The sequence below is a fragment of the Alosa pseudoharengus genome, unplaced genomic scaffold (genome assembly GCF_046254945.1).
Source record: "Alosa pseudoharengus isolate Yale_2024_CS ecotype anadromous, Long Island Sound unplaced genomic scaffold, YU_APseudo_1.1 YU_APseudo_1.1_scf_1, whole genome shotgun sequence".
NCBI lineage: Eukaryota > Metazoa > Chordata > Actinopteri > Clupeiformes > Clupeidae > Alosa > Alosa pseudoharengus.
This window is the reverse complement of record NW_027468564.1, coordinates 7,970,292-8,258,649: the sequence shown is the minus strand read 5'-3', so window position 1 is coordinate 8,258,649 and position 288,358 is coordinate 7,970,292. Positions and strand designations below refer to the sequence as shown.

The following is a 288,358-nucleotide window of genomic DNA, read 5'->3' as shown; positions in this document are numbered from 1 at the left end:
TTCATGTTCCCTGGTGTTTCAGTAACCCGGGAATCACTGACCAAAATTGATGACGGTAAAAAAAAATTATATATATATATTTTATATTTTAAATGACTTGTCCTGATTCTTGTCCTGATTCTTCCTGTGGATCTTAGTGGGCACTGAGGAAGCAATAATTTCATCGCTAGTTTTTCATGATTACTATTTCAATTGTTTCATATCAAAATTCACTACTTAATTATGTGTTTTATGTAGTTTGTCGAGGACATCCATAACGTGAAACCGTCACATCCATAACGCCAGTTTTTCCTACATAATGCATTACGAAAATGACGCATAGTTTCAAAAACACACTTTTTGTGTTCATTCAAGTCTCCTTTTTGTGTAGAAAACCTGTAATCTCTCACAAAAGTGTGTCCATTTCATGTCACATCCATAACACTGATAAAATGCCTTGTATTCTTAGGATGAAATTGATTATATGAAATTTGAGGATTTCTCAGTATTCAGAGGACAGAGGTTACATTAAAGGTTATGCAAATTAATTCACTGATACTAATTTTGCCCCCACTCTAAGGCATTTTGTTTACCAATATGAGTCCAATTGTCACATCCATAACGCTGGAACTGCACTTTATTTTCTCTTCATCTAATCTCAAGATAACACCATTTTAAAATAATTTCCCTTTTTAATACTGTAGTCTACACAGTTCTTGGATCATGCTGCTCACTTCAACTATTTTATTTGTAAATTAAATTAAATTCACTGACACTGCTAGACGTGTAATTGAAAAAAAAAATCTATTGTTGACTGGCAGAGGGGTGACACTCACTGGTAACACTCGTATAGCTACTATTTAATAATTCTGCAGACGTTACAGCTTCAATTTGTCTGTCTCAACCCTGTTTCCATACCTGTCACTATCTTGCTCTAGAAAAAATGCACAACCTTGCTGAATTGTGTCAAGAGCAGCACGCCACGTAGCCTACACCAATTCTGACTCTTGTCCCATTCACTTCATCTCCAGCAGCAAACTAGCCTTCTACAGAACAGAACAGATGCTACAGATTGTGTGTGTGTGTGTGTGGGGGGGGGGGGGGGGTGAATGATTCAACCTGTAAAACATCATGGCACCGACATGACAATGTACAGGTACCGCCGCCAGCACGCAAACACAACGCATGCAATGTGTTTTAAAGATTTTAGCCTACAATTCTCGCGGTTGCAGGTTGGAACTACGTGGTTGCAGGTGCGAACTACGAGGACGTCCACTGTGGTCTTCTGAGATCAGTGGATAAATCATGATAGTCTATCCAAAGTTTAGCCAGATTTGCGATCTTGGCCATCTTACCTTTCCGATGATTAATGCATTTCTGACCGATTGTAAAGTTGCAAACACCACATATCGTATTTGCTTCTTACACACCCAAAGCACATTCCATTGAGAAAATATTACCTCTGAAATCGGAAAGTAGAGATAGATTGGTGTCTTGACATCCGTCTCGAGTTAACAACAAAGTCCTCTTCTTCCATTAGTATTTTGGCAGTTTGTAGCGCACCACCGCCGTCTACTGGACTGGGTGTGAACACATAGTAAAATACAGTGTGGTTTGCTGTGTTTTAGAATTTAAGCTATGAAGAGCATCAACACTACGCCCGTGACTATTGATCAGGATAAGAGGTGCTTCTCAACTTTGAAAAAAACAAAAAAACAAAAACATTTTTGAGAAACACATTGACCCAGACTGAACGCCGTGACCACCTTTTCAACGGAGTGAATGTTAATAAAAAAAAAAATGCATTCTACATGCACTACCGCTGTTTGGCCACAAGAGTGTGTACCTTCTTATGAGAGCTGTTTTGCGCGTGCTGATCATGGATGTTTGTGTGTGGTATATCAAATTCACTTTCTAATGTAATGTTTTCATATCATATAGGCCATATGTATTGTATCACGCTGTATGATCACCCCATAAGAATGTATTTAGATTAGATACAGATTTCTTATGGCCTACCTATGTACACATTCATACTCATGTGATACAGATTGTTTATAGGCCTACAAGCTAGAGTTGGATGTCTCGAGACCGGTCTTGGTCTCGAGACCACTTTTACGTGGTCTCGGTCTTGTCACAGTCTCGACCGTCTTTGGTCTTGGTCTTGTCTTGGTCTCGGATCCCTCGGTCTTGTCTTGGTCTCATTGTCTTGGTCTCGCGGTCTCGGGTCGACATAGTGGTCGGGAGATTTGCAACAAATATGTCCATGATACAAAACATAACATTCGATAATGCAACATTAAAATATTTCGCCTTTCACGCCCTTCAAATGCAACCTTTCAAATGCAACCAATCAATGACATACATGTATTTTGTTGTGATTAAGAAACTGGCGCTCATCCAATCAAAAGACGCAAGTGTAGCCAGCGCGAAACGTTAGGTTTACGTCGTAGCTGTCAGTCTCAGTCAGACCTAGTAATAATAATGTCAGCGAATTCCGCCATCATTAAATTTGCATTCACGGAACATAAAGAAATTTGCAGTCCAGGGGCAAGAAAGAAGCATTCTGCAAAATGCAAGTTTTGCAAAGTCTCTCTCTCTCATCATTGTCATGCAATTGCTATAGCCTACATAGTTTATCTCACCCAGTCTACGAAAACATTTACAGTGAGTGAGCTCACAGTCACACACATTCATGACATGCTCTGTCTCTGCATTGTTCACACACCACACCTTGCATTTCTCACGGAGAAATATTAGGCTACTAGGGATGTCAAGGCATCTGCATAATTACTAGAGGAGGCGCAGGGATACGAGAGGATTTCTCGCAGGGTTCAGAACTAGCGCACCACTCACCAGCAAAATCAAAAAAATAAATAGCCATCGACATCCAATCAAAAAATAGTAGGCTATTCGTTGTATCCGGGTAAAATTCCAAAATAGCACATCCCCTCCCTACAACCACGTTATGCTTGTGTGGGGTTACACGTTTAAGATTTCAAAACGGCACCAACATTCTTTTTATTCAGAAATTCAACTGTCTGTCATTTGGTAAACCAGCCTATGGTACTTTACAGGGTGTGTAAATCAAGCCTTTTCACGAACATTTGGCCAAGCCTACTTTATGGCAAAATTATTTCTTATCTATAAACTAAACTAAACTGTCGGTCATTAAGAAAACCTAATGATTGTGTCGTTATAGCTTTGTGTAAGCCAGACATCAGCAACGTTCATTTTACACGACCAATCACTCTCGTGGCTGCCTGCACTTTCCCTGTCGTCACGGCTGCAACTTTCGCACTCGTTTGTGCTTTTTAGCGCCGTGTTCATCAGGTCCCGGGACACCCATCTGATCCTCCATGGACCATGTCAACAATGAATGAAAATTAGCTTATTATTAACGAGTGTTATCAATTTGAGCGAGTATGCTACACATAGGCCTACATTTTTTTCTAAACATACAGGACTGCTGCAGACAATGACCTGCCAACCACCATAATGTATAATGAACTTGCTGTCCTCGGTTTCGGCATGCACATGCTTAGTCTAATGATTCAGTGACAATATAGGCTACTCAAGTGAATAAAGCAATTAGCCTAATAAATAAAATATTTGTCTCACTCAGTACATATAGGCCTACATCTCGTAAATTGGTGAGCCATAGAATATCCCAGCGTCACGATTATTATATTTCAAGATTCCAATCTATCCCACCTAAATATGAAAAGTTATTTCTACTGACATGCTTCCTGGTGACATAAAAAAACAAATGGTTTCCCTTGATAAGGCTGACATAAGAGACATAGGCTATGCATTATACTTTCCCAGACAAAAACAAGATATAGGATGTATAGATTACAATGACAAATTCAAGGTCTCAAAGGGTTAATGCTTCTTTCCAAATTTTTTTTATAATTAGTGAGTGAGTGCACCCCCCCCCCCCCCCAATCTCACTCCAAGCTGAGCTCAAAACTTGAGAACCCTGCCCCAGTATGCTGCTCTTATTCAATTGATGCAAGTTATGGTGTAACACCAGAGACTTTCTAATGTGGAGACACAGCACTCAAAAAATCCTCCATAGAAATGCATGGGGCTAGTTTGCAACGCCAATATGGCCGTTGTCTACACATATCCCACCCCTTCCTCGCCAAAATGTCGACATGTGTATACATTGAGCGAATCATGTGGTGTGAGTTGACTACTTTGAGCCAATTATGTGCTGTGTTGTGCACAGTGTTGGGAAGAATACTTTTAAAATGTAATCAGTTACAGAATACAGAATACATCCCCTAAAATGTAATTTGTAACGTATTCCGTTACATTACTCCATCTAAGTACCGTATTCTAAATACTTGGATTACATAAGCGCTGTTTTACATTTTATCAAGTGGGAAATCAAGCTGCTATTTCAGTTTGTAAGACCCACAGGCGATGTCAGCAAAAAACCCACAACTTAACTTTATAGGATAAACTGAAACATTATACATTTTGTTAATGCACAAGATCATCTCACAGAAATATTAGAATTTCAGTTCAAAAAGCCCAGAAATTCTAGCCTGACGTAGTCATACTCAATTCTAGTCAGAATTTGAGTCTGATACTGCTCCATAGAGCTGTGATTATGGGGCGTGTTTCAAACGAACCAGGAAAAAAAATGCCTCTGCACTCAATTGGATAGACCTACAACCAATCAGAGCAACGGAGTGTGTGACGTATGTTAAGCGACGCATAGTTGATGTCAACAGAACTCAACTGCACGCTAGAAGAAGAAAATGTGAGCGATTTTCGCAGGTGTTGTAAAAATAATGTAAGGATACACGGAGTTCTTCAACACACGAACCTCATTTTTGAGAGAAACAGTAAAGGTGAATGCATATACGATCAAGTTATCCGTTTAGGATTACAACTCCACAACACTGCAAACAAATCGCATCGCATTTGTCGGTCCTGTCAGAACTTTATAACACGGTTGGAACGCGACATGCCCGTGTTTAAAAAATGGACAGAAGACGAAGGAGACCAGCCTGAAGAACCGTGTTCATCTGAGGCATCAGAGACGCCCCGGACTCTGAAGACGTTCTGCCCCAATCCGTCAACTCCAACCGGTACAAAAACGCGAAGAAGCATTACAGAGGTAAGCTTGTTAATACATTTCTACTTCTTATGATATGACTATGAGAATAACCTCGATTGCCACGTTTCACATGAGTTAATAGTGAGTCGTGATTATTGTCCAATGTGATAAACACTGTGCATTCCCACACTCCTCATTTCCGTGAAATCTATCTATGATTAAATCATCTAGTCATATTTTGACATGCCTAGTATTCTGGAAGCCAGCCCGAATTTCAGTGTAGTGTGAGCAAATGTTACCAGGATAAACTTGTACCTGATGTGTAAGTTGGCCTCTGTCACTTTGTCAATATGTAGAAACTTCATTTTGTAATGGACTAGCATGTTATCCAACCCCCACTTCTGTGCTCTGCACCTCTGTGGGGGGTGGGCAGTGTTTCTCTGACCTGCTCAGCAATTGCATCTGGTGTCACCATATTTAACAGTCTGTATTTTCCAATGTATTGTCAATGCACGTTATACTTATTAGGCTATACTGTAATTCTTCACACTGATGTGTTCACTTATATTTCAGGTTGTCACCCATTTTCCATCCACTTGACCTCCACCTGGAACACCTAAACAATTTACTCAAATCATTTATGAGAGGATTGGGACCAAACATGTCAGAAATGTCAGCAGCCAGAATCAGTAGGTCCATTGGCATCGTCAAAGAGCTAATGGACAAAACGGACACAGAGCTGGAGCTGACAAGGCCGGCTGGCATTCATCATGTGGCCCGAGAACAGGACATTTTAACACTGGTAAACGTTTTCACAACTTTCCCAGCAAAAATCACCCAGGCAGGCAGTCTCATGCATTCCCGAATTTCAAGAGAAACTTATTGGCAAAGCTGAATTACCAGGAGAAAATAATGGACTGGCAAAATGTGCCTATTTAAATAATTAAGTAAATGTGAAATGTAAATGGTGATGGTAATTTGTAAATATTGTTTTCGTAAATGACAATGTAAATAATTGTTTTCATATAATAGTTTAGTAGTATCCACATTCTTGAAAACATTTTTGTGTTTTCTTATTGGTTGTATGTTCAAAGTTCAGCGTATATCTTCAAACATTACCTATTATGTGTAGATATTAAAAATCTTTATTGACATGTCTTATTGTTTGTCTTTAAATGCAGAAACATCACCAACCAGTAGAGAAGTATAAACCATTTTAATTTTATTCAAAAATATTAATGTAACAGAGGTAAAAAAAAAAGGCATTTGCACAACAACAGGACCCTGAAGCTACAAATTTGAGCCTGAATTTGAAGCTAGCCTGAGATCTTCAACATTGACAAGCCTGATTCCAAGTTACTTGGGGATGATTGTATCTTATCATCCTCATCCTCGTCATCAAAGTAACCAGTGTAATCCATGTCAACCTGAACACGGTCATCCTGAACAACAGTCATCAAACAAATTAGTTTGACTCTGTTCGATGTCATCAAAAACCTCATGCATAATTCATAGTATCTCTTTTGCATGTTCCAGCTTGTATGTAGGGAGATTATGGATAATGAAGTCCAGGTCAAATATCTGTGTGCACTGTTCTAAAACTGATCAATGAGTTCATCTCCAAAACCAGTGCAGGCTGTGTCGACTGTGTAAAGTGGTATGTTTTTATGGTCCTGAAGTAAACTACTCCTGTAAGTTTGTAACAGTTCCCTGATCAAAAGTGTGCCCTTAGGTGTGACTATTCTGTGTTTGTGGTGTGATGAAACCTCCCCTTGAAAGTGTTCATATTTGGGGATTAGCTCCCCACAACCTTCAGGTTCACAAGAACAAACAGAATGGCAGTGAGTGCAGCACAGATGTCCTAGATCAACAGATGTGGTGTGTTCCTCAAAATGGCAGTACAAAGCTTTCCGCAGACAACTAGTGACTCCATTAAAGTACCGTCTTAACTGCTGGGTCAAGCTTTGTACTAACATCCCTCACAATCCAGTGTAGGCACTCCAGTGTATGGCCAGGTACTTTAATCAGACCCACTCTGATGTTTGTTCTGATTGGGCTCAGGGCCAAATTTATTGGATTGTCCATCTGAAGCTGTTTCATAACCCTGGCTCTGGATTCCCGATCAGCAGAAGCGGTCAATGTCAGCACAGGTGTACCTGGAATATATAGCAGTACAAAAAGCAACCAATAAGTAACAGTAAAAATAAGAAATTATGAGTAGTATCATTTAGTACTTTTTAATGACTGTACTGACATCTAAAAAGAATACATCACTTATAAGGGGTACAGTGACTAGCCTACCAATATGGATATGGTGCTTGAGTACATAAAGCAACACCCAAATGCCCTTCTGCCCTTTTGCAGCCTGACCACTGATAGAAATAAAACAGTAACCTACATTAGAATGTTTTAACAGCTAGTTCGCTACAATCACACTAACGTTATGATTGTACCAAGTCTGAGTTAGCGAACGTACAACGATACCTAGGCTACTATGTTTACAACATGGGATTCATATCACGACATTGGGAGTTATTTACTAAGTCAGACAGTTAGACTCTCTTACCATTTGTAAGTTAGATGAACTTCGTCCACGACGATACCCATTGCGTTGGCTTAAAAACATCGGAGCCTAGCATGTCCCTCCACTTGTTGTTCAGCAGCCAGGATTCCGGGCTTCAAAAAAGGATCTGGCAACGACCGCTGGCTATATCCACCTCGTCGTGCACGCCGAGTTGCATCGCCGTGATGCCCATTTCAGTTGCTTCGGCAAAAAACATCTTTCTTATCAACAAATGCCTTGATCCCGTTACTCTGTTCCTCTTTTAAAATTAATTCGCTGTCGATATCTTCTAGAACAGACCTGATAGCAGAATCTACACATCTCAATTCTCCAGCGGCAGCCATCGTTGTTGTAAACGAATTCAACCCAAGCGCTCTTTGGTGACGTGGTGGATTACGTTACTGTTGAGCATCTGTCCATCATCGTATAAAGCCCGCCCTGACAATTTGATTGGCCCGCCAGTATTTGGGCGAGCATACTCGCGCCACTATTGATCAATGCCAGACCGAACTTCCCGACCTCAAACGTTGTGGGCGGGACTAAGTTCGGAATGGCACCCAGGCTACAGAAATTCATGAGAAGGATTCTAAAAGTAACCCCTTATAATGGCCAAAGTAACTGTATTCTGAATACCACTCATTGAAAATGTAACTGTAACTAAAAACAGTTACTCATATTTTGTATTCTGAATACGTAATCCCGAATACATGTATTCAGTTACTCTCCAACACTGGTTGTGCAGACATTGTGCCAATCATGTGTTGTGAACTCGACACTGGAGCACGGTTGGTGTGGTGAAGCCTTGCGCACGCGCATTTCTGCTGAATAGGATGCCCGATGAGTACCCAAAAAGCGTTGCAATATGGCCGCCGAGTGGAGGGACATGCCTAAAAGGACTTTGGTAACACTAGCTCGCTAGCTGTTTTTTTTTTTTTTTTTTTGGTCTCGGTCTTGGTCTCGGTCTCGTCTCGACTTTGTCTTGGTCTTGACTCAGTCTGTCTTGGCCTTGGTCTCGTCTTGGTCTCGGTCTTGATACCCTCTGGTCTTGGTAGTGTCTTGGTCTCGGTTTAGGCGGTCTTGACTACAAGTCTACTACAAGCACATTCACACTCGCTGTCAAAATAACTGATTAATTTCGATTAATTAATTTGAGAAAAAATAACTGATTAAAAATTAATCGATTCCGTATGACCTTTGACCCCGAGCCATTCTAGTCAGTAAAAATTAGACTGTAAAAAGGAGAGAGAAGAAAACGTGCTGCCTGGATCATTGATTGGAACAAAATGGCCTGATGGTGTTGATAAAAAATAAAGTGTTGAAAATAAAGTCCTCTGCAATGTCTGCAGCAAGGAATTTGCATATCACCGGAGTTCATGAACTCTATAGTCGCACATCAATGCAAAGAAATAAGTGTTGACATTGAGGGGAGTGTTAATTCATTTTCATTGTGTCCCCTAGGTTATATCTGTGGCCTGAAATGCCTTGTATGTGAAAAAAAAACTTCTTCCCGAAGCACATTTGAATTTATTTCCTCAGAATGTTAGGTCATATCATAGATTATTATGCCAATTATTTGAAAAGTGAAAATAATAATAAAGTGTTTTTGAACTGTAATGTCACTAATGCTGATTATTCAATGATTCATTTGAATTTAAATATTTAAAATACTTTCACAGCAAAAATTATATATGCGAAAAATTAAAAAATTATATATGCTGCAGACATTGCCGAGAACTTTATTTTCAACACTTTATTTTTTATCAACACCATCAGGCCATTTTGTTCCAATCAATGATCCAGGCAGCACGTTTTCTTCTCTCTCCTTCTTTTTATAGTCTAATTTTTACTGACTAGAACGGCTCGGGGTCAAAGGTCATACGGAATCGATTAATCTGCACTAATTTTTTTAATCAGTTATTTTTTCTCAAATTAATTAATCGAAATTAATCAGTTATTTTGACAGCCCTAATTATAACATAATATGTCGAGTTACATATTCATGACAAGATGGTTTGCTCTTAAAAAAAAGATGTTTTGCTCATGATTGTATCACCACACCTGACTGAGCAAGTCCAGTTCTCTACAGTTCTCCACATGAAATATAAGCCAAGGCTATTCATTTAACTCCATTATAACATAATATCTCGAGTTAACCTACTCTTTTGCCAGGGCCAGATTATGGAATCATTGTCGTGCATAACTGGCTGTAGGCTACTACGGGTAAATCACCAACCGATTATGCTCCCCTGGAAACATTTCCGTTGTCGTCTTTTGCAGCTTGCATTTTGTTTCCCTATTCGCTCATGCTGTGAATATTTGCAGCGTACGTGATGTGAAATCGATGAAGTTGCTTTCAGAATTTGCAGATGTTTTCTGAATATGCAAATGTTTTGGCATTTGTAGTGTACATGTTGTGAAATTGATGAAGGTGTTTTATGAATTTGGAGGTGTTGTGTATGTGTTGTGACCCTTCTCTCCCAGTCATTTGATTGGCTGAAACGTGAAAGCATGCTAGGCCTCTTGTCGCGTTACTGGCAGACACATAGGAGGCAAGCAGAAAGGGTACAACTGGTGTGTGGACAATGATCTGTCTGCCAGTAGGATACCCCTAGAAAGGGTACAACTGGTGTGTGGACAATGATCTGTCTGCCAGTAGGATGCCCCTAGAAAGGGTACAACTGGTGTGTGGACAATGATCTGTCTGCCAGTAGGATGCCCCTAGAAAGGGTACAACTGGTGTGTGGACAATGATCTGTCTGCCAGTAGGATGCCCCTAGAAAGGGTACAACTGGTGTGTGGACAATGATCTGTCTGCCAGTAGGATGCCCCTAGAAAGGGTACAACTGGTGTGTGGACAATGATCTGTCTGCCAGTAGGATGCCCCTAGAAAGGGTACAACTGGTGTGTGGACAATGATCTGTCTGCCAGTAGGATGCCCCTAGAAAGGGTACAACTGGTGTGTGGACAATGATCTGTCTGCCAGTAGGATGCCCCTAGAAAGGGTACAACTGGTGTGTGGACAATGATCTGTCTGCCAGTAGGATGCCCCTAGAAAGGGTACAACTGGTGTGTGGACAATGATCTGTCTGCCAGTAGGATACCCCTAGAAAGGGTACAACTGGTGTGTGGACAATGATCTGTCTGCCAGTAGGATACCCCTAGAAAGGGTACAACTTCAAATTAGTATTATCTTTGCCCTTTAGCATGCACAGTTTGCTTTTTAGTGGATCAGCTAGGCCTATGCCACTGAAAAATAAAATAGATGGTTGTAACAAAAACAATCTGGATGAGAAAGACAATAAGCGCTTTCAGATATAACCTCCGGAGTATATGAGGAGGTTTGTCAAACGGAGGTCCTACCCTTCGGATGATTCAGATATGATGCTAAACTGCGGACCTAATACTGACCTTACACGGACGTATGTGTGAACGACATACACGCACATTACAGAATCTCCGTGTGGTTGTCGAGTGAGGGGTGGGGGCTTGTAGAGTTCACAAGATGCTGAGACATGACGCAGATTATATGCGGCCGCTGCCTGTCACAGCTGCTTCTTGTTTACAAAATATAGCCTCTCATTATGTAGGCTAAAGAAGAAGAAATCTATTGTGCAAAGGCTAATACTTGAAGTAGGCTAGTCACGTAAGTGGGCACTTGAAATTGACCTAGCCTACAGTATTTGTATGTGTGCTTCAAATAAACACATTTATCTGTTTTCAACGTTATGTACCAGAATTAGCTAGGCTATAGAACCCCAAATCTGGTTTGCGTTGGAGAGAGAGAGCATGCACAAACTTTATGGTAGGCTACCAGCCAATTCAGTAGGCTAACTCAAGACTTCAAGATCATACAACGTTTTTAAGCAACAAACAAAATACTAACATTAATAACAGTGAAGTTGTTCGTTTTTTCATGGTTTATTTTTTCCAAAAGCATCCTCTCCCCATGTGTAGCATTTACGTAAGGAGCTTGGAACAAAGTTGGGTTTTCTTCGTTTTCATTTTCTCTAGGCATATATGCTCAGCAAATATCAGCGAGCTCAGCAGGTCATGAAGGCTATCAATGAACAGAAAACCGTGTTGGCTAACAATTTATTAAATACTCCTGTTATTGTCGTCAACGACGTCGCTATAGGCTACTGCCTTTTCAGCGCCTTCTGCTTATGATGATTCAGTCTTCTGAATTCGTTTCTCCTTGCCATGCAGTTGTAGCCTAACGTGTCTCTAACGTTCCCTTCAGGTGTTCTATCAAAATGTTGTATGCCCTCATGGACAGTAGCTCCGTGATGTCTGCATCTTTCCAGGTTGGAGATTTTCTGGACAGCACTATGCCACTCCATCATAACACTGGCATTTAAGTCAGATCTAACCACATGGACGCATGAAAGAAACGTCACCAACACGCCCTCTCACTAGGTGTGATTTTAACCGAATGTTCTACTCCTCGTTCAGACACAGCACATTTACATAATGTCCGGAGGAAATACTAGGTCGGGGGTAGTATAAACACCGGGTGAATTCGGACTTCCATATGACCGGTTATGTCGTTCAGATATACGGCCCCACCGTTTAACATCGGCAGAACCTCCGGTCTTACACGTATGTCTGAAAGCGCTTAATGTGTATTGTGTTGTGTATGTCAAGGGTCAACCATGACAGTCAGGGAGGCTTACATGGTTTAAGGGTCCCTGCCCTTGACCTCTGACCCCCTTGGCCTGGCCTGGGATGACCGTGCGCTTAATCCAGACCCGATTTACAGTGTTGGGCAAGTTACTTCAAAATCATAATGTATTATGTATTACTTATTACTGTCTTTTAAAAGTAATTTGTTACATTATAATATTACTGTCTCTGAATTGTAAGGCATTACACTACTATTGCATTACTTTTAAGTTACTTTCACCAAAATATCTAGAAATATGGATTTGCCATTCTAAATGCAGTTTATTACGCTCAATGCAGCTTGCTCTTCCAACGGAGGGAGATGTGGTTTAGCATAATGAGTGAGCTAGGTTTAAGGCTAACAACAGTAGAATGCAATAGGCGCAGTGCTCATGATGCAATACAAGGAACATCATAGTCAGACTTTTGTTAAAAACTGACAAAAGGTCAAAGTCTGCTAAATTGTGATAGAAATACTGTAACATTAAGGCCTAGGCCTACTCATTAAAATCAATAGAGAGCCTACTATATTGTAAATCAAAGGTTAAAGGAACCGTATGTAAGATTGTGGCCAAAACTGGTACTACAATCACTTTCAAATTACTGTAGAGCGTTGTATCCCCTTCCCCTCCCCTCTGACTGGCAGAGTTGGCAACCGGATGACGAAACACTACTGACTTTGTGATTAGTAGATAGGTGGAGGGTGGCGCATTAGGCCAAAACACAACATGACAACATCAACATCAGTTGAGGGGTGCAACTTCACTTTTTAAATGACAATATCCTGGCCAGACTACTGTTGTCAGTGATATAAGTATTTGAAATGAACATGATATCTTAATGTCTAGTGACATATCAGGGCAATTTTATGATTCATTGAAATACATTTTTTACATACGGTTCCTTTAATAAAGACATGTCAAGATGGTGGCCTGCTGGCCATTTCGGTGCCTTAAGTGAGTGGCTTTGAGTGAGTGACATTTAAATGATAACTCAAACACTCAAACACCTGTGTGTTTTTAAACATTAATTACTGAAGAAATTATGTTTTACCTATAAATGGTGCACTGTCACTTTAAGAGCATTGATCTTTACGTTGTCATAATGCCCTTTTGCCAGCTCTTGTTTACAAGCCTTATTTGTTTGAGTTACATTGATAGCACAATATTAACAATAATATGCACAATGTTAAGTTGTTTGAAGCAACCTTCATTGCTTTGGAAATGGAAGTATGCAATGACATGTTGCTTCAAATTTCGTTTTGCGAATACAAGTGAATTATGAGCCTGGTATCCACCTAGCTATCTGAATGGAATGCGTTTCAGTCGACTCAGCATATCATGTGCTTCATGTAGCCTAAATGCTTGGAAAACGAATTATTGAAGACCCACCAATTTTAGTAGGCTACTACGTGGTGATTGAGAGAACCCAAAAGGTATCAAACTTGCATGTAACATCGTGTTAGTGCATTTTGACATTGTAAACGTTATTGATGAACAGTGAAACGCAGTTTGCAATAAAGCTACTATTCATTGGTTACATTTGGGTGCCCCCTCTGTCCTTTGGTGCCCAACGCAAAGTGCGTGATGCGCGTGGTGGGAGCGGTGGCACTGCCAGGCTACACAATCTTTTTCTGCATTTCTATCCCGTTATTCTCTTCAATTCAAGTTCACAGCACAAAGCTGACATGCACAACAGCATAGTTTGTGTTTTATCAAGAATCAAAAAGATTAGCGTGGCACTACTTTAGATGTTTCATTAATTTACTTGTGCTATTTCGCGAGGCATAGAGAGATCTTTCGGTTTCGCACACAAAGTGCACTAACTATTATGTTCTTCATAGCCTTGTCTCTGACAAGCTGAAAATAATGAGCGTAGGCTTATGTCCATCCCGCAAATAGAGTCCGCCTGCGAGTTTGCTGCAGCAGTCATATTCAACCAGTATCAGGAGATAACGTTCTACTATTTTGCGCTGATTTTTTCTCCTCTGTTGTTCTCGCGTGGTGTGGTGGCAAATATGTATCAAAACAAAACACCACTTAATTTCGGGTTAAATGCATTGTAACGCGCGTTACTGAAGTTTGTACCGAGTAAAATATTACCCAATTTTTTTTTGTAATGCCTTACATTACCACGTTACCGCAAACAGCAATATATTACAGTAATTACATTACTTTTGTAACGCGTTACACCCAACACTGCCGATTTATAATTTATAACGGCGTTATTCCCATCACTGCCAGACTGTCATAAAGCCATGCAAACTAGACTAGATTAGCGATAAAATCTGTTTAATTACATTGTTTTCAATTGGAGTGTCTTGACTGCAGACGCAACTTTTTGAGAGAACTTTTGTCGGAAACCCCGTTTCTAATTTCTTTCTGTTGCTTGTGCTATTTTGAATGAGAAATATGTCCTATTAGAACATGGTGTTACACATCAAGGAAGCGGGCTACATCATAAAAGCCTACCCTCTAAAGTCCTGGACAAATCAGTCCACTATTTCATATGTCCTGGACAAACTATAAGTCTAGGGTCTATAAGGGTCTAGAAGTCCACTGTTTCATATGTTCCTGTTGCTGTTCCTTCTGTCAGGAAACCATCTTCAACTGCTTGAGTTTACAAGTTTGCTTATATTTGTGTTTAAATATCTCTACATGTTGCTTCTTTCATCATCTATTTGTTCTGTTTCTTCATCTTATGACAGTGCTAAAAACATGTTTAGCTACAGCTAATCTATACACATGAAAGAAGACATAAAGCTGCATATGTCTCATGTACATTCCTAGAGAGACTCTCCCACTGCTGCTAGGATGAGTGTCTCTCAGGAGAGAGAGGAGGCTGCAGGTCACAGTGAGACACTCAGACCAGAGTCTGCAGCACACAGCTGTGTGCAACAAAGCAGCAAACCAACACACTCTGATGGAGGGTAAGTTAATCCACAGGTACAGTACGCATTATACCAGTCCCCACACACTCTGATGGAGGGTAAGTGAATCCACAGATACAGTACGCATTATACCAGTCCCCACACACTCTGATGGAGGGTAAGTTAATCCACAGATACAGTACACATCATACCTGTCCCAACACACTCTGATGGAGGGTAAGTTAATGCAGTGGACATCATACTTGTCCCCACACTCTTAAAAATGCTGGGTTGGAAACAACCCAAATTGGGTTATTCCTAGCCCAGGTACCTGGGTCACTATTGGACCGACCTCGGGTTGGGTTAAAATAACATAATCAATTGGGTTGGTGACTTTAACTCTAAATTGGGTTACTTTTATCAAACCAACTATGGGTCATTCTTACTAACATGATGAGTCAAAATAACCCAGAAAAATGGATATGACCTACCAGCCCATTACTGGTTCATATTTACCTCTCTGTTGGGTTATATATTTGACCCACTATTTTTTTGCTTATGGTTTTCCAAAAACATATTTCTTTACTTTATTTTACTTATGTACATCAAGGTGAAATAGGGCTGACAAATCAGCTGAAATAGACATAGGAGAATACATTATATTAATTTTGATATTTTTTATTGATTGCCACAAATGGGCTACAGTACAAAAGTAAAAAACACGGTTTCATTCCATTCAAACACTGTTTCATTTCATTTTGAACAACAATTTTACTAAAATCTAAAAAACATTTGACAAAAAACTCAAAAAAATATACAAAAAAAAGAAAAAACAATCAACTAGCAATGCTCATAATACAGTAGTGTACTGACAACAGTAGAGAGAACTTGTCCAAAATACCTGCGCATCCTGCAGGAGCTTATCTGGGAAATCTGTGACCTGTGGAAAACAGAAAAAAATATAGGTGTTAACAAAAATACAATGAATGAAATGTGTCTTGTGAAATGAAACAGGCAGCCAGCTACTCTAGTGACTACTCTCTCTCAGCCTCTAGCCCAGTGTTTTTCAACCACTGTGCCGGGGCACACTAGTGTGCCGTAAGAGATCATCAGGTGTGCCGCAGAAAATTACCCAAATGTCACTCACTGGTCCAAAAAAGCAACTGTTGCATCAAAGAATTTATAACCACATGCTCTCATTGATTGTATGATTGCACTATTTGTGGTATGCAGGCATTGTACAACGGGGGCCCCATATCCAGTATTCACATAATCATCACATATCCAGTTCATAACAACAATTAAATTAGATATAGTCACCTACAAATGAAACAGAGCGCACTTGTTTTATTGAGCAGGTCTTGCATAGAAGCCATAATAAGGCCATATCTGTGTATTATTTGAAATTTTAGGCTATGGTATGTTTATTTTTTCTTCACACAGGATGTTAGTGTGCTGTGGGACATTTTAAGTGTCAAAAGTGTGCCGTGGCACAAAAAAGGTTGAAAAACACTGCTCTAGCCTACCATAACACAGAGTAAAAAGTATAGACACATAAAACACATCATACACTAAAATATGTCTTACTTTGTGGGATCCTGTGTGGAAGGTCTGGACAGGATAGATGGGACACTTGAAACACAAAGATTAAAAAGGTTAAAACAAAGATTAATTATTCTTTTAGGTAATCAGTGTCAGATCATATCGGATTCAGTCAGAATGACGTATGAATGAGGGCAGCCTTTTTGCACTCTGCACAGCCTAGCCTACGAGAGAGAGAGATAGAGAGAGAGAGAGAGACTTTTCTCCCTACCCAAATTAAAACCGAAACAGGCAGCTAGCTACTCTAGTGACTACCAAGTGGAATCTCTATCAGCCTAGTAGTAGAAACATTGTCTTTAATATAAAGATACCTGCTAGCTAGCCACCATGCTCTTGGGTCAAACTAACTTGACTGTATGTAGTTTTAGACTAAGACAGCTAGTTTGGTAGCTAGGTAGCCCTCATTCCCAAAAAGGTTGGAGACCCCTGGACTAGACTGTACAGGTCATGTAACCGAAATGAGTGTCCTGTTTAGGCCCTGTTTTGTTACAAGTATGTCTAGGTGGGCCATGGGATAGAAAATGTTGAGAACTCCTGGTTTAGCAGGGTTGCCAACTCTCACGCATCTGGCGTGACACTCACGCTTTCAGCACCAATCTCACGCTCTCACGCACACTCAAGAAATGTCACGCCAAATCCATTCTTTTTTTTTTTTTTGCAATCCGTTCATTTTTTGTTGATGACTAGACTAGCCCACAGCATTGTTTCTAAATGACAGGATACGAGTTTAAGGCATACATATGTCTAGACCAGGGGTTACATTAATACACAGGATTAGATGTTAAAATCCCTTGTGCCAAAATCCAAGGTAAAAACACATTCAGAAGCCCCTGCTCAAGTTTAACTTTAAAAAGCACACTACCCACAAATCCGCCAACAAATGGTCACAAGCACAATGCAAGTGGCCTATCCAACAGCAGTAGCCTATATAGTATGCGGCATGTCATTGGGGTTATCAAGTGGGCACCCTCATTCACCGATGTTTCGTTAAGTTAGGCCCACGACACCTCATGAAGGCTTAACAGTGAAACCAGCGTCCTGGAGACACTCCCCTCCATGCTGCCACCATATTACCACATTGAAATATCCAATACTCAAAATACTCTTAACCAGCCCAGGCATGGTCTAAGTTGGCTAGGTCGGTCCGTCCCGTTGATGTGGACTGAACCATAAACCATAAAGAACCTTAGCCAAGTACCATCACCCTAGGCACAGCCCATCACAAACACAAAACAAATTAGCCAGTTAGCTTAGCCCATTATCTTAGGCCCCATCCCAAACACAAAACAAATTAGCCAGCAGTTAGCAGTTAGCTTACGCCCCATGCTGCCCCATATTACCACAACAAGCATCCAAATACCCTTAACCAACCTAGGCATGGTCTAAGTTGGCTAGGTCGGTCCGTCCCGTTGATGTGGACTGAACCATAAACCATAAAGAACCTTAGCCAAGTACCATCAACCTAGGCACAGTCCATCACAAACACAAAACAAATGAGCCAGTTAGCTTACCTTAGCTTGCACCCCAGGAAGGGTAACTTCTCCTTACCCACAACCATTCGCTTGCCCGTTCAGCTGCTAAGGACATGTTACTAACCACCTGCCTTAGACTTCGACCACAAATGCCCAATTCAGACAGCAAGCCAATAGCAGATCTGGCCACAAACCCACGTGCACCGATTTCAATAGGCCTTAATCGTGCACTCCAACCTCGCTTAGCTGCCTCCTCTGCTATTTCAGTATATTTAGCTCTCTTCAGCTCATTGGCCACTTCCACTCTGTCTTCCCAAGGAACAGTGAGTTCAATGAAGTAAACTATCTTCTCTGAATCCGACCATAGAATTACGTCAGGACGTAGCTTAGTACTCACTATATGTGGAGGTACCGCCATCTGCTGGCCAAGATCAACCTTCATTTCCCAGCCCGCCCCATTTTTCAACTGGCCGGTTTTACACCTGGCCTTCGCGGAACAAGGTTTATCCCCCTGACGTACAAAGTTAATTTGCCTTACCCCTTTGCTAGCTGCTAATGAATTGACTTCTCTTCTTTTATCCTCTATTGCCGCTGCCACACATTTCAATACCTGGTTATGACGCCACGTATACCGCCCCTGGGTGAGGGGTATTCAATTAATCTTCAGCGAGGTCCAGTTACAGAAAATTTCCTCAAACAAAGGTCCGGAGCATCATAATGTTTAACGTGTGTTTAAGCTATGTATATGTATGTATGTATAATATTAGGATGGATGGATGGATGGAGCCTAGTTGTAGATAGATAGATAGATAGATAGATACTTTATTGATCCCCAAGGGGAAATTCAAGAAATAGAAGATTGTAGGCCTAGGCCTAATGTTTAATGTGAAATAAAATAAGTAGCCTAAAAGGCAACATTCGAAATGAGGAGAAATAAGGCAAGATAAGAGTAGCCTAATTGGGGAGAAAAACTGAGTAGCCTTGGCTATTTTTAAGATCTTAACGTGCACTTAAAATAAAATTTGAGCTGAGACAAGGATGGATATTCCACAGCTGGTTCCTTGAACCCATTAATCAGCAAGTTTAATTTAATTGTTTTAGCTTTTTTTTATGTTGACCCAGGAATATCACGTTGTTGGGCAGTGAATGCATGTAGGCTTAACTAGATTGTGGTGGATCAGGGCAATTCCATGCAAAGGTCATCCTTACCATGGAAAAAAAAAGTTGTGCATACGCAAATAGAACTGTTGTTAAAATCTTCATTTAGGTCTATATTTTATTGTTTGTAACTGATCTGATTGAATTTGATGGAGAATGACACTCTTTTTACATCATAAATATGGTGTGCAACCATACAGAAACAACATATTTCACATGGTAATATTATACATATTTCAAAAAAAAATAAATGGACCCAATGTTCAAACAAATTGTGTCATTTGACAAATTCCAGATTGACAAGGGAATGGTAGAGTAATGTCTATGCTCAGCTTGCCTTTAAGAGCACAACTCCTTACATTTGTAAGGCTTTTGTTTTTAAGTCAGCAAGTTCCATGGCCATGTCACATCCATAACGTTTTATAGGAAAAGTTTATGCTACACATGCAGTGTTGATGCGACAATGTCCATAGTGTCTGTGCAAAGCTGATTTATATCAATGTAAAGTGTGATGACCAAATAGTGCCCCTTTCTTACTTTTAAAACCTTTAATGGTGCGTTATGGATGTGACGTTATGGATGTTACATAATGTGAATTTACAAGACCGGGGACTTTATTATACCTCAAAGCCGATAAAACGTCTGTTCTGGTGGCATGTCAGTTTCAACGCATTTCAACTTAGTGTTTACAATTGACCTTTCAAAGATTATTAGGTTGATCAAAACCACAGGGAGGCCTTGCCTAACCATTAGCAAAACAAACATAATATTAAAATACCTCCAGTGATTAGCCTAGCCATAGCCTATTTTCAAGTGGCCTAATAACGAAAATCTGAGCGATTATCTTCCTGTAACTGTCATACTAATGTTGTACAGTAACTGGATTATCGTGTTAGCTGGTGAAGATGGCTGACTTTGCAGCTGGAGTTAACATAGCAACCTCCTTCTGTTGCAGATCTGTTCAGCCTGCCGTTCATGTGACGCCATATGACAGCATTTGAAGTGGCAGGTCCTCTGTAGCTAATACCCACAGAGTAACATAAGTAAGGGCAGCAATAAACTAGATGTACCGCATAGCGGTACAAAATATGACCGCCTCTCAGTCCTGCATATTCTCTTCGCAAAAATAAATCACGCTTGTCAATTTGTCTCCATCTCCTACTCCTGCAACTCATGTGCATGTAAATGTGTGCATATGTGAGTTTGCTTTTGTTGATAAGAGTGTGTGTGTGTGTGTGTGTGTGTGTGTGTGTGTGTGTGTGTGTGTGTGTCTGTGCATGTGCGTATGCGTGCCTGTGTTTGTGTGTTTATGTGTGTGTGTGTGTGTGTTTGCATGCCCACATGCGTATGCGTGCCTGTGTGTGTGTGTTTATGTATCTGCATCAGTGATGCCAGTAGCGTTACTTAGTATTAAGTAATTAACTATTTTTACCACTTTTTTCAGTAACGAGTAATCTAACGCGCTACTATTTACAAACCAGTAATCAGATTAAAGTTACTTATCTAAGTTACTGTGCGTTACTATTTTTGTCATTTTCCTAAATAAAAAGATATATTCTTTGCTTTCTTCTTGTCTTGGGGATTAATGTCATGTAGGCTATGCTCACGTTTTCAGCATGAGGACAATTCACGTGCAGCGACACAAACGAAAACAACAATGGAGGGAGAGAGAGAGAGATGCACATTTCATCAGTCATTACTTTGAGTTTGTGTCAGCTAAACATGACAACATTAAGGTACATTGTACGTTCTGTGCTGGCGACAAAGTGCTGTCTAGCTAGACATCCCAAGTCTCCCGAACTTTTGGGAGTCTCCCACATATTGATAGCGGCTTCCTGACGCCCGCAAATTACATAAAATCTCCCGGAACCTAGAGCGAACAAGAGCACGCAAGCCAGACCGGACTTCAAATCAAAGATTCTAGAATCTTTGCTTCAAATCGCGTGTGCATAGTTTAATGCGCACACAAAGGAGAGGGAGAGAGAGAGGAGTGGTGCGTTTCTGCCTGAAGCGCATCCAAGACAGAGAGCATCCTGGTCTGTTTTGCTAAATCAACCAATCCGTTTTCAGTGTAAGTGCTTATATCTCTTTTCTCCCAAACATAATTAATCAGTTCAGTCAGTGTATCTAGGAACAGAAGCGTCATGGCAGCGTCAGTGCCCCTCAAAAAGGAAGATTTAAGACCCATTTCACATCAGACTACACAAAAGTGTACCCAATTGTCTCAAAAGATTAAAACATAATGATAATCTTGCACACTGCACTGTTTGTAACAGCAACTTTAGCATTGCTCACGGCGGGTTAAATGATTGCAAAAGACTTGTTGAGGTGAGTTTAACAAGTGTAATTTCATTTGCATATTACTCAGGCCTATAGGCTACAAGATGGCTAGTTGCCAAGGCTACATGAAAAAAAATCTACATATTTTACTATAACAATTTCTATCAATAGGCCTTCCTTATTTGGTGTACTTAGACATTATTGAACAAACATCTGAATTTCAGTATCTAAGTAGGTTAGGTTGGGATGTCTGCTATACATTGCTGTTAAAATGCACTTCCAGTATAGTGAGTATTGGCAAAACCGTTTATCATTTTTATGTTGAGGCGTTGGGGGTGTTGTCGGCAGCTGCTGAAAGTAACTAATAAAGTAACTTGTAATCTAACATAGTTACTTTTAAAATCAAGTAATCAGTAAAGTAACTAAGTTACTTTTTAAAGGAGTAATCAGTAATCAGTAATCAGATTACTTTTTCAAGGTAACTGTGGCAACACTGATCTGCATTCATGTGGGTGGGTGTTTGTGCATGTGTGTGTGTGTGTGTGTGTGTGTGTGCTTGCCTGTCTGTATGTGTGCGACTGTGTGTGCGTGCGTGCGTGTGTGTGTGTGCGCATGTGCGTGCATGTGCGTGTGTGCACGTGCATGTACTTTATGTGTGCAAATCACAAATGAGTGGGTATGGGTTAGGTTCATGCGGGCTCTTGAGACTAACATACCATAAATATTTTGTCATCTTGGGTGCAACGGTTCAGGTAGGGCTAGTTATTTAGGGGAGTGGCCACCAAGTTTCATGTTCCCTGGTGTTTCAGTAACCCGGGAATCACTGACCAAAATTGATGACGGTAAAAGAAAAAAAAAAGAAAATTTATATTTTAAATGACTTATGTCCTGATTATTCCTGTGGATCTTAGTGGGCACTGAGGAAGCAATAATTTCATCACTAGTTTTTTATGATTACTATTTCAATTGTTTCATATCAAAATTCACTACTTAATTATGTGTTTTATGTAATTTGTCGAGGACTGGTTCAGACACGTCACATCCATAACGTGAAACCGTCACATCCATAACGCCAGTTTTTTCTACATAATGCATTACGAAAATGACGCAGTTTCAAAAACACACTTTTTGTGTTCATTCAAGTCTCCTTCATGCTACATATATCATAGTTTCGGCAGTTTAGTTAAAAATTCACAGAGTTTGTAGAAAACCTGTAATCTCTCACAAAAGTGTGTCCATTTCATGTCACATCCATAACGCTGATGAAATGCCTTGTATTCTTAGGATGAAATTGATTATATGAAATTTGAGGATTTCTCAGTATTCAGAGGACAGAGGTTGCATTAAAAGTTATGCAAATTAATTCACTGATACTAATTTTGCCCCCACTCTAAGGCATTTTGTTTACCAATATGAGTCCAATTGTCACATCCATAACGCTGGAACTGCCCATCAATCATATTGCCTTCTTAAATCGTAAAATATTCTGTGGTCTCAGTTCACTGTTGAATGGGCCTAGCCTACCCTATGCTTGCTCAAAATATACGCTTTGTTTAGTAGAGGTGCTTCAAATTGGCGCTTAAAATCGCCTGTCTCAGAATATAGAAGAGGTCCAGGGCAATTCCGCGCAAAACTGTCACATCCATATTTAGTTGGCGTTACGGACGTGACAGTTTTGCGTGGTATTGCCCCCGTATCGTTTTAAAAAGCTCTGTTCTCGCTGTCTAGCTTTCTCCTCTTTGAGCAATCGATGATTTGAAAATAACTTACTTATCGTTAACTTAGATATCTATCTAATTGTTTCTCGCCCGTCTCCTCATCTCGCTCGTTTCATCAGTCTCTTATCCATAGTAGGCTACTTTACTCACTGACTCGACTTTATCAGAATTCACAGATTTCACTGGCTGAGTAGCAGCAAGCGAAATGATGGTTCCTGAAGCTCCTGAAGTAAATGCTGTTATCATAACCAACGAAACATTTAGCGCAGCTTTGAAATCTTACGTGAAACTCAAAATTAGGCTATTATGGTCTGGGTCCGGATAGGATCACGTCACGGTCCGGACTCGGACCGTGGTCCGCCATTTGGTGATGGCTGGTCTAGACCAACAGCAGGTAGGTCTAATATCCGCCTACAACGTTCTCAGCGCAGTTTTCTCTGATTGTTGATTCGCTGACTAGGGTATTTTAATCCGGTCCGCGACACCTTCACGGAACACGCTGCTATTTAGACATGAGGCAGACCGACATAAAGTGTGGCCGCCCATTCTTCTCTAGGAACTACTCGCGAAGTAGCCTCACAGACATCACATTAAATAACTTTTTCTCATCTTTTATAAGGTGCTATAGCCGCTATTTGCTGCGATAAACGGTTCGCGAGAAAAATAAATTAACTTTCAAGAAATAATCATATTAGGCTACTATAGCTCTGCGCTCATTTCAATTCCTGTAGGAGGAATATCTCACAAACTTTTCGTTCCACACATGACAAACCGTAAACCAGAATAAACAGCAGACCTTACCGAACACAAAGGTGTAATGCAATCCCCTGTACAATAAGCCGTTCCAGAGTAATCCGGTTTTGAAATGGTAGCAAATTTCTATATGGTCTCCAATTTTGGGCTTTAAGTGTCTTAAAACTGAGCTGTGTTTAAATACCTACATATGTGTAAATATTAAAATCAGAGGACATATAGCTCATGGCTAAGAGTTTGTCGATGTAGCCATAATGATTTGTTTTCACAAAATGCTAAGCATGCATGTATTTAAGTGTCTTAAAAAAGTGTGCTTATATTGGTCAATGCATAATTTCATAACAGGCCAAATAGAAAATAAATGTTAAATGTTAAATATACTGTAGCCTAGACATAATATTAAAATCAGATGATGTAGGATAGTATAGAGTTAGAAGTTGGATGGCTCCAGAACTCACACCAGTGGATTGGGTCTTAAAGGAGCCGCACCACTTTTATGACACTATAGCTGTTCTGTTGACCTTTAGATTTGTTGCTACTGGGCATGAAGGGCAGGCCAATTATGAGTTCTGTCCAACATTGATGGTAGGTTTAGAAGAAAAGTCAGCACATTTTAATCATATTTCAATACCAATAACCGTAATCATTTTGGTCATGATTCTTCATCAAATGTTCATACTGTATCTCTAGTGGCTGGTAGACTTTGGAATCCACCAGCCAAAATGGTAGGTGGAAAAAAATATTTTAGGCTATTTCCATCCCTGATACATACGTCTCAATCTGTCCATTTCTTTCCACAAAACTCGCCAGAAGTAATCATTTAAGGGGTTATTTTTCATTTTTTTCTACTGAGCTACTACCTTTTTCAGGTGGGCAGGGGGGCCCTTTTCATGTCTGTGCCCAGGGGCCCAGTGGCTCATAATCCTTCCATGCCACGGGGTTAAAACACTGCACTTGTTTTCAAGTGCAATCAATAATTTAATTGTACATTTTAAAGAAACTTAAATCAGGGATTATACTGTACATAGCAAAAAAGTCAGGGGACAGACATTTTTAAAATTAGGTTTAGGGAAAAATGTAACGCACACGCACTATGACTTCACAAAATCTCACTCCAGCCAATCACCCAAAGTTGGCAACCCTGGGTTTAGGCTAAATAATTGTGATTTCAATTTTGACCTAAATTATGGTTATTATTCCATTATTGAGCAGCACAGCAACGAAAACGGCAACAGCACAGCTGAGCTGTACAATACATCCAGTAAAAAACAATTGCTGTTGGGAGTAACTGTACATTGCTATGAAACAGACACACATAGGAAATGTAGGGAACAAACAGGGATATACATTTTGATTAAATAAGGGATTGATGAAGCAGTGGATTTCAGTATGTAAGGCAATGTTTGAGTAGTAGGCTAGTTAGATCCATCTGCTCATATATTGTGTTGCCGATGACAAACTTCACATGACTGAGACCAAAGTGAACTTCAGCTAAGAACCAAATTATAGATGCTAGGGTGATGATGGTCAAGGTTTTACTGTGTACCTGTGTTGCAGCTGTAAACTGGGCAGGATCTGGAATATGAGTGGGGCTGAACATTGCCTGTGGAACAGATAATCATGTACGGAGCATTAGTTTATAGACAATTTGAGGACCTTGCAATCAATACATTATATGACAAATATGTAGACCAGATTGTGATCTAGGCTACTGTGCAATGTGAATGTAGAGGATGTTTTTGTGAATGTAGCAGCTACCGATTGTAATTACGTCCGAAGCGCCACTTACCAATGAAGTGTGGAGATACATTGAGCCTCGTAAATGGTGTTAAACAGTGATTTATTTGCACGGCTAGCCCGATGCCGAAGCACCACCATTGAACAAGCTGTTGGTAGCATCGGCTAACTAGCACCAGATTTTGGAGTGCAGGGGACAAGCCGAGATGGGCTATGAGACATACGTTCACACTCGGTATCATGTTTCAACACACTTTAGGTCAATATCACACCGGAATTCTCCTTTAAGCTTGCGTTGTCGTTTTCAGGTGAAATGGTCTTTTGATGCTAGGGGCACTACTACTTTTATACATGATCGCATCAAATCACTAGCGCTATTTTAAAAACACTAAGTCCAAACCCTTTCATTTTAGTAACGTTAAACTATGAGTACACGAACAATGTTCTCAATGCTCGAGTTCATGTGTAAAGACACTGATAATACTTCGATCAAAGTTTCAAGTTGTGTCGAGCCTTCGTGTTTTAAAAATAGCGATTTTGACACGATCATACAAAATAGCTGCTAGTATGTTAGTGCATTCAAAAGGCCACCCCACCCAAATAAACGACAACGAACTCATAGAAGCTTAAAAATGGCGCTTCGGACGTAATTATGGTTTTAAACGAAAGTTTGATTCAGTTACATTCCCAAAAACACCCTAGGATGCATTTTGGCAGAGTTACGCTTGAAGTTCTGCTTTAGTTTTAAATTGAACGTAAATGCCAAATATGTAACCTCTGGTCCCTCAGATTCAAAAGAAGTGCCGAACTTCACCTCTGCTATGACTCCCTGCTATGGCCAGCGAAGTGGCAAGCTAACATTAACGCTAACTAGCTAGCTTCTACCTACCTAACGTTTGCTGAAAACATACTTATGTGTTATCCTAAGTTAGCCATATATATATAGCCTAGGCCTACAGTATGTAGCACTAAGTTAGCAGCTAGCAGCTAACATAACCAAATAGCTTGAATAACACCTTGTGTAGCAACATTAACGTTACCGTTAATGTTAACCTTAATATAACGTTAATATCTCCAAAAAGTTAGCCTACACCGGATTAGTCTATGCATTCTACCAAATATCATATCATATCATATATCATCATATAAATTGTGGCATACGGATTTTACACATTAACAGTTCAACATACCTTCGCGCTTACACTGCCGGCTTGTCGCTTGATGTGGAGGACCAACGGTTGCTGCTATCAAAGATTCTAGAACACTGTTCACGGGTATCCAACTGGTAGACTATAATGACCAATGACTGGGTTAAAATTACCCAGGCATTGGGTGCATTACATGACTTTTTGTGCTCTCAGCCACTCAGCACCTGGGTCTTAACAATAACCCAGTATGGGTTATGATAACCCAATAAAAAGTAAAAATGTCATTAACCCAGTGCTTTAGTTAAAATAATAACCCAGCACTTTTAAGAGTGCACACCCTCTGATGGAGGGTAAGTTAATGCAGTTAATGAAGTGGACATCGTACCTGTCCCCACACACTCTGATGGAGGGTAAGTTGATGCAGTGGACATCGTACCTGTCCCCACACACTCTGATGGAGGGTAAGTTAATCCAGTGGACATCATACCTGTCCCCACGCCCCCTGTGGTGTATTGGTGCCCCCTCTGTTTTTCTCTGGTGCCGATTTTCTAAAAGAAAAAAAAGATTTAGTTCCTGTTTTCAGTAACCTCCCTAACCTGTTCAAATGAATCCAAATGTTCATGTGAGCAGCAGTAAAAGAGAATTCAATAGCAATAGTGGCCATTAGACTGATAATACCATATAGGTCCCATCTATAGGTGCCATCTGTAGGGAAATTGCCTGGACATGAGAGTATTCTCATTGTGGACTCATTTGGCTAATCACTGGGAATAATTATCTTCTTGCAGTAACACTTCTGCAGCCTAAAGTCTGATTTAGGAGTTCTGTGTAGGAGCCACACCATTGTGAACATGTGTAAATTAAAGGCAACTTTTACAGTGCAGCTCAGTTTCTTGCGTCTCTTTATGTAACCAGCCCACAGACACACAGACCTCCATCTCCAGTGCCCAGCTGTGTGTCCATGAAGAGTGACCAGTCCAGGGGTAATATGCCCAACTTCAGCAGTGAACCAGTTCCATCAGGTCTAAAGTGAGTCTGTAGACATATAAGTCACATGCAATTACACACACACACACACACACCACCTTGCACCTTATGTACACAACTATGTCAACTGTCAACTATGACTGTGTCTACATACAGTTTATGAGCATGGCTTCAATCAGATGATCTCCAATGACATTTAAAAACTATCTACATAAATAATCTTCTCACTGTAATTGCAGAAGATCACAAAGACCTGATTTTCTTCAGTTCTGCTGAAGTGTTCTATTTGCTTGTTATCTTTACACATGCAAACTTCAGGGGTATCATGCATAAACCATGTGGTATTTAGCCCCTTGTAAATCAATTGAATGGATATATAGTGTTTATTGATTTGACTTGATTTGAGTGTTTATTGATTTGTCAACTAGTGGAAGTACAATTGTAATGGTTTAAAATCTGGGCATAGTGTTTCTCGGTTGCACTCATTCAAATGATCAGATTCTGTACAAATTATGTACAAAACAGTAAAGTGTACAAAGTAGTACAATGACATTAAATTCCAGTTCTAATTTCTCTATTATTCAATATTAGTAGTAGGTCTGGTTTGTCTGTGTTTTGTGGAATGGATCCTTTAAATCTGTGAATCTGCGCTTGTATTTGTTTTCAGAATAGAATATAATAAAGTAGATTAATCCATGTTACACATTCTAATCAGTAGATTGTCTGGGGAGCAGTTAGTCCAAGTATTCTTTGTCTGATGTTCCTGCAGATTAAGGGCTGATCTGACCCAGAATCAGTCCAGGTGTGGAGTGTGTGAGCAGGTACTGAGGGACCCAGTCATCACCACCTGTGGACACAGTTTCTGCAGGCAGTGCATCAGCAGCTACTGGGAGCAGCCTGGACTACCAGGAGACCAAGCCTGTCCCCAGTGTGGAAAGATATGCAGAACCCAACCTCCTCTACAGCCTCCTCTGGATGAACACACAGATATGAGCACACAGGGTGAACACACAGGCCTGATCAACAGCAGAACACACCTGCACACTGAACATACACCAGGCAGAAAGAGGGAACTAGGTGAGTATACATTTTGGACATTTTGGGTTTTTAGAGAGATCAATACTTTATTCATCCGGGGTTACATTTTAGACATCCAGTAGCATATACAACCATAACACAACAAACATACATACACACATACAATATATCTCAATATACAATATATCTCTATATTGAGTGTGTGCAATGGTGGTAGTGCAAAAGTGAACAGTGCAGGGATTGAACAGTGCATTTTAAACTTCGTATTAATTTAATGGTTTTCTGAGAAGTAAAGTAATGTTATCAAACTGAACAATTGTAATTTTCAGATGTTGTCATTTTTAAACAGATGAGGACCTGAGGAGAGTTATAAAGAATCACAAAGCCAGTCTAAAGAGGAGGTTTGAGAACATATCTGAAGGCATCATCAAACCAGGAGCTGAGACACCCCTCAATAAGATCTACACAGAGCTCTACATCACAGAAGGAGAGAGTGAAGGGGTGAATAAGGAACATGAGGTTTGGCAGGTAGAGTCAGCATCCAGATCTCAAAACACAGAAGACACACCAATCAACTGCAATGACATCTTCAAGCCCTTACCTGGACAGGAGATGCACATCAGAAATGTGATGACCAAAGGTGTTGCTGGCATTGGAAAAACAGTCTCAGTGCAAAAGTTCATTCTTGATTGGACAGATGGGGTAGCCAATAAGGATGTAGATTTTATGTTCCCCCTTTCTTTCCGTGAACTGAATATAGTCAGGGATGATCAGTATAGTCTTCACAGGCTCCTGCTTGACTTCCACCCTGAGCTGAAGGAGCTGAATGATGGTGAAGGATACAAAGACTGTCAGGTTGTGTTTATCTTTGATGGTTTGGATGAGAGTCGGTTGACTCTGGATCTGGAACAGAACAGTAAGTTGTCTGATGTCAAACAAACATCATCAGTGGATCTTCTGATGGCGAGCCTCATTCAGGGAACTCTGCTTCCCTCTGCACTCATCTGGATAACCTCAAGACCAGCAGCAGCCAGTCAAATTCCTGCTCAATACATCGACCAGGTAACAGAAGTACGAGGCTTCAATGACCCACAGAAGGAAGAATACTTCAGGAAGAGAATCAGTGATGAGAGTCAGGCCAACAGAATCATCTCACACATTCAGGCATCCAGGAGTCTCCATATTATGTGCCACATTCCAGTCTTCTGTTGGATTGCAGCCACTGTACTTCAGCAGATGCTGGAAAAGAAAAACATCAAAGACATTCCCAAAACGCTGACTGGGATGTTCATACACTTCTTGCTCATCCAGACCACCAGGAAGGATCAGAAGTATCAGAGTGGACCTGAAACAGATACAAAGAAACTTCTGGAATCTCAGAGAAACATTGTACTGGAAACTGTTTGAACCTTGGGTCCATTTATCCACTTTTTAAATATGAATAATATTACCATGTGAAAAATGTTGTTTCTGTATGGTTGCACACCATATTTATGATGTAAAAAGAGTGTAATTATCCATCAAATTCAATCAGATCAGTTACAAACAATAAAATATAGACCTAAATGAAGATTTTAACAACAGTTCTATTTGCGTATGTACAACTTTTTTTTTCCATGGTAAGGATGACCTTTGCATGGAATTGCCCACTGTGACTGCAATAATGACTGCAAGGTTTGCACAAATGTACGATTTTTCCCATCCTCACCGACCTTGTCATAAAACTTGTTTAAATGATCATATGATGCCTCCTTGCTGCTTTGTCGTCTACATCAGCCTTTCTCAAACTTCTTTGACCTGAGGCCCAGTCAAGGCATACTTTGGGGTCATAGGGCCCACCTACATGAACCCACCCCCTCCTCCCACCCCCCATTAAATTATCATAATGATATCACAATTATTATTATTTTTATACTATATTTTTATACTTCAAAACAGTCAATGTTTAAAGTGCTAAGATTGTTCACAAAAGTTTGTGAAAACATGCACATCAGAGTACTGCTTTACTAATGTAAAATATAATTAGGCCTACAATAGTTTCATTGTTTTTGCATTGTTGCATGATGCTTGCATGAGAAATACTTCTCAAAACAACAGCAGTTATATGGGTGCCGTTGTTTTGGGATGTTTCCCTCATGCAAGCATCATACACTGATAGAATATTTATATGCTATTTAATTACATTTGCTTTTGTGAATGGTAAATGGCGGAACAGATCATGCGTAAATCACTGATCTGGAGATCTTTAACTAAGACTAATTAATAGCTTTTGGCTGACTTTAATACTTAATGCCAAACAGTGTTTTATATAGTCTGTGCTCTGTTTTTTATGGAAGTTGCATAAATCCACGTTGTTCTATTAAATGTCGTTTCATAATTAGCCTTCCAATAGGTTGAAGCTTAGCTTTGCTACCAACGTGCACACGCATGCATTGAATAAACGCTCATACCACGACTTAATTCTATGCCTCTATGTTTGATGACACCAAATTAACAAGTATTTCCTACTAATTGCAGAAATGTTTGTTTTCTTTTTCTGTCCGCGGCTCCTTGACCAATTGCGCAGCAAATTATCAGACGATGGCCCGGGAATAATTTCACTCTGCAGACCACTGTCCACATTGCGGACCGCGGCCCATAGTTTGAGGAATGGTGACCTGCATGCTGCCATATTAAGGCCTTTTTACGGTGTGTTTTAGCTGGGTTTTCGCATGGAAGGCTCTGTAGAAATCTGGCACCCTATTCAACGAAGTTAAACTGAAAGAGCGTGCCGTTCGTTCACAGACACCAAAATGAACGAGTTCACAGTAACGTTCATCAGGCAGTAGTAGCCTAATACAGTACGTTCAGTTCACGTTCGCTCAAAATACATATGAACGAGTGACTTTCGTTCAATGAACGCGTTCAGGCACAACACTGGGGAGGGGGGGAGCTGAAAGTTGACATCTGCCCTGACTGAATACTGATGAATAATGAAGCCGAGGCCCACTTGCGGCGCCGCAGTGAGTTTGTGGGCTACCGTTGCATTGTGGGGAATGGAGTATTGATGCGCAAAACAGCAGCCGGCGGCTGTGGCCTGCGGGCCGGTACTAATACTAATAAAATATCATCCCGGGGGCCGTAGATAATTCATTCGCGGGCCGGATCCGGCCCACGGGCCTTGACTTTGACATGTCTGTTTTAGGACATGTTTGTGCATGCCTGTAGGCAGCACTCTGAAGTAGTCAAAGGCGATTCAAAACGAGTCAGAAAAGTCGAGACAGGACCAATCGTCAAAATTTCGGTGTCCACCACTCTAATTCATCCAAAACAAACCAAAAAGGGACTGCTAAATACCGGAATTTTCCTTTAACAAGTAGGCTACAGTATGTGACCTGTTACTGTTACTGCAGAAGGACTCTGTGGTCCTCACTACAGGTAACTAATGAATCATAAATCATTCAATAATCAGCAAATCTAAATGCAGCATCAACTACATTGATTATACTGCTATCATTTTCTGTGCATTTCACTAAATTTAGTCGATTTCATTTAAAGCAACCTTGCGTAGTAATATGTTGAACTCTGTCATAATTCTGTCAAATGTTGTTGCAGATTTGCTGACTGTAAACTCACAGATAAATCCTGTGAGATTGTTACTTCAGTTCTACAATCACCAAACTCCCTGCTACAGCTGGACTTGAGTGACAATGATCTGGGGGATTCTGGAGTTCAACTCCTCTCTAAAGGACTGTCCAGTTTTAACTGTAAAATACACACATTAAGGTGAGTATGCATTTTATTATCATCTTAGATTTCCTGATTTGGGAGAAAAACCATGAAAAAATAGCATCAACTGGTCAGCACACTGAAACAGTAGCAATGAACATGCTTAACCTTATTGCATATGAATTTGCAGTCATCATATTCAATTTACTCTCTCTATTGAGTCTCTCTCTCTTTCTCTCTCTCTCTCCCTCACAGGCTTCTGATTGTCTCATCTCAGAGAAGGGTTGTGGTTTTCTGGCTTCAGCTCTGACTTCAAACCCCTCCCATCTTAAAGAACTGGATCTGAGCTACAATCATCCTGGAGAATCAGGACTGAAGCTGTTATCTGCTAGACTGGAGAATCCTGTCTGCAAACTGGCAAAACTTATGTAAGTTCAGAAATAAACCCCAGTGTTGCACATTTAGACATTGTCTCTATTGTGGAGACCATAGTTGTTTTTTCATACCGAGTGTAGATATTTTCAAAATGTGTATTGTAATAGCTGCTTTACACTGATGTATATTTGTTATCTCTTAGATGCAGCATCCAATACTGCAAATATTTAGAGGTGCATTCAAATTTCCAAGCATAACCGAATGTTAACCCTTTAGGCGCCAGAGGTTTTTTTTCGAAACGTTTGATTTTGACATCTTCATTTCAAAAGGCTATATCTTAAAAGTGATAAGAGATAGAGACTTTCTGTAAATTAGAGAAATATTAAGGATGACCCAAAGTTTATGTAGGGATTAAATGTTTATATCTAATTTGCATATTATGACGTCATATGGTGGCGGCCATTTTGGATTATAGAATTTTCATGAAAAGTTGCATGTTTGAATGATAAAATGCACCACTTCTTTCCCCCCAAAATGTCCCTCACCTTCTGTATGCTATATTGCACAATACTGAATGCTCAGGTAAATACTAAGTAGTAAACAAACTGTGTAAATCATTACTAATAAATGGCAGAAACAAACCAAATGCATGTAGCGGTAGGCTGGCCTTTTGCTGTAGAGATTTTCCATTTACTACATACAGTAGGCACTCTGATTCCATGTATGGGGCACATATATATTATTCAGATGACACACAAACACAAGTAGACAAGACCTGTTTAGTTCAAAAGCTCACTTGCCACGGCAAGGCACAGATCAAGAGTGAGATGACGAGACAAGACAAGAGACAATGTTAGTATTTGTTTTCTTTTTGTTGTTTTTGTTGATGTTTTTTTGTTGTTGTTTTTTTCTTAGCTGAAAAAGACACACACATCACAAGGACATGAACACACAAAAAAGAACACATAGTGTATGTCCTAAATGGTCAGGGAAATAGATAACAAATCAACAGTGTAAATCATTACTAATAAATGGCTGAGAATTTTTTTTTTATGTAGCAGGCCTTTTGCTGTAGAGATAATGACTATCCATATCCATATCCTATCCATACAGGGCCGGCATTCCCATCATCTTGTGATAGACTATGCATGGCCTAATGGCTCCCCTGCCCCGTGTCACCACCTCTGCTCCTGCTGCGAGCAGCATGGCCAGATCAGCCTTGCACACGCGCGCCGAGTGGAGAGAATTTGCGCAGCTCGGACTAGGCCTACTGTCATTCTCATTGCGACTCCCCACACTGCCTCTACATTGTCCCCTAACTGTCCTATGAGCACTTCGACCTCGTCTAACATACCCAGTGGCATTAGACAAAGGCTCCACCACGTTACTGTCGCCGCGATTGCGGAGAGGCACACGGTCAGAAGACAGAAGCTAGCGCTATGGACATTAGCTACCTCCAGCCTCGTTCGCCACACCACTAACACCCTGCTAACTTCCCGATGAACACTCCGAACCTGTGAAACATTATTCCCACCAGTGACATTGGGCAAACGATTCAACGTTTGTGCTTGGTGTAAGCTAAACTCTCACTTTGTCCAGTTGCATCATTGCAAGGCAGGGACGCATCTGAAGCCTCACTAAACAAATCACTGTCATTTTCTGAAGGCAGATATTCCCCTTCAGAATCAGGGTCCGCGAATAGAAGACCCAACACTTCATTTCGGGAAAACTTTTTTGATGCCATTAGACGATAATCTAATGCAAATACTCGCCAACGTTGACAATATCGCTCTGATAAAGTGGCTCACACGCACACTAGCTCCGGTATTGCACGCACTGATTCAATGCGCTGTAGCTCGAAGGTTTTGTTTAAAGCATGCCCTTTTTTGGACTCGGAGATGACGTATGGCATCTCTGCCATCTAGTGGAGTGGAGGTCGAACGAAATATGAACCTTTGCAAATAGTTTGTAACTGATCGGAGAAAGAATGTGCATATTTGCCACAAACATTCATCCCTGTTTGCCGAATTTGAACACCTCTCAGATTCCAGGCTGCAAGATTAACAGAGGACAGGGAGGTGAGCAGAGGAACAGGGAGCTGTTCATCCCCAGGAGAAAAACAAATACTATTTTATGATCGTCTGGCAGAGGGGCTATTAGATCTGTATATTGGGACTCTTATGAAGTAGATCAGATTGAATCACTGTCAGTAACCAAAGAAGTAACAATCCTTAATACAGGGTTCACATCATGTGGTCCGTGACCCACAGGTGGGCCTTGAAGGTGATGCTGGAGGTCTCTGATCATGCATTAAACAATAAAGTTTTACTGTTGGAAAGTGCATTTGCTATTCAGAGGTAGTTATTTGTTATTCAGAGGTTGCTCACTAACTCTAATCTAAGTACAGGACAGACAGTGTCGGGGATTTTTACTTAATGATTGTCTCTTTCTGAGAACTAGAGGGGCCTTGAGGCATCAACTTGGGACAAGTGGATGACTTTGTAGGCGAAATATATACGATAGAAGACTATTTTCTAATAATAATAAATCCCTTTACATTTCACAGGTGGCATAAACAGAAAAACAGCAGTGTTGATATCTGTCAAATAGTACATGTGTGTGACATTTTGTATTTCGTACAGAACTGACCATGCTTCTGTAAGCAGAGCACGACCACGTTTGCTGAGATGTAAGTTTTTTTATTTATTCAGTATTTGTGATCATTCACACTCACATGTTTTAGCATGGTATGCTTGCATGTGTGTATGGGTGTCTAATAGCAATGTGTGTGTGTTTGTGTTGTGGTGTGTGGTTCTGTGTGGTCCTGTGTATGTGTGTCTGCGTGTGTGTGTGTGTGTGTGTGTTTGGCAGGGTGAATAGGTGTGTGTGTGAGTGTGTGTGTGTGTATGTGTGTGTGTGCGCGCTTGTTTGTGTGTGTGGTTTGTGTGGTAGGGTGAGTAGGTGTTTGTGTGTCTGTGTGTGTGTTTGTTTGTGTTGAAATGGTGACTGTGTGTGTGTGTGTGTGTGTGTTTGTGTGCTGGCAGGGTGAGTAGGAGTGTGTGTGTGTGTGTTTGTTTGTGTTGACATGGTGTGTGTGTGTGTGTGTGTGTTTTGGGAGGGTAAAAAGGAGTGTATGTGTCTTTGTGTTTTGGTAGGGTGAGTAGGTGTGGCATGCTTGTATATGGGTATCTAATAGCAATGCGTGTGTGTGTGTGTGTGTGTGTGTGTGTGTGTGTGTGTGTGTGTTTTGTTTGTGTTGACATGGTGTGTGTGTGTGTGTGTGTGTTTGTAGGGTGAGTAGGAGTGTGTGTATGTGCTGGTAGATTGTGTAGGAGTGTTTGTGATGAGGATGTTCTCAGTAGTGTGGTGCGGGCGTGTGTTGGGTGTAGGAAATGTAGCGTATGCATGTTGCATGTTACATCAAAGGAAATATAAAGTAAATAGAGCAGCGGTAGCCGGCACAGCAAGCAGCAAGGCGCAAAGCGACCGAACAGCGGAGCCGAGAACCAGAAGTAGGCCGCGATCAAGGCGACCCCGCCCACTTCATCAGTCCTAATTGGGGAGACACATGCAGACCATTACAGACAAGGCCTGGCGGCCGTCACAGTGTGTTCTCATGTTCTCTCCTCTCCTCTTGTTTGCAGATGCCTGTGATCTCACACTAGACCAAAACACAGCACATAGAAAACTCTTTCCCTCTGAGGGGAACAGAAAGGTGATGTGTGGATAAGAAGCAGCCGTATCCTGAACACCCAGAGAGATTTGACAGGTTGTATCAGGTGTTGTGTAGAGAGGGTCTGTCTGGACGCTGCTATTGGGAGGCTGAGTGGAGTGATAGAGCTGCTATATCTGTGGCCTATAAAAGCATCAAGAGGAAAGGGAAGAGTGATGACGTCACAATGGGAGGGAATGCCAAGTCCTGGAGTTTGTGGTGCTCTCTTGACAGATACTCCCGTGGTTACAGTTACTCTGTCTGGCACGATAATAAACGCACTAACATACCTGCCCCCACCTCCGGCTCCAGAACAGTAGGAGTTTACCTGGACTGGCCGGCCGGCACTCTGTCCTTCTACAGCGTCTCCACTAACACACTCACCCACCTACACACGTTCCACTCCAGATTCACTGAGCCCCTCTATCCAGGGTTTTATGTTTGGGGTGAGGTGTCCCTGTGCAAGATCACATGAGCTCTTCCTCCAACAAGTATGTCCACCTCTCACCCTTTCTCTGTACCCTCAGTATCTACTCCCCCCTCCCTTCTATTCCTCTCTCTCTCTCTCTCTCTCTCTCCTGTCTTTCTATCTACCCTCAGTCTCTACTTGCCATTTTCAGATTTTTGTGAGTATGTGTGTGTGTGTGTGTGTGTGGTTTGTATGACACTGTTGTCTATTTAACTAACTGCCAAATTTCAGACTTAAACTAGAAATGTAATGCCAGAGGAATTACAATAGTGGATGGAGAGCTGCTGGCTTAATGTTGGTGGGGAGATCAAACACAACGGACTGAGTAGCTAAGTTGCTTTAGTACTGAGAAATGAGCACAAGGACCTGATAAAAAATGCTCTTTGATAATGATAAGCGTTGATGTTATAGCCGGATTTGGGTATGGAAAATAAAGGGTATTTTTCTCCTTACAAATTTAGATGACACTTTAGATGAGTGTTTATACAGCACTATAAGTGTCTTAAGATGGTAATGGTCAACCGGTCATAAACGCTAGGTCAAATTCAAGACTCATTTCCTCAGTTGTTCCATGTTGATGGAATTAGTTGTCCAGTGCTCTCCGTTCATGTGATAGTTTTAGATCTTTCAAGAGGGGTCTAAAGGTTTTCAACATGCACTTATCTTATTAAGAGCTTCTTATGTGTTATGGTTTGTGTATTATAGTATTGTTTTCATTAGGCTGTTGATTATTTTGACATTGTTGTTTATTATTGATATTCTCCTTAATGTAGTCTTGCCACGCTATTGATGCTGTTATTATATTATTGATTGACATTATTGTTAATATTGCTATTTCCTTCATCTTCATTGTTTTATTTAATTTGGCTATTGATTGAATTTACATTGTTGTCCTGGGAACATCAAAGGCCTCTGTGACAACCTCTGTAGGAGGTGACACTGGCTAGCCAATACAGAAAAATGGCCACCTCCAGTGCTCTCCTCCAACCTCCAATACAGTCCACTTCAAGTGTCCTCAAGGCCATAGACAGTTTGCCTGGAGAGACGGAAGTCCTTCTTCAGATCCTTATCTCTAGAGAAGAGACGGACAATAGATATGTTGCCATTGTCCATTGACAATAGATGTGTTGTCATCGTCCATATTAATGCTGGTCTCTTTTATCGTCCATATTTAATGCTGATGTCTCTAGACTTTATCCCTGCACTGTTGGACTTATTTTGCACAACCACCATGACACATCACATAGAGCACCTTACCACTGCATACTGAAACACAGGGTCAGTCTCTGCCCTGTCACTGCAAGCGCCTCATGCTTATACATCCTTAGTACATTCATGTGGATCTTTGATTTACAATATTTTTTACTATATTTTACTGCCCTTATTAGTCATGTGAATTTATTATTTTATCATCCTTTTTATGCTGTTGTGTGTGATGTCTTAAGCTACTGGGACCTTGACATTCCTGTTACAACAGCTGTTTTCAGTGACTTAGGAAAAGTGCCAGACAGCAGTGATACATTTACAATTTCAAGGACATCTGTCGCTATGAGGTGAAAAGTAGAAGTCTAAGACACAAGTGGAAGAGCTGTGATTCTGTACTGTTTTTTCAAGGGTTTTGTAGTCTATCAAGCTGAACTCTGACATCAACTTAAGTTTCCCTCTGTTTGTTGCTGGAATTTCAGGTTGTTGAATTAGTGATTGAGCAGATATGTTGAGTCTGATTTTTTTTTTACCTTTAAAAAAGATGAAGTCATTGCATTTATTAGTTGGGACAAGTTCAGGCGCTAATTGTGAGGGGGATTTGTTAACTTATCAACAGTTGAAAATAGAATATGAGTGTTATTTGAACTTGTATTGATAATGTTAGAAAAGAAAGACCGTCTTGCTTTGCATATTTCAGAGTTATATGTGCAGAGCATCTCTTTATAGATTTCAAAGTGGATCTGAAGTTTGTATTTACACCATTTTCTTTCAGTCTTCCTACACTGTTTTTTAGAAGTTTAACTGCTGGAGTTTGCCTCCATGGTGCTTTCTGTTTGTCCTTAACTTTCTTGAATTGTAATGGAGCAATGTCATCCATAATGTTTGCCATTTTTGCATTAAAGTGATCAAATAAGTTTTCTACCGAGTGTGACAGTTGACTTGACTTCAGTGAAAGTGCTTGCTCAAAGAAAGCACTTGTCTGATCATTTATGATTCTCCTTTTTACCATCATAGCTGTGTTTTGAGTGTGTGGGGACATAGATTAACAACTAAAGCAAACCTCACTGTCCATCAGAGGATTCATACTGGAGAAAAGACACATCTGGAAGAGTTTCAAAATTAGCTCAGAATAGCTGAGTTCAGAAATGCCTCGTCAGTGAAGCACATCTGGGAAGTAATCTAAAGGACATCTCAATCTCCATATGACACATATTGATGAAAAACAAGTGTGTAAAACTCATGTGTTGTCTGATGTTCTTAAACATATGCATTTTAGCTAGTATGTCAGACTGCCGTAGTGCATTTCTGACCACTGTGGTCAAAAGTAATCCAAGACAACTGGTGTGAGACTGCAGCTTTATTCACGACGCCGGGAGCATGTTACCCACATGAAATGTCAAAGTAACAAGCCCACACATCTGAGTGAAGCCAACTCTTATACCCTTAACACACACCCACGGAAAATCACAAATTGTCACCCACCAGTGATCACCTAACCATCTGTTTTTTTTTACAGACATAAGAAATGTTTACCACCCCTCATCCTGAGGGTCACCATCAGTTGATGACACAGGCACTCCTGTCTTAGCACTTTGACTTAGCAAGTCAAAACATTCTTACGGAGGGGTTTCAGATGACACAGGGATCAGAGTCAGAGGATGGTAACCAGATGCCACTACATATATGTAAGGTATATTAAACATTCAATGAGAGACATATAGATCTGGACAACTAAAGACCTCTCAATCTCCATGGCACATGCTAATTAAAAACAAGTGTGTAAGACATATGTGTTGTCTGATGTACCTAAATGTATGAATTGTAGCTAGTATGCTAGACTGCCATCGTGCATTTCTGACCACCATATTGATCACATGTGCAAAATCATTGAAATGGGTCCATTTGACCTCCTGCTTCACAGCCTGGAGGATATTGCTTGCCTTATCTGTAACACAAGCAGCCATGTTGTACTAGATAGCCCACTGTTGATGCACACTGTCTAATTTTTATGCAAGATGTTCAGCTGCGTAGTGAAAACAACCCAATAAATTTGAGTTTAATTTAAAGTCCATGTTGTTGTGTTTGATGAAGGAGTTTTGTTGTCTGCAGCCTATATGAGTTCCTCAACCTCTAAATCCTTATTAGACAAACAAAAATTGAACCCACAACTTTTCTGTCTGTGGCATGCTAGCCCAAACACTACCATGGCATGCTAGCCCAAACACTACCATGGCGCCACTATGCAACAAATACCATTCCTCCACATCTTCTTAGCAGGGTTCCCACCCATGGGTCAAGGAATTTCTGGAATATCATGGAATTTTGGAAAGTCTATTCCAGACCTCGAAAGTCCGAGAATTTGATCATTTTGATGGAAAAATCATGGAATATCAGGGAATTTTGTTTTTGTGTTTGCTCCGGTTACAGTGCCATGTTCTGTCAGGTGAGGTAGCCCTTTTCTACTGTTCAGATTGTTCATGCACAACTCCTTCCCACATTTTATTATGTGTTCCAAAAGCTTTTGCTGCTGATTGGTCATGTTTCAATCTAGTCGGCTGTTGGTGAGTTTAATTGTGAAACATAAAGACGTGTCCTCCAAACGTTGCATTTCTTAAAGAATCCTGCAAAAATGTTTATGTTTTCCAAAAATGACAATAGAAACATCCACCCTCCAAAATTATTGGATTGAAATAATGGCACAAGGTTTGACTCTGAAGAAGACGCATGGGCGTCGAAACGTTAGTCAGTTTGCACTAATAAAAACATGTTAAAGCATTGAGTGCTCCGGTCCTGCTCCTTGGCTCCTGTTAGACCTTGGATCTCCCTTTTTGACTTCTACGTCCTGTTCCGCGAGCACCAACCAGGCTGAAGCGCAAGTGACCCCCTTCTACAGTTTGAAAAGCTTCAGGATTTTTTTTTTTTCAGTGCCAGGCTTCCTCTACATACCATCTCCTAACCCTACATACACATCACATTCCAGTTCACACCTCCACCCCTCCCCCATCAACTCTCTGCTACCCAATAGCATTTCAGTTCACACCTCCACCCCTCCCCCATCAACTCTCTGCTACCCAATAGCATTCCAGTTCACACCTCCACCCCTCCCCCATCAACTCTCTGCTACCCAATAGCATTCCAGTTCACACCTCCACCCCTCCCCCATCAACTCTCTGCTACCCAATAGCATTTCAGTTCACACCTCCACCCCTCCCCCATCAACTCTCTGCTACCCAATAGCATTTCAGTTCACACCTCCCCCATCAACTCTCTGCTACCCAATAGCATTCCAGTTCACACCTCCCCCATCAACTCTCTGCTACCCAATAGCATTTCAGTTCACACCTCCACCCCTCCCCCATCAACTCTCTGCTACCCAATAGCATTCCAGTTCACACCTCCACCCCTCCCCACATACCCTCCTTTATGGAGATTCTGCAGGTATGCACATGGAACTCCTTCTCATTACCCTTTGTCATTCTGATCTTTTGCATATCAAAGCCTTTGCTACTGATTGGACATGTTTGAATCCAGTTGCTTGATTGGTCGAAAATAATAGGGTTGGCGAAACATAAAGGAGTGGCTCTGATTACTGAACTTACTTTTTTCACAGAGGCACAAGGGTGTTCTGATTCTTGTTGGAAGGAAAGGTTGACTAGATTGACTAAAACGAAAATAAAAAAAAATCTAAGGTGCATATATTCAGATTCCACAAGGAATTACTTTATTTTACAACTATTTTACACAAAAAATATGCAAGGACCTACCTTTATTGAGATACAAGTTGGTGATCCACTGGTTGTTTCTGGAGGGAAATTTCAAAATGGCAATGGGAGAAGCAGAAGACTCACATTGATGACATCACAAGGCTGTGATTGGTTAAAGAGTTGTTGGTCCAGGACCGTCTTTAGAGTGTTGGTCTAGGAACAACTGTTACTTGAACAAATCACGGTCACCCAAGGAGGAGTGTGCAGTGCAGTGGCTTAATCAATAAAAATGTTTACACTTCCATGAGTAAGTAGGTTTCGGCTTACAATAAGAACACAACAGAAATAAAGACAGTATCATTTGAAAAGTTTTTATTGTCAGCACTAATCTCACGACAGCGCAGGAACAGATTCATAACTACATAGGAACTGACCTTCAAACATTTTAATATTAACATGCAGGTGCAGATACCTCAGGGACCGCAGAGAGAGATGACACCTGAGTAAATGTCTTTCCAAACTGAGAACACAGATATGGTCTCTCCTCTAAATGGATCCTCTGATGTACCAGGTAATTTACACACTATTTAATGACACTTAATAATAAAAGACTATCTACTGAAGGAGTACCGTGTATGGATTCTCGGGTGATTCTTGAGTGAACCCACCCGAGTAAAACTCTTTCCACAATCTGAACAGTGATATGGCGTTACCCGAGTAAGATATCAGATGCTATATCTGTGGTAACATGTAAAGTGGATAAAGACAACGAAATGGAGAAAATCCGTAACTTTGACTGCAAATGCTACGGAAGAAGATAGGAGAACTCTCTCATAGGGACACATTTGTGTAGCAACAAACTTTCTCCAGAGCTTACGTACAGCATACAGTTGGATTGTCTAGCTGCCGAAAGAGAGTGGCAGGACATGTGAATAATTGGACATCTCCAGGAAAACGGACACACAGTAGTTACTTTGGACATGACTACATCCACCAAGTAGCCCCAGACAAAGAGAAAGCGTCCCCTGACCACTTATTCCATCAGAGGCAATGAAGTCTGCAGGAATACTTTTCAGTTTCTTATAGAGTGAGTTTCCATTAAAGGAATTATCCGGAGTAAAATGCACTTTAGATCGATATACGGATGATTGGGGGTACATACGTTGAGTTGACATCAAAATCATGTCATTCGGATGTGTTTTGAGAAAGTTTGATGGTACCGTTTTCAGTCACAACTCGTAGCCTGGAAGTCAGCGGGGCATTTCAATTGTGCCGCTACAAAACGCTATTTTTATACCTCTTCTACAGTTCCAAACAACATAACACTTACATGGTAGTGAGTAGAGGGTCCCTAAAGCCAAACCGAAGTATCCCAAGGTCTTTATGTGGTCGAATAGATAGTCCAGAATGAATTTCATCAAGCCAGTACCTTTCCGGAAATTTTGCCATATTTGCCGCCACCTTCAGGGGGAAGTCCGTAGGAGTCTTATTGATGAGTGTGTTTTAACACGCTCTGGAAATTCAAAATTTCGTCGCCGTTTTTAAAAAAAAAAAAAAACATAGTCCAGTATTTCTTTCGAAATTGAAATGAAGTTGTATGGACTGGACTATGTTTTTTTTTTTTTTAAACGGCGACGAAATTGTGAATTTCCAGAGCGTGTTACAACTCACTCAGCAATAAGACTCCTACAGCAAAGATTTCCGGAAAGGTACTGGCTTGATGAAATTCATTCTGGACTCTCTATTCGACCACATAAAGACCTCGGGATACTTCGGTTTGGCTTTACGGATCCTCTACTCACTACCACGTAAGTGTTATGTTGTTTGGAACTGTAGAAGAGGTATAAAAATAGCGTTTTGTAGATGCGCAATTGAAATGCCCCGCTGACTTCCAGGCTACGAGTTGTGACTGAAAACGGTACCATCAAACTTTCTCAAAACACATCTGAATGACATGATTTTGATGTCAACTCAACGTATGTACCCCCAATCATCCGTAAATCGATCTAAAGTGCATTTTACTCCGGGTAATTCCTTTAACATCCAAGTTATCTACTTTGCGTTATGTGTTCATTCAAAGTAACAGTCAAAGTCACAAGGATTACAAACCGTAAGCTGTAATGGGAGGTTTAGGCTAGTAATGTGAGCATCTGCTATTCATTTGAATAATGATTGAATTGCTTGAATTGGCTGATGCTAATGATTTAGCACCTAGCTTACTGGAGGATCATTTGGATGAATACATCCAGAGTAATGCCCCATTTACACATTCAGTTCCCGACTGGTAGCGTGACAATGTGATGTCAAAATGACGAAGATCACTTCAATATAGTAGAATACACCCTACATTAAGAGCAAAAAATAAACAAAACACAATTCACTTGATGATAAAAAGCTTTATTTCTGTTCCTAAAATCAGCATTTTATTTTCAGCACTCATCTCATTACAGCCAAGGAACAAAATCATAACTGCATATAAACTCACCATCTAACAGTTTAATATAAAGAAGCAGGTAAACTCAGTACAGAAACAACATCAGAGTGTTCTAAATGAATGTAGCTTTTCCCCCTCTCTGGGTGACTTTTGGCTAAAGACCTTTATGGCATATCCCCAGTATGGACCATCTGGTGTCTCTTGAGATTACTCACACTAGTAAAAGCCCTTCCACATGTAGAACACGGATATGGCTTTTCCCCAGTGTGGATCTTCTGGTGTGTCTTGAGATTACTCACACAAGTAAAAGCCCTTTCACATGTAGAACACTGATATGGCTTATCCCCAGTATGGACCATCTGGTGTTTCTTGAGATTACTCACACTAGTAAAGGTCTTCCCACACTCTGAACACACATAGCGCTGCCCAGTATGGATCATCTGGTGTGACTTCAGACTTAACAATTGAGCAAAAGTCATTTCACATTCTGAACACTGATATGGCTTTTCTCCAGAATGCATTCTCTTATGAAGAGTGAGTTCCCCATTGGTTTTGAAACCCTTCTCACATATAGTACACGGATATGGCTTTTCCCCAGTGTGGATACGCTGGTGTATCTTGAGAGTACCATTTTGATTGAAACTCTTCCCACATGTAGAACACTGATATGGCTTTTCCCCAGTATGGATCATCTGGTGTGCTTTAAGATTAGACAACTGACTAAAATTCTTTCCACACTCCGAGCATTGATATGTTTTTTTCCCATAATGGATCTTCTGGTGTGCTTTGAAATCAGTCAACCGACTAAACTTATCTCCACACTCTGAACATTGGTATGGTTTTTCCACAGTATGGATCTTCTGGTGTGCTTTGAGATGAGTCATCCAACTAAAATTCTTTCCACACTCTGAGCAGTGATATGTTTTTTCCCCAGTATGGATCTTCTGGTGTTTTTTGAGATAACCCACCCGAGTAAACTTCTTTCCACAATCTGAACACTGATATGGCTTTTCTCCAGTATGTGTTCTCTGGTGTTTGTTAAGAAGAGACCTGCTACTATAGGCCTTTCCACACTGACAACACTGATATGGTTCCTGCCCAGTAGGTGTTATTTGATGTGTGTTGAAATCTGAACCACTCTTGGAACTTCCCCCACCAGTGATCCTTTGAGCAATTCCTGTAATTTAAGAAAAAAATATACTTTGTATTCCTTGTCCTTCTCCTCCTCTAGCATTAACATTTTCACATAGTAATTTAGACTAAATGTGTAAAGCAAGAGATCAGGCACAAATATGATGAAGCACACTGAATGACCTCTGTGTATGAAATGCACAATATGAATAAGTCAAGGACAGGAGACACAAAGGGTAACAAAGCAAATACTGTAGCATGAAACTATTTTGAAGTAAATATAAATAATAAACATAAATATATACATAAATATAATAATAATAATAATATATAAATATAATAATAAGACTAAAGACAACACCTCACACCCTAGATTTTCCTAATACAAACTTGTATGTGTCTTACTTGTCGTAGGAGAGAGGCCATCCCAGTAATATTCTCCAATATTGTTTTCCTCTGCTGAGAATGCCTCTTCTTTGCAAGTTGATAATGTTTGTGTCTCAATCCATGAGCCGTGCTCCAGTTCAGCTTTATCTTCCAATTTGCCTAAAAAAATATATTCTCTGAGGAAATCATCAAAGTCTTCTTCTTTAATTTCCTTCTTCACTGAAACAAGTGGTTCTGTCAACCCAGACATTTTAGATTTCAGGTCCAGTTTAGGTTCAGTGTAAAGGCAATTAAATGGATATTTGTGACCAAATAAAATCCTTTACCTACAAGATGTACAGTATCGTGGAGAAAGCCTTGTGACTTCAGGAATCTCTCTTCTAAGGCTTCTTATTTATCTGACCCTTTGGTGTCCTAGATACAAGCTTAACCAATCAGCTGCAAGGATGCAGCATTTGAAATGCAAATCATGATGACAAAGTATGGGCGTGTCCTTTTTAAAAATCTGATGGTCCTTAGGTGGTTATGGCTATGGATCAACCTTCACAAAGATCACAAAAGAAAGTATGTGGGGGTGGAGGTGTGAACTGTTTGGTGATGGGTGTTGGAGACTGCAGATGGGGGTGGGTGGACATCAGAAACTCAAATAATGGAAAATCTATATTTCTAAAATTTCAGAGGGGGGATAAACTGTGTTGCATTGTAAATTATCTTGTGTTTACTCTTGAGTTTCATGTTGTGTCGAGCCTTCTTAGTGTTTGAAAAATAGTGATTTTGATGTGATCATGCATCAAAATAGTAGTGCCCCACTACTATTTTTAATAGTAGTGGGGCACTACTACTACTACTACTACTATGTCTTTAATACAACAGTGAACAAGACCATTGTATACCCAAGCGTTGCACCATGGATGCTTTGGTTGTTCTGCATGGAATCTGTGATCCCTTAGGGACATGGTCAACATAGAAGCGTAGGCTACAGGAAGGCATCTGTACTGGTAATGCTGTTAGCAGTGACTGTGAAGCTAGTGTTGGCCAATAGTCACCCAAGGAGGAGTGTGCAGTGCAGTGGCTTCATCAACTGGAATGTTTACACTTCCATGAGTAAGTAGGTTTCGGCTTAAGAACACGACAGAAATAAAGACAGTATCATTTGAAAAGTTTTTATTGTCAGCACTAATGTCACGACAGCGCAGGAACAGGTTCATAACTACATAGGAACTGACCTTCAAACATTTTAATATTAACATACAGGTGCAGACACCTCAGGGACCGCAGAGAGAGATGACGCCTGAGTAAATGTCTTAACAAACTGTGAATACAGATATGGTCTCTCCTCTAAATGGATCCTCTGATGTACTATTTAATGACACTTGATAATAAAAGACTATCTACTAAAGGAGTACCGTGTATGGATTCTCTGGTGATTCTTCAGTGAACCCACCCGAGTAAAACTCTTTCCACAATCTGAACAGTGATATGGCGTTACCCGAGTAAGATATCAGACGCTATATCTGTGGTAACATGTAAAGTGGATAAAGACAACGAAATGGAGAAAATCCGTAACTTTGACTGCAAATGCTACGGAAGAAGATAGGAGAACTCTCTCATTGGGACACATTTGTGTAGCAACAAACTTTCTCCAGAGCTTACGTACAGCATACAGTTGGATTGTCTAGCTGCCGAAAGAGAGTGGCAGGACATGCGAATAATTGGACATCTCCAGGAAAACGGACACACAGTAGTTACTTAGGACATGACTACATCCACCAAGAAGCCCCAGACAAAGAGAAAGAGAAAGCGTCCCCTGACCACTTATTCCATCAGAGGCAATGAAGTCTGCAGGAATACTTTTCAGTTTCTTATAGAGTGAGTTTCCATTAACATCCAAGTTATCTACTTTGCGTTATGTGTTCATTCAAAGTAACAGTCAAAGTCACAAGGATTACAAACCGTAAGCTGTAATGGGAGGTTTAGGCTAGTAATGTGAGCCTCTGCTATTCATTTGAATAATGATTGAATTGCTTGAATTGGCTGATGCTAATGATTTAGCACCTAGCTTACTGGAGGATCATTTGATGAATACATCCAGAGTAATGCCCCATTTACACATTATGTTCCTGACTGGTAGCGTGACAATGTGATGCACAAAATAAACAAAACACAGTTCACTTGATAAAAAGCTTTATTTCTGTTCCTAAAATCAGCATTTTATTTTCAGCACTCATCTCAGTACAGCCAAGGAACAAAAGCATAACTGTATATAAACTCACCATCTAACATTTTAATATAAACATGCAGGTAAACTAGTACAGAAACAACATCAGAGTGTTCTAAATGAATGTAGCTTTTCCCCCTCTCTGGGTGACTTTTGGCTAAAGACCTTTATGGCTTATCCCCAGTATGGACCATCTGGTGTCTCTTGAGATTACTCACACTAGTAAAAGCCCTTCCACATGTAGAACACGGATACGGCTTTTCCCCAGTGTGGATCTTCTGGTGTGTCTTGAGATTACCCACACAAGTAAAAGCCCTTCCACATGTAGAACACATAGTGACATCTCTCCAACACCAAACAGGAAGGGACAAAGTACGCAACAGCTGTAGCAAGGGACCTGATGAAACCCATGAATATGATAATTTGTTATTTTGTTTCTTATACATCATTAGTTGGCTCTTCTACGTGACAGAACAACTCTATATAGGTTAGGGATGTCACACATGAAACAATGCTGCAGAAACATGAAAATATGACTGAGTTTAGTAGGCTAGGCTATCATTTCAGTTCCTGTTGATATCTATTGCATGATGGGTAATAATTTAAAGGAATCTAGTTGCAGTCTTGTAAATAGGGACCCTGCAAGATCCCTAGTCATTGCAAAATCAGTCTGTGACTTAAAACTATATTACTTGTCTTTAGATGTGAGAGGGTCCGAGACTGTAGTCTTTCAAAAATCTTTTCCAAATCTTTGCAAATCTTTCCAAAGTCTGTCAGTGTACGGAGGGCTTAAGATGTGTGCTTCAGTGTTCCGAGGCTAAGTGACTATATGTAATTCATTTTGGCAGAATATTCCATTTCATAGTTATTTTATTGTATCAGTAACAGTTTATTGAATGCTCAGTCGAGAAATTGCTTCAGGACGGAATAAAACGGACTTGGGGAAAAGAAAAAAACAACTTTCATCTGCTGGAGATGCTACTGCTATGGATGCTGGCTCGCTGCAGATGATGATTAACACTCTCAGGGATGACATATGCGATAAAATTGACTCCCTCTCCACTGAATTGAGGTCCGAAATTGCAACAGTTTGTGCTGAGCTGAAAAGTGCTATAGCACCACTGCTACAGAAAATTGAAAACCATGATAGCACCATCAGAGATTTGGAGCATGCTCCATCTAACCAGGGTGACCACTTGAGTGAGTTGGAAAACATCTTACAGACTCTGAGAACACAAGTGGATCAGCTGAATGCTAAGTGCAAGGATCTAGAGGGGCGCTCAAGAAGAAACAATATCCCTCTGATTGGGATACTGGAAGACGTGGAGGGCTCTAATCCAACCCAATTTGCCTCTGGGCTTTTTGAGTCTTGACCAAAAACCTATCCCAGATAGAGCCCACCGTAGTTTGCGCGAGAAGCCCAGTAAGGACAAACCACCCAGGTTATTGTTCAGGTTGTTGTTCCCTGCCCTGCTGAAAATTACATTGCCTGATGGAACACTGCACAAATTCCAAGATCCCTCTACAGCAGTGGATTTCATCAAGAACTTAACATCTGCGGGTAGTACACCAGCCTAACTTCAGGATACAGATGGCAGTGAGCTAACGGTGGCCAAGTAAATAGACTGTCTATTTGGACTAGCCTACTGATTGACTGCTAAGCTAGAATGTCCTTGCTATTTTCCCTTCTCTTTCCATCTCCAAATAGCTTAACAACAGGTAAATCTGCCTCATTTTCTGGTCATTCTTAATCTGTCTACTCTGGTTTCTGAAATAACCTAATAGTCTGCATTTTGAGCTGATGTTAAATTATTCGTATTTGCCACTCTTATACTGTTCATTTAAGTCACTAGTTTCTGGTAGCACGTCGGCGGCTCTCTTGAATGAGCAACGGTGCCATTTCAGACTGTTTGTCAATGTTAAAAGGGAATATACGGGCGTCATGTTCAACGGACGCTTTATCAAGGGATACATGTGTTTTGTCTTGTAATCTACTTTTTCAATGTTTATGTTGCATGTATTTGTCAATCATTATGCCTGCTAAAATAGCCTTTCCTCTGTGGTTGCGATTAGTACAGTAGTTAACGTCACTCACTCTTTATCAAACAGTGACGCATGTCGCAGTCTCATAGGAATAACTTCAATTTTGTCAACTGGAATTGCAGGGGATTAAATGCACCAGTTAAACATAACTTATTTGCAAGAGACAAATCTAAAGGTGGTGGATCACGCTAGGTTGAGAAAGAATTGGATAGGTAAAATATATCACCCTAGCCTAGAAATCTAGACGCACCCTAGCGGCAGCAAATTACATTTGCTGCCAGGGCTAGTCTAGCAACTCTCCGTTGGCTTGTGAGCTCGAAAAATGAAACTTCTATCAGGCCAATCAAATCGTGTATAGAGTCGTTAGGCGGGCTTAACATAATGATTGATGGCAGAGTTGACGGTTTGGCTTGAATTCCCTGCTACTTGAAAACAAATAAGATGGATGTTGCTATTGGCGAACAGTGTGACACGAGTTAAGCTTTTATTATGTTGGCAAATGTTTGAACAAGCCAACTAGCTCCGCTGGTGGGAAATGCATGGGACTCATAGCACTGTCCTATTGCGTGCAGAGGGAATTTGAAAGACATTACGAGACAATTATCCCGCCCCTCGGACTGAGCACTGCGAACGGTGAATGCCCAGACCCTACATTTTAATGTGGGTCTGGCTCGTGAGGCTAATATCACCCAACATTTCAGGCCAAAGCCAGGGGTACAGCTATCCTTGTGCAAATGAAGGTCAAAAAAGGATTATGGGTAAAGATTACCATGTGAAAGACATATGTAAAATGTGGCCTGACTGACTATAGTGACTACGCCACCCCCCTATACCTAGAGAAGAACCCCTGGAGCTACCCACTCAGCCACCCAGCTGTAGGCTACTGTTCAAGACAGGATATCAGGAGGCACAGGTGATGATAATACAAAATTTCATTTATTATATTCTTAGACAAAAGCTTAAAACATCATTTGCACCCATACAGGCGTGTGGTAGCGAATGGGCAATTGTTGGACAAAACAGACAAAGGCAATCCTAAATACCACCCACACTTCCCAGCGAATGAGAGGAGAGGAATACAGGCCAAATAGTAATCAATACTAACAGGTGAAATAACATTGGTAATGCACAGCACACCGGTATCAAACTAAACCAAACCAGAAAGAAATTAAATAAATAAAAATAATTCATCAAATAGGTTAAACCACACCAATATCACACCAGAAACAATTTGCACTGCAAGTCCACAACGGACCACGTTAATAAATCCTATTAGCAACAGAATACAGGTAGCCTATCTACCCTACTCCAACCACAAACCTGGAGAAGAGTTAGTATAATAAATAGAGTCTAAATAGGGACCTAGCAATCAGTCCCTCCAGGAATTCGCGATGTTGCGATCGCAACAATTAACGCAAATTCAGCAAATCCTCGTGAATTCTGGGCGACCTCGCAATTTTGTCCAAACACCGCAACTTTTTCGCAAATTTGACCAATCATCATGGTTTCCCCGTGAAATTTCACCTACCACAACAGTTCCTCGTGCAGAATATTAAGTCAGATGCCACACTCACTTCTGCAGACACCAGAGACTGCCCTATGTTCACTCCTCTGCAGTTTTAATGACAATAAATAGAAGGCTAACGTTAATGATCTGCTTTACTTGCGCATCTCTCAACCTGGTGTTGCTAACCTACCTAGGCTATGAAAGTAAGTTAATTAAGGCCTACTTTTACTGACATTTGAGTAGGCTACAGTATGCAACCCATTGGCAAACGTTTATACCTGGAGATGTCTTTTAGCTCGTGTCATGTTTGCTAGCTTGTGGGCTCAGTTGTGTAGTGCTACCAAAATCATAGAAATTAATAACATTGCAAGACATTTACCTCTTCTGTGATCCAAGAATGCTTTCATTCGAGTTATTTTTTTAACATTTATTTTAACTAATGACATAGAAACATCCCGAATTCCATCCACATATCGTTTCCACTCGTAGCCGAAAATAGTGAGATGTACGCCTTCCAATCCACTAGAAATGTAATTACGCTACTCTCACGTCCTTAAAGTGGCAGGCAGTCAATTAGACGTACACACCACCAATGTAATAACATTAAAGAAAAGTGTAGTCTAATAGTTTAAATCAATATAAAATGACTAGATACTTAGTTGGCTATTAGTAATTATGCAAGTCACAGAATATGAATTATTACAAATATATGAACTTGAATTACAACATATGAATGTATTGAAACATGACATGATGCCATCTTTTTAGGGGGCTGTCTTTTTTGGACAGTTCTACGAAAGGTTATACTGCTTTGTGAATTACCCCAGTCAAAGTATTTACACAAATAAAGTAGGCCTACCTTGATTTTCTGTAAACCTTACTATTTACCTTTACTTACCCTTTTTAATAAGTGTCAAGATGATCAGTGGGATTTTCGTCTTACTAACCTTAATTGCCCTCAATTAAAAAATAAAAAAAAATAAATAAAAAAAAATAAAAAAAAAATCTATTTTTGCAATTTTCACTTCCTCCCGCAATTTCTTCGCAACAAACAGCTAAAAACACCGCAACTTCCATCGCAATTTTTTAGAAAAGTTGTCGCGAAATCAGGCATTTTAGATCGCAACAATCTCAAAAAATCCTCGCGAAATCCTGGAGGGACTGTAGCAATTATATAAATAGAGCATGAAATGTTATATGCCAACAATACAAACAATACAAAGAAACCCCAATCAATAGCTGGTAACTGACCAATTGCACGTTGCCCAATAAATTACCCACATCCCCCCTCACAACCCCATATAAATACGCACACACGCATGGTCTCTAAACAGTATACAGAAATCCCTCAATTCAAAAGGAGAAAAACAGTGACTACACGCTGGAGCTGCAGCCCAAGGGTCTGTATCGGTGTCCGCAATCCACCTAATGGCACAAACAATAATAAAACCATTAGCTCCGTTCGTACCCATAAAGACGGGCATAGTCTACAAGTTTGTTTCCCGTTCAAAACCCCACTGCAGATGAATAGCGACCAATACCTCAAATGTCCCCGCCGTGATCACCACCTACACCTCATTCCCAGACGGAATGCTGACTCGGTTCAGGCTGTGGAAGATTTATTTGCACGTAAGTAACTTGTACATGCAGCCAGCCACTTTTAGAAGCGATGTGGCCCAATATGAGAGATGAATGAGACAGTTGCGTTACCTCTTGATTTATAATGTCGCATCCCAAACCTAGGACTCACTGCAGCACCAGCGTTCTGATTCTCTGCTCCTTACCGCCGGAAGCAAACAGTCCACTAATAGAGGCCCCGATGTATAAATATGCATGCCAATTTACTAATCTATCAATTACCTAATTCATCAGTGTCTGGTGATTAGTTCCCAATCACTTCCCCCTACCTAGCTGGCCTGTTATTCCTACACGTGCCTGGTGATGGCAGTGTTTACCAGTCCCACTGCCCACAAAAAGTCTGATGGTCCTCAGGTGGGCATGTCCATGGAAGTTCACAAAGGAGGGTATGAGAGAGTGGGGTGAAGGTGTGAACTGGTTGGTGATGGGGGTAGGAGACTGCAGGTGGGGGTGAAGGTGTGAACTGGTTGGTGATGGGGGTAGGAGACTGCAGGTGGGGTGAAGGTGTGAACTGATTGGTGATGGGGGTAGGAGACTGCAGGTGGGGTGAAGGTGTGAACTGATTGGTGATGGGGGTAGGAGACTGAAGGACAATAAAACCAATTAGTTTTATCCATGTAACACCATGGCAAGCGCCTTGATCCTTTTAGAAGTGCACTTTTGATCCTTTTAGAAGTGCAATTTATAAAATAGACATCAGCAAACCAAAATAACTTTAGTGGTGGTGATGTGATGGCACCACAATTGAACCATGTAACTGAGTAGTTATGCACATCTTTAAGTTGTGCCTTGTTTTGACTGCAGTATCAATGCACATCTTTTATTATTGTTTATTTACAGTTGTGCTTTGTTTTGACTGCAGTATTGGAGATGGTAGAGTGTCTTACTCATCTAAAATGTTTGTACTTCCATTATATATTAGACTACACCTCTCATTATGGTAACGACACAAATAAAAACAATGCACATCTTTTATTATTGTTTATTTACAGTTTGTTTTTTAGCACTAGAGCGTGAGTTGTGCCTTGTTTTGACTGCAGTAGTTATGCACATCTTTAAGTTGTTTTGACTACAGTAGTTATGCACATCTTTAAGTTGTTTTGACTGCAGTAGTTATGAACATCTTTTATTATTGTTTATTTACAGTTTGGTTTTTTTAGCACTAGAGCGTGAGTTGTGCCTTGTTTTGACTACAGTACTTATGCACATCTTTAAGTTGTTTTGACTGCAGTAGTTATGAACATCTTTTATTATTGTTTATTTACAGTTTGGTTTTTTTAGCACTAGAGCGTGCACTTTTTTGAACTACAGCACAGGAACACATTTATAACCACATATGAATTCATCATAAAACATTTCAATATTTATGTAGCGTACTTTTGCCTATATTAGTGCAGCAAAAGACGACCTGGGTTCTCTTACCCTATTTAACTTCAATGTCTGATCACAATTCCCCTTTGTATGTGTTTCAATGAAATAAACTGGATGTAAATAACTATGTGATTGTCTTTTTAAACTAACTCCTTATATGTAATCTTTTTAACTTAGTTATTCTAAATGTAGTCAGTATTCTCTATCTTAAATGTATGTAAATATTAATCTTACACACCAAATCTACACACTTCAGTAAATCAATGAATTCTCAACAATCAGAGGTAAAGTTTAGGCATATGTATTGAAACAAAATCCGTTGCATGTATATGAAATTATGAATTAAAATGTATTCAAAACTTTAACTCAAAGTTATACCTTCTTTCAGTTGCTTTTTTTTAAAATCAATAGCATTAACAAATCAACAGGTTACATATAACCCATGTATAATACAAGCAGTTCTTAAACGATACACTTTAAACCTATGGGCCCAAGATTAATAGCATACCTAAGGCGGCACTCCTGAATTGCAATAAACCCCACACACACACACTGATGCAGGCCTGAACCGTAGCTTGGGGGCGTTGAGGCCTTAAAACTGTAGTGGCCACTTCACGCGAATCGCGCAACCAAAACAAACAGATTAACTCACGCAGTTGGTGGAGATGTCCTTGCACAGTCCATGCACTGCAGCACACTTGGTGTGTGCAGTTTCTCTCATACGGTAGTCGAGTATCAGTTCAAACAGCAAGCTCCCTCCGGTTAGGCTCGCAGTCTTGTTCCTCAAAGGCAACTCATTGCCTGTCGAAGCCAGTTAGCATAACACAGTCTCAGCTACCGAGTTGCTAACTTTTCAGACGTTTCAATGTCTCTATGTGATACCGACTTCTTCCGCAAGCAAAGTAGTCAATAGGTTATCGGTCTGACAACCATTAAGTGTTCACTAAGCACGAAAAGTAGCATTAATCACTTTACAGTTTTCCAGTGTGATCTTCCGGTATCTCGTCTACAGCCAAAGAGAATGTGAATTCTCCTTACACCGCATTTTCCTCCTCCCGTGACCTCTCACCTTCCCCACTCATTGGCTAACATCTTAACCAAGAAACAAATTATTTTATATCTTTCAGTCATTTTCTATACATTTTAGTATGACAAAGTAGCAATCTTTTCCACATGAATTAGTACAATTATTATTTAACATGAAAATAAAGAATTCCAAAAATACGGTGACTGTGTATTTAAATGCTTACAAAACAAAAGGAAACTTAACCATGTAGCCTATTTCCTACAGGGTTACATAAACATACAGAAAGCATCTGAGAGATGTTTGGTCTTAAGTCTAGATTTGAAACTGGCTACAGTTGGGGCGACTTTGATCTCATCTGAGAGTTGGCTCCAGAGGTGAACTGCATACTGTAAAGTCAAGTCAAGTTTATTTATATAGCACATTTCATACAGAGGTCATTCTATGTGCTTTACATAAACAAAAGCAGACTGTAATTACAAATAAAAGCATAGAAGGGCAATATAGTCAAAGAATAGTTCAAAAGGTGATGATCATAATAAAAAGAAAACGCACAAGATCAAATCATTTAAAAATAAAGAATAATTAAGAAGCAAAAGCAAAAGTAGTAAAAACTGTATTTTATCAACTAAACGCTGCTTCACAATGTTTAGTTCTGACAGTAGGTTTAACTAACACGTATTTCCCCTGAGACCTGAGAGGTCTGGAAGGTGGGCACTGCTGAAGCATGTCCATGTGGGAGCTTTATTTTTGCTCTTAAAATTAGCATTTTATTCTCAGCATAAACTCACTCACTATGGCCAAGGAACAAAATTATAACTGCATAGAAACTCACTGTCAAACATTATAATTTAAACATCCAGGTAAATAGAGAGATAAAAACAGCATCAGAGAGTTCTAAACAAATGCAGCGTTTCCCCCCGCTATGGATACTTCTGTCTGCCTTATGACTTTTGGCAAAAACATGTTATGGCTTTTCCCCAGAATGTGTTCTATTGTGGACAGTGATTTCTCTGTTGGTTCTGAAACTCTTCCCACATGTAGTACACAGATATGGCTTTTCCCCAGAATGTGTTCCATTGTGGACAGTGAGTTCTCTGTTGGTTCTGAAACTCTTCCCACATGTAGTACACTGATATGGCTTTTCCCCAGTATGGATCATCTGGTGTGTCTTTAGATTGCACAATTGAGTAAAAGTCTTTCCACATGTAGTACACTGATATGGCTTTTCCCCAGTATGTGTTCTATTGTGGAGAGTAACATCTCTGCTGGTTCTGAAACTCTTCCCACATGTAGTACACTGGAATGGCTTTTCCCCAGTATGGATCCTCTGGTGTCTCTTGAGCTGACTCACAACAGTAAAGGTCTTTCCACAATCTGAACACTGATATGGATTTTCCCCAGTATGGATCATCTGGTGTATCTTCAGACTATTCAATTGAGCAAAAGCCCTTCCACATTCTGAACAATGATGAGACTTTTCCCCAGCATGTGTTATCTGATGGATATTGAGGTTTGTGCTGGTACTACTCTTCCGAAATGTAGTACACTGATATGTCTTTTGTCCAGACTGTGTTGCCTGATGTGGATTGAGATCTGACTCCCTCTTGAAACTCTTCTTATTTGTGATCCTTTCAGCTCCTGTAATATAAGAACATGATTAAAACATATAATCTCTCTTCCTCCTCCTACAACAATGAAAATATTACAATTTATCCACTTAGGGATTTATAGTAAAAGTGTCTAGCTAGAGATGGTAGATGAATGACAACATGGACACGGATACATGATGTTGAAGAGCAGAAGCCCATGTGTTAAAGATGGTAAAATGCATCTTATGATTTAAATATTCTCATAAAACATATGGCAAATTATAAAATGCTGGGTAGTGAAGCGATAATGCACTTAAATCATTGTTCATGTCATGTGGGGGGGGGGGGGGGGAATTAGCATCCTGGGCCATGGTGCGTAATATGGAATACAACTATAGCAGCTCTCCTGCCAACTATGTCTGTAAACATTGATCATAGAAAATAAGAGAGATTTGGTGAAACCAAAGCGAAACAGACTTGATATGGCAAGCCAGTTTAACATGACAGTCTGAAGTAATCTATTCTCACAGTCATATTCCACACACAATACAAACATTTTTAGAGCCCTAATTTTGTCTGTCAAACAACTAAGTAACTTTGGAGTCACTGATACATGAAGTCAAGGACAGGAGACAACAGGTGTAAAAGACAGCAAATAATGTGAAATGATTTAAGCATTCTGACAAAATCTAATGTAAACAATGCTATTAACTAATAACCCCTCCAGGTTTTTCTAGTAGACATGTAAGCATCTTACTTGTAGTAGAAGAGTCATCATGGTCATATTGTCCAGAATCAGAATCGTTTTCCTCTTTCATTTCCACTGGTGGGAATTCCTCTTCTCTGTAGGTAGAGGATGTTTGTGTCTCAGTCTTACAGTCATTTTCCAATACAGTCTTATCTTCCAATGTACTGGTCAAAATATAATGATGGAGAAAAAAATCAAACTCCTCTTCTTTGATCTCCTTCTTCACTGTTTTTAGTGGTTCTGTCATTTCAGGCTTAAGTTCTGCTGTGTCAAAGAAATCCTCTCAAATTAAAGATAAAATGAATATGTGGCCAAAGAACAGTAGAGTTGTCCTGTTGATGACATACACCTACACATTGTATCATCCCTGTGAGAACCACCCTCTGATATAAGACCTTTATCTGACCTGGAGTACATTTTACCCAATCAGCTGCAAGAATACCGTATTTTCATTGCAAATGATGATAGCAAATGATTATTGGTTAGACAATTCTGATGGTAATCAGGTGGGCATGTCCATAAATCAACCTGCCCAAAGTCCACAAAGGAGGGTATGTGGGGGTGGGGTGGAGGTGTGAACTGGTGAGTGATGGGGGTAGGAGACTGCATGTGGGGGTGGAGGTGTGAACTGATTGGTGATGGGGGTAGGAGACTGCAGGTGGGCTGGAGTTTTGTGAACTGATAATTTTGCCAATAATACATTTACAAGTAAAACTTCCAAAGGGATCTTTCCCCATTGTCATGTCGTTGTGGCTTATTTTCTGTCGCCACATGACATTAGACTGCTTGGGGACTGGAACTATTGTGGCCGATTTCAAGCATGCAGGGAGCCATGAGGTTGTCAGAGACAGGTTAAAGATGGTAGTGGAGACCGGCATTAACCCGGCTGCACAGTCTTTGAGCACCCCACCCTGTACTCCATCTGGTCCCGCTGCTTTCCTTGGGTTGATGTTGCAGACTTGGGGTGTAGACTGGTAAAAGGAGCGTGCTGCAGACATTGAAGGACCACAGCATCCTCAGGAAGTACAGTCTGCTCAGCTCTTTCAGTATTGGCTGACCAGTCCAGTTTATTGTCCAGGTGTAATCCCAGATACTTGAAAGTGTTAACCACTTCCACATTGACCCCATCAATGGAGACTGGTAGCAGAGCGGGCTTAGACCTGCAGAAATCCACCACCATCTCCTTGGTCTTCGCAGTGTTGAGTTGAAGGTGGTTGAGTTTGCACCATAGCACAAAGTCCTCCAGCAGGCTCCTGTAATCCTCCTCTTGCTCGTCCCTGATACACCCCACAATTACTGTATCGTCAGAAAACTTCTGCATGTGGCATGACTCAGTGTTGTAGCAGAAGTCAGATGTGTACAGGGTGAACAGGACTGGAGAGAGCACAGTTCCCTTTGGAGCTCCGGTGCTGCTGATCACAGTGTCAGAGAGACAGTTCTTCAGTCTGACGAACTGTGGCCGCTCGGTCAGGTAATCTGTAAACCAGTGTACCAGGTGAGCGTCCACACCCATCTGCAAGAGCTTGTTCATATATGGTGAAAGATAACGAGCATGAATCACACCTGCAGAGCAGTGGGATATGTGACTGTAAAGATACACTGGAATTCAATATGTGTATAAAACAATTTTGTTTAATCTATATAACGCCATAACAAGCCCTTTACAGAGCTTAAACATAGATTAAAAACAGCTTTGCGATCTCTCATAGACTACACATGCTGTCTCTGCATCTTGAATGCAATGGTGAAGACCACTGTATACCCATGGGTTGCACTAAGGACGCTTGGTTGTTCTGCATGTTGCCTGTGTTCATTTGGGGACATGATCGACACAGAAGGGTAGGCTATAGCAAGACATCCTACAATGTGCAAATTCCCTTTCAATCCGGCACATACTGGTTATGCTGTTAACAGTGACTGTGAAGCTAATGTTGGCCAATAGTCCCCCAAGGAGGAGAGTGCAGTGCAGTGGCTTCATCAACTAGAATGTTTACACTTCCATGAGTGTTCTACAGCGTACAATAAGAATACAACAGAAATAAAGACAGTATCATTTGAAACGTTTTTATTGTCAGCACTAATGTCACTACAGCGCAGGAACAGATTTATAACTACATAGGAATTCATCAAACATTTTAATATTAACATGCAGGTGCAGACACCTCAGAGACAGGACAGAGAGATGACACCTGAGTAAATGTCTTTCCAAACTGAGAACACAGATATGGTCTCTCCTCTAAATGGATCCTCTGATGTACCTGGTAATTACACACCACTTAATGACATTTGACAATAAAAGACTTTCTAACGAAGGACTACCGAGTATAGATTCTCTGGTCTGTATTGAGAGAACCCACCCAAGTAAAATTATTTCCACAATCTGAACAGTGGTTTCTCCAGTATGAGTCATGTGGAGCGTCTTGAGATAACCGCTTTGACTGAAGGACTTACCACATGTAGTGCACAGATACAGCTTTTCTCCAGTATGTCATACAGTGTCTATGTGACCGTGAGCTCTCTGTTGGTTCTGAAACTCCTCCCACATGTAGCACACTGATATGATCTTGAGATAAGCTGCCTGAGTAAAAGTATTTCCACAATCTGAACACTGACATGACTATTCTCCAGTATGTGTCCTCTGATGTCTCTTGAGATTACCCACCTGATTAAAAGTTTTACCACAATCTGAACAGTGATATGGCTTTACTCCAGTATGTGTTCTCTGATGGATAGTAAGGTGTCTGTTGGTTCTGAAACAATTCCCACATGTAGTGCACAGATATGGCTTATCCCCAGTATGGATCCTCTGGTGTAGTTTGAGATTACCCAACTGATTAAAAGTTTTACCACAATCTGAACACTGATATGGCTTTACTCCACTATGTGTTCTCTGATGGATAGTACGTTTTTCGCTGGTTCTGAAACTCATCCCACATGTAGCACACTGATATGGCTTTTCCCCAGTATGGATCATCTGGTGTAGCTTGAGATTACACACATGAGTAAAAGTCTTTCCACATTCTGAACACTGATATGGCTTTTCCCCTGTATGCATCCTCTGGTGTTTCTTGAGATTACCCACATTAGTAAAAGTCTTTCCACAATCTGAACACTGATATGGCTTTACTCCAGAATGTGTTCTCTGATGGACAGTGAGTTCTCCTTTGGTTTTGAAACTCTTCCCACATGTAGCACACTGATATGGCTTTTCTCCAGTATGGTTTTTCTGGTGTCTCTTGAGATGAGCTGCCAGAGTAAAAGTATTTCCACAATCTGAACAGTGATATGGCTTTTCTCCAGTATGCATCCTCCGGTGTGTCTTCAGACTACTCAAATGACTAAAAGTCTTTCCACAATCTGAACACTGATGTGGCTTTTCTCCAGTATGTGTTGTCTGATGGATAGTGAGTTCTCCTTTGGTTCTGAAACTCTTCCCACATGTAGCACACTGATATGGCTTTTCCCCAGTATGGATCCTCTGGTGTCTCTTGAGATGACCCATCTGATTGAAAGTTTTACCACAATCTGAACACTGATATGGCTTTTCCCCAGTATGGATCATCAGATGTGTCTTGAGGGTACATGCCAGAGTAAAAGTCTTTCCACATTCTGAACAATGATGAGACTTTTCCCCAGTATGAGTTATCTGATGGATATTGAGGTTTCTGCTGGTTTTGAAACTCTTCCCACATGGAGCACGGTGGTGTGACTTTTGTCCATACTGTGTTGCCTGATTTGGGTTGAGATCTGACTCCCTGTTGAAACTCTTCCCATCTGTGATCCTTTCAACTCCTGTAATATAAGAACATTATTAAAACATATAATTTCTCTTCCTCCTCCTACAGCAATGAAAATGTTATCTTTCTCCACTTAGGTATTTACAGTAGTGTAAGTAGTAGCTAGTGTCTAGCTAGAGATGGTATGTGAATGTCAACACAGGCACAGATACATGGTGTCGAAGAGCAGAAGCCCATGTGTCAAAGATGGTAAAATGCTAAAGGCTAAAATTCTATGATTTAAATATTATTATAAAATATTATATAAAGAGCCTATATCCCACCCATCAATGTTTTCCTAATACAAACGTTTAACAGTCTAACTTGTAGGAGAGGAGTCATCATGGCCCTAATCTCTTTAAGACACATCGTTTTGGCAAGTAGCCGTATAATAAGTGGAGTCATGTATTGTCCGCCAGTCAGTATTGGAAAAAAAGTCTCAACCATATTGCAGGATTGTGGCAGTCCTGTGTGTGTTGGATATATACTGTATCTTTGAATACGACAGTCTGCTGAGATCTGAGGCACATTGATCATATGATCAAAACTGATTATATGTCCCAACTATAGGCCTACCTGTCATTATTAATCTTAGAAAGAGTGATTTGGAAGAGTTTTTTGGCGAAAGGAAACCAGCGTGAAACAGACTTGATATGGCAAGCCAGTTTAACATGACAGTCTGAAGTAATCTATTGTCACAGACGATAAGCAGCCAAATTCCATACACAGCACAAAACAAATTTTAGAGCCCTGATTTTGTCAGTCAAAGAACTAATTAACAATAATACTACATATCAACAGATTAATTGACTTATACGCTAATCAATACTTGCAGTCTTTGTGTGTGTGTGTGTGTGTGTGTCCATGCTCACCTAGTTTCTTACTGGTCCTGGGCTGTTCTGCATCTCCATGGGTCTGCGTCTGCTTGTTCGTCCCTCGCTGGCCTTGTGGTCTACAGCAGTCCACCAGCACCACTGATACCCTCTTCATCTGGGCCAGAGACACGGGGTCTGTAGGTGACAGGTCAGTTTTGAATTGGACTGCAGTGCAAATGTTGGAGCAAACATTAAGTTGGTATTGTTTTTAATATTATAAACCTCTACCTAGAGCTTTCACATTAAATCATATAATTTAATCTATTAAGTGTTTGACTTATTTAAGATGTCTTACCAAAACAAATTTGCTTAACGGACCAGCAGCCAAATTATATTGTTTTCTTGATAACTATGTATATTTTTAGATTACATTTTATATAACAGCTTAGATGCCTGGTGGTTAACGGAGAGGGGGGGCTGATACATGAAGTCAAGGACAGGAGACAACAGGTGTAAAAGACAGCAAATAATGTGAAACGATTTCAGCATTCTGACAAAATTGAATGTAAACAATGCTTCAATTCAATTCAATTAACTAAGAATCCAGCTTTTTGCAAACATTTACATTTAAGCATCTTACTTGTAGGTGAGGAGTCATCATGGTCATATTCTCCAGAATCAGAATTGTTTCCCTCTATAATTTCCACTGGTGTGAATTCCTCTTCTCCCCAAGTAGATGATATTTGTGTCTCAGTCCTAAAGTCATGTTCCAATACAGTCATATCTTCCAATTTACTGGCCAAAACATGTTCATGGAGGAAATCATCAAAGTCTTTTTTGATCTCCTTCACTGGAATTAGTGGTTCTGCCATTTCAGACTTCAATTCTGCTGTACCAAAGAAATCCTCTCAAACTTCCCTTCAGTTTGAAAATAACAAAATGTATATGTGGCCAAAAAAGAGTACAGTTGTCTTGTTGATAACATACACCTACACACAGTACTTCCACAGCACCCTGTGACAACCACCCTCTGCTATAAGACCTTTATATGACCCGTTGGCATCCTGGAGTCCTTTTTACCCAATCAGCTGCAAGAATACAACATTTGCAATGCAAATGATGACAAATGATTATTGGTTAGACAATTCTGATGGTAATCAGGTGGGCAGGTCCATGGATTAACATGCCCAAAGTCCACAAAGGGGAGTTTGTGGGGGTTGGGTTTGAGGTGTGAACTGATTGGTGATGGGGGTAGGAGACTGCAGGTGGGGGTGGAGGTGTGAAATAATTGGTGATGGGGGTAGGAGACTGCATGTGGGGGTGGAGGTGTGAACTGGTTGGTGATGGGGGTAGGAGACTGCAGGTGGCCTAGAGTTTTGTGAACTGTTCATTTCCCACTAAAACAAGTAAAACTTCCAAAGGGATCTTTCCCTATCGTCATGTCGTTGTGGCTTATTTTCTGTCGCCACATGACATTAGACTGCTTGGGGACTGGAACTATTGTGGCCGATTTCAAGCATGCAGGGAGCCATGAGGTTGGCAGAAACAGGTTAAAGATGGTAGTGAAGACCGGCTTTAACCCGGCTGCACAGTCTTGGAGCACCCCACCCTGTACTCCATCTGGTCCCGCTGCTTTCCTTGGGTTGATGTTGCAGACTTGGGTTGTAGACTGGTAAAACATTCTGAGGAACGTGCTGCAGACATTGAAGAACCACAGCCTCCTCAGGAAGGCTACAGTCTGCTCTGCTCTTTCTTGTATAGTGCTTCAGTATTGGCTGACCAGTCCAGTTTTATTGTCCAGGTGTAATCCCAGATACTTGAAAGTGTTAACCACCTCCACATTGACCCCATCAATGGAGACTGGTAGCAGAGCAGGCTTAGACCTGCAGAAATCCACCACCATCTCCTTGGTCTTCGCAGTGTTGAGTTGAAGGTGGTTGAGTTTGCACCATAGCACAAAGTCCTCCAGCAGGCTCCTGTACTCCTCCTCTTGCTCGTCCCTGATACACCCCACAATTACAGTATCGTCAGAAAACTTCTGCATGTGGCATGACTCAGTGTTGTAACAGAAGTCAGATGTGTACAGGGTGAACAGGACTGGAGAGAGCACAGTTCCCTTTGGAGCTCCGGTGCTGCTGATCACAGTGTCAGAGAGACAGTTCTTCAGTCTGACAAACTGTGGCCGCTCGGTCAGGTAATCTGTAAACCAGTGTACCAGGTGAGCGTCCACACCAATCTGCAAGAGCTTTTTATATATATGGTGAAAGCAGTGGGATATGTGACTATAAAGATAGACTGAAATTCAATATGTGTATAAAACAATTTTGTTTAATCTATGTAACGCCATAACAAGCCCTTTACAGAGCTTAAACATAGATTAAAAACAGCTTTGCGATCTCTCATAGACTACACATGCTGTCTCTGCATCTTGAATGCAATGGTGAAGACCACTGTATACCCATGGGTTGCACTAAGGACGCTTGGTTGTTCAGCATGTTGCCTGTGTTCATTTGGGGACATGATCAACACAGAAGGGTAGGCTATAGCAAGACATACTACAATGTGCAAATTTCCTTTCAATCCAGCACATACTGGTTATGCTGTTAGCAGTGACTGTGAAGCTAGTGTTGGCCAATAGTCACCCAAGGAGGAGAGTGCAGTGCAGTGATGTACCTGGTAATTACACACATTTTAATGACATTTAACAATAAAAGACTTTCTACCGAAAGACTACCAAGTATAGATTCTCTGGTCTGTATTAGAGAACCCACCTGAGTAAAATTATTTCCACAATCTGAACAGTGGTTTCTCCAGTATGAGTCATGTGGAGCGTCTTGAGATAACCGCTTTGACTGAAGGACTTACCACATGTAGTGCAGAGATACAGCTTTTCTCCAGTATGAGTCATGTGGAGTGTCTTGAGATAACCACTTTGACTGAAGGACTTGCCACATGTAGTGCACAGATACAGCTTTTCTCCAGTATGTCATACAGTGTCTATGTGACAGTGAGCTCTCTGTTGGTTCTGAAACTCCTCCCACATGTAGCACACTGATATGATCTTGAGATGAGCTGCCTGAGTAAAAGTATTTCCACAATCTGAACACTGACATGGCTATTCTCCAGTATGTGTCCTCTGATGTAGAGTAAGATCTGAGCTTGATCTGAAAGTCTTTCCACAATCTGAACAGTGATTTTTTCCAGTATGGATCGTCTGGTGTCTCTTGAGATTACCCACCTGATTAAAAGTTTTACCACAATCTGAACAGTGATATGGCTTTACTCCAGTGTGTGTTCTCTGATGGATAGTAAGGTGTCTGTTGGTTCTGAAACAATTCCCACATGTAGTGCACAGATATGGCTTATCCCCAGTATGGATCCTCTGGTGTAGCTTGAGATTACCCAACTGATTAAAAGTTTTACCACAATCTGAACACTGATATGGCTTTACTCCACTATGTGTTCTCTGATGGATAGTACGTTTTTCGCTGGTTCTGAAACTCATCCCACATGTAGAACACTGATGTGGCTTTTCCCCAGTATGGATCATCTGGTGTATCTTGAGATTACACATATGAGTAAAAGTCTTTCCACAATCCGAACAATGATAAGACTTTTCCCCAGTATGCATCATCTGGTGTTTCTTGAGATTACCCACATTAGTAAATTCTTTCCACAATCTGAACACTGATATGGCTTTTCTCCCATATGTGTTCTCTGATGGACAGTGAGTTCTCCTTTGGTTTTGAAACTCTTCCCACATGTAGCACACTGATATGGCTTTTCTCCAGTATGGTTTTTCTGGTGTCTCTTGAGATGAGCTGCCAGAGTAAAAGTATTTCCACAATCTGAACAGTGATATGGCTTTTCTCCAGTATGCATCCTCCGGTGTGTCTTCAGACTACTCAAATGACTAAAAGTCTTTCCACAATCTGAACACTGATGTGGCTTTTCTCCAGTATGTGTTGTCTGATGGATAGTGAGTTCTCCTTTGGTTCTGAAACTCTTCCCACATGTAGCACACTGATATGGCTTTTCCCCAGTATGGATCCTCTGGTGTCTCTTGAGATGACCCATCTGATTGAAAGTTTTACCACAATCTGAACACCGATACTGAACACTGATAATGGTATGTGAATGTCAACACAGGCACAGATACATGGTGTCGAAGAGCAGAAGCCCATGTGTCAAAGATGGTAAAATGCTAAAGGCTAAAATTCTATGATTTAAATATTGTTATAAAATATTATATAAAGAGCCTATATCCCACCCATCAATGTTTTCCTAATACAAACGTTTAACAGTCTAACTTGTAGGAGAGGAGTCATCATGGCCCTAATCTCTTTAAGACACATCGTTTTGGCAAGTAGCCGTATAATAAGTGGAGTCATGTATTGTCCGCCAGTCAGTATTGGAAAATAAGTCTCAACCATATTGCAGGATTGTGGCTGTCCTGTGTGTGTAGGATATATACTGTATCTTTGAATACGACAGTCTGCTGAGATCTGAGGCACATTGATCACATGATCAAAACTGATTATATGTCCCAACTATAGGCCTACCTGTCATTATTAATCTTAGAAAGAGTGATTTGGAAGAGTTATTTGGCGAAAGGAAACCAGCGTGAAACAGACTTGATATGGCAAGCCAGTTTAACTTGACAGTCTGAAGTAATCTATTGTCACAGACGATAAGCAGCCAAATTCCATACACAGCACAAAACAAATTTTAGAGCCCTGATGTTGTCAGTCAAACAACTAATCAACAATAATACTACATATCAACAGATTAATTGACTTATACGCTAATCAATACTTGCAGTCTTTGTGTGTGTGTGTGTGTGTGTGTGTGTGTGTGTGTGTGTCCATGCTCACTTAGTTTCTTACTGGTCCTGGGCTGTTCTGCATCTCCATTGGTCTGCGTCTGCTTGTTCGTCCCTCGCTGGCCTTGTGGTCTACAGCAGTCCACCAGCACCACTGATGCCCTCTTCATCTGGGCCAGAGACATGGGGTCTGTAGGGGACAGGTCAGTTTTGAATTGGACTGCAGTGCAAATGTTGGAGCAAACATTAAGTTGGTATTGTTTTTAATATTATAAACCTCTACCTAGAGCTTTCACATTAAATCATATAATTTAATCTAATAAGTGTTTGACTTATTTAAGATGTCTTACCAAAACAAATTTGCTTAACGGACCAGCAGCCAAATTATATTGTTTTCTTGATAACTATGTATATTTTTAGATTACATTTTATATAACAGCTTAGATGCCTGGTGGTTAACGGAGTGGGGGGGGGGGCTGATACATGAAGTCAAGGACAGGAGACAACAGGTGTTCAATTCAATTAACTAAGAATCCAGCTTTTTGCAAACATTTACATTTAAGCATCTTACTTGTAGGTGAGGAGTCATCATGGTCATATTCTCCAGAATCAGAATTGTTTCCCTCTATAATTTCCACTGGTGTGAATTCCTCTTCTCCCCAAGTAGATTATATTTGTGTCTCAGTCCTAAAGTCATGTTCCAATACAGTCATATCTTCCAATTACTGGCCAAAACATGTTCATGGAGGAAATCATCAAAGTCTTTTTTGATCTCCTTCTTCACTGGAATTAGTGGTTCTGCCATTTCAGACTTAAATTCTGCTGTACCAAAGAAATCCTTTGTTCCTCTTGGTTTGAGGTGTGAACTGATTGGTGATGGGGGTAGGAGACTGCAGGTGGGGGTGGAGGTGTGAAATAATTGGTGATGGGGGTAGGAGACTGCAGGTGGGGTGGAGGTGTGAACGGGTTGGTGATGGGGTAGGAGACTGCAGGTGGGGGTGGAGTTGTGAACTGATTGGTGATGGGGGTAGGAGACTGCAGGTGGGGTGGAGGTGTGAACTGATTGGTGATGGGGGTAGGAGACTGCAGGTGGGGGTGGAGGTGTGAACTGATTGGTGATGGGGGTAGGAGACTGCAGGTGGCCTGGAGTTTTGTGAACTGATCATTTCCCACTAAAACAAGTAAAACTTCCAAAGGGATCTTTCCCTATCGTCATGCCGTTGTGGCTTATTTTCTGTCGCCACATGACATTAGACTGCTTGGGGACTGGAACTATTGTGGCCGATTTCAAGCATGCAGGGAGCCATGAGGTTGTCAGAGACAGGTTAAAGATGGTAGTGGAGACCGGCATTAACCCGGCTGCACAGTCTTTGAGCACCCCACCCTGTACTCCATCTGGTCCCGCTGCTTTCCTTGGGTTGATGTTGCAGACTTGGGTTGTAGACTGGTAAAAGGAGCTTGCTGCAGACATTGAAGGACCGCAGCCTCCTCAGGAAGTACAGTCTGCTCAGCTCTTTCTTGTATAGTGCTTCAGTATTGTCCAGTTTATTGTCCAGGTGTAATCCCAGATACTTGAATGTGTTAACCACCTCCACATTGACCCCATCAATGGAGACTGGTAGCAGAGCGGGCTTAGACCTGCAGAAATTCACCACCATCTCCTTGGTCTTCGCAGTGTTGAGTTGAAGGTGGTTGAGTTTGCACCATTGCACAAAGTCCTCCAGCAGGCTCCTGTACTTCTCCTCTTGCTCGTCCCTGATACACCCCACAATTACTGTATCGTCAGAAAACTTCTGCATGTGGCATGACTCAGTGTTTTAGCAGAAGTCAGATGTGTACAGGGTGAACAGGACTGGAGAGAGCACAGTTCCCTGTGGAGCTCCGGTGCTGCTGATCACAGTGTCAGAGAGACAGTTCTTCAGTCTGACTAACTGTGGCCGCTCGGTCAGGTAATCTGTAAACCAGTGTACCAGGTGAGCGTCCACACCCATCTGCAAGAGCTTGTTCATATATGGTGAAAGATAACAAGCATGAATCACACCTGCAGAGCAGTGGGATATGTGACTGTAAAGATACACTGGAATTCAATATGTGTATAAAACAATTTTGTTTAATCTATGTAACGCCATAACAAGCCCTCTACAGAGCTTAAAAATAGATTAAAAACAGCTTTGCAATCTCTCATAGACACACATGCTGTCTCTGCATCTTGAATGCAATGGTGAAGACCACTGTACCCATGGGTTGCACTAAGGACGCTTGGTTGTTCTGCATGTTGCCTGTGTTCATTTGGGGACATGATCGACACAGAAGGGTAGGCTATAGCAAGACATCCTACAATGTGCAAATTCCCTTTCAATCCGGCACATACTGGTTATGCTGTTAACAGTGACTGTGAAGCTAATGTTGGCCAATAGTCCCCCAAGGAGGAGAGTGCAGTGCAGTGGCTTCATCAACTAGAATGTTTACACTTCCATGAGTGTTCTACAGCGTACAATAAGAATACAACAGAAATAAAGACAGTATCATTTGAAACGTTTTTATTGTCAGCACTAATGTCACTACAGCGCAGGAACAGGTTCATAACTACATAGGAATTTACCAAACATTTTAATATTAACATGCAGATGCAGACACCTCAGAGACAGGACAGAGAGATGACACCTGAGTAAATGTCTTTCCAAACTGAGAACACAGATATGGTCTCTCCTCTAAATGGATCCTCTGATGTACCTGGTAATTACACACCACTTAATGACATTTGACAATAAAAGACCTTCTACCGAAGGACCACCAAGTATCCAAACGTATCCATGAGCATAATAAAATCCCTTGCATTGGTGTTCTCTGAATTATCTATATGCAAGTTAAAGTCCCCTGCGATGATAATAGAGTCAAACTCTAAGCAAATAGTTGACAGTAGTTCACAAAATTCTTCTAGAAATATTTGAACTGACTGTCTTGGAGGCCTGTAAATGGTTAATAGTAGAATGTTGGGAGAACACTTAATAAGTGAGCATAGGTATTCAAAGGATGTAAAATGCCCAAAAAGTAACTGCTTGGACTGAAAAGATGCTTTGTATATTGTAGCAATTCCACCCCCCCTCTTCATTTCACGGGTAGTGCTCATGAAGTTAAAGTTTGGGGGAGCAGATGCGGCGTACCGCATCTTGTCGACAAAAGTCGACCGTGGCGCCTAGAGGGTTAATACACTTTTATTTAAAAAGGCGTTTATTTAAATAACATTTGCCTGATGGATGCTACTATCTGCTACTATACCGCTGCGTCGACGTTACTTCCGTGATTTGGGAAAAGCCGTTAAAGTCCTGGCAGGAAGCGATAAAATCAACGTTTTTTGGTATATCCCAGTTTTTAATATTTTTTCCCGAAGTGTTTACAACTTAATGTGAACTAATAATTGTTGCAAACTGGTATTACAAACAAAATATTAGTGCATTCCTGGATCTACATCCTTATGCATTCTTCCTGCTAGGACTTTTACGGGCTTTTCCCAAATCACAGAAGTAACGTCAACACAGCGGTATAGTAGCATCCATCAGGCAAGTGTTATTTAAATAAACTCCTGGTGTACTTACAAACCTTTCAATGCCTCGTTTTATGAGTAAAGAGAATAGTTGTACTACTGTAGAAGTTTCGTACTGTTCAGGGCATTATTAGTGGGGTAATTTACGAGATAAAAGTAGGTTCCATTACGCCTGCAGAAAGTCATTCGTTTCTGACAGCGCTACTCAGCCAGGGAAAACACGTTCTGGGAGGGTGTTTGGCTCGGGGTCATGCTGCAAAGGACCCTAGGGTGAAATTACTCAGAACCATCACTTTAACTTTAAGCCCTTATCTCAAGAACTAAACCATATAGAAGGCTCAACTTTTGCATGCTGTTACATATATATGATTAGTATGTAGCAATATCGTGATATTTGGGTCAGGATGATCTAACATGGTCAAAGCTGTCCCTCAAAGTTGATCAAAATTGTATTGGAGTTTTTGGCTGGGCTCTATTTAGGCCTTCAGGAGACATATTTGTATTCAACATAGACTCTTAAAGTTTGTCCTTATTGAGATAAGTAGAAACACTCTCACAAAAAAGCAATGAACAGAAAATAAATTCCTTCAGAGTCTGAACAGTAGACCTCACAAGTCACATGATCATTGAATCTCAGGTAAACTAAGGCAAAAGGTATTCGAGAATATTGTCTACACCTGGTGGTGACTACCAAGAACTGTTTCTGGCGATCCTTAAACCGTAAATCTCCAAATCTTCCCAGTGTCCAAACCACACACATGTGAGTTAAGTAGTGTGGCTCCACTCTGTGGAGTGGAAATGATGATCCACTGGTCTGAACAACTACATTTAGCCAATCAGCTGCAGGATTGACACATCTGATGATCATCAGGTGGGTAAAGCCATAGCCTTACCTGCAGGAACTTCACAAAGGAGGGTGTGTATGTGTGGGGAGGGGTGAACTGAGAGATAATTGAGGTCATTTTCAGGCTCCATAACAGGGTGCCTATGCTATTTCTTGTGTTTTCCAGGCACATCATTGGATTAAAACCATTGGATTAAAACCATTGGATTAAAAACAATAGTTTTCACAGTTCCAGGAAAGGATTCTTTTTCTGCTAGTGTCAGCCCTCTCTAAGCACTCCCTTCTACCTCCTCCACACACATTCAACAAGTCAATCACTTTCACTTCACACCCCCTCCCCACCCCATGCACATTCACCAAGTTAATAGGCTTGTTCGTCTTGTCTGAGTCTGACTTTCGTCTGGCTTTCTACGTAAACGTGATCTTCAGAGGCTAGCCGAGAGGAGCTACAACAGAGGGCAGCTCATCCCGGACAGAAAGGCTACAGTCTGCCTGACGTGACTCGCGGGAGACATCGCGGGAGATATCGCGGAATGTTGTTTGCAATAAACACAGCAGAACTTTCATTCTTACTCATTAAAATGAGCATGATGACTGACGAAATAAATTCTTATGATGTAGTTTAAATAAACCACTGTTGTCATACAGTTAACAGGCCTGCATTGTAGCACATAAATTCAATATCAAGTGTTTTCCCTATATGTGTGTCTATCTATTTAGCCAACAGCAGAAAATAAATGAATATCCAAACGTTTTCAGTAGGCTAGCCTACCATTGTTGCAGAAATCACGTATAAGAAGGTATCCCTTCGTTTTCAGTTTATTTTCACATATTCCAACATAAGGAAGCAGCATGAGCCTCTAGTCATAATCGTCATGAGGACATTCCTCCCAAATGGCCCTATCACGTCTTTGAACTGACGTCATGAGGGCGTGTTTCAGCTTGTGCAGCTCGTGGAAGGCAACTGCAAGATCTGTCTGCAGGCTAAGACTCCCGCGATATTTTAAGGCCATGTGACATGGTGTCATGGTGGTAAGTATGCATTGCGTCCATCCCAGTATGCATTGTGTTCAACCCAGCATGCATCACATCAAGTCAGATCTGCACAGATCTGCCGCAAGTCGAACTCCCCTATTCACTTTCACTTCACACCCCCTCCCCACCCCATGCACATTCACCAAGTTAATCACTTTCACTTCACACCCCCTCTCCACCCCATGCACATTCACCAAGTTAATCACTTTCACTTCACACCTCCTCCCCACCCCACGGAAAAGGTTCACACCTCCTTATTTTCCCACCAATGATTTTCGACCTGTAATTCTGGGAGGGGGTGCATTCCAAAAGTGTGTGCTGCTGATTGGTCACATCTGAATCCAATTGTTATGGTCAGGCATAAGACGGTTTGTGAAACATAAAGGAGTAGGATGAGATAACCAAACTCACATTTGTCATAGAGGCACATGGGGTTATCTGATTCCTGGATTTCATTTGCAAACAACTGTAGTCAGAAATGTCAAGATTTACTAAACTATCTGATGACTTTCTGTCAGTGAAGAACAATATTAAAGAGGAATTTGATGATTTCCTACAAGAGTATCTACTCAAAATGGGTGAGGGGGGAAATCCTGGACAGGAACATGGTTGTAAGATGCAGGCATCATATACCTACAAAGAAGAGCCATTCTCACCAGTGGAAATAAAAGAGGAAAACAATTCTGATTTTGGAGAATATGAACATGCTGATGCTACACATACAAGTAAGCTGTGGAAAAAATTGTATTAGACAAATCTGGACGGTGGATTGGGATTAGATATATTAGACTTAGTTGTATACTTGCTATAATTTGCTGCCTGTTACATGTGTTGTTTCTTGCCCTTGAATAATTTGTGCCTGTGTTGTTACATATCACCTCTAGCTAGACTTAAACTTAAATCACTAAGTGGAGAAAAACATTCATTGCTGTAGGAGAGATCCAATTGAGGCTATTTTTAATCCTTTTCTGATATTGCAGATGTTGAAAGGATCACAAATGGGAAGGGGTGCAAGTATGGGTCAGATCTCAACCCACATCATACTGGACAAAAGCCATATCCGTGTAATACATGTGGGAAGGGTTTCAAAACTAGCGGAAACCTCGCTATCCATCAAAGAACACATACTGGAGTAAATCCATATGAGTGTTCATATTGTGGAAAGACTTTTACCCTGGCAGGTCATCTCAAGACACATCTGATGATCCATACTGGGGAGAAGCCACATCAGTGTGCTACATGTGGGAAGAGTTTCAAAACTAGTAGAGAGCTTACTGTCCATCAGAGAACACACACTGCAGAAAAGCCATATCAGTGTTCAGATTGTGGAAAGACTTTTACTCAGGCGGGTCAACTCAGGACACACCTGAGGATCCATACTGGGGAAAAGCCACATCATTGTTCAGAATGTGGAAAGGCCTTTACTGAGGCAGGCCAACTGAAGACACACCAGAAGATCCATACTGGGGAAAAGCAGTATCAGTGTGCTACATGCTGGAAGACTTTTGCCACCAGGTATAATCTCAAGTCACACCAGAAAATCCATACTGGAGAAAAGCCATATCAGTGTTCAGAGTGTGGAAAGGCTTTTACTCATATGTGTAATCTCAAGAGACACCAGATGATCCATACTGGGGAAAAGTCCCATCAGTGTTCTACATGTGGGAAGAGTTTCAGAACCAGCGAAGACCTTACTGTCCATCAGAGAACACATACTAGGCACAAGCCATATCAGTGTACAGAGTGTGGAAAGACTTTTGCCACCAGGTCTAATCTCAAGTCACACCATAAACTCCATACTGGAGAAAAGCAATTTCACTGTTCAGAGTGTGGGAAGACTTTTACTTGGGCATCTAACCTCAAGAAACACCAGAAAAGCCATACTGGGGAAAAGTCATATTAGTGTTCAGAGTGCTGAAAGATTTTTACTCAGGCTGCTCATCTGAAGACACACCAGAAAATCCATAATCGGTAGTCCTTCGGTAGAAAGTCTTTTGTCAAGATATCCAAGCCAAAAAGGCTAATCGGTGCACCCAGTGTGGGAAGACATTAAATTATGTGTAATTTAAAGGTACATCAGATGATCCATTTAGAGGAGACACCATGTCTGTGTTCTAAGTTTGTTCTCATACTGCTCAGTCCCATACAGTCTCTGTAATGTCTTTACATTAAAGAGTTTGATGGTCAATTCCTATGTAGTTATGAATCTGTTCCTGCACTATGAATCTACAAAGTCAAAACTTGGTATAGGGGCTTGGTACTTGATTCTGAGGAAGCACTAGAACATTGGTGGCATTTGGCTTGTAACACAGGAAGTGAGCTTGTATCTCAGCAACGCAAGTCCAAACTTGGTATAGGGACTTGGTATCTGATTGTGAGGATGAACTAGGACTAGGCCCTAATTCCGCCCACTCACTCATCAACGGTTAGACCGAGAATTCTCGCTGTGAAATCAAAATTCCACTGGAGTAACAAATGGTTTTGTACACGCAGCCTTTTTGTACATAACAATTTCAAATACATGTATGGTGCAGGTGCTTGTGTTTCCTTTGGAATCTGCCATCTTGGTTCATGTACAAATCAATATTAAGTGAAACATACATGCAAAAGGGCAAAAATAGATCACAGGCGGAAATAGGTGACTTTCCGACTGACGAACATATTGCTCTGTATGATCATGCCTGATGCCCTGCCTGGCTAGTCGGGGGCTTAAAGGTAAACTATGCAGTATTGGCATATTCCTTACTGTTTTCTCGGTTTTTGCTTCTTTTTCGCTGGCTCTGTCATGGCGAATGTCTGAGAAACTCCATTGCTACCTTTTTCTAGCCGGTGCCTGGCGTGTATGTGTATTTGAATGCAGTAAAGCAATTCGTTACAGTCGTTATACTTCCTGACACCAAGGCCGTCGGCCTGGCGGCCCACAGTTGCAAGGGTGTTTTTTCCGCTCACAGGCGCTAGGGGGAAGCGAGACGGCCACCATTCAACCCGAAAAAGTCATATAAGAATTCCAATGACTCTGAAGCTGTTAAATTAAGGTAAATTAAGCTAAAAAGCGTGCACATTAAAGGAGAATTCCGGTGTGATATTGACCTAAAGTGTGTTGAAACATGATACCGAGTGTGAACGTATGTCTCATAGCCCATCTCGGCTTGTCCCCTGCACTCCAAAATCTGGCGCTAGTTAGCCGATGCTACCAACAGCTTTTTCAATTGTGATGCTTCGGCATCGGGCTAGCCATGCAAATAAATCACTGTTTTACACCATTTACGAGGCTCAATGTATCTCCACACTTCATTGGTAGACTACCGATGGCCCTGACATTTAAAACGAGACATTGAGAACTTTTAAAAAGCACTGGTAGTTTACTTACAAGACGATTTATACAGACAGTATCTTCACGAAGTTTAGCGTTTGCAGCCATCTTGAATTTAGTCACGATAAGTCGAGTGACGTGTAAGAATGAACAGGTATGATAAGGGATCAGATTCCAAAAATAATTCAGTGGAAATGCATGGATTCCAGTTTCTTACAGTAGCAGCAACTGGAATCCATGCATTTCCACGGAATTATTTTTGGAATCTGATCCCTTATCATACCTGTTCATTCTTACTCGTCGCTCGACTTATCGTGACTAAATTCAAGATGGCTGCAAACGCTAAACTTTGTGAAGATACTGTCTGTATAAATCGTCTTGTAAGTAAACTACCAGTGCTTTTTAAAAGTTCTCAATGTCTCTTTTTAAATGTCAGGGCCTTCGGTAGTCTACCAATGAAGTGTGGAGATACATTGAGCCTCGTAAATGGTGTAAAACAGTGATTTATTTACATGGCTAGCCCGATGCCGAAGCACCACAATTGAAAAAGCTGTTGGTAGCATCGGCTAACTAGCGCCAGATTTTGGAGTGCAGGGGACAAGCCGAGATGGGCTATGAGACATACGTTCACACTCGGTATCATGTTTCAACACACTTTAGGTCAATATCACACCGGAATTCTCCTTTAAGCTAAAAAACTGCATAGTGTGCCTTTAATGAAAAGGGACTCTAAACTCCATAACAACGGACAACGGGAGCAACATACCTGTGGCCAGAAGTGGGCACAAATACATCAAAAACTATTTTGTTACAAACTACAAATACCTGCTCATAAAATGTAACAAAATAAAATACAAAATACTCATGTGAAATATGTATTTAATTAAAATACAAGTAATTAATAATTTGAAAATACCAAAATATCCACACAATAATCATGGTTTAAAAAGAAGAAACTACAAGGCATATTATTGAAAACGTATCCCCAAGAGACAAAAAAAAATACTATTTTCTGATTGGCTGGCAGAGGGCTATTAATTCTATACATTGGTGCTCCTATGAAGTATATCTGGTAAACAAAAAATGTAAACAGCATCCAATATTGATGATTGAACTGACAAGAAGCAAACTTCGCAACAGTGGAATCAACTGTAACATAGCACAGTGTTTCTTAACTGGTGGGTCGGGACCCAAAAGTGGTCGCAGAACCGTTCTGGGTGGGTCGCAGAGCTTGTGGTTAAAAATAAATTAAAAATCGGCAATTTTAAATGCTATCTGATCTTTATTTTGATAAACTTTATTCGTAGCCTACATATCAGTCATTGCCATGGACATAGACAATGTTTATGTGACAGGTCATGTTAGAGATCATTTTAGTGGTAAACGGAAGTAGACTGCTACTCTGAATATTTGAAGTAGCCTGCAGTAGGCTTGGATATGGATTCACTTCAAGAGGACTTAATAGGACTGAAATCCCATTGTGTGGTGTGCAGTAGATCAGTGTTTCCCAAAGTCTGGGTCGCGACCCACGGGTGGGTCGCAGGAGATGTTATTTGGGTCGCCAGCACAATTTATGTTGTGTTATAGGCCTAACTGATACCATTTGTCATTTGATACCAGGAAAACTAACAGTTTTCTATTAGGATGTAGATTGTTAACTACAGTCACGGTTTTGTCATAAAAGCTCATGAAACTGGCGCATGAAACTGGGGGACGAACGCATCGCAGAGGGGGTGCCAGCATATATCTACCTCTCAAAATGAAACCGTTCTGTGTGGCGCCTGCCATGTAGCCTACCTCGCAGTTGCAAACTGCAAGGGACATGAATCCGCCTATTTGCACGAACATTAATAGATACCAGCTCCTCAACTTTACAGATTAAAATCTAGTGACCGTGCTGTCAACTAAAGCAGACATCCATAGACCGGACATAAGGCCATTCAATTTGCATACAGTTTCGATTGCAGATGCAATCTTTAAAGTTAATAGCAACCTCCTCACATTCTTATTTCTTATTTAAAATGCACAACAGTGCTTTATAGTCTACAATTTAAATGGGCATTTTAAACACTATTCCTCTCGTTTTCTACCTCGCTAACTCCAAAGTAAAAAGGCGCATTCATCCGGCTATTGCGCAAATGCCTCTTGTTCTGATATAACGACTATACAATATAATATAATACAACAATACAATATAACGACTTGAGTTATTCGCTGTTTACATTGGAATTGACGTCCACAGTATTATGGACTCATTTGTCTGCAACGCAACGTAGCCTACAACATTTCTTTTTAGAAATACAGGAACAGCTTACTATGCTGACGAATTACGACTGCGCAACATGCGAGAATTTTCCCTACTCTCGGATGCGCATTAAAACGTATCTTTTCAGTAGTCGTTTCCAACTTTTCACGCTGATGGTGCTCAAAATGCAACACTACCGTGTTCAAAGCAGGGATCCTATAGCAATGTATGGTTGGGGGAGGCATAGAAAAGTTGGAGAACCTGTGGCCTAAAACAATATTGGTGGTTGCAGGGTAGATTTGAAGTGAAATGGGTCGCGATGGTCTGTCATTTTTAAAAAGTGGGTCGCCAGAAAAAAAGTTTGGGAAACACTGCAGTAGATGGCTGGCACATGAGAGCATGAAACCATCCAAACTAAAATGCCACATGGAAACAAGGAACCCCTGTCAAAGTCATACCTGTCGAGTACTTTGAAAGGTGACATCAAGAGTTGAAGACTTCAAAAATGTAGGCTAATACAAAACAAGTAGGTCTACAGGCACCTGAAGAAAGTTACTTTTTATTATTTTTATTTCTAACTTTCAATGTTCTAAGGGGATGATGAAACAGAAAAGACAGGCGCAAAAAATGGGTTTACAACCCATGTTGACCATTTTGGCTCCCTCAGTTGACTTTTCTATTCATTTTTTCCAACTTCAGACATGTCCAGAGGGAATGGTAAAAGAGAAAAAATGTATCTAACACTTATGTAAGAAAAAGGAAAAATTGGTTTACATTTTACGCTATCCTTCCAAAAGGGTAATGAAATTAGTATTTGTATGGACAAATCGCTACTTAGGTCAACTTTAGAGATAATAGGGAATTGCCCAAGGGATATCATTGGGCACCCACCCTATTCTTATGGAGTAGCCCCTAGGCAACAAGAAACAACAAAGAAAAAAAAACAGGTCACCATGATTCTGGCCTTTGGCTCCCGGACTATGATAAGCATAGCTTATTGTAATGGTTAGTATATTTAACTGAGTGATGAAATGTTGTCTTATTAGAGAAAAAATGACAGATTTTCTTAAGTATTTAAGTATTTGAAATACTCTAAATACAATCCCTCAAAGTATTTTAGTACAAACTACATTAGATTTGTTCCAATCCTGCAAAATACAAATTCCAAAATACGCTAAAGTAATTAAATAAGTATTTAAAATAAATTAATTAAAATACTGCCGATGTCTTCCTGTGGCTTAATTTGTGGAGTAAGTAGGGAGAGAATCCGTTTGATAAATGAGCCAGTAGTGGAGAAATAACTCTTAAGAAATAATCTGTAGCCTATAGGCTAATGCAAACAACATTAGGTAGGCCTACTAGTGATGAGAATCAGCCAACCACTCAGTCTCAAATCGAACTGAATGGCTAGTTGAATGTTAATTCTCTAAAAGGCACAACTTCAAGTGTGTGCTAAGAAATCCTTGTGTTTTTGATACTGTACTTAAATTGACAAAGTACATTTCTTTGGAGACTGAAGGTGTAGCTGCAGCATGTTGATTGATATGTTTTAATTATGTAAAGACATGTTCAAGGAGTTCAGATAGAGCCTGTATCAAGACCATATGTTCAATGTGTTATATGTACTATTTTTGGTAGCCTACTGTACTTCAATGGCCAGTATTTTCTTTATTCATTGAAGCCTCTATGTTTATAGGCGTGTGGTGATACACAATGTGCTGCAGGTGCCAAAAAAATGTTTGGTACTGCTAATTTGTTTTGTTCGGTCATTGGTTAATGTTTGCAAACATCACACTTTGTGAGAATAAAATCATGGCAGAGAATCATGATAACAATTCTAAGCTCAAAAAATGTGATTCATATTTCCCCCCGAATCGTGCACGTCTACATTAGGCTATTGTTGTCCTTGTCATCTTCAGAATCGTGCACGTCTACATTAGGCTATTGTTGTCCTTGTCATCTTCAGAAGTTGATCACAAGTTATGGACCCTTTCAAGAGAGTTCCATTATCAGCATCATAGTTGGCCCCACAAGACTTCCTTTTTAACATTCCATATGTTATCTTAATGCAGAGGAAGTAGATTGGGGCCCAAATAGAATGTCTAAGCATTGTTTTTGTTTTTATTGTTGAAGGGGGTCTACTATGAATGCCTCACAAGTGTTACCACATGCGCGAATGGAGCATTTAGAAGCTGCACTGTGTAGTTAGGATCTTATCAGATTCTGAAGCAATTCAATCTTTGGCTAAGGATTTCTTTGGAGAGCGGACAACAGAGATTGACAGTGACAGCACTGGGGCTATTTTAATTCCAAAGGCATGAGGAACTTTATTGGGATGCATAGTCTTATGGTGATTGGTTGAGAGGAAATATAGGCTACATAATATGTTCATTTACACTTCACAAAATGTAAAGCTGATTCTTCTCAAAACTTGTTTTTATTGCTGAGATGATGATAGCTTTTAGCCTGGCGGGCCATCCTATATCATTGACATGTATACCACCATCCAACACATAAAAAAGTAACACATTCTATTGACTCATTCCAGGCATCGTGTTTAATTAGCCGCCCTACATGATAACAAAATCAAAATGTGCAACTGGTCTATGAGCTCTCATGCTAAAAAAACAAACAGTGTGGAGAACCACATTAGAATGGTTAGATAGCATCTCACTGCAGACCACGCACTGTGGCTTTGGGCAGTCTGTCTCCCAATCCACGTGAAGCCTAGGGCTATATGCCTCACAGGCTTGGAATTTCACCATTCTGGGGGCAAGGCCACTTGGCCTTAAGTTGGGCATATTTGGTGAGGGGCACAAAGGCCACATGTCAGGGCACCAAGGCCAAAGTTAACTATACAGTAGTAGGCTATAAAAATGATCAAAGTTGTATTTAGCCTATTCACTGCAGTAGACCTGCATCACTGTATGAAACATTACAAAAACATGAAACATGACATATTACAAATAACTGTAAATCATCTGATCATCTAATAAAAACAGATATCTAGGCTATATATAAAATTTATTTTATATTTGGCCTGCTATGAAATCATGTATTGAACAATTTAAATGTAGCACAGCTCAGCTTTAAGAAACTCAAATAGCCTAGAAGATGCCGTGCGCTTTATCCGGGGCCAGCCTGGACCAGTAGCCTAGCCAAGCCTATGGCTTGACAGCGCGCCTCTTACGTGAATGGGATCTGCGTACAAAGCCCCCAACATACCAGAGGAAGAAAAAGGTTTTCTTAACACCAAAACTATTGCGAGGGAATGCAAAAACTATTGCGAGGGAACGCAAAAGTATTGCGTGGGAACGCAAAAAGTGCGGTCTAAAAATATTGCCCACCCTGTCCCCAGGGGGGCTCCGTACATTTTTAATTGGTCAAACTGGACACATTTCATCATGGCAGCCCCCATATTATTGTAAAACAAAGACAAGGAAAAATCTAAAAGCTAAAATCCTAAACTTCTAGACCATTCCAGTGTCCAAACCATCAGTTTGAACAATTAACTGCATACATTCACATTTAGCCAATCAGCTGCAGGAATGCAGCAGTTGGAATGTTTTATTCATGCATGACAAAAAGATTCCCATTTGAATGGACATTAGGTACAATTAATGGGGGTTCACTCTTTATTACGACAACCCTCTATTACGACATACCGTTATTACGACATGCCTGTATTTAGACATGCCCCTACTCCGATTTTTTTTAGTACCGCTATTACGACATTAGGCTACCAATCCTCATTTTCAATTTATCTCTGCAGTTCCTGTATCCTATCAAATTCCAACATCCTAGATGCATGGATGAGCTTTAGTCATGTCATCTGCACCTGCAGCTACATCAACAATCCACCCGCCATCCACTAAACAATGTTTTTCCCAATAATTGATATCGGCACACATTTCAGTCAAAACCTTAGGTGATTTTGAACTGGCCATGTGAATAAATGTTACACATTATGTAAAACACAGGTAGCTCTCCTCATTTTATTCTCTAAGCTCTCAGGGGAAAACGGTCGGAAACTCCATGCATCAAACAAACTCTGTGCGTGCAGGCCACCTATATTAATTAATTGATGGCCAATTGCGCAAAGACGGGCGGAATTCTCACGCTCCAGTAGCCTAAACCACTTCAGTGAAGTTCAAATAACCCCCAGAGTTCAGTGTCCATCAGGGTGTTCAAACTGGATGTGCAATATAGTTGTTTATATTGCATTTTAAAGGACAATGATAAAGCCATGTGCAACGCATTTTGGCTTGCCAGCAGGTTGGATAAACTCAATTTACTACACAATAGTCAAGTCAAGTCAAGTCAGATTTATTTTTAAAGCGCATTTAACATGCACATAGTGCAATCCAAAGCGCTCCACAAACAGGACACATAACAACAAGACAAAAGATGCCGGACGGAGCGGCGTAGTCGCCAGCGTACCCATGACATCAAGACATACAAGACAGACAACAAAACAAATAAACAAATAAATAATAAAAAAAAGAAAATATATTTAAAAAGGGGAAAAGTGATGTTAAAATTAGTCCAATTTCCAAACCAGCTGAAAATGTCCAAGGGCAATGATGATCCGTGAAAACTGCGCACAGAGCTGTGTCTTCACAACCAATGCAATGCCAACAAAGTTCTTTAGCAACTGACCAACCCGGTGAATTCACTGGCAGTCTGGAGATAACGTTAACGTTAGAAGCTAGGCCTGTTAGACTGCAGTCTGGAGATGATGGAAGCACAGTCCAAAGTACTGGGCGATCGTGTAGATCCGCAATTCGGTGGACTTAACAGCGACCGTTTGTTGCTCCGTCAGAATGCAGCTCTTCACCGTTAACGTTAGTCTGCAGTTGGCAAGGCAGCTCGCAGGTCAGCAACAGCTCGGCGGCCACGGTAGATCTTTCGCAGAGTAGAGCCTAGGTCCAGCTGTCCCGAGAGATCCCCTCGACCAGACAGTGAAGTGCTGCACCGCTCACGGATAGATGGAAGGATGTCCGATGCCCAGCTAGGGCAAAAGCTAGCCATAGCAAGCTCCCATGGACAAATGTCAACGACATCAGCTGACTTAGAAGTAAAAAGGACTAAGAATAACACGAAAACTATCAAAAATGGCGTAAATAAATAGGGAAAATATTTAACTAGACAAACCAATACAAAAAATAAACATGACATTACATAAAATTACGAACATTACATAAAAACAAACAAAAACATGATGCCAGACGGAGCGGCGTGTCTCGCCAGCGTCCCCGTAACCTAGCAACAATAATGTAGGCTAGGCCTATATCTTTTATATGTCATGCGTGCAGTTGTTGAATTGCACATAACATGTCTGCATATTTATTTAGGCTTTCTCTCGACTTTAGGCTAGCGCAGTTGTTCTCAAACTTTTCACAATGGGTACCACCCACGAAAACAATTGGCTCTCCAAGTACCACCATTATGACCGACATTAAAATACAGGTGCGTATAGGCCAATTCAACTACATATTTTACATTGTACATACTGTTTTGCGTTGTCAAGTCTTTATGAAAAGACACCTTGGAGACTCCCTGAGTACCACTAGCGAGAGTTCGCGTACCACCAGTGGTAACCGTACCACAGTTTGAGAACCACTGGGCTAGCGCATGCATTATCATGGCCCTATAAAAGACAGGCGGGATATCCGACGCTCCTTTTACAGTAAACCACTTCACAACGAACGTTCAAATAACCCCCAGAGTTCAGTGTCCATCAGTCCCAACATTTAGAAACATAATCGTAAAGTCCAAGCGTGAATTGGGTGTGTTTTGATTTTGAGAGAGACTGGAAAAGGGCCGTAGGCTATGTCTCACAGCAACTGCGATAACCTTGTTTCTTGAAGGCTATCCTTACCTCCAAATATCCACATCTAATGAGGGTCGGCGACTATATCCAACACCCAATACTATTTGCAATACCCTCGATATACATAGCCTATTGTTGGAAAGCTTAGTTTATGGTCGTTCGTGTGAGTACAATAACTTAATTTTGAAAATTTTACCAAAACGACTGTTTCCGCCTCACATTTCATTTGTTGTCTTATCTTTTTTATTCAAAACAATTCGTAGGTATCCATACTCAAGTCTAATTACCACCAGACACAAATAATCATCACCTAGGTTAAATCCTCTCTCTCTCTCCAAAACCTCTTCCTCTGAGATGCACGCGCTATAGGCTATATAATTTAGGCTACTCAACATTTCAAATGTGACTCTCTAATCAACTTTTTTAGCTCTTAAACACGAAAAATACATTGTTCAACGGAGCTGGTTTGTGTGAGGCGCACTCTTGGACTCCTTGAGACGCGACTAACCTTTCGGTTGAAGTTCTTGTGCGTAGGCTATTATAGAATCCAATCCTGTTGCCCCTGCTATTTATGTAGCCTTTTATTGTTTTTTTGCCATGAATCGTCTGAGCTGTGATGAAATCGTGTGTTGTTTAAAGTTGGGACGATTACTGTAGGCTTAGGCTATACTGCCCATATTGGAATAAAAAAATAAAGGCCCAGGCCTACTTCGCAAAAGTCCACTCCGTTGAAAATTCCTGGCTACGCCACTGTTAATGACCTTGTGTCGGAATGGCAGGACGTTTGGAAAAAGGTCAAGTGTCGCTACTCCGACAATGGAAAAAAAAATGTCGCAGTAGTGGGACGCTTGAAAATTAATGTTAATGCCGCCACTTCGACAATTAGCCGCCAATGTCTAAGTAGCGGCATATCGGAATAGCAGCATGTAACCCATTTAATGGTCCGTGGGCGAGGACACAACTTAATCTGATTAAACACCTCAAAGATGATTAGGTGGGTGGGTGGGTGGGTGACTGAACTGGAGGTTCCAGACTCTAATAAAGGGGGTTTATGTTTTTTTCTTAAATCAAATAATCCTGTTTGCTCCAGTTACAGTGCCAGGTGAGATGGCCCTTTTCTACTGTTCAGATCACAGTGTCCCATTGTGGGAGAAATGCCCATGCACCACTCCTTCCAATAATTCTTTGTTATTTTATTATGTGTTCCAAAAGCTTTTGCTGCTGATTGGTCATGTTTCAATCCAGTCGGTTTATTAGTGTGTTTAATTGTGAAACATTAAGTTGTGTCCGCCAAATGTTGCATTTCTTAAAGAATCCTGCAATTTTTGTGTCAGTGCCAGGCTTCCTCTACATATCATCTCTTACCCCTACGTACTATCACATTTCCATTCACACCTCCTCCTCACCACCCCTACGTACTATCACATTTCCATTCATACCTCCGCCTCACCACCCCTACGTACTATCACATTTCCATTCACACCTCCTCCTCACCACACCACCCACCCACTCTCTTCTGCTCAAAAGCATTCCAGTTCACACCTCCACCCCTCCAAAAATCCAATTGTGTACAACTTCATTTATGATGATATATTTTGAGCATAAATCACCAAACCTGCAGAGCAGTGGGACATGTGACAAGTGTGTGGGATGTGTGACAAGTGTGTGGGATGTGTGACAAATGTGTGGGATGTGTGACAAGTGTGTGGGATGTGTGACAAGTGTGTGGGATGTGTGACGAATGTGTGGGATGTGGGATGCCCGTGAGATAAAGATACATTGGAATTCAACACGTGTATAAAATGATTTTGTTTAGTCTATGTAATGCCATAGCAATTCGTACAATGTGCAATTTTCCTTTTCAATCCGGCATGTACTGGTAATGATGTTAACAAATAAAGACAGTATCATTTGAAAATGTTTTATTGATTATTACACTAATCTCACTTCAGTGAAGTAACAGATTCATATGAAACAGTAACATATGAATTTACCATCAAACATTTTAATATTAACATGCAGGTGCAGACACGTCAGAGACAGGACAGAGAGAGGACACCTGAGTAAATGTCTTTCCAAACTGAGAACACAGATATGGTCTCTCCTCTAAATGGATCATCTGGTGTACCTGGTAATTAATCATTTAACATTGGTAATAATGACATTTGACAATAAAAGACTTTCTACCGAAGGACTACCGAGTATGGATTCTCTGGTCTGTATTGAGAGAACCCACCCAAGTAAAACTATTTCCACAATCTGAACAGTGGTTTCTCCAGTATGAGTCATGTGGAGCGTCTTGAGATAACCGCTTTGACTGAAGGACTTACCACATGTAGTGCACAGATACAGCTTTTCTCCAGTATGTGATACAGTGTCTGTGACAGTGAGCTCTCTGTTGGTTCTGAAACTCCTCCCACATGTAGCACACTGATATGATCTTGAGATGAGCTGCCTGAGTAAAAGTATTTCCACAATCTGAACACTGACATGACTATTCTCCAGTATGTGTCCTCTGATGTAGAGTAAGATCTGAGCTTGATCTGAAAGTCTTTTCACAATTTGAACAGTGATTGTTCCCCAGTATGGATCCTCTGGTGATTCTTGAGATTAGACAAACAATTAAAAATCTTTCCACAATCTGAACACTGATATGGCTTTTCTCCAGAATGGATCCTCTGGTGTATCTTGAGATTACCCACCTGATTAAAAGTTTTGCCACAATCTGAACACTGATATGGCTTTTCTCCAGAATGGATCCTCTGGTGTCTCTTGAGATTACCCACCTGATTAAAACTTTTACCACAATCTGAACACTGATATGGCTTTACTCCAGTATGTGTTCTCTGATGGATAGGGAGTTCTCCTTTGGTTCTGAAACTCTTCCCACATGTAGAACACTGATATGGCTTTTCCCCAGCATGGATCCTCTGGTGTATCTTGAGATTACCCATCTGATTAAATGTTTTACCACAATCTGAACACTGATATGGATTTTCCCCATTATGGATCATCAGATGTGTCTTGAGATGAACTGCTAGAGTAAAAGTCTTTCCACATTCTGAACAATGATTAGACTTTTCTCCAGTATGGATCCTCTGGTGTATCTTGAGATAACCCACCTGATTAAAACTTTTACCACAATCTGAACACTGATATGGCTTTACTCCAGTATGTGTTCTCTGATGGATAGGGAGTTCTCCTTTGGTTCTGAAACTCTTCCCACATGTAGCACACTGATATGGCTTTTCCCCAGAATGGATCCTCTGGTGTATCTTGAGATTACCCATCTGATTAAATGTTTTACCACAATCTGAACACTGATATGGATTTTCCCCATTATGGATCATCAGATGTGTCTTGAGATGAACTGCTAGAGTAAAAGTCTTTCCACATTCTGAACAATGATTAGACTTTTCTCCAGTATGGATCCTCTGGTGTATCTTGAGATAACCCACCTGATTAAAACTTTTACCACAATCTGAACACTGATATGGCTTTACTCCAGTATGTGTTCTCTGATGGATAGGGAGTTCTCCTTTGGTTCTGAAACTCTTCCCACATGTAGCACACTGATATGGCTTTTCCCCAGAATGGATCCTCTGGTGTATCTTGAGATTACCCATCTGATTAAATGTTTTACCACAATCTGAACACTGATATGGATTTTCCCCATTATGGATCATCAGATGTGTCTTGAGAGTACCTGCCCGAGTAAAAGTCTTTCCACATTCTGAACAATGATGAGACTTTTCCCCAGTATGTGTTATCTGATGGATATTGAGGTTTCTGCTGGTTTTGAAACTCTTCCCACATGTAGCACGCTGGTGTGACTTTTGTCCAGACTGTGTTGCCTGATGTGGGTTGAGATCTGACCCCCTGTTGAAACTCTTCCCATTTGTGATCTTTTCAACTCCTGTAATATAAGAAGATTATTAAAACATATAATTTCTCTTCATCCTCCTACAGCAATGAAAATGTTATCTTTCTCCACTTAGGGATTTCTAGTAAAAGTGTCTAGCTAGAGATGGTATGTGAATGTCAACACAGGCACAGATACATGATGTCGAAGAGCAGAAGCCCACGTGTTAAAGATGGTGAAATGCTAAAGGCTAAAATTCTATGATTTAAATATTGTCATAAAATATTATATAAAGAATATAAAGAGCCTATCCCACCCATCAATGTTTTCCTAATACAAACGTTTAACAGTCTAACTTGTAGGAGAGGAGTCATCATGGCCCTAATCTCTTTAAGACACATAGTTTTGGCAAGTAGCCATATAATAAGTGGAGTCATGTATTGTCCGCCAGTCAGTATTGGAAAATAAGCCTCAACCATATTGCAGGATTGTGGCTGTCCTGTGTGTGTAGAATATATACTGTATCTTTGAATACGGCAGTCTGCTGAGATCTGAGGCACATTGATCACATGATCAAAACTGATTATATGTCCCAACTATAGGCCTACCTGTCATTATTAATCTTAGAAAGAGTGATTTGGAAGAGTTATTTGGCAAAAGGAAACCAGCGTGAAACAGACTTGATATGGCAAGCCAGTTTAACATGACAGTCTGAAGTAATCTATTGTCACAGACGATAAGCAGCCAAATTCCATACACAGCACAAAACAAATTTTAGAGCCCTGATTTTGTCAGTCAAACAACTAATTAACAATAATACTACATATCAACAGATTAATTGACTTATACGCTAATCAATACTTGCAGCCTTTGTGTGTGTGTGTGTGTGTGTGTGTGTGTGTGTCCATGCTCACCTAGTTTCTTACTGGTCCTGGGTTGTTCTGCATCTCCATTGGTCTGCGTCTGCTTGTTCGTCCCTCGCTGGCCTTGTGGTCTACAGCAGTCCACCAGCACCACTGATACCCTCTTCATCTGGGCCAGAGACATGGGGTCTGTAGGGGACAGGTCAGTTTTGAATTGGACTGCAGTGCAAATGTTGGAGCAAACATTAAGTTGGTATTGTTTTTAATATTATAAACCTCTACCTAGAGCTTTCACATTAAATCATATAATTTAATCTAATAAGAGTTTGACTTATTTAAGACGTCTTACATTTGCTTAACAGACTAGCAGCCAAATTATATTGTTTTCTTGATAACTATGTCTATTTTTAGATTACATTTTATATGTATATATAACAGCTTAGATGCCTGGTGGTTAACGGAGGGGGGGGGGCTGATACATGAAGTCAAGGACAGGAGACAACAGGTGTAAAAGACAGCAAATAATGTGAAATGATTTAAGCATTCTGCTTTTTGAAGAATCCAGCTTTTTGCAAACATTTAAGCATCTTACTTGTAGGTGAGGAGTCATCATGGTCATATTCTCCAGAATCAGAATTGTTTCCCTCTATAATTTCCACTGGTGTGAATTCCTCTTCTCCCCAAGTAGATGATATTTGTGTCTCAGTCCTAAAGTCATGTTCCAATACAGTCATATCTTCCAATTGGAGGAAATCATCAAACTCTTCTTCTTTGATCTCCTTCTTCACTGGAATTAGTGGTTCTGCCATTTCAGACTTAAATTCTGCTGTACCAAAGACAGGAGACAACAGGTGTAAAAGACAACAAATAATGTGAAATGATCTAGGGATTTATAGTAAAAGTGTCTAGCTAGAGATGGTAGGTGAATGTCAACACAGGCACAGATACATGACATTGAAGAGCAGAAGCCCATGTGTTAAAGATGGTAAAATGCCCCCTATGATTTAAATATCCTCATAAAACATATGGCATATTATAACATATATTAAAAACTCATCACACCCATCAATGTTCTTCTTATACAAGCTGTTAAGAGACTTAGTATGAGAGGAGTCATCATGAAACACATTATTTTTTGTATTAGCAAGTAGCTGTATAATAAGAGGGGTCATATATTATCCATCAGTCAGCATTGGTAAATAAGTCCCAACCATATTGCAGGATGTGGCTGTCCTGTGTGTGTAGGATATACGACAGTCTGAGGAGATCTGAGGCACACAATCCTTATTGTTAGGTATTGCTAAGCCTATTGCAAATCACAATATAAGCTCATTGGTTTCTTTCTTTTCTTTCCCTTGTTTGGCATTTTGTTTTGTTGGGTAGTGAAGCGATAATGCATTTAAATCATTGTTCATGTCATGTGGGGGGGGGGGGGGATTAGCACCCTGGGCCATGGTGCGTAATATGGAATACAACTATAGCAGCTCTCCTGCCAACTATGTCTGTAAACATTGATCATAGAAAATAAGAGAGATTTGGTGAAACCAAAGCGAAACAGACTTGATATGGCAAGCCAGTTTAACATGAGAGTCTGAAGTAATCTATTCTCACAGTCATATTCCACACACAATACAAACATTTTTAGAGCCCTAATTTTGTCTGTCAAACAACTAAGTAACTTTGGAGTCACTGATACATGAAGTCAAGGACAGGAGACAACAGGTGTAAAAGACAGCAAATAATGTGAAATGATTTAAGCATTCTGACAAAATCTAATGTAAACAATGCTATTAACTAATAACCCCTCCAGGTTTTTCTAGTAGACATGTAAGCATCTTACTTGTAGTAGAAGAGTCATCATGGTCATATTGTCCAGAATCAGAATCGTTTTCCTCTTTCATTTCCACTGGTGTGAATTCCTCTTCTCTGTAGGTAGAGGATGTTTGTGTCTCAGTCTTACAGTCATTTTCCAATACAGTCTTATCTTCCAATGTACTGGCCAAAATATAATGATGGAGAAAATAATCAAACTCCTCTTCTTTGATCTCCTTCTTCACTGTTTTTAGTGGTTCTGTCATTTCAGGCTTAAGTTCTGCTGTGTCAAAGAAATCCTCTCAAATTAAAGATAAAATGAATATGTGGCCAAAGAACAGTAGAGTTGTCCTGTTGATGACATACACCTACACATTGTAGCATCCCTGTGAGAACCACCCTCTGATATAAGACCTTTATCTGACCTGGAGTCCATTTTACCCAATCAGCTGCAAGAATACCGTATTTGCATTGCAAATGATGATGGCAAATTATTATTGGTTAGACAATTCTGATGGTAATCAGGTGGGCATGTCCATAAATCAACCTGCCCTAAGTCCACAAAGGAGGGTATGTGGGGGTGGGGTGGAGGTGTGAACTGGTGAGTGATGGGGGTAGGAGACTGCATGTGGGGGTGGAGGTGTGAACTGATTGGTGATGGGGGTAGGAGACTGCATGTGGGGGTGGAGGTGTGAAATGATTGGTGATGGGGGTAGGAGACTGCAGGTGGGCTGGAGTTTTGTGAACTGTTCATTTCCCACTAAAACAAGTAAAACTTCCAAAGGGATCTTTCCCTATCATCATGTCATTGTGGCTTATTTTCTGTCGCCACATGACATTAGACTGCTTGGGAACTGGAACTATTGTGGCCGATTTCAAGCATGCAGGGAGCCATGAGGTTGGCAGAGACAGGTTAAAGATGGTAGTGGAGACCGGCATTAACCCGGCTGCACAGTCTTTGAGCACCCCACCCTGTACCCCATCTGGTCCCGCTGCTTTCCTTGGGTTGATGTTGCAGACTTGGGGTGTAGACTGGTAAAAGGAGCGTGCTGCGGACATTGAAGGGCCGCAGCCTCCTCAGGAAGTACAGTCTGCTCTGCTCTTTCTTGTATAGTGCTTCAGTATTGGCTGACCAGTCCAGTTTATTGTCCAGGTGTAATCCCAGATACTTGAAAGTGTTAACCACCTCCACATTGACCCCATTAATGGAGACTGGTAGCAGAGCGGGCTTAGACATGTGAAAATCCACCACCATCTCCTTGGTCTTTGCAGTGTTGAGTTGAAGGTGGTTGAGTTTGCACCATAGCACAAAGTCCTCCAGCAGGCTCCTGTACTCCTCCTCTTGCTCGTCCCTTATACACCCCATAATTACAGTATCATCAGAAAACTTCTGCATGTGGCATGACTCAGTGTTGTAGCAGAAGTCAGATGTGTACAGGGTGAACAGGACTGGAGAGAGCACAGTTCCCTTTGGAGCTCCGGTGCTGCTGATCACAGTGTCAGAGAGACAGTTCTTCAGTCTGACGAACTGTGGCCGCTCGGTCAGGCAATCTGTAAACCAGTGTACCAGGTGAGCGTCCACACCCATCTGCAAGAGCTTGTTCATATATGGTGAAAGATAACGAGCATGAATCACACCTGCAGAGCAGTGGGATATGTGACTGTAAAGATACATTGGAATTCAATATGTGTATAAAACAATTTTGTTTAATCTATGTAACGCCATAAGAAGCCCTCTACAGAGCTTAAAAATAGATTAAAAACAGCTTAGCGATCTCTCATAGACTACACATGCTGTCTCTGCATCTTGAATGCAATGGTGAAGACCACTGTATACCCATGGGTTGCACTAAGGACGCTTGGGTTGTTCTGCATGGTGCCTGTGTTCATTTGGGGACATGATCAACACAGAAGGGTGGGCTATAGCCAGTGTTGTAGTACTCAAGTCGTGTCCGAGTCATGAGCTAAATTTAGAGACTCGTGACTTGACTTGGACTTGAGCACTGAATGACTCGAACTTGGACTCGGACTCGTACATTCAGACCATGCAGACTCGGAAATTGAGATGAGGACTCGACTTTTTGTCATGTCATTAGGCTATAATTGTAATATGTCATTAGAATATTATTTGGTATAGGATTTTAATACCTAAATTACTAAATTAATATCTAAAAACTGCTTCATGTCTTACATCACACATCACGCCATGTTCCTACAATAACGGACGTTAACTTTAATGGTGCCAAATGCCTGGAGACATGAATGCCCCGAAGGTTGTCAGTTTTTCATTTAATAGTGACTCGACTCGGACTTGACTCAGATGAGTAGTGGACTCGACTCGGACTTGACTTGGAATTTTTTTTAATGACTTGGACTTGACTCGGACTTGAACACTGGAGACTCGAACCTGGACTCGGACTCGAGGCATAGTGACTTGACTACAACACTGGCTATAGCAAGACATCCTACAATGTGCAAATTTCCTTTCAATCCGGCACGTACTGGTTATGCTGTTAGCTGTGACTGTGACAGTTTGTACTGAGCTGAAAAGTGCTATAGCACCACTGCTACAGAAAATTGAAAACCATGATAGCACCATCAGAGATTTGGAGCATGCTCAAGAAAACATCGTACAGACTCTGAGAACGCAAGTGGATCAGCTGAATGCTAAGTGCGAGGATCTAGAGGGGCGCTCAAGAAGAAACAATATTCGTCTGATTGGGATACTGGAAGACGTGGAGGGCTCTAATCCAACCCAATTTGCCTCTGGGCTTTTTGAGGCTTGACCAAAAACCTATCCCAGATAGTTTGCGCGAGAAGCCCAGTAAGGACAAACCACCCAGGTTATTGTTCAGGTTGTTGTTCCCTGCCCTGCTGAAAATTACATTGCCTGGTGGAACACTGCACAAATTCCAAGACCCCTCTGCAGCAGTGGATTTCATCAAGAACTTAACATCTGTGGGTCGTACACCAGCCTAACTTCAGGATACAGATGGCAGTGAGCTAACGGTGGCCAAGTAAATAGACTGTCTATTTGGACTAGCCTACTGATTGACTGCTAAGCTAGAACGTCCTTGCTATTTTCCCTTCTCTTTCCATCTCCAGATAGCTTAGCAACAGGTAAATCTGCCTAGTTTTCTGGTCATTCTTAATCTGTCTACTCTGGTTTCTGAAATAACCTAATAGTCTGCATTTTGAGCTGATGTTAAATTATTCGTATTTGCCACTCTTATACTGTTCATTTGTCACTAGTTTCTGGTAGCACGTCGGCGGCTCTCTTGAATGAGCAACGGTGCCATTTCAGACTGTCCGTCAATCATAAAAGGGAATATGCGGGCGTCCTGTTCAACGGACGCTTTATCAAGGGATACATGTGTTTTGTCTTGTAATCTACTTTTTCAATGTTTATGTTGCTTGTATTTGTCGATCATTATGCCTGCTAAAATAGCTTTTCCTCCGTGGTTGTGATTCCCAGTAGTTAACGTCACTCACTCTTTATCAAACAGTGACGCATGTCGCAGTCTCATAGGAATAACTTGAATTTTGTCAGCTGGAATTGCAGGGGATTAAATGCACCACTTAAACATAACTTATTTGCAAGAGACAAATCTAAAGGTGGTGGATCACGCTATATCACCCTAGCCTAGAAATCTAGACGCACCCTAGCGGCAGCAAATTACAAATGTAAAATTACATTTGCTGCCAGGGCTAGTCTAGCAACTCTCCGTTGGCTTGTATCAGGCCAATCAAATCGTGTATAGAGTCGTTAGGTGGGCTTAAAGCAACACCAAAGAGTTTTTTGTACCTTAAAAATGTGTTTTCGTTTCAGTGGTTCATCAACTCGTAACAGGGTAAACGGCACTTCTGCATTCGCTTTGCGACCCTCTATCGGCTATAACCGCACTATGTAAGTTTGCCAGATCGGGTAGCGGATCTGTAGTTCGATGGAATGAAACATAAGAAACTACAAATTTGACTTGCATCTGATGTCCCAATACCGCATGCTTTCATAAAATCATGCAACATATTCTACCTTGTCTGTGGACATCGTTATTTCCAAAGCCAGTGCTGGATAGTGTGGCCTTACTGACTATAGTGACTACGCCACCCCCCTATACCTAGAGAAGAACCCCTGGAGCTACCCACTCAGCCCCCCCAGCTGCAGGCTACTGTTCAAAACAGGATATCAGGAGGCACAGGTGATGATAATACACATTTTCATTTATTATATTCTTAGACAAAAGCTTAAAGGAACACGCCACCCAAAGTCAGTAGTAATATATGTTCTTACCTTAACTTTCACGAGTTGAATCATACCTCTCCCGCGTCGGTACGTGCACTCAAACGCTCTGGTGCGCGGCTGGACTGTGTTAGCATGTTGCTATGCTAGCGGTTTTGGATGGTAACTAAGCGTAGAAGTAATCAAAAACATCCGCGTTTTCCCGACTTAAATACAGTTGCACGAGTAGTTGATAGAAATGCTACGGCCATGCAACATGAAACGTGGCGATTTTCTAAGCGAATAAACGGGAGAACTACAATGTTTGGCGCAATAGCACTTGGGAGTACTTCGACCTAGCGTAGTAGTATTGTTAACACCTAATTGTAGATCCTATCCACCACAGAGTTTAGAATCCATGCTGGATCGACCCTCAGCCTCTCCCTCCCCTCTGAGCGAGAGAGAGGCACACACACTAGAGATGCGCTGATGGGCTATTATTTCAACCATAACTGCATAGCAAAACTTATCATCCATCAGCCATTCATCAGCACCAAAGTTTTTTGACCAATTTTCAAAACCGCACCCGCCCACCATCCGCTGGTTGTTTTAATGTAGGCTATATGGGTGATGCAGCGCTGCTGACGTGAGGCTAGAAAGCCCTTGCCTGTTCTAGAAAGACTGATCTAATGCAGCAAATATATTAAAAGGCTGAAGTCGTACATTGACTATGTTGTAGCCTATCCCCAGAATATCAGCAGCAAACTCAGTCTCTGTCTGGCAAAACAGTCTCCAAATAAAACGCACATCGGCCTGTTGCCTGCCAGCTTGTGACAATATATCGTCCAAAATGCTTGATTGCATTGCATTCTCCACATTTTTAGCTAAATTTTCATGTACCACATCAGCATTTTTGTTCAGTGAATCTTTTGTAAATTGCTTTACAATTACCGTCGGGCCTATAGGCCTATTGCCTGGCTTGCCTCAGCTTCGGTCACGTCCTTTTACAATTGTATCCTTGTAATAAAAAACGCAATTTGCCACATAATTTCAATATGCTCCTGGCCTACTAATTAATGCCTATTGTACTTTATTTTTTGCAAAAAGAAAGAAATCCTTGATAAAATAACAAGTCATTCACATTATAGGCTACTTTACACACTGTTATGTCAGGGTGACTGACATGACTGTTCTGAAGACTCCCATTAATTTTGACTGCACAAGTGCGATGTGCGTTTTAATTGGAGACTGTATTGCGAGACATAGACTGAGTTTGCTGCTGATATTCTGGGGATAGGCTATGTATCTTTACATAAAAAGGGAAAACTTAGACTCTATCCCACTGAGCTGGAACAATTTATTATTACTGCTACTGCGGTTAAAGGGAAGATATCCCACCAGTACATAACTCTGTCTGAAAGTTCACAGAACTCTTTTTTGTCTCTGACAAACTGGGAACTGGGAAATAGAGTTTAAAATGACTTTCAGTGAAAAAGAATGGTTAATTCTGTGAACCCAATTTACCTCACCTTTGACTACAAACATTAAAGTTAAAGAAACTAATTATAAATTCCTGTATAAATACTATATAACTCCAGTGAAGCTTAATACGTTTGATGGCACTAATTCTCTTATGTGTAGAAAATGTGAAACTGAATTTGGAACATTTATGCATTTATTTTGGCATTGTAAAGCTGTGAGATGAAGAGGGCATCAGTGGTGCTGGTGGACTGCTGTAGACCACAAGGACAGCGAGGGACGAACAAGCAGACGCAGACCAATGGAGATGCAGAAAAACCCAAGACCAGTAAGAAACTAGAAACACACACACACACACACACACAGACACACACACAAGGGCTGCAAGTAATGATTAGCCATATACATTGTTGATCTGTGAGATTATTGTTGATTAGTTGTTTCAAGCTCGACAAAATTAGGGCTCGAAAATTGTTTTTGTGTTGGCGTGTGGAATATGGCTGTTCATCAACTGTAAGAATAGGTTACTTCAGACTGTCATTTTAAACTGGCTTGCCATATCAAGTCCGTTTGGCATTGGTGTCCTTTCAGCAAGTCTCTCTTATTTTCTAAGATCGATGTTGACAGGTATGCTTGGGACTCATGATCTGTTTTGATCATGTGATCATTGTGCCTCAAATCTCTTCAGACTGCCATATACAGAGTTACTGGCTATAGCCCACACACACAGGACAGCCAGCAATATGGCCGGGACTTATTTTCAAATGTTAACTGGTGGACAATACATGACCCCAGTTATTATACGGCTAAAACGAGAAAAATAATCTTAACACAATGTGCTTAAAGAGTATATGACCATGATATATGACCATGATGACTCCTCTCCTACAAGTTAGACTGTTAAAAGTTTGTATTAGGAAACATTGAGGGGTGGGGTAAGTTCTTTATATTCTTTAAAATCCTGTTTTATGAGAATATTTAAATCATATGATGCATTTTCACACATGGTATTCTGCTCTTCGATGTTATGTATAGAGCTGTGTTGACATTCACATACCATCTCTAGCTAGATACTTTTACTCTGAATCCCTAAGTGGAGAAAGATAACAGGACGAAGAAAGAGTATATGTTTTAATCATGTTCTTATATTACAGGAGTTGAAAGGATCAGAAATGGGAAGTGTTTAAAGAAGGGATCAGATCTCAAGCCACATCAGACAACACATACTGGAGTAAAGCCATATCAGTGTCCTACATGTGGGAAGGGTTTCAAAACAATGAGAAACCTCACTGTCCATCAGAGAACACATACTGGAGAAAAGCCATATCAGTGTTCAGATTGTGGAAAGACTTTTAATAAGGCAAGTAGGGGAGACCGGGGCTGGTTGTCTCACGGGTTGGTTGTCACATTGCTTATTCCAGGCACTAGGTAATGCTGTGGTAACATTTTGATATCAAACTGTTACCCTTTGATTGCTTAATCATTTGCACTAGGAATTTTGCTGAGCAGACACACAGCATTGAGGTGAGGAGACCATTTTTAAATTTCATGGGTCAGAGTAAATTTTCATGTTAGAGTTGTTTTTGTATTGAGAGCTTGTAGGATATTATTAGTTCAAAAACAAAACACTCATTATAAAGTCAAAGGTAGTAGCTTTATTTTGAGTCATATTTTAGCTATCAAGTTAAAGCCAGGTGGCAGCTAGGTTAACATCTTTGTCAAGAGGTCAGTTGGGGATAGTTGTCACATAGCTCGTGGGGTTTGTTGTCACATGTGTTTTTTTGTTACTGTGACACAGTTGTCACTGTGTTTGCAACTTTGTTTGCAACTTACATGATAATAAAGAGGTTTTGGCACTGAAAATGATTTCATTTTATTTCTCAACACAGTAGACAATTCAAGTAACTGATCACCTCCTTTAATCCCATTGTTTAAACATAAGGGGCATTGATGACAACTATCATAGGAGTGGTATTCATATTAAAACTTATTTGCAGTTTCTAGCTTAAAAAACTAAAAAGTTATCATTTTTTAAGATCCCATTTTATCACTAAAATCCCATTGAAACTCTATAGGGACAACCAACCCCATACCCTGTGACAACCAACCCCGTGATGAAAACCAAAGCGTGAATGAAATGGCCACTTCTAAATGGGACCCACTGTATGTTTTTGCACTTCAGTTAAAATGTTAGAGAGACAAAGATAGTTAGATAATGTTCACATTTGAAGTGAGTTGAACAGTCTTATTTTCCATATTTTTTATAATGACTTTGAAAAATATGGGACATAACATGAATTGCAATATATCGCAGTATCGAATCGCAATACTTGTTGTATCGCAATATGTTAAGAATCACAATAATATCGTATCGTGGCACAAATATCGCAATAGTATCGAATAGTCAAATTTTTGCCAATTCACACCCCCACTCATGAGGGTGTTCTATTGGGAAGAAGCCGTTCTTCAGTCTGTTCCATTCTGTTGTTTTATGGTTCTGTATCTCTTTCCAGAGGGTAGCAGGGTGTGTGGGTGGTGGAAGGAAATGACTCAATTATTAATTATAAATGACTGTAACAAGAAAATAATATGTATGATAAGCCTTTTGGAGGTTAGACGCTGGAGCAGACAGAAAGTTAGTTACAAATTACTACATCACAAATTATAAATGACTGTAAAAAGATAATAATAATAAAATATAAAATGCAGAAGCCCTCATCCATCTCCATGAAAGTTTACATGGTAAGGAGCTCTAAGAAGAGTTTGGGCAGCTAGTTGGTGTTCCGAGGAATGTAGAGGCAAAGGAATCAGACTAGGGAGCACTGGAATCAGACTAGGATCAGACGAGGGAGCACTGGAATCAGACTAGAATCAGACTAGGGAGCACTGGAATCAGACTAGGATCAGACTAGGGAGCACTGGAATCAGACTAGGGAGCACTGGAATCAGACTAGGATCAGACTAGGGAGCACTGGAATCAGACTAGGGAGCACTGGAATCAGACTAGGATCAGTCTAGGGAGCACTGGAATCAGACTAGGATCAGACTAGGGAGCACTGGAATCAGACTAGGATCAGACTAGGGAGCACTGGAATCAGACTAGGATCAGTCTAGGGAGCACTGACTAGGGAGGGAATCAGACTAGGGAGCACTGGAATCAAACTAGGATCAGACTAGGGAGCACTGGAATCAGACTAGGGAGCACTGGAATCAGAATAGGATCAGACTAGGGAGCACTAGAATCAGATTAGGATCAGTCTAGGGAGTACTGGAATCAGTCTAGGGAGCACTGGAATAAGACTAGGATCAGACGAGGGAGCACTGGAATCAGACTAGGATCAGACTAGGGAGCACTGGAATCAGACTAGGATCAGACTAGGGAGCACTGGAATCAGACTAGGGAGCACTGGAGGAATGTAGAGCATCAGACCAAATCTGTCAAGGACATGACAATGGGGGAAGATCCCTTTGGAAATGTTACTTGATTTACTGGGAACAAAACTTTACAAAACTCCACCAACACCTGCAGTCTGCTATCCCCATCACCAACCAGTTCACACCTCCACCCCCGCATGGAGTCTCCTACCCCCATCACCAACCAGTTCACACCTCCACGACACCCCCACATACCCTCCTTTGTGGATTTTGGGCAGGTTAAGTCATGGACATGCCCACCTGATTACCATTTGAATTGTCTAACCAATAATAATTTGTCATCATCATTTGCAATGCAAATACTGTATTCTTGCAGCTGATTGGGTAAAATGGACTCCAGGATGCCAACAGGTCAGATAAAGGTCTTATAAGAGAGAGTGGTTGTCAGAGATGCTGTGGAACTACAGTGTGTAGGTGTATGTTATCAACAGGACAACTGTACTGTTCTTTGGCCACATATACATTTTGTTATTTTCAAACTGAAGGGAAGTTGGAGAGGATTTCTTTGGCACAGCAGAACTTAAGTCTGAAATGTCAGAACCACTAATACCAGTGAAGAAGAAGATCAAAGAAGAAGAGTTTGATTATTTCCTCCTTGAACATATTTTGGCCAGTAAATTGGAAGATAATACTGTATTGGAACATGACTTTAGGACTGAGACACAAATATCATCTACTTGGGGAGAAGAGGTATTCACACCAGTGGAAATTATAGAGGTAAACAATTCTGATTCTGGAGAATATGACCATGATGACTCCTCACCTACAAGTAAGATGCTTAAATGTTTGCAAAAGCTGGATTCTTAGGTAATTTAATTGAATTGAAGCATTGTTTACATTAGATTTTGTCGGAATGCTTAAATCATTTCACATTATTTGCTGTCTTTTACACCTGTTGTCTCCTGTCCTTGACTTCATGTATCAGCCCCCCCCCCCCTCTGTTAACCACCAGGCATCTAAGCTGTTATATATGCATATAAAATGTAATCTAAAATTAGACATAGTTATCAAGAAAACAATCTAATTTGGCTGCTAGTCTGTTAAGCAAATTTGTTTTGGTAAGACGTCTTAAATAAGTCAAACTCTTATTAGATTAAATTATATGATTTAATGTGAAAGCTCTAGGTAGAGGTTTATAATATTAAAAACAATACCAACTTAATGTTTGCTCCAACATTTGCACTGCAGTCCAATTCAAAACTGACCTGTCCCCTACAGACCCCATGTCTCTGGCCCAGATGAAGAGAGTATCAGTGGTGCTGGTGGACTGCTGTAGACCACAAGGCCAGCGAGGGACGAACAAGCAGACGCAGACCAATGGAGATGCAGAACAGCCCAGGACCAGTAAGAAACTAGGTGAGTATGGACACACACACACACACACACACACACACACACAAAGGCTGCAAGTATTGATTAGCGTATAAGTCAATTAATCTGTTGATATGTAGTATTATTGTTGATTAGTTGTTTGACTGACAAAATCAGGGCTCTAAAAATGTCTTTTGTGCTGTGTGTGAAATTTGGCTACTTATCGTCTGTGTCAATAGATTACTTCAGACTGTCATGTTAAACTGGCTTGCCACATCAAGTCTGTTTCACGCTGGTTTCCTTTCGCCAAATCACTCTTATTTTCTAAGATTAATAATGACAGGTATAGTGGGGACATATAATCAGTTTTGATTATGTGATCAATGTGCCTCAGATCTCAGCAGACTGCCGTATTCAAAGATACAGTATATATTCTACACACACAGGACAGCCACAATCCTGCAATATGGTTGAGACTTATTTTCCAATACTGACTGGCGGACAATACATGACTCCAATTATTATACGGCTACTTGCCAAAACGATGTGTCTTAAAGAGATTAGGGCCATGATGACTCCTCTCCTACAAGTTAGACTGTTAAACGTTTGTATTAGGAAAACATTGATGGGTGGGATATAGGCTCTTTATATTCTTTATATAATATTTTATGACAATATTTAAATCATATAATTTTAGCCTTTAGCATTTTACCATCTTTGACACATGGGCTTCTGCTCTTCGACACCATGTATCTGTACCTGTGTTGACATTTACCTACCATCTCTAGCTAGACACTTTTACTAGAAATCCCTAAGTGGAGAAAGATAACATTTTCATTGCTGTAGGAGGAGGAAGAAAAATTAAATGTTTTAATAATGTTCTTATATTACAGGAGTTAAAAGGATCACACATGGGAAGAGTTTCAACAGGGGGTCAGATCTCAACCCACATAAGGCAACACAGTCTGGACAAAAGTCACACCACCAGTCAAACCAGCAGAAACCTCAATATCCATCAGATAACACATACTGGGGAAAAGTCTCATCATTGTTCAGAATGTGGAAAGACTTTTACTCTGGCATGTACTCTCAAGACACATCTGATGATCCATACTGGGGAAAAGCCATATCAGTGTTCAGATTGTGGTAAAACATTTAATCAGATGGGTCATCTCAAGAGACACCAGAGGACACATACTGGAGAAAAGCCATATCAGTGTGCTACATGTGGGAAGAGTTTCAGAACCAAAGGAGATCTCACTATCCATCAGACAACACATACTGGAGAAAAGCCACATCAGTGTTCAGATTGTGGAAAGACTTTTAGTCATGTGAGTAGTCTGAAGACACACCAGAGGATGCATACTGGAGAAAAGCCATATCACTGTTCAGATTGTGGAAATACTTTTACTCTGGCAGCTCATCTCAAGAGACACCAGCAAATCCATACTGGAGAAAAGCCATATCAGTGTGCTACATGTGGGAAGAGTTTCAGAACCAAAGGAGAACTCACTGTCCATCAGAGAACACATATGGGAGAAAAGCCATATCAGTGTTCAGATTGTGGAAAGACTTTTACTAATGTGGGTAATCTCAAGAAACACCAGAGGATGCATACAGGGGAAAAGTCTTATCATTGTTCGGATTGTGGAAAGACTTTTACTCATGTGTGTAATCTCAAGAGACACCAGATGATCCATACTGGGGAAAAGCCACATCAGTGTTCTACATGTGGGATGAGTTTCAGAACCAGCGAAAAACGTACTATCCATCAGAGAACACATACTGGAGTAAAGCCATATCACTGTTCAGATTGTGGTAAAACTTTTAATCAGGTGGGTAATCTCAAGAGACACAAGATGATCCATACTGGGGAAAAGCCATATCACTGTTCAGATTGTGGAAATACTTTCAGATCAAGCTCAGATCTTATTCTACATCAGAGGACACATACTGGAGAATAGTCATGTCAGTGTTCAGATTGTGGAAATACTTTTACTCAGGCAGCTCATCTCAAGATCATGTCAGTGTGCTACATGTGGGAGGAGTTTCAGAACCAACAGAGAGCTCACTGTCACATAGACACTGTATCACATACTGGAGAAAAGCTGTATCTGTGCACTACATGTGGCAAGTCCTTCAGTCAAAACGGTTATCTCAAGACGCTCCACATGACTCATACTGGAGAAACCACTGTTCAGATTGTGGAAATAGTTTTACTTGGGTGGGTTCTCTCAATACAGACGGTAGAAGGTCTTTTATTGTTAAATGTCATTAAAATGTGTGTAATTACCAGGTACATCAGAGGATCCATTTAGAGGAGAGACCATATCTGTGTTCTCAGTTTGGAAAGACATTTACTCAGGTGTCATCTCTCTGTCCTGTCTCTGAGGTGTCTGCACCTGCATGTTAATATTAAAATGTTTGATGGTCAATTCCTATGTAGTTATGAATCTGTTCCTGCGCTGTAGTGACATTAGTGCTGTTTCAAATGATACTGTCTTTATTTCTGTTGTATTCTTATTGTACGCTGTAGAACACTCATGGAAGTGTAAACATTCTAGTTGATGAAGCCACTGCACTGCACTCTCCTCCTTGGGGGACTATTGGCCAACACTAGCTTCACAGTCACTGTTAACAGCATAACCAGTATGTGCCGGATTGAAAGGAAATTTGCACATTGTAGGATGTCTTGCTATAGCCTACCCTTCTGTGTCGATCATGTCCCCAAATGAACACAGGCAACATGCAGAACAACCAAGCGTCCTTAGTGCAACCCATGGGTGTACAGTGGTCTTCACCATTGCATTCAAGACGCAGAGACAGCATGTGTGTCTATGAGAGATCGCAAAGCTGTTTTTAATCTATTTTTAAGCTCTGTAAAGGGCTTGTTATGGCGTTACATAGATTAAACAAAATTGTTTTATACACATATTGAATTCCAGTGTATCTTTACAGTCACATATCCCACTGCTCTGCAGGTGTGATTCATGCTCGTTATCTTTCACCATATATGAACAAGCTCTTGCAGATGGGTGTGGACGCTCACCTGGTACACTGGTTTACAGATTACCTGACCGAGCGGCCACAGTTCGTCAGACTGAAGAACTGTCTCTCTGACACTGTGATCAGCAGCACCGGAGCTCCAAAGGGAACTGTGCTCTCTCCAGTCCTGTTCACCCTGTACACATCTGACTTCTGTTACAACACTGAGTCATGCCACATGCAGAAGTTTTCTGACGATACTGTAATTGTGGGGTGTATCAGGGACGAGCAAGAGGAGGAGTACAGGAGCCTGCTGGAGGACTTTGTGCTATTGGTGCAAACTCAACCACCTTTAACTCAACACTGCGAAGACCAAGGAGATGGTGGTGGATTTCTGCAGGTCTAAGCCCGCTCTGCTACCAGTCTCCATTGATGGGGTCAATGTGGAGGTGGTTAACACATTCAAGTATCTGGGATTACACCTGGACAATAAACTGGACAATACTGAAGCACTATACAAGAAAGAGCTGAGCAGACTGTACTTCCTGAGGAGGCTGCGGTCCTTCAATGTCTGCAGCAAGCTCCTTTTACCAGTCTACAACCCAAGTCTGCAACATCAACCCAAGGAAAGCAGCGGGACCAGATGGAGTACAGGGTGGGGTGCTCAAAGACTGTGCAGCCGGGTTAATGCCGGTCTTCACTACCATCTTTAACCTGTCTCTGACAACCTCATGGCTCCCTGCATGCTTGAAATCGGCCACAATAGTTCCAGTCCCCAAGCAGTCTAATGTCATGTGGCGACAGAAAATAAGCCTCAATGACATGATGATAGGGAAAGATCCCTTTGAAAGTTTTACTTGTTTTAGTGGGAAATGAACAGTTCACAAAACTCCAGCCCACCTGCAGTCTCCTACCCCCATCACCCATCAGTTCACACCTCCACCCCCACATGCAGTCTCCTACCCCCATCACCAATCAGTTCACACCTCCACCCCCACATGCAGTCTCCTACCCCCATCACTCACCAGTTCACACCTCCACCCCACCCCCACATACCCTCCTTTGTGGACTTTGGGCAGGTTGATCTATGGACATGCCCACCTGATTACCATCAGAATTGTCTAACCAATAATCATTTGCCATCATCATTTGTAATGAAAATACGGTATTCTTGCAGCTGATTGGGTAAAATGGACTCCAGGTCAGATAAAGGTCTTATATCAGAGGGTGGTTCTCACAGGGATGCTACAATGTGTATGTGTATGTCATCAACAGGACAACTCTACTGTTCTTTGGCCACATATTCATTTTATCTTTAATTTGAGAGGATTTCTTTGACACAACAGAACTTAAGCCTGAAATGACAGAACCACTAAAAACAGTGAAGAAGGAGATCAAAGAAGAGGAGTTTGATTATTTTCTCCATAATTATATTTTGGCCAGTAAATTGGAAGATAAGACTGTATTGGAAAATGACTGTAAGACTGAGACACAAACATCCTCTACCTACAGAGAAGAGGGATTCCCACCAGTGGAAATGAAAGAGGAAAACGATTCTGATTCTGGACAATATGACCATGATGACTCTTCTACTACAAGTAAGATGCTTACATGTCTACTAGAAAAACCTGGAGCGGTTATTAGTTAATAGCATTGTTTACATTAGATTTTGTCAGAATGCTTAAATCATTTCACATTATTTGCTGTCTTTTACACCTGTTGTCTTCTGTCCTTGACTTCATGTATCAGTTACTTCAAAGTTACTTAGTTTGACAGACAAAATTAGGGCTCTAAAAATATTTGTATTGTGTGTGGAATATGACTGTGAGAATAGATTACTTCAGACTGTCATGTTAAACTGGCTTGCCATATGAAGTCTGTTTCGCTTTGGTGTCCTTTCACCAAATCTCTCTTATTTTCTATGATCAATGTTTACAGGCATAGTTGGCAGGGGAGCTGCTATAGTTGTATTCCATATTACGCACCATGGCCCAGGGTGCTAATCCTCCCCCCACATGACATGAACAATGATTTAAATGCATTTTCGCTTCACTACCCAACAAAACAAAATGCCAAACAAGGGAAAGAAAAGAAAGAAACCAATGAGCTTATATTGTGATTTGCAATAGGCTTAGCAAGACCTAACAATAAGGATTGTGTGCCTCAGATCTCCTCAGACTGTCGTATATCCTACACACACAGGACAGCCACATCCTGCAATATGGTTGGGACCAATACTGACTGGTGGATAATATATGACCCCTCTTATTATACAGCTACTTGCTAATACAAAAAATAATGTGTCTCATGATGACTCCTCTCATACTAAGACTCTTAACAGCTTGTATAAGAAGAACATTGATGGGTGTGATGAGTTCTTAATATATGTTATAATATGCCATACGTTTTATGAGGATATTTAAATCATAGGGGGCATTTTACCATCTTTAACACATGGGCTTCTGCTCTTCAATGTCATGTATCTGTGCCTGTGTTGACATTCACCTACCATCTCTAGCTAGACACTTTTACTATAAATCCCTAAGTGGAGAAAGATAACATTTTCATTGCTGTAGGAGGATGAAGAGAAATGATATGTTTTAATAATCTTCTTATATTACAGGAGTTGAAAGGATCACCAATGAGAAGAGGTTCAACAGGGGGTCAGATCTCAACCCACATCACACAACACAGTCTGGACAAAAGCCACATCAGTGTACTACATTTGGGAAGAGTAGTACCAGCAGAAACCTCAATATCCATCAGATAACACATACTGGGGAAAAGTCTCATCATTGTTCAGAATGTGGAAAGACTTTTAGTCGGGCAGCTCATCTCAAGAGACACCAGAAAATCCATACTGGGGAAAAGCCATATCAGTCTGCTACATGTGGGAAGAGTTTCAGAACCAAAGGAAAAATCACTATTCATCAGAGAACACATACTGGAGAAAAGCCACATCAGTGTTCAGATTGTGGAAAGACTTTTAGTCAAGTGGGTAGTCTGAAGACACACCAGAGGATCCATACTGGGGAAAAGTCTCATCATTGTTCAGAATGTGGAAAGACTTTTACTCTTGCAGGTAATCTCAAGAAACATCTGATGATCCATGCTGGGGAAAAGCCATATCAGTGTGCTACATGTGGGAAGAGTTTCAGAACCAAAGGAGAACTCCCTATCCATCAGAGAACACATACTGGAGTAAAGCCATATCAGTGTTCAGATTGTGGTAAAAGTTTTAATCAGGTGGGTAATCTCAAGAGACACCAGAGGATCCATTCTGGAGAAAAGCCATATCAGTGTTCAGATTGTGGCAAAACTTTTAATCAGGTGGGTAATCTCAAGATACACCAGAGGATCCATTCTGGAGAAAAGCTATATCACTGTTCAGATTGTGGAAAGATTTTTAATTGTTTGTCTAATCTGAAGAATCACCAGAAAATCCATACTGCGGAAAAATCTCATCACTGTTCAGATTGTGGAAAGACTTTCAGATCAAGCTCAGATCTTACTCTACATCAGAGGACACATACTGGAGAATAGTCAAGTCAGTGTTCAGATTGTGGAAATACTTTTACTCAGGCAGCTCATCTCAAGATCATATCAGTGTGCTACATGTGGGAGGAGTTTCAGAACCAACAGAGAGCTCACTGTCACATAGACACTGTATCACATACTGGAGAAAAGCTGTATCTGTGCACTACATGTGGTAAGTCCTTCAGTCAAAGCAGTTATCTCAAGACGCTCCACATGACTCATACTGGAGAAACCACTGTTCAGATTGTGGAAATAGTTTTACTTGGGTGGGTTCTCTCAATACAGACCAGAGAATCCATACTCGGTAGTCCTTCGGTAGAAAGTCTTTTATTGTCAAATGTCATTATTACCAATGTTCAATGATTAATTACCAGGTACATCAGATGATCCATTTAGAGGAGAGACCATATCTGTGTTCTCAGTTTGTAAAGACATTTACTCAGGTGTCATCTCTCGCTCCTGTCTCTGACGTGTCTGCACCTGCATGTTAATATTAAAATGTTTGATGGTAAATTCATATGTTACTGTTTCATATGAATCTGTTACTTCACTGTAGTGAGATTAGTGTAATAATCAATAAAACATTTTCAAATGATACTGTCTTTATTTGTTAACATCATTACCAGTACATGCCGGATTGAAAATGAAAATTGCACATTGTACGAATTGCTATGGCATTACATAGACTAAACAAAATCATTTTATACACGTGTTGAATTCCAATGTATCTTTATCTCACGGGCATCCCACATCCCACACATTCATCACACATCCCACACACTTGTCACACATCCCACACACTTGTCACACATCCCACACATTTGTCACACATCCCACACACTTGTCACACATCCCACACACTTGTCACACATCCCACACACTTGTCACATGTCCCACTGCTCTGCAGGTTTGATGATTTATGCTCAAAATATATCATCATAAATGAAGTTGTACACAATTGGATTTTTGGAGGGGTGGAGGTGTGAACTGGAATGCTATTGAGCAGAAGAGAGTTGGTGGGTGGTGAGGAGGAGGTGTGAATGGAAATGTGATAGTACGTAGGGGTAAGAGATGATATGTAGAGGAAGCCTGGCACTGACACAAAAATTGCAGGATTCTTTAAGAAATGCAACATTTGGTGGACACAACTTAATGTTTCACAATGAAACACACTAATAAACCGACTGGATTGAAACATGACCAATCAGCAGCAAAAGCTTTTGGAACACATAATGAAATAACAAAGAATTATGGGAAGGAGTGGTGCCTGGGCACTTCTCCTGGGGAGTTCTCCCACAATGGGACACTGAACAGTAGAAAAGGGCCACGTCACCTGGCACTGTAACTGGAGCAAACAGGATTCTTTGATTTAAGAAAAAAACATAAACCCCCTTTATTAGAGTCTGGAACCTCCAGTTCAGTCACCCACCCACCCACCCCCACCTAATCATCTTTGAGGTGTTTCATCCAAAAATAGTACATATAACACATTGAACTAAAATATGGTCTTGATACAGGCTCTATCTGAACTCCTTGAACATGTCTTTACATAATTAAAACATATCAATCAACATGCTGCAGCTACACCTTCAGTCTCCAAAGAAATTTACTTTGTCAATTGTCAATTTAAGTACAGTATCAAAAACACAAGGATTTCTTAGCACACACTTGAAGTGCCTTTTAGAGAATTAACATTCAACTAGCCATTCAGTTCGATTTGAGACTGAGTGGTTGGCTGATTCTCATCACTAGTAGGTCTACCTAATGTTGTTTGCATTAGCCTATAGGCTACAGATTATTTCTTAAGAGTTATTTCTCCTCTACTGGCTCATTTATCAAACGGATTCTCTCCCTACGTACTCCACAAATTAAGCCACAGGAAGACATGGGCAGGATTTTAATTAATTTATTTTAAATACTTATTTAATTACTTTAGCGTATTTTGGAATTTGTATTTTGCAGGATTGGAACAAATCTAATGTAGTTTGTACTAAAATACTTTGAGGGATTGTATTTAGAGTATTTCAAATACTTAAATACTTAAGAAAAATCTGTACTTTTTTCTCTAATAAGACAACATTTCATCACTCAGTTAAATATACTAACCATTACAATAAGCTATGCTTATCATAGTCCGGGAGCCAAAGGCCAGAATCATGGTGACCTGTTTTTTTTGTTTGTTTGTTTCTTGTTGCCTAGGGGCTACTCCATAAGAATAGGGTGGGTACCCAATGATATCCCTTGGGTAATTCCCTATCAGCTCTAAAAATGACCTAAGTAGCAATTTGTCCATACAAATACTAATTTCATTACCCTTTTGGAAGGATAGCGTAAAATGTAAACCCATTTTTCCTTTTTCTTACAAAAGTGTTAGATACATTTTATCTCTTTTACCATTCCCTCTGGACATGTCTGAAGTTGGAAAAAATGAATAGAAAAGTCAACTGAGGGAGCCAAAATGGTCAACATGGGTTGTAAACCCATTTTTTTGTGCCTGTCTTTTCTGTTTTACCCTAAGAGCATTGAAAGTTAGAAAAAAAATAATGAAAAGTATCTATCTTCAGGAGCTTTAACTGGCAAGTGTGTCAAATCAAGACTAAAATGTGAAAACGATACAGATAAGATACTGATGGAGAACATTAGGACATGGGCCCCATATGATGACCTTTGACCCCATGACCTTGAGTACCTAATAGCTGATGTTCATTCTCACTACAGGACAGTATTAAAACCACTTAATGGATTTGACATGAGGATTTATGCCAGGGATAACATCTCCAGAGGTATGCAGAAATAATACAGGAGACGGACACCAAGACCACCCCGATGCAGAAAGAGTTTTCTCCACCAAGTTAATTAATTCTGTATATCGGGACACCTTGCAGGATGTTATTCTGTTTGTCCCCCATGTTGCCAGTCATTTATGTAGGCAATAGGCATGCATTTATAATGCAGTTTAGTTTAAAAAGAGGCTGATCTGTTAAATTTGTTGTTTTACATTCATTGGTAACGGAAATGATCGTGGGTAGTATGCCATGTCAGTGGTTCTCAACTGGTCTGACTTTGGGACCCACAATTTCCCATGTTCATAAAGTTGCGACCCATATAAATATATTTTTAGCGTTCAAGCCAATGGATATGGTGAGCTACATGATAAGACAAGCAAAGTGCCTGTAGACCTACTTGTTTTGTATTAGCCTACATTTTTGAAGTCTTCAACTCTTGATGTCACCTTTCAAAGTACTCAACAGGTATGACTTTGACAGGGGTGCCTTGTTTCCATGTGCCATTTTAGTTTTGATGGTTTCATGCTCTCATGTGCCCTGCCATCTACTGCACACCACACAATGGGGTTTCTGTCCTATTTAGTCCTCAGTTGAAGTGAATCTATATCCAAGCCTACTGCAGGCTACTTCAAATATTCAGAGTAGCAGTCTACTTCCGTTTACCACTAAAATGATCTCTAACATGACTTGTCACATAAACATTGTCTATGTCCATGGCAATGACTGATATGTAGGCTACGAATAAAGTTTATCAAAATTAAGGTCCATAATTAGATCAGATAAGGTAGCATTTGAAATTGCTGATTTTTAATTTATTTTTAACCACAAGCTCTGCGACCCACCCAGAACGGTTCTGTGACCACTTTTGGGTCCCGACCCACCAGTTAAGAAACACTGTGCTATGTTACAGTTGATTCCACTGTTTGCTTCTTGTCAGTTCAATCATCAATATGGGATGCTGTTAACATTTTTTGTTTACCAGATCTACTTCATACGAGCACCAATGTATATAATTAATAGCCCTCTGCCAGCCAATCAGAAAATAGTATTTCTTGTCTCTTGGGGATACATTTTCAATAATATGCCTTGTAGTTTCTTTTTAAAACCATGATTATTGTGTGGATATTTTTGTATTTTCAAATTATTAATTACTTGTATTTTAATTAAATACAGTATATTGTATTTTAGTATTTTAGTACATGTATTTAGTACATCAGTATTTTGTATTTTATTTTGTTACATTTTATGAGCCAGTATTTGTAGTTTGTAACAAAATAGTTTTTGATGTATTTGTGCCCACTTCTGGCCACAGGTATGTTACTCCTGTTGTCCGTTGTTATGGAGTATAGAGTCCCTTTTCATTAAGCCCCCGACTAGCTAGGCAGGGCATCAGGCACGATCATACAGAGCAATATGTTTGTCAGTCGGAAAGTCACCTATTTAGCCTGTGATCTATTTTTGCCCTTTTGCATGTATGTTTCACTTAATATTGATTTATAAATAAACCAAGATGGCAGATTCCAAAGGAAACACAAGCACCTGCACCATACATGTATTTGAAATTGTTATGTACAAAAAGGCTGCTTGTACAAAACCATTTGGAGCTCCAGTGGAATTTTGATTTCACAGCGAGAATTCTCGGTCTAACCGTTGATGAGTGAGTGGGCGGAATTAGGGCCTAGTCCTAGTTCATCCTCACAATCAGATACCAAGTCCCTATACCAAGTTTGGACTTGCGTTGCTGAGATACAAGCTCACTTCCTGTGTTACAAGCCAAATGCCACCAATTTTCTAGTGCTTCCTCAGAATCAAGTACCAAGCCCCTATACCAAGTTTTGACTTTGTAGATTCATAGTGCAGGAACAGATTCATAACTACATAGGAATTGACCATCAAACTTTTTAATGTAAAGACATTACAGAGACTGTATGGGACTGAGCAGTATGAGATCAAACTTAGAACACAGACATGGTGTCTCCTCTAAATGGATCATCTGATGTACCTTTAAATTACACATAATTTAATGTCTTCCCACACTGGGTGCACCGATTAGCCTTTTTGGCTTGGATATCTTGACAAAAGACTTTCTACCGAAGGACTACCGATTATGGATTTTCGGGTGTGTCTTCAGATGAGCTGCCTGAGTAAAAATCTTTCAGCACTCTACACACTAATATGACTTTTCCCCAGTATGGCTTTTTTGGTGTTTCTTGAGGTTAGATGCCCAAGTAAAAGTCTTCCCACACTCTGAACAGTGAAATTGCTTTTCTCCAGTATGGAGTTTATGGTGTGACTTGAGATTAGACCTGGTGGCAAAAGTCTTTCCACACTCTGTACACTGATATGGCTTGTGCCTAGTATGTGTTCTCTGATGGACAGTAAGGTCTTCGCTGGTTCTGAAACTCTTCCCACATGTAGAACACTGATGGGACTTTTCCCCAGTATGGATCTTCTGGTGTCTCTTGAGATTACACATATGAGTAAAAGCCTTTCCACACTCTGAACACTGATATGGCTTTTCTCCAGTATGGATTTTCTGGTGTGACTTGAGATTATACCTGGTGGCAAAAGTCTTCCAGCATGTAGCACACTGATACTGCTTTTCCCCAGTATGGATCTTCTGGTGTGTCTTCAGTTGGCCTGCCTCAGTAAAGGCCTTTCCACATTCTGAACAATGATGTGGCTTTTCCCCAGTATGGGTCCTCTGGTGCGTCCTGAGTTGACCTGCCTGAGTAAAAGTCTTTCCACAATCTGAACACTGATATGGCTTTTCTGCAGTATGTGTTCTCTGATGGACAGTAAGCTCTCTACTAGTTTTGAAACTCTTCCCACATGTAGCACACTGATGTGGCTTCTCCCCAGTATGGATCATCAGATGTGTCTTGAGATGACCTGCCAGGGTAAAAGTCTTTCCACAATATGAGCACTCATATGGATTTACTCCAGTATGTGTTCTTTGATGGATAGTGAGGTTTCCACTAGTTTTGAAACCCTTCCCACATGTAGTACACGGATATGGCTTTTGTCCAGTATGATGTGGGTTGAGATCTGACCCATACTTGCACCCCTTCCCATTTGTGATCCTTTCAACATCTGCAATATCAGAAAAGGATTAAAAATAGCCTCAATTGGATCTCTCCTACAGCAATGAATGTTTTTCTCCACTTAGTGATTTAAGTTTAAGTCTAGCTAGAGGTGATATGTAACAACACAGGCACAAATTATTCAAGGGCAAGAAACAACACATGTAACAGGCAGCAAATTATAGCAAGTATACAACTAAATCTAATATATCTAATCCCAATCCACCGTCCAGATTTGTCTAATACAATTTTTTCCACAGCTTACTTGTATGCGAGGCATCAGCATGTTCATATTCTCCAAAATCAGAATTGTTTTCCTCTTTTATTTCCACTGGTGAGAATGGCTCTTTGTAGGTATATGATGCCTGCATCTTACAGCCCTGTTCCTGTCCAGGATTTCCCCCCTCGCCCATTTTGAGTAGATACTCTTGTAGGAAATCATCAAATTCCTCTTTAATATTGTTCTTCACTGACAGAAAGTCATCAGATAGTTTAGTAAATCTTGACATTTCTGACTACAGTTGTTTGCAACTGAAATCCAGGAATCAGATAACCCCATGTGCCTCTAGGACAAATGTGAGTTTGGTTATCTCATCCTACTCCTTTATGTTTCACAAACCTTCTTATGCCTGACCAATCAAACAACTGGATTCAGATATGACCAATCAGCAGCACACACTTTTGGAATGCACCCCCTCCCAGAATTACAGGTTGAAAATCATTGGTGGGAAAATAAGGAGGTGTGAACCTTTTCCGTGGGGTGGGGAGGAGGTGTGAAGTGAAAGTGATTAACTTGGTGAATGTGCATGGGGTGGGGAGGGGATGTGAAGTGAAAGTGATTAACTTGGTGAATGTGCATGGGGTGGGGAGGGGGTGTGAAGTGAAAGTGATTAACTTGGTGAATGTGCATGGGGTGGGGAGGGGATGTGAAGTGAAAGTGATTGACTTGTTGAATGTGTGTGGAGGAGGTAGAAGGGAGTGCTTAGAGAGGGCTGACACTAGCAGAAAAAGAACCCTTTCCTGGAACTGTGAAAACTATTGTTTTTAATCCAATGGTTTTAATCCAATGGTTTTAATCCAATGCTGTGCCTGGAAAACACAAGAAATAGCATAGGCACCCTGTTATGGAGCCTGAAACTGACCTCAATTATCTCTCAGTTCACCCCTCCCCACACATACACACCCTCCTTTGTGAAGTTCCTGCAGGTAAGGCTATGGCTTTACCCACCTGATGACCATCAGATGTGTCAATCCTGCAGCTGATTGGCTAAATGTAGTTGTTCAGACCAGTGGATAATCATTTCCACTCCATAGAGTGGAGCCACACTACTTAACTCACATGTGTGTGGTTTGGACACTGGGAAGATTTGGAGATTTACGGTTTAAGGATCGCCAGAAACAGTTCTTGGTAGTCACCACCAGGTGTAGACAATATTCTCGAATACCTTTTGCCTTAGTTTACCTGAGATTCAATGATCATGTGACTTGTGAGGTCTACTGTTCAGACCCTGAAGGAATTTATTTTCTGTTCATTGCTTTTTTGTGAGAGTGTTTCTACTTATCTCAATAAGGACAAACTTTAAGAGTCTATGTTGAATACAAATATGTCTCCTGAAGGCCTAAATAGAGCCCAGCCAAAAACTCCAATGCAATTTTGATCAACTTTGAGGGACAACTTTGACCATGTTAGATCATCCTGACCTAAATAACACGATATTGCTACATACTAATCATATATATGTAACAGCATGCAAAAGTTGAGCTTCTATATGGTTTAGTTCTTGAGATAAGGGCTTAAAGTTAAAGTGATGGTTCTGAGTAATTTCACCCTAGGGTCCTTTGCAGCATGACCCCGAGCCAAACACCCTCCCAGAACGTGTTTTCCCTGGCTGAGTAGCGCTGTCAGAAACAAATGACTTTCTGCAGGCGTAATGGAACCTACTTTTATCTCGTAAATTACCCCACTAATAATGCCCTGAACGGTACGAAACTTCTACAGTAGTACAACTATTCTCTTTACTCATAAAACGAGGCATTGAAAAGTTTGTAAGTACACCAGGAGTTTATTTAAATAACACTTGCCTGATGGATGCTACTATACCGCTGTGTTGACGTTACTTCTGTGATTTGGGAAAAGCCCGTAAAAGTCCTGGCAGGAAGAATGCATAAGGATGTAGATCCAGGAATGCACTAATATTTTGTTTGTAGTACCAGTTTGCAACAATTATTAGTTAACACTAAGTTGTAAACACTTCGGAAAAAAATAACTGGGATATACCAAAAAACGTTGATTTTATCGCTTCCTGCCAGGACTTTAACGGCTTTTCCCAAATCACGGAAGTAACGTCGACGCAGCGGTATAGTAGCAGATAGTAGCATCCATCAGGCAAATGTTATTTAAATAAATGCCTTTTTAAATAAAAGTGTATTAACCAGGGTCGGACTGGGAACAAAATTCGGCCCTGGCAATTTTCTCCTGGACCGGCCCCCCACTGGACGGACGTCCCCCCCCCCCCAGAAAAAAAAAAAATCCCCCCCTGATTCCCCCCATAAATAACACCCAGTAGGCCTATTATGCTGTAGCAACACTTCATAAACTGAACCCAAACATTAAACATTTAGATTTTAGATCTATAGCCTATAATCACAATAACACGGGGGTCTCTCCGGGATTTATTTTCAATTCTGGTTGCTAATCACACCATTTTAAAGTGATTTGAGAAGGACAGGATTCAGGGATAGGCAAGACAGTCTCATATTCTGTCTGTCTCACGTCATGTTACCCATGCATTAAACCACGTCACTGCTTGACTAAAAAATATAGGCTACTGAACATGGACATCGTCATAGTTGACAGAAATTACGTTTTGTGCCAACATGTTGTAGAAACACAACCACAGCCTCAGGGCCGTAGTCACCATAGACATTGAGGGGGACGTGTCCCCCCCCAATATTCAAATATGACCAAAATGTCCCCCCAATATACAGACATAGCAAAATAAAGAAAGAAAAAAGCGCTATAGGCCTACAGGAAACCAACACGCACCACCATCTGAAATGTAATCAAACGAAAATAACGCACACATTAGTGACCTAGTGATGGTTCCAGAGTAGCCTAGACCCCTGAGTGGTTTGTCCTGGTGTTTTTCTGTTTTTCGTTAGTGGCGTGCGCTATCAAAAGCTTCCATTTACTGCACCCTACTGCGGTGAGGTAGGGCTGTCAACAATATCGCAAAAGCTACCGGTACAATTTTAACAAAACTTGTTGGAAAGGTGTAGCACAGGCAAATCCCATACATTTTTGGAGCCGATCAGACTCAAAGGGAACTTGGAAACATTTTCCATATTGTAGCCTATTCTCACAATGATAGCGAAAGTGAAACATTTTATTTTAAATGATGAATTCGTGCAAGCCTGTGTCATTCATTTTTTTCACATGTCGTTCAACATAAATAGGCTAATGCATTCATATGCATTTTTAATAAATTTTTTTGCATGGTAGGAAATTTATTGAAATTCTGTTTGGGGGTCCCTCAGACCCCACCACAGATTTGGTCCCCCCCAATGTTGACATCATGACTACGGCTTTGCACAGCCTTAATTTGGTGCAAATCTCCTTTACTTTGGTTATAGTCCACGATTCACATTAACATAGGCTACTGTATCACCACAAGTGTATAGTCTGCTAAACGTTTTTGCCCAAGTTTGTGTGCCGTCATCACATTTTGCAAAATTAGGCTACCTTCGTTACTAACCTACCAGTTGATGGCCTACTTTTTACCTGATCGACTCGCGAATCGCGATTGATTGTGCATTTAATGTAACACTCGGTGGAGAGACTTCCACTTTCCAAGTTTCACTTTTACTGTCGTTGTGAGCTAAAAGGCTAGGCCTACTATATGGGAAATACTTTGAAGTTCCTTTTGAGTAGGATCAGCTCCAAAAATGAATGGATTTTCTTTAACCTGTGCTACACTTTTCCACCAAGTTGTGCGAAAATTGTAGACTACCCGTAGTTTTTTTTATGTTGACAGAACCGCACTACAGTAGCCTACATAGTGCAGTAAATTGAAGCTCTTGGTTTAGCGCGTGCAACTAACGTCTATAAAAAAATATATTTATGGAACAAAACTAGACCTCTGGTTGTTGTTTATGGTTAAACTGTGATGATGTGAACACCAGCCAGCGGAGGGCACCTACTAGGCTACCATGCACTCGTAGGCTATATTTCCCCACAAACCTAGCGGCTGCTTGGACAAATCCACTTGAGGAGTGGGGCAGGGGGGCGCGATCGTAACACACACTGAATCTGTCATGAAGAGGCCAAAATGATTGACCTGTCATCCCCCAAGCCAAATGGATGCAACTGCATTTATAGGCTAGGCCTATGCCTACATGACGGGCCGCAAATAGGCCTAGTCTAAATAACTTAAAAAAAAAAAAATCCCGGAGGTCACCGGCCCACATGTGAACCGGCCCACCGGGCATATGCCCGGTTGTACAGATTACCAGTCCGAGCCTGGTATTAACCCTCTAGGCGCCACGGTCGACTTTTGTCGACAAGATGCGGTACGCCGCATCTGCTCCCCCAAACTTTAACTTCATGAGCACTACCCGTGAAATGAAGAGGGGGGGGTGGAATTGCTACAATATACAAAGCATCTTTTCAGTCTAAGCAGTTACTTTTTGGGCATTTTACATCCTTTGAATACCTATGCTCACTTATTAAGTGTTCTCCCAACATTCTACTATTAACCATTTACAGGCCTCCAAGACAGTCAGTTCAAATATTTCTAGAAGAATTTTGTGAACTACTGTCAACTATTTGCTTAGAGTTTGACTCTATTATCATCGCAGGGGACTTTAACTTGCATATAGATAATTCAGAGAACACCAATGCAAGGGATTTTATTATGCTCATGGATATGTTTGGATACTCGGTAGTCCTTCGGTAGAAAGTCTTTTATTGTCAAATGTCATTAAGTGGTGTGTAATTACCAGGTACACCAGAGGATCCATTTAGAGGAGAGACCATATCTGTGTTCTCAGATTGGAAAGACATTTACTCAGGTGTCATCTCTCTGTCCTGTCTCTGACGTGTCTGCACCTGCATGTTAATATTAAGATGTTTGATGGTAAATTGTAGTTATGAATCTGTTCCTGCACTGTAGTGACATTAGTGCTGACAATAAAAACGTTTCAAATGATACTGTCTTTATTTCTGTTGTGTTCTTATTGTACGCTGTAGAAAACTCATGGAAGTGTAAACATTCTAGTTGATTAAGCCACTGCTCTGCACTCTCCTCCTTGGGTGACTATTGGCCAACATTAGCTTCATAGTCACTGTTAACAGCCTACCCTTCTATGTTGATCGTGTCCCCAAATGAACACAGGCAACTTGTAAAACAACCAAGCGTCCTTAGTGCAACCCATGGGTATACAGTGGTCTCGACGTTAAGCAAACAGTTATAGTGTGCACATCCCACCTTCTGGCAGGTGCAGGACAAAAGAAAACTATACTCAATTGAAAAAAGATAATGTCTGCAACACTGCTTTTGACTCCCAATTATTTAATGCAAGACTATGAGAGATCGCAAAGCTGTTTTTAATCTATTTTTAAGCTCTGTAGAGGGCTTGTTATGGCGTTACATAGATTAAACAATTTTTTTTTATACACATATTGAATTCCAGTGTATCTTTACAGTCACATATCCCACTGCTCTGCAGGTGTGATTCATGCTCGTTATCTTTCACCATATATGAACAAGCTCTTGCAGATGGGTGTGGACGCTCACCTGGTACACTGGTTTACAGATTACCTGACCGAGCGGCCACAGTTGGTCAGACTGAAGAACTGTCTCTCTGACACTGTGATCAGCAGCACCGGAGCTCCACAGGGAACTGTGCTCTCTCCAGTCCTGTTCACCCTGTACACATCTGACTTCTGCTACAACACTGAGTCATGCCACATGCAGAAGTTTTCTGACGATACTGTAATTGTGGGGTGTATAAGGGACGAGCAAGAGGAGGAGTACAGGAGCCTGCTGGAGGACTTTGTGCTATTGGTGCAAACTCAACCACCTTCAACTCAACACTGCAAAGACCAAGGAGATGGTGGTGGATTTCTGCAGGTCTAAGCCCGCTCTGCTACCAGTCTCCATTGATGGGGTCAATGTGGAGGTGGTTAACACTTTCAAGTATCTGGGATTACACCTGGACAATAAACTGGACTGGTCAGCCAATACTGAAGCACTATACAAGAAAGAGCTGAGCAGACTGTACTTCCTGAGGAGGCTGCGGTCCTTCAATGTCTGTAGCACGCTCCTCAGGATGTTTTACCAGTCTACAACCCAAGTCTGCAACATCAACCCAAGGAAAGCAGCGGGACCAGATGGAGTACAGGGTGGGGTGCTCAAAGACTGTGCAGCCGGGTTAATGCCGGTCTCCACTACCATCTTTAACCTGTCTCTGACAACCTCATGGCTCCCTGCATGCTTGAAATCGGCCACAATAGTTCCAGTCCCCAAGCAGTCTAATGTCATGTGGCGACAGAAAATAAGCCACAATGACATGACAATGGGGAAAGATCCCTTTGGAAGTTTTACTTGCAAATTTACTATTTGCAAAATTATCAGTTCACAAAACTCCAGCCCACCTGCAGTCTCCTACCCCCATCACCAATCAGTTCACACCTCCACCCCCACATGCAGTCTCCTACCCCCATTAATCACCAACCAGTTCACACCTCCACCCCACCCCCACATACCCTCCTTTGTGGACTTTGGGCAGGTTGATTTATGGACATGCCCACCTGATTACCATCAGAATTGTCTAACCAATAATCATTTGCCATCATCATTTGCAATGAAAATACGGTATTCTTGCAGCTGATTGGGTAAAATGGACTCCAGGTCAGATAAAGGTCTTATATCAGAGGGTGGTTCTCACAGGGATGCTACAATGTGTAGGTGTATGTCATCAACAGGACAAATATACTGTTCTTTGGCCACATATTCATTTTATCTTTAATTTGAGAGGATTTCTTTGACACAGCAGAACTTAAGCCTGAAATGACAGAACCACTAAAAACAGTGAAGAAGGAGATAAAAGAAGAGGAGTTTGATTATTTTCTCCATAATTATATTTTGGCCAGTAAATTGGAAGATAAGACTGTATTGGAAAATGACTGTAAGACTGAGACACAAACATCCTCTACCTACAGAGAAGAGGGATTCCCACCAGTGGAAATGAAAGAGGAAAACGATTCTGATTCTGGACAATATGACCATGATGACTCTTCTACTACAAGTAAGATGCTTACATGTCTACTAGAAAAACCTGGAGCGGTTATTAGTTAATAGCATTGTTTACATTAGATTTTGTCAGAATGCTTAAATCATTTCACATTATTTGCTGTCTTTTACACCTGTTGTCTCCTGTCCTTGACTTCATGTATCAGTGACTCCAAAGTTACTTAGTTGTTTGACAGACAAAATTAGGGCTCTAAAAATGTTTGTATTGTGTGTGGAATATGACTGTGAGAATAGATTACTTCAGACTCTCATGTTAAACTGGCTTGCCATATCAAGTCTGTTTCGCTTTGGTTTCACCAAATCTCTCTTATTTTCTATGATCAATGTTTACAGACATAGTTGGCAGGAGAGCTGCTATAGTTGTATTCCATATTACGCACCATGGCCCAGGGTGCTAATCCTCCCCCCACATGACATGAACAATGATTTAAATGCATTTTCGCTTCACTACCCAACAAAACAAAATGCCAAACAAGGGAAAGAAAAGAAAGAAACCAATGAGCTTATATTGTGATTTGCAATAGGCTTAGCAATACCTAACAATAAGGATTGTGTGCCTCAGATCTCCTCAGACTGTCGTATATCCTACACACACAGGACAGCCACATCCTGCAATATGGTTGGGACTTATTTACCAATGCTGACTGATGGATAATATATGACCCCTCTTATTATACAGCTACTTGCTAATACAAAAAATAATGTGTTTCATGATGACTCCTCTCATACTAAGTCTCTTAACAGCTTGTATAAGAAGAACATTGATGGGTGTGATGAGTTTTTAATATATGTTATAATATGCCATATGTTTTATGAGGATATTTAAATCATAGGGGGCATTTTACCATCTTTAACACATGGGCTTCTGCTCTTCAATGTCATGTATCTGTGCCTGTGTTGACATTCACCTACCATCTCTAGCTAGACACTTTTACTATAAATCCCTAGATCATTTCACATTATTTGTTGTCTTTTACACCTGTTGTCTCCTGTCTTTGGTACAGCAGAATTTAAGTCTGAAATGGCAGAACCACTAATTCCAGTGAAGAAGGAGATCAAAGAAGAAGAGTTTGATGATTTCCTCCATGAACATATTTTGACCAGTAAATTGGAAGATATGACTGTATTGGAACATGACTTTAGGACTGAGACACAAATATCATCTACTTGGGGAGAAGAGGAATTCACACCAGTGGAAATTATAGAGGGAAACAATTCTGATTCTGGAGAATATGACCATGATGACTCCTCACCTACAAGTAAGATGCTTAAATGTTTGCAAAAAGCTGGATTCTTCAAAAAGCGGAATGCTTAAATCATTTCACATTATTTGTTGTCTTTTACACCTGTTGTCTCATGTCCTTGACTTCATGTATCAGCCCCCCCCCCCCTCCGTTAACCACCAGGCATCTAAGCTGTTATATATGCATATAAAATTTAATCTAAAAATAGACATAGTTATCAAGAAAACAATCTAATTTGGCTGCTAGTCTGTTAAGCAAATGTAAGACGTCTTAAATAAGTCAAACTCTTATTAGATTAAATTATATGATTTAATGTGAAAGCTCTAGGTAGAGGTTTATAATATTAAAAACATTACCAACTTAATGTTTGCTCCAACATTTGCACTGCAGTCCAATTCAAAATTGACCTGTCATCTACAGACCCCATGTCCCTGGCCCAGATGAAGAGGGCATCAGTGGTGCTGGTGGACTGCTGTAGACCACAAGGCCAGCGAGGGACGAACAAGCAGACGCAGACCAATGGAGATGCAGAACAGCCCAGGACCAGTAAGAAACTAGGTGAGCATGGACACACACACACACAAAGGCTGCAGTATTGATTAGCGTATAAGTCAATTAATCTGTTGATATGTAGTATTATTGTTGATTAGTTGTTTGACTGACAAAATCAGGGCTCTAAAAATTTGTTATGTACTGTGTGTGAAATTTGGCTGCTTATCGTCTGTGTCAATAGATTACTTCAGACTGTCACGTTAAACTGGCTTGCCATATCAAGTCTGTGTACAATAGGTTACTTCAGACTGTCATGTTAAACTGGCTTGCCATATCAAGTCTGTGTCAATAGATTACTTCAGACTGTCACGTTAAACTGGCTTGCCATATCAAGTCTGTGTACAATAGGTTACTTCAGTGGGTCATGTTAAACTGGCTTGCCATATCAAGTCTGTTTCACGCTGGTTTCCTTTCGCCAAATCACTCTTCCAAATCACTCTTATTTTCTAAGATTAATAATGACAGGTATAGTTGGGACATATAATCAGTTTTGATCATGTGATCAATGTGCCTCAGATCTCAGCAGACTGCCGTATTCAAAGATACAGTATATATCCTACACACACAGGACAGCCACAATCCTGCAATATGGTTGAGACTTATTTTCCAATACTGACTGGCGGACAATACATGACTCCACTTATTATATGGCTACTTGCCATAACGATGTGTCTTAAAGAGATTAGGGCCATGATGACTCCTCTCCTACAAGTTAGACTGTTAAACGTTTGTATTAGGAAAACATTGATGGGTGGGATAGGCTCTTTATATTCTTTATATAATATTTTGTGACAATATTTAAATCATAGAATTTTAGCCTTTAGCATTTCACCATCTTTGACACGTGGGCTTCTGCTCTTCGACACCATGTATCTGTGCCTGTGTTGACATTCACCTACCATCTCTAGCTAGACACTTTTACTGTAAATCCCTAAGTGGAGAAAGATAACATTTTCATTGCTGTAGGAGGATGAAGAGAAATTATATGTTTTAATAATGTTCTTATATTACAGGAGTTGAAAAGATCACAAATGGGAAGAGTTTCAACAGGGGGTCAGATCTCAACCCACATCAGGCAACACAGTCTGGACAAAAGTCACACCAGCGTGCTACATGTGGGAAGAGTTTCAAAACCAGCAGAAACCTCAATATCCATCAGATAACACATACTGGGGAAAAGTCTCATCATTGTTCAGAATGTGGAAAGACTTTTACTCGGGCAGGTACTCTCAAGACACATCTGATGATCCATAATGGGGAAAATCCATATCAGTGTTCAGATTGTGGTAAAACATTTAATCAGATGGGTAATCTCAAGATACACCAGAGGATCCATGCTGGGGAAAAGCCATATCAGTGTGCTACATGTGGGAAGAGTTTCAGAACCAAAGGAGAACTCCCTATCCATCAGAGAACACATACTGGAGTAAAGCCATATCAGTGTTCAGATTGTGGTAAAAGTTTTAATCAGGTGGGTTATCTCAAGATACACCAGAGGATCCATACTGGAGAAAAGTCTCATCATTGTTCAGAATGTGGAAAGACTTTTACTCGGGCAGGTACTCTCAAGACACATCTGATGATCCATAGTGGGGAAAATCCATATCAGTGTTCAGATTGTGGTAAAACATTTAATCAGATGGGTAATCTCAAGATACACCAGAGGATCCATGCTGGGGAAAAGCCATATCAGTGTGCTACATGTGGGAAGAGTTTCAGAACCAAAGGAGAACTCCCTATCCATCAGAGAACACATACTGGAGTAAAGCCATATCAGTGTTCAGATTGTGGTAAAAGTTTTAATCAGGTGGGTTATCTCAAGATACACCAGAGGATCCATACTGGAGAAAAGTCTAATCATTGTTCAGAATGTGGAAAGACTTTTACTCTGGCAGTTCATCTCAAGACACATCTGATGATCCATAATGGGGAAAATCCATATCAGTGTTCAGATTGTGGTAAAACATTTAATCAGATGGGTAATCTCAAGATACACCAGAGGATCCATGCTGGGGAAAAGCCATATCAGTGTGCTACATGTGGGAAGAGTTTCAGAACCAAAGGAGAACTCCCTATCCATCAGAGAACACATACTGGAGTAAAGCCATATCAGTGTTCAGATTGTGGTAAAAGTTTTAATCAGGTGGGTAATCTCAAGAGACACCAGAGGATACATTCTGGAGAAAAGCCATATCAGTGTTCAGATTGTGGCAAAACTTTTAATCAGGTGGGTAATCTCAAGATACACCAGAGGATCCATTCTGGAGAAAAGCTATATCACTGTTCAGATTGTGGAAAGATTTTTAATTGTTTGTCTAATCTCAAGAATCACCAGAAAATCCATACTGCGGAAAAATCTCATCACTGTTCAGATTGTGGAAAGACTTTCAGATCAAGCTCAGATCTTACTCTACATCAGAGGACACATACTGGAGAATAATCATGTCAGTGTTCAGATTGTGGAAATACTTTTACTCAGGCAGCTCATCTCAAGATCATGTCAGTGTGCTACATGTGGGAGGAGTTTCAGAACCAACAGAGAGCTCACTGTCACATAGACACTGTATCACATACTGGAGAAAAGCTGTATCTGTGCACTACATGTGGTAAGTCCTTCAGTCAAAGCAGTTATCTCAAGACGCTCCACATGACTCATACTGGAGAAACCACTGTTCAGATTGTGGAAATAGTTTTACTTGGGTGGGTTCTCTCAATACAGACCAGAGATACCATACTCGGTAGTCCTTCGGTAGAAAGTCTTTTATTGTCAAATGTCATTATTACCAATGTTCAATGATTAATTACCAGGTACATCAGATGATCCATTTAGAGGAGAGACCATATCTGTGTTCTCAGTTTGTAAAGACATTTACTCAGGTGTCATCTCTCGCTCCTGTCTCTGACGTGTCTGCACCTGCATGTTAATATTAAAATGTTTGATGGTAAATTCATATGTTACTGTTTCATATGAATCTGTTACTTCACTGTAGTGAGATTAGTGTAATAATCAATAAAACATTTTCAAATGATACTGTCTTTATTTGTTAACATCATTACCAGTACATGCCGGATTGAAAATGAAAATTGCACATTGTACGAATTGCTATGGCATTACATAGACTAAACAAAATCATTTTATACACGTGTTGAATTCCAATGTATCTTTATCTCACGGGCATCCCACATCCCACACATTCATCACACATCCCACACACTTGTCACACATCCCACACACTTGTCACACATCCCACACATTTGTCACACATCCCACACACTTGTCACACATCCCACACATTTGTCACACATCCCACACACTTGTCACACATCCCACACACTTGTCACATGTCCCACTGCTCTGCAGGTTTGGTGATTTATGCTCAAAATATATCATCATAAATGAATTTGTACACAATTGGATTTTTGGAGGGGTGGAGGTGTGAACTGGAATGCTATTGAGCAGAAGAGAGTTGGTGGGTGGTGAGGAGGAGGTGTGAATGGAAATGTGATAGTACGTAGGGGTGGTGAGGAGGAGGTGTGAATGGAAATGTGATAGTACGTAGGGGTAAGAGATGAGTAGAGGAAGCCTGGCACTGACACAAAAATTGCAGGATTCTTTAAGAAATGCAACATTTGGTGGACACAACTTAATGTTTAACAATGAAACACACTAATAAACCGACTGGATTGAAACATGACCAATCAGCAGCAAAAGCTTTTGGAACACATAATGAAATAACAAAGAATTATTGGAAGGAGTGTAGCCTGGGCACTTCTCCTGGGGAGTTCACCCACAATGGGACACTGTGATCTGAACAGTAGAAAAGGGCCACGTCACCTGGCACTGTAACTGGAGCAAACAGGATTATTTGATTTAAGAAAAAAACATAAACCCCCTTTATTAGAGTCTGGAACCTCCAGTTCAGTCACCCACCCACCCACCCCCACCTAATCATCTTTGAGGTGTTTAATCAGATTAAGTTGTGTCCTCGCCCACGGACCATTAAATGTACCTAATTCCATTCACCTGGGTATTCAAATTCAAATGGTTATCGTTCCCATAATCTCTTTGTCATGCATGAATAAAACATTCCAACTGCTGCATTCCTGCAGCTGATTGGCTAAATGTGAATGTATGCAGTTAATTGTTTAGACTGATGGTTTGGACACTGGAATGGTCTAGAAGTTTAGGATTTTAGCTTTTAGATTTTTCCTGGTCTTTGTTTTACAATAAATATATGGGGGCTGCCATGATGAAATGTGTCCACTTTGACCAATGGGTTTATTTGATATTCATAATCCACAGAATTAATGGTTTAAAACAAGAGCTAATTTGTTCCATTCCACAAGTTTTGAGAAGAATCAGCTTTACAATTTGTGAAGTGTAAATGAACATATTATGTAGCCTATATTTCCTCTCAACCAATCACCATAAGACTATGCATCCCAATAAAGTTATCTATGCCTTTGGAATTAAAATAGCCCCAGTGCTGTCACTGTCAATCTCTGTGGTCCGTTCTCCAAAATAAATCCTTAGCCAAAGATTGAATTGCTTCAGAATCCAAAAAGATCCTAACCACACAGCGCAGAGATTTGAGATGTTTCCCTAGTATGGATTTTCTGGTGATTCTTGAGATTAGACAAACGATTAAACTTTTTTCCACAATCTGAACACTGATATAGCTTTTCTCCAGTATGGATCCTCTGGTGTATCTTGAGATTCCACACCTGATTAAAAGTCTTTCCACAATCTGAACACAGATATGGCTTTTCTCCAGTATGGATCATCTGGTGTTTCTTGAGATGACTCACATGAGTAAAAGTCTTTCCACAATCTGAACACTGATATGGCTTTTCACCAGTATGTGTTCTCTGGTGGACAGTGAGCTCTGCGTTGGTTCTGAAACTCTTCCCACATGTAGCACACTGATATGGCTTTTCTCCAGTATGGATTTGCTGGTGTCTCTTGAGATGAGCTGCCAGAGTAAAAGTATTTCCACAATCTGAACAGTGATATGGCTTTTCTCCAGTATGCATCCTCCGGTGTGTCTTCAGACTACTCAAATGACTAAAAGTCTTTCCACAATCTGAACACTGATGTGGCTTTTCTCCAGTATGTGTTGTCTGATGGATAGTGAGATCTCCTTTGGTTCTGAAACTCTTCCCACATGTAGCACACTGATATGGCTTTTCTCCAGTATGTGTCCTCTGGTGTCTCTTGAGATGACCCATCTGATTAAATGTTTTACCACAATCTGAACACTGATATGGCTTTTCCCCAGTATGGATCATCAGATGTGTCTTGAGAGTACATGCCAGAGTAAAAGTCTTTCCACATTCTGAACAATGATGAGACTTTTCCCCAGTATGTGTTATCTGATGGATATTGAGGTTTCTGCTGGTTTGACTGGTGGTGTGACTTTTTTCCAGACTGTGTTGCCTTATGTGGGTTGAGATCTGACCCCCTGTTGAAACTCTTCCCATGTGTGATCCTTTTAACTCCTGTAATATAAGAACATTATTAAAACATTTAATTTTTCTTCCTCCTCCTACAGCAATGAAAATGTTATCTTTCTCCACTTAGGGATTTCTAGTAAAAGTGTCTAGCTAGAGATGGTAGGTAAATGTCAACACAGGTACAGATACATGGTGTCGAAGAGCAGAAGCCCATGTGTCAAAGATGGTAAAATGCTAAAGGCTAAAATTCTATGATTTAAATATTGTCATAAAATATTATATAAAGAATATAAAGAGCCTATCCCACCCATCAATGTTTTCCTAATACAAACGTTTAACAGTCTAACTTGTAGGAGAGGAGTCATCATGGCCCTAATCTCTTTAAGACACATCGTTTTGGCAAGTAGCCGTATAATAATTGGAGTCATGTATTGTCCGCCAGTCAGTATTGGAAAATAAGTCTCAACCATATTGCAGGATTGTGGCTGTCCTGTGTGTGTAGAATATATACTGTATCTTTGAATACGGCAGTCTGCTGAGATCTGAGGCACATTGATCACATGATCAAAACTGATTATATGTCCCAACTATACCTGTCATTATTAATCTTAGAAAATAAGAGTGATTTGGCTAAAGGAAACCAGCGTGAAACAGACTTGATATGGCAAGCCAGTTTAACATGACAGTCTGAAGTAATCTATTGTCACAGACGATAAGCAGCCAAATTTCACACACAGCACAAAAGAAATTTTTAGAGCCCTGATTTTGTCAGTCAAACAACTAATCAACAATAATACTACATATCAACAGATTAATTGACTTATACGCTAATCAATACTTGCAGCCTTTGTGTGTGTGTGTGTGTGTGTGTGTGTGTGTGTGTGTGTGTGTGTGTGTGTCCATGCTCACCTAGTTTCTTACTGGTCCTGGGCTGTTCTGCATCTCCATTGGTCTGCGTCTGCTTGTTCGTCCCTCGCTGGCCTTGTGGTCTACAGCAGTCCACCAGCACCACTGATACTCTCTTCATCTGGGCCAGAGACATGGAGTCTGTAGGGGACAGGTCAGTTTTGAATTGGACTATAGCGCAAATGTTGGAGCATAAACATGGCAAAACAATGCTTGTGAAAGCCAATTGTTATTGATCTTATATTGACACAAGCAGTGTCAAGTTGGTATTGTTTTTAATATAAAAAAACATACCTAGAACATGCTCATGGATTTATTTCAAACTAATAAGAGTTGTACTTATTTTAAGAAATATTACCAAAACAAATTAGCTTAATACCAGTTAATCCTCAGTGTCCCGCCTGCAGGACGGTTAGACTGGGTTCCAGGGGTGGCAGCTGCCCATAGATCTGCACACGCTCCCAGGTGTTCAAGAGTGCAAACTCCACAACAGACAGCTTTCCACATACCTACCATCATCATTTCAGACTCAACAGAATGAAAGGACGCTACAACAGTGAACCGAGAACTTACAGTTTCACTTTGTGACGGTCCTAAATGTGACCGCACATATCTAGTGCCCGGTCGGCACACAAACTATGAATTATGGCGTTGTACGGGGCAGCCGTGGCCTACTGGTTAGCGCTTCGGACTTGTAACCGGAGGGTTGCCGGTTCGAACCCCGACCAGTAGGCACGGCTGAAGTGCCCTTGAGCAAGGCACCTAACCCCTCACTGCTCCCTGAGCGCCGCTGTTGTTGCAGGCAGCTCACTGCGCCGGGATTAGTGTGTGCTTAAACTCACTGTGTGCTCACTGTACGCTGAGCGTGTTTCACTAATTCACGGATTGGGATAAATGCAGATACCAAAATTCCCTCACGGGATCAAAAGAGTATATATATATATATTTACCATTTCAGCTGTAAGTGCATGTTGTGTGTGATGTCTGTACCTTTGAATTTCCCCTAGGGATCAATAAAGTATCTATCTATCTATCTATCTATCTATCTATCTAGATAAGTAGAAACACTCTCACAAAAAGCAATCAACAAAAAAGAAATCTCTTGGGTCTGAACAGCAGACCTTAAGTCTGAAAAATCATTTTGGTTCTCATTTTCAGAGCACCCAAACACCTTGTGGGAATATACAAAGATTGTTTAAATATGTTTTTTCTTTATTCTCCATGATCCCTTTTTAAAAACATCAATTTGACTCGTCTTATGCAAATCTTTTTTTTTTACTTTCCACCCTGAACATGGGCAAGATGCACCATTGAGATCAATAGGTTTTGTATAGAGTTACCACAGGTTACTCTATACAACCACAGGTGGCACTGTGGTAACTCTATATAAAACATATTGATCACAGTTTTTATAGCCACACATGCGTGCTCACTTCTGGCTCCTTGGCTATCAATTTGGTAACGATAACGGGCTTTTGACGTCTTTAGGACACTAAACATATTGGAGGTGTCAAATGATTCCAGTCTTGACGTTAATCACTCATATGATGTATTGCTATTGTCTATCCGAAGTAAAATGCCTGTTTTGAAGTTCTTATATGGTTAAATAACCAAAAATCAGATTGTTTGCACCTTCAAATGGGTGGTGACGTATATCATTTAGGAATGAATGAAGAACTGGTTCGGTCATGTTTCTTGTGATGCGATAAGCACTTATGTGGATCCTGTATTATTGTGTATAGCCTACTGCTGTCATGAATGCAGACAAGTAGCCTATACATTATGTCTGTATATTTTGATAATTGCACATATAGCTGTTTGTTTTTTGGTGTTTTTGGTTTTGGTGTATTGCATACGAATTGTCTTTTGTGATATTGAGTATCACGGTAATTAACACGTCACTTCTATTAAAAAGACCTGAAAGCCCTGTGTCCGTTTCATAATGGAGACATTGATGTCCTAAGACTCATTGTTAAAATCTCGGTTCAGAAATACAAATTGTTACCTTGGCTTTTGTTACCTTTGTTAAAGACACAATTTCAGTGCATTTTTTTTACACCCAGTAACTATGCATGTGACAAACTTTCCTAGTATCCTTAACAAGTAAAACTGACAAAGAATTGGCATAAACTCTGTTGGTTTATTCAACAACCCAACCCATACTCTACCATATATTGGTATTGCACATAACATTCTACTATATAAAACAGAAACAACAAATACTAAACCATTTGGGTCCTTTGATAACCAATCTGCATAACATTCCTTGGCAAGCCAAACATCTTGGAATTTACATTTTCCGGGCATGACATTACGCGACGACTTGCAACTCTCCTCTGACTCAACGTGAATGTAGCCTATTGGACGCACGTAGGCCTAAACCGTAGCCTACCAACAAACGAAGAAGAGCGAACGTACTTTTGCAAATTAAAAGTCTGCGGAATCAACATAATTTTAAAATATCGTGTGGTAGTAAAATAATGACACATGAGTAGTCATCTGTGTGAAACTTCAACCCCACAAAAAAATTCAAGGACTTTCAAGGACAAGGTGTTTTTTTGGGTGTTTTCAAGAACTTTCAAGGGCCTTGAATTTATTTTTTCAGATTCACAAACTTTCAAGGATTTCAAGGACCCGTGGGAACCCTGCTCAACTTTTGGAGTTCACGCACGCACCAAGCAAAACATCACAAACTTAAGGCGCAGACGCCGATTCCCTACGCGAGTTTGAGTGAAATAATTTTCTGGAGAACGCGGTCGCCCTGACATTCTTTCCCCGCTTGGAATTATACAAGTTTGCGCCAACAAAGTTTACTTTTTCAGCGACAAACTTATCAACTTCTCACACTCACAACAATTATTATAAGCGACCCGTTTAAGTTTTTAAGCGCACGATTAAAGAACATAAAAATATAATGTACAGGCTACCTTTGGGGACACGAAAGTGCACGTATAGGCTACGGACTATTTACTATGCATGACATTATTTTATACAAAGTTGATGCTTGTGTAAAATGTTTTTGATGTTACCGGCGGCTGCTGCTGCTGCGTCCTCTATTGTCCTCTGACGGCGATAAAGAGGTGCTGCTTTCTTCTTCTTTTCTTTGGCGTTTGGCAAACAGCTTTTAGGTGCATTACCGCCACCTTCTGAATAGGAGTGTGGGTCTGAGTAATACCCAGGGGGTCAGGATTTGAAGGGTTAGCTTCAGCCACTTAGCATGGCATTTGGCCACCGACATTTTTGAAAACATGGCGTTACATGGTTGCAACTTCCGGCACCAGTTTTTACATGCTGATTGGTAGATGACAGCTCATGCGACTGACGTGAGCTGGTGGAGGAACGCGGAAGGTTTGAAATCGAATTTGTTTGTATACCGCTGACAGATAACTAATAACAACTGTACAGTGAATGTAAGCTGAACTATGTCGGACGAGTCAGATGGCCAATTATTGGATAGTGAGCATGTATTTAGTAATGAAATGTTGTGGGAAGAAGTCAGGAGAAAAAAGGGTAGACCAAGATCAGATAGTGGATCTGAACCTGAGTCTACTGATACGATTAAAAAGAAAAGCAGACCTGAAGGAGTTGGAACTAAGGTACAGCAATTAAGTAAAGAAACATGGAAAGTGATTGTTGTATTTGAACAAAAGGGAGGGCCACATTTACACCCAATCCATATCACCAAAGCAATTTTGGAAGAAATAGGGAAAATAAAACATGCACGTTTCATGGGAGATGGGAAGCTAATGATTTTTGCAGCGTCTAAAGAACAAAGGGAGGTAATCTTAAAAAAAGACACATTGAATAAGGCCAATATAACATCACACGTTCCGGGAGTAAAGTCAGGAAAGAGAGGAGTCATAACTGGAATTCCAACTTCAGTGTCTATCGAAGAAATCAAAAATAGTCTGAAAGGAGGAGAGATTGTTGATGCAAAGCGATAAACTAAAGGAAAGGAGAAAATAGAAAGCTTGTCAATATTACTGTGGTTTAAAAATGACATGCCGTATAAAGTTCAAATAGGCTTCATGTGCTATCCAGTAAGAGAGTATATTCCACATCCAATGAGGTGCTTTAAATGTCAGAGATTTGGGCATGTAGTTGCTCAGTGCCGAGGCAACCTTAGGTGCGCTAAATGTGGAAATGAGCACGAGTATGGGCAATGTGGAGATGATGTAGAATTGAAATGCTGTAATTGTGGAGGACAACACAGTGCAGCATACGGAGGATGTGTAAAGCAAAAGGAAGCTAAGGAAGTTCAGAAATATAAGGTGGCACATAACGTCCCATATGCTGAGGCAATCAAATACATTGTGAAAAATAAGAATGAAGAAAATTCAGCTCCTATTTACCTACAAGAAATAAGGAGTGCAGAGACTAATAGGCCTAGCACAAGCCAAGAGAGTAATGCTATTCCTTTGGGGAAAATAAACCAACAGAACAAGACTCACAGGACACCTAGTAGGCCTACAAACTGCTGTGGATGTAAGACAAGAATCTCAGATGAGACTCTACTGATAAAGAAAAATGAATTTATTGCTTTTATGTGTTCAGTGGTTAATGTCACTATGGTACATGTTAAGAAAAGTGATAAAATCAAATCAGTTGTGGAAGCTGCTAATGATTTTTTGGGGATAATAACAAAGGCAGATGATATTCATGAAATACTAAATCAGAAATATGGAGGGTCCCAAAATGGTTAAAGTAATAATGGTGTTTTTCATTCTCCAGTGGAACGCGCAGAGTTTGATAGCGAACGGACAGGAATTTAAAAGGTATGTTCAAGAACTGACAAACAAGCCAGACATTATATGTATACAAGAAACATGGTTAAAACCTCATTTAGAATTTATATTGAAAGGATATCATAGTATAAGGTTAGACAGGAAAAAAGATACAGGAGGAGGTTGCATCACATTTATTAAAGAAGGGATCTCATTTAGACACATTAACACAGTAACTGATCATGAAAACGTAGTTACTGAAATCTTTAATGGAGACAAAGAAAAACGTATTATTACGTCATTAATTATTATAACCCATGTAAAGCAATAACGCATGATTTAATGAGAAGTATTAATAATGGAGGCCAAAGAGAAATATGGTGTAGAGATTTTAATGCCCATAATAGTTTATGGGGAAGTAAATATACAGATTTAAATGGGGAAGTATTAGAAGAAATGATAAATGACAGGATGCTAGTATGCTTGAATAATGGTAATGGTACAAGAATAAATATTTACAAGAATGAGACTTCATGTATTGACCTCACTTTAATTGATAGGAGAATAGCCAGCAGGTGTGAATGGGAAGTTGATCATAGCACAAGCAGTGTTTCCCCTATAATTTTCCCCCCCCCCCAAAAAAAAAAAAGAAAATGTTGAAAAGATGACTCCTTAAATGGTGACTTCTGGTGGGTTTTTTCAGATCGAGTGTTACAAATTATGACATAACCATCAACACAAGCATTTACAAAGCATGATTATTGCAGTACTTGAACAGGATTATTCATGTTTTTCTTTCACCTTTTTCATTTACATTATTAGTAATTAGCCACTTTACAACTGTACACTGTAGGCCACTGTACAAACTATTACTATTTAGAATTATTTGCGATACATGATACATTCAAAAATAATTGATGTCCTATTTTTCTTTTATTAACTTTTGCACAGCACTGTATAAACTATATAGACTTCTCTTTCATGTCATTACACTGCATTGGTGCTATGCAAGTCGAATTGAGTGCCTGTCACTTTAAGGCCGTGACGGCCCGTGGGGCTTGCTTGATTCTCACGGTTTTAAGCTAATTTAGTAGCGTTGTTGTGCATGGTGCATAAGAAAATGTGGATGAAATGAATTATGTTTTCCATGTCATTTGGTAAAATAAATGCTCAAAAATCTTTGGTGAGCTCTACTAGCCTGGGTGCCATTCCGAACTTAGTCCCGCCCACAACGAATTGAGTATGACTACGTCAGGCTAGAGCTCTACAGGAATTACAAACTATCTCCAGATGTAAATGGTTGCGTTTCCTATTACTCAAATTCAATTAAACCCACCAATAGGCTAGACCTTAGTTTCACAGCCTAGGTATTTTAGCAACACAGGGCTTGAAAGCATTGCCTGTATCACAAACAAAACCGAAGCAATGCGTGGAATTTATCTGGGAATAGGCTACTGAAGGTAGAGCTACCTCGCTGGCGTGTTTAATTTGGTTCCTTGGACATAATGTAGGCTACGTTTTTTTGCACAAAATTGCATCTGCTAATAAACTTAAACATAAACACAAACAAGCGTGATCTCCTGTGGAATCCCTGACTGCGCCTTCAACGTTAGCCTATTATTATTTGTTGACATCAAACCTGAACGAACGGCAGCTGTTCCTGAAGTTCACTTGCGTGTTTTTTTTTTTTTTTTTAATTAGGCAACTTTTTTTGCAGTGGCGCTTGAATTCCAGGAGCGGCGCTGCGCCGCTGATGAATACATTGTAGGGGAAACACTGCACAAGTATGGGAAGTGATCATTTTCCAATAATATGTAAAATAGATATTGATTTTAAGATTGATGAAATATATGTGCTCATCATAGATGGTGTTTTAAGAAAGCAAACTGGGAGAAATGTAATGAATGTTGTATAGATGAATTAAATGAAATACATGATGAAACAGATCAGAGTATTGATGAAATGAATCATAACTTAAGTATATGTGTATTGTTGTAGCAGCAAGCCAGAGTATTCCTAACAATATGACCCAAAAGGGAAAAACGAATGTCCCATGGTGGAATGAGGAGTGTTCAGGAGCTATTAAGAACAGAAATAGAGCTTTTAAAATATTGCGCACAACGCTTACAATGGATAATCTTATGGACTATCAAAGAAAAAAGGCTTTGGCTAGGAAAGTTATCAAAGAAGCAAAAAAAAGAATCTTGGAGACAATTTTGCTCAACAATTGGAAAAGAAACTACACTAAATAAAATGTGGATGATGGTTAAAAAGATGATAGGTAAATATAAACCCCCACATGTTCCTGTATTACTTGAAGGACAAAATGAAGCAATTTCAGATATGGAGAAAGCCAATATACTTGGATTCAAATTTGCAGAAATTCACAAAGGTAATCATATGGATGAGTGTTTTAAGAAAAGAAAGGAAGAGATACTAAATGCTAATAAAGATATTCTTAATATCAGAGAGGGAAGTATGTCTATGTTAGATATTGAATTTAGCTTATCAGAACTCAAAATGGCTTTAAGTAACACAGGATACTCTTCTCCAGGATGTGATAATATATGTTATGTAATGATTAGAAATCTGCCTGATAAATTCCTGGAAAAAGTACTTGAATTATTCAATAAGATTTGGAATGAGGGGAAATTACCAAAAGTCTGGAAAAGTGCAACCATTCTTCCATTTCCCAAGCCAGGAAAGGATTCTAGCAATCCATAAAATTACAGACCTATTGCCTTAACATCACATTTAGGAAAACTAATGGAAAAGATGGTAGTGGCACAGTTAAATTACTTTCTTGAATATAAATGTCCATTTAAAAAATATCAAACAGGGTTCAGGAAAAGCAAATCCACTACTGATGCTCTAGTAAAGCGCAGCAATGAAATAGAGAAGACCTTAATTATGAAAGAAGTCATGGTGGCAGTGTTTTTAGATATTGAAAAAGCGTATGACACTATGTGGAGAGAGGGTCTATTAATTAAGTTAGATAAAATGGGAATCAGTGGGAGAATGTATAATTATATACTAGACTTTCTGTCACAATGTACAATAAGAGTCAAAGTTGGTAGTGGAATAAGTAAAGAGCATACAGTGGAAAGTGGAATTCCTCAAGGGAGTGTTATTAGTCCCATACTATTCAATATTATGGTAAATTATATATTTGAAAAATTGGGGGAAAGAAATGAAGGGCTGTTGTATGCAGATGATGCGGTCATATGGAAAAGGGGACGCAACATAGCATACATAACCACAGCTATTCAAAAGGACATACAAGTGTTAGAACAATGGGGTATTGATTGGGGATTTAAATTCTCCATTCCTAAAACAAAGGTCATGTTCTTTACCAGAAAGAAGATTCCAGAAAGATATAAAACTAGATGTACCGCAGAGCGGTACAAAATATGACCGCCGCCCAGTCCAGCACATTTTTTCCACAAAAATAAATCACGCTGAAAGGCCTATATGATTCTAACTGTCTCACTAAATTGCATTATCCACACTCAATTCTCACTGATATCTGCTAGACAACAAGTACCAAAACATGATTAGTTCATAGATTTCACATGTAAAATTCATTTTATACAACCCCACCTCCATCTTGCCTGTTCATAATTCTGAGAAATTCTTGAATTGTGTGCATGTGTGCATGTTCATGTTATGTGTGTGTGTGTGTGTGTGTGTGTGTGTGTGTGTGTGTGCGTGCGTGCGTGCTTGTGTGTGTGCCTGTGTATGTGCCTATGCAAGCGTACATATGTCTACTGTGTGAGTGTGTCATACGTATGATTACTGTGAATGTATGTGTGTGTGTGTGTATCTGTTTGTGCACATGTGTGTACATGAAATGGGTTAACATGACCCCTGGAGGCAAACATACAGAAAAAAATGGTCATCCTAGTCCCTACAGTTCTCAAGATATTCACAGAGAACTGTGTCTGCCCTACCCTCCTTTCGGGGGTCCAGTCCAGCGGGGGGGCTACAGATCAAAACGAAAAACGATGGTTCCATGCTATCCATGTGGGGTTACATGCCCACTAAGTTTTGTGTACCCCGGTCTTTCAGTGTCCCGGGAATCCTTGTTGGTGTACGTCACTAAATGTACACCTACATTATTTTATTGTAAGGCCCCCCATGAACGAAAGTACACAAAACTTGGCATGCATACGGAGGGTGTCATTATGATCCTACACTTTTAATTTCGTGCAGTTTTGACCTTGTCAGCCAGAGATATTGTGATGAAAACACCTACTTTTTTGCTTTTTAATTTTTAACTAGGTGGCGCTATACATGAAATAAGTGGTAATGGGATGGGTTGACATGCCCCCTTAAGACCAACATACATAAAAAAGGTGGACCTCCTAGGCCCTACGGTTCTCGAGATATTCACAGAAAACTGTCTCCGGCCACCTACAGGCCAGTTGGTGTATAGTAACATAAATGAATTTATTGTGTGGCCCCCCATGAACGGAATTCCACGAAACTTGGCGTGCACACAGAGGGTGTCATAATGATCCTACACTTCCAATTTCGTGCAGTTTTGACTATGTTAGGTCACAGATACCTGCGATTACAACACCTCATTTTTACTTTTTTGTGTTTAACTAGGTGGCGCTATACATGAAATGAGTGGTTATGGAATGGGTTGACATGGCCCCTTGAGATCAACATACAAAAAAAAAATGGTCCTCCTAAACCCTACGGTTCTCGAGATATTCACAGAAAACTGTGTCTGCCCTACCCTCCTTTCGGGGGGTCCAGTCCAGCGGGGGGGCTACAGATCAAAACGAAAAACGATGGTTCCATGCTATCCATGTGGGGTTACATGCCCACCAAGTTTCGTGTACCCCAGTCTTTCAGTGTCCCGGGACTCATTGACGGAAATTTGGGCATGCGAAAAAAAATAAATAAATAAATAAATCTGACTAAACCTATATGACCGCCGCTTCGCTGCGCGGCGGTCATAATTATGCTGTACAAACAATCAATAGAAAGAGAGAAGAAATTTAAATATTTGGGGATGTGGTTGGATGAAAGACTTACACGGAAGTATCATATAGAACATGTTGAAACAAAATGTAAAAAGGTTCTAAATCTAATGAGGATGATCACTGGACAGTGTTGGGGTGCAGATAAACAGTCTTTGATGTACATTTATAAAGCTTTAATTAGATCTAATATAGACTATGGATGTGTTGTTTATAGTTCAGCATGCAAGACTTCTCTAAGGAAACTTGAGAGAATTCAATTCAAAGCGATTCGAATTGCATTAGGAGCTATTAAAACAACCCCCACAAGTGCATTACTAATAGAATCAGAGGAGTCTCCATTCAGTTTAAGGTATATTAAGCTGTCCCTAACATACTGGGTTAGGCTGATGGGAAGTGTTAATAATCCAGCAATATCAGTTCTTAGAGATTGTTGGGAGTACCAAAAAGAATCAAAAGGGTTTGGTTGGAACATCAACAGTATAGCAGAACAATATGGAATTAAAGAGCTAAAATTTAATCCTTCATTGGTTTTAAGTGCTGTTCCCCCATGGATTCTCCCATCACCAGAGGTTAACCCTTAGAACCCTAAGCTGTTTTTAGGGCATTTTCACTACCTTTATTCATAAGGATTTATTCTGGTCATTGTAAGTGCCACACACATATATTATATATTCTTTTATTCAGGAGAGTTTAGGCTATTCAGATCTGCCATCATTTCATGTATTAATACTAGCATTGATTTTATTTTGAAGAATTAAAATATAAAAAGTGTATTATAAAAATTCTTATATTTCGACATGTATCTCACCACAGCAAGCTCACAGCTCTACATGCATTTCATGTGTGTGTAGGGCAGACTGTCCTGAATCGGGCAATATAATTGCCATGTTGGAGGGATACTCTGGGGCTGAGCAATTTACAGAAATATTTGCTGTGTGATTTATGGAAATAAATGCCATTTTTTATTTAGTGATGAAAAATGACATTTCTGCGCTCCATATCTGTGACATGAACTGATCTGACCTGACTTGACCCGAGGTTGCGTGTTAGCCTGCGTGCCTGTGTGTATGCAGTCATAATAATTCTCAACTCTTTACTGCATTGCCATGAACAAAGTAAAGGCAAAAAAGGTGTTTATTTGTTGAACAAATTGGGATGCAATGTGAGCCTTGAATTGGATGCCATGCTGGAATTTGCTAGGATCTCAAAACCGGAATATGAACATGCTTTGCCATAGAGAAACACATGATAGCATTGGATTATAAACTTGCTTTGCCACAAGAACAGACAAAAACGTGGGGTAAGTCCAGCTATATGAAGTTATTATTTTGCTGTCACTTCGTCTGTTTTATAACCCAGAAGGATGTACTTGGTATCAAATGATAGCTCTGAGTCTCCTCTTTCATCTGACATGCGTGGCATATCTATGCGATCACGGGTCCGCGAGTAATTCAAACAAGAGTAATGAGTGTGCAGTTGGTTTGTGTACATGACGTTATTATTTTGCAGTCACTTCGTCTGGTTTTATAAGCCAGAAGGATCGATAAACATGCTACCAATGGATAGCCCTGTGCTCCCTCTTTCATCTGATATGCTTGCCATATCGATGCGATCACGGGTTCGCGAGTAATTCAAACTAGAGTAATGTGTGTGCAGGTGAATGCAGAGAAGTATAGACTGTAAATATGATGCAATTTGATTTAATTTCATGATTTTTTTTTATTTTCATACTTGATCGTACAGACAAGTGTGTAGTCTCGTTGGAAAGCCCCACTTCTGCTCTGTCGTGCAATAAAGGTTTCATCTCGCTGCGATGAACCGTTCCGGAGCAATGTAACAGAGAAGAAAGGGTGTTAAGGGTCTAAGGGTTAACAGTGAATTACTGAAAGGTAAAAAGGAGTATCCAAATGACCAAAGTTTTGCAACATACTGCCAAGGATATTTAAAAACATCCTTCTATGGACATGTTCAAATATATACTGATGGAGCAAAAGATCCACAAAATGGGCATTGTGGTTTTGGGATGTATATCTCAGAATTTAATAAAAGAGAGGGATATAGATTAAATAACTGTTTGTCTGTATATTCTATTGAAATGACTGGGTTAATAACAGCTCTTAGGTGGATCGAAAAGGTTAAGCCATTGAGAAGTGTAATCTGTACAGATTCCATGGCAGCTTTACATAGCCTAGATACAGGTCACTCATCAAGGGATGACTTGATTATTGAAATTAAATATTTACTATTGCAGCTCAGAAGTCTTGGAATAAGTGTTCAATTTTGTTGGGTTCCAGCTCATATAGGCATCAGAGGAAATTAAGAGGCGGATAAGATTGCAAAAAAGATGTTGGAAAACAAATATATAGGAATTAATGTTCCAATGGGAAAGGGTGAAGCAAAATCCATAATTAAATCTGAAATTATACAAAAATGGCAAGGAGAATGGGAGACAGAATTTAAGGCTGGACACTACCATAACATTCAGAAGAATGTGACAGGGAAAAGGGTTACATCACTGAGTTTAAACAGAAGGGAAGAAGTGGTCTATACCAGACTTAGATTAGGACATACAGGTTTGAATTCTACTTTACAGATAATAGGAAAGGGAAATGGTTTATGTATGGAGTGCCAAGACAATGAAGATGTGGAACATGTACTGTTTACTTGTAAGAAGTATAATGATATTAGAGTGGTCTGGCAGGACATGGAAGGGGAGAACTCAATTCATGACATACTTGAGGAAAAGGCCATGACAAGGGAGAGACTTAAAGCTTTATTTATTTATCTTAATAATGCTGGTATAATGAGAAGAGTATAATTACTCTCATTTTTTGTTTTGTTTTGTTTTATTTTGTTTTTGTTTTGTTTACTTTGAATTAATATAAGCCTAGACTTTATGACGTTCATGGTATTACACACTCCTGTACAGTTGGTGGCGGTATACTTCAAAAAAGTAATCTGCCAAGAAACAGAAGAAGAAGAAGAAGAAGACAGCTCATGCACGAGTTAATGTTGGGCACGAGCGTCCTCGCGCGTCCACGTTGTTTTGCATTTCTGGAAGACAACAAATAAACAACTAGCTACTTGGATTAAGCTACTGATACTTGTCTTAATGCCTACATGGTTAGGCTGTATTATACCGGACTTTGTGGTAAATAAAAGAAAAAGTAAATGTTGTCATATCAGGATATTATTTGCCTAATGTGTGGGTTGACAAGGTAACTGACTGCCATACATTTTAGCAGATGCATAGCAATGACCTATATTCAATTATTAGCCTACTCATTGCGTTGTGTATGAAAACTATTTTAAAACGTAGACTGTATTCCTACCTGCAGTCCATGACAACGCAACGTCTGGATCATGTAACCTAGCTGTCTCCCCAAGTGATTTAAAACGAAACAAATGTCAATGACTTATTTAGTTTTCTTTCTTGCAACATTGACATGATTAGGCTATGCATTTGATTTAAATGGCCAGGCTTCCAGTCGAGGCAAAAGCCAAATATCAACAAAAGTTGCAGACTCTTGAAATGCCTGCTCGAATACCCGAGGGATGTGCGCTTCTATCGGTAAGTTTAACTTGCGTTGGCTTCATTTCGTCTGCCTGCAAATGTAGCCTAGGTTACTGTTTAACAAGCTGCAAATTCACACTGGGTGCAGCAAAAATCCCAGCTATCCACAAGTGTCTTACATCCCATGTCTACTTAATTATAGTCATTTTCGTTGGATAGCCTATTGCGTAATAGGCCTACAACCTGTCCAATAGCATTTAGGAATCATTATTTGTGTAGCCTAATGTGACTCAATATTGAATTGCCTTGTTTATTATCACATATGAACATCACATTAAATAACCTAGGACTTCAGAGACAGGGCAAACTTCTACCACCATTCCCAAAATGTTATCCCAACCAATGACATACATTTGCGCTTATAACGAGGTGAAGTGAAGCGCGTTCCCGAACAAATTATTTTCCTCTGAGGGAATGTCCAATCTTCATCAACGACATACCGTTGTACCTGACGTTGTCTCTGTCTGTAACGTGGAATTTAATAGGCTAATTCTAGCTGGTGCCGGAAACGAACACTCATGAAACGCCATTTTCATAGAGATGGCTGCGGTCAATTTCAAACTTTTTGGCTGAAGTAGCTAGCCTAGCATGGGCCATTGAAATGAATGGGGGCGGGACTTAGTCACTCTCTCCAGTTATATATAATACCTCCATGGTAATACCAGAGAATGTCTAATAAGGGGAAAACTGCCACTCTCGGAAAACTTCCGGTTTCTGAACTGGTTGCACTGGTTCCCAGACCACGTCTCATTGAGAAGTGGTGGCGCTAGCCAGGCTAGGTCTATGGAGCTGTACCCCTCAAAATCCACTTTTCTTTCAAGTAATTTGAATATTGTATTCGATAGGGGAGGCAAAGAAAATACACTTGTTGGAGTATTATATTTTTTAAAGTCACTTAATTGTTCTAAAAAGCCTTTCAAACGTGTCAATGACGTCACTCATTAGCACAATGCGTGTTATGGGCAGCAACGACGCAAACTGTAAGAAATCAAAAGGACATAAGTACTCGTTCATTCAACTTTTGACCTATAACCCATGTTGAAGTTATACAAACTACAATCAAATCTGAGATTTGTCAACGACAATCAGGTGAAAGAGACAAATTTAGCCGTCTAGCTCCATTGACTCCCATTCATTCTGCACTCATGGCGATCGCCCCCAGTGGAACTCTGGTGGAACTGCAACCAAAATTTGGTACAATGGGACTTAATACGGAGTGGCCAGGCTCTCCGTAGACGGGCTCTGGTAATACACAGCGTCGGCGCCAGAGAGCAACAGGTGGGGGGGCTATGAGCACTGACAGGGGGGGCACCTCACCTCACTTTTATTCGTTATTTTGCCTAATAAAGAGCATCCTTCGAGCCTTTTGGATAACTGAATCAATATGATCAAGGGGGGAAATAGTGCAAGAACATAGCAGTCATAGCCTATAGCGTTGAATAAACTAGCACACAACGTTTAGAATAATATAATTTTAATAGAATAGCGTTGCATAGGCTACAATACAAGTAAATAGGCTATAACAGACTCACCACTAGCAAGCCTAGGCTACACTAGGCTTCACTGTGTCTTTCCATTCATTTCGAAATGTTCTTGTAAGATCCTGCTCAAAAGCAAATTACACATACTGATAATATCACAACATTGCACATAGGCTATGTGATCCCTCAAAATGTTCTTTAAAGTACAGAACAAATTCTAACACATTTACGAAGTGGTGAATGCACCAACTGTGATGGAAAGTTTAAGAGCAAACAGGACACTCGGCATGACTTTTAGTATTTTGTGCTGGTTAAGACCCGTGCTGTGCTGCGCTCACTAAAGGGCGATTCCATCTCCCCTTAAAGTAGGCCTAGCCTACATGATCCAAAGCACTATCTCCGTTGCTCGAGTTTATCATTAGCACTGGACAATATCGGAAAATATAGGAAATGCGAAAAATACATCTAAAACATTGTTCTCCAGAAAACCCCAAAAAATCAGTTTTTCCTAAATAACTACCTGAACCATGGCACCGAGGATGAAGATTTTTTTGTATGGTATGTTGGTCTTAAGCGCCCACATCAACCTAAACCTAACCCATAATCACTCATTTCTGATTTGCACCCCCCCATTAAAAAATGAAAATGCAATATTATTCTGCTTTAATCGCCCCGTTGAGATGCTCAGAACGGCACCAGATTTCATGTGTATAATTAGATGTTGATTTCATGTGTATAATTAGATGTAATTAGATTAGATGTAGATGTTGAGCTTAGGGTTGCTGGTAGAGGGTGAGGGCCAATATTACAGGACTGTCTTACACACTGTCTCTCTCTCTCTCACACAAACACACACAGCAGACATAAACACACGCATACACACACACATGCACACACTCACATTCTGATTTCCAGTATTGTCTTTATGTAGTTTGTCCACCAGATGGCGCAGCAAGATAGATAGATAGATACTTTATCGATCCCCAGGGGAAATTCAAGGTCTCCGTAGCATACAGACAACACACACACATTCACTAACAGCAGGTAGCCTAAAATAAGACAGGGCCGTATGGCTCTGCTACAAGGCATCTTCATCATTACTCCACTTCACTTCCAAAAGCCACAATGGCTTACAGTTTCACTGCATTATGGCTTGTGTGTTCATGGTAGAGACATGCTTGGTTTTTACTGCAGGTAGGCTCCTAATCTTTCACCAGCTTGATGTTATATCCATAGGTAGCCTAAAATAATGTTAACGTTTGCATAAGTTGAGTGATGGAGGCTAGTTTAATTGTTGGTGTAGTTGTGAAACAAAAACGCAGTTATATCAAGTAAATTGATAACAGCACTGTAATTGTCTCTTTCGACTGTCATCCCATTGTGTTCTGACCACAATGACAGGAGCTAAGTTTGCTAATGCGATGGTTTGCTGATGGAAGATTTAGCCTAGGACAACATAGAATATTGTTTTTGTTTTATAAAGTATTTATACCGTTCATGTTTAAATAAATAACATAAGCTTTTATTTTCAGGATTAATCTCAGTACAGCCCTAGGAACAAAATAACAACTACATAGGAATTCACCATCATCCATTTTAATATAAAACCTGCAGATGGAAACAGGACAAAAACAGCCTGCTTTGGCCATTGCCCACTATGGAGCCTTGTCTGTGCAGAAGTTAGAATTACATAGGAATTCACTATTAGACATTTTTAATGTAAACATTTGTAAAAAAAACAGCATGCTTTGGCCTTTCCCCAGAATTCACTATCAAGATTTGTTATAATGTAAACATTTGTAAAAACAGCATGCTTTGGCCTTTCCCCAGAATTCACTATCAAGATTTGTTATAATGTAAACATTTGTAAAAACAGCTTTCCCCACAATTGACCCTTTAGTGTGTCTGTGGAGAAGGCTGTTGGCTAAAAACCTTTGTGGATTTTCTTCTGGTGTCTCTTGAGAGACTTCCTTTCAGCATAGGTGTTTCCACACTCTGGACACTGGTGTGGTTTATCTCTGATGTGTGTCCTCTGATGCCTGGTGAGATGTGAGCTACTTCTGAAACTCTTCACACAGGTAACACAATGATATGGCTTTTCCCCAGTATGGATCATCTGGTGTTTCTTGAGATTATTCATCTGAGCAAAAGTCTTCCCACACTCTGAACACTGATGCAAATTTACCCCAGTATGGATGCGCTGGTGTGTCTTTAGAGTGTACTTCTGTCTGAAGGACTTCCCACACTGAGAGCACTGATAAGCCTTTTCTTCAGTATGGATCTGCTGGTGTATCTTGAGAGAGCCATTTTGATTGAAGGACTTCCCACATGTTGTGCACATATATGGCTTTTCCCCTGTATGGATCATCTGGTGTGTTTTGAGATGAGCCAACCTTCTAAAAGTCACTCCACACTCTGAGCAGTGATGTGGCTTTCCTCCAGAATGGATTTTCTGGTGTCTCTTGAGAAGAGATGCTAAATGAAAGGCCTTGCCACACTGAGAACACTGATGTGGCTTTGATCCAGTATGTGTTGTGTGATGTGGGATGAGATCTGAGATTCTCCTCAAACTCTCCCGAAACATGATCTTTTGAACAACTCCTGTAATATAAGAAAATTATGTTAAACATAGTCTCTCTCTTTCTCCTTATAGCAATGACAATGTTTTTTCCCCACTTGTGGTGGACTGGTGATGGGCAAATGAAGCTTTGGTGAACCACTGAACCACAGCAGTGTGAAGCTGGCGACACTAATGAAAAAAATCCAATATGGCCACCATATGTAGATTTTTCAACATAAAAGTCCTTACCCAAACAGTTAATGTGACCAAAAATACTGGTTTACTTAAGGACTTTTATGTTGAAAATGTATGTGTGGCGGCCATCTTTTTTTTCAGCTAGTGTCGCTAGCTTCACACTGCAGGTGTTCACCAAAGCTTAATTTGCCTATCACTACACAACAAATACTATATGATTTTACTAAAACATTTGAATTTAAAATAATATAAAGAACATTTAAGCATCTTACTCATACCTGTAGGAGATATGTCATCATGGTCATATTCTCCAGAATCAGAATTGTTTTCTTCCTTAATTTCCATGGGTAAGAATGTTTCTTGTTTGTAGGTTGATGATGTTTGTGTCTCAGTCTTAAAGTCATATTCCGGTACTTCCTTATCTTCCGATTGTCCTGCTGACATATATTCTTGGAGGAAATCATCAAAGTCATTTGCTTTGATCTCCTTCTTCAGTGACACAAGTTGTTCTGTCAACTCAGGCATTTCAGACATCAGGTCTGCTTTTGGAAATAAATCCTTTCAACCTTTCCTTCAAGATAATAAAATGAATCTATGTGACCAAAAAAGTAGAGTTCCCCTGTTAAAATCATTCACCTACACAAAGTGCTTCCACAGCATCCTGGATCCTGGTGATCCACAGCAACCTTGAGACATCTTAAATCACTCTGCTATAGGGCTTCTTATATAACTGACCACTTTGTGTCCTGGATTCAAGTTTAACCAATCAGCTGCAAGAATGCAGCATTTCAAATGCAAATGACAAAGACAAAGGATGTGCATGTCCTCTTTTAAAGTCTGATGGTCCACGGGTATCAATGCAAATGATGACAAAATATTAAGAGAAGAGGGCAGGTGTTAACGATGGTAAAAACATTATATTATTTAAGTATTCCCATAACATTTTTATATAAAGACCTCATTAAACCCTTCCAGAAACTCCACAAGGGGCGGGGGGGTAGGTGGGGTGGACAGGTGTTAACGATGGTAAATCTAATTAAATAAATCTAATCTAATCTCTAATCTTATCTACATGTCATCTAATTCTGCATAATTTTCATGAAAACAGAGATGATGATGATGATGATGGGCTATTCCTCATAATAATAAGATCTTAGATTGTTGTCCTTTGTTTTGACTGTACTGAGAGGGGCAGCTGGGGGGGCTATTCATACAAGATGTCCGTCTGTTCTAGATAGATTGAGTACTTTTTGACAAGCACTACATACTAAACAGTGTTTATAAGTTGCGATGATTACAAACAGAATGCTCTCTGCAATCTCACATAGGCTGCACACACTATTACTGAGTCTTAAATGCAATGGTGAAGTGCCCTTAAATTTAAAAGTGTTTTTATATCCATGATGACATGCAATTATCACACATTTTCAGGGTAAACTATGGATTCTGTGATCACAGTAAGGTGGACTGTGATTGGATTCAGGCATTCAGAACATATTTGATGATGGTGGAGGTTATTGTCCAAAGTTTATATCAATACCAGTGGTATAACAGTTTTTCTCTTCATGAACACTTTCTTTGCACAGCAGAAGTCATCTCCAGTGCTAAACAAAAGGAACACATCTTTTCAGAGGTGGTAGAGATTCCCTGCATAAGTCTGAGTCTCTGATAAACCTGTGTGAAACTCCTTTATACAATTCTTCAATCAGCAAACAATTATTATCCATAAGAGATCAGAGTCATGTCTGTTTTGTGTTGCTATTTGCAAGTCTGGATCTAAAGCACATTTATATTAGTATACATTATATATAGTATATTTTTGGGGCTTTCTATGCCTCTAATTAGACAGGACAGTGGAGAAGAAAGGAAGCGAGTGGGAGAGAGAGTCGGGGTGGCATCCGGAAAGGACCACAGGGTGGGAATCGAACCCGGGTCGCCGGCGCGCGGTGCAGGTGCCACGGCTGGGGCCTCTACAGTACATTTAGACAAAGTACCGTATTGCCTATTTGGTGAAGAACACAGTACAAAGTACTGTATAGCCTATTTGGTGAAGAACACAGTACAAAGTACTGTATAGCCTATTTGGTGAAGAACACAGTACAAAGTACTGTATTGCCTATTTAGTGAAGAAAACTGTACAAAATATGCTTACTGTAGGTCCTACATGTCAATGACAGTTGCATCTTGGGAGGAATGAATATGTTATTTTTTATTCAGTACATTTTGTCTTTTCAGTTTTTTTCTGTTTCCAGATAAATTAAGACGGAACAGACATGGAACAGACATAGCAAAAATGCTCATTTTGAGAACTAGATTTTGTATTTTGTTGTCCAGTGTGTAATGATTGAATTCACACCATGATTTGACAACAGGATGTGTTGTTTGAAGGCAAGATTTGCTTTTGCAAGCAAAATGTGACATTTTGGCCTTTTGTTCAGACACAGGTGTTAACTGTTTTGAGAATTTGATGTCAGACTTGACACAAGCATCAAAAGAATTGTTCATTGAGTGTTGATGAGTGTACATTTTGTGAATGTGGATAATACAGTGTGATATTTGAATGTTAAAAGTTGTAATAGGTGAATAACTCTTTTTAAGAGGTGGATTAATTCTAATAAGAAGTGGATAACCTTTATTTCTGACATTTCAGAGGTGGATAAACTGTGCTTACTTGCGTTTAGCCTCCACTACAGCCCTGGTGATGGGGTAGGAGAGGGTGGGTGGAGGTGTGAACTGAGATGTGATGGGGTAGGAGAGGGTGGGTGGAGGTGTGTACTGAGAGGTGATGGGGTAGGAGACGGTGGGTGGAGGTGTGAACTGAGTGGTGATGGGGTAGGAGAGGGTGGAGGTGTGAACTGAGAGGTGATGGGGTAGGAGGTGTGAACTGAGAGGTGATGGGGTAGGAGAGGGTGGAGGTGTGAAATGAGTGGTGATGGGGTAGGAGAGGGTGGAGGTGTGAAATGAGTGGTGATGGGGTAGGAGAGGGTGGAGGTGTGAACTGAGAGGTGATGGGGTAGGAGAGGGTGGAGGTGTGAAATGAGTGGTGATGGGGTAGGAGAGGGTGGAGGTGTGAAATGAGTGGTGATGGGGTAGGAGAGGGTGGAGGTGTGAACTGAGAGGTGATGGGGTAGGAGAGGGTGGAGGTGTGAACTGAGAGGTGATGGGGTAGGAGACGGTGGGTGGAGGTGTGAAATGAGAGGTGATGGGGTAGGAGAGGGTGGAGGTGGAGGTGTGAACTGAGAGGTGATGGGGTAGGAGAGGGTGGGTGGAGGTGTGAACTAAGAGGTGATGGGGTAGGAGAGGGGGGGTGGGTGGAGGTGTGAACTGAGAGGTGATGGGGCAGGAGAGGATGGGTGGAGGTGTGAACTGAGAGGTGATGGGGTAGGAGAGGGTGGGTGGAGGTGTGAACTGAGAGGTGATGGGGTAGGAGAGGGGGGGTGGGAAGGTGACATCAAGAATGTTACACACTGTGTGTGTATGCAGTATTCATACTTGTTCATGTTTGAAAGTATATCTACATGTCTGGCAATAGCCTACAGTGGGCATCGCTTTCAAAACAGTGGTGTGATAATTGAGCCAGTAGAGAAATAACTGTTCAGAATGAATCTGTAGCCTTGGGTAGGCTTCTGCAACATTTTTAACAGGCTACACTATAGAGGCTTAGACAACTACAGTATGACCCACGTTTTGGTTTCGTAAATTAATTTGCCCTACTTCTTGACTGCAATGTAGTCAATTGACTGCTTGACATGTCATTTTTATTTTTCTGTACAATAAACAAATACATCTGCTTTATGCCGCAGAATTACATACATATTTGGAACTTACATAGTCCAATGCATCGTTACACTATGTTAGTGTTTCCCAAAACCATAGTAGCAATGAACGTTCGCAACCACTATCATAAAGTTGTGTAGTTACAACTACACCTCTCGACCTGTGGTAGAATGCTAGTAGAAGCATAGTTCCAGGGATCTTCATGTCAAAGACGTCACTGACGCCAGTTATTTGTTTACAAATTAATAATTATAAACAGGGGCGTCGCCAGCCGATTTTACCGGGGCTTCAGCCCGGGGTAAATTGAGCTCAGCCCGGGTAGCCAAAAATAACTTTTTTATTTCATTGTGCGTTCTATCCCTCGTATCCTGTTAGAACAAAGAATCCCGAACACTAAACTCTGACAAGGAGAAGCAGAACAGGCCGGGCGGGGCGGGGCGGGGCTGGGCAGGGGGGTGGGTGGAGAGCGGCAGAGGGTCTGGTCCAGAGCCCATCTGGTCTGATCAGTGGATCTGTGCTCTTAACTAACGTTACTGCTGTCAACTCACTGGGTGGTTCAGCGTCATAGGTTGCAGTACGTTTAGAAAGCAGACGTGACATGGCCAGCAAAGAAACTGTTTGGCTTTTTCAAACGAAAGGCAAAGGGTAAAAATTCATGTTTGCAAACTGAAATATAAGCCTGTCCGACCGACTCCATAAAGGCCAGCTATTAGTGTTGTTTACCTATCCTATCACTAGCTGGCTAGCAAGCTATCATTAGTAAACACTAAGCAGGAGTAAAAATTTACTTTTTGAAATGTGAATATCTACCAGTCACTGACAAATGAAGTGGCGAAATTCACCCACCATTCAATAGGCAATCCGTATTTTCTGTCTGAAATCTACTAGCCAACTTAAATATTTACTCAGCTCTAAATAACTAAATTTAGCCAGAAGGGCTAATGCTTTCCCCCGTTGTTGAACATTTGTACTGATGTTCTGAGGAGCAGATGAGGATGTTACACTCTCTAACACTATAGCAAAAAATTGCAGTTTTGAAACACAGTAGGCCTGCAATGTAGGATTTTTTCGTAAGGGAGATGTTTTAACAGTGGCAAACTATAAACCATTAAATATCTAGAGGGGGCTGAGACAGCTTTCATTCACCCTGTAATGAGCCATTTAACCATCAAAGTGATTAGAAAGCTGATGACATAAACATAAACAGCATTAAAAAACCCAAGTTTCATGGGGATGTGTTTAAATGTCCACTGAAATGTATGCAAATGCCCTATGCATAAGCAAAGCATTTGTAATTAGAGCTGAAAATTGCAATCTCAAAAGTTCTTTGTATCCTGCAATGTAGTATGTTTTTGTTGGTTTGCCACACACTGATCTGATTCCATGATTTTCTAGAGGGTAGCAGCAAAGATGGAAACAGAGGAGGAGGAGCCAGCAGCAGGAGCAGATAGGCCTAGCCTATGTCAGGATCAGGCATGGACATTGTAACCATTATTCAGAGAAGGAGAAGAGAGAAGTGTAAGTGATGAAGGACAACAGCAAGTGATGAGGAGGAGAAGAGAGAAGTGTAAGTGATGAGAAGCAAAAATAGCAAATGATGAGAAGGACAGCATGATGAAAGAAGAGAGTAAGTGATAAGAACAGACAGAGAAACAGACTGAGACAGAACTTCAACATCAAACAATTTACTGTCTTTTTGGTAGATCTCTGGCATCAAACAACAAAAAAGCAATCAGGTGATGGAGAGAAGGGAGATCAACAGAAGGAGGTGCAGAACATTTGCTTAATGATACATTACATGCAACCTCACACTTAAATGTGTATGTGCCTAGTAATTCAATAATAAATAATTTGGGCAGTCTAATGTAGTCTGTTGTCTACTATAATAACACCTTTTATGTACTGTATATATATATAAAAACATCCTCAGCTAATCTTTATAGTTACATCCGGTCCAGCCGGACTAAGCCCAGGTTGTCCTTAAAGTCTAGAAACGCCCCTGATTATAAATATATTTAGGTTTCTAATTGATATTTACACTTCTAACCACCATACATCCATATTTTAAAATGCCCAAGGCAGAAAATACATAAATTAAAAGTCAATTTGCAGCCATGTGCACGTAAGTAAAAGTCATACACCTGCAGATAATAATAAGGTGGTGCGCACTTTTTGAGAATATGTAGCCTTTGATTTTCATGGAGGGGGGCGTGTCCTTGTTAGTTTACGCAAACCAAGCCAAGAACAGGCATGAAAACGGGTCAGGGGTGAAAAAGGTGAGAAGGGCGCGCGAAGAGGGAAATGGCCGTTTCATAGCAAAACAAGCGTGATTGACATTGTTGCCAATAGTGCATAGCTTCCATGGAGTAAGTTGCCTGTTTTCTTTATAAAGAAACTACAAAATGACTAATTTTTACAAAAAAATACCTTTATTTCTTCTTTTTGGCTTGGGCCTAAGTGTGAAGGGGCCCACTTGCCCTCCTCTCCTCCTCAGTAATCTACATGAGTTTTCTTTCTTTCTTTGTGCCTGAAGTTATCAGACATTTCTGAAGATTTCATAGGCCTAATGGACATTCATAGACTATTAGAATAAGTCTGAATAAGATAAGTCTGAATATTTGGACCAAACCAGGTAATAAATAAACTGGGTAGGGTAGACTTATGGAGTGAGGATTGTCTCAAAATGATTTAAATATATATAAAAGGATATATATACATATACATACATTTATAAATATCCAAATACAAAATACAAATATAAAAATGTGACATACAAATAAATAAACAAATTTATATAAATAAACGTGTCTTTGTAAATATATTTTCGAGATTTGAAAATAAATATGCTTGACTTTGTATGTGGAATCTGCATTTGTGAATCTCCTTTTTGCTTTTATGTCGATGACGTAATTTTGAGACATTCCTACTGCACACCAAGATCCACAAATAAATGCCACTAGATTTGAATGTGAAAACACCCTCCACTGAACAACCAGCAGATGTCTGTTATCAATTTTGATAGCAACTGAATCTTTCTGACGCTGTTTTCCCTAGTTCAGTTCAGTCAAGTGGTCTATGACTAGCAGGATTAACGACATGGAAGACACTGGATTAAATGGATGGGTAAGTAATAACCAGTGATGCCAGTAACGCGTTAGTCTATTTTGACCACTTTTTTTGGTAACGAGTAATCTAACGCGCTACTATTTACAAACCAGTAATCAGATTAAAGTTACTTATCTAAGTTACTGTGCGTTACTATTTTTGTAATTTTCCTTAGTAAAAACATATATTCTTTTCTTTCTTCTTGTCTTGGGGATTAATGTCATGTAGGCTATGCTCACGTTTTCAGCATGAGCACAATTCACGTGTAAAACCACGCAGCGACACAAACGTAAACAACAATGGAGGGAGAGAGAGATGCACATTTCATCAGTCATTACTTTGAGTTTGTGTCAGCTAAACATGACAACATTAAGGTACATTGCACATACTAGCTAGACATCCCAAGTCTCCCGAAGTTTTGGGAGTCTCCCACATATTGATAGCGGCTTCCTGACGCCCGCAAATTACATAAAATCTCCCGGAACCTAGAGCGAACAAGATCACGCAAGCCAGACCGGATTCAAATCGCGTGTGCATATGAGTTTAACGCGCACACAACGGAGAGGGAGAGAGAGAGAGGAGTGGTGCGTTTGTGCCTGAAGCGCATCCAAGACAGAGAGCATCCTGGTCTGTTTTGCTAAATCAACCATTCAGTTTTCAGTGTAAGACGTGCTTATATCTCTTTTCTCCCAAACTTAATTAATCAGTTCAGTCAGTGTATCTATAAACAGGAGCGTCATGGCAGCGTCAGTGCCCCTCAAAAAGGACGATTTAAGAACCATTTCACATCAGACTACACAAAAGTGTACCCAATTGTCTCATAAGATTAAAACATAATGATAGTCTTGCACACTGCACTGTTTGTAACAGCGACTTTAGCATTGCTCACGGCGGGTTAAATGACTGAAAAAGACTTGTTGAGGTGAGTTTAACAAGTGTAATTTCATTTGCATATTACTCAGGCCTATTCAAGATGGCTAGTTGCCAAGGCTACATGAAAAAAAAAATCAACATATTTTACTATAACATCAATTTCTATCAATAGGCCTTCCTTATTTGGTGTACTTAGACATTATTGAACAAACATCTGAATTTCAGTATCTAAGTAGGTTAGGTTGGTATGTCTGAAATACATTGCTGACATTACTGTTAAAATGCACTTCCTGTATAGTGAGTATTGGCAAAACCGGTTATCATTTATATGTTGAGGTGGTGGGGGTGTTGTCGGCAGCTGCTGAAAGTAACTAATAAAGTAACTTGTAATGTAACTTAGTTACTTTTAAAATCAAGTAATCAGTAAAGTAACTAAGTTACTTTTTAAAGGAGTAATCAGTAATCAGTAATCAGATTACTTTTTCAAGGTAACTGTGGCAACACTGGTAATAACAACTAGCCAGAACGATTTATTTTCGGTTTCGATGTGTGGTGCCGTTTTTAATTTCATAGACTGTATAAATAAGTCCATTTAGTCAGCATACAGCTGCTAACAGCTGCTAACGTTAACAGCTAGCTAAACAGCTGGTGCCTGTTCAGCTTTGTTGGTGCCTGCACAAAACACATTAAGTTAAGATTTCCCTTAAAATCCGATTTAGGGCCCCCTTAAAATAAAATGTAGTTTTCCCTAAAGTTATTGTCTTGCAACTCAAGTGACAGGCTGTGTTCATGTTCGCTGTTTTACAGATGTTGCAGATCTTACATTACAGATGTTAACATAGCTTCTAGGTTAACATAATGTGAGAGCCAGCTCAGCTGAGATCGCTATCTGACAGACTGCCATTAATGTCAATATTGCTAAATGGACTTATTTATACAGTCTATGAAATTAAAAACGGCACTACACATCGAAACCGATAATAAATCGATAATAAATCGTTCTGGCTAGTTGTTATTACTTACCCATCCATTTAACCCAGTGTCTTCCATGTTGTTATCCTGCTAGTCATAGACATTCTCTGTACCACTTGACTGAACTGAACTAGGGAAAACAGTGTCGGAAAGATAGCCTGGCTAGCGCCACCACTTCTCAATGAGACGTGGTCTGGGAACCAAACGTTAATTTTCTCGTATTTGAAAAAAATGCCCAGATCTGTTTATTGGGTGCCACGGATGTCTATCCAATGTGTCTGTGCATAGCTCATCATCGTCTTCAGGGTATATGCAGGAATCATAGAGTTGAATTTACTACTTTTTACTACCTTTTTTACTACCTCCACAATATTTTTTACTACCAACACGACATCAAGCAGCAGCCCTTTTTTTTGTGTGTGGGGGGGGGGGGGGTATACAAAGCACCACTTACTACTTGCTATAAGGTATAAATCATAAATATTAGGTACACTAATAATTTCTAATTGTGATCATTAAGTATGGTCATTGTCAATGACAATGTATTTTTGTAGTGTCGAGGAGTTCAGTTTCAGTTGTCCTTACCTTAACCCTAGCTCTTGAGTTATCCTAACCAGCCCTTAGCCCTAATAAGGTGAATGATAACCTTGGCACAAATGACGCTAAAACACCAAACATGTGTGGTGAAAAATGAAGAACAAACACCACCGAAACAACTCTAGTCTAAGGATAGGCCCAGAAATCTATTTATATGGATATATAAAGCCATTATTATTGGTATGGTATTGTTGTTGCACATTTGACACAAAGCAGTCCGTGAAAACATGCACATCAGTGGACTGCTTTAATGCAAAATTTAAAACTATGATTTCATTGCATTACTCAGCATGGATGCACGATGCTTGCATGATAAATACTTCCCAAAACAACAGTTAGGTAGGTAGGTAAGGATGCCATTTAGGAGTGTAAATCAAGTTTAATCACAATTTGATAAAATATAGATTCTTTAAGCCAATGATTTGATTATTTTCAATACTTCAAAATGTGTAGCAATGCGATTCGATGCGTTACTGGTCTGTTGTCGATAGGAAATGATAGATTTTGGTTAGTTTTCATGGATTCAAATGCCAATATTATAGGCTAAATTATAAGCCAAATACTGAACATTGACTGTGGAATCAAGTAGGTTACAGAGTTTCTTTCCCCCCCTAAAACCTCCTGTCACTAGCTAGATGCTTTCAAATTTAACATGGTTTTAAACTCATATGTTGCAGTTTTCTGTCACTGCAATAAAACTAGCCTATTTTGAATATTTTGTATAATTTGCTGTTCCTTTTATGAGAACAATTTAACTGATCAAGTTTTCATAGGCTATTGAATGATTTAAATGTGAATGCCATAAACTTAATTCGCCATTAACTAGATTCGCGTGGTTCTTCACGCAGTTGTCATCTAAATGCAGTGTTTTAGGCTATTCAAAGAATTTCACGTTCATCACTCAGTTGTGGTGTAGGTCTGTCTTGAGTGACCGCTGTCCCTTTAAATGTCTGGGACTTTAAATAACGGGACTTTTAAACTGCATGCTGTTTTTGTTGATGGACAGTTCCGTCTTTGATTCAGTTTTCTACCGTTTTAATAAATGACACGCGCACTTGCGTGGTTAAAAGTAAGGAATTGTTTTCACTCGTTTTCTTGCAATTCCGTTACATTAGATACTAGGTCTAGGTTACGTTAAAAAAATGTTGTCGGTTACAGTGACTAGTTCGAACTTTGTTACTGATGGGATAGGTGGAATTTTATTGCATGGTTCTGGATGATCACAGTCAGATGGCAGCGCTACCGTCAGCTGAACGAAAGCTTAGGCCTACACTAGTCAAGTCCACAGTTGTTAAAACTTCCAGCTGAAGTAGCCTAGTGTAAACTGAGAGAGTTGCCTCCTAACGGAGTGAGTGTAGCCTATATATTTTTTAGCTGCTATCCGAGTGATAGGCTAGCCTAGGCCTACATCTACCGCTCCTTTGCTACATGAACAAATATTATTAGATGAGTGACAGAAGCACCGGACACCAGACCAGCAGGCCCATATGATAAACGCAGCTCTGGTAGCCTGCGGTAGGGCCTAGATGACGTGAAAAACGCGAGTCGCCGAAAAGCATCCCTGCATCCCTGGCCCCTAAAAAACTCTTCGGATCTGCACGATTCATATAAGTCGCCCAAAGCAACGTGAAGGAGACACCGAAAAGCGTGTTGTTTGTATCCCTGTAATATCAACTGAAGCAAAAAGGCGAAAATGTTGTTTGTTGGCTGTCAACCACGGAACTCTACACAGTTTACTTCTACGTCATTGCTATCGACTCCGACTCACTCAGGTCCTGTTAGCACGTATATATTTTTTAATTAGGCAAGATGAAGTTAAAACATGTAGACACAAATATTAAGCAAAATGTAAACTCATATATTGAGGTGGTGATGAAAAATTTACTACCAAGTCAAATTGCATTTATTACCTTTTACTACCTTTCAAGGGCCTTAATTTTGGTAGATTCTATTTACTACCTTTTACTACCTTTTACTACCGCGCGGACACCCTGGTCTTGCTTTCCCCCCAGTTCTGTGATTGGTTCCCTATCTGAGGCAAAAATTAGGGCGGTAGTTTCCAGGCTGCCTTAACACCCAGGCTATCGGAAAGATTCAGTTGCTATCAGTTGATAACAGACATGTTGTACAACACTGCCATCTACTGGTTGTTCAGTGGAGGGTGTCTTCGCATTCAAATCTAGTGGCATTTATTTGTGGATCTTGGTGTGCAGTAGGGATGTCTCAAAATTACGTCATCAACATAAAAGCAAAAAGGAGATTCACAAATGCAGATTCCACATACAAAGTCAAGCATATTTATTTTCAAATCTCGAAAATATATTTGCAAAAACACATTTATTTATATAAATTTGTTTATTTATTTGTATGTCACATTTTATATTTGTATTTTGTATTTGGATATTTATAAATGTATATGTATATATATCCTTTTATATATATTTAAATAATTTTGAGACAATCCTCACTCCATACAGACTACGCTTTAATTTGTAAAATTTGTTTGAAATGTTTTAACCTGCAGCCTATAGGCTACTTACAGATTGTGACATTGTGCTAGTGTGTTTAACCAACCAATAAAGTTGTGTGAACAGTGTTCACATTACATGTTAAACCCTGTAGACACAGACTAGGCCTACTGATCAGGCCACTGAACATTTCTTAAAAGACAGCATTACCCTGTCAAACACTGCTTTTGTCTCTGAACTCGACAAAACGCACTAGCCCAGTTTAGTAGCATTTAATTCAACTATTTAGTTATTCACATTAGCCTTTGCTATACTGATAAAGTAGACTATGCCAATTTGCTTCACCTTTTGTCGATCTAGATGGCTCAAACTGCACGTATTCTTCATCAAATTAACTCGTTATGTCTATATTTCTGTCCAACATCGCTAACTTTAACAGCCTATGCTACGTTGCTACACCAATCTCAACGTCTTTTTCTGACAGAAGTTGAAAGTTTCAACTAGCCCACCTGTGACATCAATAAGCATTTCTCCTCGCCGGGTTCACATTCCAGCTGACATTTCAGACTGTAGTCACACAAACAGGGAGGCTATTCCAGCGCAAGCGTTCTGTTCGCGTTGCATCCGCGGCAAAAAAATAGCTTCCACTGTTTAATAGGTTAAATGCATAGGGGCTGCATTCACATAATCGTTGCTGGATCAGACACGTTTTTAATTGGGCTCTTGTCTCACAACGCATCAAGATGCGTTCGCGTCTGAGCGTGATTTGTAAACTCAGTTGTAACCCCATACCCCCCCCCCCCCTCCACAATATTTTCTCATCGGATCTGCGCGAACCACGTAAGTCCCCTATTTTGGATTCAAAACGGCGAATTTTGCCGAAAGGTGAGGAGTTTTCATGCCTGCAAGAAGGCTGATTCTGATTTTGATAATACGATCTGCACAAAAGATAAACTTAGGTAAACAACGATGTCAATATTGTTGTCAAAATCTTAACCCAGATTCGAACTCTTGGACAGGGGACTGGTAACTGCTGTGCAACGGCGGCTGTCATCTGCCGGCCTCAACGCAATGTGCCACAAAAGTATGTGCAGGTGCCCGTTCACGTGCTAGTAAACGTCATTAACTACCTTAGTCCAGACTACTGAAGTTTGGAAACTATCATGGTCCAAACTTACAGTACTATGTAAGTACAACAGTTTTGGGAAACAGTCGTAACTTACATGTTGGTTAGTTGAACGATGCATCCTGTTAGTAAAAAGCTAACCTCCGTAGTACGGGAAACGCCCCCTAGATCAGCTTGTAGGCCATTAGCAATCTGTTTATTTTATTTTATGAAGCCTACACAGTAGATCACCTGCCACATTTCACTTTCAATAGACAGATGCAATAGCCATTGGTCAAGTATTGAGTATAAAGCAATTAAGATAATACCCTATACAAAAAGTACTTCATACTATCATAAAAATTCGTTAAAACTAATAGCATTTTGCAACTCGACAAAACACTGGATTAAATATTGTAGGCACAGGAGAAAACTTGTACATCCATTGGCCCGTGGGGAGATCACATGCCAGTTGCCTCTCCCATCAGTGCTATGACTCGTTCGGCTGTGAGCTTGTTTCGCCAAAAAAACCTCTATTGCAGATATCAATGGGTCTTTGTTCATGGGTTTGGCCTCACAGCAGAGGCTTAGACAACTATGACCAACGTTTTGGTTTTGTAATTTGCCCTACTTATTGACTGCAATGTAGTCAATTGACTGCTTGACAGGTTATTTTTATTTTTATGTACAATAAACAAATACATCTGCTTTATGCCGCAGAATTACGCACTTGGCCAGCCTATAGAACGGGCACATTTTGGAGAGAATAGAGAATGTACGCACGCAAGAATCTGTAGGCTATTTGTGGCTGGTTACCAGCAAACAATGTTTAATGCATTAAAGGAGAATTCCGGTGTGATATTGACCTAAAGTGTGTTTAAACATGATACCGAGTCTGAACGTATGTCTCATAGCCCATCTCGGCTTGTCCCCTGCACTCCAAAATCTGGCGCTAGTTAGCCGATGCTACCAACAGCTTTTTCAATGCTGGTGCTTCGGCATCGGGCTAGCCATGCAAATAAATCACTGTTTAACACCATTTACGAGGCTCAATGTATCTCCACACTTCATTGGTAGACTTCCGAGGGCCCTGACATTTAAAACGAGACATTGAGAACTTTGAAAAAGCACTGGTAGTTTACTTACAAGACGATTTATACAGACAGTATCTTCACGAAGTTGAGCGTTTGCAGCCATCTTGAATTTAGTTGTGATAAGTCGAGCGACGAGTAAGAATGAACAGGTATGATAAAGGATCAGGTTCCAAAAATAATTCAGTGGAAGGGTCAAAGACGTGACGAGCCTTTTTTGGGGTCCGGATACATTAAATTAACAAAAAAGATGATTAAATACATAAATAGCATATAAAGTGAAACTTCTATATCTACTTTATTATTTCACTATGATGTAATGAAAAAAAAGTGCACAAATATATATGAAATAATGTCACAAAGTGCAAAATTGTCATTCAGTGTAATGGTCCGGATTTCAATTTGACTTTTATATCTTTAAATAATATAAAAAATAACATACAAAATTACATTTTAATTACCTTGGCACATTTTTATGAGTGTTGGGATTGAGATACTAAAAGGATATTGCGTTATTGTTATGTTTTGATATTGAAATCATTAGGGGACTTTTGTCCCAAATAGTCAGTTCATTAGTGGTCATTCAGTGTAATGACATCAAAAAGCCATATTAAAATCATATCAGAAACTGATTGTCATGTGACAATCTGTGACATCATCAAAGGACCCCTGGAGACCCCTGAGGTGACACAGTAAGGTGAGTTTAGCTCTCTTATATATTTGATATTTTCACCTTTTTATGTTGTGGTAACTTAATATACAAATCCACATGTCATTCAGTGTAATGCCAGGAAACACTTTTATTGTTAGATATTCATCTAAACAAGTGTATTTAGTAAATAACTGTTATAAACTTTGTAGATCAAGGTCATTGTTTGATATAGGTGGCTAACTGTTTGCCTGTAAAATATGATTAATTATTAAAATGTCATTCAGTGTAATGGCTATGTCATTCAGTGTAATGGCTATATCATTCAGTGTAATGGATATGTCATTCAGTGTAAAGCAGTGGCATTAATATAATGAGTAATAATAATGTAGTGAGACAGTAATAATAATGTATTAATACAGTAATTATACTGTAGTAATGCATTAATAATCATATTTGTAATAAAATATATGATTATCATTATTATTGCTATTATTATTATAATGCACATTTTATGATTAAGTTAATGTAACATATTACCCTAATAGTATCTGTAATTTACATTTTAATAAAACATGTGTTTAAAATTATTATTAATGAAATGTTTTTAAACTTTAAAATCACTTTTTATTGCTTTTTCTAGATGCCTTCCAAGCATGTGAAGAAGGGAGGCGACATACAGAACCAAGAGGACCTCTACATTTGCTCAGCGAGAGACTCTGGCAACGAGTAATGATGCACGTAACTTTTGCCCCTTGCATCGCGGGGGACCAATCATATCTGTGTATCTGATATAGGCGGGCCAGAGGCGAGCTAAACAGATGACAGACATAGTGTTATCCAATTGCGGTCGAAGTCCGGAATCAGTCAGTTGACATTGATCGTATAGTGTTATCCAATTGCGTGTAGTGAGATTTTCAAATGCGTGCTTGGTGCCGCCCCTCGAGTTGGGCCATTACGTTATTCGTGGCCAGACCCTTAATCTTTCAGATTGGGCCTGGTCCTTCAGGCTAGCAGGTAGTTGCAGGGGAGGTAGAAGTCAACTGCATGCACCAGAGTGCTGCTGGTAAAAACGCATTTGTCTGGTCAGACATAGCAGACAAAGTGTTCTGTTTCAAAGAGGACATCAAGGCTGTTGTGTCTGAGCCAGAGCCCCTTACAATGAGGCAGTCCAAGCTTAGCCATGGAGACTGGGAGAATTTTTTGGAATAATTAAAGAATGTTTATTTGATGTTCATCTCATTTTAAATGTTTTTTTATTTGTTAAGTTTTAAATGTTCAATAAAAAATGATTATTCTTTGACAATATCTTCTGCTGCATCATTTACTTAGGATTGTGTCTAGTTTAGTCTAATGATATTACAACAATACAACAATAGTTGTGCTTATAGTGGCATTGCATTATACCTTTTTGATAAGACGTCATTCAGAGTAATAACTTGGTCATTCAGTGTAATGCATATATTTATCTAAAAAATAAATAAAATGCAAATAATAACTTTTGTTTATTACCACATATATTCAAAATATGCTATTAAACTAAATAATATTGTTTTTTAAACAGAATTCACTTTGGTGCAAAAACTTATTCCTGACAAATGGGTAAAACCTGGTGGTGGAAATAATATTTGCAGAATGTAAAGGTTTCAAATTACAACTAATTAGTATTTTGGAATGGCAATGCAGTCCTTACATATAGTGCTTTAATAAATCAAACACCTTCTCTAAATCTTCTTATGCCTGCCAAGATTTTTTTGTATTTTAAAATGTATTACACTGAATGACGTTTTAGGGGTTGTTTTCTAGAAATCAGAGTAAAAATGTATGTTTTCTACTATTTTTTGTTCCGAAAATATTTGAATTACATAATATACACTATAATGTCCAGAAAGAACAAAAAGTTCTGAGTTCTTGAATACTTTTATTTTTTGGAGGCTTGAAAACCCAGTTTTGTCTTTGACCCGGAAATGCATGGATTCCAGTTGCTGCTACTGGAAGAAACTGGAATCCATACATTCCAAGCCTCACCAAGTAGCCCGTTTGTTTACAACTAACATAACATTTAATTAAACTGCTTATAGGCTATGCCGAAATAGTTTCAACATTTTGAATCAGTGTCGGGTGAATTAGGAAATGCCTTATGGCTAAAAACTGCTTTGGATCCCCCCTGTCAAGCAATAGATGATTTTATACGTTCTTTCAGTTCTTGCTTTTTAAGATCTTTTGGTATATGTTCGAATCCATAATGATCAATCACTTGACATAATTGATCCTTCGTTAACCTTTCCAACAAAACCTCCGATGGAGACTCAAAAAATTCTTCAACCTCCACTGTAGGCATCTCCTTTCTCGCGCTCTCGCATAGTGTACTGTTTCCTTATGCTCTAACATGTTTTGCCTTTGGTCTCCCAGGGCCCGGGATTAGGCTAAAGGACTGATTCATTAAGAGTTTTAAAGAAACTGGACAGATGAGTATTACCTCATACACTTTTAAATTATTATTTGTTGGTATTAGGTGGTTGAATAAAGAAAGTATTATGTATGTGTGCTGTTTATGTTGATATAGGCCTATATGTGGTGTTTTGTGTATTTTGACTGTTGACTTTGGGGGTCAACTTTGTATGGGGGGGGATGTGACGAACCCCAAGGTTCGTCTGCTTCCCCTAGTGGTTGTTTTGTTTTTCAATTCCAGACAGACGCTGCCGTCCCTAATTGGTCCTGTTGAGTACCTGTAGGAGGCGTGCCAGGCTGAACAAAAAGGGCTCTCCCGCGGGCTTGCGGGAGAGATTACTTTGAGCGGCGTTACATGACTTGTCTTGAGAACTGTACAGCCCAAATAAACTCATTGTAATTATATTGAAACGCCCGGTGTCTCTCAAATTTATTGCAATATCTAAACGTATTGTAATAACGTCAATGTAACTAAATGCGTTAACGTTGATGTAACTAAATGCTACTCAACAATCAAAACAATTTGACAAAGACAGACGCTATAAACAGGCAAACAATCAGGCACAGGTATTACAGCCACCCCCTTTCCCCGATACAAGAGCTGCCCCGTATCTATCTCCCAAACATTTCCCTAAATATTTCCACATCTAATCTTCAGTATGTCCACATACAATTGAGTTGCTCCCGCAAGCCCAGCGCAACCGACACACCAAAACAATAAGTTAAAATAAAAAAGGCAAAGAAATAAACAGCGGTAAGCGCTTGTACCTGTGACGGGGGTTCACGTTAGCTCGGTAGGTCTAACCTACCTTCCACCCACTTAACAAGAGGCACCTGTACCCAATCGACCTGTAGGCTACGCGTCAACCTTGCAGCCAGAGGAACGCACAGGCTGCAAGGCTCCCCTCCTCTACGACAACCCAAAACACAAACTAATCAAGAAATTACCAAGCAATCAATTTAAGCCACTAATCCAAACTAACCACTTAGCTCAACAAACAAATACTGCGTGGTATTCCCCAATTTCCAAACACGTTTGCTGCAACAGGTAATTTACACCCGTGAGCACAAATAGGCTACCAGAGGCAATATTTAACTTGACCAACAAATTAACTTATTTTTGTAACCACCAGACGAGTTATCTAAAAAAAAAAATTACATACCAATTCCGGAACACTCACGGCTCGAGCCCCCACATGTAACATACTGGATTGGAGTATGTACATTCAGGGGAGACCAACGCAGTGTTGAAATAATAATAAATTAATTTATTAAAGAAAGTTAAACAAAACTAATATTTCAGAATAACGATAAGGATGAGGTGCAAGTCAGTGTAGTGTTAGTTACGCAAAAGTGAAGTGTAAGTCAGTCAGGGTTCCCACACCTTGGTTAAGATCAAATTCAAGGACCTTTCAAGGACTTTCCAGGCCCAATATCCTCAAATTCAAGGACCTAATGTGATGTGGCCGTGTAGTTCTAACCAAGTGAATCAGGCATACGCATACTGTAGGATATCAAAAGAAGTGGTGGCGAAATAATGGAAACATGTTAATAAGCGGACGGAATTGTACGGATTTTTTTCCTCAAAATGAAATTCAAGGACTTTCAAGGACCTCCATTTATTTATGTCTATTTTCAAAAACTTTCAAGGACCTTGAATTTTTTCTTTCAGATTCACAAACTTTCAAGGATTTCAAGGATCCGTGGGAACCCTGGTCAGTACAGAGAAGAAGGTAACGCAACAAAATGAGTGCCAAGCCGGGAGGAGAACCGCCTGGGGTGCAGACTGAGCCGATCTTAAAGGCCGTGTTGCAGGGTTCATTTTCCAACGAATTTGCACAATTTGCTTGTTGGTAATAAACATTTAAACTGTTATCCATTGTATTTGATGTTGTTGGGTATCACAAAACGGAATATAATACGAAAAGCAGGTACTATTTCACAGCGGTTTGAAGTGATTCTCCTTTCCCCCACAATGCATTGCATTACGTCACCTTGGGGAGGCTACTGACCAAAGCCCACCTTGAGAGTAACAAGAGAGGAGTAAAGAGAGACGAGTAAAGGAGTGTTCAGCAGTAGATAGCGCAGATAATAGATATATAGATATAGATAGGCTAGATAGATATATAGACAGGTAGATAGATAGCTAGATAGATCATGTCATACGCTGGTCGCAGGGTGAGCTCCTCGACCAGCGGCCATAACGCACTCTCGCTTCCCTAGGCTAGTTACAGCAGCTCTCCACCGCAGTTTCCATCAGGACGGTACAGCCCACACAAGCACCTGCCAAACTGCGACTTGCCCTTATTATCTCCCTCTTTAGTAAACCGTACCCTGACGATGTCAATGACAATCAATCACGCGGAGTAGTTATCGAAAATATTCATGCTGAAGACACGACCAGCCTAATCGGCGGCGGCTAAGTTTGCAACAACAGGGGTGGCTCATGTGGGATAATTTTTATTTTTCTCATAGAATGTCTAGTATACCTTATATACATGTAGTGAAATCTAATTGCCATCTCCTTACTCTGACCTTTGTGTTTTTGCAACTCCTAGGTTAGAATGTTTACTTATAACTTAACCCTTGTGTCAGCGAATTATGGGTAACCCCAGGATGCGGGGTCATGAACATTTCTTATCTTTGTCAAAACACCAGATGGTTAAGTGGGGTTGTAAACATTTCTTATCTCTGTTAAAATACCAGAAGGTTAAGTGATTAATGGAGGGTGACAACTTGTGATTTTCCATGGGTGTGGGGTAAGGTATAAGAATTGGCTTCACCCACAGATGTGTGGGCTTGTTACTTTGACATTTCATGTGGGTAACATGCTCCCGGCGTCGTGAATAAAGCTGCAGTCTCACACCAGTTGTCTTGGATTAATTTTGACCACACTCACTCACAGGTGGGACTGGAAAGTTAGCCCTAGCACTAGCTATCATGATGCTTTATATTTTGATCTTCTGATTAAGTTTACCCGGTAGCCTACTTATCTGAACTAACGACATGATCACTATCACTAGATATAAAGAAAATGTTGACTTTCACTCGGTGATGTTCACTGAAAGTAACAAAAAAAGTGTCGTAACGTTATAAGCATAATGCATTGAACTGAATAGGCGCATTATGTAGCCTCATAACGAGACCTCTAAAATTCAGAAAATTGCATTAAACTAAAATCGGAAGACATTGTTATCTTTGTTAGACCATAGGGTAATTGTCATATAAATGCTGTAACGAAATTCGAAGTGTAAATATACAAACTTTATGTTGAAAGTGTAACCGCGACCGTTTCCCATAGGAATGAATGTAAAACATACCCTCAAAAACAAGACCTCCCGAAATTCAGAAAAAAATACTAAATTGATATCAGGCAACGTTATTACCATTGGTAGATCATAGGGTAGCTGTGATATAAATGCTGTGACGAAATTCGAAGTGCCAATATTACAGGACTGTCTTACACACTCTCTCTCTCTCTCTCACAAACACACACAGCAGACATAAACACACATGCACAAACATATGCACGCATACACGCACACACTCACATTCTGATTTCCAGTATTGTCTTCATGTAGTTTGTCCACCAGATGGCGCAGCAAGATAGATAGATATTTTATTGATCCCCAGGGGAAATTCAAGGTCTCCGTAGCATACAGACAACACACACACATTCACTAACAGCAGGTAGCCTAACATAAGACAGGGCCGTATGGCTCTGCTACAAGGCATCTTCATCGTTACGCCACTTCACTTCCGAAAGCCACAATGGCTTACAGTTTCACTGCATTGTGGCTTGTGTGTTCATGGTAGAGACATGCTTGGTTTTTACTGCAGGTAGGCTCCTAATCTTTCACTAGCTTGATGTTATATCCATAGGTAGCCTAAAATAATGTTAACGTTTGCATAAGTTGAGTGATGGAGGCTAGTTTAATTGTTGGTGTAGTTGTGAAACAAAAACGCGGTTATATTGATAACAGCACTGTAATTGTCTCTTTCGACTGTCATCCCATTGTGTTCTGACCACAATGACAGGAGCTAAGTTCGCTAATGCGATGGTTTGCTGATGGAAGATATAGCCTAGGACAACATAGAATATTGTTTTTGTTTTATAAAGTATTTATACTGTTCATGTTTAAATAAATAACATAAGCTTTTATTTTCAGGATTAATCTCAGTACAGCCCTAGGAACAAAATAACAACTACATAGGAATTCACCATCATCCATTTTAATATAAAACCTGCAGATAGAAACAGCCTGCTTTGGCCATTGCCCACTATGGACCCTTGTCTGTGCAGAAGTTAGAACTACATAGGAATTCACTATTAGACATTTTTAATGTAAACATTTGTAAAAAAACAGCATGCTTTGGCCTTTCCCCAGAATTCACTATCAAGATTTGTTATAATGTAAACATTTGTAAAATCAGCATGCTTTGGCCTTTCCCCAGAATTCACTATCAAGATTTGTTACAATGTAAACATTTGTAAAAACAGCTTTCCCCACAATTGACCCTTTAGTGTCTGTGGAGAAGGCTGTTGGCTAAAAACCTTTGTGGATTTTCTTCTGGTGTCTCTTGAGAGACTTCCTTTCAGCATAGGTGTTTCCACACTCTGGACACTGGTGTGGTTTATCTCTGATGTGTGTCCTCTGATGCCTGGTGAGATGTGAGCTACTTCTGAAACTCTTCACACAGGTAACACAATGATATGGCTTTTCCCCAGTATGGATCATCCGGTGTTTCTTGAGGTCAGCCACCTGTCTGAAAGTCTTTTCACAGACTGAGCACCGATATGGCTTTTCCCCAGTATGCATCCTTTGGTGACTTTGGAGATTACTCACCTGATTAAAACTCTTTCCGCAATCTGAACAGTGATAACACTTCTCCCCAGTATGGATCCTCTGATGTGTCTTGAGAGTACCTGCCTGAGTAAAAGTCTTTCCACAATCTGCACAGTAATATGGCTTTTCTCCAGTATGTGTTCTCTGATGGACAGTGAGGTTTGCGCTGGTTCTGAAACTCTTCCCACATGTAGCACACTGATATGGCTTTTCCCCAGTATGGATTTTCTGGTGTTTCTTGAGATTTGTTAAACTAGTAAAAGTATTTCCACAATCTGTACACTGATATGGCCTTTCTCCGGTATGGATTTTCTGGTGTTTCTTGAGATTTGACGTCGTGGCAAAAGTCTTCCCACAATCTGAGCACTGATATGGCTTTTCCCCAGTATGCATCCTTTGGTGACTTTGGAGATTACTCACCTGATTAAAACTCTTTCCGCAATCTGAACAGTGATAACACTTCTCCCCAGTATGGATCCTCTGATGTGTCTTGAGAGTACCTGCCTGAGTAAAAGTCTTTCCACAATCTGCACAGTAATATGGCTTTTCTCCAGTATGTGTTCTCTGATGGACAGTGAGGTTTGCGCTGGTTCTGAAACTCTTCCCACATGTAGCACACTGATATGGCTTTTCCCCAGTATGGATTTTCTGGTGTTTCTTGAGATTTGTTAAACTAGTAAAAGTATTTCCACAATCTGTACACTGATATGGCCTTTCTCCGGTATGGATTTTCTGGTGTGTCTTGAGATTTGTTAAACTAGTAAAAGTATTTCCACAATCTGCACAGTAATATGGCTTTTCTCCAGTATGTGTTCTCTGATGGACAGTGAGGAATATGTTGGTTCTGAAACTCTTCCCACATGTAGCACATTGATATGGCTTTTCCCCAGTATGGATCATCTGGTGTGTCTTGAGGTGACTTATCTGATTAAAAGTATTTCCACACTCTGAACAATGATATGCCTTTTCTCCAGTATGTGTTCTCTGATGGACAGTGAGGACTATGTTGGTTCTGAAACTCTTCCCACATGTAGCACATTGATATGGCTTTTCCCCAGTATGGATCATCTGGTGTGTCTTGAGATTAGTTAAACTAGTAAAAGTATTTCCACAATCTGAACAACGATGTGGCTTTTCCCCAGTATGTGTTCTCTGATGGATTGTGAGATCTCCATTGGTTCTGAAACTCTTCCCACATGTAGCACACTGATATGACTTTTCCCCAGTATGGATTTTCTGGTGTGTCTTGAGGTGACTTATCTGATTAAAAGTATTTCCACACTCTGAACAATGATATGGCTTTTCTCCAGTATGTGTTCTCTGATGAACAGTGAGGATTCCTTTGGTTCTGAAACTCTTCCCACATGTAGCACACTGATATGGCTTTTCCCCAGTATGGATCCTCTGATGGATAATGAGCTCTCCTTTGGATCTGAAACTCTTCCCACATGTAGCACACTGATATGGCTTTTCCCCAGTATGGATCCTCTGGTGTTTCTTGAGATGACACGCCTGGAGAAAAGTCTTGCCACAATCTGAACAATGATGTGTTTTTTTCGCAGTATGTGTTCTCTGATGGACAGTAAGCTCTCTGTTGATTTTGAAACTCTTCCCACATGTAGTACACTGATATGGCTTTTCTCCTCTATGTGTTGTCTGATGTGGGTTGAACGCTGACCCCCTCTTGAAACTCTTCCCATTTGCAATCCTTTCAACTCCTGTAATATACGAAAATTATTAAAACTCTCTTCCGCCTGCTACAGTAATGAAAATGTTATCTTATATTCTCCACTTAGGGATTTAGAGCAAAAATGTCTAGCTAGAGATGGTATGTGAACGTCAACACAGGCACAGACACATGATGTTGAAGAGCAGAGGACTATGTGCTAAAGATGGTAAAATGCATCCTATGATTTAAATATTCTCATGAAATATGATATAAATAATATAAAGAACTCATCACACCCCTCAATGTTTTTCTAAAACAAACTGTTAAGAGTCTTACTTATAGGAGAGGAGTCATCATGGTCATTGTGTTTTGTTTTCTCATTTTGGCAAGTTGCTGTATAATAAGAGGGGTCATGTATTGTCCATATTGGAAAATAAGTCCCTTCCATATTGCAGGATGTGGCTGTCCTGTGTGTGTAGGCTATAGACCAGTGTTTCTCAAACTTTTTCAGACCAAGGACCACTTAACCAGTAAAAAAAACCTCACGGACCACCTAGCTAATAGACACAATAGGCCTACTCACTGAACCACCTTGCGTATTGTCTTTGCACCTTGCTTATTGTGTCAGAGGATTCATATGATTTAAACTGGCATAGCTTACATAGGCAGTGTTGCAGAACTGTTTGGATTTACATACAAGATGGTTCAATATTGCAAACAACTCATCTATATTATATTTTACCACGTCTGCTCACAGACCACTTGGGATAGCTTGCGGACCACCAGTGGTCCCCGGACCACACTTTCAGAACCACTGCTATAGACAGTAACTTTGTATACGGCCGTCTGAAGAGATCTGAGGCACATGATCAAAACTAAGTCCCAACTATACCTGTCAACATTGATCTTAGAAAATAAGAGATTTGGTAAAAGGACACCAACGCTAAACAGACTTGATATGGCAAGCTAGTTTAACATGACAAGCCTGAACCAATCTATACAAAAGACACAGTGTTTTTTGTTTAAACAATAAATCAATAATAATCCTATAGATCAACAGATTAATTGACTATAAAAGTATATGGCTAATCGTTACTTGCAGCCTTTGTGTTTGTATGTGTGTGTGCATGTTTCTAGTTTCTTACTGGTCTCAGGCTGCGTCTGCTTGTTCGTCCCTCGCTGTCCTTGTGGTCTACAGCAGTCCACCAGCACCACTGCTGGCCTTTTCATCTGGGCCAGTAACATGGGGTCTGTAGGGGACAGGTCAGTTTTGAATTGGACTACAGTACAACTGTTGGAGCGTAAATTGTATGGTGGAATATGTTGGAGCATAAACACCGCAAACGACTGCTTGTGTAACCCAACTGTAATCTTATGTGTACAAACATTAAGTTGGTATTGTTTTTTAATATAAAACATACCTAGAACTTTCTCATGATATCATATGATTTAATACCATAAGAGTTTCACTTATTTAAGACATCTTACCTCAAGAAATTAGCTTAACACACTGGTAGGCAAATTTGCTTGTTTTCTTGATAATTGTGTATATTTTCATATTACATTTTAAATGCATGGTTGCTAACAGTGGGGCATTGATACATGAAGCCAAGGGCAGGAGACAACAAGTGTAACAATGATTTAACTAACCCCTCACTTTTCCTAATACAAACATTTAAGCATATTACTTGTAGTAGAGGAGTCTAGTGTTGCACGGTGTACCGATACTAGAAAGGTGTCACGATGCCTTCACGCAAAAAAACGATACAATTTCTGACGTTTTTGGAATCAATACTTTATTAAAATAATAGCGTTCTGTGTCTGTGTGGACTGCTCCCACTCTCCATGCTCCTTGCACGAATCTAGGCAAATGAGCGTGTCAAGCAGGCAGCGCTGAGTGCGCAGCTAACAAAAGTTCAACAAAAGTTATTTGCCAACAGTCCTTGGTTTGTGGCCAAAACAAAAAGTCTAAGTGAAATTTATTTATTTTATTTATTTATTTACGTTTATTTGACAGGGACAATGCTCAATATGTACAGTACTTGGGCCAGATTATAGCCACAAGGCTAATTTACATCTGTTGTCCCTGGACAGGAGTTGATGTTAATCAAATTAAAAGACAAAGTGTATGAGTGGGGGCAATGACCCAACACATACATCACAGTGATATGTACAGAGTAATAAAATTGAGTAATGAGATGGAAAATAAAAACATGAAATAAGATGAACATAAACACAGAGACAAGAATCATTGACTAGAAATGTTCACAACGTTGGTTTGCTTTCAACCATTTCTTAAGGCCTAATTTAAAGGTGGTGAATGTGGTGCTTTGTCTAATAATGACAGGGATGCTATTCCACAACTCTGAGGTTTTCACTGAGAAAGCGGTTTGGCCAAAGGTGGAATGCCTAAACACACTTGTGCAATCCCCCCTAGATGATGCTCTTGTGGTCCTTATGTTACTTGTGGGTCTACAAAGGCTCACAAATTGTTTAAGGGGTGGTGGTGCAAGATTATTGATAATTTTAAAAAATAAACAGGTGTTTGAAAAGAAAAGAAAATTGTCCAAGGTAAATAAACCATACTTCTGTATGATAGTACAGTGATGGTAACTGTAAGATTTTTTGTCCAGAATTTTCATTGCTTGTTTATATACTTTATACATTAATGACATGGTGGTTGCATTTGCTTGAGACCAGGTGGTCAAGCAATATGAGATGTGTGTTAAAATCATAGAATGGAAATAAAGTATAGCTGCCTCTGTAGTCATCTGATTTCTAATCAGCTTAAAATTGAAGAGATTCCTTTTAACTCTTCCATTGACTTTTTTTATATGTTTTTTAAAAGTCAGATTTGAGTCAACAATGAAGTATTTGAAGTATTTAAAATCATCTACTACTTGGAGTTTTTGACCTTTAACAACTATGTCAGGCTGTTGCGTAGTGCTTTTTCGTGAAGACTCATAGCTTCACAGTTTACCCAGGATTACTTTCTAATTTGAATAAAACTTGCGCGATAGCTATGCTCATCTCTGTGGATGCCGTCATGTTGTTCGTTGCGTCACACCTCAACCCGCCTCAAAGCCAACGCTAATTGGACGTTCGTTTGGTGCTCCAAATTTTCTTTAACGGAAAGTACAGTGGGCAGTGCTTCGACTTGGCCAGCTTCACTCGCGGTCCGCGCGTGGGATCACGCGGTATCACGCGACTTTAATTTGTATTTTCCCAGTGAGATGCTGCAACAACTCAAACAACCGGTAGATGGCTCAAGTGAGTAGGGTGTCTCGTAAAAAGAAATGGAGCCTGGAAAACCCTACACAGACTTCACTACAGACTTTAGCAGACTGGTTTAGAAATAATTTAATAGCCAGAAATATGCCTGCCCTGCCCTAATAAAAAAATATTTGGTTAACTGCGAGTGAATCCCGTTTGCAGCCGTAGAAGAAACGCAGGACAAATTAAACATTCTGGTTTTCTCCGAGAGCAACGATGATAGACAGACATCATTTGGACAAAATATAGAGCATATTAACCTCCGTTGCTCAGCCAAATGCCTTCCTGTTACGTCCTGTTATCACGGAGTTACAGGCGATAAACGATTTTTTAAGGTCACAAGTTTACTTCATTAGTGGTTTATTTTTTTGATTATTAAAGAGTGTTTTTCATTTAAAGGTTTGACGTCGTGCTTATTCAGTAGAGCATTTAGTGCTCTTCCCAATCCCAGACGTTCACATTGCATGTTTGTTTGTAATGGATGCAACCGCGAGATAGGCTACGCTTTTGACGGCAATGAGTTGTGAACGGACATGAACCAAGACATATAGCCCAGCAGCAATCTAGGGACTGTTCGTTATTTATTGAAGGGGCCACCGGATTAATTTTGAGTGCTTCAGTCAAAAGTTACATGACCCTCCCTTGCCTGCTAGAAATTGTTCAATGACCCTCCGACAGAATTGTTAAAAAAGACATGACCCTCCCCTTGCCAATTGTCGCATGTCTTCCGCCCGCGCTGCTTTGTGCCACAGCCACACACTGTGATAACGTTCTTAAATCAATCTTTCGTGAGCTTGCATGCTACCAGTCCTTACTTTTCAAATGTGTTGCGCCTGTTTGCACAATTTCACAAATAATCATATGTGATTAATAATATGACAAATAATCCCTGTGCATGGGGACCGAAACAATGCATGCCAACTTTTTCCGTGTTTATCACGTATTTTAACTTTCCCCCGCTGTCTTGCCGTAGAATAGGCTATCCCAGATTTTAATACTCTCATAACAACCCTGCCATCAGGCCTGTCTCTGTTGCCCTGTTGCTACCCCTTGCCATTCCAACGAAACAGATGTCTTCAAATCATCGTTTTCCTTACTTGAATGTCATAAACATACAACTTTATGCAGCAGAATTACGCATAGGCTACTTGGAACATAACACAGATGTATCGTAACACCCCCAATTATCACCACTTTTGTTCAGAAATTCTAAAACAACAATGTTTTTTAACACTTCAAAATAGCATTTGCTAAATTAACCTTACATTTTTCAGTAGCCATAGGTGTGTAGATTTGAACAAAATCTGGTTTGGTTCTTAACGGCACATGGACGGTTAGACCGAGAATTCTTGTTGTGAAATTAAAATTCCACTGGAGCTCCAAGCGGTTGTGTACACGCAGCCTTACAACACTGTTTACAGCTCTTTGAGTCACGGTAAAATGTCATTTTTGGTACATAGCTAATTTAGATACACCTATGGTGTGGGTGGTTGCGTCTCTTTAGGAGTCCGCTGTCTTGGTTTGTATAGAAATGGATATAAGTGACACATACACGCAAGACGGTGGAAATACGGGACCGACGGTAATAGTGGGAGTTCCGATATGTTGCTAGTGACAAAATATTAACTTTCAGTGTTTTACGATGTCTTTGTCATGGGGAAGTGTTTTTCCCCATGCATTTATTCTAGGCTACTGTCAGTGACTGCCGTGAGAGAAGCGGGTTCTGTGTTTTGTTCATGTCAGTGACTGACGCGAGAGAAGCGGTGTCTGTGTTGTGTTGCATTGCGTTGCGTTAATTTATTTTCATTGGGCATACCGTGCCGTGCCGTCCACAGCTCTTCAGTTCTGACAAAGCCAACATTTTTTTGAAACAATGAGTGCAGGAAGCGCGTTTGTATGGTTATATTGCTTGACGGGGGGGATCCCAAGCAGCTTTCAGCCATAAGGCTACTTTGAGAACATTTAAATTCACCCGACACTAATATTCAAAATGTTGAAAACTATTTCGGCATAGCCTATAAAGCAGTTTAATTAAATGGAATGGTAGTTGTAAACAAACGAGCTACTTGGTGAGGCTTGGCCTCACAGATGCGCTCGTGCCTTAGATCAGGGGTCCCCAACCTTTTACGTACCATGGACCGGTTTGATTCCCATTTTTTTTTCACGGACCGTGGGGGGGGGGGGGGGGAATTGGGGGTTCGGGGGTTCCATGTTCCATATGTGTTGTGCATGCATTACTTGAAAAGAACTAGCTCCAGTTATGTATGAACAGTGAAGGTACCGAACTCTTAAAAACGTGAAAAACGTGAACTTGAAGTGAAAATGTAACAATATGAACTATGAAAATTGAACAACTTGAAGCTACATCTATCAAGTGTGAACATGCTTAACAAAATATGGGAACAAAACATGGGAACTACACATGCATTATGAATATAATCAGTGGGAGCCCTGTGCTTGTTTCCCTGCAACAAGACAGTGACACCCTCAGTGTGTTTGAAATGTCCAGTCGATTGCGCAATTTGGTTTTAGTTGCAGTCATTGCAGAAAACCCGGCCTCGCATAGATACGTGGTGGGAAATGGTAGCAACGTTTTCAGCGCTTTTACGGCTATCTCAGGATATTCTGCTTTGGTTTTGATCCAAAAACCCGCCAGAGAGGTTTCCTCATACACACTCTTAAGACCACCGTCATTTGCAATTTCGATCAACTGCTCTTCCTCCTGCGCTGACATGTTAGGACTATTCGGGATATTGACAAATGGGTTGCGGACCCACTCATTGGTTTGCCGTGGATCTTTGGAGGATGGGAAGTAGCCTAACGCTCAAACTCATTTGAAAGCGCAACAAGGTGATCGCGCACCAGCTGCAAGAGAAAGGGCCCTGCCTCAGTCTCTCCCAAAACCCCCATTACTGTTTGGAACATATCAAATACACCCAGTCCCCATTCGTCCCCACAAATCAAGCTTGGTTTTAAATGCAGCGACTTTATCTGCCAGTTTAAAGACAGTCGTCATTCTCCCCTGGAGTGACAGGTTGAGGTCATTAAGCAACCCGAATATGCCACATAGGTAAGCGAGTTTTGACACCCAGTCCTCATCACTAAAATGTGCAGCTAACGGTGACTTTTTTTCTGTAAGAAATCTCTGCAGCGGCTCTCGCAACTTAAACACCCTGGCCAGTGTCTGCTAAAGATGCTTGTTTTTTGATGCTCATTCTAGCAGTTTAGATAACTTCGTGTGACACTACCGTTCGCCAAGAACTGATCAAGTAAAGTGAGCTGACCTGAGGCTGTGCAGCGCTGAAGGCAATATGTAAAGTGTTGAAGGCGGGACAGATGTAAGAAAATAGACCTTGCAAAATGCAAACATGTGTGCAATCAAACAACTGCATATAGGCCTATGCCATGTAAAAACGTGACATTATTGCGAATTAAATTGAGTTTAGTTTGCATGCATTTTTTTAAACTCATGTCGTAGGCTACGGCCCATTTAGGAATGTACCGGCCGCGGCCCGGTGTTTGGGGACCGCTGCCTTAGATGGCAGGAAAAATCTTCAGCCTATTAACTGACCACCCTATTCACGTTGGCTGGGGGGGAAGGGGGGCCATCAGACATTTGTGACCAGTTAATTCGGCCCTGCCCCCAACAAATCACACCTTCCCACCTCTGACAGCTTAAAAGAACTCACAGACCTATTCACAAACCTGCGGCATTTTGCAGTGTTTTGAAATCCTATGCAGCTTTCAATAGTGAGGAAGCAATTTTGCATTGTAGGCATAACTAACATGCAATAACGCCACCAACAACAACCAAAACTAGGCTAATCATTGTCAAAATGTAAATTAAATGTAACATTATTGTGCATCAAATTAAAATGTTCTCTTTTGCAAACGTAGGCATAGTAACAGAATAATTTAATAATGTTACAAAGATACTACATCAATCCGTATGTTTCATTAGGCTACTAGGCTATTTGTTTTGCCTTACTCATTATTCATTTAGGCTAGGCCTTTTTATTCAGTTATAAATCATCTTCCGTCCTTCTCACTACTTGTGTAGCGCACGCATTCTCCGACCTGTCACCTGTCACTCATCATCGGAAGGGAGGTGTTTGGAATAATTCCCGCGTTACAATCGTCAGCCAATCAAGGTGGTCACTTCAGTCAAGCTCGTGCATGAGTAATGACGTCATCTATAGCAACGAAGACTCACTCCTAGTTTAGGAGTTGTCTGAAAGGCTTTGTGAATAACTTTTAAGAGAAAACTCCAAGCTAAAATCTTTTAGTGCGATTTAGGAGTAGCCTACTGCTAGTGGTAAGATAAAAGCCTTTGTGAATAGCCTACGGCCCCAGTTATTCATCATCTTCCGTCCTTGTGTAGCGCACGCATTCTGAGACCTGTCACCTGTCACTCATTATCGTAAGGGAGGTGTTTGGAATCATGCCCGCGTTACAATCATCAGCCAATCAAGGTGGTCACGCTTGCCCATTTACACAAATTAATGGTCGAATATTACTGATGATCATTGTTATTTAAGAACATGCAGTGTGCGTAGGGCACCAAAAACATCTTGCTCGTAAAAAAGCATCATACCGCACATTGTGACGGGTCTGTTATTTACTGTAGGCTGCGCAAACCACAGGGCAAGCCTGCATTCGAGGCCTTCTGTTGAAGAATTTTATATAAAGCCTGCGCTAACAGTAATCCTCCTGCCCCTGATAGGCCTACCACAGCTGTGGATATGTGTGGAATGTTCAAGTAATAACACAATCCAATGTGCGTCTCAATTGTCCCCCGCTGACCAGACCACCTCACACATTTCTCTAGATTTTGCAACGAATTTACATGACACAATGCCATAAAATATGCCAGTTTTAGGACACAGAATAATGTTTGTAATGATACCAGTTAGGCCTACGTTTAACAGTAACAAGTGTAATGAGCTATTCATTGTCGAAGGTGCATGGTCAAGTGAAATTCTTACTTTGGAAAACAAACAATTGCCGATATCATCGCCGATCATCAGAATATTGCTCTGGACTGCAGGTAACTTGTTAACCCAGTGGTTCTCAAACTTTTATTTAATTCCCCACTTTGATCAAGGGGCATGACTGATGATAGTGGAGATAACGTGTTATCCCGAGGCCTTTGCCAGTCAGCATCTCCGACGGTAGTCTACCCTATTAAAAATAGGCTATACGTTTTCGATGTCCCAAACGGAAAGACATAGGCTACTTTATTGTTTTTAACGATCTCTATGCTACTCACAAAAATGTAGGCATGGGGACATGATGAAGTAGGCTATCCAACTGTCGTGTGTTAAATTATTGTGATTACGAGCCAGTGGTTTTCAAACATGCGTGACTCGGACATCTAACTAAATGCAACAGACTCATATCGTCCTCGCATTCGCAAAATGAGGACCAGTGTTTTGTCAAATTGCAAATAGCTATTCGTTTTAACGAATTTTTATGATAGTATGCTTTTTGTATAGGCTACTATCTTAATCTTGGAATATCGGGAGGGAAGTGGCGCGTCTGCAGTCAGCCAAATATGAATGTAATTCTGCGGCATAAAGCAGATGTATTTGTATATTGTACAGAAACAGAAAAATAAAAATGACATGTCAAGCAGTCAACTGACTACATTGCAGTCAAGAAGTAGGGACACTGTTAAGACACTGTTTTGATTTGCGTAGTTGCATTGCCCCCAACACTGACAATAACATAGCAGATTTTGATTTTCGCTACCACCGTGTAGTCAAGCCTTAAGCCATACCCAAGTAGCCTTAATCGAGGTAATGTTTAATTATGCCTGATTTATTTTTTTATTGAATTCGTAGGCTGGGATTCCTCTCGGTAACAATTATGTTTGGTAGCCTCCTGCTTTTTCAGAAGGGGCGGCAGTCAGGCTACTGACAGAGCGATGTACAGTGGCAGAGCGACGCACAGTGGCTGAAAGTGGTACTAAAGCTTCACGCAGCTTCACGCCTCGTAATGCGCGAATGAAGTGGCCATTTGAAAGCGATGCCCACTGTATCCAGACTGATCTGCGAGTGAAACCCTGAAGCTCGCGAGATCAGGATGGTCTCACGAGGCTAGATAACTGTGTCATCAGCATACATTTGGATGTTAATGCATACTGAAGGAAGATCATTAATATATATACTGAACAATAGTGGACCTAGGATTGAACCCTGAGGCACCCCTACTGAGCATATATTTTCTTGGGAAGATGTGCCATTAATTTTAGTGCAATTCATCCTTCTCATCAAGTACGATGTAAACCACTTGATTGTGTCAGCTGAGATGTTATGAGTGGACAGTTTAGAAACTAAAACATTGTGGTTTACGGTGTCGAAGGCTTTCTTCAGATCCAGAAATATTGCTCCAACCACTCCCCCATTGTCTAAATTGGATTTCAGTTCTTCCACAAAGTAGCATAAAGCGGTATCTGTGGAGTGATTTGACCTGAACCCAAATTGCATTGCATGCAATGGAATATGACATGAATTAAGATGGGCAGTGAGTTGGTTTGCTACAACCCTCTCAACTACCTTAGAGATAATTGGGAGTATACTTATGGGCCTGTAATTTGCCACATCAGTAGGGTCCCCAGCCTTGAATATAGGTGTTATCACAGCTGTTTTCCAAACATCAGGAAACAGACACTCATTAATTGACATATTGACCAGGTGTGTAATGGGTGTACATAGTGCTTTGGCATTACACTTGAAGAGGGAGGAATCTAGTCCATAAACATCCTGAGCCTTAGAACCCTTGAGATTGGTCAAAATGTTGGTTATCAATTTCTTCATTTGTCTCTTTAAAACTAAAAACTGGGTATTCATAATTCGGTGGAGTGATGAGCATGGTTCTATCACCAAAAGTTGTTGCTAACTGCTCAACGGACTCCTTAAAAAAAGTATTAAAAGCCAATGCTATTTCCTTGCTATCCCTAGAAATGCTTCCATTAATGCTTAACTCTAAAGGCTGGTTTCCTTTCCCTACTTTCTTTGACATTGTATTTAGGTGTTTCCATATTTGTTGGCCATTACCTCTGGCCTGATTGATGAGATCAATAAAAAAGTTTGCTTTAGCTTTACGGAGCATATTTACTACCTTATTTCTCAGTCCTTTAAATATCCTATAGTCGTTGCCCAATTGACTTTTTAGGGCAGTTTTGAGTGCATGGTCTCTTTTCTTCATTAGGCTCCATAATTCTTCATTTAGCCATGGTAAATTTAATTTTTTGCGTCCATTTACACACTTCTTGATAAATTTGTCTTTCGCACCTGTAATATTTTTTAAGAAAAGTGTGCACTTATCATCTAGGCCTATATTATCGCATGAGAAGTCAGTCCAGTCTAATAATTTTAATTGTTCCTCAAACAGTGGCATATCCTTCTTTGGTATTTTGTAGGACACCTTTTTATTATTATGTTTGTAAAGAAACCTTTTCTTGGTTAGTTTTCGACATATCAACACTAGATTATGGTCTGAGATGCCTGTGACAAAGTTGTACGATTTAGTGAAATCTGGAACTATTTCGGATACTTCGCGGATAGTGAAGGCAAGCCGACAGGTACACAGAGCAAATAGGCTACGCATAGAACAGTCCCTCCAGGAATTCGCGATGTTGCGATCGCAACAATTAACGCAAATTCAGCAAATCCTCGTGAATTCTGGGCGACCTCGCAATTTTGTTCAAACACTGCAACTTTTTCACAAATTTGACCAATTATCATGGTTTCCCCGTGAAATTTCACCTACCACAACAGCCCCTCGCGCAGAATATTGACTCAGATGCCACACTCACTTCTGCAGACACCAGAGACTGCCCTATAACTTGTTCACTCCTCTGCAGTTTTGATGACAATAAATAGAAGGCTAACGTTAATGATCTGCTTTACTTGCATCTGTCATCTCAACCTAGTGTTGCTAACCTGCCTAAGCTATGAAAGTAAGTTAATTAAGGCCTACTTGGTTTACTGACATTTGAGTAGGCTACAATATGCAACCCATTGGCAAACGTACACCTGGAGATGTCCTTTTAGCTCGTGTCATGTTTGCTAGCTTGTGGGCTCAGTTTGTGTAGTGCAGTGCTACCAAAATCATTGTAAGACATTTACCTCTTCTATTATCCAAGAATGATTTCATACGAGTTATTTTTTTACATTTATTTTAACTAATGACATAGAAAACATCCCGAATTCTATCCACATATCGTAATGCACTATGCAAAAAGTTATTTCCAGTCGTAGCCGAACACAGTGAGATGCAAGCATTCCAATCCACTTAGATATGTTATTACCCTACTCTCACGTCCTTAAAGTGGCAGGCAGTCAATTAGACTTACACACCACCAATGTAATAATATTAAAGAAAAGTGACCACCAGGAAGTAAAGCAACGATGGCTCCAAATCCATGCGCAACACGGTGGAACTCGTGGTTCACTGCAGTTCAGTGCCATTCGGAACACTTCGGACTGTACAAGGAGTTCATCGAGATGGAAATGAATGTAAGATACATTTTCTTTGCAGAATATCTTAATTATACATACATTTCACATTCTACTTGACCACAAGGTTTTTGACTATCTTGAGGATCTGCAAATGAAGTTGACTGTAAATACAGACCTACAGTATGAAGCATGTGCCCACTACTTTGAGGGACTTGACCTGTCTTTTGCCATCAAGACCCAGATCCTCAACAGAGTGGAGCAGGCTTAAAGCAACGCAGAGGACAAACTGGCCAAGTACGTCAGATGGACAACCTGCCATTCATTTCCTTCAAGAGGTCAGAGTGTTTGATCCTCGTTACACTGCATTTATGAATGACAGTGTGTCAAACTACAAATCCATTCCAGGCTTTAGTGCTGTTCCAAAAGACAAATTTGATGCCTACTTCATCCGGCTCGGTCCAACTGCACTCCGAGCTACAGCTGGAGTCGTGGATTTGGATGTCTTTTGGGATGGGCTGCAGGATAGACTGCCCATTCTGAGTGCTCTTGCGAAAAGATACAAAGATGTAATTGTAAACTCTGCAGATGCTGAACGCAGCAACAGCATCTACAAGCTGGTGTTGTCTAGCCGAAGGAGATCAATCACAAATGACAACCTAAAAGCCTTGGTCTTCTTGTATCACAACCAGAGACTAACAAGTGGAGCTTTTGAAATGGACGAAGTCCAGGAAGATTTTGAGGAGGTATTTGAAGAAGTTTAGGCATTGAGGCCTTAGGCATTGAGGCATTGAGGCCCTTATTTGGTTAGCATTATTTGGAATTAACAATGTTTTTGTTTACATATACCACATTCTGAGGTATTGTTGACCCATAGCTATCTGTTGTATTTGTGTAATGGCTGCTGTGTTTCTTGGAGGACTGGCACTTTAACTTTAGTTTACGTTGCATTTTATTTTAATTGTATGCATTCAAAAGCATTTGAATAAATGCATTGTTTGGTGTATTTGGTGTTTTTCAACATAAATAATGCTTAATAAAGCATATTTTGTTATTCATAATTCTTGCAATCCTTTGTTTGACCTTTTTTGGATCACTTTTTTTAGTTTTCATAAGATCCACTTGATTCTGAATGAATTGTTCCATTATGATAAGAGGGAAGAAATCGCAACTTTCTTTCGCAATTTTCACCTCTACCCGCAATTTCATCGCAAAAAAATGCCCAATTTTTTATATCTTGTTAACACAAAATAGGGGCTAAGGGTTCCAGTGGCGATCGCAATTTCTTTGAAAAGTGGTCGCGAATTCAACAATCACAAAAAAGTCTCGCAAAATCCTGGAGGGACTGGATAAAGCTGTAACGTTTAATTAATGTCAGGCATCTATGTACAACTGTATAAACGCTAATCCGCAGTGGTTCGCCCTTAATGGTTTAGTGATGTGAAACAGGAAAAAGAACAACCATTTCTCGTGCATTTGTCAAGTCTAATGTTGATGTTGTCCTAGCTACATGGCAGTAGGTTGGATCTAGTATGTGGGATTTATTTACTCATTTGTGACCCGCCATATGAAAACCAGCAGCAAGTCAGCCTAGACCAAATCGTGCAAAACACAATATAAGTTTTTTTTTTTTTTTTTATGTAAGTGTGTACATAGTTGTCCATAATAATGCCTGCAAATTTTGCTTTTAAATAGAAATGTCAAATGGTGTAACCGGTTACACCATTTGACTCTTTTCTGTTTGAGACCAGTTTGATCAGATTCAGGGCCAAGAGTATGTAATTTTAGGTGCCAATTATATTATTTTTATAATTTAAATAGTGACTAACTGTTTAGCATGAACAATAGCTTTAACCCTTAGAACCCTAAGCTGTTTTTAGGGCATTTTCACTACCTTTATTCATAAGGATTTATTCTGGTCATTGTAAGTGCCACACACACATATTATATATTGTTTTTTTCAGCAGAGTCTAGGCTATCCATATCTGCCATCATTTCATGTATTAGTACTAACATTGCCATTTTTTATTTAGCGATGAAAAATGACCATTCTGCGCTCCATATCTGTGACACGAACTGATCTGACCTGACTTGACCCAAGTTTGCCTGTTAGCATGTGTGACTATGGTGTTGATTCTCAACTTTTTATTGCATTGCAGGGCTCTACACTAAAAAAAAAATTCCAGGAGCACTTGTGCGCCCAAGTTAAAAAATTTAGGAGCACAGACAAAAATTTGGGAGCACAGTCAGTTCTGTACTTAACTTACACATAATCTAACATTACACTGCAGCTAACAGTTAAACATGCCAGTGCACCAATTGCGAATATTAAGAATGACTGACAACATTTAGGCTACAGGAAACAGGATTTTAAAGATCAGTGCCTATTTTATTTTCAGTCTGTTCTATTTTCCTACATTTTCCTACATAATGTAAAATAATATAATACATTGACATATTTGCATTTAGCCTGTATATCAAGTATCCTGCCAAATGTAGGCTAATTTATTTATTTGTGAATCCACCTGTAGCTCATCCAAATATGCCCATGGTGACCTACCTGACTGCATACTGCCTAATACTACTACTAAAACAGTCCATTTCCTCTTCCACAAAACCCAACATAGTCTAATCAAGGATATATATTTTATTTGAAATATCTGCATTGATGGGGGCAGTAGCCAAACGTTAGGCCTACTTTCGTTTTGCACTTCGGTGTAAACAAACAAGCATGCGTGGAAGCCTGGAGTTGTCAGTAGCGTTCTACCTTTGAATAAAATGAGAGTATTACGGGAAGCTACTTTTGTGCCTGTTCGCTACAGCTATTTTGCATATTGCAGCCAATACGTCAACTGGGCTAAAAGGCATGTTAGGTTACCTTTCCTTCTCTCACTGCATTCTCAGAATCTCATCCTGTTCCTCCTATATCCGATGAATTCGGTGGATAGAATAACTAATTTCTTCAATCTTTTCATCTTGGCTGGCTAGTCTAACTTTCCGCTTTTTCTGCGCGCTCATGGATTTCATAGAAGCGACTACTACTATCGAGTCCCAACGTGAAACTGCTAACGTTGATGGGAGGTGTAGTTTTATGCTGCATTCGCGACGTGATTCTATGGTTTGCACCAATACTGTTTCTCGATTTTGCGGTGTATTTTGTAGACAAACATTGACATGGTTAGAAGTCATTCGCACCAGTGCGCCTAGATATTTTTTTGCACTCGCACGTCATAATTTTTACTCGCAAATGCGAGTGAAATGGGCGCACTGTAGAGCCCTGCATTGCCATGAACAAAGTAAAGGCAAAAAAGGTGTTTCTTTGTTGAACAAATTGGGATGCAATGTGAGCCTTGAATTGGATGCCATACAGGAATTTGCTAGGATCTCAAAACCGGATTATGAACATGTTTTGCCATAGAGAAACACACGATAGCGTTGGATTATAAACATGCTTTGCCACAAAAACAGACAAAAACGTGGGGTAAGTCCAGCTATAGGCTATGAAGTTATTATTTTGCAGTCACTTCGTCTGTTTTATAACCCAGAAGGATGTATTTGGTATCAAATGATAGCTCTGTGTCTCCTCTTTCATCTAACATGTGTGGCATATATATCCGATCACGGGTCTGCGAGTAATTACTCCGAGAGTAATGGGTGTGCAGCGTTGGTTTGTATACATGACGTTAATATTTTGCAGTCACTTCGTCTGTTTTTATAAGCCAGAAAGATCGATATCCATGGTACCGATGGATAGCCCTGTTTCTCTTTCATCTGATATGCTTGCCATATCTATGCGATCACGGGTTCGCGAGTAATTCGAACCAGAGTAATGGGTGCGCAGGTGAACGCAGAGAAGTATAGACTGTAAATATGATGCAATTTGATTTAATTTCATGATTTTTTTTAATTTTCATACTTGATCGTACATACAAGTGCGTAGTCTCTTTGGATAGCCCCACTTCTCTGTCATGCAATAAAGGTTTTATCTTGTTGCGATGAACAGTCGCGGAGCAATGTAACAGAGAAGAAAGGGTGTGTTTTTTGACGCACTTTGCGTCAATCGGGTTCTAAGGGTTAAAAGGGTTTAATTATATTGCAATTTAAGCGATTTTTGAAATGTCAAAGCTTTTTATTTTAAATTTAAACTTCCATAATTATTTTTTCATATTTTATTATGATGTATGTAAACAGTATGTTCAAATTATAAATAAATAATATAAATACATTTATTATATATAAAGTGTACCTCGTGTCCCCCAATGGATGCCACTTACAAGCAAGAAAAACTTGTCTCGCCACAGAGTGCATGTGAACGCAGATCCTGCTGTTGGTTGGTTGTTTATCATACCCACTCTTTCACTCACTCTTATTCTCTCTCACACACACTTTGGGCCCTATTTTAGCAATATAAAATGCATGCTCACTAGCAAATAGCGTAAATACATTTAGGATTTTGTCCAGTCCACATTCGGGGTGGTTTTGTTATTAAACGTCAGGTGCCTGCTGCAAAAAGGTGGCTCTTATGTTTCTTAATCAGTCATGGGTGTGTTGTGGGCTTAACAGCCTTTAACCCAATGAGGAGGACATCTGTCATTCCCTTTAACAGCAAGCAGGGCAACTTCTAAAAGCGCATCAGTATTTTGAGTCAGCGGTGTATTTGAAGGAATCTGCTTGTGCGCAAGACCGTATGGAACAGGTATTCCACTAAGCCTTTCTTTACTAAAACCGAGTAGAGTATAGGCTACACACATCTGCACTTGTCTATTAATTGAACATATAGGCAAAGTGAAACTAACTTCACTGTGGTGTCATAGTCAACGACAAAACAGTTATACACAGTTAATTACTTTCAATATTGACTGACAATGGGTTACCAGCAAAAACATAGCCTGAAAAAAGCAAAACTTCCCCCTATAATGTTCAAATGACTGAATAAATAACCTAAGGACATTTATTCTGCAGAGGAATTGCTGGTTACATCTCGTGACAGTGCGTCTTCAGCTGTGTTTCATATGCGCCTTTCGCTATAGACCAGGCTTTTCTTGGTCAGTGGCGTAATGCTTTTTAGACGGTATAAGATAGCGATTTTTAGATCATGTGCCAGACCACACCTTATGTCGGTAATTGCCACACCCCTGGGCACACTATTTAATAAAAGTGAAGTGTAAGATAGGAAAAAACTTTAAGTGAGAATAATAATACGCTTTGCGCCAGGTTTTGCATCGCGAAAATAGGGCACTTTATCTCACTCTCTTTGAAAATAATGGGTATAGACTGAAATTGTATGCGAACTGAATTGAAATCAAATAGAACACAAGTTTCTTCATTGATGTTATGAAATGATATTTGATATGGAATATGATGAATGACATGAATACATATCAAAATATCCAATTCAGTTTACCTTGATGCCTATTTTCTGTGTCAATTTCTTGTCCTATTGCTATAAACGTTTTATGGTCAATTGGTGTAACCGATTTATGTCAATTGGCGTAACCAGTATTTTGTCTAAAATACTAATAATGTACCAAAAAATGAATATGGATAATGATTTAATACTCTACTTTACTGTAATAATGGTTGTTTAAACTTTTGTGAAATATTTTCATTTTGGGAAGTTTACATAGCTTAGGCTAAACTGTATGTTTCTTTCGTCCCCCATGCCTGTTTTATTCGTCCCGACTAGGAGGGATAAATGAAACATTGCGCACGTTCCACTTTTGCTTAAATATATCCTGAACGGTTTTGTATAGAGCTGAAAGTGCAACTATATTTGACAAAAGACAGATGTAAGTTATTGCTAGTGACAAAATATTAACTTTTGGTGTGGTCTCTTTGTAAATAATGTTTAATTAAAACGTGTTTTGATCGTCCCAGCTGTCCCCTATATAGGCTTATGGTTTCCTATATCCAAGGGGATTATTCTCACCCCTATGTATTGCCACTCTGTTTCGAGGGACAATGGGTAGGCTAGGGGAAGGAAAAGAATGGGATTGAGCCTTGTAATAATATATTTTAATGTTACCATGATGGAATTTGTTTTAGCACAGCAGCAAAACATTAACATTAATTAATAGAGAATGTTTAACAAAACAATTATAGACAACTTAGATTTAATATATTTGTTTACTTGTATCTGCATTTTATTAAAATACAAAGACATTTTATGTGAGAGTGTGGTGTTTGCCCTTCAATTGATGAGTATAGTGTTTGGTGCATGGTTTTCCAAATTTATTTGTGCTAATTTAACATCTTGAGCCTGTTTCTGTTTATCTGGATGTTTTGCCTCATGCCACCCTTGAATTAATCAGTGCCCCACTAGGGCCACCCTTGTTGAAAATGTCTAGAATCGCCACTGGAACCCATAGCCCCTATTTTGTGTTAACAAGATATAAAAAAATATGTACAACTTCACATTTGGGTTTACAAATGCACGGATGTGCATCATATAATTTGCTCTACTTTACCTAAAGCTGACAATAACACCTGACATTAACATAGTAATTTTTAATATTGTGCACATGGGGTAAAGATGCTAGACTCGGTACTTAGTTTATTGCACCCTTTAATTACTCAGTAAACTTATAATAGGGCCACCTACTTGTCACTTTACTTAGAGCTGACAAATAGGGAGGGAAAGTAATCTCATCGCCATCTAGTGGTTGCGTTCCTAGAGTTTAGCGGAGGGGATGGGATTTTTTTTTAGAAAAAATATATCTCGGTGCACATTGGGATCTTAATTTAATGCCTTCCATATGTTAGGCACTGTGGTCACCTCTATTGCTTCAAGTGGTCATACCTTATTTTTAGGATCAGTTGAATTGTTTTGAGTTTTTGTCGTAACAAGGTGATAACAAACTACAGTTGCATGTGAAATCACAGGTTTGGGCGCTTAATCTCTAACTGAACAATACGGCAATTTGCTTAACTGGCTTACATATTTTTGTAATAACAGAAGGTGATGTAAACCGCGTGGTGATAACCTTTATGTCTGGATAACTGGTGTTGTGCTTCTACTCACATGAAGAGCTGGCAGTAAGTGTTAAGTGGCAATGCTAACCAGGCTAATAAACAAACCATGCTACTGTGAGTAACGTCGAAGGGTAAAGTGACGTGGCTTTTTTGTAGTTCGTTTATTAAACAAAAGGAGCAATTTCGATTTTTTTAAATAAGGCAAAATAGGGTCTGACATTTTCACAGTTAGAAGATTATTACTGTATAGACACTGAAAAATATTTTTGGTGGATAAGATCGCTGATTTGGCTTCACAGTATTTTTTTTAAAATAGGTCTATGGGACTTAACATTGGAGCTGCTCTTCGATAGGAACGCAACCACTTGGGGCGCTGGTTTTCACTTTCCCTCCCTATAACACTTACGATATTGCATAGCTGTTGTGTGCTATAGGGAGATATAAATTATTATAACTTTATTATACTAATAGTTAAAGATAGGACTACAGTAGAAGTCAATACTCTTTATGCATCACTATACGCATTTAGCAAGGCAAAGTAGTTATGATGCATCATAAAACTGACAAGTGAGTAGGCAGATCTTGACATATTTATAATGCATTATTCAGATTAAAATTATAATCATTCATACTTAGCTGTCATGTATCATGAAGTTGGTTATGACGCCTTGTGAACACCTTATAAAATGTTATGAATGCATTTATAGGGCGTTATAAATATAACCTTCATTGAAAGTGTTACCAACAAGTCATTAAACGGTTATACTTGTTCACAACAAACACAAATGCTGTTGTATTTTGTCATTTCTCAATTCAACTTCAGTAAACCACATTTAGTGATTCACTTTGAATGTGAAAGTTTAAAATAAATGTGATTTTAGTACCCTCTAAGGTTAAAAGCTGACTGGTTTGGTGTAGATAACAACTATATTACAGGGGTTTACCAACCCCAGTGGGGCAAAAGTCTAGAGGGGAGCCCCAAAACATGTTTGGCATGTGAGCAAGGATGGAATACTGAATGAGCCTACCGAGCCCAAGAGATCAAGGGGCCCTGAGGCCCAAGTAGTTGCGTAAAGTCACTAACTCAAAAAGTCAAAAAGCAAAAGGTTATATGAATCTGAACAAATTTGGACATTGCCCTTCTCCAGCTGACCATCGCAAAAATGTGCCATCTTGGGAAAACAGACAACTGAGTGAGAAAATTGAGTAAATAGAAAATGGAGTAAATGTAGAACGACTAGCGAATAGAATGGGTTGAGAACCACTGCACTAAACCCCTCCCCATCTGTAGCAGCAGTTATCCTGTGTCGCGTAGCCTACTCTGTCTTCAGAACTTGCGTTCAAATCCACATGCGAACGTTTGCACACTTGACACTCTCCGCCAACATACAGTGGAGTTGGACGTACGCTTGACGAAGGTAACAATGCAATCACCATTACAATGGAATGTAACCATATCGTTCAGATTTAAGCTTAACTGTTAAGAAAAAACACAAACATTGAATGTACCTCAGGAGTTGAGCGGTGAGGACTGTCGACAGAAGACACAAGCCGTTGGCGATAGAATCCTTTGGATCCCCTCAGACTCGAGCAAAGCAGGACGTTCGTTGTGCACCAGGCTTAAAAACAGCAGATCCAACGTTAGTTACCATCTGATAACTCGTCAAAGCCTGGCGAGATTCTGTTGCATGAAATACGATTCAAGACTTTTCCTAACAGCAAAAGTCTTAACAGCAAAACGAGACACAGCAGAACTAAGTTGAAGCGAACGTACACTGCCATTAAAAACAAAAACTACCAACAAAATGCTCTTTAAACTTATTTACGAGTTACATACTTTACAAAGGTAATTTATTGAAGACATATCATCAGTAGGCTATAAAGTTGACAACACCGTTGTAGTTAGCTAGACGGTCGGCTAGCATAGCAATTATGTTAACGTCAACGGCTGCGTTAACGTTAACATTAACCAAAATGTTGAGATGCTAGCTCCAACGTCCTTTCCCCAGTTTTCCCAAATAACGTTAACTCATTCCAGTAGTTGATTAACATAAGACGTACTGAAAGCAAAGGAAAACTAGTTCAGATGCCTACCTGGCGAGAGGATTCAAATTTTTCTTAAACTCTTAACAGCAAAACGATGCACTGCAGAGCTATTGACAACCGTTACTTCCTGTGGTTCACTCTCTTGTTGAACTGAACTAACTTAAACGGCTGCGCTGCACTATGAATATATTCCAAGAGTGACGTGAATGTGACGTGTGTGTAATTTAATGTTTAAATATGAAAAAGCCCACTGTGCCAAAATCATGAAAAAATAGGATACCTCTAATTTCAAGATGAGTACTCGTATTAAATGCAAATCAACTCAAATAAAATGTAATAAAATACAGTGTTCTCTGTGATAGTTTTTCAGTATTTCATGCATTCAAATTTGGACAATTTAACCCTTTACTATGTCAATTAATGAATTTATATATTTCAGATAATGCCGGGAGCCATGGGGTCAGAGCTGGTTTTATTTATTTTTACTTAAACTTGTTGACTTGGGGTAGCTCTTTAATATTTAGGAGGGTGCTCAGTGATATCCCTATGTGCCAAAATTATGAAAAAACAAATAGGAAATAGGAATAGGAAAATAGGAATACGAAAAGCATATCAAAAGCTCAAATGTACAAAAATACAGTTTGCAGTGTGAGTTATTCAGACAATACTTCATGCATTCAAATTGGGAAAATGTAACCCTTTTCTATGTCAAATGATGAATTAATAATTTCAGATATCACCTGTAATAATTCTGAATATGTACACTTTTCCTCTTCTGTTCTGTCTGATGATTGTCCTGTTGGAAAGACAGTTTAAGTAGAATGCTATAGAATGGTTTTTGTGTGTTTTCTGTTATTATGCATGATATAATCTGTCAGTTGGAATTCTGAGTTTTGATTTGAATTTGAGTGTCCAATTAAGCTGTAACCGTCACTCCTTTTTTGGATGTAGGCTAGTGCAGGTGTGCGTTTTAAGTAAAGGGGCTTTTCGCCATTATAACTCACCACGAGAGTCATCTCATTTTTTAAAATCAATATGTCCAGTTCTGGCTCATCCTACCCTAAAACATGCAGAGAACATTGTGCAAGGCACACCATTAACCTGGCAACTGGATCTGTAAGAGCTACAAGGATTTTCACTCTTGCAGCCACATCTGGGGCCTCATGTACAAAGACTTGCGTGGATTTCATAACATTGCGTACGTGCAAACCTGAAAAGTAGCGTATGTAAATGACTACTGTTAGCCTACACTGTCCTCTTTGAGCTGATTTCTACAGGGTGTTTGTTCTACTGTTCTAATTTGTATAAAATATATCTATTTTTATTCTTTATTGCAGCAGTAGTCTATGCTCAGAGCCTAAACTCGTCATTCAAAAAGAGAATATTCATTTTTAAGTATTGAAGTATTTGGAGCCTGAACTGAAGGACTATTTCAGTTGGAAATTTGACTGCCATTTGAAAAAAGATTCATTGATTCGTTACTGAGCCCAACCAGTCTACCAGAAAATGTCAAACTTGCACCAAAATACATTTTGGAGATGATCAGGGGCCTCATGTACAAAGCTTGCGTACGCACAAAAATGCTGCGTACGCCACTTCTCACGCTCACTTCCGGATGTACGAAGACTGACTAGAATGTGAGAATGTGCGGTCCTACATGCAAACTTCATGTCTGGCGTACGCACATTTCCAATGTGTATCGTCAGTTGGCAACACTTACAGGCAGTGCAGCGCAACAACATTAGTTGGCCGCGAGTCTAGGCCTTTATTTGCACAGTAAAAATGATAACACATCGAGAGTAGGCCTATGTTTCTATATAAATGGACATGCAACATGCTCAAATTCTACTAAGCAACAACCTATCTATAATGACAACTGTAGACTTATTAGAGGATACGAATTAAAAGGGAATGTGAAACCTATAGTCACCACATATAGATAGAATAGATAGGCTGACTAATAAGCGCGGATAGGCTATACGCTATTTCCCTTAGTGTGATTAACTGCATAGGATACTTTGACTTTCCTCGAGTAAGCATTCGCATTATTGTTGTCACACTTGTGTGCAAATATAGGGATATGATCCAGAAATCGTAATGTTGTGGCGATGTGGCCTGGATCAAATTTGTTTATTCCACCTCGAGTGCGCGATGAGTGGTAGCCTACTTGGACACGATTGATTTAATGTTTTTTTTAATTAATGCAGTTGTGTTATAATGGTTCAAATGCATCAAACCCAGTTATGCGAACCCTGTCACCTACTTGCAGACTGACCTATAATTCTGCCACAGTCTCTGACCCTATAGCTAGCCACTGCTACGCTCTGCCACTACTGTTTTTTTATTTTTGTTATTAATTACAGATGATAACGACATAAGATTCTTGCCATTTTGTCGGATAAACACTTCTACCTCGCATTCGCTGGAGATAAACTTTTTTTATTAATTTGATGATTTCAATTATTAAACTTTAGAGCAGGTTCGAGTATGAATGGATCCACAAATGACTTTTCATTGTTATTAATATTGCGGGATAGGCCATTTTGTCTTCGCGGAGGTCTGCGCTCTCGAGTGGCCTTCTAGTTAGCATATTAGAATGAGTGTGATTGAGGGAGGAGAGAGGGTGGAGTGTAATGCTCGTGCATGTATGCTTAATTTTCACGTTAATTGGGATGTACAAAGAAAAGCTGCATGGAATGCTGCGTACGCACAGTTTCATACATCAGGATTTTTTTGTGCATAGCTGTGCAGTAAGTAAACCCAAAGTCCTTTTAGGCAAGTCCCTCCACTCAGCGGCCATATTGTAACGCTTTTTGGGCACTTATCGGGCATTTATTTCCGAATGTGCACTTACCAACGTTGCTCCAGCAGCGAGATCACAACACATGGTTGGCACGATGTATTCACAACACATCACATGATTGGCATAATGTATTCGTGTTGACTTTTTTGCCGCGTTACGGGCAAGATATGTGTAGACAATTGCCATATTGTCATTACAAACTAACCCCATGAATTTCTATGGAGGATTTTTGCTTTCTAATGAGGAGTGCTGCGACTCCTCATTAGAAAGTCTCTGGTAAACCTCCATCCACACCTAAGAGACGTGTTAGTGAGAAAGTGATTATATTTTTACATGTAGATGTGAATTTGTAAATGAAACGTCATTTGTACAACTGAAAATTGCATTTGTGAAATCTTATTCTGCATTTGTGAATCACCAGCACACACATTCCTCTCTCTCGACAGTTACAGATTTGTGGAGAAGCCCCTGGCTGCAGCTTGCAGATCGGGGCTGGGCTCAATGTGGGCCAGAGCGCACCTTCAGCACGTCTTCTCACGCTGACCATGTTGTCCCAGTTACATATTTCTCAACAATCTCTAGGAAGAGTGCTTAAATCTACTGTATAAAAGCGTATCCTCAACGTCAAGAGAAAAAAACACAGAGGTTACAAGACTCTCGCTGTAGACCTACAGTCTGGGTAGGGTACTATAATGCGTAGCCTATGTTAATATGTCAAATCGGTAATAGTTTATTTTTAAACTCTGCGATTTAGACTATACTGTAAACTTTTTTTAAAAGTCAGACCGACTGTAATGTTATCTGATTCATTGATATTTTCACTTAATTCTTGTTATTGTTTGGAGAGTGGTCTGACGTTGTGTCTCCAATCTTTAATGACAAATATCGATTTTCTTAGCACACATTTCACAATAATTGACCTAGCACCCTTTTGTAGCCTATGTGAGCTGGCTGAGTTAGGTATTTCCTTAGGCTACAATGTGCAAGTTGTATTCTATTTCTTTGGACTTTTTGACCTTTCTGTTGCATGAAATAAGCAGTCATAGCATAAACAATAGCAATGTTATCTGTCGAATGCATTTCATGTCTAGGCCTAGGCCCTATAGTCCATTTTCTTGTGAAGACCTATTAGTGAAAAACAGGTTGTGTCACTGCCTGAGTACCAAAATTGGAAAATGTACCCTGTGTCTGTTGTTGCACATATAATATAACCCATGGTCAACAAACACTTGAAAAATCATACCAAGAGTAGGGAATATGTTGGCAATCTAAATGCACATAAGCTATGTGTCTGCCTGATCCTGAGCAGCTGTCTCAGAGTTATTGAGACCCCGTTTACATGAGCATGTGTATTTTTATAAACGAAGACATTTCCCTACGTTTGAGCCTTTCATTTAGACGCAAACAGAGAATTTGCCCCGTAAAACGGTTATCCAAAAAAACTCCGGCCAAAGTGATTTTTTTGGAAAACTTTGTTTATGCGTTTGGTTGTAAACTGGTAAACGGAGTTTTGGGCAGCCAACGTCACAGTATGCGACAGAAGTACACCAAATGTGCGACCAATGTTTACATTTACATGTTCTCACGTGCAACTTTTCAGGGTTCTGATTGGTTAATGTGAGCTTGATCTTATCGTTAGACTGCCACTGTGGTTTAGCGTGCTCATGACAGCATGTATGTACACGGGTTTGTGTACACACATTTAAAAAAAAAAACGGTCTCGTGTAAATGCAGTTTTATTTGCAAATGTAGATGGCCAGATATTCGTTTAGGAAAATGCCCTGCTTCGTGTAAACATAGTCTGAGAGGGAATTTCCCTTTGGGGATCAAGAAAATATCTATCTATCTATCTATCTATCTATCTATCTATCAATCTAATAACAAATTATCATATTAGGTGACAGGAGGGAATAGACCCCGCCGGGGCTACAATGGGTTAGCAGCTCATTGTGGCAGTAGCCCAGGCTTCACTAAGCTATGGGCTGCACCCTACTAAGCTACAGTACGACATAATGAAAAAATACCCCTAGAGTCAGCGAGAGCAGGGGCGGAAGATGACTCACTTGTGATAGACATGGTTACTGACCCTGGAACGAATTTGATTACGAGTAAGGAAAACATGTTTGTGGAAACCACTAGTTCAGAGAAAACTGAGAAAAAGCTGCAGATGTGTGTGTGTGGTTGGCAGAAGGTTACAAGTCTAAAGGGCCTGAAAATTCATCAAGGGAAAAAGAAGTGCTTGGTAGAGGGAACACAGGGTCCCCGCATTGATAGCTATTTCTTAAGAAGTGCATCAAGTCAGTCGGTTGAAGTCCAGCGACAGGAAGAAACCCACAGTTCGCAGGACATCAGTACCCCTGTTGTTGAGGTAAGTTCTAGCACTGAGGCAGAGAGAGAGGCCAGTCAGCCAAGGAGGGAGAAGATTAATGGTCATAGGCCTGGGGTTAGATGGCCAGGCGCAGCAGAATGTAGAATGTGGGAAGATGTTAATAGTGATTTGGTCAGTATCCTGGGTCAGCTCATGGGGACGGCTGAAAGCAAATTAGAGAAAATGGGAGACATTATTTATAGCTATGGTAAGGAAAGATTTGGGACTATTGAGAGAAGGACAAAACAGCTACATGAGGTAGTTAAATCTAGGCGCCAGCAGGAGATAGATAAACTTATCAAGGAGAGGAGGCAGCTTAAGAAGCAGTGGAGAAAAGCTACAGATGATGAGAAGGAAGGTATTGACTGTCTACAGGCAGATGTGAGGGAGCGGTTAGTAGTGCTAAGAAGAGCTGAAAATATTAGGAAAAATAGAAGAAGAAATCACGAGCCCGACTAGCATTCTATAAAGACCCATTTCAGTTTGTTAAGTCTTTATTCGTAATGCAGAAGAGTGGTAGTCTTTTGGAACCTAAGCAGAAGCTTGAGGAGTATTTAGAGGGAGTGCACAAAGATAGGGAGAGGTTCAGGGAGATGGTACTTCCTGCTGATATCCCACCTATTGGTGAATTAAGTAGCCAATGCGACGATAGTCCACCAAGGTGGAAAGAGGTGCAAGAAGTAATAAAACGTGCAAGGGCCTCTTCAGCCCCGGGACCTAATGGAGTGCCCTACCGGTTGTATAAGAGTGCACCAGATGTTTTAAGATTTTTATGGCAATTAATGAAGATAGTTTGGAAAAAGCAGAGTATTCCCAAGGATTGGCGGAGGGCTGGGGGAATATTTATTCCCAAAGAAAAGGACGCAGTGGAGATTAATCAATTTAGGCCAATTAGTCTACTGAATGTTGAAGGGAAGGTTTTCTTTAGTGTGGTGGCACGGAGACTGACAAATTACCTTGAAAGGAATAAACTAATTGATACCACGGTGCAAAAAGCTGGAATTCCTGGCTTCTCTGGGTGCTTAGAGCATACCAGCATGATTTGGCACCAAATTCAATTAGCAAAGCGTGAGAAGAGAGACCTGCACGTTGTGTTCTTGGATTTGGCTAATGCTTTTGGGTCTGTGCCGCATAGTCTGTTGTGGGAGGCCTTTGATTATTTCAGAATCCCAGGTAGCATTAAAAGCCTAGTAAAAGCATACTTTCTGGATATTCAATTATGTTTTACTACAGCTGATTACACCACAGGTTGGCAACAACTTGAGATAGGAATCATGGCCGGATGTACCATCTCCCCACTTGCTTTTACAATGGCAATGGAGGTCATTATTAGGGCCTCAAAATGGGTAGTGGGCGGGGAGAAGTTGCAGGGAGGGCCACGCCTCCCCCCGATTCGGGCTTTCATGGACGACATGACAACCTTGACGACAACCGTTCCATGCACCAACAGGTTGCTGGGTAAGTTAAATAGTAATCTGCAATGGGCCAGAATGAAGGTGAAACCAAGTAAGTCTAGGAGTCTCTCAATTATTAAAGGGAAGGTAACAGATAAGAAGTTTGCTATAAATAAGGAGGTGATTCCCACAGTTCTGGAGAAACCAGTGAAGAGCCTGGGAAGGTGGTATGATGCAAGCCTTAGTGATAAATCACAGGTTGAAGACTTGAGACAGGTCACTAGGCAAGGTATTGCAAAAATTGACAAGTCGGGGCTGCCAGGTAAGCTCAAGCTGTGGTGTTTGCAGTTTGGTTTGTTGCCTCGGCTAATGTGGCCATTGACAGTTTATGAAGTTCCTCTGTCAAAGGTAGAGAGGTTGGAAAAAATGATCAACTCCTTTGTCAGAAAATGGCTCGGAGTCCCACGCTGCTTAAGCAGTGTAGCCTTGTATGGGAAGGGTATTGTAGAGTTGCCAATATCTAGTCTGACAGAGGAATTTAAGTGTGCTAAGGCTAGATTGGAATTGACTCTTACTCAGTCCAAGGACCCAGTGGTGAGGAAAGTTGCACCCTCAGTTAATGCAGGGAGGAAGTGGAACCTAGAGCAGGCAGTTAAGCAAGCTCAATCAGCATTGAAGCATAGAGATATAATGGGCCATGTGCAGCACGGGCGGGGGGGTCTAGGGGTGGGTGCAAGTAAACCCTTGTGGAGTAAGGCTTCTGCAGGAGAAAAGAGGAAAATGGTAGTGGAGGAAATGCATAGACAGGAGGAGGCTGTAAGATGTACTAAGGCAGTGTCGCAGGCAAAACAAGGGCAGTGGGTGAACTGGGAAGGGGTGGAAAAAAGACAGATTAAATGGAAAGATCTATGGGGCATGGAAGCTAGTAAGATCAGATTTATGTTAGGTGCTACATATGATGTGCTCCCATCTCCCAAGAATTTAAGTCAATGGTTTGGTGAGGATGATAAATGCATACTTTGCTCGTGTGTGGGCAGTCTCCACCATATCCTATCAGGATGCAAGGTAAGTCTCACCCAGGGGCGGTATACGTGGCGTCATAACCAGGTATTGAAATGTGTGGCAGCGGCAATAGAGGATAAAAGAAGAGAAGTCAATTCATTAGCAGCTAGTAAAGGGGTAAGGCAAATTAACTTTGTACGTCAGGGGGATAAACCTTGTTCCGCGAAGGCCAGGTGCAAAACCGGCCAGTTGAAAAATGGGGCGGGCTGGGAAATGAAGGTTGATCTTGGCCAGCAGATGGCGGTACCTCCACATATAGTGAGTACTAAGCTACGTCCTGACGTAATTCTATGGTCGGATTCAGAGAAGATAGTTTACTTCATTGAACTCACTGTTCCTTGGGAAGACAGAGTGGAAGTGGCCAATGAGCTGAAGAGAGCTAAATATACTGAAATAGCAGAGGAGGCAGCTAAGCGAGGTTGGAGTGCACGATTAAGGCCTATTGAAATCGGTGCACGTGGGTTTGTGGCCAGATCTGCTATTGGCTTGCTGTCTGAATTGGGCATTTGTGGTCGAAGTCTAAGGCAGGTGGTTAGTAACATGTCCTTAGCAGCAGATCGGGCAAGCGAATGGTTGTGGGTAAGGAGAAGTTACCCTTCCTGGGGCGCAAGCTAAGGTAAGCTAACTGGCTCATTTGTTTTGGTCGTGGGTAAGGAGAAGTTACCCTTCCTGGGGCGCAAGCTAAGGTAAGCTAACTGGCTCATTTGTTTTGGTGGTGGGTAAGGAGAAGTTACCCTTCCTGGGGCGCAAGCTAAGGTAAGCTAACTGGCTCATTTGTTTTGTGTTTGTGATGGACTGTGCCTAGGTTGATGGTACTTGGCTAAGGTTCTTTATGGTTTATGGTTTAGTCCACATCAACGGGACGGACCGACCTAGCCAACTTAAACCATGCCTAGGTTGGTTAAGGGTATTTGGATGCTTGTTGTGGTAATATGGGGCAGCATGGGGTGTAAGCTAACTGCTAACTGCTGGCTAATTTGTTTTGTGTTTGGGATGGGGCCTAAGATAATGGGCTAAGCTAACTGGCTAATTTGTTTTGTGTTTGTGATGGGCTGTGCCTAGGGTGATGGTACTTGGCTAAGGTTCTTTATGGTTTATGGTTCAGTCCACATCAACGGGACGGACCGACCTAGCCAACTTAGACCATGCCTGGGCTGGTTAAGAGTATTTTGAGTATTGGATATTTCAATGTGGTAATATGGTGGTAGCATGGAGGGGAGTGTCTCCAGGACGCTGGTTTCACTGTTAAGCCTTCATGAGGTGTCGTGGGCCTAACTTAACGAAACATCGGTGAATGAGGGTGCCCACTTGATAACCCCAATGACATGCCGCATACTATATAGGCTACTGCTGTTGGATAGGCCATTTGCATTGTGCTTGTGACCATTTGTTGGCGGATTTGTGGGTAGTGTGCTTTTTAAAGTTAAACTTGAGCAGGGGCTTCTGAATGTGTTTTTACCTTGGATTTTGGCACAAGGGATTTTAACATCTAATCCTGTGTATTAATGTAATGATACAGAGTATGTGTCGGCTGGAAACAGCTGTCATGTTTGCAGATTGACAGTCACACTTACACATGTACAGTGAGCACAATTAACACATAATGAATAGGCAAGGCCAATATTATGTTTTCTACTCTTAGCATGACCTTTCATATGGTTGTTGTTGTATTATGTTTGTGTCTCCGTCCTACAGCCATGTTCCAATAGTCATATCTTCCAACTTACAGGCCAAAATATGTTTATGGAAGGAAATAATCAAACTCTTCTTCTTTGATTGGTGATGGGGGTAGGAGACTGCAGGTGGGGGTGGAGGTGTGAACTGATTGGTGATGGGGGTAGGAGACTGCAGGTGGGGTGGAGATGTGAACTGGTGAGTGATGAGGGTAGGAGACTGCAGGTGGGGATGGGCTGGAGTTGTGTGGACTGAGAATATCACAGTAAAACAAGTAACATTTCCATGAAAGAGATACAGAAGCATAAAACAACAGAACGAACAGACTGAAGAACAGCTTCTTCCCTTTAACTCATTGAATGCCAAGCTGTTTTCGGGAGCTTTGTCTAGAGTGCCAGCAATCTAGACCATTGTTGATGATTTTTGTACAGCCACAGCATATTCTGTGTTATAGCTATGAACACATGCAATAGCTCGATTAAAAGGTGAGACTTTAAGCTCTCGGTGGGTGCAAACCGTGTATTTCTACACGCCTCTGTTCCTGAGAAATCCCAAGATAAACAGTGGCTAGTTTTCACCAAAATCGCTGTTTTTTTCTAGAAATGGAGATATAACGTCTTTCATGAAATATGAAGTGTTGCCTGTTACTTACTTGTGTGACTTTCCGGGAAGTGATCAGCGAGACCTGGCGAGACTGCCACCTAGTGATAGACCCACGAAAATGGCCTGGTTTTGACCTGACGTGCATGCGTCATTGATTCGACCAAAAGCGGCAACCGAGTTATGATAAAATGTCCAGAGTGTGCGTTTTCATGAGTTTCACGATCGTCATATATTTCATTTACATTCATCACAGAGTTCCCAAAATCACATATAAGGTGTGTTAGAGTGTCTAGTTTAGTAATTTAAAAAAAAAGCTAAAAACGTAATATTACGTTTTTGGCACTCAACGCATGGGAAGGAAAAACGTAATATTACATTTTTGGCACTCAATGAGTTAATGAGCACAAACCACACCTGCAGAGCAGTGGGATGTGTGAAAATAAAATAAAAAATAAATGCTACTAAAGGTGTCCAACATGAAAGAGAAGAGTATTTATTTACTTAAGTCACTACATTGCAGGCACTGATGCTCAACAACGGCACAGCCTACTGAATGAAATTGGACAATGTCCCATGGCACACCTGATGAGACAAAATTAAAGTCACAAGGTAGAATAATTTAAAGACCTATTCAGAATATGTAACCCAGTGCAGTTAGCAGAAGACATCTGAGAACAGTTAGATTCACAACTGTGGTGGCTTTTATGATGAAAGTTGATTGCAGAGCTGAAACACATAGCAGCAAAAAGCTGCTTCACCATGTTTAAAAAAATGAAGGACTACAGAGTATGGACGCTCTGATGTCTGTATCGGAGTACACAGATATGGTTTCTCCTCTAAATGGATCCTCTGATGTACCTGGTAATTACACACCATTTAATGACATTTAACAATAAAAGACTTTCTACCGAAGGACTACCGAGAATGGATTCTCTGGTGATTTTTGAGATGAGCTGCCTGAGTAAATGTCTTTCCACAATCTGTACACTGATATGGCTTTTCCCCAGTATGTGTTCTCTGATGGACAGTAAGATCTCTGTTGTTTCTGAACCTCTTCCCACATGTAACACACTGATATGACTTTTCCCCAGTATGGATTTTCTGGTGTCTCTTGAGATGACCTGTCTGGGTAAAAGTTTTTCCACACTCTGAACACTGATATGGCTTTTCTCGAGTATGTGTTCTCTGATGGATAATGAAGTCTCTGTTGGTTCTGAATCTCTTCCCACATGTAACACACTGATATGGCTTTTCCCCGGTATGAATTTTCTGGTGTCTGGTGAGATTAGACAAACTATTAAAAGTATTTCCACAATCTTTACAGTAATATGGCTTTTCTCCAGTATGTGATCTCTGATGGACGGTAAGATAGAAGCTTGATCTGAAAGTCTTTTCACAAACTGAACATTGATATGGCCTTTCTCCAGTATGTGTTCTCTGATGGACAGTAAGAACTGAGCTTGATCTGAAAGTCTTTCCACAATCTGAACAGTGATAAGACCTTTCCCCAGTATGGATCCTCTGGTGTATCTTGAGATAAGTCAACTTATTAAAAGTCTTTCCACAATCTGTACACTGATATGGCTTTTCTCCAGTATGTGCTGTCTGATGTGGATTGAGATCTGACTCCATCTTGAAACTCGTTCCATCTGTGATCCTTTCAACTGCTGTAATATAAGAAAATTATTAAAACATATAATCTCTCTTTCTCCTCCTAGAGCAATGAAAATGTTATCTTTCTCCACTTAGGGATTTATAGTAAAAGTGTGTAGCTAGAGATAGTATGTGAATGTCAACACAGGCACAGATACATGACGTCGAAAAGCAGAGGACCGTGTTTTAAATATGGTAAAAATGCATCCTATGATTCAAATATTATCCTAACATATTATATAAAGAATATGAAGAACTCATCACCACCATGTTTTTATAATACAAACTTTTAAGAATAAAACTTGTAGGAGAGGAGTCATCATGGTCATATTCTTTTTGAGACACATTGGGTTAAGATTTTTTTTCTCATTTTGGCAAGCATCTGTATAATAAGAGGGGTCATATATTATCCACCAGTCAGTATTGGAAAATAAGTCCCAACCATATTGCGGGATGTGGCTGTCCTGTGTGTGTAGGATATATATATTTGTATACGGCAGTCTGAACAGATTTGAGGCACACTGATCACATGATCAAAACTGATCATAAGTCCCAACTATACCGGTCATTATTAATCTTAGAAAGAGTGATTTGGTGAAAGGAAACCAGCGTGAAACAGACTTGATATGGCAAGCCAGTTTAACATGACAGTCTGAAGTAACCTATTGACACAGGCTTGATATGGCAAGCCAGTTTAACATGACAGTCTGAAGTAACCTATTGACACAGACGATAAGCAGCCAAATTCCACACCACAACACAAAAACAATTTCCGAGCCCTGATGTTATTGGTCAAACAACTAATCAACAATAGTCCCACAGATCAACAGATTAATCAACTATGAAAGTATAGGCTTAATGATTACTTGCAACCCCTGTGTGAGTGTGTGTGTGTGTGTGTGTGTGTGTGTGTGTGTGTTTGTGTGTCTCTTACTGGTCCTGGGCTGTTCTGCATCTCCATTGGTCTGCGTCTGCTTGTTCGTCCCTCGCTGGCCTTGTGGTCTACAGCAGTCCACCAGCACCACTGATACTCTCTTCATCTGGGCCAGAGACACGGGGTCTGTAGGGGACAGGTCAGTTTTGAATTGGACTATAGCGCAAATGTTGGACGTTGTAGTATGTTGGAGCACACATACTGTAAAAACTGCTTGTGAAAGCCAATAGTTATAAATCTTATATTGATACAAACATTACATTTTTAATATAAAAAAAACCAAGACCTTTCAAATGAAATCATTTAAAACTGACAAAGAGTTTGACTTAAGACATCTTATCAAAACACTGGCAGGCTAATGTGTTTGTTTTCTTGATAAATGTGTCTATTTTTATATTACATTTTAAATGCATGGTTGCTAATAGGGCAGCCCTGTTACATAAAGGAGACATTAAATATTACCAGGACATTTCAAGCTAAAGCGTTTCCTCCCAGACCCTCCACCCTCTTGAGTTTTTTTTCTTTTCTCTTGTTTGAATAGTTATGCTTCATCTGCTCATCAACAAAATAAATAAAGCTCTCGCTAACTTGACGCAAGAGGGAGAAAGGGCCTTGATACATTTGTGAATCCCTACGGCCTACGCAATGTGGGTAGTGAATGTATAGGCCGCCCTGCCTCGATAGCCTGCACGTCAGGACATCAGTCATTTCCAGGGCCGCGGGGAAGCAGGGCAGCAAAGGAAACACTCAAACATCAATAGCATGCGATCACATCACAGTAATCAGCCCGGCTCCAAAACACTAAAACGCCACCGGCCCACCAGGAATCCTCCCGGCTCTCTCGATTGCCACTCCGCTACCGAACAAGTATAACAGACAGCAAATAATGTGCAATGATGTAAGTATTCCCTCAGAATCTAATATAAACAATGCTATTAACTAAGAACCCCTCCAGGTTTTTTAAGCATCTTACTTGTAGTAGATGAATCATTTCCCTCTGTAATGTCCACCGGTGTGAATTTCTCTTCTTTGTAAGTAGATGATGTTTGTGTCTCAGTCTTACAGTCATGTTCCAATACAGTATTATCTTCCAATTTACTGGCCAAAATATGTTCACGGAGGAAATCATCAAACTCTTCTTCTTTGATCTCCATCTTCACTGGTATTAGTGGTTCTGTCATTTCAGACTTAAGTTTTGCTACGCCAAAGAAATCCTCTCAAACTTCCCTTCAGTTTGAAAATAACAAAATGTATATGTGGCCAAAGAACAGTACAGTTGTCCTGTTGATAATATACACCTACACACTATACTTCCACAGCATCCCTGTGACAACCACTCTCTGCTATAAGACCTTTATCTGACCTGTTGGCATCCTGGAGTCCATTTTACCCAATCAGCTGCAAGAATACTGTATTTGCATTGCAAATGATGATGACAAATTATTATTGGTTAGACAATTCTGATGGTAATCAGTTGGGCATGTCCATGGATCAACCTGCCCAAAGTCCACAAAGGAGGGTATGTGGGGGTGGGGTGGAGGTGTGAACTGGTTGATGATGAGTGTAGAAGACTGCAGGTGGGGGTGGAGGTGTGAACTGATTGGCGTACAAGACAGCAGGTGGGGGTGTGAACTGATTGGTGATGGGGGTAGGAGACTGCAGGTGGGGGTGTGAACTGATTGGTGATGGGGATAGGAGACTGCAGGTGGGGGTGTGAACTGATTGGTGATGGGGGTAGGAGACTGCAGGTGGGGTGGAGGTGTGAACTGATTGGTGATGGGGGTAGGAGACTGCAGGTGGGGGTGGAGTTGTGAACTGATTGGTGATGGGGGTAGGAGACTGCAGGTGGGGGTTAGCTGAAGTTATATGAACTGATCATATCCCAGTAAAACAAGTCAAACTCCCAAAAGAACTTCCTCCATCATCACGTCCTTGTGGCAGATTTGCTGTGAAAAGCTCACAACTCCTCCCTAGTCTGATGCCTTGGTCTCTACATTCCTCCAATAACTATTAACTGGCACAGCTGCTCAAACTCTTCTTAGAGCTCCCCCTCTCCCAACACAACCTGACACACCTGAGTTGCACTTACTATGTACACCTTTCCCCAGATGTAGGAGGGCTTATGTATTTTATATTTAATTATTATTATCTTGTTACAGTCATGTATAATTAATAATTAATTTCCTTCCTCCACCTGCTCACCCTGCTGCCCTCTGGAAAGAGGTACAGAACCATAAAACAACAGAATGAACAGACTGAAGAAAGAGATACAGAGCCATAAAACAACAGAACGAACAGACTGAAGAAAGAGATACAGAGCCATAAAACAACAGAACGAACAGACTGAAGAAAGAGATACAGAGCCATAAAACAACAGAACGAACAGACTGAAGAAAGAGATACAGTCATAAAACAACAGAACGAACAGACTGAAGAGATACAGAGCCATAAAACAACAGAACGAACAGACTGAAGAGATACAGAACCATAAAACAACAGAACGAACACACTGAAGAACAGCTTCTTCCCTTTAGAACACTCCCATGGGCCGCTGACATAGCAGCTGCAGTTATTTGTGCAATATCTACAACCAGTGCAATAATTATTCCATGTGCATTGAACTGTCTTCCCTCTCTCTATCGTTTAGTCTTTTTAAATGTATTTATTCATCACAACATCACTTTCACTTTTTTAGCTGTGTTTTTATTGTATTGTTTTATCTTGCATGCAAGGTCTGACTCAATCCAACATTCATACATTTCAGATGGTCCAGAATGCAGCAGCCAGATTGCTTACTGGTACTAAAAAGAGAGCAGCACATCACGCCAGTCCTGGCTCAGCTGCACTGGCTTCTTCTTAAATTTAGAATTGATGTTAAGATTTTACTTTTTGTTTTTAAACCTATTAATGGCTTATGCACCCCCCCTACATTGCTGAAATCCTTTCCCACACTCCACCCTTAGGTCGACCCGGTCATCTTCAAAACAACTCTTATCTGTCCCCCGCACACGTCTCAAAACCAAAGGTGACGGGCCTTCTCTGTTGCTGGCCCAAACTTATGGAATCCCCTTCCACCCCACACTAAGTCCTCAACCCTTGCCCATTTTAAGTCTAATTTAAAAACTTTCAGTGCCCATTTTAAGTCTAATTTAAAAACTGTCAGTGCCCTTCTGATGTATTAATAGAGCTGTAGTTGCACTTAGTTGTTAGCTTTTTTCAAATGAAATGTGTCTGACTAGCCGATTTTAAAAATAGGGAAATTAAACATTTTCAACCCGTATAGCCTACACAAGCAATCTTAAATCGACATGAAAGAAAACAAAATGCCTAATAAGCACATTATGAAGTGGACTAAATAAAAACACTGTCATCATCCCCATAGTGAACCATTAGCCCCGTCCCTGCTTGCCAACAATCAGACACCTGTCAATCAGAGACAGCTGTTTCTCCATAGACCTCTGAGACCCCGTTTACACGAGCATGTGTATTTTTATAAACGAAGACATTTCCCTACAGCTGTTTCATCATAGACCTCTGAAACCCCGTTTACACGAGCATGTGTATTTTTATAAACTAAGACATTTCCCTACAGCTGTTTCTCCATAGACCTCTGAAGTTCGCCTACAAAAAAGAACCAAAACGGCCATCTTTGCCCATATAAGGAGATCCGGTTGTTAATTGAAGCTAACTACCTATGGCAAGTTGCATTGAAAGTAAGCTCTGGGGTAGCAAAAATCTAAGTGTGCCGCCTTCACGTACCAGAGATCAAAGCATCCTCTCGAAGGCAGAGGACAAAAGTGTGTTCAGGAAAAAGTCTGCATTTTAGATATTTTTATCCACGCGAGAGTTTAAAAGATGCGATAATTCAAAATCCCCATGTTATTTTCCCATAGGAAAAATCTCCAGATACCGGATGTCAAAGATGGCTGCTTTTTTGTAGGCGAACTTCAGAGGTCTATTAGTATGAAGGTATATTGGGTGCAAAAGTGGCGAGCACATTTAACTGCAGATTTTGCATGTGCACACTAAAGTCGTAAATGTGTAACAGTAAAGTTGAAGTTGTACATATTTTTTTATATCTTGTTAACACAAAATAGGGGCTACGGGTTCACAAATCCTTTTTACAGGTACACAAATCCTATCCTGTGAGTCACAACTTTCAAGAGTCATGCACTCGACACTTTTGCTCCAAACGTTGCAGCGCAGTTGGTGCGAAACACATTTGCACATCCGTGTTTCATAATCTGAGAACATGCACATTCGTGCATTTGTAAACCCAAATGTGAACTAATGCATCCGAAGTTGTGCATCTGTGAAATAATTTCTCATTAATAAAATTCTACAGATCGCTTTGATTTTCTTGCACGACTACAAGTCAATTGATACAAGTGCTCGAATCTGCTTTTACGAGTGACGAGTGACTTTTGCTCCTGGCTAGGTGATATAATAGGAGCAAAAAGATTTGTATGTGTGCACGTCGAGCGAATCGATCGAGAAAACAAGGCGGCCGGATCTGGATCCAGGATCGCGCTCAGACTACCATTGCCTGCTCATAAGGTAAGTAACATGATAATAATATGAAGAAAGTTATCTTGTTTGTTGGTTTACATTATCATGACAGCTATGTTTAGCTTAGCTTACCTGCTTGCTAAATCCTCCAGTGCCAGATCAAGCTAGATAGCTATCGCTAGATAAATAACTAGTTTAGAAGTAGGCCTACAGAAATATAACACTGCCCGTCCAAAATCGTTAGGACACATAATCTGACACAATCGTTCAATTTTCGAACACACCGCAACAAATATTTTTTCCTCGCTTTGTGCAAAGAAAAACTATAAATCGTGTGTCCTTCATTGATAAGGAAACATGCTGAGGTTACTTACTTTTTGAGCAGGCAATGGTAGTCTGAGCGCGATCCAGGATCCAGATCCGGCCGCCTTGTTTTCTCGATCGATTCGCTCGACGTGCACACATACAAATCTTTTTGCTCCTATTATATCACCTAGCCAGGAGCAAAAGTCACTCGTCACTCGTAGAAGCAGATTCGAGCACAATTGACTTGTAGTCGTGCAAGAAAATCAAAGCGATCTGTAGAATTTTATTAATGAGAAATTATTTCACAGATGCACAACTTCGGATGCATTAGTTCACATTTGGGTTTACAAATGCACGAATGTTGTGCATGTTCTCAGATTATGAAACACGGATGTGCAAATGTGTTTCGCACCAACTGCGCTGCAACGTTTGGAGCAAAAGTGTCGAGTGCATGACTCTTGAAAGTTGTGACTCACAGGATAGGATTTGTGTACCTGTAAAAAGGATTTGTGAACCCGTAGCCCCTATTTTGTGTTAACAAGATATAAAAAAATATGTACAACTTCAACTTTACTGTTACACATTTACGACTTTAGTGTGCACATGCAAAATCTGCAGTTAAACGTGCTCGCCACTTTTGCACCCAATATACCTTCATATATTAGCCTCCTGTGATAACGTGTCGGGCCGGGCTTGTGCACAACGTGCAAAGGCTTGGGTGGGGTTGGGCTTAATTTTTTGCAGTGTCATTAGATCTAAACAAGCTCTTGAAGTGACAAGCCCTCCTTACACTGACAGACTTTGGAAAGATTTGGAAAAGATCTTTGAAAGACTAGTCTCAGAACCTCTCACATCTAAAGACAAGTAATCGAGTAAGACTGCAACTAGATTCCTTTAAATTATTACCCATCGTGCAATAGATATGAACAGGAACTGAAATGATAGCCTATGAAACTCAGTCATTTTCGTGTTTCTGCAGCATTGTTTCATGCGTGACATCCCTAACCGATATAGAGTTGTTCTGTCACGTGGAAGAGCCGACTAATGATGCATAAAAAACAAAATAACAATTTATCATATTCATGAGGTCCCTTGCGCCTACTTTGCCCCATCCTGTTTGGTGTTGGAGAGCGGTCACTCTTGGTGTTTATATTGTTCACATCGCTATTTGCATGAGCCACGAGTAAAAAGACTTGCGATAATATCAAACATGTTTGATATTGTCGTAACGGCAAAACTAGAAAAAGACTGACTGCGACTGACTTAAAACCGCTAAAATTGGCACCTTACACTTAACAATCTAGTTGACGGGAGCGCGCCGCGATTCCAGTACAACTCCCATGATTTCTGTCCGACCAAAATCGTACAATGTAAGGCTGCCATTAAATAGCATTGAATGTAGACATGTGGCATCATTTTTGGCTAATAAATTGTTTTAAATGTAGGCTATACCCATTTAAACGTGTTTTACCTGCTTAGCATCAGCTTACCCACATGACACAGATTCCCTGGCAGGTGTAATAGAAAGAAACACATTTCCAGCGGATATTTCACATCTTATCAAAGACTGGTGGTTGTTAAAAGTGACTCTTTTGACTCAAAAATAAAACCAAGACACGTCCATGAATTTAAGGATTTTAATCGCATGCTATGAAGTTACATGCAAGTCTCTTTTACGGACGAAACCCATGCTAAAATAAAACTCACAAAGTCACAAATTTGATCATGTTAACCATTATAATAGTAGCAAGAACAATATAGATATGCAGTGTATTAACAGAATGTTACAGAAAAACTGAATAAATACAGATATGTTATGGTTATGATATTTTGCAGACACCTTTGTCCAAAGCGACACACAAATACAAAAACAACATAATATTTAAAATATAACAGGGAACAGATTAGAATGTTGGTCAAACTATAATAAGGAGAATAGCCATAATAAACAACAATGTCAGTTCAATCAATAGCCTAATAAAATAAGCAATGGAAATGAAGGATGAAAAAATAATACACAATAATGTCCATTCAATCAACCCCAAAACAGAACAAGTTGGGATGTTGTGTAAAATGTGACTAAAAACAGAATGCAATAATCTGCAAATTTCTTAAACTCATATTTAGTTGCAAAAAGGACACAGACAACATATCAGATGTTATCTATATCATGGAAAATATATGTTCATTTTGAATTTGATAAAAGTCCTGGCAGGAAGCGATTTCATCAACGTTTTTTGGTATATCCCAGTTTTTAATATTTTTTTTTCCCGAAGTGTTTACAACTTAGTGTTAACTAATAATTGTTGCAAACTGGTACTATGAACAAAATATTAGTGCATTCCTGGATCTACATCCTTATGCATGCTTCCTGCCAGGACTTTTAGGGGCTTTTCCCAAATCACGGAAGTAATGTCGACACAGCGGTATAGTAGCATCCATCTGGCAAGTGTTATTTAAATAAACACCTGGTGTACTTACAAACTTTTCAATGCCTCGTTTTATGAGTAAAGAGCATAGTTAGTGCAAAGGACCCTAGGATGAAATTACTCCGAACCATCGCTATGGGAGTATGGGAAAAGTATCAAAATGGGAATTCCTGACTTGGTATCGGTATCAAAACAACAATTTTGGTATTGTGACAACACTAGGATATTGAATAAACAAAGTTGAGCAACTACCAGCAGGCAGTAAAGCGAATATTGAGAAAAGTATTTCCCACACTGAATGCTATGGCCGCTCCTCAGTATGCATCCTCTGGTGTCTCTTGAGATTACTTCCCTCAGCAAAAGTCTTACCACAGTCTGTACACTGATATGGCTTTTCTCCCGTATGCGTTCTTTTATGGATAGTGAGCTTTCCTTTGGTTATGAAACTCTTCCCACATGTAGAACACTGATGTGGCTTTTCCCCAGTATGGATCATCTGGTGTTTCTTAAGACAACTCAATTCCCTGAATCTCTTCCCACATGTAGTACACTCATATGGCTTTTCCCCAGTATGGATCTTTTGGTGTTTCTTCAGATGAGCCACTGTAGTAAAAGTCTTTCCACAATCTGAACACTTATTCAGCTCCCCAGTATGGATATTCTGGTGTGACTTCAGACCAGACAAGTAAGTAAACACCTTTTCACACTTTGAACACGGATATGGCTTTTCTCCAGAATGTGTTCTCATATGGGAAATAAGCCCTGTGTGCCTCGTGAAACTCTTCCCACATGTAGTACACGGATGCAGCTTTTCCCCAGTATGGATTGCCAGGTGTCTTTTGAGATTAGACGCATAAGCAAACATATGTCCACAATCTGAACACTGATATGGCTTTTCTCCAGAATGACTTCTCTTATGGAGTGCTAGCGTTGTACTGAGTTTGAATCTCTTCCCACATGTAGTACACAGGTATGGCATTTCCCCAGTATGGATCGTCTGATGTATTTTAAGAGAAGCGATCTGACGAAAAGCCTTTCCACACTCTGAGCAGTGATATGGCTTTTCTCCAGAATGTACTCTCTTATGGACATCGAGCTCCGACCTGGTTTTGAAAGTCTTCTCACATGTAGTGCACAGATATGGCTTTTCCCCTGTATGGACCATCTGGTGACTTTTGAGATGACCTGCCTGAGTATAAGTCTTTCCACACTCTGAACAATGATGCAAATTTCCCCCAGTATGAATGCACCTATGTTTCTTTAGATTAAACTTCTTTCTATAGTACTTTCCACAATGAAGACAGTGATACGGTTTTCTCCCACTATGAATCTGCTGATGTATCTTGAGAGAACCCTTTTGACCAAATGACTTCCCACATATAGCACACATATATGGCTTTTCCCTTTCCCCAGTATGGACCCTCTGGTGTGCTTTAAGCTGAGTCACCTGACTAAAAGTCTTCCCGCACTCGGTGCAGTGATATGGCTTTTCTCCAGAATGTGTTCTCTGATGGAGAGTGAGAACGGTGCTGGTTCTGAATCCCTTCCCACATGTAGTACATGAATATGGCTTTTCCCCAGTATGAATCATCTGATGTGTCTTCATATTAAACAACCGAGCATAAGTCTTTCCGCACTCTGAACAATGATATGGCTTTTCCCCAGTATGCATCCTCTGATGTCTCATGAGATGTGACAAAGAGCCAAAGGCCTTTCCACACTGAGAACACTGATGTGTTTTTTTTCCAGTAGTTGTTATCTGATGTGGTTTGGAATCTGACCCCCTCTTGGAATTCTTTCCATGTGCAATCCTTTGACCAAGTCCTGTAATATGAGAACAGTATTACAAAATTGCCTATCTTTCTCTTTCTACAGCTATGATTTTTTTTTCCAAAACAGCCACAAATACACGAAGTCAAGAGCAGAGGACAAGTGTTAAAATGACAGCATTGTTTTTTTTATTATTCATTTTTTTGTTATGAGATGTTATGTGCATGTTTGTCACTTAACCCTTTAGGCGCCAGAGGTTTTTTTTCGAAACGTTCGATTTTGACATCTTCATTTCAAAAGGCTATATCTTAAAAGTGATAAGAGATAGAGAGACTTTCTGTAAATTAGAGAAATATTAAGGATGACCCAAAATTTATGTAGGGATTAAATGTTTATATCTAATTTGCATATTATGACGTCATATGGTGGCGGCCATCTTGGATTAGACTCCATAATAATTTGGAACAGTGCATTTTGAGTTTTTTTATTTTTGAAAACAATAGTGTTATCATTGGGAGGTTTGTTCAATAAAATTTGAATTATACTCTAACGGTTAATGACTTGAAAATTATACTGACTGTCATTTGCATCAACTATTTAGGAAAATCTGAGAAAAATTGAATTTACATAATAATTTGGAACGCAGTGTATAACAGACATCTGTACATGAAGTGTCAGCAAGCGACTGGTAGCTTAAGAGCGACGTATTGAGACCCATTAGGACAACGACTTTTACAGTATTAAACCAACCAACAATATAAAATATTAAGAGCTCTTTAATTTCATTGACCTGTAATGTCTCACCTTAAATCGAAACAATGTATTTTAGTGCTCATGGACTGATAGCCATAGGCTATTGGTAGGCATATTATCCCAGTCATAATTTGAGGATTTACAGGTACAGTAGGCCTATATGTGATATGCCTCCGAATCGTGTGATGCGTCCGAACAGCGGCAACTGGTGGTTGAATGTCATCGCGCTATATATATCTATCATAGTTCGCCAAACATTCTATTTCAAAATTGTAAATCTTGCACAAAAGTATAAAATAATCTAAACTTCATTCACTCTCCGTGTATACATTAGATCAGGGGTTTTCAACAGGTGGTCCGCGGCGTCATTGCAGGTGGTCCGTGACATGCATTCCAGCCTGCGTAATTTCACGATTAATAACTTTTTTCCATCATTAACTTTTCCAAACCATTTCCAGAATTGTTGCGCATTGGTGTGAATACTGAACTTATTGAAAATATCTAAAATACTATAGAGGAGATGATATTCAAACTGACACAGGATATGTTAGCTTTGTAGGCCTACATAACAGGTATATCCTGTGCTTTGCTAATGCTGTGTTTTGCGTCCCCAACGTCACATACATAAGTTAGGCTACAGTCTGCGCGAAATAGACCAGCTCGGATGGAGTTCACGTTATGTTTCGTTGAAAAGAAGCTTAATAGTTTCGTGAAATTTGAAGGAGTGGAGCTGTTAACTAACGTTTCTAACTAAGGTGAAGAATCAGTACCAGCATGGATTGCTATTTTAGTAGCCTAAGGAAAGTAACAGATGTCAGGACAGATGGACAGGATTCTTCTGCATGCTCTTCAGACAAAGCTACAACTTCGGAGGAAACATAGTGGAAACGAGAAAGAAAATACAGTGACGATTAAATGTTAAATATGGATTTAAAGTAACGATTGACAAAACTGGAGACGAGGTATCACTGTTTCGTATGTTCAACGTTGAGGCCATGAAACCGCCGAAACTCGCGTAATATGGATACCCCTGCATTAGATCAAGACAGACTTGCGGAACAGGCTGCAGGGCAACAGTCTGACAGCCTGCAGGAAAATAAGCATAAATGATCCGCACTTGTAAAAGAGTGCAATTACCAAAGGGCCCTTGAATTGTTCTTTTTAAAACCAAGGAGGATAGCCTGTAGCAATGCTAGATGTCAGCTCAGCCATATTTTGAAAATGTTATTTTGCACTCCCTTTTGCACTTTGGTGTTTGTTAAAATTGCACACATGAATTCACTGTTCTTGCTTTAGTTGTTATGTTGTAAAAATGTTAAAATTGCACATTGCAACAGTTCTTTTGATAAATAATTGTTATACATAATTTTCTAAATAATTGTTAAATGTAGTACAGAGTCTTTAGTCTATCGCAGTGTTTTTCAACCACTGTGCCGGGGCACACTAGTGTGACGCAGAAAATTCACTGGTGCAGAAAAGCAACTGTTGCATCAACAAATTTATAACCACATGCTCTCATTGATTGTATGATTGCACTATTTGTGGTATGCAGGCATTGTACAACAGGGGCCCCATATCCAGTATTCACAGAATCATCACATATCCAGTTCATAACAACAATTAAATTAGATATAGTCACCTACAAATGAAATAGAGGGCGCTTGTTTTATTGAGCAGGTCTTGCATAGAAGCCATAATAAGGTCATATCTGTGTATTATTTAAAATTTTAGGCTATGGTATGTTTATTTTTTTCTTCACACAGGATGTTAGTGTGCCGTGGGACATTTTAAGTGTCAAAAGTGTGCCGTGGCACAAAATAGGTTGAAAAACACTGGTCTATCGCACAAGCCCCCCACCCCCCATTATGGCAAACCCCACCCTACCACCTTGACTAACAAATTTTCTGCGTAAAAACCTGTTCATCCTTCACAAGGAGTTGGCCGACTCTGTGAGGCCCTGGTGCTGGAGCTGCAGGATCTCCCCCTGCAGTCACTCCTCGAGCTCCCCATCCTGCTAGTCCTGGTGCAACACACATGCCTGTGCACTTCACCCAGGACAGCACAGGGGTCGATGTGTCCACTGCCACCAGAAGACCAATTGTTTGATGTGCCACATGCTTTATGGTGAGTAGGGACTGCTATAATGCATGGCACACAGATCAGAACCTGAAAGTTTTTTGTAAATAGTTTTTGTAAATATTTATTTGACCTCAATGCCTTTGAATTTATGTTCCTTTGATTGTATCATGTTTCTTCAGTACTTTTAATTTTACAGTAATTTTATTTATGTGCTATTTATGTAAGTAGATTAGCATTTTTTGTCAACATTGTTGCACTGTTATGTTTTGCTCCTTTATATCTTGCACGGCTATTTAATGGCCAGACCATTTTATTGACCATTTTAATCTTTAACACTTCAGAAATATCATACTTCAGCATATGATGAATAGCTTAATTATCCACCATTTAGGCTACAGTATTAGTATAGTTATATCATGTAATCATGCACAAACTAAAAGAATCTTCGTTATCTCTCCTACTTACCATTTCTAACTTACACGTGACCCGCAGCACTCAACACCTCCGCTTTCACGCAAAAGGGAAAAAAACTGTCTGAGGTCATATATGGGCATGAGGCTACATTACACCATGAACCGTCAAAACCGTACGATGCACACATGCCCCGAACCGAGACAAGCGAACCGTGTCACCCCTAATATTTATATAAAAATTCCTGTACCATTTGCTGAACACTTATAGGATGGCTTTGAGAGTGGTTGGCTTTGAATGTCTAATTTAAAGTGGTTTTAGAGGATGAATACCAAGTGTGCAATATCAATACAGAAGTTGAATGCTTTAAATTTTGCATACTGTGACGTTGTGCCGTGAGGTGGAAATGGACGGAATGGAACATTTGGAATCATTAGGTGAATCGTTAACAAGTGGACGTGTACGATTCCGATGAATCGGAACGTTTCGGAGCCAGTTCCAAACCGGAACCTGGAACCGATTCCCAAGCCTGTGTGTGTGTGTCTGTGCATGTTTCTAGTTTCTTACTGGTCTTGGGCTGTTCTGCATCTCCATTGGTCTGCGTCTGCTTGTTCGTCCCTCGCTGGCCTTGTGGTCTACAGCAGTCCACCAGCACCACTGCTACTCTCTTCATCTGGGCCAGAGACATGGGGTCTGTAGGGGACAGGTCAGTTTTGAATTGGACTACAGTACAAATGTTGGAGCGTAAATTGTATGCTGGAGTACATGCTTGGAGTGTCACCCATAAGAAAAATTTTATTAATCTTATATTAGAGAAACATTAAGTTGGTACTGTCAATTTTGGATTCGGACTACAGTGCAAATGACGAAGCGTACATTCCACAGTGCATTCTATGCTAGAGTATGTTCCTTTGTTTTTGACTCCTCCTACTGGAGTGAGTAGGATACTTTCCACACTGCTTCTGCTTGCTAGGGGATGGGTCAGTTTTGAATTGGACTACAGCGCAAATGTTGGAGCATAAATTCTATGCTGGAGTTTGTTGGAGCATAAACTGCACTTGAGTGACACTTTCACACCTAAACTTTCTAGCAATAGACCTCTGAAGTTCGCCTACAAAAAAGCTGCCATCTTTGACATCCGGTATCTGGCGATTTTTCCTATGGGAAAATAACATGGGGATTTTGAATTATCGCACCTGTTAAACTCTCGCGGGGATGAAAAAGTCTGAAATGCAGACGTTTTCCTGAACACACTTTTGTCGTCTGCCTTCGAGTGGATACTGTGATCTCCAGGACGTGAAGGCGGTACACTTAGATTTTTGCTACCCCAGAGCTAACATGCAATGCAACTTGCCATAGGTACTTAGCTTCAATTATCAACCGGATCTCCTTATATGAGCAAAGATAGCCATTTTGGTTCTTTTTTGTAGGCGAACTTCAGAGGTCTATTTCCACTCTTTTTCTTTTTTATTCTTTTAAGGCTGTCTCACACGGCTGGCTATGCGATAGTCGAACGTGACAGTTGAATAATATGAATTGCTTTACTACACAAACTACTGGCGACGCGATCACCCATTGATTCAGTGGACATTGGACATGCACTGACTAGACAGCTGTTTTCTATTCTCATCAAAATCACCCTGAAAAATAGAAATGAGCCGATTAGAGCGATGCGACGGTAGCGGTCACCCCGTCGTTCCACTTGCTTTGTGTGTTGCCCTGTTCACTTCAGTAGATTCTATTCACTTCAGTAGATTCTATTCCATTTTGCCCTATTCACTTCAGTAGATTCTATTCGTTCCACTTGCTTTGTGTGTTGCCCTGTTCACTTCAGTAGATTCTATTCACTTCAGTAGATTCTATTCACTTCAGTAGATTCTATTCCATTTTGCCCTATTCACTTCAGTAGATTCTATTCATTCCATTTTGCCCTATTCACTTCAGTAGATTCTATTCATTCCATTTTGCCCTATTCACTTCAGTAGATTCTATTCGTTCCACTTGCTTTGTGTGTTGCCCTATTCACTTCAGTAGATTCTATTCGTTCCACTTGCTTTGTGTGTTGCCCTATTCAGTTCAGTAGATTCTATTCAATTTTGCCGGTCGCCAGCCATGCCCGCCGGCCCTGAGTTTAGGCCTTTATTCTATTTACAAGCTTGATTGAGTCAAACCTGAAACATGTCTGCAAGTCCCCATGTTCATGTGCCGGCCTTGAGTGCAGACCTTTATTCTATTTGTAAAATGTAAATGTAAAATGTGAGGTTTAAGAGGCCAAGTATATGAGTTTTATTGGCTAAGTATTAGGGTTGTGCCGATGGACGATATCATCGTCCATCGTGATGGTTGACAGGCATCACGATGGAAAGCAACCATCGTGATGCCACGCCCCCACATGCCAGTCACTAATTCTTGCTGTAACAGGCTAAAACATAAAAAAACCTTTCCCTGAAAATGAAATTGAGCCTACTTTAAAGGCTGTCAGCCAAACAGTTATCACGTATTAGTCTACCGTCTGGTAAAATAAAAGACTTACCCTCTTATTCAAATAATTCCTGACTGTGACGGGAATGTGTAGCCTAATTGTCCTTTAGTAGCCTACATGTCTCGCAGGCCTATAGCCTACATTGGACGTAATATGTAGCCTAATGTTTTAGCAGAAAATATAGATTTATTATTGTTAGGCTACGACTAGGACATTCTAGCGCTCAAATATTTTTGCGAGGCTACAGCGAGCGCCAAATGCGTCCTTCTTCTCTGTGTTAAAATAAACCATTTCTTTAGTTAATTATAGGATCAGAAGGTAGCCTATCCGTCTTTCACTGTAAGGCTTGTATTTCATGCATTTAGCAAAAGTCCCAGACAGCAGCGGAGTGGTAATCGGGATTCGTTATTTGTAAAAGTGTTTTTACTTCGCCCTCCTATAGCCTGGACTGCGCGATTGCAGCCCTTTACTTTCACTTCCCGCCGCCCTTATAGTCAGCATAGACGGTAGCCTGATAACGTGGGATGCTGCATAGTACTAATATTTTAAATGAGTGACCACGATAGTAGTCTTAAGTAGCTTTTTTGCTGGGTCCAGCGAAGTCTGTCAATGTGTAATATTCCGCTGGTTGGTGCACACGCAAGTGTTCAGATTGATTGTCTATCCGTCTTTCACAACAATTTTCTTGGATTAGATCTTCCACACAACTACGGTAGCCTGGTCAGTATGTCTCTCTTAGCTGTCCACTTTCATCAGGCCGTATAGCCTATATAATAGCATTTTTTTTATTTTTATGTAGAACATTATAAATGTATTTCTGTACAGACATACCTATAGGCTGTTTACTACACGAAACCCCCCCCCACCCCCGACGATATCATCGTCCATCACGATGTTTTACTGTACACATCGTCAAATGCCAATTTAGGCGACATCGCCCAACCCTACTAAGTATACTTGCGTACAGGGAATTTGTTCTCTGCATTTTACCCATCTAGGGGGTAGTCTACCACACACCCACACCAGTGGCGGTTGCTGCTCTTTGGAATTCGCCTTATTCACCCAACGGCCAGAACAAGGCTAAAGGGCACACTTTAGCAGGGTATCAATAATTAATTAAGGGTATCACTTACTAATGGTCTCCGTTTGTCATTTACCATATCGGTAATGAGAATTATTCTGGATCTTGCTACCATAACATTGAAATAAAGTTATATTAAATTGTTTTACTATAATACTTTTATCAGAAAATAAAAGTTCACATTCTATTCAGTCACTTAAATAAAAAAAATCAATCAAATGAGGTAGATAATATTTTGATGTCAGTTTGACAGGCTTCGTGAGATTCACCCTAATGATGGTTTTTTATGAGTAATAGTTAGCCATTTTTAAAATGTCCTGTTATTTGCTTACAGCTTTGATGACAGGCGGACCTATCTGCATGAAAAACATCAGGCCTTTCTGTGCTGATGAGGCAAAAGACATCACATGCCCAGCACCAAGGGTCACAGCACAGAAGAGTGCACAGAAGAATATGCAGAAGAGGATGCGGATGTGATCTCACCAAATAATTGGACTCTCCTTCACAGCCTCTTGCTTGCTATGTTAGCCTTTATGCACAGCCTCTGCCACCCTCCAACAGCCTGGACTAAATTCACTTAACTCCAGTTCTGACTTATTGTGTTGCCTCCAAAGTCTACTGACTTAAAACTGCAGTCTTGTCTTACTTTTTTGCACTTTACCAAATAATACCTGAACTCTCCTGTACCACAGGGTCAGTCCCTGCCCTGTCACCCTTATCACACAGCCTCAGCACATTCATGTGGACCTTGTTTGTTATTTAGTATATTTTTCATAGTATCTTTATTCTTATTGTCTAGTGCAGGGGTTTTCAACTGGTTCTGTGCCAGGGACCACCATCCTGACTAACAAGTAATCCACAGACCACTATTGTGTGTTTGTGTGTGTGTGTGTGTGTGGGGGGGGGGGGTATTTTATACAGTCTATGTTCATACCTGCAAACTCAGAAGAAGATTTTAAAAAGATTTTACAATGAAGGGATATCGGGAATAACTGACATTTCCAGTACATAGTTAGACCTGTTGAAGACCTATTGAATATTACCATATTATATTATAATAAACGTGCAGTAAGCAGAATTTAAATATGGCTGCATTTGACACATTAAAATGACAGTCATAACAGTAGGCCTACCAGCTGTTTTGAGTTAAGGCCATGTTTAGCCTAATTGAATAACTTAATGATGGAGAAGATATTTTCAGACCTGCCATACTTGAAGAAATGTCAGTATTACCTCAAACCAGGGAAAACACATTGCCCACCTTGGCCTTCATGTATGCAGCCAAAAACAGACCAAACAATATAAATGTTGACAATTTGTTTTAAAGCCTAATCCTTATCTATAAAAATCACTGGTGTTGATAGAAAGGGACTGTGGATATCCATTTTCTAACACTGGAAGACATCATGTCTTACCCCTGTCCCTAAGAAGCCACACCCTAGTGAGCTTAATGACTACAGACCTGTCGCTCTTACATCACATGTGATGAAGACAATGGAGCGATTGGTCTTAGGCATGCTCAGACCCCAGGTACGCCATGCACTAGACCCGTTACAGTTTGCATACCAGGAGAAAGTGGGCGTGGACGATGCCTTCACTTATCTTCTACACAGGACACATTCCCACCTAGACAAGGGGAAAAGTGCTGTGAGAATCATGTTCTTTGATTTCTCAAGTGCTTTTAACACCATCCAGCCCCTCAGATTGGGAGACAAGCTCTTGCAGATGGGTGTGGACGCTCACCTGGTAACCTGGATTACAGATTACCTGACCGAGCGACCACAGTTCGTCAGACTGAAGAACTGTCTCTCTGACACTGTGATCTGCAGCACCGGAGCGCCACAGGGAACTGTGCTCTCTCCAGTCCTGTTCACCCTGTACACATCTGACTTCTGCTACAACACCGAGTCATGCCACATGCAGAAGTTTTCTGGTGATACTGCAATTGTGGGGTATATCAGGGACAAGCAAGAGGAGGAGTACAGGAGCCTGGTGGAGGACTTTGTGCAATGGTGCAAGCTCAACCACCTTCAACTCAACACTGCGAAGACCAAGGAGATGATGAGGATTTCCACAGGTCTAAGCCCACTGTGCTACCAGTCTCCATTGATGGGGTCAATGTGGAGGTGGGTAACACTTACAAGTATCTGGGCCTAAACCCTGACAATAAACTAGACTGGTCAGCCAATACTGAAGCACTCTACAAGAAAGGGCAGAGCAGGCTGTACTTCCTGAGGAGGCTGTGGTCCTTCAAAGTCTGCAGTAAGCTCCTCAGGATGTTTTACCAGTCTGTTGTTGCCAGCATCCTCTTCTATGCTGTGGTATGCTGGGGAGGAAGCACAAAGAAGAAGGATGCTGGGCGACTAGATAGGCTGGTAAGGAAAGCTGGCTCTGTCGTGGGAGCCGAACTGGAGTGCATCACTTCAATATAAGACAAAAAGTCCCTGAACAAACTGATCAGCATCTTGGACAATGAATGTCATCCACTCCACAGCACTATTATAAAGCAGAAGAGCTTGATCAGCTGGAGACTTTGCTCACGGTCATGCACAACTGACAGACTGAGGAAGTCATTTGTCCCCAGGGCCATTGAACTGTTCAATGCTTCACTTAAGGGTAGAGGAGAGATAGACTTCTCTGCATAGTCTGTCTGCCTCTTCACCTTCTCCATGTTTGTGTATGTACTGTCCACTTGTCGCCTTCACACTGAACAAGTCAATCAACACTGTTCTGCTCATCTACCTCATGTGTACTTCAACCTTACAGTTACAATAGTATTATTAATACATGATCATTGCACTGAACTGCCTTGCACTATATTTAATTTTAATCTTAAACCTCAGTCTTTACTGATATTGCACTATGCCCACCCTTTCAACTGTATATTGCATCTTGCTTGTGTCTGTTGAAGGGTCTACGACCATGGCACCCTTGACAGGGACAACAAGGAAGCGATCATCCTAAGCTGCAGCCCCCAACCTACCTCACTCTCATAGAGCAGTGTTTCCCAAACTTTTTTTCTGGGGACCCACTTTTTAAAAATGACAGACCATCGCGACCCATCTCTCTTCAGTCAGATCTAACATGCAACCTGCATGCAATCATATTGTTTTAGGCAGGTTCTCAAACTTTTCTTAAGGGTATTCTTGCATGCTACGCAGTCGTCACTCTTCAGCGTAGTAAGCTGTTCCTATATTTCTAAAGAGAGATGTTGTAGGCTACGTTGCAGACAAATGGATCCATAACACCGTCAATTCCTATGTAAACATAGCAAGTAACTCAAGTCGTTATATTGTAGCCTATTTGTGGAGGTTTCTTTATTTGGAAAGTTGAATGCACATTTTCCTCTGGAGTTAAACGTTTGTTTGCAGGCCGTATACCAAGGCTGTGGCAAGCTTTGTTGTAAGAATGTGAAATGAATATCAGAACAAGAGGCTTTTGCGCAATAGTCAAAAGATAATACGCCTTTATTGTAGCCTAGATAATACGCCTCTGTTCCTGAGAAATCCCAGGCTAAACAGTGGCTAGTTTTCATCAAAATCGCTGTTATTTTCTAGAAATGGAGATACAAGTGTTTCCTGTTACTTATTTGTGTAAACTTTCCGGGAAGTGATCAGCGAGACCTGGCGAGACTTCCACCTAGTGATAGACCTACGAAAATGGCCTGGTTTTGACCTGACGTGCATGCGTCACTGATTCGACCCAAAGCGGCAACCGAGATATGATAAAATGTCCAGATTGTGCGTTTTCATAAGTTTTCGATCGTCATATATTTCATTTCCATTAATCACAGAGTTCCCAAAATCACATATAAGGTGTGTTAGAGTGTCTAGTTTCGTAATTTAAAAAAAAGCTAAAAACGTAATATTACGTTTTTGGCACTCAACGCATTTTGGCACTCAATGAGTTAAGGTAGGGCTTACCTTAGTGTACCATTTTAAGCAAAAACAAATATACGGTAATATGGTAATATTACATATCTCCACAGGTGAAAGAGCCGTGGGAGGTGGTCGGAATGGACCTCATTGGTCCACTGAAAAAAACTTCAAAAGGCCACCAGTACGTCCTCACGGTGACAGACCTGTTCACCAAGTGGGTCATCGCTGAGCCTTTGCAGTTTGGCTCCAGTGCTGAGGTGGCAGAGGCACTTGTGCCAAAGCTGTACGAGTTTGCCATGGTTCGAAAAATCATCACGAACAGGGGCCGTGCATTTGTTAACGAGGTATGTGTCCTGATTACCCTCTCCCTTCACACAGGTCATATGACATCTCAATTCACACTGTTTTAAGCGGCCATTGGTCATTTCTGAGACCATACTGAAAATAACCATGTGTCTGAAATATGAATGAATAGCGTGGAATTTTGGAAAGCCTATTCCAGACAAAGTTGACAACATCTATCATATGAGTTACAAGATTCAGTTCGATGGCTAACGTCACAAAGTTAAGTGTGAGTCTGTGCAGTGATGGGGGACCAACTGAAAAAACGTTCAATTTGTGTCGCCTTCCCATTGAAAACGACGGAGTCTGTTCGTCCATTTCTTTTACCGTCTATGGTTGAAACACGTGTATGAAACATGTTAAATATGCAAACAAACACTGATAGGCCTACCCCCGTTTTTGGAGAGCTAAATGTTGACAGGTATGGTTTGAACCTGCCGCTAATGTAATTGTGTCTACACGGACCAAGGGGCCAGGCGAATTCCCAGAAGTAGAAGCATCCATGGAGCAGTGGTTATCATCTCTCTGCTAACCCCATAGAATGCCCATTCATTTAGGATTTTTTGAACTATAACTTCATATAACATATATCCTGTGCCGACATTGTAGCTTCTGTATTATCTACATAAACAATAGAAGGCAAAACAGGCTCAACTACCTTGTATGTAACGTTGAGGTTCCCGTAAGAAGTATAGTTAGCGGGTCCGGTTGTAGGGAAGCTAACGTTTGACGTAATATGACGCTGTCTGATGATGCCTGTTGCACAGTAGGGAGATAACCGTATTGTTTGGATAAGAAGCTAAGTCCTGCCATCATGGAAACTCATGAACAAAGCTATGTAGCCTACAATATCATTGTATGTTAAGGTAAAGCATTACATAGAGGCAAGTAAACCTAATAAAAACCGGCACTAACCTTAATCATTTCAGAGGTTTTCGATGGATGGTCGGTTAAAGTGGAAAGACGAAGGCTATAACTTTTTTGTTTTGTTTTACCATGATTGTGTTTGAAGTAGGGCTGTCAAAATAACTGATTAATTTTGATTAATTAATTTGAGGAAAAATAAGTGATTTAAAAAAAATAGCGCAGTTTAATCGATTCCGTATGACCTTTGACCCCGAGCCGTTCTAGTCAGTAACCATTACACTGTAAAATGAAGGCGAGAGAAGAAAATGTGCTGCCTAGATCATTGATTGGAACATTTACTTTTAAAAACGGCCTGATGGTGTTGATAAAAATAAAGTGTTGATTAAAATAAAGTCCTCTACAATGTCTGCAGCAAGGAATTTGCATATCACCGGAGTTCGTCTACTCGAAAGTTGCACATCAATGCAAAGAAATAGTGTTGACATTGAGGGGAGTGTTAATTTATTTTCATTGTGTCCCCTAGGTTATATATGTGGCCTGAAATGCCTTGTATGTTAAAAAAAACTTCTTCCCGAAGCACTTTTGAATTTATTTCCTCAGCATATTAGGTCATATCATAGATTATTATGGCCATTATTTGAACAGTGAAAGTAATAATAAAAGTATTTTTGAACTTTAATGTCACTAATGCTGATTATTTAATGATAAATTAATTTGAATTTAAATATTTAAAATACTTTCACAGCAAAAATTATATATGCGATTAATTTAGATTAATTAATCACAGAGTATGTAATTAATTAGATTATTTTTTTTAATCGATTGACAGCCCTAGTTTGAAGATGATCACGTCTGGTAGTTTCAACATTAACACGACTTGATATCACTTGTCAGGATGATAATAATAATACATAAATAAATGTTTAACTTTGATGACTTTGAAGGTGAAGGAAGTGTGAGAAGAATTTCTATGTGAACCATCTATCATAGGAGTTACAAGATTCAGTTCGATGGCTAACATGACAAAGTTAAGTGCGAGTCTGCGCACTGTGCAATGGCACAAGTACCCCTGGCTGCAGCTTGCAGAACGGGGCTGGATCAATGTGGGGCGGAGCGCAACGTTGAGCTCAGCCCAAAACCAGCTCGTCATTACCCGTTGACCTCTCTGTGTCCGTCTATTAACCCGGACTCGGAGTTCAATTTTTCTCAAGGAAGAACGCTTAACTCTATAAAAGCGTATCCTCCTTGAACTACTGCCCACGTTAATCATGTCCCTTCCCTCCTAGCGTTCTAGAATCTGTGGCATCGGTGACGATCGGCCACAGATTCTAGAACGCTAGATTCTAGAACGCTAGGAGATCAAAAATCATATAACTCGCAAAGCAAGTGTTCGCGCAATAAAATCAGTTCATTTTGCCATAGAGACGGGTGTTACAACTGTTATTTTCATTTTTTGCATTTGCTATGACTATATAAATGGCCCTCATGTTAACTTGAAACAGGGGGGCTGAAGATATGAATGACATGTGATTGAAGTCTACACGCTCAAATTTCACGAAGCAAAGTTAAACAAACAGTTGCAGTTTAAAAAATAAATAAAAAAATCGCTATGCTTGAATTTTGCACCTTTTTCTTAATATCTCTGGTCGTATTTAAGTAGCCTACACCATTCATATTTGGATGGCTGTAAGATTCCACATAATTACATGACATTACAGGTGTGCAGGGTTCTCAAGTCTCACGCAATGGGCGTGAGACACACGCAATTCAACAAGTTCACACGCTCACACGCCACACCTTGCATTTCTCACGCAGAAATATTACTAGGGATGTCAAGGTATCTGCATAATTATTAGAGGAGGCGCAGGGATACGAGAGGATTTCTCACAGGGTTCAGAACTAGCGCACCACTCACCAGCCAAATCAAAAAAATAAATAGCCACCGACATCCAATCAAAAAATAGTATGCTATTCGTTGTATCCGGGTAAAATTCCAAAATAGCACATCCCCTCCCTACAACCACGTTATTGTGTGGGGTTACACAAATTTTTTATTCAGAAATTCAACTGTCTGTCATTTGGTTAACCAGCCTACTTATGGCACTTTACAGGATGTGTAAATCAAGCCTTTTCACGAACATTTGGCCTAGCCTACTTTATGGCAAAAGTATTTCTTATCTATAAACTAAACTAAACTGTCGGTCATTAAGAAAACCTAATGATTGTGTCGTTATAGCTTTGTGTAACCCAGACATCAGCAACGTTCATTTTACATGACCAATCACTCTCGTGGCTGCCTGCACTTTCCCTGTCGTCACGGCTGCAACTTTCGCACTCGTTTGTGCTTTTTAGCGCCGTGTTCATCAGGTCCCGGGACACCCATCTGAGCCTCCATGGACCATGTCAACAATGAATGAAAATTAGCTTATTATTAACGAGTGTTATCAATTTGAGCGAGTATGCTACACATAAATTTTTTTCTTAAGATACAGGACTGCTGCAGACAAAACTTGCTGTCCTTATAAAAAAAAAATTAAAAAAGGTCTCGGCATGCACAGGCTAATGATTCAGTGACAATATAGGCTACTCAAGTGAATAAAGCAATTAGCCTAATAAATAAAATATTTGTCTCACTCAGTACATATAGGCCTACATCTCGTAAATTGGTGAGCCATAAAATATCCCAGCGTCACGATTATTATATTTCAAGATTCCAATCTATCCCACCTAAATATGAAAAGTTATTTCTACTGACATGCTTCCTGGTGACATAAAAACACAAATGGTTTCCCTTGATAAGGCTGACATAAGAGACATAGGCTATACATTATACTTTCCCAAATGGGTACAAATCCCTGACTGTCCTGAAAAATAAACAAAAACAAGATATAGGATATATAGATTACAATGACAAATTCATGGTCTCAAAGGGTTAATGCTTCTTTCCAATTTTTTTTTTAATTAGTGAGTGCACCCCCCCCCCCCCCAAATCTCACTCCAAGCTGAGCTCAAAAATTGAGAACCCTGTATGTGTTTACGTTTCCGTAGCTACACCATATCTTGAGAATAAAACACTTACATTTGTACCGCTGTTACAATTGTAGGCCTAACAGTTCTCCTCTACGCATTATAGGGTACTGTTAGCCTGCCTAACAGCGAGAGTCTAACCTCCGTGTTTTTTTTCTCTTGAAGACGATGAAATGCTTTTTATAGATTTAAGCATTATTCCTAGATTATGTTGAGAAATATAACTTGGACAGTAGGAAACAAGGTAAGCCCTACGGACATTGTCAGCGTGAGAAGACGTGCTGAAGGTGGGCTGAGCTCAACGTTGCGCTCCGCCCCACATTGAGCCCAGCCCAGGGGCTTCTCCGATGTCAAGCCAACTAAAATAAACTTCAGTGCCCTCCCATTGAAAACGACGGAGTGTTCGTCCATTTTTTTTACTGTCTATGACACGGACACGGTTAAGCTTAGGTGTTGTACATAGTGAATCAGCACGTTAAGATAGACACTAATTAAGCTACATTCAGAAGGGCGGCAGGTTCAAACACACCGGTCAACACAAACAAGGTCACCACGAGAGCCTTTCGTGCAACTAGTCATAGCGAGAACTTAAATCCCTGCATTGTAGGCTACACGTTTGCTTTAACGAGCACGTAACAAAGATAACTTTAGCATTAGATAATCCGGCCACTTAAATCCAAGGTATCGTTGCATTACTTACACAATCAAGAAACTGAAGTAATGCCAAGACCTGGTGATTATGTAGAATTGTCCCGTTCTGAGTTGAAGCGTGAAACTTCTTCTTCTGTTTCTTGGAAGATGACTTTTTTGAAGTATACCGCCACCAACTGTACAGGAGTGTGTAATACCATGAACGTCATTGACCTCTCCAGAATAAGTCCCGCCTCCGTAACTTCCGTATCCATCCAACTTCCGGGCGTGGATTGTCTATGAGAAATAACATGGCGTTTCGAAATATCATACCGGTAAAACATCTGTAGGTAGCGAAGTTGAAAAAGCTGGTGGGCAGATTGGCCTACACACTTCTGCCATATAGTTTCCACTGGATTTTTTGATTGTCGGTGCCGTTTAAGTAGTATACTATAGACTATACTACTTAAACGGCACCGAAAATCAAAAAATCCAGTGGAAACTAGATGGCAGAAGTGTCTAGGCCAATCTGCCCAGCAGCTTTTTCTACTTTGTCACCTACAGAGTTTGACAGGTACGATCTTTCAAAACGCCATGTTATTTCCCATAGACAATCCACGCCCGGAAGTTGGATGGATACGGAAGCTAGGAGGCGGGATATATTCTGGAGAGGTCTATGGAGTCTAGACTTATGTTAATTAAAAAAAAAAAAATTGAGAATAATTATACTCTTCTCATTATACCAGTATTATTAAGATAAATAAATAAAGCTTTAAGTCTCTCCCTTGTCATGCCCTTTTCCTCAAGTATAGATACAGTAGGTTAAGACGTTCGGAAAGGTTACCGCCCCCACGAGGGGGAAAGCATGCTAACCTCACACAATGGAAGTCAATGGGCAAACTAGCTAACAGTTAGACTTTATACATTCGTTTTACATTCAGGTGGAGTTCAGTTTGTTTCTGAACACAATAATTTGAAGGAATTGTGTTTACTTAACTGCCCAGTGTATGCTAACAACTTAATTCAACCTCGATTGCATAATGTTGACGGCACATTACTTGTTAAAACTATTCCCACAGACATTGTAGGGAATGTGCATTCATGTGAGAATAAATTAAGATGCAACTTATGAGTATGTGGTGTTACGGCAAAAGGCTTAGCTTGCTAAACCGAGCTACACAGTTCGGCCACTGAAAGCAGTTCTACAACGAGTACACTCGAGACAGTTCTGGCCGTTTAACTGGAATTAGCAAAATGAGGGAACTTAATGTTACCCTTAAAGCAACACCAAAGAGTTTTTTGTACCTTAAAATAATGTTTCCAAAATCGTTTCAGTGGTTAATCAACTCGTAACAGGGTGAACGGCACTTCTGCATTCGCTTTGCGGCCCTCTATCGGCTATAACCGCACTATGTAAGTTTGCCAGATCGGGTAGTGGATCTGTAGTTCCATGGAATGAGACATAAGAAACTACAAATTTGACTTGCATCTGATGTCGCAATACATCGTACTTTCATAAAATCATGAAATCATCATACTTTCATAAAATCAAAAGCCAGTGCTGGATAAACAAGCGTGCGTGCGACAGAGGAAAAGTTCTTTGGTGTTGCTTTAAAGGAGAATTCCGGTGTGATATTGACCTAAAGTGTGTTGAAACATTATACCGAGTGTGAACGTATGTCTCATAGCCCATCTCGGCTTGTCCCCTGCACACCAAAATCTGGCGCTAGTTAGCCGATGCTACCAACAGCTTTTTCAATGGTGGTGCTTCGGCATCGGGTTAGCCATGCAAATAAATCACTGTTTTACACCATTTACGAGGCTCAATGTATCTCCACACTTCATTGGTAGACTTCCGAGGGCCCTGACATAATTATTATTATTTAATAATGGTTGTTGTAATATTATTACATTTGGTTTAAGCTGAATGAGAAAGATGTGACATAATTCTATAGCATTAAACAGCTGACAGGAACGAAATTAACCGTTCCGGGAACAGTATTTTTTTGTTCTAACCGGTTCGGGAACGTCAATTTATTGGTGGAACTCATAACCGGAAACGTTATAATTCCGTTTCTGTTCGGAACGAACCGATTGGGAAAAAAAATCGGTTCAAAGCCCTGCTCATTACATTTAGTCAAAAATGCCCTCCTCCCCCTCCTACGCCTTTTATTGCTTCCCTATATCCCTTAGCAATAAGTAGATGCAGCATATTGGGTATTGAAATATTCACAGGAATCTATAGAAATTAAATATTCCTTTTGTTTTATCCAATATTATTTGTGCAGATGTATAGTCCATCGTATATGCACCGATTGAACCAACAAATAACATGCAATAATAGAGACTTTTGTGTAATTATTCCATTTTTTGTGTAGTCATTCTATATCAGAACCCCTGACATACAATCCAAATGGTCTACAAGAAACTTTGGAGAGTTACCTTTCATTTGGGAGTTTCCATAGGGCATTTTACAAAAACGCATGAGCATACCTTGGCAAATAATGATCTAAAGTACTCATATTCATTCTATATTGATAACACAATGCAGCAGTGGAGGTGCTGGAAGCCAGCGGCGTACACAGATTGAGAGATAGCGGGTTACATATGTGTTACACGTTTGCACCTTATTTCCGCACCATAAATGTTTTGTTCAGGGCTCTACATTAACTTTTTGAAATAGTTGACAACTGGGCAACCAGGCATGGGCCTTTTGGTTGCCACATTAAGCTAAAATTGTTGCCATCGTTATCACCTTTATTTTGAGGAAACTGTCATTTTTATGATTTAATTTAAGATTTCAGTTACTTCCGATGTTATGTTTGTGAGGGAGAGTAAGAGAGAATGTTGGCAAAGGATTGAAGTGATTACAGCATGGGTGTCTTTTTTACTTGGTGCATCTGTCAGGTTATAGTGTACTGAGATTGCAGGCAATATGCCCAGGCCTTCAGTATACTACCCAGCTACTTAACTAATGTGTTTTGTCCTCTCTCAACAGGCCCCTTTGTCCCTATTTTACCCTTGATATTTGCAAGACTTCTACTTCACCAAAAAAGGCACTTTTAAGAGCCACGTCTGTCTCTTTATTGTCCCTCTCTTGCCCTCTCACCTCTCTCCCTCTTTCCCTGGTCTCACTCTCTCTCTCTTTTGCGTTTATTGTTCTGTTTGTGTTGCTAGCTGACTCCCCAAGCAAGTAAGTACATTGTGCTAGACAGAAATAGAAAACTAGAAAACTAAAGCATACTCACTCAACAAGATCCCTGAGCGGAAGAAAAGCTGCATGATTGACTATATTAATTAATGTTATTGTTGTTTTCTCTACTCCTTTGCATAGATAATGGCGGGTCCAGTGTCCAGAAGTTCACATGTAAGTACTCATCTGGATTTGACTGTGGTTGATTGTTGTTGGTTACAACATAATTTTAGTTTTTAATTAGCCTTGTCGTCTTTGATCAAAACACCACCACCAGGTTTTCCGTAACTTATAATAAAGTATATCCGTAAATAAATAATAAAGGAAATGTAATTTAAAAAAAAACAACTAAATGTTGCATTGAATGCTAGGAATGCTGGGAAACTAATGAAGGCTACTAACATATTAGGTCAGGGATTCCCAAACTGTGGCTTGCTTCTAGGGGGTACGCGAGATGAATCGGGCTATGGCGGACAGGTGTAAAATGAACATTTTAAATCTTTTGTAATTAATTCATGAATAAATACATAATTTCGAATCAGGTCATAATGATATGGAAACATGAAATTAAAGGATATAATTTATAAACTCTGTATGTGTTCATCAAAAAAAGGGCAGCTTATTAAACATGACGCCTGGAATAGCTAATAGAATGCGTTACCTTTGAATGCGTTGGATGGTCCGGTGGGGGAAAGTTTTGCGGATATAACAGGTTTTTGAAAACAACAAAAACAGAAAGGAGGGAAGGAGCAAAGCTAAGAGTTATTTCAGATGGGCAAGAAAGGTAACATTATAGCCTAATGTTGTCCAAACGAATAGGCTACATCCTTGTCAGGCGTTGTTGTAGGCCTATTATACGATATTGTATGTGGATGTAGTTAGGCTACTATGCAGGCTACTTTTCATAACTTTTTAACTGACCAAATGCACGCACCTAAAACCGGGAAACGGACAAATATTGTCAACGCGTTTTTATGTGTTTATGTGTCAGATGGTGGGGGTACGCCAGCCGAGTCAGAATGTAGCCGGTGGTACGCGGGGGGAAAAGTTTGGGAACTGCTGTATTAGGTGAATCCAACTTGTCCTGCGCTGCAGTGTATGGCAAGCCGTTCAAGACAAAACGTCTGTCAAAATAACGCCTCCACGTGAAGATTTTTTACTTCTTCAGGAGTAAAAAATAGACGTCTGAGCGTCAGACGGCAAATTTTTACGTGTGCCACGCGCAAAAACTTTGCGTCTGACATCAGAAGTAAAAAAATGATGTCTGGGTGATTTGCTGCAATGCCAGAGCCTTTGTGCCAGAGTAGACACAGCATTGGCCGCTGGAAACAGGAAATGCAGCCGCTATAGTTGCAGCAGAAGAAACAAGATGCCAGAGCAATGGCATTCCTGCTCAAATCGGCGAACCATCGCAAACAGGGCTCGGGGGATTACTTTTCACAAGTAAGATTTAACATTATCGTACTATTGGTTGTATTTTGTGAATGCAATATTACCAGAGAGTTGAAAAAGAGCAAGGATATTTGTTATTGTATGTAAAATCGTAGCCAGCTAGCTAGGCTACTTGCTAGGTGTTCAGGTGTTCACCCGGCTATGAACTGAGACTTGATGAGTCATATTCCATAACACTGACTTACATTACAACTGACACAAGAATGCTATTGTAGAAATGAATCAAATATTGGTAATATAACATTGGCTGGCAAATTTTACACAAGTGGCACAGACTGTAGCCTATTATCGGGCAGTTGCTACTTGTAGCTTAGCTAGTAATAAGTGTGTTGGTGGTAGCTTCACTATTTCCTGAATAAAGTAACTTTTCAATAGCTTAACTTCTTTATATGAAGTAGCTTGGCCAAACAAGCTACACTTTTGTCATGTGAAATTAACACAATTTTACTAATAGGCTACAGTCTGTGCCACTTGTGTAAAATTCGCCGGCCAATGTTATATTACTAATATTTGATTCATTTCTACAATAGCATTCTTGTGTCAGTTGTAATGTAAGTCAGTGTTATGGAATATGACTCATCAAGTCTCAGTTCATAGCCGGGTGAACACCTGAACACCTAGCAAGTAGCCTAGCTAGCTGGCTACGATTTACATACAATAACAAAGATCCTTGCTCCTTTTCAACTCTCTGGTAATATTGCATTCACAAAATACAACCAATAGTACGATAATGTTAACTCTTACTTGTGAAAAGTAATCCCCCGAGCCCTGTTTGCGATGGTCCGCCGATTTGAGCAGGAATATGCTGCACATTGCTCTGGCATCTTGTTTCTTCTGCTGCAACTATAGCGGCTGCATTTCCTGTTTCCAGCAGCCAATGCTGTGTCTACTCTGGCACAAAGGCTCTGGCATTGCAGCAAATCACCCAGACGTCATTTTTTTACTTCTGACGTCAGACGCAAAGTTTTTGCGCGTGGCACACGTAAAAATTTGACGTCTGACGCTCAGACGTCTATTTTTTACTCCTGAAGAAGTAAAAAATCTACATGTGGAGGTGACAGACGTTTTGTCCTAAACCGCTTTCCATAGCAGTGTGCTTCATAACGCGATAAATTCTGGGTCGAAAGCAATGCATCTAGGTTAGAATTTGTGTCAGACTTGTCATGGCTGAAGGAGATGACATGAACATGCACGTGACCTAAAACCTTGCAGTTTCAGGTAGTCGGGGGTTTGGGGTTCTGCATAGTGCTCTTTACCACCCTAAAGATGTGTCAACACATCACTTTTATTGGCTTGAAATTCCCATTGCCCGAAATAACACAGAGCATATGAACATGTAATTTCCCTTCTTCCTGTGACTTCAATCAAGTAAAAAAAAAAAATAACCCTATTATTAATTTGATCAGACACCTTGTTCATTTTAATGAGTATGAAAGGTGATGTAAAATGTTTTCAATGGAAACTACAGTGAGGAACATAATTCTCGGCAAGGTCAGGGGAGGGGAGTGCAGCTGGATTAAGAAAGTTTGGTTACAATTGATATAGTATGGGAAAACATTGCCATAGTAGCCTATATATCCCATTTTCATTGTTGCCTAATGCTTATGTTTGTGTTCATAAATAGCAATTTGTAACACTTGTTTTGTTTTCCTCCCTAGGACATAATTCTCAATCATTTAGCGGACAGATTGGAAGAAAAACTTGTCAGTTGCCTAAATCGGGCCCCTCTTGATTATGACTATCTTGAGTTTATATGTACCCAGGAGATGGTCATACTGTCAACATTGTCAAGCCAAATTCCAGTTCCTCAGGCGGTGTATGATGCCATTGTTGAGCTACACCGTCTTGTCTCTAACAGAAATCCCATTCAGAATCAGAGGACAGTTCATATGGAGAAGGGAGGTCTTGGCCGCCCCCGTTTTATAATTGACAGGGACCATGTGGTGGAGCTTATGGAAATGGGACAGTCATTAATCTGTATTGCAAAGCAGTTTGGAATATCAAAGTGGACTTTACAAAGGCGCATGCGAGACTGGAATCTGTCCTTCAGTTAAATGTACAGTCAGCTGAGTGATGCTGAACTTCATCATGTTGTTCGCAATATCATTTCCAGAAACCCAAATGCTGGGTACAGAACAATGATAGGCCTGTTATTTGCGAGAGGACATAGAGTTCAGTGGGCAAGGGTACGCGAAGGTATGCATCGAGTGGACACAGCAGGAATTCTCTCAAGAATAACCCAGTTGGGTTGAGTGGTTCGCAGGACATACTCTGTCCCAGGGCCCAGATCACTGATGCATATTGATACCAACCACAAGCTAATCAGGTTAGTTGTGTTTTGAAATACAGCCCCTTCGTAACCATCATAAGATGGTTCCTCAATATAGATACAACATTGTCATTTTTGGCGGTGTTGATGGCTACTCAAGGAAGGTCATTATCATTTTATTTTATTTTTGATTATGGCGGTTTATTAACATTAGCACATTAATGATAGAAATTCACAACTATTCGATTGTAATTATTGATATTGTGTCACTATTCTGGAAATATGTAGTGCCAAAGACAAGCAAAGGAAAGTTGTTTAGAAAATTCATCCCCATCGACTGGGACCTAAAGATTGATTGTAGAGATGTAACGATTGATTGTAGCCTATGTTTATCCTACTCCTAGATCATGTACTTGAATGCTGCAAACAACAACAAGGCATCAACAAACCTGGCCTTCTTCTCTGAAGCTGTAGAAAAATATGGTTGGTCTCAAAGGTAGGTCGTTCTTGTTGAACAGATTCACATCCTCCTCCGTTTATATGGCATGAATGGCTTTATTGAAGATACTCCTCTGTCCCATTCATTACCCTAGGGTGAGGGGAGACCAAGGGGCACGGAAACGTTGATGTGGCCCGACTGATGTTTGACGTACGAGGAGCTGGAAGAGGCAGCTTTATTGCTGGGAAAAGTGTCCATAATCAGCGGTATATGAGACAGCTTATGTGCAAAAGCATATGCATGCGAGCACGCACACACACAGAGTACAGTACAGTACAGTACATGTGCATTTCATGTCCATGAGGGTAGTGGGCGATTGTTAGAGTTTAAAAATCTGTGTGAATTAATTGTCTAAACCTTATTTGTCAAGCCAACTACTCTTTTATCAGTATGCTGTAATACTGGGGAATTATGCTATTATTTAAAAGTTAATCTGACTTTTGCTTTGAACAGAATTGAAAGGCTGTGGCGGGATGTCTACATCGCAGTGACATGCTTTTTCTACAGTGCCCTGCACCAGGCAGAGGAGGATGGCCTTCTGGATTTATCGCAATCTTCACCAATATTCGCCTGGCTAACACCATGCCAGATAACAGATTGTGATTGGTACCCTGATATTCTGTACAGGTTGCTTTCGAAAGTGTGTCGACCAAACTGGCCTTCAGAGCGAAATCTAATCCCTAGGAAATTTGATTCGGTTCACCGAGAGCTAATATACCACTTTTCCTGCAGGATTTGCACATTCCGCCTATCGATTGGGAGAACAGCGGCCTCATACCTGATCAAAACTGTGGAGTCCATGTGCCCGAGACTGACTACCCTCTCAGGCCTGATGAACTTGCTGGACTTCGTGCAGCTGTGGACCCAAATCAACCTGTTGACGTTAGCTTAACATTAGCCTAATTAGCAAGTCTTTTACCACAAGGTCTGATGTAAGGTGTTATTTAATTTTTAACGAGTTCCACTAATTCAATTGCAGCGTGTAATGTCGTTGACCAGCTGTTAATTAAGTTAACATTTAAGAGGTAACATTTCGTGGCTAATCTTAGATAGCTAAGTTATCGCTAGTGGGTCACATGTAGTCGATGGGTTGTGTTTGAGTAGGAAACGTGTTTTAACTAATGCAAACATTGTTTTGTCTTCACTTAAACAGATTAACTGAATCAAAATATAAGGCAAATATGTGTTCATTGTGAAGAAACAGATGGACATGACCTATGACCTTTGCCCTTCGGGGAGAAGAAGTTGTCCAAGACAAGCCGCCCATCGTCCAGATATTGCACCGATGGCTGCATGGATTCCAGTTGCTGCTACTGGAAGAAACTGGAATCCATGCATTTCCACAGAATTATTTTTGGAATCTGATCCCTTATCATACCTGTTCATTCTTACTCGTCGCTCGACTTATCGTGACTAAATTCAAGATGGCTGCAAACGCTAAACTCTGTGAAGATACTGTCTGTATAAATCGTCTTGTAAGTAAACTACCAGTGCTTTTTCAAAGTTCTCAATGTCTCGTTTTAAATGTCAAGGCCCTCGGAAGTGTACCAATGAAGTATGGAGCTACTTCGAGCCTTGTAAATGGTATAAAACAGTGATTTATTTGCATGGCTAGGCCGATGCCCGATAGCCTGGGTTTTCCCATGCTGCCTTACGCGCGCGATTTTATTCACGCTGCTAGGCAGCCTGGATTCTATGGACTTTGGTTCCTTCGTTGAGGTGAAAACTATCACAGAACGGAGGGAGGGCAGCAAGACGATGACGACACACCAAAGCCGTTATGAGCTATGTACAGACGCATTTGATAGACATTTGTAGCGCACAATCAAGGGCTCTGGGCATTTGTAAACCACGTTTCAAATACGAGAAAATGAATGTCTAGTTCCCAGACCCCATCTTAATGAGATGAGGTCTGACGTTAGCCAGGATAGATGCCCGAGGCACCCTCAACGAAAAACTGTTGGTAGCATTGGCTAACTAACGCCAGATTTCTGAGTGCAGGGGACAAGCCGAGGTGAGCTATGAGACATACGTTCACACTCGGTATTATGTTTCAACACACTTTAGGTCAATATCACACCAGAATTCTCCTTTAATGTCTTTTCAAAGATTCTCCTTTTCATGTCAGCTTTAAGTCACTTTGCTCAAGGAGGCATATCAAATATTCATTTAAGTACTTGTATCCCAGATATCGCACCAAACGTCAAGGTTGTTGTGTCATGCTGCTGAATGGCAAGGGGGTATACAATGTTTGATAACATACTGTGCATACTTTGCCTTTGGCTAGATTATGCTTTTAGAAATCAGTGCAGAAAGGAAAGGCATTTAATAAGTGCTTGAAAGTAGTTAAGACTATGTTTGAGAGGAATTTTTATAATGACAACAGAGATATGGGCCTGATGATACCAAACGCCCCTTGTAAACGCAATCATTTTAGTTTGCTTTGGATAAGCAATTTTCAGATAAATTGTAACTCTTATTGTTATTGTCTAAACTTGATTCTGACATAATTGTGTTTTAAGGTCAAATGTGGAACCTATAGTGGGCATTGCCACACTATGGGTCTGCAGAAGAAGGGCCTGTGTTTTTTTTTGTGCTTATAAGTTACAAGTTAAACCTCTGAACCCATTTTCAATCCATTATCTTTACTAGAGTTCAGGGCTTACTGGCTGTACTGTATCTGTCTCATCCATGGCTAGATGATCAGGATCATCCCATGACCTTTACCAGATACAGTATATGTGCTTATTCTCCTTTTTGCTGCCAGATGACTCTGACGTTGTCCAGGTGGGTGATGACATGGAAGAGCGTGTCGTCGTGGAGAAGGCCACCAACACTAAGATGGGTAGAGCGTGTCGTCGTGGAGAAGGCCACCAACACTAAGATGGGTAGAGCGTGTCGTCGTGGAGAAGGCCACCAACACTAAGATGGGTAGAGCGTGTCGTCGTGGAGAAGGCCACCAACACTAAGATGGGTAGAGCGTGTCGTCGTGGAGAAGGCCACCAACACTAAGATGGGTAGTCAATACCAGCAGCAAAGAGCAGATAAAAAATCTGATTGTATATTGAGATATATTTGTCATTAAAGTTCCTCTTGTGATTTCTCCAAATGTAAATATGCTATTGTATTTATGTAGAGGAATGTGGGACCCTTTCTGAGGATTTGAACTTCCTGGCAGCAAAGTTCCTCCCCATCACAACTATCAGCCAGGCCTGTCTGGAGGAGGGTGATGGGTTACATGAGGCCATAGCAAAGACTGAAAACTGCAGGTACTTGTGCTTGTGTACAGTCATCATTTGACTTATTGCATTATCATTTGACATAATTTTAATAATTGCATTATTTCTCATTGTTGTCATGAAAATCAATGCCTCCACCAAACTTTAACGTTTACATTTGCAGGAAGACGCTGGGACACCTCCTGACCACCACGGAGGCCAGCTGGGACAATTATAACCTGACCACTCATGACCTTGGTCCCCAAATGTTGAAGGGCACCTTTGCCCTGATCGACACCTGTCTGGCTAAAAAAATTTACATTTTAGCAAAGACTGAAAACTGCAGGTACTTGTGTTTGTCTACATAGTCATCATTTGACTAAAAAAGGCTTAGATTTGACCCTTTATGACAGTAGACTAGGTTGATTATCATATAATGTGACACCCCCGGGCATTTTTGAGTAAAAGTTGGCAAACAGACTTTTCAATGGGTATTTTTTTTTTGCAGAATCCATTTTTGCTGTTTGTCAAGCTGTATCTTTTATGTGAAACTCAGTAGAGCGCAAACTCCAATATGACCTCAGAAATGTCAGGTTATGTGGCAATTAAGAAACTTGTATGTGACAATGATAATTGCATTCTCATTGTTGTCATGGAAATCAACCTGGTCTACAATGCCTCCACCAAACTTTAACGTTTACATTTGCAGGAAGACACTGGGACACCTCCTGACCACCACGGAGGCCAACTGGGACAATTATGACCTGGCCACTCATGACCTTGGTCCTCAAATCTTGAAGGGCACCTTTTCCCTGATCGACACCTGTCTGGCTAAAAAAAAAAAATAGAAATTTTGGAGACCCAGAAATAAAGTGAGATATTGATTGTACACATTTATAATTATTTTTATGTTCATCGTTATACTGCATACTGCATTGATGTACTGCATATCCTCTCTTATTCTCCTACCATAGAGACACACAATCAACCTCCAACCTGACCACTGTTCAATTAAGTTCATTAAGACTGTTTGTTCAATAAAATCAGTCCTTTGAGTGGAGTCTGTTGTGTATCCTTGTTCTTCTTTTTAGTTGGAAGTTCTCGTGCTTTGTTCTCTTCATTCGTGGCCTATATGCATCTAAAGCCACATTTTTCTTTTTTTTGGACACATTGGTGAAGTTACTGAAAGCCAGCTTGTGTGCTCTTGTGTACAGTGTTATACAGGTCATGGCTTGGCTTGAAACAATCTGAATTGCACCACTCTAGTAGGTCTGTTAACATGGCATGTATAGACGTTTTCTGTTCAGCTTCAGGCTTTTGCGACTGCGCTGTGTTTTCTGAGTGTGTGGGTAGCTCTTGAGGTTGGAGGATATTTACAACATGTATACAGACACATTTTTCACTGTGACTATTTGCTGTACACGTGCACGAAGTTGGAGTTTTCAGACTGACAATACCAATGCTTCCATCACTATGGAAGACGGTTACATTGTCATCATTTCTGTGGTACAGTTGACTGTTGATTCCTTATTCTGCTTCTGTATTTCACATGTTCCTAATGTCCATCTCTCTCCTCTGTGCCTCTTTACTAAAAATGATGTGCTTACACAGGTTACCCCTTCTGATACTTTCGTAATCACACATAAAGTGACTAACCATAACTAAATCGACTGTGTAGCAGTTGAGACTAGATTTTACAGAACATTTTCCATTTTCGTCAATGTTTAAGTTTGAGCCGAGACCCTTTTCAAACATGACTGCAGCTTCCTTAGCAGCGGCGGAGGTGTCCACTTTCAGCTTCTGTGAGGTCATCCATGTCACCGCAGTATTGGGCTTCTTCTCAAAACTCGGAAGTAGTGAACAGCGGCCATTTTGTTGATATACTGCTAGGCAACGCGTTGATCAGCTGAGTTCGCTCGCAGCTGATCAGCTGAGCGTAGTTATGGCTTCCTCTCGTCGGTATCAAGACAAGATAAGCTTGATTGGCATGGACCCATATCTGATAAAACCCATATATTTCAGTAAACATCCATCATTATTGCCTGGAGTAACTTATCTGGATATATTTAACTATCTTGTTCAGTATCCGCATACACATCGCAGGAGCTTAAGGCATTCAAGTCGCTTGAGTCTTATAACTATTTCATCTCTGGAAAGGTCGGCGACCTTCTTACATTTTTGTTCAACCAACGACGACATTGTCAAACTTTGTCGTGATCGCAGAGGTACTTATGCTAATGTTTGTTTGATGCTTGTATGTATGATCTTATTACTTGTTTAGCATAACGTTACCCTGATTATGCTGCTTGATAACGTTCGCATATCATATATTGTTATCTTTCTGTTTTTGCTTAGACCATATCATAATATCTGAAAACCTTTTGGAACAGTGTAGTGAGAAATTTTGGCCTTAAAGGTGTTTCCATTTAAGTGCAGGCTATATTCAACCATTTACTCTTTTGGTATGGTCTGTGCAAAGCTGAAGAAAGAGACGCTGCTGTAAGCAGAAAGTGAAGGAGAGATTTATGTGTTAACAACTGTGGAATTCCATGTTCAAGGTGTTTGCGCAGTCATGCTGGGTGTGTGAGTGTGCAGTCCCGCTGTGTGTGTATGTGTCTTCATGGTGAGCGCATGGTTGCAGCCTTGCTGAAAGTGTGTGCGTATGCCATGATGTCTGGATGTATGTGCGTGTGTCAATGCTGTGTATGTGTGTACCATGGCTTAGGTGTGTGTGTGTCCTCGAAGGAGGCTGGGTAGGCCTCTTCTCGACGGCTGGCGCCCTAAGACCTTATTTACTGTCTTGGGGTCAATCTTGACTGAATTCCATGGCCCTTGGTCGTTATGGGATACAGCCTTATAGATATGGTTGACTCTTTGGTTAACTATGTCGTAAACAAGTTTGCGTACCATTAATGGAGATGTCATGTCTTGTCTGAACTGTCAGTGAAGTATAAAAAGTGTTTCCCTGTTTGTAACATCAGACTGCGTCTGTTAGCAACACGACGTAGGTCTCCGGATTCGTGAATAAAGCTCTCTGAGATTTCTGACTTGACTCCTGGCTGACTGAGACTTCATTTCTGAAACAATCCCTAGACAATTTTAAGTTCCTACATTTGGGGGCTCTTTGTCCGGACACTGATCATCCAGCCGTGCGACGGAACCTGACTTCTTGAGGTCCCCTGGCCCGGGGGTCCTGACTACTAAGGACCTGGTAAGCTTTACTTGAGCATCCACCTCTCTGTCAGAAGGTTTTGCCGCGCAGCCTGGACGTCCAGTGAAATACGGAACCCGATTGTCAGCCCGGTGGTGAGTTTTCAGAACTCTGTTGTGGATATTTCATCCAATTCTGTTGTCGTTGAACCTTTGCCAGGTCCAACGCTTGTGGTCAGAGAGCGACTGCAGTACTTTGTTGTATGCGCATGGTGATCCTTAGCCAGGATCACGGGGCTGTTGGCACACAGTACCAGTTTCTGTCAAGCTTGAATATTTAGTGTCTGTTCCAATTTCTTTAATGCTCACATCCGTCTCTTTTATTTTTCAGAGGCTGTTGGTTATGCCATTGTCACTAAAAAGAAAATACAGTGCAAAGACTTATTTTTGATAGTTTATGGCTAATACTTACTACCTTACTATTGCATTCTCTGATTTTCATTACACTCATGATGATCTAGCCCTATTACTTTCTGTCTGTATTTTAGTATATTCCTCCTGGAATGTGGTTGATAGTTTTGTGTCTGACGCTAATCCTAGTGTTACATTGCATTTCTTGCTACTAAGGTCCTGAGTGTCTCTCTCTCTCTCTCCCTCCCTGCGCTCAGACACCCTCTTTCACTCTATCACCCTGTGCTGTTCTCAGGAACATGCTACAATTGGTGTGGAAAACTGTCTTCTGTACCTGTTTCTTTTTTCTACTGAGGTCAGTGCCAGTGTGGGTTGTTGGTAATTTTTTGCTTTGTTTGATTTTCTGCCGTCTCCTCCGGCACATTGCCCTTTAAAAAAAAAAAAAAAAAAAACCTTTGCCTGCTAGGATTACATGGATGGCTGATTGTTATTTATTCATTTCAGGTTCTTATTTCATATATTTCTATTACTAAAAAAAAAAAAACAAAAAAAACCTTTTCCCTTTCTCCTTTCTTTTATTTTCTTTTGGTTTTCAAAAGCAAATAAGAGGGGATACTAGAATAACTCCTAAAAATATTTTTTTTATTTTAGTCTAACATAAGAGACTAATAGCATTTTATTTTCTGTCAACTCCATAGAAATTTACAAAATGGGTGCAGAAAAAAGTAAATTAGTTACGGTACCCATTGCTATTAAAGATCCAGGTTGCCTAAGAACCATGTTTAACAAATATGGAGCAGAAGCAGTAGATGCACTGTTATTGACTAGATGGCATCGTTGGACGGAGGGGAAATTTCCTCTAATAGGCACTCTGAGCGTTGCCTGCCTTCAGGAATGTAGGGAGATAATGGCAAGCAAGGTCAAGCCGTTCAAACCAAATGTATTCGACATGTGGGAAAGAGAAGCAGCGGAGCAGCAATTGAGAAATGAAAAGAAGCTGGAAATGCAAAGTTCAGCTCAACAGCCAAGAGGTGGACAGGAAACATTGCCCACTGGCTCCCAGCCTCAATCCAGCGGTTGACCCCACGACAGACGAAGGTAAGAGAACCTTTGCAGATTGCCTGACTAATCTCTACGGGGCCCTGCGAGATACGTTCCCGAACACGGTCGATTGGACACAGATGGCGGTACAACAGGGCTCTGAAGAGAGAGCCTTCGACTTCATGGCACGTTTGTCCAAGGCCGTGATGACTCACGCAGGCACCGAAGACCGAGCACAAAGAAAGACCCTGATGAGGCAACACTTCCTGAACGGTCTGCGGACAGAAGTAAGAGAATATGTGGTGAAACATTGCATTAATTGGAGAAGGTGTGAAGCTGCTGAATTGTTGTCTTATGCTGAAAATTTTGAAGTAACCTGTGTTAAGAAAAAGGAAAAGAAGGACACAGAGCTGCGAGGAGCACAGCTGGCTTTCTACCAAGGCCAGGGAGGCGGGGGAGGAGGACAAAAAGGAAATGGCCGAGGACGAGGAGCTCGTTCAAACGATAGAGTGGTATGTTATGCATGCAACAAAACAGGCCACTACGCTAAACAATGCAGAAGCAAGAATGGTCAGAGAAATGGCGGACGTTCCGACGACCGCTCTGACAACCAAAGAAATGACAACCAAGACAACCAGCGTGCTGACTTCCCCGCGTGGACGCGCCGCGAAGAAGACCGGCCCTAGGATGAGGCCAGCGGTCACCAGGAGGCGCCGGGACTCCACGGGGATCGTTCAGCATGTTTTGCTATGATGACCGATTCACACGACACTGACATTTTCTCATTTCCATTGTTTGACACTGATGCAAGCATAGCCACTGATAATGATGAACTGTTTGCCTTTCCACAGCTCACGACAAACCCCACCTCCTCTCCGAAAATACATCTTCAAGTTCAAGATAAGAAAATCGCATTCTTGTTGGACACAGGGGCTCAGATTTCCACTCTGGGACGCTCAGACAGCCACCTGTTCACTAACCTCAGAAGTGGTAGAGAGATTCACGTAACAGGCGTAACAGGCCAGACAGCCACTGAAATTTTATCTCAACCTCTTTGCGTCAGTTATGGTGATAAGGAGTTGACACATAGTTTTTTGCTTAGTGAAAGTTGTCCTGAAAATTTACTAGGAAGAGATTTAATGTGTAAATTAAGTATCTCCCTTGATTTGTCCCCCACTGGCATTGCACTCAATTCTGCATTCTCTTTCTTCCAGACTAACATCACGCTTGTACGGACTGTGTTTGAGTGTGTGCATCAGGATTGTATCCAGCCTACACCGGTAAAGTTAATTGGTCAGGGGGAAACTCCCCAGTCTTTGCGCTGTACAATGGCAACATACCACAGTTCTGACGATGAGTATTTGAATTGGACTAACGATAGTGGAAATGTTTTGAAGTTGAGCATATGTGGAACATTGACTAGTAAAACAAAATCGGCAGCGGTGGTAGATCTAGACCCTGCCTTGAAGAGCTATTTTAAGCTGAGTGACTCCCATCCCCACATTCCTTTGAGAAAAATGCAAGGGCAATGGGAAGATTTTGACTGTTTTGTGAAAACATGTGTGGAGTCTGTTGACTGGAAACCAGAGGTTGGTTTTTCAAACTTGTATTACTCACAGAGTAATGTTGCATATTTCTTTCAATGTTGGCAGCGTGTCGAGGTACAACCTACGGTGTGCTTCGAGAAGCCTGAGGAGGAGACAAGCGCCGCTGAGGGAAATTTGACGGGTCTGTTAAATCAGGTACCAACTTCTTTATGGGCTACTGATTCATTTGATTTTGGCACATTACGTACTGCACGTCCTTTGATCATCACCCCAAAGACTGAAACTTACCCTTTCCAGAACCAATATCCTTTAAGTCAGGAAGCAGCAGAAGGGATAAAAGCCGGTTTTCAGTCATTACTCGAGAGGGGTGCTGTTGAGCCATGTGAGGGGAGTCCTGTGAACAGCCCTTTACTCCCCGTTAGGAAAAAAGACAACACATGGCGTTTTGTGATTGATTTGAGACGTGTTAACTTAGCAGTGCAGCCTGTAGCATCTGTTGTGCCGAGCCCTACTACTATTTTGACTACAGTACCCTCTGACGCGGCTTACTTCTCTGTCGTGGACATAAAGAACGCGTTTTGGAGCGTACCAGTTGCAAAAGAGTCACGTTTTTGGTTTGCATTCACATTGAGAATGGATAATGGTCGTTCGCGCCAGTATCAGTTCTGTCGATTGGCTCAAGGTTTCATTTCAAGCCCGTCCCTGTTTTCAGCTGCTTTGAATGAGTGTCTTGAAAATTTTGCACCACCAGAGGGCAGCACTATTGTCAGCTATATTGACGATATTTTAGTTTGTAGTAATACTTTGCCCGCATGCCAAACAGATACTGTAGCTTTGTTAAGTTTTCTTGCAGACGCGGGTCTCAAGGTCTCTAAAGATAAGTTGCAGTTGTGCAAGACACGAGTGAAGTACGTGGGCCACATTTTGGGTCCTGGCGTGCGAGAACTTGATCCTAGTCGTGTCTATGCCATTACACAGTGTCCCAGGCCTTTGACTAAGAAACAGGTGTTAGGCTTTTTGGGATTGGTAGGCTATTGTCGAGCTTGGATCATGGATTTTTCTGCGATAGGAAGACCGTTGCAGTTGTGTGCAAATGATTGTGCAAAATTAACTGATAAAGTCACATGGTCTCCCGAATGTGAAAAGGCTTTTGTGGCTTTGAAGGCTGGTCTGGCCTCTGCCCCTGCATTAGGTCTGCCAGACTATGACAAGCCATTTCATTTGTTTGTGTGTGAGAACAGAGGAACAGCAGCAGGTGTTCTCTGTCAAAAGCACGGTGGGCAAAATCGTCCGATTGCGTACATTTCCAGAACTCTGGATAATGTGGCTGTTGGGTTTTTACCCTGTTTAAAGGCAGTGGCGGCTGCGGCGGCGGCTGTCCTGGCCTCAGCGGATCTCGTCCAGATGCATCCATTGACTGTCCACGTCCCACATGAAGTTCATGCATTGTTGTTACAAGCTAAAACCACACATTTGACTTCTGCACGTTTGTTGGGTTACCAGCATGTGTTGCTGGCACAGGAGCATATCACCTTGACTCGCTGTGCCACTCTAAACCCAGCTACTATGCTGCCATCTGCTGATGATGGTGAACCTCACGACTGTGTGACTGTGATTGAGATTTCCTCCAAACCCAGACCTGACATTTCTGACGTACCACTTGACAACTCTGACTGTGTTTACTATGTTGACGGATCTTCTCTCCGCAGGGAAAATGGTGATTTAGGTGCGGCATATGCTGTCGTATCTAATAATGATGTTATTGAAACTCATTCTTTAACAGGAAATCTTTCAGCACAGGCTGCAGAGCTTATTGCTTTGACTAGAGCCTGTGTTTTGGCTAAGGGTAAAACACTTACTGTTTACACAGATTCAAAATATGCACATGGCGTTGTACATGATTTTGGAATGATTTGGCGTGAGAGAGGTTTCCGCACAGCCACTGGTAAGCCAATACAGCATTTGCAATTTGTTTCATTGTTGCTGGCAGCGATCCAGTTACCAAAGACAGTGGCTGTGGTGAAATGTGACGCTCACACCAACAACACTGATCCAGTCAGTTTGGGAAATGCTCTTGCGGACATCACGGCTCGTGAGACCGCAAAGAGGGGAGGTAATGATATCCCAAGTGACTGGCTCAGAACACACAAAGATTTCAATTTGGCACAACACATTGATATTGAGATTAAAAAACCTGAACAAGTGTTACAAGAAGCCCAGGAAAATGCACATCACACTGAAAAGCGAAAATGGAAAGATTGCATACAAAATGATCAAGGTTTATGGGTACATGAAGAGAATGGTAAACCTGTTTTACCAACAAGTTGTTTTCATATGATGGCTAAATTGGTTCATGGTCATGATCATGCAAACGCAAACGCAATGACAAAAATGGTGACTAACATGTATTTTGCTCCAGGTTTTTCCAGTGAAGCGGTGAAATACTGTACACGTTGTTTGATTTGCATGAAGAGAAACACGGCGGCTACCATGAAGCCCGTTATGAGTCATCATCCAACACCGTCTCAGCCATGGGAACACGTAATGATGGACTTTGTGCAACTTGAAAAATGTAGGGGATTTGAATTTTGCTTAGTCATCGTGGATATGTTTAGCAAATGGCCCGAAATCTTTCCTTGCAGAAAGGAAAATGCAAAAACTGTTGCTAAATGTTTGATTAAGGATGTAATTCCCAGATTCGGAGTGCCCACTAAATTGACTAGTGATAATGGTAGCCATTTTGTGAATCAAGTTATCTCTGAATTGACTGACATGTTGCACATTAATTTCAGAACGCATTGCGCTTACCATCCAGAATCGGCGGGCGCAGTTGAACGTCTGAACAGGATTTTAAAATCAAAATTGGGACGAATCATGGCTGAGACGGGTTTGGATTGGGTGTCTGCATTACCATTAGTGTTAATTTACCAAAGGGGCCGGCCGTCCCGTGTCACAGGTTTAAGCCCGCATGAAATAATAACTGGGCGTCCATTCAAAATTCCAGGTGTCATGTATCCACCACAATTACAAAATGCTGAAGATGACATGGCCAGATATATGAGAGGTTTGTGTGCTGCCTTGTCCTCCGTTTCCCAACAGGTAAAAAACGCGCTGCCACAGGTGTTTGGTTCAGACCAGTTACCAGTGCAGCCTGGCGATTGGGTTCAGGTACGAGATTACAGGAGGCGGCATTGGCACACACCCAAGTTTCTTGGCCCGTTTGAGGTATTGCTCGCTACTCCCACGGCTGTGAGGATAGCTGAGAGAGATACCTGGGTGCATCTGTCTCACTGCCGTGTGGTGAAACCCCCAGAGTTTTATCACACTTCAAGCTCCACTCAAGGAAATTCCACAAATTCCACAGAGGCCGCAGAAAGGGCCTGTGTTGCTGTGTCAGTGGCACAGTGAGAGAAAAAGCACTTCCCCAGCGAGAATTAGCTCCACTCGCTGTGTTTCGGTTTGGAAAGGAGTATGGTCTTTTGAAAATTCCCCAGCAAAGTTCGTCAAGTGAATTTGCTGTGTTTCGGTAAAGGAGGATCAACATCATCGCAAGGAGCAACTGTTCTTCAAAAAATTGGACTTTTTAATTGCATTGAGTGCCGTGAGTGTTTGTTATTCTGCCAAGTAAAAGTAAAAGATGGAAATTAAAATGTGGGTGATACTGCAGATCTGGGTAATGTTTATGTTGCTGTGGTTGGGTGGAGGAGTAAGGGAGAAATCTAAAACCTTTGAAGATGAAATTTGTAAGGGAAATACAGCTTGTATGTTGTCATCTCGCACTAGGCATCTAATCAGTAATGATAGTTGCTGGGTGTGTCATTTGCTGCACGCTACTTCCACCGTTCATGGGCGTTGCAGAGTGTTGCAAATGACACAGCTATGTCTGTAAATTTGGTAGGTGAAGATATGCGGTTGATGAGAACTGAATTGATGTCACATCGTTTGGCACTGGACATCCTGCTCGCCGAGAGGGGTGGTCTTTGTCATGTAGTTAATACATCCTGCTGTTTCTTAGTTCCCGATCACTATGCAAATTACACTACTCTAGCTGCTGAAATTCGTGACCTAGTGCCCAGATCTCCTCCTCCAACCACCCTAGATTTGGTTTTTGATCAGTGGTCCCATTATTTAGGTGACATGGCTACTGACATCTTGATGACTATAGTGAAGATTTTTCTGCCTTTCTTGATCCCACTTATCATGTTATATGCATTTGCAATGATTCTCAAGTTTCTGGTTGGATGTGCTCAGCGCCGGATGGCAGCTGCAGCTCCTCCTGCCATTCATCAATTGGTTGCAATTGCTGCCTAGTTTATCTAGAAATATTGTGTGTGATGTAGTGTGCCCCATTTGGGGATGATGTGTTATTTTTATTATTTAAGGCATTATTTAATCCTGTGTGAAGGTATTTATTGTTTAGTTATAATTATGTTTTGCTGTGTTTGGATTTTGACACACTTTAAGGCAATAATTTCTTTTAACAGAAGCGTCTTAGCTTCTGAGAGGGGAATGTAGTGAGAAATTTTGGCCTTAAAGGTGTTTCCATTTAAGTGCAGGCTATATTCAACCATTTACTCTTTTGGTATGGTCTGTGCAAAGCTGAAGAAAGAGACGCTGCTGTAAGCAGAAAGTGAAGGAGAGATTTATGTGTTAACAACTGTGGAATTCCATGTTCAAGGTGTTTGCGCAGTCATGCTGGGTGTGTGAGTGTGCAGTCCCACTGTGTGTGTATGTGTCTTCATGGTGAGCGCATGGTTGCAGCCTTGCTGAAAGTGTGTGCGTATGCCATGATGTCTGGATGTATGTGCGTGTGTCAATGCTGTGTATGTGTGTACCATGGCTTAGGTGTGTGTGTGTCCTCGAAGGAGGCTGGGTAGGCCTCTTCTCGACGGCTGGCGCCCTAAGACCTTATTTACTGTCTTGGGGTCAATCTTGACTGAATTCCATGGCCCTTGGTCGTTATGGGATACAGCCTTATAGATATGGTTGACTCTTTGGTTAACTATGTCGTAAACAAGTTTGCGTACCATTAATGGAGATGTCATGTCTTGTCTGAACTGTCAGTGAAGTATAAAAAGTGTTTCCCTGTTTGTAACATCAGACTGCGTCTGTTAGCAACACGACGTAGGTCTCCGGATTCGTGAATAAAGCTCTCTGAGATTTCTGACTTGACTCCTGGCTGACTGAGACTTCATTTCTGAAACAATCCCTAGACAATTTTAAGTTCCTACATTAGTGCTTTGTGAAAATAATAGCCTAGACGCAGGTAAACTAGGCATACTGAAACATTTACTCAGCTATACACCACCACTAACGTTTCAGCTGTCACTGTAAGCTGTTATGCCATCAGTTGTAGTCTGATTGACGTTAAATATTCCAGGCCTCACTTTTAGACCGTTCTCATCTGCTGTTATAGTTGCCTGTCAGCTTGTCTCTATGTAAAACTAGTGTAGTGCTACATGTAGTAGTAACTTTTCATTTGTCATAGAATTAGGTAGCCTACTGATCATATTAGATCACTTGAGGGATGGCAGGTAGGCTCCCAGTGTTGGACACTAAATCCTAGCACATGACAGAGAGAAAGAATGGTTTATCAAATTTCACGAAGCTAACACAACATTTGTATTATTCTTTAATTATTTTTTTATGAGGAACTGGCAGTTAAGATCTGTGAGTGTTGAATCAGGGTTATGCATGTATCTTGTTTGAAATTTGATTGCAAATCTGTGTTCTTGTCTTAAAACAGGTTAAACACAGCCAGAGGTTGGGTTATTGCCCAGAAGGATGGGATTGCCTTGGCTGCACACTGCACCTGCATGGCAGGGTTAGGCGAGATATGCAGACACGTCGGAGCGGTTCTTTTCGCCATCAAAGGAACAGTACCTTGAAGTGGAAAGCATTGACTTTCACCAGAGACTTTCTAATGTGGAGACACAGCACTCAAAAAATACTCCATAGAAATGCATGGGGCTAGTTTGTCACGCCAATATAGCCGTTGTCTACACATATCCCACCCCTTCCTCAGCAAAACGTCGACATGTGAATACGTTGAGCCAATCATGTGGTGTGATGTGAATACATTGAGCCAATCATATGGTGTGTTGTGAAGACATCGTGCCAATCATGTGTTGTGATCTCGCCGCTGGAGCAAGATTGGTGTCGTGAAGCCTTGCGCACGCGTAGTTCGACCCAAAGACTGTGCCCGATGAGTGCCCATAAAACGTTGGTATATGGCCGCCGAGTGGAGGGACTTGCCTAAAAGGACTTTGCTTTCACTCAAAGGCCATGATCAAACACAGGCTGGACACAGCACTATCAGAAGGGAAACCAACACAATATAAGGACAAACAAAAGCTACCTGTTGTGTCAGAGCCAACAGATGCCGAGATGGCTACTTTCTTTGATGAGCTGCACGCTGCACCAGCCTTGCTCTCGGTCATGAAAGACTATGCAGAGTTCTACGCTCCAGTGGCGAACACTGATACCAGCCAGCCCTTGAGTGAGCTATTTGATGAACAGTGCATTTCTATGACAAGAGAACAATTACTCCAACACTGCAGTGCCATTGCAGTAAACATTAGTCAAAGGCAAGCTGACGCAATAGAACGGCAGACTAGAGAACAGTCCAGAAGTAAAGCATGGCTTACATTTAGGGCTGGAAGAATTACAGGCTCACGTATAAAAGGTGCTTGTTCCACACCACCCGAAAGTCCATCACAAAGCCTCATCAAAACTATCTGTTACCCTCTGAGCACAGTCTTACTAGTAAAGCAAACACCTGGGGATGTGATCATGAACAACAGGCATTCAGGCATTATTGTCAGCAGATGGATTCCCACACAAATTTCAGATGTGAGACCAGTGGTTTTGTGATAAATCCGGAGCTGCCTCACATGTGTGCTACTCCTGATGGGACAGTGCATTGCGATTGTTGTGGTGATGGTGTGGAGGTTAAATGTCCATTGTATGGACATGATAGCATAAGCCTCAAATATTGTGTTAATAGGCAATTCTGTTTAGAGGAATCTCAGGCAAATTACAGCTCAAACAATCGCATGCCTATTATTTGTCAGGTCCAGACACAGATGCTTGTATGCAACAAGGAGTTTGTTGATTTTGTTGTATGGTCAGAAAATGATGTTCACATAGAGAGGATAGAACCAGATATCGAATTGTGGAAAGTAATTAAGGTCAAATCTAGGGCTCTGTTTTACAAAGCCATTCTTCCAGAACTTGTGGGTAGATTTTTTTCAAGGCCATGTCCATCAGCAATGCCGACTGACACAGCTGATGTGACTGAAGTGGATCCCTCTGAAAGCAGAAGGCCAATCCCATCAGACATCATCTGTGTGTGCATCATCTGTGTGTGCCTTCAAATCTAAAATCTAAGATGACCATTAAAACAACTTTGTGTAATTCAATACTGAACCTGTGATTAAGATGTTAAGGTAACACAGTACACTACACATTAATATACCCTACAGTTAATCAAAAGGCACAAACGAAGGGCACATGTTGGTTAGGCAACAACAGACAACTGTAGTTTTCTTATCGATAATTGCTATCTCAGATCCTGATGTCACCAGCTAGGAGATTGGTATCTTCTCTGACAGTATCGCATATTTATTACACACTAATCCTATCACTCTCTCTACATGTATGCGGACATGTGCAATTTTGCAGGTGGTCTAAACTTCAAGAGCAGACAGCTGTAACTTTCCTCGTGTATAACTGGGTGTTGCAACTTTTGCACATTTTAAGCCTACACTCTCTTGTATATTAAAGCCTCTGTCTGCCAAGACAAAATCACCTGGGGTAAGTAGTTTGAGTAAGCCTGAGTTTTCTGTGATATATTTATCAGTGGTGCGCCCTCCCCATGCCCTAGAGAGGAAATAAATTGATCCCTGAGGTGTGATGCCTATAAGGTATTTGATGGTGTTTATCTGAAGACCAAAGTGAGACTGTGTGCTGTCAAACTACTAGGCCTCTCTATAAAAATTTCAAAACAGTCGATTATTACAGTCACTTTTGACCCAAAATCTTGACGAAAGGTTATTGACATAGACTTCCAAAGCTCATCTCTCCTTGGCCAAAAGATGAACTTCTTAAAGGAAGTCTTAAACTTCTTTAGCACTTTAAGGCCCTTTTCTGGTTTGTTTTGGATGAACTAGAGTGGTGGACACCGAAATTCTGATGATTGGTCCTGTCTCGACTTTTCTGACTCGTTTTGAATCTCCTCAGACTGCTCATGGGTGGCTGCCAACAGGCATACTGTAGTAGGCTACTCAAACATCCTAAAACAACCCTTAACGTTCGTTTTCAAAACTGTGCAACTCACCGAGTGGTAAGTGGTGTTCGTTGATGTTCCAAAACAAGTAGCGTAGCGAAATACAGTTTCTGTCGTGTTTTATTTGCCATTTTGTAAAATCCCATTGATTTCTGTTGGAAGACTCATTGCACGTTGATATTACTGCGCCACCGTCTATGATTCAGGTTCAAATACGAATCATACATTGCGCCGATATATTTGCTTTTAATAGTCAACGAACTCCACTAACCACTCGGTGAGTTGCACAGTTTTGAAAACGAACGTTAAGGGTTGTTTTAGGATGTTTGAGTAGCCTACTACAGTATGCCTGTTGGCAGCCACTCATGAGCAGTCTGAGGCGATTCAAAACGAGTCAGAAAAGTCGAGACAGGACCAATCGACAAAATTCCGGTGTCCACCACTAGTTCATCCAAAACAAACCAGAAAAAGGGCCTTAAAGTGCTAAAAACCGGAATTTTCCTTTAAGTCTCACATATAAAACATGTACGACACAAACAAAGGTTTTGGACACAGTAGACTGTGAAATGGCAAATCTGTAGGCAAGGTCTTGTTCAGCGAAGTTGTGACGTCTCATCAGTACTAACACACGTTTTTGAAACTTAGCGAGTGAGGTTTTTATGCAGTCAGTAAGGGAGTCTTCCATGAAATTGAAGAGCACCATTAATGTAACAAAACTGGGTAATACTGTATCATCTCTGAGTGTGTCCATGCTTATTTTCTAACTGGCTAGCTGACATTTCAGTGTGATATTGCTAGTAGGCAGTCTCTGGTGAAAAGCTTGTATTTTGGAGCACACTTCAGAAGTGCAAGTATCTTCCTCTACAGTCTCCAATAGACCTCTGAGGTTCGCCTACAAAAAAACTGCCATCTTTGACATCCGGTATCTGGCGATTTTTCCTACGGGAAAATAACATGGGGATTTTGAATATTCGCACCTGTTAAAGTCTCGTGGGGATGAAAAAGTCTGAAATGCAGACGTTTTCCTGAACACGCTTTTGTCCTCTGCCTTCGAGTAGATACTGTGATCTCCGGTAAGTGAAGGCGGCACACTTAGATTTTTGCTACCCCAGAGCTAACTTGCAATGCAATTTGCCATAGGTTGCCATTGCCATTAACAACCGGATTGCCATTGCCATTAATTTGCCATAGGTTGCCATTTGCCATTAACAACCGGATCTCCTTCTATGGGCAAAAATGGCCGTTTTGGATCTTTTTTGTAGGCGAACTTCAGAGGTCTATACCTCATTAGCCTCAATAGCATTCATCCATGGGCTGTGTTGCTCCTGTGCCACATTCTCTGAACTTGATGCCATCTGTGTTCTTCGCTGCTGCACCCTGTTGTACCTGACCATTACACCTACTTTCCCTGACTTCTCAGCCTTTCCTCCTACCAGCTTCAATGAGGGGGCCCAGTCAGGATGAGTGCTGTCATGTAGATATGACGGCTTACCCAAAAGCAATCCACACAACAGGGACCGTTTACCCTCAACCTAATAGGCTACACGTCAGGGCTACTGACCTTTTTTGCTAGGAGCACTGTAATAAAATAACACCATGGGTTATCATATGTTAAAGCAACACCAAAGAGTTTTTTGTACCTTAAAATAATGTTTCCAAAATCGTTTCAGTGATTCATCAACTAGTAACAGAGTGAGCGGCACTTTCTGCATTCGCTTCGCAGCCCTCTATCGGCTATTCACCCCTTGCAGACACGTGACTTAAGTCACGTGACGGCTCCATGCTGGACGGCAAAAAGATAGGAGACGGACGGCAAATTACATTATGTCATAACGATTATGATGAACTGAATACCATTACTATAACATCTTTGTAGTTCAATGTATTGCTGTTTGAGGTCTGATAGTCAAAGAAGATGCCAGTGGTGTTGTTAGAGGAAATGGGTCATGATCGCAAATGTAAAGTTATTAAAACTGGTGGTAACAGCAAGGGGAGATACCGTTAGGTCGTATAACGTTAGGCTACTGTATGGGAAATGAACACCCATAAGTATTTCTGGACTAAAACATTGCAAAGCGATTTGGTTACTTTATTTGTCTTGCTTTTATCAGTTGAAACATAGTCAAAACGTTAAGAATGTCATATCAGAACATGAAATAATAACTCAGCTGCCACACTTAGAAGCTAGCTATTCTAGCTAATGTTTATCGTAGCTCATAGTGCTAGGGCTAATGTAACTCGTCAGTTTGTACGTTGCCCAGTGAATAAACTTACTTCTTAGGCCTACATGAACTGTATTATGTGTTTACATTCAGATCTTGCCAAAGACTTTGCCTAAGTGCTATCTGCCGTCCTGTTCAGAGTCTATGGTTGCTATAGCAACCGCTGCTGTGCTTCATACACTGAGGAGATAACCATGCAATTGTGGTTGAAATACTCCCGAAACACAAAGAAAACAAACCAAAATATATCTATGCAAGAACATGGGATGTTGTTGTATTCCAAACAATAAGCCAACAGTCGTGGAAGGGCATTACTACGGTTAAATCTCACTATAATCTCCTAGCTGTGCGATATGTCCCATTACAACCCATTGATTTGATTCGTGTTCTTGCCGTCCACTAGGCTATTTTGCTGTGGCGCGAACAAAACGTGACGTCACTTGCAAGGGGTCAATAACCGCACTATGTAAGTTTGCCGGATCGGGTAGCGGATCTGTAGTTCTATGGAACGAGACACGAGCAACTACAAATTTGACTTGCATCCGATGTCGCAATACATTGTACATTCATAAAATCATGCAACATATTCTACCTTGTCTGTGGACATTGTTATTTGCAAAGCTGGTGCTGGATAAACAAATAGGTCGTGCGACAGAGGAAAAGTCCTTTGGTGTTGCTTTAAAACTTCCCTGAACAAGACCTTGCCTACAGATTTGGCATTTCACAGGTCTACAAAACATGATACCTCTCCCAGATTGTGGAAAAAGTGGTGTGGTCACGATCTAGACCTACTGAAGTGAATTGAGTGCTGACTTTGGTCTTGGAGTACGTACTGCTAAAGATTCAACTAACGTTACGTCTGGAGCTGAGGCAGGAATGGGGGTGACATATTTCTCAGTACATTTTACAAAATGTAAGCTAACAAAACACTGCAAATTCGATGTACTAAAACAATTTTCCACAGAGTTTGTTTTGTAGGCTAGTCTACTTTTTCCCAACTAGCACGAAGTGCAGAGCTAGCTAACATTACACCAACACATCAGACACGCACAACAACTACACAAAGTGTAACGTTATGCCAATTGTAATAGCGGTTAGGTGAGCTAAATGCCAGTTTTGGTATAGGGCCATCCTTACATCTAACCTTAACAGACTTTGATGTGAGGAGTTGGCTAAAAGTTTCACCTGTTTATCCTGGCTAGCCACAAGTCTCTCCTGTGCTGGCTCAACTCCTCAGTCTCCTTTCCTTCCAGTTTTCTGACCTTTGATACGGAATAAAAATAAATTCCCGGGTGCTTTATTGCTTCAAAATGTAAGTTAATCGCAGGGCAAAGTTAAGCCAACTTTTTGGGAACGAGACCACGCATGCCCAGTCGGATTCCACCGCTAAAGGAGAGGAGAGACGCGAGGCACAACCAATGGGCACAACGACAGACAATAGGGTTCGTGTTCAAGTGTAAGGCCCCCTTAGTTCTGCCGACTAATACGTCTGTAATAACATTTAGTATCTCTGTATTTAGACTAAGGCTGATATTATACGTAAGACCGTTGTGTTTAAAAATAACAACATGAGATTGACTGAAAACTGGGTTTTTGGCTAGCTAGCAGCTAGCTTGCCAGCTAATGTTTGGCGTGCTTAGCTAACCGCTAGCTAACATTAGCTAGCTAACGTTACCTCAAGTCTAGGCAGGTGATTTTTTTTCTTCTTCTGCAAGGCACTACTTGACGAAGCGTGCTAATGATATAATTTGCCATGGTCAGTAACCTTGTGGTGTGCTGAAAAGAAGTCTGAGCTTAGCTACAGAATCAAGCAAATGTATCTGTAAGCGATGAGTTTGTACGATTTAGAACTCCGGTGAAATCGTCTTGACTCCAACAGTTCAAATAACGAACCCAGACTCATATTAAACGCCATCACACCACATTGCCTCACCAACATAGACTACGTTGTTAAGTAGTGCAAAACTCTGCCATTGACAACATGGTGGGGTAGTTTCGAGTGGTTCAGTGGCATTAAGACTAGAAAAGAAATTAGAAAAAGTCTTGTGTAAGAGGCAGTTTAGTTGTTCTTGTTTTACATTAGCTGTAGCAGATAACCACAAGAGCTGGCATGTCTGCATGTTATTTTGGATATTATTTGGCAGCAGTGTTGCCAGATGCCAGCAAGGTTTTCCAGCCCAAAGCCTCGTCAAAAACCGCGAGAATGGACAAAAAACCGCCCAAATTTGCTTTTGCTTGTTTCTCGTTTAAACACATTGAAATCATTAACAAGCTTTAAAATTACCCATTTTTCAACTTAGCCTATCCAATTTCAGAAACAATATTCAATCAAATGAATGCAAAAGTAGGCTACACGGACCTCAGTCAGACTATTCTTCTATAAGCTTATGTTACGGAAAATAATGCAATAAACGTAGACTATCAATGAGTCTGTTTGTGTCAATAGACGCTTGGAACAAAAGCATTCAGTAGGCTAGCCTAACATAAAAACATTGAGTGGATATATGAACATACAAAATAGCCTAACGCACAACATTTCAATTATTTATAATAGCAACATGACACATGCATATTCATATAACATTAGATGAAAATCGCATTGATTAATGAACAGGGGTGTCGAGTCTTTGCAGAGGCAGTGCGTTTATAACTGGTGGGCCAACTAGGCTACACAAAAAATATTTTCATATAGGCCTACTCCAAATGTAAGACTTGAGTTAAACTTGAGTCTGACACCTGTAATTTAGAACAATTCATTAATACATAGGCGCTATCTATTCCCTGAGACAGGCCTATAGTTTCATGAAAATCGCGCTGAATAGGCTATATTTAGGACAGTGTCAGTGCGCTCTTTGCAGAAGCAGTGCGTTCATGCATGGCAACTCTATACACGCAAAAAATATTTTCATACGCCAGATATAAGCTAAAGGCAAACTTGAGTTTGACTCCTCTAATTTAGAACAATTAGTAGGCCTACCTGACAGGCAGTTAAACCTAGAGTTTTCATGAAAGTCGCGTTGAACGAACAGGGGTGTCAGTGCGCTCTTTGCAGAAGCAGAACGTTCATGCATGGCGGGCCATCTCTACACAAAAAACATAGGCCTATAGGCCCTTCGTGAAAATCGCTTTGAGCAATTGTTATTAGGCCTAAAAATAATTAAAAAGTTCTAGTAGGCTTTGTCAAACTTCCTCAACAACTGTCGGGCTGGACGGAACGTGGGCCGTAGTCCTATATAGCCATTCGCGCAACACCTGTGCGCACATCCATCAACCCTGAAAGAAGGGGTAAGTCCATCCTGTCTCGTAGGTAATCTTTCAGCAGTGTGCACCCTCATGAAGAGATTGACTGTAATGAGAAAATGCTCTTTGCCTACTTTGGCATATTGACATTGTCAGTCAGCTAGCTAAATTTTGAAATTTTGAAACCCCGCGAGCTGTGTGTTTGAAGGGCGGTCTGCGCCGCAGTAGGGGAGAACCGGACTGAAACACTTTTTAATTAAACGTAATTTACAAAGACATCGTAAAACACTGAAAGCTAATATTTTGTCACAAGCAACCTACATCTGTCCTCTGTCAAATACAGTTGCATTTTCAGCTCTGAACAAAACCATTCAGGAGTTATTTAAGGAGAAATCGAACGTGCGTTTTGTTTCATTCGTCCCTCCTGGCCGGGATAAATGAAACGACATATGGGGACGAAAGAAACATACAGCTTAAACTTCCCTCAACTTCAATATTTGACAACATCATGAATGGTACTTAATATGTGTTATTTTAGATAAATTACTGCTGGGCTTTACTGTCTGCTATGAATATCTAACAACTAATTGCCGTCATTGTGAAGCGCATATCTCGCGGTTATGGAAATACCATGCACTATGCCATTTATATAGCTAGAATGCATGTTTCGATACATAAGGTGACGTGAGCTGAGAGTGTCTGTTGTGAGTTTAGGGGGCACGTCAGCCAGAGGGTGTGTGAGTGAGAGACTGCTGCCTGCTGACCAGAGAGGGTCGCTGGAAGAAGGGTCTGAAGTGCCTGTGTTTCGGCTACAAAAACCCGCCGAACTGATCCGAAACCAGCCCAATTTTTATACACCCGCCCAAACCCATTTTTGCCCGCAAAATAGATTGCAAAACCGCCCAATCTGGCAACCCTGTTTGGCAGTTGCATGCATTGTATCCTTTATGGTATAATTTTGTATACCAGCCATTGTTCTACTAACAGTTCTGTTTTACATTTCTTCTTAACTTGATGCAGTGCAAGTGAAGCGGCCTGATGCAGTGCAAGTTTTGCTCGTTTTCACACCACAACGCAGAGACTCTTCTGAGACATGACAGGATACACCACAGTCGGGAAGGAGCCTTATTCAACGACTTTGTTTGCTCTTTTAAAACATCAGGTTCATTAAGGTGTCATCTCTCCAAGTTCCATACAACATCACCTAAACATGTACACAATTCAACATTTACATGTGACTTGTGTGATTTCAGGCATGTTTGCAATGAAAAGCAAGTTTTTAGTCATTTAGAATTACATTTAAGGAATCGCCAGACAGTTAAATGTCCATTTGTAAATTGTGATTTCAAAAGTAATTTGGTATCTACACACACCCCAAGACTCCTGCAGATGTTTAGAAACAGAAGAGCACATTTGGGTGAAGAGATGCAGACACTCCTTGACTCATTGGATAAGCAGGTGATAAGAAAGACATGTAGATGTAGTAGATACTGTAAATCTACTGCTGTGGTCTAAATGACGTTTTATGGTATTTTTGATTACCTAAGTTGCTTGTTGAGAAGTAATAGAATGACCACAACAGAAATCAATATTTGTTTTGTGGAAATGAAAGTTCTTAAGGATTTTTTTTTTTTTTAAATATTTGCTTTTTTCAGACATCAGTCATTTCCATGCACAGAAAGGCCGTGGCACTCCGAGGGCTTCCATTGTTCCTGAAAGACTACGGAGCAGAGAAGATTCTAACAACATGCTTGGTAAGTACGTTAAAGGAGAACTTTAACTTTTAACCACATTATCGTTTTCCTGAGAGGTCACCCCATGCTTAGGGAAGCAAAAAACCCAGACAAAAATTAATTTATTATTATGAAGTTATTCTCTCTCCTGCTCAAACAAAAGTTGTGCGTGCATTAAGTTGATGATAACGTGTTTACAAACTCTACTTTACATACAATAAATATTGTAGATAGCCTACTGTCATGCAGTTAATGGGATACTGTGCAGAGTGAGTTGGAATGTTAGGTCAACTTGGAAAGTGTTTCTCGTTGTTGAGTTGCCTGTTGGTAAGGTACAGCCGTAGCTTACACCTGCAGAGCGCTTGCTTGGGCGCCTGTGTTACGCAATGCACTTTGCTCCTCTCATACGACGCAGTTCCCATTTGTCCGAACCATACATACAGATAACTTGTCTTTGTATTGTTTGTTTGTTTGTTTGTTATTGTATTTCCCTGCCTTTGTCTCTGTTGTATTGTTTGTTTGTTTGTTGTTGTGTTTCCCTGCCTTCCTACTTTGTAAAGCGACCTTGGGTTTGAGAAAGGCGCTATATAAAATAAACGTATTATTATTATTATACATAATTACAAGGACAAATACAAATTGCAACACGAGGGAAATCAGTGTGGTGTCCGATGTGAAAAAACAGGTATAAATCTAGCGAACACATTTCCACGAATCACGGATGTGTTGATGACATAAATTAGGAAATATTAGAGGACTTAATGAGACGTGATGTTGAACTGCATGCCGATGCTATTTAACCCAAATGCCCCAGCAGCAGCATGGGAGTGGAGAGCTTATCTGACAGATCTGCATTGTCTATAGTGAGGTAATGTTAGATTAAATTGCAAAATTATCACCATGCATTCATAAGCTCGTGATTCAGTGAGAATGATCCAAAACATCGGAAAGTGACATTTCTGTATTACATTTTGTCAAGAGGAAAAATCAATAGCAAACTGTTCCCAACTGACTATAGCGCTGTGAACCGTTCCTGGCTGCGCCTGGCAAATCCGCCATCATAATAGCAATCCGCTATGGAGCAAGCGTGAGATGACGCTCTGATTAGTTTATTGCATGTTACGCCCAAACCACACCCATGAATAATGTAGCTACTACAGACCACCCCATTTTAGATTTGCGTCGGGCGCAACAGTCAATTTCCCGCCGGTAAAATAGAAACAGCGCCCAAGATCCGCCCACAAAGCGATTTGCACAAAGTCAATTGCGCTAAAGTGCAAGATAGAGCCCTATATGCGTTTGCCCATAGACTGTATAGAACTGGACAGTGTGCCGTCTGTTAAGAGTGATGCGAGCGCTAGTCCAGAGCCCCCTGGTGGCTGGCTGCAGTATGATGATTAACTCCGCCCATCCCCATGTATTTCAATGGCCAAGTAGCCAACTTTCCGTGTCACTTTTCTCACCTAAAACTATTTTTGCATCTAAAACTTTTTCTAAAACCACTGTATATGTTAGTTTAAACACGCAAACTTTTCAGCTAGCCAACAAGCCAACTGCTAGCATGTTAGGACATTGGATTTCATTGAAGCACAGCAAGATAGCTAGGCTACATAGCCAGGTTACCAGCGCAGCTAGGCTACTTGTACTTGTGCATTTGTTTGATTAAACAACGTAACCATAACCTTAATATTTATTGCATATCCTGTGTGCATACTTGTTTTACTCACAGAAGAGCTATGCAAAAAAAAAAATGGAAGGGTCTTCGGGACACCTATAAGAGGGAGAAGAACAAGGAGATAGACAGGTGTAGGAGTGGTGCAGGGGGTTCTGGGGACAGTAGGCAGTGGAAATATTTCATGGTCATGGGTTTCCTGGCACCCTTCGTAGAGAGCAGGGAGACGTCAGGGAACTTCAGCCAGCTCCGTCGAGGTGGTACTGGCACCATCGCAGGAGAGCCAGGTAGCAGCGCTTACCCAAGAAGTCCTTGAAGAGCCCCAGGAGAGCCAGGCAGTCGAGCAATTGACCCCACAGGTCCCCCCGAGGCCCACAACTGCAGTCTCTGGTCCCCTGGACACCCCCTCTGGTCCACCAAAGAAGAGGGCAAGGAGAGACCGCCCTGCCAGCTCGGTGCCCTTTGAGGAGAGGATGCTGGCTGCGGTGGAAAGCCTGCCATCCAGACCAGCACCTCCTGATGAAGATGAGCTCTTTTTTAAAAGCCTGCTTCCGGTCCTAAAACGCTTGCCTTTGATTAAGCAGTCAGAGCTCAAGTTCAAATTCTAGCAAATGGTATATGAGGCTGAGCGGGAGGGTCTCCTCCACTGTTCCTTGAACAGGAGTCTCCTCCAGTCCACATGAATATTAAATAAATGTAAACAATGATTTAAATGTAATACCGTTTTCCTCATTACTGGTACTACTTAATGCTATACTGCTTTGTACTGCTAAATACCATAACCATAAATGATACATTTATAATTAAAAAAATAAATAAATAAATATATATATATAACCTAAAGGACAATGCTTTTTGTGATTAACATGGGTGGCTCTTAAAAGAGCCTTTTGTTTGTTTTCATGCACTATGGCTGTGGTTGCCAGTAAGCAGAACCCTCTGCATTGAAATATTCAGAGTATGTGTCCCTGACTCGGAAGGCAGCTCTGCTGATCCTTCGTCCTGCTCAGATGATCTGGCTGGCCTTCCTCTGTTTCTCCTCCCTGATCGTGTCAGCCGGATGAAGTTGCGGAGGATAGTTGAAGGTGGCCTTCACACATTCCTCTGCTTTTGCTGGGTTGACAGCAATGGCCTGCCTGTACATCCCCTTCCAAGGAGACTTTGTGCACATCCCAGGTGCTGAACAAAAAAAGGGTAAAATGAGAAAATAAACTCAACAAAAGAATACCAAGGAGTGTGCGAACTTTTTTTCCTAAAAAACCTGCCTGTACATCTTCACTGGCTGGAGAGGATACCAATGGCCTGCCTGTACATACTCCTGCGAACTTTTTTCCTAAAAAACCTGCCTGTACATCTCCACTGGCTGGAGAGGATACCAATGGCCTGCCTGTACATACTCCACTGTTAGCCTGGCACGGCTGAGACGATAGTTGAATGCCCTCTTGTCAATGGTGAGTTTTGAGCCTGCCTGTACATACTCCACTGTTAGCCTTGCACGGCTGAGACGATAGTTGAATGCCCTCTTGTCAATGGTGAGTTTGGAGCCGGGGAAGTGCCGCAGCAGGTTTGTTCGAAGGGGAAAGGCCTCATCACCCACAAAAACATGTGGCAGGCGGCCACGGTGTTCAGCTCCAGGGATAACGCGGTCCTCTGGCAGGTCCAAGGTGCCATCCTTCAGGGCTTCACCAAAGGGGGAGTTGTTCAGGGTCCCACCGTCGCTGTTCCGGCCATAGCTACCCACATCCACCACCCGGAACAAATAGTCTGCATCCACAACAGCAAGCAACACGATGGAAAATGTGTGCTTGTAGTTGAAAAACAGAGATCCTGAGTTGGAGGGGGCCTGAATGACGATGTGCTTCCCGTCGATGGAACCCAAGCAGTTTGGGAAATTCCACCTGTGGAAGAAGTCATCAGCGATGGCACTCCAGTCCTCCTTGGTTGGTATGGGCATGAACTCATCCACCAGGCAGTCCCATATGGCCTGACAAACCTCTCCAACAATGTTGGCCACAGTGGTGCGGCCCACCCTGTAAGCGTAACTTATTACTTGGAATGAGTTACCAGTGGAAAGGTATCTGCAAAAAAAAAAAAAAAAAAATATATTTTTATTTAACCCTCAAATAATTCATAATCATTAATTTATTGTAACACATAATTATTTACACCTAAAGTGTTTCTAGCTAAAGAGCGCAATTATTATTTCATCTGACAATAGACCACACTTCCAGACAAAGTCACTGTACCATTCAATAAATTACATTGGTAATTAAATGACTGGACAGGCCTTTACCTGGCATGCCCTCTAAATAATCTATTAGCAGTGAGGTCACTTTTGAATTTTGAAAAATGACTAGAGGATTTAGCCTCTGTGTCACTTTTTCATAGTGAAAAAGAAAGTAATTAACTACTTCTGAAAGTTCAAAGACACTCTGATTAACCTAAATAAGTTGAAATTAGATAAGAAAATGCTTCGGTTAGGTTTTGTATATAAGATTTTTCTAGGGGGTGCCAATATTTGTGAGCAACGTGTTTTTGTTAAAAATATTTATTTCTTTATGAGATTTTCCTTTTTCTCAGAATAAATTTGCTTCCCTTCAAGGGTGGATTTTCCCTCATTGTTTACATTGAGAGAGTACAATAAATCACCAACGGATTATTTTTTATACCTGTCTCCCATCCTCTGAGTCAGGACTGAGCGGAATCTCCCGGTTCTGAGTGATCGGTCGTGAGTAACGTCAACTGCATTTACATTGACATACACACACCCGTTCTCTCGTCTCGCTTGGATCACCGGCGAGTTGGAGGGCCGTTCAGCGGTTGCTGTCCTCAGAGAGCTGCCACCTGTGCACCAACGAGCTCCAACGGCAAGCGCTTGGGGGGTTATTCTATTTTGCTCATTGTATATTGTCTCCATAGGGTGGTTTATCTGTGTTACCGTTACCTTTTACACGGTGCATTACTGTCTGCATATATTGTATTGTTGTTTTCTCCACACTGGTGTTTAGCCTAAGCTAACAGGGTAACAGCTAGAACCGTTAGTGCTACTGTCTGTTAAGGTTAACGTAACGTTCAGCTGTAGGCTCCCTTCAGAGTGAATTGTTCGCTCGCAAGTCCGCTCGCAAGTCTGCTTTTACTTCTTATTGAAGCTCCTTTATTAAATAAATATTCTGTATTGTTATATTTCATCATACTTCGGGCGTATTGGCAATTAATTTCTGTATGCATCCACCACTAGTTGAACCTTTTCCCTATTGTCATTTAAATTCTGTAGAAGTGCATTATACACAAGCTTTACGGTAAGTGTAGTATTTTTACAGTGGAGGCACTGCACTATTTAATTCTTTGATTGTCTTTAATTGTTTAAGAGCCTACTGGTATTCAGGAATTGTCAGCCAACTCGCCATTCAACCACTGAGACCTCAGGATCCTGTTTCCGCCATTGTTTTATTATTTTGATTGTAACTAATGCCTGTGCACACCCGTTAAGAAGGGGTTACACACACCCTCATTAGACATCAGTATCTGAAGTTCTGTTGTCGTTGTGTTTTCTAGGGTGGCATGAAAGGTGGTGATTCGTGGATGAATCCTGTGAATAGGCAGTTCTCAAACATGGGCATATTGGTGAGTAATGTGTGGTCCAACAAATATTCAGACTTATTGTAAATATGTAAGGGATAATGTATTGTCCGCCGGTAACTATCAGAACATAAGTCCCGACAGGGAGAACAGAACCCCGACGCGCAGCGGACAATACATTATCCTGCTTATTACACAGCTACTTGCCAAACGAGAAAAGAAATCTAACACAATGGGTCTTTAAAAATGATTTTATGCTTTCGAAAATCAAAAATCCTTGTTTCTGCTATGACAGAAATTGTGTGTGATTTTATTGTACTGTTTTACTGGTTTATTTGACAAATAATCTATATGGATCTGGGGGCCGTATCAAAGTCCTTTTAGGCAAGTCCCTCCACTCGGCGGCCATATTGCAACGCTTTTTGGGTACTCATCGGGCATCCTATTCGGCAGAAATGCACAACACAGCACATAATTGGCTCAATGGAGTCACAACACAACACATGATTGGCTCAATGTATACACACGTCGACGTTTAGGCAAGGAAGGGGTGGGATATGTGTAGACAAGTGCTATATTGGCATTACAAACTAACCCCCTGCATTATATGGATGATTTCCATGCATCTATGGAGGATTTTTTGAGTGCTGTGTCTCCTCATTAGAAAGTCTCTGGCCGTATTCACAAAGCATTTTACCGCTAGGAGTACTCCTAAATCGCGATAAAAGTTTTTAGCTAGGAGTTTTCTCTTAAAGCCTATTTACAAAGCCAGTCAGACCTACTCTTAGTAAGGAAGATAAGAGTTAAGTTAAGCTCAACCCCTATTTCTATAACCAGCGGCCAACGAGGTATTTTCTTTGTTTTACATTGCCATTTCTTTGTTTCTTTGTATCATGTTGTTACGATTGTGCACTGTATACTGACTTCAGCAATGTCTGATAACTTCAGGCACAGAGAAAGAAGGAAAGAAAACTCACTTAGATTACTGTGGAGGAGAGGAGGGTCAGGCTGAAGCATGTTGCCAAACAGCGCAAATGGGCCCCTTCACTCTTTGGCCCAAGCCAAAAAGAAAAAATAAAGGTATTTTTTTGTAAAAATTAGTCATTTTGTAGTTTGTTTTCTTTATAAATCTCTGGTTTGTAGTTTGCTTTAGGGAACTTCATACTCCATGGAAGTTATGCACTATTGGCAACAATATCACTCGCGCTTGTTTTGCTATGAAACGGCCATTTCCCTCTTCGCGCGCCCTTCTCACCTTTTTCACCCCTGACCCGTTTTCATGCCTGGCATTGATATTATGGAATTAACAGCTATTCTAAGGCTTTTGAGCTTTATTTTTTATTTTTTAAACACATTGCTATTATTCTGCACAGACTCTTGTGGGCTTGTCGACTTGATGATGATTAGTACAAAAGGAGGGATGAACGACTACAATGGAGAGATGCGGAAAGGAGGGATGAACGACTACAATAGAGATGTGGAAAGGAAGGGGAAAGTTTGATACGCATGGAGATCACACACACAAGGAAACGAATGTCTCGCCTGCTTAATGCACAAATGTGAATGTATTTGAATCTAAAGGACTGTGCACTAAATGGAAGCATGTGTCTGTTTCAGATGGTATGGAAGAATATTAGACTCAAAAGTTTTGTACGTGTGTATCACGTTTTGAAACTGTAGAAATTATTTGTAACTGTAAAAATGATCTGTACAAGTAATTGTCAATATCACAAATATGCCCTACACTTACAAATCTATTCTACGGGTACGGATCGGTTTTACAGCTACAAAAAATCCTACAGTTAAAAATATTTTACAATTACAAATATATTCAACAATTACACATCAATATTCTACGCACAAAAAGCTGCTCTACAGTTACAAATCTTTTCTACAGGTGTACAGACTTTTGCACCACCTTAGGGATGAGAAGTGTCTCATATGTATTGTGTGTGTGTGTAACAGGATTTGTAACTGTAAAAATGATTTGTGATTTAACAAAAAAATAACACAAACAATTTTAAGTATTACTCATATGTCGTACACTTATATATATTCCACAGGTATTAAATATTCCACAGTTGCTGTCTTTCAATTACGAAACTATTCTGCCATTACAAATCTCTGCTGCTCGCACAAGTATTTTCTACAAGTACACAAATACTTTTGAGACTGTTCTGGCGCTTCCTGTTGAATAGCCAATGGCGATCCTCAGGTTTGGCTAGCCAACCATGAATCTCAGTTCACAAACCAATCACAGAGCAGGAGCAGTGCCGTCGTCGTGGCTAGTTGTGTGGGTGCAACCAAACTTGGAGTCTACGCTTGGAGCACGCTAGCAGAGAATGTCTAAGGAACGGGCTCCGATACAGCCAGTGTACCTGATACACGGGGCAAGTAGTTAACAAAATGTTTCCCCTCTCTATCGGCAATTATCTTTCTGGCTGGTCCTAGGTAGTTAAGTTATCAATTTATTTACATTTCAAATGGGCGACTTAAGCTATGTTAATTACAGTCATCGTTTTACATTTCTGATGGTTCGTTAACTTGGATAATTTGCCAACTGTACCTGTGCAGATAAACTACTACAAATACAATCATGCTTTTCCAGAATGCTCTCTTTCTACATAGTGTTTCAGTGTGCATGTAAATATGCATCGTTGTTTTTGTCTTCATGTAGCCTAAGCCAGTGTTTCTCAAAGTGTGGTTCGCGAGCAGGCATGCTAAAATATAATAGGCCTATAGATGATTTGTTTGCGATGTTGAACAACTTTTATGTAAATCCAAACAGTTCTGTAACACTGCCTATGTAAGCTACGCCAGTTTAAATCATGAATCCTGACAATAAGCAAGGTGGTTCAATGAGTAGGCCTACTATTTTTTTGTTTAGCTAGGTGGTCTGTGAGGTTTTTTTATTTATTGGTTAAGTGGTCCTTGTTCTGAAAAAGTTTGAGAAACACTGATGTAATATCTCTTATCAAGAGCCTTCAAGATCACTCCACTGGATCACTGGACCATTCTCTACATCAGCATGGAGAACATGTAGCCTACCACTGAATAGAAAATACATCTCCTTCCCTCCTATATTTGTTCTTTAAAATGTGTTTCTTAGGTCTATTGTATTCTAGTCTTTGAACACCATTGTAGACTTCTCCCCTGTCCTGTCTGATACATTTAAAATTGCATTTTTAAATATTATTCTCTAATGCTGGGATATGTGAACTTTAATAAATAATTTTATTCATTAGGCTTATGTTTTTATCCAAAGCAACTTAGACATCAATTCTTACCAGAGCCAGTTTCTCAGAGCAAGTTGGGGATACATGTAGGTGCCTTGTGGCAGCTGAGAAACAAAATCACAACTTTTCTGGCTACTGCATATGGTGCACACATTGTAGTTAAATATACAACTAGGAAAAATAGCAATCGGCATACAGTTTCTCATTGCATAGTTTATTCATTGAACAACTGGAACTCTGGTCACCGTCTGAAACACTGAAATTGTTGACTATACTGCATTGAACTTGCAGAAAGAATTTAAGAATTAAAAGACAATATCAGAAAATACTTTTAGTAGTAGTTTGTTTGTTATACAATGCTAGCCTGGTTAGCGCTTCGGACTTGTAACCGGAGGGTTGCCGGTTTGAGTCCCGACCAGTAGGCACGGCTAAAGTGCCCTTGAGCAGGCACCTATAAGCCCTCACTGTTCCCCGAGCGCCGCTGTTGTTGCAGGCAGCTCACTGCCGGGATTAGTGAGTGCTTCACCTCACTGTGTGCTCAGTGTGTTTCAGCAATTCACGGATTGGGATACTTTCACATATTTTTCAGTCTGCGAGTGGTTCAAGTACAGATCTCTCATCAAATCCAAATCACTCTGATCAGCCCCACTCTGATCCTAAGATTCCTAAGGGATCTTAGGAAATATTTGTCATACCACTTACAACGTATTGTCTGAGGTAGGCTGTGACACGGCATGAGTCTTCCATTTCATCTTCGTCAACCTCCGTTTCATCTGGTCAAACCACTCTTTTCAAAATCATCTGCAACAAAAACAGTGCGCAGATTTAGCCTAGTCTACTGTATGACTTCAACGAGGTGATCTTCAGTTTCGTTCTGCTTACAGTATCTCACTGCCACTGCAACGCCTTTGAATGCACTCCACTGCCCTGTTTACAAATGCTACAGTGGACTTAAACTGCCACCTTGTGGCGATAAGTTTTAATACATTTCACACAGCTGCATGAATCACAGAAAGTGCGAAAGAAGTGGCCACTTCTGAATGGGACCCACTGTATGTGGTAACAGTCAATATTGTTTTTCAAATGTGCTTCATAAACATACAATCCTGCACTGTGAAAACAAAAAACATCTGAATTATACTTCTCCCTTCACCCAAATACAATAATGAAGGTGAAAGGAAGTTATTAAGCATTAATGGTGCTTCCTAAAGGGGGTATTGATCAATAGTCTAGGTCCAGAGGCTGCCTTTGAAGAACCTGTTCCAGTCTGGTTTTCAGCCTCTCTAATAACCTGCCAGTGTAGATAAATTTATCATAGATAATGATCTATCACTGACAGGAACCAACAAAAATGTTTGAAAATAAACTGACTTTTAAAGATAGAATAGTAGTGATTTCTCTTTAACTTTTACAAAATATAAAACATACACATCCGAGGATGTTGTTTTAAGTAAGAATACTGCCATCAACAAGTTCAAAAGGTATGCTTTTTGAAACTCACAACGGGCAGCGACCTATTTTCATAGACAGTAAAATATATTTTATGACCCACCTGTGCTTCAGAAGGAGGCAGCAACTGGGGATCCATAAGAACCTGCTTACACAGAAGAAATAGATACATACACAGATGAATGTGTCTACCAATACCCAGCACAGTATTTCTGTATTATTTATTTTGTACCTTATGATCAGTCATGAAGAACCATCAGAAAATGCCAACATAGCCTAGCTGATGTTGACACCAGTTGGTATGTTTTGTCACACATATCAATGGATACTTATTATTAACTTATAACTAACTCCAGAGCAATCTGTTGAGCATCAAACCTACAGTACTACGGTTTTTCTGCAGTAAGGAGATTCTGTTGCCTACTATAAGAGTTCGTCAAGTCCGAAGTAGCACCTCACAATCTGGAGGTAGACCTGGCATACGAGGCCTAATGGTTAGCACACCTCTTGATAATAATGCTGAGCCTACCTTATGACTGACAAACTCCCTTAAAACTTTGACCGCATTTGTTACAAACTTGAAACAAAATGTCTTCAAAAGTATGTTGAGTGTTGTTATTTATTTCCATCCATCCACACACTACATTTCCGTTCGCACTTGTATGCTGCTTAAACTGAAAATTTAGCTACCATTGCTATTCTACATTGAGATTGAGTGGGATTTGGCTAACTAGCGGTAGCTTAGTTATTTGTCTGTTGCCCACATTAGTTGCCATTGATTGATCTCACCTCGTTGCCCCGTATATCAGGTACACTGGCTGTATTAACAAGGAATAGTGGACATAGAACAAGTTTGTGTGGTGTAGGCTACCAACATACCTCAAGGAATACAGGAAACTAGCGTGCTCCAAGCGTAGACTCCAAGTTTGGTTACACCCACAGACAACGAAGGCGCTGCTCCTGCTCTGTGATTGGTTAGTGAACTGAGATTCATGGTTGGCTAGCCAAACCTGAGGATCGCCATTGGCTATTCAACAGGAAGCGCCAGAACAGTCTCAAAAGTATTTGTGTACTTGTAGAAAATACTTGTGCGAGCAGCAGAGATTTGTAATGGCAGAATAGTTTCGTAATTGAAAGACAGCAACTGTGGAATATTTAATACCTGTGGAATATATTTGTAAGTGAACGACATATGAGTAATACTTAAAATTGTTCGTGTTATTTTTTTGTTAAATCACAAATCATCTTTACAGTTACAAATCCTGTTACACACACACACAATACATATGAGACACTTCTCATCCCTGAAGTGGTGCAAAAGTCTGTACACCTGTAGAAAAGATTTGTAACTGTAGAGCAGCTTTTTGTGCGTAGAATATTGATGTGTAATTGTTGAATATATTTGTAATTGTAAAATATTTTTAACTGTAGGATGATTTGTAGCTGTAAAACCGATCCGTACCCGTAGAATAGATTTGTAAGTGTAGGGCATATTTGTAATATTGACAATTACTTGTACAGATCATTTTTACAGTTACAAATAATTTCTACAGTTTCAAAACGTGATACACACGTACAAAACTTTTGAGTCTAATATTCTTCCATAAGATGGGCCCAAGTGCTTCCGCAGTTGCCCTCATGCTGACCCATCTCCTGTCTTCCATGAAAAGATCTCACAGTTGATAGTTGATAGGAAAATAGCAAGTATATGTGAATGGGAGGTTGAACAGAACACAAGCATTGGTAGTGGTAATTTCCCTGTCTTTTGTTAAAAAATTAAGTTAAACTGAAGAAAGTTACATTCGTCATAAATGGCATTTTATGAAAGCAGACTGGGAGAAATTGCAATGAAGAATATTCCAGAAGTAGAACGAACTATATAGATAAGATGAATAATAATTTAAGCATCCTTATTCTTACTGCAGCTAGTCAGGCCATTCTTATAAGTAACAATCAGAAGATAATAATGAATGTTCTGTGGTGGAATTTAAATGTAATGGAGTCATTAAACTGATTTTAAACTTTAGGTAGCCATCATAGTCTGCCAAGTCCCTTTGCACACTCCTGTACAGTAGGTGGCGGTATGCACCAAAGAGATGTAATCTGCCAATAAGGCAAAGAAGAAGAATCAACTGGAATGCATGAATGTGAGAACAGTTGCTATGTCGCTGTAGCAAAGCATTTTCTGCATAATCACTCGACTTATAACTGTTCTCAATTGCCTTTGGACATTATGTCAAAACAACAGATAACTTTGTTTGATGTTCGTTGGGAGCTGTACAGATAGTACGGCGATGACAACTTCAATACTTGGAGAGAAGCCAGCTGGAAATGGCTAGTATGCATATGGACTCAGCTGGAGAAGCTATATGGGTGCAGACAATCAATGATGTCCTTGACTCATCAGTAGTGTTGCATGCACATAAATTTACTAGTGCTTCAAGTACTGCACCACGTGGCTTAGGTTCATATTAGCTCAGACAGAGGCATGAAAAAATGTTTATTGCATCAGACATGCACTTGTGATGTTTGTGTTGTGCTTGCTCAATTCATTAGCCTGAAACAAATGTTTCTTGTAACCCATATTTCATTACCATGTTCCCCTCCCTTTTGTTTTTTCCCAGATATGAAGCAGATTTGTCCAGCACTGTGACTCCGGCAGGTTCGTCCAGCACGGTGACTCTGGCAGGTTCGTCCAGCACTGTGACTCTGGCAGGTTCGTCCAGCACGGTGACTCTGGCAGGTTCGTCCAGCACGGTGACTCTGGCAGGTTCGTCCAGCACTGTGACTCTGGCAGGTTCGTCCAGCACTGTGACTCCGGCAGCAGGTTCGTCCAGCACTGTGACTCCACTGTGACTCCGGCAGGTTCGTCCAGCACGGTGACTCCGGCAGGTTCGTCCAACACGGTGACTCCGGCAGGTTCGTCCACTCCTTCTCACCTTTCCTGACTCACCTCAAGGGCCTTCAGCATCTCCCATGCCACGCACCTCTGCTGGAGGGTACCCTACTGCCACTACTCTTAGACTGTAGACTGTTTTGTATTGGTATTCCAAGTACGTGGTTTAGTAAAAACCTGGGTAAGTTAACCTCCTAATAGAAAAGCTGTATGGCTTCATTCTCCTAACAAAAAAAACTAAAATGCCACTACACAATGTACTTGGACCCCCCCCCATACCATAGTAATGGTAGTGGGCAATTCCACGCAAATCTGTCACGTCCATAACGCCAACTAAATACCATGGCATTGGGTTGGCGTTATGGATGTGACAGTTTTGCACGGAATTGCCCTAGTAAACCTTTTTCAATTAAAAAACCCTGAATGAGCATTGTGTTATATGTGCAACTTGAGATAATGAGTGTTATAGTCACAATGAAAGCTAAAAACTCACAAAAATCGCTACGTTCTCATATATCGATAAAGCCCTTTTTCAGTTTTGTCTGTGTGTTGCGTTTGTGTATTTAGAAAATGTCATTGCTACCCATTTGGCTATTTTTTAGTATTTTCAAACCTACCTTCAAAAACTGACTCCACTGCCTTGATTTCAGGCAGGCTGTAGTCCACCATGAAGTGGGCTGGTTTCCAGCCTGGGTTCCACGACCTGAACATCTCTAAGCCCTCTTTGATGGCGACTGTGGTCTCCTCCTGCACCCCCATCACTCCAACAACTAGATAGCAGACATTTGTGCAGACACAAGAAAAAGAGGGGCAGCGCATAGTGGGTGGTACGATAAGTGGCATCAAAGAGGCAGATGTCGGTCCCATACACATGTAGTAGCCTCTTCTGCCATGCTGTTTGATGGCAGAGGAGGAATGATGTGTCGTCCGTGTGGAGGTGTAAATGAAACTGATCTTCCGGACTTTCAGCACGCCATTTTTGAAACAAGGCCTGCAAACAGGTACAAGTACATGTTGTCATTCAGTTTTAGAATTTCATGGACAGAGACGCTTTACCAGGGCAAGACAGAATGATGAAATGCTACATAATTGAAGGGTTCAGACAACCACATCTTCCTTGGCTTTCTTCCAGAAGCTGCTCACTTTTTTAAATCAAGTCAAATGTTTTCACAAGAAAGCGCTAGGTAAGTTTCTTTATACTGAAAACAATACCAACTAGTTTTTTTATCTTGATATAAGATTAATAACACTTGGTAAGCAGTTTTTGCAGTGCAGATGAGCAAGTACGTGCATGCACACAAGATGTAGAACTCCAGAACGCCCGCCCCATTGTCCGTCCGTCCGGCAGATCTGATCTAGCACCAACCAAATGAGACCCTAGAAGGGACAGACAGGAGAGAGAAGGGACCCCTGATCCCTGTGATCACCGCTATACTGTCTATACATGAGCTAGGTGGATGACAATAGGGAACGGAGTAGGAAAGCTGCCTCCAAACTCCTTAGAAGGGCCTTGGAGAGAGATCCTGTTGTATGGCAAGCATGGTACACGGTCTCACAACCAACTGCACATGTTGGCCATGCAATGAGTGATATGGTAATAATATAGTCACCACACAGTAGCTAAAACATAATGACAAGATGTACGCTACAATTTAAGTTTCACAACAGCTTAAAGGTGTTGACTTGTGGCAGTGGAATAAATGCAGCTGTTTTTTTTGCTCACCTTACATTCTCTCCCTATGTAGGCCTAATGAGGATGCTAGCCAATTGCTCCGAGAAATGCCGAGATTTCATCGTGGCTCAGCTCTCCGAGGCAGGCAGCCCCACACAGATACTTGCGGAGTATCTTTGCATTGCCCTCGATGACAACACTGCAGAGATACATCACTGCACGAGTTGGATACTTCTCTGTAAACAAATATTTTCTACTAAGTTATTGTAATAAACATTTTTTAAAATTGGATGGATAAAGCTTAACAATATTTCAAAATATTTTCAGAATAAATCAAGCATCTATGCATGGTCCTCTAACTTTAACCACCCCCCTACCCCGCCACCAACAGCCAGGCTTTCTGCATGGCATCCTTTCCCAGATGAGCATCAAGGCCTCCACCATGAGCCCAACTGACTATGCACTATGCACCCTGGTTTTTGATGAAATGGCAATAAAAAGGCAGTTCGATTACAACAAAAAAACGATGCCATTTATGGGGTGTCTGCATCTGGGAATGCCGCAAAGCAGGCAATGGTGTTGATGGCTAGGGGAATATTGGGAAAGTGGAAGCAGGCAAGCTACAACTTAGATGTACAGTGTTTCCCATACATTGACTTATCTGTGGCGGCCCACCACAATATCAACATTGACCACCACACAATGATTTTCCAGGTTGTACTAAATTGTGCTTAAATCTAGTTAGCATCATAATCACGCTGCGCTAATTTGTTAAAAACGTAATTCTGCAAACGTACCACCACAAATAAAATGTCATTCTGTGGGAAACACTGGATGTATAAACCTTCTAAACTCCTTGTATCACTGTATTACTGTGTACGTGACAAACTTAAATAACAAGCGCCTGCCTACCATGTCTTTCAGCCAATTGGATACTGCTTCTCCTCCAGTTCCATGCACTCTGAGGAGATTGCGGATATAGTAGGAGAAGCCATTCAGTACCTGCAGGCAATAGGGCTGACAGTATGTACAGCAGACTAAACACACAATTTAGAACCATCTCTACTGCATAACATACAGCTTCCATCTTCACCCTCACCATGCATCTATACTTTCGTACATCTAAGGTACAGGCAATCGTGTGTGACCAGGCAACTACATATGTTAAGGCCCTACACCTGCTTGGAGCCACTCTGGATCCTCAGGGAGGGGATGAATCCCACTGTGTGCAAGCAGGAGGGCTTAAGGTCCCCATTGTGTTTGATGTCCCCATCTGATAAAATACATCAGGAACAATCTGCACAAGCATGGCCTGAAGGTAATCACTGCACTCAAAGCAATCAAAGAAAGTCATCAACCTTGCATCCAAGATAAAATGTGAGATTAAAAGTAAATAAATAATGTTGACTTGCCTTTTTTAGACAGAGGGACAAAATGTTCTTTGGAGCCACATCGCCAACTTTTACAACATCGACAAACAGCACACCATTCGATTGGCTCCAAAGCTGACCCACAAACATATAAACCTGCCAGCATTCTCAAAAATGAGAGTGAGCTATGCCACACAGGTTTTTAGCCATTCTGTCTCTGCTGGTAATTTTCTTTTTGTTAAATACATTTAACACACTAACATTTCACTTACTAACGATTTCCACTCACTCAACTAACCTTCAACAACTCAACTTTCTGTTATAACCCAGGAATCTCTGCAATGGTCAGCCTAAAAAGAGACTGCCACCAGATTCAAACACATTTCTGTTAACACAGAATGACCATACATAACCCGCATCCCTTTTGCAACCCATACTATGTTTATTCTCCTGTCTCATGCCATGTCTTCATTAACAAGGACTCAAACCCATGGAGGAGGCCCCTTGGGGCAGGGAATCAGGAGAAAGAGACCGTACTAGCCAGCTCTATGGGTTGGGTAGCAGGATGGCAGTTTAGGTAAATCTAGAAGAAACAAAATAAACAAACCCATTGAGGAAATATGTAAATAAATAAAACTTAACACAGATTTAAAATTAACTACATGAAATATTAACTCTCCCCATTAAATGAACTAATCCCCGCCTCCACCCACCCCCAAAGGTCTAAACGCAAACCTCCGTGTCAGACTGGCTTGCACAATGAGGAGCATTCTGTACATCCATACTCAGTGTACTGCGGCTGGGCTGAAATATTTGTGCACCTCCAAGCTCAATCAAGATTGCTTTGAGGTAATCCAGTGGACTCCTGAAATTACATGCATCACATACAGAGACCAAAGTGTTACACAGAAAACCACAGTGTTAGCCAATTAAAATCACTAACGACTTTCTACATCTGTTTTGAGTAGAACCTCAAATATAATCCAAGCGCCATGGAGTTCACTGCAGCACTGAGGGGGCGGAGTGTGTCGCAGATAATGCCAGCTCTGTCGAACACATCAAACTGTGAAGGGGATGATGAAATTCCCCTTCTGGCCTCCTCCTCAGAAATGGTCCCTCACCTCACTGCTTCATTCCGCAGGACCACAATCCAGCCTCCCTCACCCCCCAGCCCACCCAGGTAAAAAAAAACTATTAAAAGTATACTTTTTGAAAGTGTACTAAGTACCGTTTGTACTTTTTTCGTCAAATCCAAGTGTAATTAAGTGTATTGAATTATGTATTAAGTGCAACTTAATACCAACTTGACTATACTTTGAGTGTAATTAGTGTGCTAAAATGGAACAACTTTTTTCAAACTTTAAGTGTTCTTAAGTACATTATACAAAAAGATATTTTATGAGCATTCGAAACACAGTCGCAGTACAATTTTGTAACATCCCAAGTGTATTGGAAATGTACTTAAAAGGCATTACAATATAACTAATAATAGTGTATTTTGAATACACTCTTATCATCCTCATTTCTATTCATTTGGCATGCTTCTGTAATATTTTAAATTAACTTCAAATGTACTTCCTGACTACAATAAGTGCCTTGAAAGTTTGCAGTTATGTTAATAAAAGTATAGTCTTAAGATACTTTAAGCATTATAAAGGCATGCAATTTAAGTATAATATTAGTGTGCTTTAAAATTGTACTATTAGTACTCTCCTACCTATTCTGTTACATGACAAATTACACTTTGATTATGAGAAAAACATTTTATTGACATGAATGAAAACAAAACATAATATTCATCCATAACAAAAGTAAAACATTTTTCTGAAAGTTATGGATCTCTTGAGCATATCTTTTTAAAGTGGATGTGGTAACGCGATAAAACATGCATTTGGCCGTATTATATTATTTCACATGCATAGATTTTTCGAGTGGCTGTTTGGAGCGCTGGTCAGATTCCTCCTCGCTCGCAGCATTTTTTTTCATGCTTGGGGAGCAGTTTCCTCTGAGTGCGCACGCGCAGAGAGAATTTGCACGCACACATTTAATATCTACGTGTGTGAAATAATATATAATATAATACAACCGAATGCATGTTTCATCGCGCAAGTGCTTTTTGCCACTATTGTGTCGCGATGCTCTACAGCCTCATTGGTAGACCATCAATTCAAAATGCAGATTTCATGAAAAACAAAAGTTGTTTACCCTCCTAGGTGAGAGAATTTGCCCTCTAAGCTTGAAATTGTTTACTGGATACCCAGCCTACAGCCAACAACTTAACAGTCTAACATGGCTAAATGTGTAATGCATGATCATTTATTGCTTATTTGTTTGCAAAGTCTTCTGGCCCAGAAAGAAAACCATGGTGGTTACGGATCATGGCTGAGGAGGAAAGGTACAGCTGGTAGAGTTGTGCAGTGAGTGAACTTCCCTCCCAATACTGAGATGTGGTGGCAAAAGCTGTGGTAGCTAGCTTCCTTACTAGCACACCATCTTCCAGTCCAAGATGCATAAAGTTTTCGGTGGCAACCCGGGGCTGGACAGCAGTCAAATGCATTGACCTTGGTATTAGAGAATTTGTCTCTGTTGTCTGTGAACAGAAAGAAGATGGAAAACATTTTACAAGATAAACAATATTTTACACAGAAATCCATTGGCAATGATGAGATTAATACAGATTATCTGTACCTATTTGACATTTACTTTTTATGGGTCAAATAGGTATTGACACCATCTGTTTGCCATCCTGGTATGGGTAGACCTGGCCAGGTAGTCTTTCCTTAAAGCGTTGTGCACCTTGGCACCGATATGAGTGCAACCACCCTGTTTTCTGCATTTGATTACCTTAGATTCCTTTGTTTCCAATACAACCGTATTATCGTTTTCGGGTCAAATGGCATTTTAAATGGGAGTCGTAAATTGGAGTCGTAGGCACTAGCCTACTATTTTGATGCATGAATCAAAATCATCATGTATCAAAATAGTTCTGCCCCTACGACTCCCATTCAAAATGGCATTTGACCCAGAAACGACAATACAGTCAAGCTTAATGGTGGCGCTTCTGACTTAATTATGCTTTCAAACGAAAGTTTGACTCAGGTACATTCACAAAAAGACCCTAGGTTGCATTTTGGCTTGAGTTATGCTTTAAGAGTAATGGGATAAGGTCCTGGATGAAGAATATTTACCTTTACTGCTGATTATTTGAGGCGTTCAGACATCTCGGTTTCAAAACTGTCCAGGAACACCTGTAAAAACATAGTTAGGCTACAGATTAAAACTAGGTAAATTACAAACACTACCATGAAATGAACTTGAATGCTCTGTCAAACACAAATAATAAAAAAAAACTAAATCTATCGCATAAACCAAGGCATAATATCAATCATGTAGCCTAAGCTTCATAGCACTAACTTAGTAGAACACCAGGTTTAATTCCCCCTCTAATATCAATGGTGGAAAAAAATGTTCTACTTCATAAAATGCATGTAATTTGTCCTGTAGACTCATTTTAAAAGATGTCTCCACGATTAAAGAAAAAAACAGCTACAATGTAATTAGCATGCCTAATGAATGTGAAGTGTGACTAGCCTAAGACTATCCTCCTTTCTGTGAGTTAAGTTAGCCTACACCACACATAATATTAAAGAACATTGGTGAACTTTAGGCAAACGTTGCTTAATAAAGAACACACTTTCTTCCATCATAGTTTGTCTAACGTTAGTGCTAGCCAACACTTGTCAATAATCCCAGAAACACAAAGCAGGCTAATGTAACATTAGTTTTCTTCTTGATAGGGATCTGGTCGACGTTTATGACGTTAACGTTAGCTAAATTAGCTAACGTGATCTGGCATTGCTAGCTTGTACTAGCAAGGATAAAAACAAACTCTTGAAAGATTGCTAAGCCATCAATTTAACTTCTCCAAAGACTACCGAAGGTCATAAAGAGTAAGCTACATCAGAATCATTTAACAATATGCTTTGGGACTCACCTGATAACGAATAACTTGGCACTTTGGATCCAACTGGCTTCAGTCCTTGTTATCTCATATGACGAGTCCTTCTGGCTCTGTAGGACCAACGTCTCTGGCATGACTAGAATTTATGGTATCTTTAATTTGGACAAACCTGTAACCTTATACGGACCGTAAACGTATGCATTTTCTGGTCTCTACAGTCCATCTGTCTTGCAAATAAAGTTACAAGCATAGACTGTATGAAATAACGTTAATGTTTGCTCACACCACGTTTTGCTCGAAAGCTGCACAGATCCGCCCACTCCATTTCAAAGTCAAACAGCCATGTTATTGGTCAACTGGACTGCCTATACATTTAACTGTGTTGCCTATAAATTTAACAAAATGCCACATTCATCCTCTCACAACCTCTACTACATCACAAACGTATAGGCTACTACCTTACTAAGACACAAAATCAACAAAAGAAAAAATATTATTTGATGACCAAAACTGATAGATCAATATGTCTCTAGGCTAGGTTATTGCACATTGCCATCCATGCGGCTGACATATCAGGCCTAAAAGCTACACACATTAGTATTTTATTAAAGGTGAGATGACTATGAAACTATACAAACAATGTATTAGGCCTACCAAAAAAATATACTTTCCATAAGTACACTATATTACAACTCTAAGTATTAGCAATTTAATACTCTTAAACTAAATAAACTTCTTTACCATTTAAAATACACTAACAACAAAGTACACTTTTAAAAAGTACATTACAAAAACACTTTGAATATTGCACAATAAGTATATTTAATTTTAGTACACTGAAGTTGAACTTAATAACATCTACTTTGAAGTATACTTTCTAAAAGTACACATTAAACATACTTTACATAAAGTACAAAACGTGTAAGCATACTTGCTTTATACTTCATGTACTTTAATCATATTTCTAACACACTAAAGTATACTACTTTTTTACCTGGGCAACCACACCACCCACATAATCCAGCCTCCCTCACCCCCCAGCCCAACCACACCACCCACACAGTCCAGCCTCCCTCACCCCCCAGCCCAACCACACCACCCACACAGTCCAGCCTCCCTCACCCCCCAGCCCAACCACACCACCCACACAATCCAGCCTCCCTCAACCCCCAGCCCAACCACACCACCCACACAATCCAGCCTCCCTCTCCCCCCAGTCCAACCACACCACCCACACAATCCAGCCTCCCTCACCCCCCAGCCCAACCACACCACCCACACAATCCAGCCTCCCTCACCCCCCAGTCCAACCACACCACCCACAGAGGGTGCCACTACAGACATGGTGGAGGAGGTCATTGTGGAGGACCAGGTCATCTGATTATTCAAATAAACACACACAGTCATTGCATTTCACTTGCATAAAATCATAACACAATAACTATAATAACAGTAATGATAATAATAATACAAACTAAAATACAAACACTACACATATACTGACAACTATATGCTCTGGCATTTCAGTACTGCTTCCACTTACCTCCATAGACCATTGGTGACTGTATCCTCGAAGAAGGGCTACACTATGTTGCTGGCTGGTTGGTCAGGACCCTGCAGCAGGAACAAACCATCCAGGACTGCCATCACTGTGAGGTACTGCTGCTGGGGTCCACGAGGCATGACCAGAGGAGCACCCGTTTCTGGAAGCGGAACGCTTCACTCCCAATGCCAACTTGTTCAACAAGGTTCTTCAATGCGGTGAGGGTTCTTGAAGAGGCGTTTGGCAGAAACATTAAGACCTTCTGGCCAAAGAAGTTGGGTACGCCAGAATCTGGAGAAGACGCTGGAGGGGACAGAGGCCTTCAGTGAATTATTTGTGGAACATCCGGAGCATCCCAGCTTGATAGAGGCAGCCTCCATCTGGAAGTTCACCATGTGCAGGCTGGGGGCAGAAATCTGGATCCGGAACAGGGGGGTATTCCAAGTACATGGTTTAGTGACAAACCTGGGTAAGTTAACTCAGAGTAAGTGGTAAACCTCCTACAACAAGAGTCCTATGGCATTGTTTTGTTAGGAGAATGAAGCCATACAGCTCTTCTATTAGGAGGTTTACCACTTACTACTGAGTTAATTTACCCAGGTTTGTCACTAAACCACGTACTTGGAATACCCCCCAGAGAGTTCTCTGTAACCAACTACACAAAGGTGGCAGAGAAAAAATTATCTGCTTTCACAAGTTGAAGCCATTGTTGTTGTTTGCTGTTGTTGTTGTTTGTTGCACATTATCAAAATAACAAAAAATAAATAAAAACAAATACAATGATAACTAAACCTGAATGCAGCCTTCTTCAAAGTTTGACTATTCTGCAATCATCAAACATCTTTCCATGTCTTTTCTTTATCTTTTACATTTTGGCTTTCCAATGAACTGCTTTGATGACATGATGTATAGTTGTTGTTTATAGAACTTGGTGCACAATTTACACTTTTAAAAGACACTTTTAAAGATCAACTGTTTCTGCAAGGGTGCCAACCATAGATAACCAACCATCCGACTGAAAAAAGCTATATAATAAAACTGTTCGTAAGCTCCAGTAGAATATTGAATTGCTGACGAGAATTCTCGGGCTAACCGTTGATGTGCTGTGAGAAAGGTTGGGAATAAGCACCCACCAGCCTAGAGTTCTCAATGGGCCTGAAAATTACAACCAGACACGGCCCGTGGCTTTTGAAGCCCGGACCCGATGTAACCCGACACATCAACATGAATCATCTGCCCGAACCCGGCCCGGGGCCCGACGTAAAACATAGGCTACGTTTTGACTGTTAAACCCTGACTTTATTTGATGAAGATTCAACACATTACCGTGACAATTTACTTAAAACGGTGATTTTCTCCTCTTCTGGCGTATTGTGAAGGAAGAACCATGCCAACTTTGGATGCGGTTATCTTAGCGATACTTTTTGCAATAGGCCTACCCTCGATATACATATCGTTGGAAAGCTTAGTTTATGGCCGTTCATGTGAGCACAATAACTTAATTTTGTAAATTTTACCAAAGCGACTGATTTCGCCTTGCAGGGTCACATATTTCATCAGCACCTTGCATTTTGAGGATTGCACATAACCTGTAGAATTTCCATCAGAATCCAGCACCACTCCAAACACTTTCCAGACCTCTGATTTCCCCACTCCTGTAGTAGCGACGGTGAATTCACCTGCGGCAAGTTTAGTCTACTTTTCACCAACTCCATCTTCTTCTCCAGGCTAAAGGCGTGCACACAGCGTCTGCCCCTGCCCTTCTCCATGATGCACGTTGCACGCAGCAGCAGGCTTTCTTTACGGTAAACAGCTGCGATGATTAATTTTTTTTATTTTTCACTGAGCAGAAAAGATTAAGCCCGAGGTACGACCCGACCCGAATAATTTGGTTATATTTTCGACCCAAACCCGGCCCGAACCTGCGGGTCCCGTCGGGTTTGTCGGGCCGACCTGACCCGTTGAGAACTCTAAGCCCAGCACTAAACTCCGAGCGTGATAAACAAAATCGGATATTTCAGGCAGTAAAAGCCCCGGTAAGAACCAAACTAGATTTTGGTACAAATCTACCATAGATATATACACTAGATGTCGCCTTGACTACTGCTGTTCATTGGAACGAATGCGTCAATCGAGACGCCATCTTGCTTCAGTGATCCACTCCTCTATAATGCATTAGCGTCAATCTGGGCAAAGATCTAGCGAAAATAAAATCACCATAAATCGTCAAAATCTCAAGCAATTATCTAGTTTTTTGGGTTGTTCCAACTGACAGGCATGTATTTATGGTTGAGTCTAGAGAAAACTAAGCTTAAGACGATAATAAAGATACATTTTACCCGTCTAGCCCCATAGACTCCCATTCATTCTGCACTAGCTAGCGGCGGCCCCTAGAGGAACAATGAGTAAACTGCAACCAGGTTCGATACAATGAAAGTAAACAGGCTCTTCGTAGACAGGCTCTGGTTGAGGCCACATACCCCTCGTCTCGTTTACTCATGTAAGTTGTAATCTCACCAGAAGTTGCTGTAGATCTGTAGAACATTTACCTCTGCTACTACATAGGCTACGCCAGTCGTTACTTTTATAATCATGGGTCAGTGCCATGGGCAAACGAGATAGCTGAATTCATAAATGACAAAGCCATGAGAAAGGTGATTTTCTTACGTTTCAACAACAAAGAAGCCGATCTGCCATCATTGTGAGAAGTTCCCAAATTTGTCGCTAATCGCTAAAAAGGTTTTCTATCGCTGGGGATGGCCAAACGTCGCTAAATAGGTAACGCTGACAATACAGGAGAACTAGTTTAGCGCTTCAGATCCCTGTACCATGATGGCGGCGGTGTTGACGCATGCTGAGAAGCAGAAGGCGACATCTAGTGTATATATCTATGCAAATCTACACACCTATGGCTAGGCTACTGAAAAATGTAAGGTTCGACTTCCGGTGACGACATGCTTTAAAGCCTGTGTTGCAGCTTAAACACCATTGTTGATTAATGGGTACATAAAGCACTCAATATATGTATATCATTTTAAAAATGTCTCCAAATGGTGTTAAATGCCAGTTTTTGTTGTTTTTAGCATTAGCGGGTTTTTTGTACGCAATTCGGTGATGACGTCACTTTGGGGACTACTTGATCTGCGCTTCATTCATTTCAATGCATTGACCTCTCCAGAATAAGTCCCGCCTCCGTAACTTCCGTATCCATCCAACTTCCGGGCGTGGATTGTCTATGAGAAATAACATGGCGTTTCAAAATATCATACCGGTAAAACATCTGTAGGTAGCTAAGTTGAAAAAGCTGGTGGGCAGATTGGCCTACACACTTCTGCCATATAGTTTCCACTGGATTTTTTGATTGTCGGTGCCGTTTAAGTAGTATACTATAGACTATACTACTTAAACGGCACCGAAAATCAAAAAATCCAGTGGAAACTAGATGGCAGAAGTGTGTAGGTCAATCTGCCCAGCAGCTTTTTTTAATTTGTCACCTACAGAGTTTGACAGGTACGATCTTTCAAAACGCCATGTTATTTCCCATAGACAATCCACGCCCGGAAGTTGGATGGATACGGAAGTTAGGAGGCGGAATGTATTCTGGAGAAGTCTATTTCAATGGACATCGCGGTTACACTTTCAACATAAAGTTTGTATATTTACACTTCGAATTTCGTCACAGAATTTATATCACAGCTACCCTATGATCTACCAATGGTAATAACGGTGCCTGATATCAATTTAGTATTTTTTCTGAATTTCGGGAGGTCTCGTTTTGGAGGGTATATGTTTTACATTCATTCCTATGGGAAACGGTCGCGGTTACACTTCCAACATAAAGTTTGTATATTTACACTTCGAATTTCGTTACAGCATTTATATGACAACGACCCTATGGTCTAACAAAGATAACAATGTCTTCCGATTTTAGTTTAATGCAATTTTCTGAATTTGAGAGGCCTCGTTATGAGGCTACATAATGCACCTATTCAGTTCAATGTATTATGCTTATAACATTACGACACTTTTTTTGTTACTGTCAGTGAACAGCACCGAATGAAAGTCAACATGTTCTTTATATCTAGTGATAGTGATCATGTCGTTAGTTCAGATAAGTAGGCTACCGGGCAAACTTAGTCAGAAGATCAGAATATGAAGCATCATGATAGCTAGCTGGGCTAACTTTTTAGTCCCACCTGTGAGCCACCCCAGTTACTTAGCTTCTAGCCGCCGCCGATTAGGCTGGTCGTGTCTTCAGCATGAATATTTTCGATAACTACAGCTCGTGATTGATTGCCATTGACATCGTCAGGGTACGGCTTACCAAAGAGGGAGATAATATGGGCAAGTCGCAGTTTTGCAGGTGCTTGTGTGGGCTGTGCCGTCCCGATGGAAACTGTGGTGGAGAGCTGCAGTAACTAGGGAAGCGAGTGCATTTTGGCCGCTGGTCGAGGAGCTCCCCTGTGACCAGCATAATGACATGATCGATCTATCTAGCTATCTATCTGTCTATATACATATCTAGGCTATCTATAGCCTATCTATTTATCTATAATCTGCGCTATCTACTGCTGAACAATCCCTTACTCGTCTCTCTTCTCCTCTCTCGTTACTCTCAAGGGTCTCAAGGTGGGCTTTGGTCTGTTGTCTCCCCAAGGTGACGTAATGCAATGCATTGTGGGGGAAAGGAGAATCACTTCAAATGCTGTGAAATAGTACCTGCTTTTTCGTATTATATTCCATTTTGTGATACCCAACAACATCAAATACAATGGATAACAGTTTAAATGTTTATTATCAACAAGCAAATTGTGCAAATTTGTTGGAAAATGAACCCTGCAAGACGGCCTTTAAGCAGCAACCTATAAGTTGACCTCCGTCCAACCAAATACTAAATAACCTAACAAACTTCTTAAAACTCGGCATTTCATCACGAATTGAAAATCTTCAAGAAATAGACCTGCGACTAAACAAGATGCGTCGAAAGAGAAGAATGATAATTTGAAATTAAATCAAAATGCGGGTAACGATAGTGCTAGCCCAGAATCCAAAATACTAGCCGAGCTAGAAAAGCTAAGGTCAGAAAACCGGGAAGGACATAATCAGACCAAATTATGCCTTACGAAACTGGAAACATCAATGGAAGAACTGAAAGGTGAAATGACAAAGCTAGAGAAAAGAACCAAGGAGGCGGAAGATCGTATAAGTGCTGCCGAAGACGATGGGAGAAGGTACGAGAGAGCTATACGTTATCTGTTACACCGAGAGATGAACCTAACAGCTAGATGCGAAGATTTGCAGAACAGAACAAGACGTAACAATCTGAGAATCTATCGGGTGCCTGAGGGTAGCGAGGGGAAAAATGTGAAGACATTTGTCAAGGAGCTGATTCAGTCTGTTCTTAAACCAATGCCTGACGTGAATATGCAAATAGAGAGAGCACACCGCTCTATAGCCTCCAAACCGAAAAACCCCAATGCTACTCCTAGGTCGTTACCCAGCTAACACAGTTACGTCGCCGTTACGTGGCGGTTACGTAACTTTATTATCAAACATACGTTGCCGCCACGTAAGTTCTAACGTTGCCGATACGTGCGGGTGAAAGACGCGATTACGTTGCCGCAACATATCTTGGCAACGTTTCTCGCACGTAACCTCCACGTAACCGCCACGTCGCGGCAACCAAAAGACATACTGGCGACATTGTAGCAACCTTCCTGAGAAAGGTTGCCATAATGTCGCCAGCACGTTAGGGCGGATCTGCATGTGCAGTCCTCATTTTGCCCATAGAATCCACAAAATCTAGTCACATTTACCTGCATTCTGGCTGGTGGCTGTTGCTAATGTTGACCCAAAGCATTCAAGACAGCTGCACTAACAAGTATCAATTTATGACTGCCACGCACAAAATCTAGTTGAGATAGCCTAGACAAGCCACATTCATATTTTACCTGCATTTTGACTGGCTGTTGCTAATGTTGAGCCTATTCAAAAGAAAAGACAACTGTACACTAACAAATGATATTTTATTTAAAATAATGTGGAAATTCAATTTTGCGGATGATCTTCCACCTGCTGTTCCATCCGACCCTGTGAAGAACAAATAAAAGGGAACAGGTGAGTGCATTTATATTAATTTTACATTCAGTCAACAGTCATTTTACATTTAGTCAAAACTTAAATAAGATATGCCAATAGCTGGTTACGCTAGACTTTTTTTTGCTGCTGCTGGGTCATTCCTTCGCACTTGCACTTGTAGCCTAGAGAGGATGACGGCGCCGACGGTAGGCTACCAAGTCGCGGGAATAACGGAGCAGTGGACTGGAGATGCGGATGGTGTTTCTGTATTAATATTATTATTATAACTGTGCGTTCAGATAGCCTACCCGGCCGTAAGTATTGA

The 288,358-nt window shown here is 40.6% G+C and overlaps 7 protein-coding genes, 2 long non-coding RNA genes and 4 pseudogenes across 10 annotated transcripts in view; 6 read left to right on the top strand and 7 right to left on the bottom strand.

Annotated features, from left to right (window-relative positions):
* The window catches only part of LOC143136379 (uncharacterized), a 15,842-nt gene extending 14,329 nt beyond the window's left edge, over positions 1 to 1,513 (bottom strand). The window contains exon 1 of the mRNA XM_076297075.1: positions 1,440 to 1,513. The gene's annotated coding sequence lies outside the window, so the exon portion shown is untranslated. The remainder of the gene's footprint in view (positions 1 to 1,439) is intronic.
* A 3,112-nt stretch (positions 1,514 to 4,625) lies between these two features.
* LOC143137577 (uncharacterized) lies at positions 4,626 to 6,415 on the top strand. 2 transcript variants are annotated; one of them, XR_012990025.1, is made up of 3 exons: positions 4,634 to 5,113; positions 5,627 to 5,855; positions 6,235 to 6,415. It is a non-coding gene; the product is annotated as an uncharacterized LOC143137577 (long non-coding RNA). The 2 variants fall into 2 exon arrangements; XR_012990024.1 differs by lacking the exon at positions 6,235 to 6,415 and having other exon boundaries at positions 4,626 to 5,113; positions 5,627 to 6,210.
* An 8,627-nt stretch (positions 6,416 to 15,042) lies between these two features.
* Positions 15,043 to 30,447, top strand: LOC143116888 (NACHT, LRR and PYD domains-containing protein 3-like). The gene is made up of 4 exons (XM_076278253.1): positions 15,043 to 15,207; positions 27,931 to 28,044; positions 28,772 to 29,079; positions 29,390 to 30,447. Exons 1-4 carry the CDS (start codon positions 15,092 to 15,094, stop codon positions 30,445 to 30,447), a joined length of 1,596 nt encoding a protein of 531 aa, XP_076134368.1. The 5' UTR covers positions 15,043 to 15,091.
* A 1,558-nt stretch (positions 30,448 to 32,005) lies between these two features.
* Positions 32,006 to 37,310, top strand: LOC143116879 (stonustoxin subunit beta-like; annotated as a pseudogene).
* A 7,502-nt stretch (positions 37,311 to 44,812) lies between these two features.
* LOC143116874 (uncharacterized) lies at positions 44,813 to 57,381 on the bottom strand (annotated as a pseudogene).
* Positions 57,382 to 59,184: 1,803 nt separating this feature from the next.
* Positions 59,185 to 63,770, bottom strand: LOC143116866 (uncharacterized). Its single transcript, XM_076278218.1, has 6 exons — positions 63,539 to 63,770; positions 62,956 to 63,123; positions 61,304 to 61,916; positions 61,074 to 61,219; positions 59,800 to 59,870; positions 59,185 to 59,295 (listed from the first exon to the last, which is right to left on the bottom strand). The coding sequence occupies exons 1-6, from the start codon at positions 63,768 to 63,770 to the stop codon at positions 59,185 to 59,187; spliced, it is 1,341 nt and encodes a 446-aa protein (XP_076134333.1).
* A 1,886-nt stretch (positions 63,771 to 65,656) lies between these two features.
* LOC143116859 (uncharacterized) lies at positions 65,657 to 67,905 on the bottom strand (annotated as a pseudogene).
* A 6,588-nt stretch (positions 67,906 to 74,493) lies between these two features.
* Positions 74,494 to 89,443, bottom strand: LOC143116851 (uncharacterized). The gene is made up of 5 exons (XM_076278194.1): positions 89,311 to 89,443; positions 87,989 to 88,240; positions 87,657 to 87,904; positions 87,425 to 87,488; positions 74,494 to 74,522 (listed from the first exon to the last, which is right to left on the bottom strand). The coding sequence occupies exons 1-5, from the start codon at positions 89,441 to 89,443 to the stop codon at positions 74,494 to 74,496; spliced, it is 726 nt and encodes a 241-aa protein (XP_076134309.1).
* A 12,983-nt stretch (positions 89,444 to 102,426) lies between these two features.
* On the top strand, positions 102,427 to 103,479 carry LOC143116843 (uncharacterized). Its single transcript, XM_076278182.1, has one exon. The coding sequence runs from the start codon at positions 102,427 to 102,429 to the stop codon at positions 103,477 to 103,479; it is 1,053 nt and encodes a 350-aa protein (XP_076134297.1).
* A 2,381-nt stretch (positions 103,480 to 105,860) lies between these two features.
* LOC143116838 (uncharacterized) lies at positions 105,861 to 108,043 on the top strand. Its single transcript, XM_076278167.1, has 2 exons — positions 105,861 to 106,098; positions 107,124 to 108,043. The coding sequence occupies exons 1-2, from the start codon at positions 105,861 to 105,863 to the stop codon at positions 108,041 to 108,043; spliced, it is 1,158 nt and encodes a 385-aa protein (XP_076134282.1).
* A 4,950-nt stretch (positions 108,044 to 112,993) lies between these two features.
* Positions 112,994 to 216,686, bottom strand: LOC143136310 (uncharacterized). The gene is made up of 7 exons (XM_076296964.1): positions 216,576 to 216,686; positions 211,317 to 212,819; positions 202,122 to 202,762; positions 168,698 to 170,350; positions 146,116 to 146,654; positions 127,628 to 128,407; positions 112,994 to 113,858 (listed from the first exon to the last, which is right to left on the bottom strand). The coding sequence occupies exons 1-7, from the start codon at positions 216,679 to 216,681 to the stop codon at positions 112,994 to 112,996; spliced, it is 6,087 nt and encodes a 2,028-aa protein (XP_076153079.1). The 5' UTR covers positions 216,682 to 216,686.
* On the top strand, positions 120,977 to 125,918 carry LOC143124854 (uncharacterized; annotated as a pseudogene).
* A 53,084-nt stretch (positions 216,687 to 269,770) lies between the features above and the next one.
* On the bottom strand, positions 269,771 to 271,454 carry LOC143137690 (uncharacterized). Its single transcript, XR_012990062.1, has 3 exons — positions 271,393 to 271,454; positions 270,617 to 270,658; positions 269,771 to 269,865 (listed from the first exon to the last, which is right to left on the bottom strand). It is a non-coding gene; the product is annotated as an uncharacterized LOC143137690 (long non-coding RNA).
* Positions 271,455 to 288,358: the final 16,904 nt, after the last annotated feature.

Excerpts from the sequence above, each read along its gene's own strand:
- LOC143116888 (XM_076278253.1), top strand. The coding sequence starts at position 15,092 with ATGAGTGTCTCTCAGGAGAGAGAGGAGGCTGCAGGTCACAGTGAGACA. Across the intron at positions 28,045-28,771 it reads CCAGTTCCATCAGGTCTAAA|ATTAAGGGCTGATCTGACCC; the intron begins GTGAGTCTGTAG and ends ATGTTCCTGCAG. Across the intron at positions 29,080-29,389 it reads AGGCAGAAAGAGGGAACTAG|ATGAGGACCTGAGGAGAGTT; the intron begins GTGAGTATACAT and ends ATTTTTAAACAG.
- LOC143116866 (XM_076278218.1), bottom strand. The coding sequence starts at position 63,770 with ATGGCAGAACCACTAATTCCAGTGAAGGAGATCAAAAAAGACTTTGAT. Across the intron at positions 61,220-61,303 it reads GGAAAGACTTTTACTCATGT|CGAAAAACGTACTATCCATC; the intron begins GTGTAATCTCAA and ends TTTCAGAACCAG. Across the intron at positions 59,871-61,073 it reads GCCATATCTGTGCACTACAT|GTGTGATTCATGCTCGTTAT; the intron begins GTGGGAATTGTT and ends ACTGCTCTGCAG.
- LOC143116851 (XM_076278194.1), bottom strand. The coding sequence starts at position 89,443 with ATGTCTCTGGCCCAGATGAAGAGGGTATCAGTGGTGCTGGTGGACTGC. Across the intron at positions 87,489-87,656 it reads GTGGTAAAAGTTTTAATCAG|ATGGGTAATCTCAAGATACA; the intron begins GTGGGTTATCTC and ends ACATTTAATCAG. Across the intron at positions 74,523-87,424 it reads GCCATATCAGTGTTCTACAT|TATGGATCCTCAGGTGTGTC; the intron begins GTGGGAAGAGTT and ends GCTTTTCCCCAG.
- LOC143116843 (XM_076278182.1), top strand. The coding sequence starts at position 102,427 with ATGGGAAGAGTTTCAACAGGGGGTCAGATCTCAACCCACATAAGGCAA.
- LOC143116838 (XM_076278167.1), top strand. The coding sequence starts at position 105,861 with ATGACAGAACCACTAAAAACAGTGAAGAAGGAGATCAAAGAAGAGGAG. Across the intron at positions 106,099-107,123 it reads TGATGACTCTTCTACTACAA|GAGTTGAAAGGATCACCAAT; the intron begins GTAAGATGCTTA and ends CTTATATTACAG.
- LOC143136310 (XM_076296964.1), bottom strand. The coding sequence starts at position 216,681 with ATGAAGAGAGTAGCAGTGGTGCTGGTGGACTGCTGTAGACCACAAGGC. Across the intron at positions 202,763-211,316 it reads CAAGAGACACCAGAGGATGC|ATACTGGAGAAAAGCCATAT; the intron begins ATACTGAGGAGC and ends ATCAGACAGCAC. Across the intron at positions 146,655-168,697 it reads GGGAAAAGCCATATCATTGT|TGTTCTCAGTGTGGCAAGGC; the intron begins GTTACCTGTGTG and ends AAGCCACATCAG.